At 41.2% G+C, this 254,015-nt stretch overlaps 5 protein-coding genes across 9 annotated transcripts; 3 read left to right on the top strand and 2 right to left on the bottom strand.

Moving 5' to 3' along the window:
• Positions 1 to 4,283: 4,283 nt before the first annotated feature.
• LOC118777449 (interleukin-31 receptor subunit alpha-like) lies at positions 4,284 to 18,556 on the bottom strand. Of its 2 annotated transcripts, none has more exons than XM_036528349.1 (16): positions 18,344 to 18,556; positions 16,320 to 16,385; positions 14,643 to 14,951; positions 14,080 to 14,200; positions 13,491 to 13,642; positions 12,081 to 12,229; positions 11,324 to 11,498; positions 10,825 to 10,907; positions 9,894 to 10,098; positions 9,628 to 9,792; positions 8,477 to 8,572; positions 7,892 to 8,038; positions 7,672 to 7,803; positions 7,205 to 7,289; positions 6,833 to 6,914; positions 4,284 to 5,538 (listed from the first exon to the last, which is right to left on the bottom strand). In XM_036528349.1, exons 2-16 carry the CDS (start codon positions 16,369 to 16,371, stop codon positions 5,035 to 5,037), a joined length of 2,457 nt encoding a protein of 818 aa, XP_036384242.1. In that variant the 5' UTR covers positions 16,372 to 16,385; positions 18,344 to 18,556; the 3' UTR covers positions 4,284 to 5,034. The 2 variants fall into 2 exon arrangements, with proteins under 2 accessions (XP_036384242.1, XP_036384243.1); XM_036528350.1 differs by lacking the exon at positions 18,344 to 18,556 and adding an exon at positions 17,525 to 17,608.
• A 10,900-nt stretch (positions 18,557 to 29,456) lies between these two features.
• On the top strand, positions 29,457 to 46,936 carry slc38a9 (solute carrier family 38 member 9). Of its 2 annotated transcripts, XM_036529048.1 has the most exons (15): positions 29,457 to 29,523; positions 33,541 to 33,682; positions 37,032 to 37,161; positions 38,021 to 38,139; positions 38,470 to 38,533; positions 38,620 to 38,713; positions 40,032 to 40,202; positions 40,392 to 40,451; positions 41,418 to 41,618; positions 41,977 to 42,084; positions 42,607 to 42,713; positions 43,484 to 43,597; positions 43,971 to 44,119; positions 44,573 to 44,662; positions 45,013 to 46,936. In XM_036529048.1, the coding sequence occupies exons 2-15, from the start codon at positions 33,585 to 33,587 to the stop codon at positions 45,176 to 45,178; spliced, it is 1,671 nt and encodes a 556-aa protein (XP_036384941.1). In that variant the 5' UTR covers positions 29,457 to 29,523; positions 33,541 to 33,584; the 3' UTR covers positions 45,179 to 46,936. The 2 variants fall into 2 exon arrangements, with proteins under 2 accessions (XP_036384941.1, XP_036384942.1); XM_036529049.1 differs by lacking the exons at positions 29,457 to 29,523; positions 33,541 to 33,682 and adding an exon at positions 36,249 to 36,352.
• A 3-nt stretch (positions 46,937 to 46,939) lies between these two features.
• sh2d4a (SH2 domain containing 4A) lies at positions 46,940 to 61,017 on the bottom strand. Of its 2 annotated transcripts, none has more exons than XM_036529051.1 (9): positions 60,748 to 61,017; positions 58,663 to 59,017; positions 58,007 to 58,166; positions 54,947 to 55,094; positions 53,533 to 53,680; positions 51,020 to 51,218; positions 50,125 to 50,267; positions 48,817 to 49,034; positions 46,940 to 48,557 (listed from the first exon to the last, which is right to left on the bottom strand). In XM_036529051.1, exons 2-9 carry the CDS (start codon positions 58,832 to 58,834, stop codon positions 48,465 to 48,467), a joined length of 1,281 nt encoding a protein of 426 aa, XP_036384944.1. In that variant the 5' UTR covers positions 58,835 to 59,017; positions 60,748 to 61,017; the 3' UTR covers positions 46,940 to 48,464. The 2 variants fall into 2 exon arrangements, with proteins under 2 accessions (XP_036384944.1, XP_036384943.1); XM_036529050.1 differs by lacking the exon at positions 60,748 to 61,017 and adding an exon at positions 60,205 to 60,671.
• A 15,782-nt stretch (positions 61,018 to 76,799) lies between these two features.
• On the top strand, positions 76,800 to 218,816 carry psd3l (pleckstrin and Sec7 domain containing 3, like). 2 transcript variants are annotated; one of them, XM_036529811.1, is made up of 17 exons: positions 76,800 to 76,941; positions 80,991 to 82,054; positions 104,453 to 104,564; positions 110,740 to 111,757; positions 114,954 to 115,433; positions 141,755 to 141,946; positions 145,606 to 145,686; positions 148,249 to 148,361; positions 149,504 to 149,562; positions 155,497 to 155,586; positions 185,246 to 185,289; positions 197,311 to 197,504; positions 200,674 to 200,744; positions 209,209 to 209,366; positions 210,012 to 210,156; positions 211,083 to 211,226; positions 216,673 to 218,816. In XM_036529811.1, the coding sequence occupies exons 2-17, from the start codon at positions 81,107 to 81,109 to the stop codon at positions 216,871 to 216,873; spliced, it is 4,050 nt and encodes a 1,349-aa protein (XP_036385704.1). In that variant the 5' UTR covers positions 76,800 to 76,941; positions 80,991 to 81,106; the 3' UTR covers positions 216,874 to 218,816. The 2 variants fall into 2 exon arrangements, with proteins under 2 accessions (XP_036385704.1, XP_036385705.1); XM_036529812.1 differs by lacking the exons at positions 76,800 to 76,941; positions 80,991 to 82,054 and adding an exon at positions 88,004 to 88,426 and having other exon boundaries at positions 149,504 to 149,564; positions 155,496 to 155,586; positions 216,673 to 218,812.
• Positions 218,817 to 245,167: 26,351 nt separating this feature from the next.
• On the top strand, positions 245,168 to 253,934 carry fut10 (fucosyltransferase 10). Its single transcript, XM_036529019.1, has 4 exons — positions 245,168 to 246,091; positions 247,263 to 247,548; positions 250,645 to 251,480; positions 252,445 to 253,934. The coding sequence occupies exons 1-4, from the start codon at positions 246,011 to 246,013 to the stop codon at positions 252,667 to 252,669; spliced, it is 1,428 nt and encodes a 475-aa protein (XP_036384912.1). The 5' UTR covers positions 245,168 to 246,010; the 3' UTR covers positions 252,670 to 253,934.
• Positions 253,935 to 254,015: the final 81 nt, after the last annotated feature.

Genomic DNA, 254,015 nt, shown 5'->3' with positions numbered 1-254,015 from the left:
CTGAGCACCAGTTGTAAATACATGTATTTTTTACACATGTCTGTGGTCTTGTGTGGTTTGTATAAACCTTTGTCTAGACAGATATCGCACAGTGCGCTTGCTCCAAACTTATAACAGTTCCAAACATTTTGCATTGATTCTTCATGCAGGAATGCACACCTGCCTATGAACCTGCAGCTGCATATAGAATTTAGAACGCAGGAGCTTTGCAAGTGTGAGACGCTCATTGCCTCTGCACTGGAACCCTTGGCTCCGCACTGAAAGGTTTTTTTTTTTTTCCCCCAAAGCTAAGTAACGTACCATAGCTGCCATAAGAAGACTACGCATCCACCTTGTGGATTTTTAACATTAAAAAAACAACTAAATGCAGTGTTGTATCTTGGCATCTCCATTCAGATTCTCTATCGCTTCGATCATCGCCTCTTCCTTTTTCTGAGGTTCTTTCAGAAGGGAACCAGCTGTAGGTTGCAACATTTCAGAGATTTTAAACCCTGAAACCATGTCGTGCTTTCACAAATGATAACGCATCTGCTGCATCTTAAGTGTTTGAAATTACTGTCAGGGCAAAAGTCAAACTGCTGACATACAGTAAAAAAAAGTTGGTTTTGTTAAACACGTTTGAACACTTGTATTATTGTATATTACAACAAAAAATGGAGCCCAAAAGCCACATGGACCAGTGCAGAAGTAGCGCTTTCTTTGTGAATTGTGGATTGCAGCCCTGGTTTAATTTTGCATTGAGCTCCATTAATAAGACCTTGTTTGTTCTGGCACCCAGAGTGATTGCATCAGAGTGAGTACATGTCTACCCTCCACATATGTTGATTTTCTCTGTGCCTGGTTTCTGCTGGGGAGAGAACAAATACGTTGTGCCAACATATATCATGTTCAATGTTCTTATCCTTTAATTGACAGTCTTTGTGTAGTTTGTGAAAGGTTCCCAAATTGCAGCTCAAAGTCTCAGTTGATAAAATTCTGTGTCCCACTTTTTACCCTTTATCAAACACTATGTATGTATATCTGAACTATAAGAATATTCCAGCATGTAGAGTTTGTTGCAATGATAAGAGGTATTGGCAATCTGTAAGATACCTTTTGAGAGTTTCAAGCTAACCATGTGTTCAAGTAAAGGTTATTATCTAAGAGGTGTAACACGTACGCTTGTTTGTGAACTTGCACGCATGTAGAGGAACCCCCTGAACTTTTGTCATCGCATGGGTCCTGTGCCCCCAGTTTGGTTCATAGCAGGTTGATGCATTTGTACAAGTCAGTCCCTCCTTATACAGAGAGGTCATCTTAGCATTACAAGGATAAATGTATTGCAAATGTATAATCCACACAAAAGGAAGGCATTGTGCCCTGGCATTTGTCATTTAAAGGAAGAGGGAAGTTTTGTGTCTTCTGAGAAGAGGTTTCAGTTGTGTGAAGTCTGTTAAGACTACTTCCTGCGATACCTGTGTAGAGTATATCTTGGGTGGAATTAAAGCAACTTTCATTTTTGAAATGCAGTTTGGACAGTTGCTGGCAACATCTGTCTCATTGTCACTCTCTGAAACAGATGCTTGTGAATAGTGAACCACCTAAAAGTTTACTCTTTCTGCACTGAAAAATGTGTTTTTATTCCATTAATTCAGACAAGACAGATAAGGGGTAAGACTATGGCTATGGGAAAGGCTACAGAAAGGCTTCAGAAAAGCTATGGTGTTAGAAGATTTTAGTCCGAGCAGGGAAATCATGAAGCAAAAAGAGAGTACACTCTCCAGTACAAATACAACTAAGACAGCATAGTATGCCTCTTCAGCCATGCCTCTTCATCATGAGTTTGCATTTGGTGCCATCTGTTGGTGGATTTTGGAATTGGAAAAAGAAACTGCGAAATAACGTGGTTGTGTGGGGGGGGGACTTTCACAGAATTACAACAGATGTTTTTTCTCCACTGCATAAACAGAATACTTTGTACTTGCTTTTAGTGTGGTCAATGGTATAGCTATGATCCTGAATTGCCCACCAGCTCAATAGGTAACCATACAATACACAGATTTCTAGCATGAAGGATTTAGTATGACATGTATTTTGACGTTTACCATCAGTAGCTTTTTTTCATACAAATACGCTATTAAATGGAAACAGTTAAAGCAGCTACACTGTCCTTGTGACTAAAAGGCAAATCTGCAAAAGTAACACGAGTTCACACATGGTTTCATTTGTACAGTTAGCTTTGTGTAGTATACAAAGCCTATCTAGAATGTCATATAGCAAGATGGCACAAGATTAGCAATAGGAAATGCTTGCGGTATGGTCACATACTGGCATCAGGAATCTTAATGGTGGCATTCTGGCTCCATTCACTCCAGTTACCACAGCAAATCTAGCTTATGCATCTCACCTGAAAAACATACTCCATATTCTATTTTTTACTGCTGCAACATAATGTTTAGATCCAAATAGTATTGGATCAACAGTCACACTGAGGTCTTTGTCATATTGAGCACACTCTTAATACCTCTCATAAAATATCCCTGCCTTAAATTGGTGTCCACATGTGGGGCAGTAAATTTAATTTGCCAGTTTTGCACAAATCTGAAATCTAATTTTCTTCTTTAATTATCTTGAATTATTTCAGGAACTCCCAATCTGCTGAGGAGTTAATGATGAGTTTTGTATCATCAGCAATTTTAATTTTTTTTCACTATTTTCCCACTAGTGTCTTTAAAGTAAATATGGAAAAGTACAAATCCCAGCACTGCTTCCAGGGAGATCAGAACTCCATCATATACTGTAGCTAACCTGATGAGTGGATGCCATCGTCTGATTGTTGATCTTTGTGTTATATTGTGAGGCGAATTCTGAATTCACTCTGAGCATTCTATTAATTCCTAATAAAAATCAAATGGTTCTTGTCTTTCAGTGAACCAGACACTACATTACTGATGAACAATTGAATGAGAGGGCACTGCTAGACTATTTTTCTGACATAATGATATAGTAATAAGTTTGAAACAGTGATCTTCTTGATACTTAATATTTAGGAGCCAAACAACATTTACTTGCAGTCAGTGATGGGTCAGACAAATGTACATATGTGCACAAAATGTTATATAGGAAATAACATTGCTTTACAACACACGTCAAACTGCAGAGAATGTTGTGGATTAAGATTACAAATTCCTTATATGAGGGTTTACTTGCCAATCCTGTGTCTACATGCTCAGTTTGGTTGAAAGTAAAAATGAAGTTTTTTGCCGGGGGGGTGGTTGGGGGGGCTTTTCGGGGCTAAGTGAACCCTGAGCAATTGGGAAGGCACATGCAAGTCTGATTTTCATTTCCTTTTTTGTGTAGGGCCAACTTCTTCAAAGGAAATTGCACAATGTAGTGTGGAGGGGCTAGACTGCACCTCTCAACAACAGCTCAAATTGGTTAAAAGGCTCTGCTCCATTCGTACTTCTCTGAGAGGCATTCGCTAACTGAATTTACTTAAATAAACACACACAGTAACCTACTTCAGATGCCTGTTGTAGTGTGAGGTATTCACTCAATCAGTAAAGAGCTTTATCTTTTAGAATGAAAATGTAGCACAGCTGGAAAACAACTGATAAAGGTTAATTGCATCCAGACTGAAAAGTTTCTGACAATTGATAAACTGTCAGATAAAGGAAAATAAAGGAAATGATTCTATTTTCTATTTGTGTGTACGTGCGTGTGTGTGTGTGTGTGTGCGTGTGTGTGTGTGTGTGTGTGTGTGTGTTTAAAAATGTGCTAAATGTAATATGGTGTTCTGTTCAAATGATGTGTGATTATGATAGCACCCATTGGTTGTTTGTGAAAACATCAGGAGATGTGCAATTCCAGAAACTTTGCTATTTGCTGTGCTGAATATTCTGGCAGGAGTCACTGTTCCTGGGCTGCACAGTGTTGTACCAGCCCACCCTCTCATATACTTATTTTCCACATTACACGTTTACAGCATCATTATATAAAAGTACATAAATCAGTTGTGTATAATATTATTACACTGTGATGATGGTGACAGTCTGCTTGCTTTTTGTCAGGGATAGATAACCTTTTCACATGAGTCATCATTACTGGCATAGTACAGTATTAGCAGACTTCCCTGTTTGAAGCACTCTCTAGAACACATCTCCCATGATGTCATTCAACATACAGTCCTTCATGATATAGCCTGGTAAGCGAGATTACTGATGAACAATGGAATAAGAGGGTACCGCTAGACAATTTATTACATCATTAAATTATTTATTTTTCTGACATAATAATACAGTAATAAGGGTGAAACAGGGACAATACCTCTCCAAACACCACCACTATCTTCCTGATACTTAATATTTAGGAAACAACCAACATTTACATGCAGCCAGTGATCAATACAAAAGATGAAAAAGGGCTCAAATCTGTAATCTGTGAGATGACAAAGGCCATAAAGAAAAATTGTGGTTCTTAGCCCACCACCAGCCAAACCTACCCCTCCCATCCCCTTTGGAGGTCGAATTTATTGAAGCATGGCATAATATCAGCTAATCACCATGCTTCAAACATGTAAAACAATGGAATCCTAGTTTCAGGAAGCACTCCTTTTTAAGGCAGTGTGTTCAGACATGAGTCCAGCCCACTATGACTTCAGCAGCTTGTGTTTATTTCTAGTTCTTGGCAATGGAAAAAAAGAATAAAAGAAGAAGCAGGAGGTTTGCTCGAGTAGGAACAGTGTCTCAGAAAAATAATGTATACATTATTATAATACAAATAATGTCTGATCACTTGAATATAGCAAGCAAACACAATATATGTGCAGCAACATCTCCAACACAGCTGCCAACTTTTTCATACATGTACAATCATTTGCAAACCCAACCACTGCCATGCCCCAGTGGTAGTTTTTTAGGGATAAACTATAGGTGGCAAGTGTGTCACAGGGACTACACAGGGAGCCACTTATATGGCAGTATAAGCCACTTGATATTGGTGGGTCAGGATCTTCCCACGCTCACCACCTCTAACAGGTGCACTCCGCCCCCACGCTCACGCGCTTCTGTTGAAGAGCCCATCCTGGAACATGTCCACCGAGACGTAGGCCTGCAGGGGCAGGGCGCTCCTCTGGGGCTGAGGCTCCAGAAAAGGCGCGCTCTCCGCGGCGAGGCCGGGCCACCTCTCGCCACATACAAAGTTCGTCCCATTCACGGACCTCACACAGTTCTTCAGGTAGGGGTTGATGGGCCTGCACTCGCCCTGGTACTGCCCCTGCGGGACACAGCGGGAGTCCGCGTCTTCCCACGCCTCGGGGGCAGGGAAGTCCCGTGCGGACAACGGGGTCCCACCGGGCTCCGAGGGGCATTCCGCGGAGGACTGACAGAGGACGGGGGCCGGGCCTGGTTGGCCCACCTGGCCATCTTCTGGCCCAAGCTGGTCATCTTCCGTGGGGGTGGGGCTCACCCCTTCACTGCCCGGATCTGGGGTAGATACACAGATGTCAATCTTGTCGGGGGGACTCTCGCACCTGAGGATCAAGAGGTTACTGCACCGGTCCTGCAAAGGGAGACATTATTTGAACAGAGGTGAAGAATATGTCAGGTCAGTCTCAGATGAGACAGGTTTCTCTGGCATGACTGACCATAGCTTCTTAAAAACAAGGCCTTAATTAACAGTTGACAGTCGACTCAATAAACAGCCCTCATGCTTGCTCAAACATGCAGTCAGCTCTTGCAAAGTTTAGTTCTCCCTGCACGTTCTCTGTACAATACTAAAACATGACATACAAAAAAAAATCTACAATATACATACTCTTTTTTATTTTAAAAGGCGTGCTTTCAACCACATGTAAGCACATGTTTACAACTACTCACGCAAGTAAAGAAATGCTTTCAAGGATATTTTCACTCTGCCACTTGACTCCCAAAAATGGGGGCAATGTTCAAAACCTGTAGTGTCATGTTGTGAATGTAAAATGTTTCTCTAGAGGGATTAATGCTGGTGAGAGGCCAAGTATTGCTCATTTTTTTCAATGTGCTTTTATGTGTCTCTATCTATATTAGTTTGTGGCTCATGCCCTTGCTCAGTATTGACATATGGTTGGCAACATGTCCACATTTCCCTCAGGCTGGTATCATTTCAACAGCCACCTTCTGTAATGTTTCACTGGCATCTTTATCTGGACATACTGCCCTGTATGTCTGTACTGCATTCAATAGTTGCTCTACCTTTAAAACGACTTGGATCACAGGTCACTTGGGGCACATTAATGCATTTGGTGCACAATATGTACTTTGTGTTCCATCCCGTCTGCACATGCAGTGCAGCTGTTATTTAAGAATGTGAATATTGTCATTAGCATCTAGCTTTCTCTTCCAACAGCATTGTTTTCACACAAAGCTATACATACAGACATCCGATAAAGACATAATACACAAATGACTCACATTGGCCTGAGTAAAATGTAGCTATTGTTTTCCTATGTAATGTTACAAACAATTAAGTACATAAATAACTAATATACCACATACATTATGTACATTAGCCTTACAAAGAGTTAAACAGAGCTATTTTTACCCAGTTTAATGTTGGTACATAATTCACATTAGCCTCACAAAGAGTAAAACACAGCCCCTGCTATCCTATTTAATGTTTCCAAACATAAAGTTCCAAAGTGACGTGGCTGCTCTTTCTGATGGAAGCTCTGAAAGAAGTCAGAGCCCAGTTCTGGTGGTTCAATAATAATTTCAACACAATGACATCTTCAGATGTCCCCTTTGACAAAACTCTAAAAGTGGTGACAAAGGCATCAGAGAATACACTCTACTGTACCTCTTACTCCCACACATACCTTTTGGCAGTGATGAGGGGGCCACAACGCCACTTTGCTAAGGCTTGGATCAGGCACAGACTGATTGATACGTTTCTTCACCCTGCACAGGAAGTAAAACAGAAAGAGAAGTGAGGAAAGAGATATTTGTTAAGACTCACCAAGGGTGGTTCTGTCTGGTTCCATCAGAAAATAAAAGCCTTGTAAAGCTTTACAAATGTGACCTCTAAACTGAGGTAACAGAAAGTCATACCCACAGCAGATTGCACAACAGCACTCAGTAAAGCCTGGGGGACCGGATACATTTAGTGCAGAGAAAACACTTAAGCTGCATATTCAGAAGCAATGGGAAGTATATTAATGTAATGTCATTAAAAAAACGGGAAGTCTTACAAGATGAAACAAACAAGCCCAGTTGTTAGGAACACCATTACAGCGACTCCACCAATGATACTGAGTGCAATGATGAAGCTGGAACCTAAAAGGCAGAGGTTTAGAGATGAGGTACTGCACCATGAGCTAGCTGAAATAAAAACATAACCTGAAAGGATGAAAAAAGGCCTAATTCAGGATCAGAGTGTAACTAATCTGCATATGTGGGGCATTCAGCTGTTATGTGCACATCCTGTCACGCTGCGCTGACCAATCAGAAAGTGATCTTTTGCTTTGTTACACAGTGCCGTTTACTTGTGTGGATCCGTAATTACAATGTGCAGGGCTTTCCTTCCTGGTTCCCAAAACAAATCACACAAATAAAAGCAGGACGTTAGCATCTGGCCATCACTGATTGTATACTAATGAGTTAGAGACGCACTGCGCTTGACAAACAGCAGAAAAGGCAAATCTTTATTGGCTTTTACCATATATGCGTGTTGTGAAGGTGATGCTGCTGTTTCTTCCCCCGGCAACAGAGTTAGCCATAACATGGATGTTGTACTCTGTGTAGGGCTGCAGGTTATCCAGATACACATGAGTGTTGTTCACCGTGATGCCTGGGGAAGGCAAAGAAGAAAATCAGCAGCTCTCAACAGGGCGCCCTACTGTAGCGGCAGCACGGAGCAACGTCTTGCCAGGACTCACTCAGCTCTGGGCCTGCTTTTGCCTTGTAGAAAACTGTGTAGTTCACCACAAAGCCGCAGCACTCATTACGTGGCACTGCCGGCCAGCTGACACGTGCCCCCGTCAAGGTCACGTCTGAAACAGTCAAGTTTGAAACCTTCCCCGGAGCTAGATTTAAAAAAGGAAAAAGAATTAAAAACGCATGAGAAATTCACATTCACAATCTGTTATTTAGCTGACACTCCTATCTAGAGTGACTTGCAAAAGTGCATGCCAGAGGGTTAGGCAAGATTAGGCAATGATATCAAATCAAGTGTCACAACTGATAGTAGGAGACATTACATAACATAATTACATAACATGCATTCAGAGGAGTTTCACAGGAGTCGCAAGATTTTGAGGACATAAAGCTTTTACTTAGCAAATATATTTGAGGATATCGTATGGATGGTCAGATCGTGGGGTTAGTGAAAACAAGATGCAGACTGGGGATCTTGTTTACAGTCTGTGGCAGAAGATGGACAGTGATTCAGCTGTGCTGACTGCTGTGGGCAGCAGAGTCTGCCCTCAGTCTAAGGAAATGGACATGCATGGACTGAAGCACACCTCCTTCCTTTGAGTAGGCCTGCAGTGTGGTTTCCTTTCCGGTCCCTTTGTCATACAGTGGAGTCACTGTTATGCTGTACAGCTTGAATGGCTGACCTATAAGAATCCATGAAAAAAAAAAAAACGTAATTCAGTCCCTCTTCCATCCCTGGTCCTTTTAAAATACTATTTTTGTAAATTCTCTGGTCATATTTGTACGGGTCCCAATTCACCACAAAAATGCAACCGTGGTGCAAACCCCTGAAAGCAAGATAAAGTAGCTATATCTTTCCACAGCACATCATGAGCTTTGGCTTTAGTGACCTTATTTAGATTAATAGTTTGGCAAGACACAATGCAAAAAAATGTGTAGCATATCAAATAGCTGTGTGGCATAGTGGTAAGAAGCAGGGCTCTTGGGCAAATTACTTAACCCACCATTGCCTCAGCAAACATCTAGCTGTATAAACAGACAAAATTGTCTAGTCTCTCTGAATAGGAGCATCTGCTAAATGACGGTCAACACCTGCTTCTGTGGTTGATATGTTCAAAATTTTGTCCACAACTGTTTGCAAGGCCTTTTTTTAATCTTAGCAGCACTCATTTTTTATCTTTAGCAGCACTCATTTCTCAACCTTAATGGGCATTTTCATGTCCACCTACAGTAACAGAGTGCAATAGGACAATACACCACCGGATGTCAATGAGAAGGGAATATTAACTCAAATGGCCACAGTAGCCCTTGAAGTCTGACATTAATAAGCATTTGCTTTACTAAAGCCATCGGCTGTGCAGTTCTGACTAATGCATCCAGCAACCTAGTTCCTTTTAAGGGCGTGCTTTCAATATAAGAGCCTCAGCAGCAGACGGATTTTAGAAAGCTCTCATGCGAAAGAAGAACCACTGCATCAGACAACAAAACACAACCTAAACATTCAACCCAAGTCCTTGAGAGACAGCAGAAACTTCACATAATGGTGAGTTAGGTAAAACTGTCATGACTAAAACTGGTTTCCAAAAACAGTCATCGTTTTCTTCCTTTTGAATTCAAATGCCAAACATAAATAATAATATTATAGCCCCTCATATTGTAAACGTCCAAGAGTGACATGTGTGTGTACTACAGAGTTAAACGTATTTCCAAATAACCTTTAATAAAGATCAAGCTTTACCATTCAATGTAGCATTTGTGGCTTGAGTTTCTAGCCACATGTAGTCATGAGCATCGGCAGACCAATCTACCATGTAACCATTGACCAAGTCATTTGGGGGGCTCCAGCTGACATGGATTTGGCCATTGCGGGAAAAGGCCTGGGTTTCCCCTACCGGAGGGAGCTCTGAAACAAATCATAATCAAATGGAAAACACATTTGTTTCACTTATTTGAGTAAATGCAGCTTGAAAGGTTGTTACAGCTGTAACATAAACAATACAATACCTTTGCCAATGGCTGGTACAGCAATTGAATCTTCTGAAATATTTTCGTCCATGTAAGCAGCAATACTGACTGTATATGCCCACTTGTCAAGGGTTATGGATGTCTTCAAATCAGTTGGTTTAAACAGCTCAGCTTTGGTTTCGTTGTTCTCATCCTTGATGGTAACTCTGTAGCCCTCTATGATATTGCAAGATTCTGGGAAGCCCTGTACATAGTGGAAAACATCATTTCCGATGAGGGATCTGATCAAACTCATCCATTTTTCTCCTCTACTTACTCACCTCATGTTGTCTCTGTTCAATATTTGTCTGCTTCAATGTTTCCTCCAGTTTGTTGCCCAGAGGTAAAAAAGGCTCAAAATAGAATATGTTTGCAAAATTGAACTAAAAAACTTTTATTTCAACATAAGATAGAATGCTTCACTTCAAAGGCCAGAGATGTATTACTGTGACCTACTACAAGGGGGAGAACAGGGCAGCTCAACGTGATATATCTGTTTGCTTAACTTGCTTACCACACACATGTATTTTAATTTATCCCCCCCAAACTTTAAAATCAGCACGTGTATTCACCTCACCTTACCATATCACCCTCTACATACACATAGGAGCACTATCTTCTGATACACTTGTCTGCAGCCTTCTGTTCTTTTCACACTACAATTCCCACAGTGCACTTCAAGAGAGCAAATGCCACTTGGAGGATAAGTGCGCACTGAAATGACAACAACCAAGCATCTTAAATGCAAAGCCCTCAAGGAATGCTGATGAGATGCAGAGTGGTCAATGTACGCTCACCCTACCCAGAGAGAATTCTCCATGAGTGCCTTTGCCAAGCTACTGTGGGGTCCATGTGCTCATTTCTGTCAGCGTGACCCTCAAAGTGCCTGTCTCTTTTCAGCACATGCTTTGCTCCTCTGCTGCCCCCTTACCTTCCACATCAGCTGTGCTGTCCTGCTTCCCCTCTCATCAGGCGCACCAATCTTTCTCCAAAGATGGAGCTGCACAGTGGCTACTGTTGATGAAATCCGAGAAAAAAAATGAGGGGCAAATTTTGTCAACAAATTTTAATCTTTGTGTGAGAGCATTCAATGTCGCATGTTAATATTAACAGTATGATGGGTGAAACAATATTCTGGGAATGAAAGGTACATTGGGCACTCTGGCATTCAGGAATGAAAGGTACATTGGGCTCACATGGAATATGGCATAGCGTATGTACCAGAATGAAAATAAAAAGTACCTTGGTCATCATTCAGAGGCTTTTAATTGAGACCAAGGGATACGCCAACCCAAGATCCAGACCCACCGCCCTATATTTACTTTTAAGTGGTGCTTCTCTTTTTTTCACCAGTTCTCCCTCCACGCTTTTCATACCTCGTCAGAGATCTAAGAATGGGGACAGACCGCAGTAAGCTTCTCTCCCTTTACCTTCCAGGGAAGACAGGACAGTGACCTCTGGGCTCCAGTCACTCCACTTTGGGCTCCAATCTGGGTCATCCAGAGCACAGCGCACTGAGATGGTGTGATTGGTGCACGGTCTCTCCACCCTAATTCGAAGATTCTGGGAGGAATTATTCTCCATCATGGTGGCATTGATTACATGCTAACAGAAAAATAAATACATACACGGAAAAGTTAAGGATCCGAACTGGAGTAAACTCTGGTTTTAACACACCTTAACATCACTCTGGCATGCAGCATATTTTCACGATCCAACTTAAGTTCTTTACATGTAAAATTGAATAAAATCGGTGACTGAACACATATACTGTTATTTATATACATGGGGCAGCTCAGGCTCTGAATTCATTTGCACTAGTGTGCAGCCAGAAAAGTTAAATGAGTGGAAGAATTATTCATTTATTCAATACCCTAAGCTTTACAGTTTGCAGAGTCTATAAAGTGAATTATTGCGAAAATGGAAAAAAAAAAAAATTCCAATTGTAAGCTTTCTATTAAAAACATTTTATAAAACTACTGTATTTTATTATCATTCAAATAATGTTTTCCTGCCTTTTTTTTAGAACAATACTGTCTCAAATGCAACTGCATTTTCAGCATGAAACATGTAATTTCTAATTTGTTAATAATAGCAAAACAAGAGCAAATGTTACAAGCCTAAAAGAAAAGACTGCCTGCAAACATGTCTTAAACGGGTGATCAGGAAAGGACTGCTTGAGCATACCTTACGGCTAGAGTTTCCGTCACGGTACAAATATTGCACCTCACAGATCAACTGAAACTGCATGTTCTCTGCTCGTTCCCAAGCCACTTCGACATCCAGACTGTCGAAGACAGGCTTCGCCACAAGGTTTTTAGGTGGCCTAATTTTTACTGGAGCACAGAATGACAAACATGAGTAATCAGCACTCCATCAGATTACCAGAAAGGTTAAATTGCTTGAATAACTCCATTTGATATACACTGTTCACCGTTGCACTTACCATTCAGTTCTACCCTCTGCTTTGTCAGTCTAAATTACAGAATATAGAATGTGGTGACACGTAAAACATCACTGGGGATCTACTCTAGTGATATTCAGAAAGCTCAGCTTTCTAGACTTCTCACTGAAATAAGTCTCTTCCTTTGAATACGAGTAAAAATATGAAAAGTCATGGTTAGCTTGAGAGCAAGGTTAGATCCTTAAAAAGAATGCAGGGAAAGTGTTTGTTTGGATATACCAACCAGCCATATAAAATCAATTCCTAACACACATACACATGCGCACTCAGGTGTGCACACAGGCGCATCCATGTAAGTCTACATAAGAACATAAGTCCTTCTTTAGCTTACATAACCAATACTGTTTTAAATCAGGAGAATTTAGCTGCACATAAGTAACCAATGGCTTATTGTCAGTACTTCAGCTTAAAGTTTTGCTTGTGTTGTTTCTCTGTCTTCCTGTCTGTCAGTGTGGGTGTGTCTTTGTTTTTGTTTACAGCCCCATGTGTTCTGTCGTCCCACCTCCTGTCCTGCCTATCTGCCCTTCTGCCACGCCCACCTGCTTAAGCCCGTCCTGCTCACCTGTTCCCAGTTAATTCATTATTAGTCTTTGTATTAATACCCCTTTCTTTGCTTTCTTCTCTGCCAGTTTATCTCGGTGTGTTAGCTTGTCTGGTTCCTGGGGTTTTTTTTTTTTTTCTTTTTTTCTTCTCTCTCCCTTCTTCCTCCAAAGCTTCTACTGTTATGTGCTTGTGTTTAACTTCTGCTTTGCCCCTTGGATTTCTCTTCTTGCCTGCCGATTCGGAATAATTCTCTGTCTGGTTAGTTTGATCACCTCTGCCTGTATTTATCTGATTTGTCTCTGCCTCATGATTTTTGGATTCTACCTGTTTTTGTGGATCTTCTGGTGTTGATTTGGATGGATTTTTTTGATGACTTTTGTAGCTTCTGCCATCTAATAAATACCTAAGCTTGGTCTGTGCCTGGGTCCTTCTACCTGAAGGCCTGACAGCTAATATTTACAGCTCTTCTCTTTTGCCTCAGGAATGGTGAGATGATGAGGATGTTTATTTTGCATTCCTGACTTCAGTGATGTGTACAAGCAGGGCAGCAGGAGCTGGCGTGTTGAGCTGTAGACTTGCAGAGGACTTGCCTGTTGAAAAAGGATGCAAGTCCACACGATCCGACTCTGTTCTGCCCACTGCATTCTTGGCCTCCACCCATATTATGTTAGTGTCAGTCAGCACTTCAAACTCAAATGCGCAAGGGCTGCTTCTTGAAGTACAGTTGTCTAATTCATTCCCGCTACAAATAAGAGAACATGAGGCAAGTAGAAATTAGCATTTTGAGTCCTCTGATACAAAAGTATATGCACACTACCCAGAGACAAAATAATTGTTTGGCATAGTTGGTGTCGTGTATTCTAGACTTATTCTGGACAATCAATCTGCTGTTACACAAGAATTACTATGAGCCTATTGCAACAGGCCATTGCAGTGTGGAAAATGTAATGGAGGGAACTTGAACACTACAAAGCATTAGACAGAACAGGTCTGGCATATATTTGCACCTATTTCATGTAAAAGCCACAGAGGCAAGGAGTAGAAACAATTTTCCAAAAGCTGCTTAGGCTCCATTTTGGCTGGAACGATGCTCTGATATCTGGGACTGTTTGAGTGACACATAAAACCAGACTGGGAAAAAGACAAAACTAGGAATTCTACATTGTGTCTAATACTTACAATTTCCTGTGAACCGTATAGCTTGTGTCTAATGAAGTGTCTCTTCCACTATCCCAGTAACAAGTGAAACCTCGCTTTAAAATTGTTGTGCAGGATATATTTGTTGGTTTCATTGGTGGAACTGTTGGAAAAACACCAATAACCTTTCCTGAGAACATACTTTCATTGCACATGTTTCTACCATAAATGGTACATTTTCATAAATTAAATATAATTATTCAAGCTAATTCCTTGAATCTAGAAACATTTTCCATTACAGCTCCCTGTGTATTATGTACAGCTTGTGTTAGCTATACAGGATTATGTTTAAAAATGGACACACAAGAATGCAAAAAATATATATACAGTGCTACTTGTTGGAAATTTAGTAGGTCGTGGACACTGTTCCCTGCTAAATCATGAGCATTTGTTTCCCTGTCTACAATACCTGAGGTGTCTGTCTATTCAATCTGTCGCCTCACAATTGATTATATGGGATCCAAGAGTCATGACCCTTGATAGAATTACTAAGACCAAGCTGAACATAAACACCACTGTTTTAATGGGCCAGGTGCAACACTCACAGAAAGCCTTGACAGTAGTGCCCCCCAGGACCACATCCTTCCCATCCACATCCATGTGGCATGTCACTGTTCCACTCTGGAGGGTGAAATTCCGAATGGTCACCGCAGAAATGGTAGAATTAATAACCGTGTACAGTGCTTCTGGGATCTTCTTGTCATTCAACATCCAGAACAGCTTCCTGCGACTGTACAAGGGGACGTTGCTGCAGAAGCCACTGTCGGGTACTTTGAACATGATCTGGACGTCCTCACCCATTTTAATGGTTGGATCTTTTGGCAAAACGTCACATTTTTCCTTTTCACTTTGACCTGTTAGCGGATGAAAGCACATGACTGCAACACTTGAGAGCAGTGGCAGTTTGGACCAGTATTTCTTATTAATGGCTAAAACTCAGCTTTGGCCATGCATGTACCATTGAGATCAATACTTAGTTTTTATATTTTTACTCAATTTGAAAGTCCCAGAAAGAGGGAGAGAGAGAGTGAGAGAAAGTTGCATAAATGATATAAGAAGTGGAACAAAAAGATACCAATGACTATATTGAAATAATTATTTTAATTCAGCATTCTCTCAACACCCTCTTAGGATACATCTTATGCTTGCTTTCTAATACAACTGAGAATCCACACTGGACATTGTACTATTCATCTGAAGGGAACCAATTACAGGATAGTATTAGTGGCACAGATAACTGAATTTGAGTCCAGAGAGACTGTGAAGCGTTCACTTCCAGCACAGGCTGAGCCCTATGACCTGGGTTCTGAACTTCACAATTTGATTGCATTGATTGAATCTGTATTCGGTAATCAAATTTGTATTTCACAATATTTTATTACTAAATGTACAAGCTGAATGTATATTAGACTATTTGAAATTTTAGTTCAAAAATGCTTCATTCTGGTTTGCGGATTCAACTTTACATAGATTTTTTCCAAAGTCATTTTTAACCTCTTATGATTTGTCTCTATTCTATAAATATTAAGATACTTTAAAATGAATAACTTTCCCCAGGGGTATGGTACTGTAAGAATAAACTTTCAAACATGAATGTAAAGGCGTGTAAAAAGTTAAATATAGGAGTTATATTAATTTGAATTTAAGGTTTGTAAACCTGATTTACAGGTACACAAATCTATACTGAAACTGAAGGGCGAAACACACCCATGCCCACACATGGTAATATTGCCCACACATAGCTGTGACTCCTCCCTGTTTCGCTTCATTGAAAACCGCACTACCCCCACAATAAAACACACACTTCAACATACACTTCAACAATGCCTTCCAGGAAACACACCATTCCTATCTCCTATTACACTGTAATGTAGACTACATTACAATATCCTGCTCCTCCTTTGGCCTGCGAGTATCCACTCCTGAACCCAGCCAAATGGGCAGACGCATCAGTGTATAACTCAACAACTGATTTTGTGCCATCAACAACTTTGTTATTAATGGTATTGGTGATTTTGTTGTCATGTGCATGCTTTACCTTGTCACAATATACAGTCACAGTATGTTCAGTGTGCATAATATGGTGGAGGATTTGATAAGGGTCAAGGACTGGATATGGTCAATCTCTATACCTAGTATACAACAACACTATTTGTATTTAATACATGGTAAATTACATAATGGGATCGCCTATTAAATGAAGCATTAGAGTATTAACTTACCTTTACACGCCACAGTAATAATTACAAACACACATAGGACTGATGACAGCATCTTGCCTCTTGCCCCTTGAAAAAAAGAAAAAAATATATTGAGTCCTGCAAAGATAAAGTTTCAGCAATAAAAGATACCCTCATTTTCTTTTTGCCAATAAAGTGATGAACTATTTCACTATTTCATTTCAGGTAAGCTAATGTTTCAGCAAACATAAATTACATTTGCTTGTTTTGTTTTCTGTTTTTCCACAATAGATGTTCTCAACACACACAGAGTTAATGCTAAAAACTACTGATAATGATGAATTTAGTAATAAAAATTCACAGAAGTACATATGCCAAAATGAGCTAGATGGAAATATAATTTACAGTAGGTGCTGTATACAGTGATCGCAAACAATGAGTAAGAAAACAGGCTTTTGTGAATCCTGTTGATATAACATTTTATTATTTCTTGCAAACTTCAAATAGTTGTCCCACTGAGAGATGTATGAAAGATGTGTCCGTTTTTCATACTATCAAAGGCAGTATCTGTACACACATATGAAGAGGTAGCAAAGTATTAAAGAAAATAGACAGAAGCCTCTATTTTTGGGTCCTGAAACACTGCTGTCTTCTACCGCATTCTGGAGAAAAATAATGCTATTCAGAACTTTTGAATAATCATTTTAATTCCGTATCATTTGTAGCTTTCCCAAAGCAAAACCCAAGTATATTGTGGCAATTGTTAATCCAGCTAATTTCAAAGAATACAAGCAGTACCAGTCAAAAGTTTGGACATACTTTTTTTTTTTTTTTGCTGTTTTCCAGATTTTAGAATAACAATAAAAATATCACACTATGAAATAACACAAATTAAAAATTGCAGTCGCCAAAAAATGTTGTGACCAAATCAAAATCTTAAAAACTATTTTTTGTGATGTAAGATTTTAAATAGTTTTTAAGATTTTTGGTAAGAAATTTATACATGTGCATCAACGTCACTATTTATATTTGTCTAAGAAACACATTTCAAGCAAACTTTCAAACTTTTTACTGGTACTATACACGAGGCAGAATTTCACTACTAAATCAACTGCACAAACACTGCGTCTGAAAGCTCAAACGTGCACTTTGAAACACAGCCCCGTAGAAGTAGAATCAAATTTTCAGCATTTGTGAAGAATAAAGTTGCTAATACGTCAAGAACATATCAGTAATATCAAACATACCTATGAACCAATGATCTAAATCCAAATGGATCTCTGGTGGAAACGAAACGAAAGAGAAGAAGGAGAACTCCAAGTACTGCACTGTACACCAGACAGACGCGCTCTGAGGCTAGGAGTGGTACGAGCATAGATTAAAGTCTGCGCAAGGAGTTTATCATGCGTCATAGGACAACAGCAAAGCGCTTGTCGTTTTGTTTAATACCTACCTCAACAAAAAATTGTAATACATGGAAATATTTGAAAACATGGAATGACCGCATTACACATATACATGGGCTACTCGTTACAATGGATCTAAAAATGTAACATTTACATTAACATAATGGCACTCTCTTTGTCAGACCACATTGTCACTGTAAAAAATGAAACTAATATAAGCTATAGACCGAAGACAGAACGCAAATCTAATGAAAACCGCTCAATGCTTTGCCATAAACGGTGTAACGCGTTGTAAAAGTGCAGTGTATCTGTAATATGTTGTATTTATGTAACATGGAAATTAACACATGGATGCAACAACTAGAACTACCTAACGGTAGTCACTGAAAACGAAATCGCAGTGCGATTCTTCCGATTTAGCGACACATTGACCTATACGTTTGGAACTGAAAAGCATTCGGAATTTTTAGGTACAACACAATCCTGCATGTCCACGTACAATTCGGAAGTAGCCCACGTTTCAAGAAACGTAGCGTTAGAAGCAGGCTGTGACATACGCCAACTTCAAGTTCATCGTACACTGTGGAACATGAAACCGTAAATGTCACTGCTATGCTGTACGAAATAATTCTATGAAGAGAGTAGGCTATATCCTCTTACCATAGGTGGAGGTGGCACTGAAATGTGGGACATAAATGAACAGCTTCCAATATCCGGCTTTGTATACTATAGAACTGGAATATATCCACTGTTATTGTCCATGGAGATCCATGTTTTACCAAAGCAATAATGTTAATAATAATTCAAGATATTGACCTCCTTGAAGCCACATCATCTAAACTGAAACTTTTGGGGTAAGGCTTCTTCAGTTGTATTTATATCGCGTTCTCATACTACCAGGAAGTGTCGAAACTCTATATAGCTTTTGCAACGGATTTTCTGGGAAGTCTCCAGGGACCTTACCATTAATTAATGTTTTACGAAGACTAATATCAGCAGCATTCTTAGTATTCTTAGTATGTGTGCAACAAAATTACCACGTTGGAAACGTCCAGTTTTGACCTAATTGGGTATGACATTAATCATAATTTAATCGAAGACCTAAGTAGGCTAAAAACTAAACCTTCACGACAAGTTATTTTGCCGGGAACAAATTTAATATTACATATTCAGTTATAGAATTAGGATATTATTTCTTGATTGGAGTATGATAACTCGCAACTTTTGAGACAGCTAGCGCTGCTTAAAATATTCAAATAAAGTTCAACTTGCCCACGAAAAACGGCCATCTGTGCTCAGCACTCTAAAAATTATATTAGCGTACCTTTGTGACTTAAGATAAACGTCTCCTCGTGTCAGAGAAATGAAACATTCTGCTTCGCTACGTAACTATAATGTCAGACAAGCGTCACCCTACCTACATGATGCCTTAGGTGTGATCAATTCTTGTTGTATGGTCGCGTAACGGGTTCGTTTATGGGCGTGGTTGGTTTTCTCTTCATAAAGTACGCGCACTTGGCTATAATTGGTGCGTGAATAAGACACCGGCGTACATATCGACGCCTCGGGCTAGGCCGGGCAGGGAATGTGATACATGCAATCCAACAAAGCACAGTCGATTTACAAAATTGCCTTCAAGTTGGATTTTATTCCGCCATACTCCTCTGTTCCACGACAGCATTAATATCAGTGTGCGCACTCCACAGTAATTCGCAATCTTCAGCAACCGTTAAATGTAATAATGCATTTATTTTCTAGTTCGGTTCAGCATATTTTCAGTACAAGTAAATCACAAACATCCCAATTTTCCAAGCTTTTCAGCTCAGGCAAACACTGATTAAACAACATAACCTGAAAACATAAGGTCAAATATATAATGATTACAGCGAACAGAACAATTAATCATTTGAGCCAATACTGTAGGACAATTCACAAGAAACTAAGTCTGTCTAACTCAAGGGGTGATTTAAAACCCAACTACCTGAGTGCTAAATAAAATCACATCAACAATTAACTTGTATCTCATTTATTTAAACTGATACATGCTATTTGAGATGAAAGAAGTAAGCACGGGGCAGGCACGTCTTGTTAACACCCATGCTGCATTCATGTGTGAAACTGCCCTTAATTTTGCTCCAAGTTAGTGCACCATTTAAAAAGACAATTTCGATTCAAAACAGTTTCAAGGGAAATCTTTCGATCAGTGATAGACATGTAACCTGTGCTAACTTCTAAACATGACAATAAAATACATTTTCCCAAACTCATGTGTCAGGACAGGGGGTTCATCATAGAGAACTGTAAACTAAACACGACCAACCAAATTAAGAACAATTCAAATGAGCTTCTCAAATGACACATTTTTTGCTGTTGTGCCTTTACCAACTAGGTGCAGAAATAAAGCCAGCTGGCAGCATAGTGGGGTGTGACCCATTTTATATGTGAAGATTGAGTGCCATCTGCCAAGACTGTGCCCAGAGTACTACCTGGTTACTAACAACCTGATTTGTCAGAGGAAAAAAAATAAAATTGGACAAAACACCTAAAAGAGCTGCCGTTTTATGTTTCACAAGAATTTATGTTCCAGCTGTCAAATGTCAGTTTTTTCTTTGACGGATGGAATGCAACAGTAAGGAAGGTCATACTTTACATGCAAACACCCTCCCATGAGGATGGAACCCTGTGGTACCATGACCACCACTGGCAATTTCCTCCAACCACGTACTTCCTGTTGGGCCTTTGGGGGGGGGGGGGGGGGGGATATATTTAAAACAAGTTAATTCAAAGAGTCAACTTCATTGTGGGAGTGGTTTTTGGCCTTTCCAAAGATGAAACTAAAAATGAGGACAGGCTAGAAGTAATGTGACTTTAAATTAAAGGTCAAATGAAGTTTTATTCATTATTTTTTATTTGTCTTAAGAAAAAAAAATAGCAACACTCATAGAAATTAAGCCAAAATAAACCACAAGATGAGCATTACCCCAGAGAGAACTTTGATCAGAGACCTGGCCAACGGGGTGTCGGTTTCAGGGTTGAAGGTCGTTTCCACAGCGGCCTGTCCTTCTGATGTGATGCACATACACGGGAGGTCAAAGTTCACAACATTTTGGACATTCTCAATGTCCAGCCCTCTGGCAGCAACAGAGGTGGCCACCAGGACAGGGCACTTCCCTGTTCACCAGGTCCTGCTCTTGCTTATATTGGTCACTATGGAAACATATAATTTAGAAATTCTCCTTAGCTAATCACAGCTCTGCTCCTTCTGGTCACTGATAATGGAGTTTACAGTTTAATTATACAGTGAATACATGGAGATGATCCCCCTAGATGTACTACACATTTAGTAAGAAAACTTGCAGCAATATAAATGGTAATAATTTCAGTAATATAAGAAAACGATTCCGCATAACATGCAGTCAGCTGCGTCTAGCACCAGGTACCAAAGCTTGCTCAGCCCCACCTGGGAGGGTTTCACCAACTGAGACTTAACCGCCATGCAGCATGTTAAAACATTTATGAAGCAGATTCCCAGGATCACTGCAAAAGGCGTAGAGTCACCAAACCATTTTGTTTTCCATTTGTGGTTAATACGATTAACCAAACACTTTTTAACAGCTTTGCAAGCTAATTTATTCTGAGTTACATCATCTTAGAAGGCACTAAACTTTCCATTTAAGATGTTTAGTCCAACCCAAGCAACAAAACGCTAGCATCAAATAAGCACCAGATGTCATCGATAGCAAAAGTACTGTCCCCTCTGGCAACTGCACCTTCTGTCTGCAATTGTTTCGGCATACACATCAACTGTGTGAATGCACGTTGTACAGGAGGACGGACACAAAATAAAATAGACACTGCTGTTGTGACTCACTGGCCCAATATTCTGGGAGGATGTGAATTTATTTGAAATTTTCAATAAAATAAAACAAGAGCATAAATCAAGAGCATAAAGCATAAAAACAAACAGATCAAATCATAAGTTCAAGGAGGGGTTCAAAACTATAGTGCTTGGTGAACCAATATGCTGTATTTCCACAAACACCAGCATGTCATTATCAAGAAATTAGGATATTAATAGTACTGGGCTTACATGTAATGGGGGCGGGGCAAAAATGCTTCTAATGGAAACAAATCTGAGATAAGACTCTTCAAGAAAATGAATGGCGTCCTGGAAAAACAGAGTATAATTGTTTAATGGCTACTGTTGATTTGAACTGCGAATGTTGCATTTTATAAGAAATGGCAAACAGGATTCTCTTCCTCCACAGATAATGCTGACAGAGACAAGCACAAAATGGATGTGGATCAGAACCTCGCACAAATGATCCTGTGCTTCACTTCTAAACTCCTGCTCCTGTCATTGCCAGTGTGAGCTAACATGATGCTTAAGTGAGACAAAAAGAGGACAGGCTTTCACAACATTATTTGTATAAAGGAACAGAAGTGCATCCAAATTCTTTCTATTTTCATCAACAATCTGCTGATCTGCCCCGCCTTTCTAAACATATCGTTAACCCCACCATCAACAGCTCAAAGAAAATCAAATGAATCATTAGACAACACATGAGGACATAAGACATAAATCAAGCTAACTGCATTTCATACAAGTTTAAGCATGAATTGCAACAGTAACGAAGGAAAAAACTCCAGAACATCATGAGCACGAAAAGTGAAGTCATGATTCTACAAGATACAATTATCAAAGGGAAATGGCACAATAACCCATACCAGCTGGCAGCCTATTGTGTGCTCGATAAACAAGCAAAGCAAATAGAAACAAGTTGAGAGCAATGAATCACTCAAACATGAGATTTCAATTACCACAGATCCATGCGACAGTTGCAATTTGCATGAACCGTGGCTTCAACAAAATGGTGTGGAAAAAGATGACCAGTTAAAAAAGAAGGAATTTAGGAGGTGAGATATTATTCTGTTCTTGACAACAAAAATTATACAGGCATTTACCTGTTGTGCTACAAAAAATATGGTGTAACTTAATGACGACAATGGTGATGTGTGAGATGTGGCCATTTTACAAGACAGGCATAAAAAAAACCCAAATTACACAAGCCTTTAGCTGTTTTTCATGTCTACAATAAATGTGAATATTACTTCGGCACTCCTGGGTCTCCAGTTCAGTCAGACTCATTAGAAGCATTTCAAACACCGCAGCTGTTAAAAAGCCCAAAGCTACTAGATGATTCACCATTTTTCCAGATCCCGTCTACACGCAGGCCATTAAGTCCTGCCCAGAGGTGATGACGGGAATCCTCATGTAGCCAGACTTCCATACATTTCTTCTCACACAGACCTGCCTCTGCAAATGTCTATAGCATGGAGGAACCATAATGGCCTGTGGAGGGTTGATGCCACTGATGTCAACCACGATGCTGTCATACTTTTTGAAATTGATCCCAGTTGTATAGTGGTCAATTATCAAGCTCTCCTGCTGAGGGAGCAATGGGGGCACGTAGATCACCTTTGGGGCCAGAGAGGGGGAAACAGAGAGGCTACGTGAATGCTAAGATGACAGTAATCTTTACCCTCACATCAGACCAAACTAATCAAACTGGAGGAACTCTGTCTGAAAGGGATACCACATTTGCTTCACACTTGAAGTTCCGTCTTCTGACAGCCCTGCTCTGCAACCGCTCCTAAAACTGAAACCAGTCGGCTTACCTGCATTTTCACCTTCGCCTCTGCCTTCATCATTCATGAATGAGCCTATAAGATATTGAAAATCACAGCTGAAAAGGTCCAATTACAAACTTTAAAGCTGCTCTCACCTATCTTTACTAACATGTAAAATGATAGTTGAATGATGGCATGATCTGTGTGTGCAGGCTGTGGCCATCATGAGAAGCATCCATGTTCATAACTGATTCAGCTCACTCTGGAGGCCAGCTATGGATGTTAAATTCTGCCAACTATGGATTCTAACACTTCTAGAAAATGTCTCTATTAATTGGTAAAGCTAATAGCCTTTTTTGCATCAAAAACAATCAATACAATTTATCACAGTCATCTGTTGACCTCTAAATACAGCCTCTGTTGCCCAGCAGAGGGTATCCTTGGACATCCATAACTCACCTTTCAGTTTGCATAGCAAACCAAAGCTGGCCATGATTCTAAACATGGCCAGAGAGAGGTTGGCAGAGACTTGGATTCAAACAAGAAACATTAACCTATCCAACAAGCACTCAGTAGAGTACACTATGAGCCCAATGAAATACCTAATATAACCAACCTTGCAACAGGGGAAAACAATCTCTAAAAAACATCTGGAAACCAAACTGAAGATACCTTCAATACAAGTCAGTTCATACTTTGATTTTCTTTTGTTTTAACAGTCAAACACTTCACAGCTAAAGTAAACCACTGGTCAAGTCTTCAATTGACTAAATGAATTATTTCTTCACTGTCAGAAATCAGACAAGAAATAGAAGGAATTACCTGAGAAACAGGAGTTCCAGAATTCTTTGTCGGCCACATCTGGACCTTTGCCCACCTGTCGGAGATCACCACCATACCGGGAAGCAAACAAGCAAACTGAGACACAGCAGGTACTGTTCTGCTTGGTAGAGTACATTCTATCTTAAGTTTTCAACAGGATAAGAGTATTATAATAGGTGTAAATATATAAGTATAGGCATGCATATATATGTATGTGTGTGTATATGTATTCGTACCCCAGAAGAAATTTAATTAATATAATTTGAAAACTGTAGATAGCATGTCAGTAAAGGAAAGAAAGACAGGGTAACCCAGTCAGGTTACTGTACTTATTGTCTACATACTGTCACACACACACAAAAAAGAGACTTTTCAATTATACTTTAACCACTTCATATTACTTCAATTAAAACATCATTTCCAAGAACTGGATACTTTCCTGTCACACAATTAGTTAGTTAGAAAGACCTGGTTCTCTTAAGATGGCAAAACTGAAGAACCATCATAGGTGTCATGTGATTTGTTTGATCCATCCCTTCAGAACTGAATGACCCATCCCTTCAGAACTGAATGACAACCTGATATGCAGCCAGTTCAGTTCAACTGTTTTTTCCCAGCATCTTCCATTTCACACAATGATGAACATGTCAAAAATGAAGATTCAAAAAATGTGAGACAATAACAATCCAAGAATAACCCTTCATGCAACAATCTTAGATGCATTAAGCAATTATCTTACTCATTTTGCGAGTTGACATCTTAGCAGGAACTAATTTTGGTTGATTAATGGCACAGATAGGGGGGCGCCCTCTGTTGTCAGGTGCCACGCATACCTACCCTGGCAAGGGTCGTCGTGGCCCCCTCTTGGACCAAAGTCACCTCTGAACCCTTTTGATTTAAGAACAATTCATTAAAACAAAACAAAAAAAAAACACAAGCATCCAAATTCCATGTGCGTTTGAAAATCCCTCATGTAAACAGACAAATGTTTGATTTTAGGCAGCTGCTTATGGTTCAAGCTGTAGAAACACGGAGATACCATAAACTTTCAGCTTCAAGTATACTACATCTGTAGAGACAGCAACCACAGGCAGCTATGTATGTATGCATGTATTTACATTACCTCTTCCTCTCCCTCTCCCTCCAAACCTTGCACTATCCCCATCATTCCAAGATCCTCCTTCCTTGACTGAAAAATAATAAAACACAAACGCACAGCTTCATTTTGAGGCTTTTAAAGTACTATGAACAGCTTCAAGACAATACCTGCCTGATTTCTGCACATGGAAACACGCCAGGGACAGTATCACTGGTATCCAATGGTCATTGGAATAAAGCACTTACATGCATGTCATAATTGGAATACTCAAATATAACACCAGAACATTAATGTGCATGTAAAAAGATTTTGATATAATCAACCAGCAAGTCCTTTCTGTGCTATGATTACAAGATCTGTGTAGAAATTTCTTGGAAGGAATAACACATCTTTCACAGAAAACTTGTTAGAGCTATTGAAATACACAGGCCAAGACAAGAGAAAATGAGCCATGAATGAAAATGATTAAACTAAATAAAACTATTCATCAGACCAGATCAGATCAAATCATGCATAAGATGCGTAAAAATGCGGAGGATGTTCTGGCAAGTAAAAAAGTTCCAAAACCGCTCCATAAACTGAAAGCTTTGTTTATGTTTTTAAGGGATGGTTTTAAGTGGTTTAGACATTAACCTTGACAACAGTGTGAAATCCTGATTACATCTGCACATTGCTGGTGGTTTAGGTTTCACAACATCAGTGACTTATCAAAATTATCTACAGTGTGCTGGCCTTGTCTGTAATCAGACAAAAACACTAACCATCTTTGTTGCCACTAACATTTCCTGTTGTGATGAAAAACAAACACACGACAATCAGTTTCATTCAGCTTTCCATCACTGCATAAAAAAGTCTCAAGGATCAGATACTGATATGAAGGCAAAAGGACAAAGAGTAGGTTACAAATTCTAACGGCATGACAAATTCACTGCCTCAACGGCGGGAAACAAAAACCTGAAAAATCCTCCTCTGCCCCTCACTCTTCACCCTTCATCCTTCAACACACCAACACAAAAAGATTGGACATCATTCAAGTGTTCAGTCAGTCTTTATTTCTTTGTTTTTCATTTCTTTATTTCTCAACACACTGGTACTGCTATACTTGATAACTTGGTAAATGACAATGTAAGAATCAATTTTATTTTTTTACACTGGGAATTTTTCAAGAGCAATGTGAAGGAACATTTAATCACTTCCCATTAATTTCTAGAATGGAAACATTCTGAAATTTTTGAGGTTCATGAGGACACTGATGAATATAGATCAGCACACTAAACCAATGTCCTCAGGTCAAAGAAGCTTACATTTAATGGAATGTGTTAAAATCTACTGCAAAATGGCTGTATGGCCGGGCCTGCATAACTAACTGCATGTACAGAAAATTGAGTCAGAAAGAAAAGTTCCTTTAAACAATTTCTGCACACAAAGAGAACAACAATTTTAAATATTTCAGAAACACATTTCAGGCTTCAGTGCTCAACTTCTACATGTACTCTGGGTAAACCAGTTGTTTGCTCCGAACCCCATATTAGGGGGAAATTTGCATACAGACAGCAAAAAGTACAGTGAGACTATGTAGTAATGCAGAAGCCACCATCTTATTGTACTTAAATCGTGTTCTTAAAACTCTGCACAAGTGCTGTGGTTGCCACAGTGAGATGGACCCAATGTACAACTACTAGTTCCAAACTGGGTCGCATAAAAGAGAATTTGCCTTGTTGGCTCTCCAAAGGATTAAAACATTCCCTTTATGTGAGAAAGGTTTGTGAAGATGATTGATCATTGTAGGGCATACCTGTGATTTCCACCTGATTTGATTCAACACTGACACAAATTATCAAAAGCCCACCGTTTAAGCTCCCCGCCATAAACAATACTCTGTGGGCCTCTCATGTTTGACACCCCCTGTTTGCTGAGGAAAGGGAACAGCCCACAACACCTTATAATTACAAGACTTCCAGAGAAAGGTGTCCATGTCCAGAAAACAATACACAATTCTTCTGAATCGTCTGTCCCCACTGGTTAGTGTTTTAACACCAATGCAGAGCTGTGACCTAGTTAAATTAGGAAACCCCGTTTATGTCACTGCATGTACACAACCTGCATGCTATGGACAACCTGCGGGTGGAACTGAACTTACCATTATTAGACCTGCAAAAAAGTGTAAAATTAAAGTCTACTTTTAATGTTACGCACAGCAATGAAAGCACCACTGTCAAAACCAGCAGCTCTTAGCTAATTTTCTAACTCACTGAACTTGATTCCAGAACATGCTATGTTTACCAGATCAATAGGAATAGCAATACAATTTTATGGCCAAACCTATAGTATCATAAAGCTTAACAGACATTTAATGATATGCAAACTTTACATTCATTTCAGCAAATGAAATATAAGCTTCAGTATAAAAACTCCACTCCAGTATAAACCTCACCATGCCACCTCGGAAGCTAGCAAGCTACCTGCTAACATTCAGCTACCTGTTCACACTAACTGCCAGCTACCTACCTCACCATCCCAGTCCTCCATGGTTTCTGGTGAAATAAAGAATGAACATAGATTATTGAACTGAAATATTCAATGACATATTGGACAAGATGACAGATTAGTCCATAAGACAGGAAATTCATCAAAAGTTAATCAACAGTTCAAAAAATGCTTTCAAAGGCAGAATCAGTAGCACAAGGTAAAACAGTTTTTAAAGCATTACTCACATTTTCACCTGTCTGCCTTCACCTGCCAGGCTTATGACCTCCACCTCTGTTTACACACCCTACAAAAGTCAATGTTCCATAAAACACAGAGATCCGGGTCTCTGGAATAGCCTCAATTAAAGAGTTGTCCTTCCCTATATAACTAATAGAAATGGACTTATGTAGCGTTTAAGTAAAGCTATATAGCCATTGGGGTGGAAGGATGACACACAACTGGGATATTTGTATGCTGTAACCCAAGATCACAGACAATTTATCAATGACTTTTTTCCATAATTGGTGGGGTTTGGAATATATTTCAAGGTGATGTGAAAATAATTGTGTGGTTTACTGAAAGTGCAGCCAGAACAAATGTCTGGCTTTCCAGATCCCAGAACTGGGCATGTTATGCTGAGTAATGCGTGTTCTGTGAACAACATAATGTTGAATGGTTACATTTATGGGTTCTTGTCCATGGAGCAGCTTTTTTATTATTATTATTTTACAATATTGTGTATGTGTGTGGATATTGATGTCAGTTTTCCAATATGATATCCCAATATGATTTCATTACAGACTACTAGTTGTCCATTGTGGTTGAGAGAATATAGTCTTGATCAGGGGTTTATGGAGTGAGGTATCATAAGGAGAAGGTTGTAGATTGGAGTTTGTCGGATTGACATCACAGAGGAAATAATGACTGATTTAGTATTTCGGAATCAACTCTTCAGATCTTAATAATGTGTTTTTGAATACGTTCTTTGGTGGGAAATTACGAAGAAAGTCCGTGTCAGATCAGATGGTGCTAAGGTGCTTAGGTGAAATTTGGTTGATTTCCCAAAGCCCCTCTGAGTCACAGAGATTGCAGGATTGTTAAAATAGCTGTGCTTTTTGTGATATGTTGAGAAAACGCAGATCTTTAAAAGAGAACAATTGCATCAATTTAAAAACTACACATTTCATACATGTCGAATGCGCGATAGTGGGTAAAGTATACATCATTAGCCAGATGATGAAACCACAAATATTTTTCCCACGGGCGCAATTTATAGCAGGCACTGTACATACGAACTAATCTGCGTAGTACATGGATACTACAACATAAGTGCAAGTATTTTATTGTTATTGTTTTATTGTTATTATCGTTTCTAAAGCAATGCAAAGATATGCATCTGCGCGCGCCTGCTTTGCTGCCCAGGGTAAAAGTAGATTGTAGGGGCCATCGCGCTCAGCCTGATTATTCTGTGTTGCGTCTTCGCAGATACACTACTTGCCGTTACATTTAGAGATAACTGTATCACGTGATACACTTCATTTGTAAATCAGTGGGTCTGCGTGAAGGCATTCGTACATTATGCCTGTTGACGAACAAGATTGCAAAGTCTAGTTAAACTCAGCTGATTCTTGAATGTGTATTGTGGGCATTGTAGTTCTGATTCGACTTAACCACATGGGTCTAGACCTTCGAGTAAACTACAGGCCCCACAAGACATCTGGTTTGTAAGCATGTGCCGTTCACGTTCGCATTGTTTCCATTTTCAAAACATTGCTACTTGAGAATAGGGAGCTTCCTGACCTGAGGCTGTGGCCAACCGGTAGGTAGTTACATGTAATGTAATTAACAATGTTTTTGACAAATTGCTAACTTTACATTCTGCGACACCAAAGCAAACTGTGATTAAATTAATTAACCTTTTAATTTCAAATATTTATAATTTGCTTTCTCATCCACCTAGCCGGCTAGCTGTTCTCCACCGGTGGTAGTTAGCTGGCTGGCTACTTAAAAACCCATCTAGCTAAAAGCCAACTAGTACATGGGGCAAATTCATTTTTAATGGTAACAAGCTAGATACCTGGTACTGTGTGAGTTATCTTAAGGTCAAATCTGTTAGAAAGCTGCCAACTACCAACTTTCAATGTCGAGTGCTGGATACCTACATTCATTTGCCAGAAGTTAGCAAGCTAGCTGGCTAGCTAACTTAGCTAACTCCTGGCAAATGATCTACTACAGTCGTGGTTTTAAAACTGCAATGTGTAAAACTTTTCAACACGTACGCACATTGCTTATTAATTTGATGGCATAACACAGAGAACGCGTCTTTGTTTGCTAAACCAAATTTAGGCTGGTAGAAGGAAAAGCAAGGATAACTTGTTAACTGACATTTTCAGGGGATATGCGACAATGAACTTATAAAGACAGCTAACGTTAGGCTGCTAGGAAGCGGATAACCATGGCTAATCAATAAACCCCAGTGAGACAGAGACGTTGCAACAGTTGCTAACCTTACAATTAGCCTTGTGGAAGACATTGGTAGGTCGCTAAATTGTACCATCACAAAAGAATAAGTGTAGAGCATTATTTGTGTGCGGGCGTATTGCTCAGGTAAGTATAATTATTTGTGCAGGTCAAGCAAAGGTGGCGGGTGCAAAGAATAACGTTAAGGTTACCATCGATCACTTTTGAATGTTCTGGGATCAGCGAACGGCCTATGCTTAAGTAATACCAGTCTGGCTCCCAAACAAACCATTATCGCTCTGCCTTAGGTAAAAACTGATTGAAATAGCAGGAAAACACCCGACGAGAGTTTAAACCGACGGTAGCACTTCTGTAGAGAGCAAAGTGCTTCTGTTGTTTCTGTTTTGTCAATCTTTAATGAAACAGTCACATGTGGTGGATATACTCCTTCTTGTCGTTGTGCGCCACTGGTTTTATTTTATAAAAAAAAAAAAAACACACATCACCAGCATCTTGTATTGGCTTCAGGAGGAATACCAGTTGAAGAAGAAAAAAAAAATTATTACATGCAAAATCATATTTGTGGACCAACATCATAATTAAATGCTTGAACGCGGCTCAAGAATCGTGGGGTTAACGCCTTGTCTGAAGATCGTTTGTTTTAGAGTCCGGAGGAATTGTGAGCACAATCATGCTCAGTAATGCAGTTTGTTTGATAATGACAATGTCATTGACATGGACTGTTTCTCCCACTTGGGGAACTTAGGGAGGTGCTGTGAATTCTAGCGGCCGTTTCTTGGAAGTGGCAAAGATGTTCCACACGTTTCCTCACCCTTGTTTACCAAGAGTTTATGTACAGTGTCCTGAGATGAACATTTGTTTTGAAGCGTGTGGCATTTGGGTCTAGGCTATGCAAAAACCAACAGGGAGGAGTAGAGGGGGTATAAGTGCCTTTTGATAATGCTTTTGTTGCCGTTTTATTGTGTGATCAGAGTAGCCTTGACTGTCTTGGGTAAACCATGATGCATATCTGGGTCTTATACAGGACATTTGTTATTGCCAGTTCCTTCATGAGTTGTATTTTTAGTTGTATGGGCTGAACACTGAATTGTAATTCGTCTGTTTTTATTTCTCTTGCAGCTATTAATTTATCACGTATCTAAATAGTATAACTAAAAAAAGAGGAAATGGACTATACACTCAAAAGTTTCATGCAGCAGCTCAAGAGATCTATTGTTTGCAGAGATGTTGCGTGTGAGGTCTGGAGTACCCCATACACTGCAAGGGAAACAAGGCTTGAATAGAGCCTGTAGAGACTGATGTGGAAGTATCAAATAAGTGATTGGCAATCAGTTTATATGATTTATTGAGACACTTGTCTGGAACAGAGATAATATATTACAGTCCATTTGGACTGGGTGCTTATAGGATTTACAGATTATAGTGTCTTTACCATGTAAGCACCTATGATGTGTGATTGTGTCACTGCTGTTTAGGTTACTGTAAGGGAGTCCCACCCTACTGCCCCTGTCAGTGTTGTTTCTCTTCCCTGTAGGAACATAAGCACTTGATTCTGCTCAGCTGCTACTGGAAGCAGGCTGATTTAAGCACTCTTCCAGCCTTGAGATTGTTGGACACTGAAAGTAAGCTGGAAAACCTGACCTTCCATTACTTGGTTGTTGTTGTTGGGTGAAGGAGTGACTTTTTGACCAGTGTGTTTGTTTAAAAAAAAATACCCCAACATTTGTTCGTTATCCACTTTCTCCCATTCGTAATACACACAAAGAAAGAAGATAGCACAGGTTGATACAAAATATCCATCTTTCTATGCATAGAAGTTTCAATCAATATCTAATCACGCGTTACATTTTTGAGGCATAAGTGAACAATGCTTCATATTTAACCCATATGGGGGAGGTGGGGTGGAGAAGAAAGCAAGCCAGTTGTCTTGCATTTAAAAATCAACAAGCATTATAGTACGTGCTCTAGGAAATCACTTCATTCTGTTATATGTGCACTTATGTTTGACAAAAAAAAAATTCAGAAAGTAGTTACCCCAAATAGTTTTACTCAGCACTGGTGTTCTTTGGCAGAAGTTTTTTAGGGTCCGGTTTTCTCTTAGAAACTAACCCTGTGACTGAGCTGACTGAAGCCATTTGGCTGTCCGTGGTTGTTTTCCATTTGTTTGTTTGTTGAGAGCTTCTCCTTAGTTGACAGTGCTTCACAGATAAGGCCATCCACCAACGGCAAGCAGATGTCAGAACATAAAAAAAAACAAGCACTGTGAGTGTCTTCTCTTCAGTTCACTCCTTTCTATATCCGTGTAATGGACTTTGGCTGAAGATGTAATCAGATATTTGCTGGGCATTTGAAATTTCATTTTCCAGTGTTACTTATTTTAACACGTTTCTTCAGAAACAAGCCTCTACGGACTGCAAGCATTTTAATCCACTTAGATGGTTTGCAACAAAGGTTTCCTTTCAGTTAGTGTTCTGCGTGTTTTGCAGTTTGAAGTTTACAGTTGGTTCAAACTGCCTCCTTTATTACCATCAAGAAAGTGATAGACCCATATAGTTGAGATAAAAATGAAAAATTCACAAGTGATTGGACATCTTATTTACTTAATGATTTCTTAATTATGAGTAAATCAGTATCATTTTAATCCATCAACAGCACTTTGAGTGGATTGGAGTGCTGTAGTGTTACTTTTTACTCTCAACCAATGAGATTGTCTTTTGAGCCATAGAGTTAGCCTGGAGTAACAATTTAGGATTGTTTCCTTTAGCACTCCTAGTCTTATTTCACAAGCAGCACGAGTGTGATTCTGATAATCCTGTACGTGCAGATCTGGGAAATTCGGATGGTAGTTTAGAACATTGTTGAGGGAAACCTGGAGTACAAAGGCTGCCTGTATGGACAATGGAGGCACATTTAACAGTGTTTAACTCAGTCTGTGGGAAAGAATCTTACTGCTGCTGTTTTCCCCTACTTCAAAGATCAGGTCACTGTTAGAACATAGGTACAAGTTGACCTTGAACCCTTTCTGCAATAAATCAAGGCCATTGATGGATCATCTCTCATAAAGAACCTTTATTTCTGTGGTGCCCCGGAGAATGATTGTCTTTGATCCCTGAGGTTGTCAAAGTGAAGGACATCCCCAGAGGATAGCAGCCATTGAGTTTCATCATTGACACAGCCTATTTGATCTGACTGTCCTAGCTTTTGATTATGGATGGTTAAGCCAAACACAGTCATAGCCAGAGAAGCCATTACCCCCCATTCAGCAGGTGGCCTGCAACAATACTACATCACTTTCATTAGTTAGGTAGCCTTTGAATGGTGTCATTGTGTAACTGAATGTTGTCTGTACACACAGGTAATGATTTGTACATAAGGCGCTGACCCAGACCATTAAGAATCATGGATGATGAATGGAAACCACTGCTGGCCTCAGAGAGAGCTGGAGACAGCTACACAGATCGTGGTGTTACAGATTCTTTGGACCCAAAGTCAAAAAGGTACCACAGGGTCTCCCTGTTTTTCATACACATTAAAGATCAAAATTAATATGGTTGACATATTGCTTTATTCTGCAATAGAAACATCTAGGTCCAAGAAGGCAATGTGCTGCCTTATTTAAAAATTTCAAAATAGTGTTCAGTGTTAAGTATTTAAAATGATTTTATCTTTAATTTGTGATTGTCTTTTCTTGGTTTGTTTTTACCAGACAGCTTTGATTTTGGTAAGAATGTCTAGGGGTTTTGCAGACAAAACATGTTTGTTGACATGGTAATGATCTTATTTCAAATGGCTCATTTTGGAATAGCCCCACTATTAGAAAACAAATGATATAGAATATGCTGATTCAATTCAATTTAATTTTATTTATATAGCGCTTTTTACAACACAAGTTGTCACAAAGCAGCTTTACATTGTTCCCAGGCCTGAGACCCCCTGAGAGCAAGCCTAAGGCAACAGTGGCAAGGAAAAACTCCCTAATTAACAGGAAGAAACCTTGAGCAGAACCCAGCTCAGAGGGGGAGCTCATCTGCTTCTGGCCAACACTGGGCAGATAGAATGAGAGAGAAGCTGAAAGTTGTACAATGTAAGACATTTGAGTTTGATTGACAGCAGTAATTAACAACAGAGTATTTATAAAATCTATCCTAGGATGTCCGGTTCTTGGCACGCAGTTGGCTTGATGGGCAGGGCAGCAAGGTAGCAGGACTGGAAATTGAGATGTGGCACTTGGGCTGCAGCTTCAGGCAGGAGCCCGGAGCAGGGATAGGAAACAAATAGAAAAAAGTGATTAGTGGATGTTAAGGGCAGGAATGGAAACAATGATGTTGGTGTGTGAAGTGTAACAAGTCGTTACATGTAAAAAATAAATGCTGTTTTTCATCTCTGCATACATAAGACAAATTCCAAACAAAGCCAAATAAAGTTCCATTTAGCTATGTCTTCAGTTTTGGGACAATAAAAGTTAATCTCTAACAGTCCTTGTTGCCAATAAAAAGAATGCTGACATTTTATAATGTGGTAAAATTGTTTCTTTGATATGCAAACTCAGCATTTTATCTGAGTTTTCCTAATGTTGTTTATGAATAAATGGAAAGGCTGTTTATTGCAGAGGTCAGTGTATTCTCTCTGGATTAATATTAAATATATTAATGCGGAGGCATTGTAAGGACATAGGATAGAGGATGATTCGACTTGTCTTAATTTTTGCTGGCTGAACAAAGTGCTTCAGCTGAATGACAGTAACTAAGACAGCCTGTGTCAGAAAGCATAATCTCTGCAGTGAAAGTTGACCGGGCTTCTAGGTAAATTTGTTATACAGAAATGAATTGGTTAATAGGCACTTGAGGCATGATCATTATCTACAGTGCCCCTATATCCTCCAAATGAAAGTGGTTTGAGTGAGCTGGGCTTCCTGGCCCAGACTGTGTCCCAGCTGACGGAAACCCCATCCCACCAGATACTAATGCATACTGCTTCAGAAGGAAAGTAATTATCAGCTGCTGTAGAGGGTCACAGCCTTATAAGTCCCCAACACTCCACAACTAACATTGTTCAAAGCTCCGTCACTAACAAGTCGTTATGAATTAATCCTGTTTGGCATTTCACAAACTCTAAACAGGAGCCAAGATTATTGGAAGAAACACTTAGAGGCTACTTTTCCCAAAAGTGATGCCGCCACCCACTTCAAGCTTTTGTTACAGGAAATCGGAGGTTTATTTTTAGCTGGGGAAATTTCTTTAGTCAACCAGCAGTGTTGGGGCTGAATGATGGAGGGAGTCTGTTGGGCTGTTATCAATACTCCTGCTATCAACAGACACATACACATATGTAAAGAGTTTAACCCTCATTTTACAGTTCACTCCTGTACAAGACTATAATTGTGGTCTAATTGTGGCTTGAGTAATTCTAATAACAGCATTATTACAGTTGAACAACTTTGTGGGGCATGTTGACATTTATGAGTGGGGGAAAAAGTAGGATGAACTAATGATCAGTAAATGTTGTCAGAAACCTGATGTGTGAATAGCAGATTTTACATCACCTGTTTTAAAATGTATTGGTCGCTGTAACAATTATGCAACACATGTCTTGAAAGATATAGGGCCATTTTAAGATTTAGGAAAGTTGTCTGTCAGAAAATAGTGCTGTGAATTAGAGTTTATTAAACAAAAACACAAGCACAAACATTGTTGCTGTGGATTATACCAGATGCATATATGTGGACTGACGTACTTCCATTGTGCCATGATATTCCAGGCCCTTTTATTGGCCCGAACTGCATTTTCTTTTTCCTTCACATGTTTTCCTGTGTTTTACATATCTGTGTTTTCTTAATACAGAGCAGGTGGTGGCTAAATCTCACAATGAACCAGTGTAACTGTGAAGATGCAAAGAGTGAAGTTGTGTGTCTGCTCGAACATCATTTAAGTGCTTCAGTAGTTAGTTGACTTGTTACATGTGTTCTGTCTCACCTGATGAGCTGTAGTGTAGCCATTACATGTCTGTGATGCAGGGTGAAACAAAAAATGTATCACTGCTAATCTATTGTCAGGAGCGGTTGACCTGAGACAGCCTTTGTGTTCTTGAACTTGAAAAACAAGTTGAGTCCTCAGGGCATCCGGATGATAATATTTACTCTCTTGGCTGCCCCCATTTCAGATTGAACGGTAAGTGTTTGAAGTGGAAGGGAATTTACTTTCCTTTTTTCCAGACTTGTTGGTGCAGGAGGAGGTCAGATGTATCATGCTTTGTCATCCCACCGTGGAATGCCTCTGGGAGCAGGGTTGGGAAACACTGCCTGAGAATTATGTCTCATACAGTAGTGTTGAGATTATGTGAACCTCATGTGTGCCAAGTTTCCTTTATTCCTCACACTGGCATCGGGGCATTGCTGGCATTACTGTAAATGGCGTGACAAACTCACTCACGGCCACGCCTCACCTACAGTTGGCTTTAGGTGTAAATGGTGTTTTTAGCATAGCAGCTGGATGCCTGTGTCTGCAAAGGAGGTGTTTAGGTCAAAGTCTCTTAAGGTGGCTAGACTCCACCATTCTGGCCGGGTATACGACCTGCAGATCTGAAAGTGTAGACGAGATCACTTACCCACAGCGGTCAGACAGGATGTGCAGCGGATTTCATTTTGTTTGTTTTGTGGCCGTTAACTTCATTTTGTGTTTGTACCCCCACCCCCGAATGGGCCAAGTATGTTTGCACCAACAGGCCCCTGTGTCTCCCTGCATGAATGAATTGGTGGCAGTGGCGTACTCCTATCCGTTTTACACTGTGACATCAGATTAAGCAGGATTGTGTGAAACGGACTCCTTTCGCTGCTCCTCTTCCCTCAAGGCCTTTCCACGTGGAGCCACGGAACATCGTGGAGGAGGACGCGCAGGAGAGGGTTTCCGCGGAGGCCTCCGTGATGAACAGCAGAGTGCACTACTACAGCCGTCTGACCGGCTCCTCCGACAGATTACTGGTAGGCCCCAAACCACACGCGCCCATCATACTGTTCATGCCACCGGTGAGTTAAGCAAAGCCAGACGCAGCTTACACAGCATGCATTTAACATTCCAACCATTTGTACAGCAAGGCAGCAATGCATTCAGCAAAGCAGTACAGGGTGACCACTTTGCACTTTGAGCACAACAGCAGTGCCTCTACCAGCACTCTAACCCTCTGGCTGCAGGTGGAGTTCCCTGATCCTGCCACTTCCACCTGTGTAACCATACAGTGTGTATGTACATCAGTAAATACCTATAGAAGATGATGACCTGCTCTCACGGCCCTGGTGTAGTTTTTCATGAGCAGCCCGGAGAGTCAAAGCACGCCGCACCACCCCAGCAGCATCCCGGCGTGCATCCAGCACTGATCAATGGCGTCTTTATGACGCTAACATCCAGAGGAGATGATTTAGTTTTGCCTCATTTCGCAGGGTGATGGCTCATTGTGTGCATCGTTGAGCTCTCCCACAGTCCGTGCCTCTTAGTCACAGAGGGTTATCCTGTTCTGCGGTTTTCATTCCCCCTTTCCGCTCAGCCGCTGCGTTCAGTTCGGGTTTAACGTCTACATGTGGCGCTTCGGGAAAAGCCTCAGCATAACACTGGCAAATGTCCATCTGGAGGTTGAATGAAGATCTCACTCCCACATTACACCAGTGTCTTTTTCCAGAGTAGTCTGAGTCATAGCTTTATCTTGCGTTGCTAGTTCAGATCGAGGTCAGTAAACTCTTTGGGCCAATCATGGATTTGCTGTCTTGGTGACTTCACTCAGTCCAGAGCTTAATCTTATTCGTGTGGTTTCCTTACTAGAAACCGTGTTCGGGATTTCTTTGCCAGGTTCCTCCTGATCACGTGATCCCTGCTCCAGAGGAGATCTATGTTTACAGCCCACTGGGAACGGCGTACAAAGTCCAGGGAGGCGAGGGCTCAGTCAAAAACCCCAGCATCGTCACCATGTACGTACCCCTACCCAATGCACAGCTGTGGAATTTGTGAGCTGCACTGATTTTGTTTTGACATTTGCATTGATGGTTTCATAGCAGACTATAAAGTGGTTCATTTTGGATGTTACCTCATTTTACATTTTTTGCATTTTTTTTTCCCATTTTATCGGCTATAAGACATGATTAGGTAAAAAAAAAAAAAAAATGCAGTTAATAAAAAGGCAATATTTACCCAGTTACTCAAAGCACTAAACAGAATCGCTGTTAGATCACACAACATCACATCCTGTGTCTAAGATATAAAACGTATAGATAAATAAAACGTGAATATTTTCCTTCCAGTTTTGCGATATGGAACACAATGATGGGAACCGCTATACTAAGCATACCATGGAGCATAAAGCAGGTGAGGTGCATACGCGTGATGTGTGTACAGGATGATGCCGAGGCCGGCAGCGTCACTCAGCAGCACCGTGTCATTTCCGCTTTCAGGCAGGGTTTACCTGCGGCGTCATCATTCTGGTCACCATGGGGCTGTTGACTCTTTACTGCTGCTACCGGGTGCTGAAGTCTCCCAAGGCGATACGTAAGAAAGCTTCCTTCCGCCATCGTTGCCCCAGTGTCTACACGTTTTCTGTTCGGTTCATGGGATTTTCACCCTTAACTTTTTAAAGCTCATAAATTGGCTGTTGCTGTGTAACGTGTTTGCAGGGAGGTTAGTACTGTGTTTTTGTGTGTTGTACAGTTATCACTTAAGACAGCTGTGGTACACTTTGATTCATTGGAACGTCACCACAGGGTCCGGGTTTCTCTCTTCATGTCTTTGCTTTTATGATTTCTCTGTTTTAATGTTGTTTAGCCATAGCTTTGGCAACTTTCGCTGCCCATACTTGCCTTTTCACTTACGCTTTGTGAAGAGACCCCCACCTGCAGATACCTATCATTTTTGTTACTGCTGTGGAAAAGAACACCGCCAGTGTTGGCATGCATGAACTGTGAACGGCAGATGCCATCAAAGTTGTTGCATCTGTGAGTTGCACGCGCCCAGAGAAGAAAAGTTGCCCTGCTAACATCTGCATGCCACAGTTCACGCCTCATAGCGGAGCAGAGGGAGTGAGACACAGCTGCTGTTTACCTCTCTCTGTGTGTGGCTTTTAGCGGTGAGGTCATTGGGACTGCATTGATTTCTGTTTGGGTTGGTGGCGGTGGATGTGAAGAAGGGAAACAGACAAGCAAATTCTTAAACGCAGCCAAAGCTTACAATGATGAAATTATCGCTCCTTTCGCCTCAGCTTCCAGTTCTGAGCACCTGCCACAAATTGTACTTTGATAGGTATGGTAATTGGGTTAGTTACTTGTACACACACTACTGTAACCTTTGGGTTTTGACATGCAAACTGAATGGTGGTACTTGTTCTGTGTTGCATCAAAGCAAAAGCACATCTCTGCCGGATGTTAGGGAATGTTAAGTAAACCTGTTCAGAACAATACTTTCAGTCTTAAAGCAGATTCCTGGACCTTCATCTCAGTGTGTTTATCCCTGTTCACCCCATCTCTGCATGATCAGAAGGAAGTCATAATGATAGGTCTGACAAGAAAAAAACATTCCAATGATTTTTAATGCACCATGAAAAGATTAGAAGGAAATAAACATCTCTGTAGATCATCTGCTCTCATTGCAATAATAGGCTTATTTTTACATTCCTACATTATGCCTTATGATGCACCCTCCTGCCCTCCATTATTTTAGAAAGCTTCTTGGTTGAGAGAGTTTTTAATAACAGCCATATGTATCTATTGTAATGGATGTGCATTGCATCAGTAATGGTCTGGGGTAAGCATTCAGACTTGCATGTTTTTCTGAGGGCTGTTTTCACATCAGTGTCCATTTTGTCCTCTTCCAGAATACGCAGATACCTCAGATTGGGAGTTTCCAGATGTGTGTAAATATTACTTTGGGACTTTCGGCCAATGGTCCAGTCTGGTGTTTTCCATGGTGTCACTGGTTGGTGCCATGGTGGTTTACTGGGTCCTTATGTCTAACTTCCTATTCAACTCGGGAAAATTCATTTACAGTAAGTTATCAGCTATTACAGAGACCAAGAATGTCCCCTTTGTGTCCTGTTATATAATGGGAAACGTGGAGAAACTCTCCAAACTGGTACATTCATTTGTATGTAGAATTCCTTTTTCCGGATGTGAAGCTGACCCTGAATTGCTGTTTTTTTTTTTTTTTTTTGTCTGAAATTTTGTCTCTTTTACAGACTATGTTCACAATGTCAGCATGACAGATGATGAGTTTGGAACAAATGGAACTGAAAGAGGTAAAAGCCATGTTAAAAAGCGTCCAACCTGAAGGCCGGCACACACACCAGCAACCAATCAGTTAATCACAGTTGCACGTAACACAGGGGTGTCACACAGCCCCGTCATAGCAGTGTAAACGTGCATCAGATTAACCTGAACCTGACTGAAAAAAGCAAAAGGGATAAAGTGGCATATAGTGGAGAGAACTACACAAACAGGATTACACTGACACATCCATTCAAATTAAAGTCTTTGTTAAAGTGGTACTACACCACAAAAATACCCACCACCAGACCCTAAAACAAAACTTTACTGTTCAGAAGATGAAAAGGAATGAGAAGGAGGTGTTTTTGGTGGGCAGGCATGCCGGTTGCTCGGGTAGCTGAGACTGTCGCTCATCTTCAGTCGGTTGCAAGTTAAAAAAAACCTGTGGTGTGACATTTGGAAAGTCACGACTTGATGAGTGTGCGTATTATTTGATGAGTGTGCATACTTTTGGACTTGGTCTCTGCGTCGTAACCTTCAGTAACTTTGCATGAATGCGCAATGCAGCAGGTGTGGGTAGTCTGTCAGGCTCTGGGACTGGGAGGGTGGAGGCAGGTGGAGGTGCTTGGTGGTAGAGAGAGACGTGCCTATCTGAAGGTGGAGTGACCTCAGCTTTACACCCTCACTGCTGCTCTGGGGAATGTGCACAGTTAGTGTGACAGTGTAGCATAGTGGTTACGGAGCAGGACTCGTAACCGAAAGGTTGCCGGTTCGATTCCCTGCTGGGGCACTGCTGCTGTACACTTGGGCAAGGTACTTGCCTCAGTAAATATTTCAGGCAGGGTTTAATTTATTAAAAAAAACTGATAACTGATGTAAGTCAGTCTGGATAAGAGCATCTGCTAAATGCCAATACTGTAATGTAATGTGGATTGGATGCCCCCCTTCCCCCTGGGCACGTTGTCACGGCTCCCTCATTCCCTCGCCATTCATTCCAGTGATCTGCCCGTTCCCCAACACCGACCACAAGGACAACAGCAGCCTGAGCATGTACTACGTGAGTGACAACGGCACAGGGACGTCGCAGTTCGACCGCTGGTGGAGCAAGACCAACACGGTCCCCTTCTACCTCATCATCCTGCTCCTCCCCCTCCTCAACTTCCGCTCCGCCTCCTTCTTTGCCAGGTTCACTTTCCTTGGTACGGCGTCCACCTTCTAGGAGAACCGATTCTCCTCGCGTTAATCAATTGTCTGCACTGCCTTCTGGCGGTAATTTTAAGGACTCTGTTATAATTGGCAAATTTATTTCAAAAATTATGTAAGCAGTGTTTGTATTTCAGGGATGTGCATGAAGTGTTTTGAAAAACTTGTTGGTCTTTAAATCTTAAATTATTGTGACATCTTTAAAATTTTAAGATTAGATTAGTGTCATGTACATACCATTTTGTGGAGAGGTAGTTAGGAATTGATAAACTGTAATTTTTGTGCATCATTCCCTGACTTTACCCTGTACACATGGACCAGTTGTAGACTTGGATTCCACTTTTACCTCTGTAGGTACGATATCTGTGATCTACCTGATATTTCTGGTCACACTGAAGGCAATTCGTCTGGGCTTTCACCTGGAGTTCCACTGGTTCGACTCCACCAAATTCTTCATGCCAGGTACGCCCGTCACCCTTGACACACAGTGCTGTCACTTGCCGTCAGCTGATGTTGAGATGACGCTGTCTCAGTTCTGTCTCCCCTGACCTCACACGCGGTCAGGCTGCAACCTCATCTCTTTTGCTCTACGCTGTCTGCGCCTTTGAGTTTTTGTAACAATTTCCTCATTCTTTACACAGACTTTGAAATGACTTGGAATGAACCCAGTCTTATTTAGATGTTATAAAGAATGTTATAAAAAATGTTATGAACTTGCATTGAAGCAATAGCAAGAATGAGCTGTGGTGTGATATAATTCATGGTATTATATCTAATGACCTCAAAACTGTCAAAATAAGATCATTATTTCTACTGCTATTAATAATAATTATCGTAATAATTACGATTGGAATAGGATAGGAATGGCTAATACTAGTCGACAACAGTCTTCATATTTTGTATTTCACATTTACATCATAATTTCATCTGTAGATGCTGTAATGACCAGCTGCTTTATACAACTGTTTTCCATGTCTGTGCCAGAGTTCAGACTGCTGTTCCCACAGCTGACAGGAGTTCTTACTCTGGCCTTCTTCATACACAACTGTATCATCACTCTGATGAAAAGCAACAAAAATCAGCAAAACAACGTAAGTATAGATCCTCCCACAGGGTTACTGTTGCCGTTCAGACAGCTGTGTCATCACTGTCAGGAAAAGCAGTGAGCTGAGACCACATTTTTAAAAATACTAATGGACTACCTGCCATTACATACAATTAATGGAGCCTGCCGTTTCATTTGTGATGTAACAACACGCTACTTATGAGCTGCCTTTCTGAATTAGTGGCGTGCACTGACCCAAGCAGGTAGTGTCAGTTTGTGAAGTGTAGATGGTCTAGTGAACAAAGCAAGCTGTTTACATAGGTTGCCCTGGATTATTATGTGTGCTAGACGTTTGCAGGAAAAGGGAAAAGTAGCTAGAGTCAGTGAACCTATGAATAGTTTTGTACAGCATTGTGATTTATTTTGCTGATGAAACCGTTTTCAGCGACCTAGTGCGGATTCCTCGGCTGTTTCCTCCTTTAGTCTCATTGCTTCCTGTTATGTAACTGTTCCAACAGTCAAACCATTCCAGCCACAGCAGATCACACTTGTGTTAACTACTGCCCATTTTTCACTCAGCTCAGCAGATTCCATCAGTGGAATAAAGGAATGCTGAATGGCTTGAAAATGCAAACCTGTTACAATTTTATGATGTATCAAAAGAGATGTACCGTGTAATATAGACTAATGTTTAACCAGCCATATTTCACTGGAGGATGGGAAGATACTCATCATTGTCTTTTTTGAGTGTAAAATGCTCACCTCTGTAATACAATCTGTGTTTGGAATGACTGCAGGTTTATAATGTCATTTCAGGTGCGGGACCTGTCTGTGGCGTACCTGCTGGTGGGGCTGACCTACCTTTATGTGGGAGTTATGATCTTCGCTTCCTTCCCCTCCCCTCCACTGCCTAAAGACTGCATTGAGCCGGTAATATGGTGCATGCAATGCCTAATATTATGCATGAGAGAGACAGCAGCATAATCCTGAACATAGGACATTTTTATACTTTTGGTGTTGATCTTGGCAATAATGAGTGCACAGCAGTTCATCCAACTTTCAAATCATCCAGTGACTTGCCTGAGAAGATTAGGTACATGCAAGTGCAAGATTAGTTACATGCAAGTGTATTTTATTATATGTGATATAAGATATAAAATACCACTTGCTTCACAGAGGCTTACGCACAGTAGCCTTTAGTGAAGCAAAATGACTCAAACTGCTGTGGAATGAGTTTTGCTTGGAAGGGAAGTTGTGGTTGTTACAGGCAGTATCTGCATTCAGGGTCTCGTCTTTTCTGTAGAACTTCTTGGACAACTTCCCCAGCAACGATATCATGGTGTTTGTGGCACGGACATTCCTGCTGTTCCAAATGACCACGGTGTACCCGCTGCTGGGGTACCTGGTACGCGTGCAGATGATGGGCCAGATCTTTGGCAAGCACTACCCTGGGTACGAACTCATTTTCCAACACAGGAGGGCTTTTAGAACGACCAGCCCAAGCTCAGCTGAGGTTGTGGAGAGATTAGAATGAGCTCACGTGATCTTCAACAGAGACTGTAATGATGTTAGGTAAGCTTTTAGAGAGAGGGATGAGCTCACTTGTGCTAGCGGAGAGAAAATCCCAAGCACAGGTGAGCTGTAACATAATCAAATGAACTTCTGCCTTACCATTTTAGTAATCTGTTGAAAACCAACCCCCCGATCCACCATCATTCTGCATTATTCTGGTATTGACACGTAATGCCACAATCACAGGCACCATAAACAAATTGTCTCAGGTGAACAGTGGTTTAACAGACGCTTTCTCTGCTTATCAGCATTAGTTTTCATTTAAGAGTACAAGGAGGAGTTTTGGGAAAAGCTATTTCAGGACTTCAGGACACCCCTCTCTTCTCCTCTCAGCTTCTTCCACGTCTTCACCCTGAACGTCATCATTGTTGGTGCAGGGGTCCTCATGGCAAAGTTCTACCCCAACATTGGTTCCATTATCAGGTAAGAGCACACTTTAAGGGACTTCAGAACAAATATGTCTGTCAGGGAGAATGTGCTTATCTGCAAAAGAATGTTTTGTTTTCATGTTTTCGTCTATGGAAGTAAAGGGTAAAATGGAGTTTTGCTATCAAGATTTCTCCCAGCCTTCATAAATGAGAGCACGAGTGGATTACGAGTAGGAAGATACCGATTTTGCATATGTACTGGTCGCTTAGCGGTACTAGTAGCATTATTTCTGTTTGTCAGAGTTGATATAAACATTATGCTCATGACATAAGGAACAAATGCTCTCTGGTGTCTGTTTCTAATACTTTGTTTTATGTTCATGTACATCCTGTTTATTTGTGCAGGTACTCAGGGGCGTTATGTGGCCTCGCCCTGGTCTTTGTGTTTCCTTCTCTCATCCACATGATGGCCCTTCATCGCACGGGGACGCTCCGCTGGCCCTCCGCCCTCTTCCATAGCTTTATAATCCTGCTCGGAGTGGCCAATTTGGTTGGGCAGTTCCTCATGTAACTCCATATTCTCACACTGTCTGCTGCCAGGACTGACCCATACTGGTGGTTCAGTCAGGAGTCTACCTTCCACCACTCCCAGGGGAATTCTGCAAACAGAATGGGCGTAGGATTTCCGATTTCGGCAACAGCCAAGACAGCAAAACTGAAAAAGACATTTTCTGCCATTTTTGCAGAAGCATGGTTTTGTAGATATACATTACAAACTCATTTCTAGCTCAGATATGACTAACCGAGCTATGTTTACTTCAGCTTTGAGGGCCTTGACTCTTGACTTGTGACCTTAGTGTCACAAATCGTACAGCATTCTGCAGCTGTTCTAGATATTTCAGTATCTCCATAAGAACAGTCTGTTCAGAGATGGAAGGAAATGATGAATTGAACCATTGTGTAGCAGTGTAGCATTCAGACACCCTAACATTCATGTATTGCTGAAAGCCTGCCACAAACAGCGCTTATTCAAGTTCTCAGCATATTTCCCAAACTTCAGGAACAGCTACATTTTTTTCCAATGTGAAGTTTTGTTCGTGTATGGCTAAGTATTGGGAGTCTGAAATCAGTCCATCTTTTGTGAACTCTGTGGAGAGGTAGAATTATGGAGAACCGCTGGAACGGACACACGAATCCATGAAATCAGTCGAAGGTTCACTGATTGTTAAAGCTGGCATGGCCAAATGAATTTGTTGTTAAACAAACCGGTTTGAATTTGGACGATTCGCTAGTAAATGGGTAATTCAACCATTTATCACAGAATTCCCCAGGGAGTGTTGCACAGCACTCTGTCATCCTTGGGGAGGAAGCTGTGTGACCTTTGTGTCTGCTTTTATACTTTGTTTACATTTGGGCAGTGGACAGTTGGCTCTCCCACATTACCACAGACATTCTGTTTCTTATTACGAGTTATTCAGGTCCCTTATTCCTTACATTCTCCATCTAGGAGGAACAGTTAGTATCAGGAGGCTCTGGTGCTGTCTGCCTTTGTATACTAGCTATGGATGTTCTGTTTGAACAGTGCTCCTTCAAAAATTGGCAATAACAAATCACCACAGTTAAAGCTTCAACAATGTCTCAGACAACTTTCAGTTTGAAGCACACAGATATGACTGTTCAGTATATACGTCTGTGCTTTAACTGTGCTTTTTTCTGTCTCACAGTTCTCAGAAGTGGTCATGGGTGCGTGAAGCATGATTACTTCGTAATGGGTGGAGATGTATGTTATCAGTGACTCAGTGATTTGAATCAATCAGTGTTCTGCTATAGACATTTTTTTTTATTGGTGATATGAGTCGGTGATTGACAGCAGGCAGTATCTCTACCCATGACAGGGGTCATGAGGAGTCACTCTTCCAGTACTAGTTGTTAGTTCGGTTCCACATTCTAATTTTGGGCAGGTCAGTGTAACGGTCTGCTTTTTTTTTTATAGCGACACCATTCTAATGGGGATAGTAAATTAAGCCAACTGGTTTGCTGCACTTTCTCCTCATTCAGACTCCTCCACTGGGAGTGGGCAGTTGGTCCTCTTAACCCAGATCTGCCCACTTCTCTGATGGCTTTATGGGGAGTAGTTAAGTATGTTGGCTGGTTCTCCATAGAATGCACATCATTGCCTGAACTTACAAGCCAAGGGACAGTCATGCCATATATCTGTTATACATTATTACGTCTAAGTGGCAAGTGCAATTGAAATGAATCAAAAAGCCATGATAGTTTGAGGACAATGGAGTGATGCATTTTACAGCTTATGTGAGCAGGAGGCCACCCCCACTGGAAGTTATGGGTGAATCTAAGGGTATAATGGGTCTCCAGTCCTCTTTATCTTATATAGTAAAGCATTATTCTCAGTCACTTCTGAAATGCAATATGGAGAGATGATGCACCTTAGTATTACAGTTGGATTAAAGGGATTTTACGATGCTAGTCACCATGTACAAGTTACTGAATGATGACTGTGACACTGGTGTCCTATGATGTTTTTACTGGACAGGTTGGTTTCCATACACTAAATTCCACTTGAGAATTCCATTCGTGTTCCCCAGAATTTTTCACGCAGTTTGACTGCTAAGTATTTGAAAGGGGTTCAATTATGCACAAAACATGCCAAAATTAATTTCAATAGGATTTGTGACAAGAGCTGAATTTTTCGGGCCCATTTGTTCACAGCAGGGATTTTTTTGATAGAACAATTTTAAATGCTACACAAACAAACACGCTCACATGTTGACCTAGCTCAAGCTGGAAAACACTTATGGAAACTCCCCTTTGTTGAATCGTGTGAATCATTGTAAATATGTTTTGTGCAAGCAGTGTGTTTTATCCCGGCATGTTCGCTTTTAGAATATCTAAACTAAAATTTACCATGGTGTTTGTGCCTTTTATTTCCTGGGGAAAGCTGCAATGTATCCATATACAGCAGAATGCTTTTAAAATGGCAGACCTTCATAAGAACAGTTTCATTCTGCCATGTGAGGACTGCTACCTGGACAGGCACTCGCTTTTGAAAGAGGACCTCCTTCACATAAATACGCACACCACCAGTTTCCCACTATACCACAATCTGTTACAGCTTTAACTCCATCCTGGTTCAGTAATGGGAGACAATATTATGACATTAGTCCATCTTGGATATACAGTGTCAGATGCCACAAATAAATGTGTGTTTGGGTGCATAAACAGATCCAGAGCAATAGGAACTTTAAGCAACGAGGGACCACTCACTTTTTACAGGCTGATGAAATGGCATTTTATCAATTTCCCTGCATATCAAATCAGAGCAAGTACCTGTAATGTTAACAGCTGGTAAATGTAGCACTTAGGTTCTCTGAAATAAGAGTGTTATCAATTCATACTATATAATACTTCTGAGGTGTTTTAGTAATTTAATAAGTGTTGCATATATTGGTAAATATACCGAAACTTAATTGTCATTTCTGCTGAAAACCATAGTGGAAGTTAAGGCATTCACCATTCCCAAAACAGGTTTTCACTGAAGTCATTACTGAGGTCAGTTCCTTGCATACAAGCAATTACAGAGGAGAACCTTGTACTGTGAATTCACTTTCATCAAACAGCCACGTGAGGTCCAGGAATCAGTATTCACAGGAACATGACAGCTGCAGTTGACTGTAAATGAGGTACTGTGTGGGAAAACCCATATGGAATGAGTTCCAGCACTGAAGATATGGCCTAAATAATCCCTCTTTTTGCTGCTGAGTGACTCCTCCTTAATGGAAAACTGCCACTGCCACTTGTCTCTGGTGTCTCATTGGCCGTCACAGTGGGACCTGAAGTCAAGTGAAAAGGTCAGAGTAATCCACGCAGCCCGGCCTCTGTCCACATGGCTTCAGCAGCCGCTCCCCTCCTGACATGGTAAGGGGCTCCCCCTAGTGGCAAGGAATGGAAAAACAAAAAACGCTACATAATACACCATGACTGAAATCTGGAGCCAGTAATTGTGCTTAGAAATTACTTGGCAACAATCTGTTGCATCTGTATGAGAGGAAACAATTTATATAAAAGAGATTTGTGCATGGGACAGCAGAGATGACATATTGCCTTTTTAGATTTATATTTTCCAATGGGAATCACATCAACAATTGAGTTTTTCCTCATACTGCAGGACAGCTACAAATATAACAATACCTCATGGTACTCCACCAGGTCAGTCAGTGTAGGAAATTTGATCTGGTCTCCTAGCAGCATGTAGCAGTTCTCTGTGGCATCGATGAGAAAGTGCTTGTATTCATCTTGGCATCGATAGGAGAGAACGTATCCCTTTATTCTCTCGCTAACACGAACAAGGAAGGACCCAGGTTCCCCCTGACTGAGCAGGGCCTCTGCTTCCTGTCTCGTGATTATTCCTAAAGGAAACACACCTCGTTACCTCCAGGTCTCACATTACAGGCTTGCTGTGGAATGAACATTCCTTAAACAGCCACAACAAGGGTCAGAGGAACTGCAACTACAGAGAAAGGAAGTTAAAAATCACTCTGAATTTGATACATCTTACTAACTAGACATCAGCCCGCGTTCTTTCAACGTGACACGTCTGTCTGGAAGCATCCAAAGATGTTTTACCCAGACATTTGAAACATTTTGTCCTTTTGTTCCTTCTTTTTTGAAATACGGACAGCTTTGCTAATGCATTTCAGAACTTTGCTGTCTTTCTCCTAAAGGAGACAGCCCTGAGCATTTCACATAGCCGTCAGTCAATGCTGACTCGCCTGCCCTCATACAACATTGCAGATAGACTTAATGTGAAAGAATGTACTGTAAAGATCTGCAGATACACTAATGCATCTCTGAAAAATTCACAATGCAGAACTGTCTGACTGATAAGCCTGATAATAGTACTGAGACATACAAGTGCTGAGTAATGGGTAGAACAGGTTGTGAAAATAATCCAGCTTTGGGAGGCAACTTTCAGATAAGATCAGATTTTTTTTTTTTTTTGCTATTGATGTTGGCTCTTTGTGTGTGTGTATATATATATATATATATATATATATATATATATATATATATATATATATATATATATATATATATATAACAGGCAGTTTTTATACAGAACACCATAGGTTGTTCTTACTAACAAAATACAACTAGACGACATCTGCAATGTGTCAAATGTTTAACTGTGCACATGGATATCTACCACATTTCTTTTTTGAGATTTTCAAAAAGGTTTTTCCTCAAAGAGGAGAGTTAAGATGAAATATCACAATGATAGATATAAAACTAAGGAGACTAACTTCATAAAGGAGTATTGGTGTTAAATCCTTTACCTGAAAAGGCTGCAATTTCTGAGTAGGATCAAAAACTTGTTTTTTGTAATGTGGACATTTCACCACTAGATGGCAGCAGAGGATATGCAAAAGTTTTGCACTGACACCAAATCGCCCTCAAGTGACTTATATTCAATAATGCCATTATTTTGTGTTCACTCACCATGGAACCACAGAGCGATGCCACTCTGATCCCTTAGGAAACCAGCTCGCAGGGGTAACTGTTCCTCCCGGAACCAATGGACAATGTGGTCTCTGCTGGAGGAAGACAGAGTCCTACGTACACCTGGCTTGCTCTCAATCACACTGTAGGGGGAAGGGAGAGAGGATGTTAGTCAGCCCGTGAACAAACACACTGACATTGCAAGTCATGCATGTAAGCTGCCTGCTTTGATTGGGGTGCCTCTGCTTTGTCTAATAGAAAATCCAATGGATTAAATTGTAGTATCTCCTTTGCAGGAATGAAGTTCATGAAGTTCAGCATGGGCCAAGACTAGAGAAATATCAGAGGCAATGCTGTTGTGGTTGTGATCGCTCACACATGAGAAGCCCGTACTGTTCAAAAGTAAAGCTTCACACATGCTTCAATGCTCAAAATCAGGCTGGAACTCAAACTTTTTTAATATACAGATATATAGATTTATAGATATGGATTCAAGTCTGGTCACCTGCACATTCTCAAGATTTGAGGCTCAACAAAAACTTATTTACTTCAAACTTTGACACTTGACTTGACATCTAACCTGAGTCCAGCTCATTTTTACTTGCATGGTATTCAGTTCAGAAATTGGAGCTACCAACAATCTTTGCTTTTGTCAATAAAAATATATATCATATCATGTTCAATTGTGTTGTCTACCTAACAGATTCCTACCCTTTTAGCAAAGCAACAAGACAGAAACTGCATGAAACGGAATTTCTCTGAATGTTGCACGGCGACAGTGAAGGCACTACTGAAAGCACCACTTGCAAACAGCAAAATAAGTCATGGCATTTATTTAAACCCAAAAATAAAGGAGGGGACCGAATTCTTTTGTGATTCACAGTGGGAGACTCACCGACTCAGCGTCTCGGTGTTCACAGTTATGGTCCTGGGTTTCGGTTTTGGAGGCAGGGCTGGCTTGGCACCCCCGAAGGCCTTGGACATGGCGGCCACGCGGCCTTGCTCGAGAGCCTTCAGCGAGCGCCTCCTGTGGTCCTCCCGCATCTGTTTGGCTATGGAGCGTCTGCGCAGGTCTGCAGCTTTGGACTTGCGCACTGACGAAGCAAACGTGCACACACACTTGGGTCACTTCCAGCGTTTTCGCAACCAAATTAATCGTTTTTTTCCCCCCGCAGTAGATTTATCGCATGATTTTTGACATTTTGCTACCTTGAGAAATGTAGATTACACCACTTCCTGTCCAGAATATATTCATCGCAGTATTTACTTGTCTGCTTCTTTGTGAGGGGGCTTTACATTTACATTTATTCATTTGCAGATGCTTTTTATCCAAAGTGACTTACAAGTGAGGCAGAGTACAAGACAAGCAAAAGTCATACAAGGAGTCACAATATTAAAAGTGCTGCATGTCTCAACAGTTGGCCAGGCAAGGTACAAGTTGGCTGGTAGAGTCACAAGTACATTAAACCATTAAATGTTAAGTTTTTTTAAGGAAATCAGAGTTTAGAACATAAGAATTTGCTTTAGGTGGTAGTGATTCGGCTATTGAGTTTAGCCCCGTTCAATTCTGAGGTCAAAAGCGGAGGCCCATTCAAATGTTCACAGTATGTGTGAAAACCCAGTGAATCATCGATTGAGAGAGATACAGCCAGTGTAATGCTGTTCTCCTGGCCAACTAACTTTGTGTGTTAAAAGTTGCAACACCCCTGATTTCAAAAACATGAACCATCCTGTTTATCATGACATTCTATATGTGACATATTCCCTGCCTGTTGTGAAATTCCCTTTACAAGGCACAGCGGCCGGCTCTGGGAGGATTAAAAAACAAAGTGAACAGACCAAGCAGTTATATAAAATGCCCCCCAAGGAAGTGTGTGATTGCACCATTCATTTCACACCTTCACAGGGGTTTGTTTTATGCTGACACAGCTTATAAATAAATACATATTAACTCCCCCCCGAAAATGAAAATTGATATGCAGTACATGTGAAATAGCGGCTGTAATGTAAGCCATTTATTTGCAGTGGGAAATGGCAAATGGGAAAATGGGAGTACTGCTGCATGCCAGCGCTCACTGGCAGGCTATGAATTTAAACACTTCCGAAGGTCTTCGAAAGTTACACTGTGGACAGACTGCAACTGAAGGTCAGTTATGATCTCTGGAAAACACTGTGGTTAAAGATTAACCTGCCGTTTGATGCTGAACTATTTCATGTGGAGGAGAACACAGCATCGCGGAAATCAAACACAACCAGACTTCGTGGAACCAGGAAATGGCTGGTTTGAAACAAGCAGTAAGTGAACAGCCAGGTCTCTTCACAGAGCTCCACTGCAGTTCAACTGATTAGGCATCCAGCATTCCAGATAATGAAGAGAATTCCAGGAATGATGATAAATTAATGTGTTTCATATAAGCAAACTGTTTTTAATTGCTCCTCCTTAAAGCCTCTAGTCTTTTTGTGTCAGGTAACACCACGAGAATTTAGGACCATGACAAATATCTGACTCACTGAAACAACACATACCATATTCAAACGGTCATTCCTGTGCCTGTTCAAAGTCCACAGGGTTTTTCCCACTTATCTTTAAATGATTCCACATACTTAATATGGGGCGTGTCTATCTGAAGGGTTTATCTACGGTAAAAACTATGGTAGACGGATTGTCAAGATTGTCAAAGAACTTAAGGTCACCACTACAACAATCCACCCAGTGTGATGTAGTGGGTTGGTAACCCAAAATTTGCAAGATTGATTCCGAGATAGGGCCCCGATACTGCACTTTTGAACATGGTCCTTCTTGACTTGACTATTTAGGTGTATATACAGAGAGAATGTAAAAAAGCAGTGCAAGTCATTCTGCATAAGATGGTCTGCTGAAGAAATAAAGTCTTGTAACCTGGCTGTGACATGGATCAGCATATGACAGGTGCTATTTTGTTCTTACGGTGTGCAAAGCCCATTAAAACCCCTTATGGGTCTGGAACACAAGAGTTACCAGGCCTTGACTGAGGGCGTTTGAATCAAACCATAGTGTGTTTGACCCCTTGGTTCGGTTCATTTGCGTAGGTCAGAACGTAGTAATCGCACTCAGGTCCGCGCCAAAATAATCAGCCCGAGACCCCCAAAGAGAGGTGGTCTCGATCCGCATCATCTGGCAAACTCTGGTGCGTTAATCTATTTCCGGAACATAAACAACAAAGTGACCAATGAGGGAGCAGCCTGCTCTTCTTTTACAAATTTTGGTCCGTTTAGAAATAATGCCATGTGAAACCGAAACAAACCTACGTCATTATGCAACATTGTAACAATTTATTCCCTGCTGCGCACCAAAGCAATTGAACTATAGGTCTGAAAATGCCCTGAGAGTCATGCCTCTGATAAGGCCAGTAAGTAGGGGGTGCTTACAGGTCTCCTGCCACTCTTTGTCCTCCCTCTCCTGGACCTGTACGCTGCGCTGCACCTCCTTCAGGTCCATGTAGATCTGCTGCGTCCGCTCCTCCGCCAGCCTCCGCACCTCCTCCTCCGCCTTGCGCCGCTCTTCTGCCTCCCTCTTCTGGGCAACGAGAGAGAAAGAGAGAGCGGTCAAAGCACAGTGCATTATGGGTGCACTTTAGGCGTTAGGCTACACTTGGTCTGCATGTGAAACATGGCGAGTCTATTTAAATCTGTCAGGATATTTATGTCAGGATCTTTCTACTTCACATTTGCCAAAAGAACAATTAAATGCCAGTTCCTCATAATCTACAATCTATACAATCTATATCCAACTTGGTATTGTATTCATGAGTTTCATATGCTTTGTGTCATGTGTATATAATGGTAGACCTTTCACGAGAGGAAGGTAAGTAAAACCACAATCGACAGTGAACTGAATCAAATTCAAATGACTCTTGTACTAATTCCTGTCTGAATGCATTAGCACAGCAAATATCAAGTAACACACAGGAAGCAGTTCCTATCATTTGCGTGGATTGCACCCTTGATCCATTCCAAATGAAACTTGTATTTTCTCACCATTTTGTTTCTCTGCAAATGATTCTGGTAAACACTGAAAATAAATCAATATTTAACCTTTATTGTGCATTTCCCACTTTTTTACTCAACATTTAGTAACTGGCCATTGTAATTTAGGCTTGTCTTACCCTGACTCATGCAGAAGTGTATATCAGCCTCTGATAGACACCCACACCTATGCAACTATTTTTCACAGCGTACCAGGAAGCAGGTGCCATTTAGAACACAAGCATACCACCCCAATGTCATATGAGTAACTCATGGTTTCCCAAGCAATTTGCAGGGTATGAAGAGATAAGCAATGAGGGGACCCTGGCCAACCTTCGCACCACGATCCTCCATTGACCAAAGCCAATTCGCTGTGAGCTTCCAGTCATTGTCAGCAGATCAGGCCCAGGTTCAAACCCCAGCTGCAGGGCTCAGCATGCACTTGGAACAAATGCCTTAACTGTCTGAGCCACTTGGGAGCCCTAATATTTAACACTTTTGGGCCAAGGACATTCATTTCTGTGAAGGTCACAGACTAAAACCCATTTCTACACAAGGAGTTACCAATACACACATAGCTCAACAGAACACAAGTCCTTTACTAATACCTCTTACTGTATTCTAACAAGGGATTTTAAAACATTGATGAATGTAACAATGGACAATGGACAGAAGTCTTTGTTCCGCATAGCCGATTAAACTGAGTACAAGAAGCACCCATACAAGAGGGCAAGGCAGTGACTTCCTCAGACAATCAAATTCCTCAAAACCTTTTTTCCAGCCTTCTGATTGGTTGACAGTGGGCGTGAAGCACTACCTTTAACTCCTCCTCCCTCCTTCTCTGCTCCTCAGCGGCTGCCTGCCTGGCCTGGGCCTGCCTCTTCTCCTCCTCCCTCCAGGATTCCAGCTCCGGATCCACATAAATGCCTGAGAACCTCTTCACCAGCTCCGCCTCCTTCTTGGCCCTGCCCCCACAGACATGACATGTTAGCCGCCATATATGCATATGGGAGATGGGAGCTGCAAATGCGTATATTTAATGATGTATTTGTGTTCTCTCTCCACCGTCAAAGACCTGAATATGTGTGTGCAGCTGCCGTTCCATCAGCACTGGATTTTTTTTCTTCGTCTAATCTCTTACAGTTTGTTAGCAATAGACAAGGGTGCCAAGTAGACTAAGACTTGAATACTCAAATCCCTAATCTTCATGACCTGTTTTTGTTATTTATTGGATCAGGAGATGAAACACATGTGCTTTTCTTCAGCCAGCTGCTCAATGAGACCAAATTCCAGCAGGTTTTTAAAGAACCTGATTTTACCAGTTATGCATGAGCCACACCTTTGCATGCCTGTGTGGGTGGCCAAGTCACAATGTGTCTATGAAAGCAGAGTGAAGGAACTCTTTCAAGATGCAGTCCAACAAAAACACACTGATATGATGTATCAAATCACCAAATCAGTAGATTAAAGAGTCTTGCTTTGGGAGTAACAATATCACCTGAAGGAGGTCTTACATATTGTGTCACTTTTGCAGGGTTTCACTGGATGTGTAGTTTTTAAATGATTTTTGACATAATACATATTTTGATGTACAAAAGTGAACTATATTCCTCTTCGAAGGTTACGCATTTTACAGAAGCCCTACTGCTGACTTAGACACAATTGTTCTTCAAGACAAAAAAAAAACAGCATTTCTGATAGAATCAATGGAAGATGATGTCTTAAAAATTCAGCTCACACCAAAAGTGCTGTCAAAATTGCTGTACATAAGTCAAAACAGGTTTAAAGTCTGAAGCATTAAATTTCAATGGAGTAAGATTCACATCAAAGAAGACACAAAGACTGATAAAGGCACCGGGGAAATCTGGATTCAGGAAGTACATTGTTATACCTTTGCGTCAAGAGACGCATGTTTCAGAAACAATGTCAGTGTCACTGGGGCTGGGGCAATGGCAGGTCCCACTGCTAGGAGGTCGGGAGGCTAGCTGTGTTGTGGAAAAGTACACACCACAGGGAGTGCCTGCAGCCGATAACGCAAGTAGCAGCTGAGGAAATATTTAACCCAAGCACTTCCTGCCTGCGAGAGCAACGTGCACATTTGCTGTGACCTCAGGGTATTACTGAAGAACGCCTGAGACTGCAAGTGAAATTCACACTGCTGATACGACAAGCTCAAAGCCCATCCTCAGAATGGGAGAGATGTACTGCGTATTCATTTTCGCACATCGCCTCGGCTTAGCTCACCTGTGGTCAATATGGTCCGATCTGTGACTGGAAACCACGACCACTCGGTTCAAAGTTCAATGCCCTGACTACCCGTCCCCAGCCCGAGCAGAAGCATTCCCTCCACAGTCACACAGCTGCTTTTCTATTCAGTGAAGTTATTTTGGTGACAACTGCCATTAATGCAAACAAAAAAAAATCATGGCTCTATGCCAGTGAAGAATAATAATAACAAACAAAGGACAGTTACAATCCTGCCATGGAACTACATTGCTTCATGAAACACCATGAGGTAATGTAGAGTTGTTCACTGCAATTCCTACTTCGATCAACATGACCAAACTATGACGGCACCTGAATTGTTTACAGAACTGATGAGTGACAAGGGGCTGTAATTAACAGTCAGCGTACTTACAGTGGTCTTGTGTAACCTCTTAGTTACCGGGAACATGGCAGTGACCCTGAACTGATTGCTGCATTACAGTCTAAGACGAGATATGACTAATGGGAAAACTGACTACACTGTCTTTAATGTGTCAGGGCTGTAAAAGGGTTGTACATGCCAACACGAGGGTTCAGATCGTGTCATCGGTTCCAATTTATTTCAATTCCAGTTCAAATTAGTTTTTTTCTTGCAGTTAAGCTGACAATTAAACATTTATAAACTGAGTTGTGAACTTGAGAGATTATGACAAATAAGTTTAGCACTGTATGTCTCTCATATACTTAGTCACCTACTATAATAACCAATCCCTTCTTGGTTCACAGACTGCCTAACAGTGACACTGTTCTATGAATTCTACTTTAACAGGAAATAACATTTGTTTTTCCAGGTAATGCATTGCTTTGAGAGGTCACCAATTACATAAGCTGTTAAACCAGACATTTTACATATTTCATGTAATTGTAGGCATTTCTTTCTTTGTCTAGCAAAACTGAAAGAGTTTCTAGGTCACTGCTTATGGTGGTCACACCCTGCATGCTTAGCTATTATGCATTTTCATGTTGGTAGCACAGGCGTTTGACATTTACTAACAATAAGTAATGGTCAGATACATTGGAACAGAAGAACAGCTATTTGGTTTGGCTGCTTTACTCCCTATCATTGTAGTGTATGATGAATATACAGTATTTCAGTTCACAATAAAGCAAGGCCTTCCTCCTTAATTATAAACATTGTATGACCTGTACACATCTTGCCCTTGTGCCTGTTTGCCCACTATATGCACTTTTGTACGTCGCTTTGGATAAAAGCATCTGCTAAATGAATAAATGTAAATGTAAACGTCGATATTGCAACTGGCTAGGTGACATCTGGATTATTACTCTGTATGGCGAATACACCATGTGAATACAAAAGTATATAGGCCAAAACACTTTGGCAGCTTTGCTACATGCTCTAATCCTTAACATGCTCAGCTGTATCTAGTTTAATCAATTATGAGAAACTCTGCAATGTAACAAGAACCAGATGACAGTTTCGTTCTTGGGGAAAGAAGAACTACGGGCCTCGCACATCCTCATGATCATTAATTAGTACCTTCTGAACTGAAGTGTAGGGTGTGCTTCATCACAATTGGCACTGTGGGTTTGCACTGTGTAACACAGCCCTGCCTACAAAGGCCAGCAGCCGTGATGATGTCACCTCCCATACCTGAGCTCCTCAGCCTCTCTCTGGGCCTGCTGCGCCGCCCTCTCCGCCATGATTTCGTCACATATCTGCTCATAAGGCTTGTCCGCAGAGTGCTCCCCCATCACCCAGACCCACACGTCACTGTCTGCTCCCATCAGCCAGGAGATGCACTTCCCTCCAACTGTGGGCGACACACATTCTTTCAAACCAAGGCCAGGACCTGGAGCATTCAAACCACTTTTTTTTTTTCAATCCATCACACAACCCAACTGAGAGGGTACAGAGGGTCTACTGTAAACAAAACATATTCAGAAAAGCTACATGTTGGTTACAGCTCCCAAGTGCATTTTTCTCATAGGCCTGGACTTGAACAAATAAGCCTGAAATGATGCAAACATCCAAACTGATCCAAAAATCAATTAAACACAAATGGTGATGTTGCGGAAGGAGCCCCCAAACAGACTGCTGGTCCAACAAATTTCCAGCTTTGTTTGAGCAGTCACTCCCAGCAGCTGTGTGGAGTTGAAATGGATTTGAAATATGGACTGAAATATGACTTCACTTCCAAAACATCTACTCCACATGAGGTACTGAATATGAAATCACCCACAGCTAAAAGGGTCAAGGTTATCAGTGGGGGGCAAGAGGGTGAGAAGGGGGAGGGGGCTGTGCAGTACCTTTCTTGGGTCTCTGTGGCACCTCCATCTTCTCTAGTCCTGCCTCTCTCTCTTTCCACCTCCGAACCTGTTCCTCCCTCATTTTGAGGAAGAGGATCTGTTTCTGCTCCTCGTTCAGTTCCACGAGGAGCTCAGGTTCGATGTACATGTCATTTAGGATCTGCTGAAGCATGGTGTTGCTTGGGGGGGGGGGCTGAGTGGTGTTGGGAAGGGTAGATCTGGGCAACACGCAGTTCAGGAGTCTAAGTGGGAAACTGAGGAGTGGGGCCAGGGGGGTGACACCACCACCAGAACAATAACACACAGCAATTACAGTCCTTGTGAGGGGTTGTCCATTGCAGGTTCTCCAAGATCACTGAAAACAAATAAAGCACACTTTAGGCAATTCTATACCAAATGTAAACCACTGGAATTCACAGGAGTTGCTTATTGGTGGGTTCCTACGTGATATACCTTACTATTTTACATTGAATACCTGTAATTGACAAACTTTGCTAAGAACTATTTTGGGGGTTTGGGCACACTATGAATGCTACTTGCTTTTGTTATTGAGCCTGAGTAGAACCTGAAAAAATATTACTTCCTGATTGAGCTGATGTCAGACCAACAATGGTCCAGGGCACTGAAGGAAAAAGGAAGTGAGTGAAACAGGACTGTCAAGATCTTATCTCTGCATTTCTCTCTATGAATACTGATTCCTAAATGTGGGTTTACTTTGACACACAAGTAAATGTAATACTAAGCACGCAAGTAAATGTCTCCGACAAGGCAGATTTCTAAATTATTGGCACATTCCTTGGTTGTATTCGGCATCACGTTTTTGACTTTTGGCAAAAACCTGACGCTCAATGTAAACTGACAGAACAATATAAGCCTTTATATCAGTATGGGATCCCACTTTCTCTGGAAAACCTTAATATGGTATGAACATTCAAGGATATATTATTACACTAAAATACAAGTTGAATACAAAATGGCAGAAACACATCAATTAACATACTGCTTGCACCCCCCATACATACACTTAACTAAACACACGTACTCCAAGATGGACCATTCCACAATGCCTCTCCCGCAATTTACATATTTTGATAGTGAGATCAATGCTAAATCTGCAGTGCAGCCGACACCTAACATCTACCTATTTATATGTGTAAACATTATGTTTTAAAACGCTCTTAACTGTATTCAGGACAGAATGCTAATCACCCTGTTTGTCTTCTATATTATGTTTATCTTTTTAAAACCAATAAAGCCTTTGTTCATTCATGGGTCTTTAGTTGCAGTATAACATGGCGCTAAATGAAACAATAACAAACGGTTAACTGTAGAATTCTTCACAGCACTGGATTACCGAGACGTAACTTTCATGCAGTAACCGTGTGAATGGGCGTGGGCACGTGTGGTATAGCAATTAATTAAAATAACAACAAGTCAACTGAACACAAATGAAGATCTGTTAGTTGTCTGGATTATTTTAAAAGTCCTTCAAATAAAACTTGCCTAACACACGCCAAAGCATACGATAAGATGCATCCTTACCTCCTTGGTACGGCGGAAGAAGATCAAGATAGCTAAACGCTACTCCCAAAAACGTTGCCTTTTTTCACCAATCCCAAAATAAAATAGTGTAGCTACCAACCAGGAAAGCACTTTCCTCTAAGCAGGCAGCGGCTAGGATATAAACTCGATCAGAGCAACAACTGCAAATGAGAGTTGATAACGAACTTCTCCGTGATGACGTTGTATTTACTTCGGAATGTTTCACGCTCCCCCGGGCTAGGTGCACTCATTTTATTTGGGTCAGACCGGCATGAATCACAGTATCTGCTGTGACTTCTGCCCTTCCCCTGCGCGTGGTCTTCCAATCTTATGATCACTGTTTTATAATCCTTCCACTGATATCATTTTTTGTAGGAAAGGTGCTTTCCGGCGTTGCACTAAAAACCAAGCGACCAGTTTATAGCCTGTCTTCCGCAAACGGAAAGATTTCGACACCCCTACCGACATCAGCCTGACGCTCTAAGGCTAAGTCCTACCCTAGACCTAGGAGCCATCCTTTACTTTACAAGTGTAGGTACTTACATGAATGACTTCGGCGCTGTGGTTCATTTTAAACAAGGCACATTCCTGTAAATTGTGACTTTGAAGTTTTAGCACGCTGTACGCGTTGTTGGTCTCTTTCATTAATTTCAGTGTACCGTTTAGGCAAATGGACAACATTCATGCGCATATTATAATTTAAACGTTAACAACATAAAATCGTGTATATCTTACAGGCTGAAAATGGACTGCGTAAAATGAAAAGTACAGACTACACCAGTAAACCCGCAAATGCGTCTGTGCGATATGCCAGGATCGTCAGAGGAAGAGATGGAAATGCTCATGTACAAGTAGAAGGAAGAATCTGGATGCAAAAGGATTGTAAACAGGAAGCGTGCATGTCCTGTTTCAGGTGAAGGACTTCCACTTTGGGAGCTCAGATAGAGAAAGCAGCCTCACCCACAGGGCTATGTGGAAATGAAGGCCACTGTATACAACAAGGATGCAAAGGGGTGTAATGTTTCACAATGGAGGTTAACCATAGTAATGGCAAGTAAATTGTGTTGTTAGCACACCGGTAACGAAAGTTTTAAAGTTATCACTGGAGAAAAGACATGCATGTGTTTCTCTGCAAGACGCCAATACAGATTTGGTACAGACAGCTTTTCATGAATGAAGAACACGTTTTTAAACAATCCATATATGGTGCAAATGTGAGTAAGGATAAAATAGCAAAATTGGTGTCTTCTGGGGAAAAAAAATTAGATTCAGTGATAAACGCATGGATGTTCTTTCTCGATATGACCACTAGATGGCGCCTTTGTCAAAGGTTACTCTTGAATTGCCCATTTCTTTTAATTGTAGTAAAAAGTTAATGTAGTTTTTTTTTTTTTTTTTTTACGAAAAAATGAAAACAGAAATGTAGTTCATATTATACACACATAATGTATCAATACATGCCAATTTTCAATAATGTAATCAATGTTAAATAAACTGATATGGTCCATAAAATATGATAGACATCTCAAACATCTCAAAACCAGATTATGCCAGTTTCCAAATACAAGCACATTTTGCTGAAGCCAGAAAGTTATTCATTGAGCAGAAGTTATTGCAGGTGCATCTGAGAATGGAAGCGTATGAAGGAAAAAAAAAAACTCAAGTTATTCAGCAAAATAGGATTTGAATGATGGTTATCCTAATCTGGTTAAATAGAGGTGCCTTCAACACAAATTCAGATTCATTTAATGTAAAACCAGCTTGTTAGAGGAGCTGATACTACTGTGTCATTTTCAGGGTTGTACTTGCGAGCCTTATAAAAGGATACATTTTTTAATCACAAATCCTTGCCAAGCACCACAACTCCAAACAATTAGTCACAGGTTAATGCTGTTTCCTTCAAGGCCAATCAGTACTGCAGGAAGGGGCCAAGGAGAGGAATTAGGTTCCATTCACAAAAGACAGTTTTGGTTGGACTGTAGAGGTTATCCTACTTAGCAAAGGGCATGCTCAGTGCTTATCAGATGAAGTCCGTGTATATCACTGCATAGGCACTAGATCCATATTTTATATACTATAGCACCTCTCTGAATTTCTGTCATAATTTAGTTTTTTTTTTTTCTTGCAAGGATCACCTATATTTCAGAACTATAGAACTAAGAGGAGGTAAAACAGTAGCGCTCTGGTATGGAGACATAGGAGTGCTGATTTTTTTAAAAAATAACAGGAATAAAAAATCTTGGCTCAACAAGTTCCATTCTTTTTAAATGTTAGACAGTATTAACTGGTGTAAATTTCTGGTTCTGTCTGCAGGTTTTTCAGGCTGTTGCAGTTGTAGGTTTTGGCAAACAAAACATTTGTGAATCAGTGGATTAGGGGTTTCTGAAATGGGTTCCCTGGGGTCACAGGCTGTGATGAAAATTACATTATAATCTATAACACACATAGGTATACAGCCAATACAGTTTATCACCAGGAAATAGTGTTTGAAAATGGCTGATATTTTGGTATCACATTATCCATCCTCTCAGCAGAATTACAATGTGATGAATTTTGTGTTATAAACAGTGTAAGGTCATTTTTACAATTGGATCATTCGCTAAAATAATATAGATAAATTACCCAAACTCAAGGGTAAAACACCTGTGTAACCTCCTATGTTCCAGTGCTGAAACCAGTCCCAAAACCCGCTACCCCACCCTTTCAAAATACATCCTGAAGGGAATGCCAGTTTAGACTGTATGATCTTGTAATAAATTAACTTGTCGTACTGGACGTTTTTGTAAGAAAATACTCCAAAAGGCTGCAACCTCAGAAAGATCTCCTGGTGTTTATGTCACTAATATTTATTCTCCTACCAGTAAGTAGCTAGTCCCAGATCCCATTCCACATTAATGTGTCTCTTTTTAAATGAAACACACCCGAGCCAATTCAGTGTAGACTTAATAGGGATGTGTGTTGCATTAACATTTACAGAGTAGAACCTGAGTGGTCCCATTTAGGTCCCTCATTATTTCTGGTGGCCCTTGGAGTAGGTTTCCTAATAAAGTACATCAAAAAAGGCTGCACCTGGAATATTAAAATATTATTCCTTATTACAGGTTCATAATATATGACACAGGCGCTCAGAAACCCAAATGAGATGACGAATAGCTCCGGGTGCACAGTTCAACAAGAAACAGATGGTTTTCCCTTAATGTGCTGTGCATCTATAAGACTGCTAATGGCTTTAACTTTTCATATTTCCTTGGTGTATTATCTAAGTAACCATTCAAGGGGAAAACATATGGGTCTGTATGAATACAATAGCAGGGGGATCTAGAAGCACTTTTTATCCATTATGATTGTTATAAAAATGCATTTTTATGTTGCATACTCATATTTGACTGATGTGGATGACCTACTGTACATGTTTCCTTTTAATTGTAGTGTTAAGGTCTTTACACATACAGGGCGATGCGAAAAATGAAACAATGCGAAAAAAACATAATGATAAATCGCGCTGTATGTGTTAAGACCTTTAGTCTGCTAATCAATAAAAGGAAATCACACACAAGTGGCCCTGTAACATTGGAGGCGCTAAGTGTTTTAAGCATAAACCTTCTGTCCTCCCAGGGTTAGGGGGACTACTTGAAAAGAGAGAGCAGGGAACTGTTGATGTACAAGAATTTAACTTAGGCTTTGAATCTAAACAGGATAACACAATGCCACATTTCAAGGTACAGGACAAAAATGGTTCCATTTTATTTGCCACATTTGCGTTAGCTTCACAGGGGAAAATGCCTTTGATTCTTGAATTAGCATTCTGGACTCTGTCCAAACATATCTGTTTTGTTTCATGTGGCCTTTCATTGTGTGTACATCTCTTGTTTATTCTTTTACTCCTTTCTTCTAGACCTCAAAAGCTTTGAAAACATATATATAAGAGAGCAGAATTCATATTCATAAACATCAGGACTTCAAAAGCTTTAAAATGCCCTCCATATGATATTTTCATCAGCTGAAGAATTCAGACTAAGGGCCGCAAGACCACTAGTAAATACATGGGGAGCAAGTTGGCACTGACGTCACCAAACTACCGGTTTCCTAATACATAACATATGCCCATTTCTAGAGGGACACGGTATCAAGTTGCTGTGCAATTTGCTTTTGATTTTCAGTTTGGTTTGCTGAGCCAACCTTTACGTTCGAGAGTGAACCAGAGTGCAACATCTGCTCGCAGAGCAGGAATTCTGAGGCCTAGATGTTCATTTGCCTTTTTGTTTACAAAACATATAGTTGGGAATAGCACTGGGCATCAGCTCAAAGGCAGTAACTGTTTCCTGGTCCTTCTTTGAACGGAACTCTATAATTTTTCGATGTTTATGCGACCGCCGATCTTATCATTTCAGTGCGTGAGACTATTTTGGAACTGGTATCAGAAGTGTAATTAGAAGTGACCCATGTGTTTGATGTGAAAAAGTTGGGCGTTGTGCAGACGTTGTTAAGACGTTCCTTCCATAATGCCCGTGAGAGGGAAGATTTGGCTAAGAGATGGACGGGGCAGATGTATTTTGCCACAAGGGAAGGAGAAGGCCCATTATCGATAATGGCCCTCTCTGTGGAGATCTGCAGGAGACAGTGCGACGTGCCTCAACACAGAAGCTGAGCTGTTAAAGAGTGCATCTCTTAATCTACCACATAGCTGGAGAGCTTCTTTTATATTTTTGCATTTTCACTTTTAAGACCCTCTTTAGAAGGTGCCAGTTATACACATTACTTCATCATCACTGTGACGGCAACAACTGAACCCACTCAGGAGAGCATGGTGAGGCGCATGCACTCTGATACACACACACATGCCTACAGCAAATATTTTCCATACTACATATCCCACTGTGCTCCAGGAGGCGAATGCCATTGAGTCTGCTTAAGTCTTGAGTTTTGAGACATGCTATCTGAGTCCCAGGATGCCAAGAGCAGAGTCACAAGGGGACCCTGGCCAGCCTGCCCTACCCTATCCCCAGCAGAACAAAGCCAATTTGTTCCACCCATGCGGGCTCCCAGTCATTGTCAGCAGATGACACTGCTGGCTTCAAACCTGGGCTGTAGGGCTCAACCTGTGGTTGGAACAAGGTTTCCAGTTTTCCTAGTCTCACCATATGATCTTTTCTGTATACTTGGATCACATACTTGTCAGGAGTAATTGTGTTTCCCATTAGAATAAGTTTTGTGAGTTAATGTGAATTAAAACCTGTTAATTAAAAAATAGCGGTAAAGTACCTTGGGTGCATTTCAGCCTATGACAATATCCAGTCAGTTGCCAAGTTTGTAAGACTGCAAAAGACACTCATTTTGTTGTCATAGTTTAAACATGTACAAAGCTGTCCAAGTCTGGCAACAGTTTGGAGTAACAGTGCCTCTCAAAATGGTGTCTTGAAAATGCATGTTACTGTTGCAGTTGGGCTTGATAAACCTAATACTCTACACTTCCCTATTTCACCATTAGATACAGATAAAAAAAAGCATCTGAGAGAATGTTTTTGAGTCAAATACCAAACAAAACAAAATATTAAAATATTTACATGATGTTTAATATTTTTCTCAAAAAGTAAAATATATTCTATGCGCAGATAGATTATGTGGGGAATCCTCAGACTACCAATTTTATCTTAAATATTATACACATTTTTTTAAAAATTGCCCTGATTTGTGGCATCAGTGAATTAGGCCAAATTACTTTAGAATCTCTCAAATTCCTTTCATTTTCCCACTGAGACTGGAGGAACAAACATTGAGAAAATTGTGAAATAGAATCAAATGGTATGACTCATCTCTTTAAGAGGTAAGAGTACTGTAAAGGAAATAAACTCACAGGACAGGTGCATGATGGGACAGTATAGGCTTACAGTATTCTGGACACTGAAATAAAGCCATATCATTCCTGGCATACACTGCATTGTGGGAGTCACCCACGGGTCACTTCCAAATGTGTACCATCTGTGTCTCCTCACAGTAAATTACCGTGGGGATTCTCTTTTGTGTGTTATCAAAGAGGGAACGTGAAGGAGTGAATATGCAGGCTGAGAGGATTTCCAGGTTTATTACAAATCTACTTCACAATGTAATTAAATTCAAAGATAATCTGATACCCATGATTGCAATATAGTCCTTCTAGTTGCAATAATGTCATTGTATGGGAGACTGCCAACTGTCAGACAGGACTGGGAAGTAATATATATATGTCCCTTTTTAGCAATGGGAGCATGATGTACAAAACTGTTTAATATGTCAATGTGAAAAGACAAGATAAGAATGTAAACTCAAATTGACATTAACACAAACTGTGGGAAACCTTTTGTATCATTCCCAAAAAGCAGAACCAGGAATTAAATCAGGGTAGTAAAATGTAGAAATGACTCAGAGGTATTCTGCAACACATTTTCCAGTTTCAATTGTTGTGAAATATTATGTTTACTATGGTGGTTATTATAGTAAAAGTCAGGTTAAACTAGGGCTTCTGTGACAAAGGCTGTTGGAACAGTTCTTATAACTGCAGAGTAGGAGGGGCTCAGTCCACCTGTGCTGACAGGGGTGAGGTCATCACAACTGATGAGTGAAAGGAAGTGAAAGTGGACAGGATGTGGCCCCAGCTGTGCTGGGTGGGACTGCAGTTCAGCTCAGGACCTCAGTTTGAGATCCCTCATAGCATTTCAACAGAGACAGGTACCCTGAGTTAGCACAGATGGAGACCTGGAGAGGGATCTGGTGTTCCAGAACTGCATAAGAATAATGTTACAGAATACAACAGATCACCATCTGAGAATATGTAAATCCATTACACGATGCTAACATACCTAGCCCAGTTATGATCCGTCTGCATACATGCTAAGTTTGAGAGTCCTTGACCGTGGGAGAAAAAAATTAGAAGGGGCAAGACTGTGACAAGAGTTAGCTTCTGTTAGCTACTGTTTAACTGGAATTGTTGCTCATTTATGGCTTAAGGGTATGGCTGAACTTTAACCTTCTTTGAAATGGCACAGAATATGAATGGACACATTTAATGGATTACCATTTCTCCATTGGCAGGGCTGTAGCTGAGCATTGGCATAATGGCCAATCAGGGGTGAAGTGATGTTATTATGTGGCCCTGTCAGTCTTCCTTGTGCAAGCTATTTTGAGATGTTGACACTGGCAGTAATAATAGCACTTATGGCTGCATAGATTGTTAGATACGTTACTTTCTCATTGTACCATTTAAATGGAACCTATGTACTGAATTTGCAATATGGTGTCGTATGTGAAGCCTTTGATCATCAGCAATACTCAGCTTTCACATACATTCCTGTTGAAATTGATATTGCCTACAAGGAGAAACCCTTGATTTTATGAAGGGAAACAGCAATGAAATGACCTTCTGACACCAATGTGTGCCACATGATAGTAGTCGTTCCAGGTTCCAGCCAACAGCTCAATCAGTGGGGAGGTAGGACCTATTTGACACACCTCAAAGAGAATGAAATGGCTGTCCAGGCTGAACCAGTCAGAGGGAAAACAATGTCTTATTGTATGAATACAGAAACATCCTTACATGAGACAGTGACTGTTTTGAGAGTAGTGGGTGTGGCCTATGTGCTGTACTCTGGGTCTTACCTGAGTTTAATTTAGGAAATGGGGTGAGATTGGGGTTACTGTCTAAAAATCAAATTATATGGTCCTGCAGAGTTCCAAATGAAATTCGATTTTTTTGTCCATGCACTCTTGAATTTATACATGGATTTTTTATATGACTTTCCAGTGGAAAATGAATAATTCATAAATTATTACTAAATTATTATTACTTGCCATAAAACACTGATATTGTTATTTCTCAGAAGTAACACTTTTCAATTAAACTTTGTGTTACTACCTAGCTGCAGTTTCAGATTCCCCAATAAAAGGGTTTATAGTTTAGGATCACTGTTGCTATATGCAAGAAATGAACAAAAAAACCCTACTTTTTCAGCGGATTGATTTTTGAAAACAGCGTTGTGAAGTGGTGCTTCGGTTTGTTAGCTCTGGTCATCTTCATGCCAAGTTCAAGTGTCAGGGATGAGGGTCATGGCAACTGGCAGTGAGAAAAGTTGTTTCAGGCCCTTATTGCTAAGCAGAAACCACAGAAATAAAGGGTTGCCTCCACCCCCCCCCCCCCCCCCCCCCCCATTGCCTGACAAACTCTTTCCCCTCACTGTCACACTGAATGGAGTCTCTGTTTCTACCTCTTGCTGGTCGTGGGGTCCAAGGGATCCTGTGTCCACTGCTGTCTGTGCCAAAGAGCTGTGAATTTGACTGCATTCTGACTATTTCCACAAGTTTAGATTGCGTGCCACAGATCCTACAGCCGAGACACAGCTGTGAACAGAGAAACTGACATGGTTTAAGTTATGCCCCCTCTGTAAGTGGTGTTGCTAATGGACCCGAAACAGTTCCATTCTTACCTCATACTTATCCCTGTAGCAGACATATTTTTTTCCAGTGAGTCAGTAAGTGAGGCAAATACTACTTTTGACAACCACAGCCATACTTGATGTAAGTCACTTTTTCCGGTTTAGTTTAGCTGCTGTTGCAAAAAGTTGGGCCTGATGTTCATTTATGTGTGTGCGTGTTGGAATTCTGAAAGGCAGGTTGTTGAGGCAGCTGTGTTTCATAAAATATAGTGACTTTTACTGTTTTGCAGTCAGATGTCACAACTTTTAAACCTGTAAACCTGGGTCTATGCATGCTCAGGGGTATGAAGACAGTTTGTGTTTACTAGCACAGCATGATGCATTGCCATGAGGTGAAATGTTGCTATGGTTTTAGACCAAGCTTGCTATCACCAGCATTAAATAGCCTTTTGGCCTTTGTTGACTACTGTCAATATGGCCTTTGTTTACAAAGTGCATAGCAATCAAATTGGAAGCACAGCTTTAAAAAGGGGGTTATGTGAGTGGGACCTAGTACAAAATAATGGGCTTCTCATTCAGGAAGTGTTAGAAATTCCTTTCACACGGATGATTTTCATGTGACCTGAGGCTGACCAGAAGCGAAACTCACGAGGAACAGAGAAGTTCAATAGAAGTTCTACTTGTGGTAAGCTATTTCTTGACCACATTTGTCCATTTTTGTCACCTGTATATTTGACCCCTTTTGCTTTCTCTTTTCAGCAAAACCATCAATAAAAATTATGATTAACATCCAATTTAAAAAAAAAAAGTTTTGATTTCAGCAAAAATACTTACTGTGTATATTTTATTGTTTGAGCATTTGCTCTCTTACTAAAATCTATTACAGCCGGGGCTAATACTGCATTTCCAGTTGGTAATTGCAGGGCTTGAATACAGGAACTATTCCCAGGCATGTCTCCAGTTATACACTTTTTATTTAAGCACATTCTCACACCTGTGGAGCTGCTGCTGTCAGTGCCTTCATTTTCACAATAACCACATACAACCAAGTCATATGATGTGGAGGTCATATTTTATTTTGTGTAAAACCCTCATGTCAAACCCTCATTAACTTTTCCGCCAGCGGGAGTGAAGCACAGTACATTTGGTGATGTCTTCTTGCGCTCAATTTGAACTGGATGGAAAGGTTATTAATGCATGCCTGCCAGGAGCCAATTAAGTCTCAACTTTTCCAGAATTTGCACATATTTGCTATAAATGGAAATATTTCTACCTTTTTAGAATGTTTTACTTTTGTCCAGTCTGACCCCATTAATTCATGTATCTTTTGTATAAAACAATACATGGTCTTACTCTTGTTAAACGGCCTTGCTGATTGCAATTGTCTGCTTTCTCATACTAGCAGATTTTTTTCTTGTTTTGTCTTGCCTTGTGTTTATTAATATGAACCGTATTTTAAGACATTTTTTTCCAACTTCCAGACTGAAATTCCTGTAGAAAACCTGCACATACCCATTTTAAAGCTTAACCCTGTCTGAGGTCTGTAGAGACTTTGTAAAATTACAGTTGATTTCAAAAACACTTAAGTGCATTTTACACACATGTAGGTCAAATCCTGATAGGTCATTCTGCAAAATAATGATCTTCAAGATTCCTCTCATTAAAACATCGACACATCTGATAATGGAACCATACTTTTGGGACAAAGCTAAGAGTGAAAAAATGCTGAATTGCTTAATCAAAATGGCATTACTGGTCTAAAACACACTCTCTCCCCTTGATCTACATTCTAGGAGAAGAATATTTTGCAGTTAAAAAGTCAGGCTCTGGTTTATGGTTAGCTTGCTCTGAATACGCTCCATATCAGGTAATTTTTGACAGAGCAGATTCACCCAAAAGCAGACCACTCTCTGAGGATGTGTTACAATGTGTGCCTCAGCCATTGTGTGCTGCCAGTGTGCTTAAAGCAGAAGTGCAAAGCCCTAATGGCCAAGAGCATTAGCATTAAGAACATATCTGCTTTTTTCTCTCTATCTTCACGCAGTCCCTATATGCAATGGATGGCGTGTATGTCCCCCCATGCACTGCTCCAGTGTGCTTCTCCATTGATTGGTCAGAACACCTTTCTCCCACACCCCTACGAGTGCTCAGTGTTTGATCCTAAAGGTAAAGGTCTGCAGTGCTTACTATTTTTAACACTGAAAAGGTGACTATTACGACTATTATGATTAGTTTTTGAATAGCAGTGTAGGGGCCGCCCCTGCAAGGAATCTGGCCTGAACCCAAATATAATCTGCTACTACAGTGTGCCTCACGTGCGGGGCACAATGGCCCTTTCAGACCCCGCTCTATTTTGACTGGAATTCCTCCTCAAACACCCTGCGCTGCAATTAGGCCAACCTCTGGCAGGGGGTCAACATCTGGGTCTCCCCTTGCCCATCAGAACCGGCTGAAATGATTGTTTTAATGCAATTCCTGTATATCACATTCCATAAATCATCTAGCTCAACTCATTAACCATCCCCCTTTCCCCCCTCCTCCCAGATCCAGTTACCGCAGAGCAACGGCCATCGAAGGCCGAGGCTTTTTTTTGCCCTGTGTGATTTATGTCCTCGTGGCCGCAGACCACTCTGAGATTGCGCGGATTGGATGTGTCATGTACACAAGGCTTAATGATTTTCTCTTGCACCCTGTGCTTCACGCTTCACGCTGCATCAGTGTAATTGTTTCACTGTTTAGCAGACACCCAAATGCAGGGTGACGTGCTGCTCTGCTACTGCTGGTAAGAACTTAGGGAAACTTCTTAACTGTGTAGGATATCCCTGATGAAGCAGAGGGGTTTGCCTAAGACAGCTCTTTGGGTATCAAGCGTAAAGGCACATTCTAGAAGAAATGCCTCCTGTCTTCATTATGATGCTACAACATGGCCTTTCTCCCTCCAAACACACTGCAGGCTCTATCCCAACCCAACACACTGCAGCCTCTCTCCCAACCCACTCCAAAACACACTGCAGCCTTTCTCCCAACCCAACACACTACAGCCTCTCTCCCAACCCACTCTAAAACACACTGCAGCCTCTCTCCTGCCTAACACACTACAACCTCTCTCCACATTCAAAACACTACAGCCTCTCTTTCTCTTCAACATTGTACAGCGGTGACCTCACTGCCATCCAGGAATTCATCCCACATGCACCTCTAGTGACCCGTAACCCCAGGAACCTGTTACTGGAATTTCTCCCAGCAGGACCCCTGCTACAGCACTACAGACATCACCCAAACAGGACCTGACTGCTACATGAAAAGCAGGAGGGTGTGTATATATAATCCCACATTTAACCCCCCACAGTGCCCATTTTGTCTGTGTAAGATAAATCACTTCCTATAACATTTTCTCACAGTGTATGGTGATACTGTAGTTGACGATAAATCCTTGAAAAGTTATGTAAGAAATCAAGACAGTTTTTAGAATGTCCTTTTTAAACTGTCATGATTTCCTCTGACTAAATTGTCATCTCATACAAGCAGAAAATACTTGTATTTTTTCCCCATTAGGTTTCCCTCAGACCACCTCTCTTGACAGTCACACTTTGAGACAAGCTTTTTCACTCTTGTGGGGACATGTTACTAATTTGTTTAACCCTGTGGCTTGTTTGGACTCCCATTATCATTATTTATTATCTTAACGTTTTGTTTGTGGTCTGGAACTAATTTACATTGTTTGAGAGAGCACCCTTTATTTTCACATAGCTCAAGCATAGAACCGTTTTGCCAGATTTGACTTGAGGAAATCTGAATTGAGGTCCACCCAAGAAGAAGCTGTGCAGTGTGGTACATTCATATGACACGAGGTGACCCATTTCTTTATTTTTAGGAACACTGTATCTAATTAGCTTTGACCTTGCATGAGTAGAAAATTCATTTTGAAGCATCATGTCCTGGTTTTCAAAACCTCTAAAGAAAAAGATGTCCTTATCCCTGTACTCCATGCAGAGCAAAGCATTTGAAATGCTTGGACTGAAGAAGTTTCAGAGTAAAGCAAACGTATTATAAAAATAATGATTTACATTTATATAGCCCTTTTCAGCCTTTCAAGGTTCTGAAAGTGCTTTACAGTAAAGGGAGGACTCACCTTAACCACCACCAATATGTAGTACCCACTTGGGTGATACGCAGCAGGCATTTTGCATGAGAATACTCATCAAACACCATCTGCAGTAGAGAGGGAGGGAATGATTAAATTTAGGGATTATTAGATGGCCGGATTGAAAGAGGCTGACTAGAAATTTACCCAGGACACTGGGGAATCCCCTACTCTTTTGTGAGAAGTGCCATGGGATATTGCGTGACCTCAGAGTCAGGACCTTGGTTTAACATCTCATGTAGTTTCCATGGGGGCTCCAGGAGAAAGACTGCCTCCTACTGGCCCACCAGCACCACTTCCAGCTGCAACCTAGTTTTTCCAGAGGGTCTCCCAACCAAGTACTAATCAATCCCAACCTTACTTAGCTGTAGCCATCAGGTAGGAGAGAATAGCACAGAGGTGTTGTCGCTGAGTGAAATGTGTATGTAAATACACTCTTCTGAATATTAACTCTATCGTACCATTATTCCAGGTGATCAGTCAAATGTTGTTGCTTTGTATTGTGGTCAACAGTTCTGGTTATGATCCTGACACAGCCAGTGAATGATAGGTAAAGAATGCCTTCAGACACTTCTTGCTAGTCCAGAGCAAGCAAACCAGGCTTTCACAGTCAGATATGTAGTAAGAGAAAACGGTTTCCAGAGGAGCGACCACTGACCGCCTTATTCACTCATCAAAAATGATCATCTGCCAAAACACTTTCAACAAACAAATTGTCTGAGATAGGAGTCCATCTAAAGATCAAATAATGCTTATTACACATATAACATAATAACATAATAAGGCAGTACTCTGTTACACACTGTCTGGGCTGGCTGAAAAAATAACAGACAAATGCATAACATGATCATCATTTGCTGATGTATTCTAGGAAGTGAAGGCTGGGGGTATTCAATACAGATCATTTACATTGGTGATCTTCTCTTTGTTTCAAGAAATAGCAGAAATGAAACATGCACAACTTTAATGAAGTGGTCTGTGCTAAGTGTGTATGACTTAAAAAGCATTCAGTGTCTATTATGCATCACTTTTGAAACCTTTGGCCCATAATGTATAAATATTGCTTATTCAAGTTTTAATATCATTCTGGTAAATGAAGTTACTAAATTGAGTATTTTAGTTACCACATGGAAGATTTTATATGACACATGAGTTAAAGTGCAGAATACATATTTTGTTTTCTATGTACTTTCAGAAGCCAATATATCAATAGTGGACATAACTGGGCAGTGAAATAACTTGAATGGAGAGTATGTATTGCATCTTCAGTGTGGTTGGTTGTAGGAGTATTCATCATTTCAGCTGGAGTTACACCTTGATGGTAATATGAAATTCTGTTTATGTTGTTTGATTCCTTACACATCTTGGAAGAAAGAAACTGGATTGAGCGCAGATATTATGCTTACTGATTGAGGGCTCCCTTCTTCAGCAGGAAGTTTGGCTGCAGACAGAAGTGCAATGGTTAATAAACTTAGGCTGGCCTGCCAGTATGGCTGAATAGTTTCTAGGGAAACAAACCCAGGAAAGAGATCCTTTCTAATTTCTCCAACTGGGGCTGTAAGTGGAAACTTTTTTAAAGGTACAGTGCACACTTAGGCTCTCCTCATACACAAAAACATCAGACATGGAACATTTGAAGAAAACCAGAGAGAAGCAGTGGACATTACTGTTCACATCAACTCTTTATCGACAGTTGAAAATCATCTGAAATGGTCTAGCATGTGCATGGACTCCTGTATGCACACATGCACGTGTGTGTGCACGCACACAAAAGTGCCTCTGTAAGTGTGCTTACTAAATTACTTAAATTGAATGGTTGTGATTGCTGGGTATTTCAGTGGTGTTGTTGTTGCAGACTTGCAGTCAGTTTTTAACAATTACTGACAGTATTGAAACTATTTGTGCATTTTGCAAAACACAAACACTAAAACGTAGTTTTAGTAAAACGTAGTTCTAAAATGTTAGGCTTTCTAAAACTTGTAGTGCTTTCATGTTAAAAATACAAAATTCTGAATTCAAAGTCAAACAAACATTTATGCAAATACAATTCAAATGTTACTTCAGCAAGACAATCCATTATTTCAGCTTTATTTCCAGCTGCTGCTCACCAAATAGCCCTCTCAAAATTAAAAAAGAATGTTTATTAATCATTGTCTTCATATGATCATTTTGTATAAGAGGGGAATATTGATGAATGTAATTATATATAACACTATAATAACATACAAGGACCATCTCCATGATTCTTGAAGTAAAGGTAAATTGTTAACATATCAAACACCAAACACCAAAAGAGCAGTGCCCAATCACAGTATGATAAATCTCTCAATAATATTTGGCAAAGCCCTGTACAATTATGGAGGTACAGTCAGAGGGTGTACATATAGAATCATTTACACTGAGCACACAATGTGAATTTGCATTCAACTAACACAAGTACACACTGTGATGGTGGCAGAAAGAGACAGGAAAGAGAGGCCAGACAGTAAAAAACAGCAGTACAATGCAGTGCCACATTCTGAGTTTGTGTGTTCCGCTGTGATAGTATGTCGTCTCTAACCATCTACTCTATTGCCTTTATGCTGATATGGCATGCCTCTGCCCCCATTGTTTTCCACCACAATGGTGGGTGTTGATTTTTGGCAGCGTGGGGCCAGTGGGTCACTCCACAGTGTAGAACTTGAAAAGTACAGTCCAGATGCACCACCGGTTCAGTGGCCAATTGAGGTGAGAGTTTACCCCTTGACATCTGAATTCACAGTGTTACGTGTCTGTCTGAGACACACCAAAGGCTTTAAAAAAGTTGTGATTGTCCCTTGGCTGGATGGTTGCTGTTGTGGAGATGGATTGTAGTTCTGGCCCAGGGACTGACAGGTGTTCTACCCACGTGTCATAGCGTGCACACCAAATGGAGCTACAGTAAGCTGCAGTACAGTAAGCTACAGTATGTGTTTTGGAGTCCATCAGCCTATACCCCTGCATGTTGTTTTCTTCCAATTAATTAAGGTATTTTTGTTGAGCATGTTGCTACAACAAAATAATTTTATCTTCATCCCTGGAAAAAAAAAAACTCTCAACATCCCTTTACAGCAGCTTATTCAAATTATGTAGCAGCACTGCATTATGATTACCGCTCACCAATATATACCATGGATTCAAATGCAATTATATATTTTTAAATGTTTTCATTTAAAATCAACAATTTAAGTCAGCCAATGGGATTATACAAGCATGAACAGCTATGTCTAGAGTAGGTCACTTACGCACACCATGTATGCTCATGCATTCAGTAATGTAATGTGATGATATTTCCAGGGGCAATCTGCTGGAACCAAGTCCCATCATCAGAATCATCTGGTTCATTGCTGCAGTGGAACTCAAGCAAACATGGGCTCTTTTTTAACACTCAGAGGGGTGGAAAAAATGCATGATGTCAACAAGATTGTGGGGCCATACCGTGTAATATAAACTGACATCATTCAAAGCAGAGAACGGTAAAATAAAGACAAACATGACAGAGAAACTTAAAATGTTAAATCAACTTGAACACTCAGTTGACCCCTTTGGCGTTCAATTAAGTGCTGCAAGAGGTACAAACATGTTTTGCCTTGGGAAAGACCGAACACAAAAAAGGAAGGGAAGAGGCTGACCATTTGACTTGCTCGCCCACAATTCGTATAAGGTCACCGACACTATATAACTGGAGACAGAGGGTGTTTGTGTACTCCCACTCAAGGTATCTCTTCCTGTTATGGACAGGGCTGCAATGCTAACTAAGGGTTCTCTGTGAGACCCCCCAGTTCAGGGCAAGCCAGAAAAGCGCTTGGCTCGAGGCGCATGTGGAACGAATGAATGAGGAAATGGCAAAGGACCGGGAGCCGTTAATGAACAACGGCGGGGACCCCTGCGCGCGTCCGCTGCTTTCCAAGCGGCGAAAGGAACCCCAGCAACATCACGGGCTTGGAAGCGTTCGGAATTAATTTATCTCTCGCACACGTGCAAACGAACCACCGGCTGGAAGTGTATGCCTGCGTTTGCACATTTATACAGCATGTCTCGTTGCGGGGAGCTGCCGGGAAAGAACTGGATAGCGCTTCCCAAGCGCATTTTATTAATTTAAGTAAACTCAGACGGTGTACAATGATAAATAACATCTGTGGATGCGAACAAGGCATTTTCTCCACCATGGTAAGTGCTTAATTCACTGACCTGTGCATACAGCAGATGTATTTTTAAAGGAGGACTGAAAAAGTGTTTTATTAGCAGAGCACCGTGCCTGTGTTTGGGGAGTCGTTAGTATTCTAAATATCTTTTCTTATGGACTGGCTCACATAGTTCCGAGATACGCGGTCCAAATCTTATTCGAATATCGCTCCAGAGGTGTTAATGGAAGTATGACAGTTGACCAAAAATGCAACTAAAATGCATTTACAGGTGCAGTGAACCGCGTTATAGGCTGTTTGTGACTTTTAAAAACCATACGGCACCTACGTCCTGAAATATTTTCATTTACATTACAATTGGTTATGGGTCAGAAATGGGTACCTGCATCATTATTTTGCATAATGAAATATAGTTACAGCTTCACCTTTAGTCCACCGATTAGTTCTTAATTTCTTCAATACAAATTGTCTTTGTTAGCCTAATGATAATCACATAAAGCGCATATTAAAACCTCATATTCAAATTAACACTCATATATATGTATTTAGAAGGCTTTATAATGTTTACTTTGATCCCCAGTTTCCGGAATAATCATTCTAACCTATGCACACATGAACACATGTGCAAAGAAATAACTCTGTTTAATGTCTGTTTTTTGTGGAAAATAGAGGCACGGTTTCCCTGACCCATAAAGCACCGCCATGTGTAACACACTGAGTGTGCTGCTCCGCACCGCCGTGCAAGCAAATAAAACGCCCATCACTTTCTGACAGCAGGAACTATCTGACTCCCAGTAGAAAGGCTCCAATAAAGGGACTGTTGTTTGGGACAGAAACTCAGCCCTGCTGGACAGGGCCAAGAGCTGTAGGCTGGATTGTGAAAAGGCTTCCCACTCTTTCCTTTCATCCTCCCTGTACTGTACCAGCTTGGTTGGCAGTCCATGCATGGTATCACCGCCTGCCTCATTTTATCTCCATCAGCATCAGAAGTGATTCTATTTCACCTTACCACTTGGCATGCAAGGTATTAATATTGTGCTTAAATGCTGAAAGCACTGGCGTTTTATGATTAACATGGTCATAATCATTATCAGCTACATTGAGTTTGTTGTGACTGGATTATCAGATAGAGAGCAGTGAACCAACTGTAGAATCATATAAAATATTATTGCAGTGTCTACAGAATCATGTTATTACATTCTTTATTATATTAGTTATTCATTTTCTAGACTCAAAGAAGAGGTTTGTGAGATTTTTTTACGTAAAGGTTTATGTTGTACTTTGTGTCTTAATTTTTGGATTTAGCAGGTTCAATTATAAGTTGCAATTACACATTATAAATCACTTCCCACCTTTTTCAAGGACAGTTGTTCAACTTCTTGCAGTGAGAAAGGAGGGACTTTAAACCTTATAGAGGATGGTCCCTTTTTATTACTGCTGGTCTCCTTTGCTTGTTCAAGGTCATGCAGCCAACATCGTTGGTTTGACAATGCTTTTATTGCAAGTTGAACTATCGTCTCTGCTTTTTTCATAGGTTAAATGAACAAGGGGTGACTGAAACTGCAAAATAAAACAGAATTCCTGCGCAGAGACTTGTGATGACATAATTTCCTACATGTTTGGCTTCAGCAAACAGGCCCAGTCAAACTTGACTTTTTTACTGTAAACATTCAGCTAATCAAAATGTTTACAAGCACTTTTAACATGTTTCAGATCTGTGCTTGTAATCTTGATAAGGGGGGTTTGGCAATATGAGGCTCTGGTGAGTGATTGATGAGAGTAGAATCAGAATCAGCAGAATCAGTTTTAACATGGTTAAATGGTTTTGTTGGATGTGGTTGCGAAAATAGGCTGTAATGCATATTCAGCATGATTGTGTGGTATTTGCATGTCCTACAGTTCGTTCAGTAGATCTCAGCCGTGCAGTGTAGTTTTGCTGAGAGTTTGCGACACAGAGGATCCGTGATAATAGAGCGTTACATATGAAACTGAGGGAAATGCCACCACTCTGGCCTGTCCAAAATACAACTACCATGAAAATCGAAGTCTGGAGTCCTCAAATGCTTTGAATACATTTGGCTGGTGAAGAATGTTAAAGACAGCCCATTACCACCGACTCTATCATCAGATGTTTTTCAACATGTGCTGGGACGCTGTCATCGAGCGCCACATGAAGCCGCAAGGGCGAGACCATCCGTCAAACTCCACGGTCCCTTCTCCCGTGCTCCGTCTTCGCATTTCACTATGTGGGTCGCAGTGCTTGACCACCGAATCAGACGGATCCCACTTCAGACTGGTATTAAGCACGTTCCCCTAAGCCTCGGCTCCAGAGTAATAACGGCGCTGAAGATTGAGCTGGCCGTCTGCCACGCACGTCAGTGCTATTCTGCTGAGCGAAACACTATTCTGCGGCTTTCGTCCGAGCATCAGACCTACGGAACAGCGGCGTGCCAGGCTGGCCTCAAAGCCCCCCGCTGCCAAGCGAGCTGGTCTAACATTGAAAACAACTGCGCGGCCGCCGACTGGTAAATTGCGTGGTCTCCTGTTTCAGCCGTGAGCATGTTCTGCCGTGTCAGTGCGGCAGAAACGTGCTTGCTTTAGATCTTTATCATGGAAGAAGTTTGAATATAGGTAAACTGATACAAATCATGGATGCGTTTTGCCCCAGATGTGGTCAAGGTGAATCCACGGTTGAGGAATTTTTCCCTTTTTGTGTTTTAAAGCTGTGGTAGGGATTTTTTTTGACTCACTTAGGAGTTTAACGGAGTTGTTCTCTTCTGAGGATCTGCTCTTCTTTGGAAGGACCAACAAACATATGCAGCAATAATATCTGAAGGTTAAGCACAGTTATGGTTACTCTTGCTTCCTGCATTTACAGTTTGTGAACTTTACATTTGGATGATATAATCTCTGGTCAACGGCACTGGGTTACTTTCTCTAATTTTGCTGTGACATTAATGTAACCAAACGATATGTATCCACTGTTCATGTGGATTGGACCATTACTCGCTTCATACTTGAGTGGTGTACATCTGTTACTTCAGATGAGGACATTATCTGTAATTTCTGTCCAAGGTAATCCATGCTCAGCGTCATATCCTCTTGATATCCTGTTTCACCTCTCTGCTTTGTATTACGAGAAATGGATGGGGGGGCATCACGAGCACGGGAGAGTCCTGTTCCACAAATATCGACCTCCCAGTGCATTAGCCTAAAGGAGACTGAGAGCTTTTCTGGTCCAATGCTGTAACAAGGAGCACATGAAAGCCAAGGGAATCAGAGCTCTGTGCTTGACTCACAGTGAGGAAACGCTGCGTCTGAGTGGGGGTTGGGGTAGAATGCTAATCTGACCAGATGTAACACACTGTACTGTGACGTCACAGTGAGCTGTGCTGCCTGGGCCACGGCACCTTCTGCTTCTAGGTTACTGAGATTCAGCCAGGGCTACAGAATCACATCTGTGTGAACTTGTGGGGGTGAGTGAAGAATGGGGGTTATGATGCCTCCATTTCCAAAGGGGAGCAGTATAAAATAAGTGAACCTATAAATCAGTTTGCTCATCAATGTTTCCCTGTATCTATTTACCCATCCACATACCAGCTTATCTCATCAACCTTCCCTTCATCTATCTCTCCCATTCACCCAGCAGTGTATGCATCTATTGTCTCTTCTCCTGTTCACCCATCAATTTATAAATAATATTGATTTGCCCATCCACCCAGGCAGGTTGGCAGAAACTATACCATTTAACAGTCTTTTCTCATAATCCAAGATTGAATTCAAGAACTGTCTCGCTAACAAAATCATTGTCAGAATAAATCAAATCAGAATAAATCTGGGAGTGGGTACGTGGTTGTCAGGTTCTGAAACGTACGCCTGGACAGCTGTGTCTTCAGTATTCTAGACAAGCTGCACAGGATAACAGGATAACTTTCATCAAATGAAACTTTTTGTGTATGCCTACATTAGTGTGTGTTCAATAAGAGTGCAGAGAAAAATAATGGATTCAGATTGTCCTTAAATACACTGCACATATGCCCCTGTGTGCTAACATTCCTCCCTCTTACCCATCAGCTCTGTGGTGACGGTGCCAGTGATGGATTCTGGAACCTCTCCCCTCTGTGTGCTCTGTTAGCGTTCCCCTGTCCTTCCCCTGCGGTGCTCTGAAAGATTATCCTCCCGTAGAGGAAATGGGCGATCATCATCAGGTCAAGACTTCCTTCCTCTTTATCCAACTGCAGTCACCCTCCAAGGGCCGTGGGCCACCGCGTCCTGCCGACACTGCCTGCCCAGACGCTGGAGAGGAAGGACTGTCTCCCAGTCCGGCAAGAGACACAGAGCTGCTCGACCATGGTGAACCAGAGGGTTTGCAACTAAGTGCCCCAGGAGCAGACGCTGAGACCAGCAACGAAGGGAGCAAAGAGGGAACCACCGAGTCTTCTGTTAACTTCTCTCCTGGTCTTGTTTGTGATGCTTCACCGATTGCAGCGGACCCCGAGGACCAGGAAAGCTTGCACTTGAACACAGACAGATCAGAACCTGATTCTGAAGCCAGAGGGAACACCCCAGAGTCTCCCGTTTGGATCCTGCGTCAAGACGCCACCATAGCCATGAGTGCGGAGAGCCAGCCAGTGCCAGCGGGGGGCCACTCCCAAGCCAGCACTCGTGGAAGAGTCAGCTTCCTACACCCAGCTGGGGGACCCAACATTTCCAACAAAACTTCCAGTCCTGGGTTAAAGAAAGAAGAGGCTGCTAAGCCCTTAGGCTGTGTTTACCCAGCAACTGCCCAGCCTCCTGTGGGCAAAGCTATTAGTGCGTGGTGCCCCCCTGCCCACAGTGCCGGGACGGACGGGGTGCACCGGAGCGTGGAGGGCAGCAAGCAGAGCGGGGTGAAGGCGCCAGTCCTCACCAAGAGCCCGGAGAGTAAGACCTTTCTATCTGCTGTGATCGAGAGATCCTCCAAATTACCAGAGGATACGTACAAAAAGACGGTGGACAGAAGCCCTGGCATGGCTGGCCTTCAACACTCTGCCACGGCTAAACCTGCTTCTCAGCCTTCTGTCATGGGTCCAGCTGCTCCTCCATCCTCTGCTGACATTATTCCCTCAATTCTTCTCAACCCTGCCACAGCTCAGAAGGTAAGCCTCTGGTCCAGCTGCTCTGTGTGTGGGTATGCGGTATCCTATGATATGTGATTCCCAATCTCAGGCTTTGGTGGAATGGGAGCTTGTTGCTCATTAGCCAGTGAAAATATTTGAGCCTCCGTTTCCTTCCAAAAGAGTTTTTGGGACGTTAATGTTAGCACATGTTGGATGTGTTGTTGTTATGCATTTGGATATGTTTTGTTCTCCTTTAACTGTAGAGTTATTGAAAAGCACTCTTTTGTTTTTATTAGGACATGATAGAATAGTATCGCCTACAGTGTTTTAGTCTGAAGAATTGAGGCTTTTATGTTTCCTTTATTTAGTTAAAATACATAATCTGTTTTTAAGATGTTATATTTTAGAATACACACAGAGTAGAATATGGATAAACAGACATGTGATACCTTTGATAAGAAGCACCAAGTAATTCTTCACATGAAAACAGAGGAGACTGTTAAATACACAGTATGTTGTTTAATGTTTGCAGTTCGCAGTTAGATTGACTCAAGAGTTTAGAGATTGTCTTGCCAGGGTTTGTGCAGATAAACAAATCCCTCCGTCAGAAGTGACCACACAGGGTGGGCGAAGCTTGCAGCTCCCCACCCAGATGGAGCGATTGCTGATGGGAGTTGTCCGGAGCTCGTCCGTCATTCCTCTGACTAAATGGACCAGAGAGAATTTCATCCACAGCGTCTGTTCTAGTGTTACTCCCGTTCTGACCAATCACAGGTCTCTTTCCTAGCTCCAGAATTCCACTTACTGAGGACAGATTTCAATAACCTATCTATGTTCAATGACAGAATTACCCCATAGATATCACCTATAATATCAAAGCCCAGGTGGAATAGCATTAGCCCGCCCCTAGTCTACATTGCACTGGATGGTGCCTGCTGTTCCGAGTCTCTATTAATTTTAGTCTTCAATTAACTATATTGAGAAGTACTTTTGGGTGCAGAGAAAGCATGGGAGTCACAGTGGCATTTTTCCTCCTCAAAAAATGACCTACATACCTCATTTAACCATAGCACTGGGAGATTCTTTCACCACACTAATCATTAACAGCGCACATACTTCTACAGCATATAAGCATATACAGTATGGTCAGAGTTGAAAAAGAAGGCTGACTGCAAATTCACAGGAATGGACTTAATGATTTGAAGTGACTGCAATTCTGACAGAGCGGAACTTGACACTTCATGAAACATCAAAAGCTCACAAGCTGCTCTGATCTGAACGTCATGTTCTATTTTAGAACTTGTTTCAAGAAGAAATTTCAAGAGTACTCTGCATGTGGCATTTGCTCCAGTTCTCTCTTCAATGCGACTGATAGAGTCACCACTGCGATTCAGTGAATATGCTCTACAGTAGTGTTGTTTCCTAATATTGCTATTTTGATGCCTGTCATTCTGTGTTACTTTGATCTCAACAGGCCTGCTTACATGTTCATTTTAGTGCAGTTTAATGAAATAAAGAGCTTTATGATTTAAATTAAGATGACTAAAGTGATGTGATACGGAATTGTGTAATGTTTGCAGGGCTACTGTACAAGGATGCATCCACCTAAAGAAGTTAGTTGGTGCATGGACTGGGATATTTCAAAGGTTTCTTAACTCAGTGTTTATGCATTGGTACATGGATAATATATTTTTCATGGTGAGATTTTTCTCCATTGTGTAATAAACATCTCAAATGTACTTAGCTGCATTTGTGGATAAATACACGTATTACTGAGCATAGTTATGTTTTAAGATTAGCTGTGTAGAGTTTTGCATAAGGTAGAGGACTCTGGACCATGGAATTATGAAAAATTGTGGGTGGGACATGTTGTAACATTGAGCAAAGTGCATCCAATGTAACTGAGCAATAAAATTCTCACCAAGTAATGATGTGTCCAAATAAACAAAAATATAAAAAAGACACAAGTCTTGTAAAACAGGGCACAATATATTTGATCAGAGGATATCTTTAAGTGTGTCTTATAATGAAATTGTAAAAAGGAGAAAGAACCACAAAGAATGCTCAGCATAATACTCTATGTCTGGATGTTTCCTTGAAAATAACAAACATTCTCTTCAACTCAGATACTGTTTGAGTAGTTCTCTGTGTAATGTTAAATTTGATGTAAAATAATTAGGCTAGTTCAGCTTTTGTGATTGACTGGATGTGACATTATTCTGGTAATGGGGAAGGGAAATACCTTCTACATGAGAGAGAGAGAGGGTTTGGGGGGGTGACTCAGACTAGAATTGGATCACCCCCTAGTGTCAGACTCTCAAAATCACTGTCAGAAAAACTGTTAAAAAGCTCGATTTAACCCTATTCATGCAAAGCTGCACAAAACCATACAAAGAAGTAGGGCCTCTATGTGCTTCAGTATGGCATCCTCTTATATTCATAATTGTACCACCATCTGTTACCTCAGTATATTGAACTAGATTTAAAAACACATGTCAGATAAATTTATAGCATTTTGATTATGAACATATGAAACTAAGCAAAAATATCTGGACAGTTTGTCTATTTTAATCACATTTCTTCTATTTATTTTTTGTCTCCAATATTAATTTTCTCGGGAATATTGTGTTGGATTATATTTTCGGTAATATTTCCATATCTATAGTATGAAAACAACTGAACTGAATTCCCATATATTTGTTTTTCTGCCAGTTTCTGGTTAGAGAACTCAGCTTGTAGAAATACATATAACTTTTTCATGCTGCTATTAAAAGCATTGGGATGATTCCCCTGGTTTCAAGTTTTATTTCCAAAAAGAAACTCTTTCCAGGAATTCCCTATCATAAGAGATTATAAATTAGTTGTGTGGATTAAACGGTCATATAAAGTCCTCCAAGCTGCTGCTTGGGTTTGTATAAAGTTCTTATTCAGCACATTATGAATGAGGTACATGCATACAGGACTCATGTTTGCATTGGCCTTGCCCCAGAACATCCACCTTCTAGTCCAATAACCCCTTATGTTTTTTTTTCTTTCCCAGGCTAGCAAACAGTAACAGACCTCTTTCACATTAATCCCAGTGTAGCTGCTATAGAGTCCTTCCTGAGCAAAGGCATTTCGGTAATCACACACATGGATTGGTTGAGCTGTGCTTGAATTGAAATCCTCAGCTAAAAGGTGCTGCATGTCTATACATCTGCAATGGTAATGGAAGTTCCGTTATTTGTACTGAAAAACCAAGTGTTTCTCAGATGACGTACTGTTACCCTACGCATATGCTCATTAAGGGATATTTCTTGTTAACTACCATTTAACTTTCTGGTTTTCAGACCATATACATGACCTATTGATCCTCCTTTTCAGCAGCTCAGCTTTAAACTTTTGCCGACCTTTTCACCGCGACAGGCTGAAATTATCGATTTGCACATGCCTCACTGACTAAAAAACTGCCAAAACCCATGACTGGTTACACTTTTTTCATCAGCTGATTTCTGGATTTTTTTTAGGAGATCAGTTGAAAAAATTAAAAACATACACACTTTGAAAAAAAATGGTAGAAAGAAACAAATTCATAAAAAATCATTTTAAATCGCAGCTCACATGCTCGTCCCCAGCCGTGAAGCACATAGAACAGCTTTGTCTGAAAATTAAGGGGGGATTTCTGTTTTCCATAGTGTTTGGAGTAATCTAACACTATAATTTGTTGTAAATATCTAATTAAGGTTTACTTGTGGTGGTGTAAAAATAAAGCAGTTTAGGGGATCAGCATAATAACAGTGTTTAGCTTGAATTTGCCCTGGAGGTCCATACTGGCATGTACTGCAGGGAGCAATGAGAGATGCGGTACTAAATCATTGTGCAGTGCATGCTGTTAAGATGGGTTCCTGCAGGTAGGGCAATACAGAAGATTCCATGACATTATATGTATTTGCTTAGCGAACAAGCTCATCCAAATGATCCAGATTTTAGAAAATTACATATTACATGTCATGCTTACATGTCTCACAGTATGGTTTCACAGCTGCAATTCACCTACCTTTGTACCTTATCAAAGGATGCAATAGCAGTGATCAACTAGGGGATGTGAACCAAAACCCAAAACTTTTAGCACTCACTGGGTGGATGTGAGCACCCCATGAATGCCTAAAACCCTTTGGGTTGATTCAAGTCATTCAACCACTTGATTCCAAATGTTAACATGTTGATTTATGCAGAAAATCCATTAATCCATCTGTCTATTAAAAAGAGAACATTTGACGCATGTGGCTGTGTAACAATATAAAGTTATCTACATGTAAGACTCTTCACATTAATCAGTCATATAGCTACAATTACATTGTCGAGACAAAAGTTTTATGTGTCTCACTGATGCTGTATTTGTTTAATATTTAAGATTATGCATCATCTAAATACTGTGGTGCACTGTCCATTAGAGTTTAGCCAGTTATCATGCAGATCTTTGTAGAACATTTGTGTTAACAGGATCATGCTGGTGAGCACAGATACATTTTGGAAGCTATGTTAACATAATCCAAACAGAATCAAATTTCTCTAAAGCAAGGAAAAACGAAACTCTGTCCCTCCCTCATGGATTCCACAATTACATTAATCATGTAGCACCCGCAATTGTTTCAAGATGATGGTCTTTTGAACATACTGCTGTCAAGCCAAAAATATGGGTTTCATAACAACAGTGGCCATCATATGGACAGAAATGAGACTGTTCAGCAGAAATCATGCCAGAATGTATAACAAATGTATTTTTAGATTGGTGCTTTAGTTCCTTTCATTTGCTACAGTGTCAAAAAAACAGTGGTGACTTGATTGACTAAGTGAAATGTATTGTATATGAACTGATGTCACACATTTCCTGGAAATATAAAAGATGGCATTGTCATTTCTGCACTTAGCTTTGGTAGAAGTTCCATGAATCAGCTCCTAATAGTAGTTTGCGTATACACTGATGATCCTTTCTTTTTAAAATATTGAAAGGGGAGTAAATTATCCTAAATGACACTGACTGGAATAATGTAAGAAGCGGTACTTCTACTGGCGATTCTGAGGACTGACCTTTCCAGCGTTGCTTCTTAAGCTGTAACTGAGGGTAGAAATATCATGCACAGAACTTTGTGTTGATTCAATACAAAGTAAAATACCTTACTGATATCAGTCCTACGGAAATGTTCATTTTGCACCCGTCATAAACTAGCTATTTAAGATCAAAAGCAATAATACTGCAGATGTAACCGGATTTCTTGAAATCTGATTCGGAGACCTTTAATTGTCTCAGTAGACTGATAATGCTTATAGCTCCACAATGATGCCTTTGCCCACACGTTGTTTATACAGGGTAATAAGGCGATTTTGGGAGCAAATAAATAAAAAAATTTAAAATTAGACAGATTTCGTTTACCCGTCTGTAATGTTTTCCATTAGCAAATTATTACAACGCATATTTCAACAACAGCTGGGAGGTAGACAGTATATGCTTAAAGAGAACAGCGTAAAATAAGTGTTAACAGACTAGATCTCTTACACATTCTTTCAGCCAAGTACACACAGGCGGAAAGAGAGCTAGCTGCTGATTTTGCAACACAGCATTCGGAGAGGAATAACTCTTTGCCATTCTAGTTTTCTCCGTTTTGGCTTCAGGAATAAAACTCGCATTCTTCAACTATCATCCAACCGCAATTTGGCGTGCAGGCAGTGATATGCTTTTCCGTGCATTCAGCAAATATTTCGTCTCGTTCCGTGTTAGGACTGCTTCACTGGGATCACTCACAGTACGGGTCTGCGGGCTAAGGTACAAATAGGAAGCGTTTTTAATGAGGAATGTACCATGTGTCACGGCGTCTGAGGGGGAGGTGCTGGAAAACAGAAAACAAAAGTCATGATAAACGCGGAGGTCAAAGTGTAGCGAATGAAGGTAGGAAAATTCCCGGTTAAGGAGTGAAAGAAGGGCGCTGCTGGTGAGTATGTTTTCTTTACACGCGAGAGCAGGCTTTCCGTTGTGGCTATAGCTGGTTGTTGCAGTAAGAAACGATGCTCAGATATTTGTCTACTCTTTCGCTCTCTCCGTCTCAGTCCCTCTGATTTCCCAGGACTGAAGCTAAACTGTCACGCCTTCATCCCCAAGCCATTCGCCTCCGCACGCTTGACAGTGCTGGAGGTAGAGTGTGTCGCGATGTCTCGCATGTCAGTATTACATTTAGGCCAGCGCTGTCTTGACGAAGGGTATCTGGGTTCCTGAGTGTTTCGTGGCAAATGGAGCTTCCAATACAGAGTGATGAGGGAGAAAAATTAAGTGACATCATTGAAAAAACTGTCTGACAACGCGAAAAGGCGCTAGCTAGCTACTGCCGGTCACATACAAACATTCCAGACGAGAGGGATATGGAAGAGAGTGATGGGGTAAGATGCTCTCTATTGCTGTTCACTGAACGAGCGGGCTGTTAAAGAGACAGTATGCATGATTACACTAATTCACATTGTGTTTAATAACGGCAAGTTGCTAAGCTTTGTAACTGTTACCAAAAAACCAATAATAGTGCTGGCTCAACCAGATTGTCGTTAATGTTAGCTGGCGAGCTAGACAGTAGCTATAGTGACCGATTGCATATGAGTAAGACCCTGTGTTCTGAAAAAAAAAAAAAAAAAAAAACTCAGCAAGCAAGCTACCTAAGTAGTACACAAAGTGTCAGATGACCCGCCTACTTTATAGTCTATTTCTTATATAGGCAGCATGGTAAAATATTTAATTAATGCCATCGTAAACAGCCTGGGACAACAAGCTGGGCAGCTATGCTAGCCAGCGAGGACAGACCTGGTTAGCGAGCTATCTGATATCTACCACAGACCAATATTTTACCGTTATGTAACGTGATCTACATCAAGTAACGTTATATGTATTTTTGTTAAAAATGGTCATCAACCATTATATAGCCAAGATCAGCAACTAACTAAATTACTTTCAAACCATACAGCCATTTGTTTGCGAATTCAGACAATGACGTTTTGATATGCACATATGGCGCTTGCTTTATAGAAAATAAAGAACACCAATTTGATCTTGCTTGGCTAAATCCCTGGCACAGATTCCCAGTATCTGGGTTAGAGCTCGAGCTGACTGTGTTTTACCCCAGCACATGGATCCACTTCAGCATTGTCCTCTTCCCTGTGCAATCACAATGACGTTATCTAACTTAGTTGAAGCGATTACTCGCTTTGTCCACTTCAGAGATCTATTGTGATGTGATTATGGTAAGGTGGATAACCATCGGAGATGGGGATACACATTTCATCCATACAGCTAACGTTGTTAGCGACGTGTCGGAGTGCAAAGGGTTTAGTTCATAAGGTGTCACAACTTAAGGCTACAGCACAGTTCTGCTAATAATTAATAGCAAGCAGGCGCTTTTATTGAAGTTATGAACTGAAACACCCTGACATTTTGTAGTTTTGACATCATATATCTAATGGCAATCTCCTTGTGCCCTTGGGATTTTAAGTTCAATAGTTGGCTTTATTGACTTTCTTTACAGAAATGAAAACGTGAACACTTGGTATTTGATTCAAAAATTACATTTTCCATCGTATTTACATCCATGTAGTTCTGCATGTTTGTGTAAGTAACTTTTTGAATGAATGCTTCGCCAAATTAATTGCAGGTCGGAGCTGTATTCAATTGTGCTCTGTGGGATAAACAGTTGAGGCTTATTTTTTCAGATAACACCACACTAATTCCGTAGGATTCACCTTCTGTGCTACCTTAATTTTTTACAGCCCAAATCTTTGCCGGGAGAATGCTGGCAGACTTTCCCCCAAAAGTCACGAAGTTGGTACATTCTTTAACGTAAACAATAATTGAGCCAAACTGGAAAAAATGTGGGCTGTGAGCAGAAATGCATTTAATCTCAATGTAAAAACAAATCTATGAGATGGAAATACCGAACGTGAATTTTCATAAACAATGAACGGATTTTTTAAAATAAACCTTTTAGTTTTGTCAGTTTTTGTTAAATGTTTTATACAAGAAATGGGGGTCTGAGTAAAGGTTTATCTTTATAAATTAATGGGCATACAGATGACGGTACAGGCAACATTCAGGATGGGGTTAGGGGTTTATTCTGTGGTTAGGGCACTACAGTCTCCAGTGCAGTATCAAGCATGGCTTTATCCTCGATCTCTGACAACAGATAAACACATAGGATAGTGAAGGGTTTGTGAAAAACTAAGCTTCCCTGGGTCTGGGTGTCTGCCAGGCAGATAAATATTTAAATATTATGATATAGGTTCTGCCAGGAAAAAAAGCTGTCAGTGCAGGGGGTGCAGTGAGGTGTCTGTAATCGCAGTGGCAGGAGATTCTCTCTATTCAGGCCGACAGTCACATTTGTCATTAATTGTACATTGCTGTTTCAAGTGGCTGTGGCATGATTTATTCATTGTAACCCTCAGCTTCCAATCGGCAGGCAGGGATGCGACTTCCTGTAGCAGCCTCGTGTTTGACTGGGCCTGCACCTCCCCCTGCTTTTACCTGCCTCTTGGCCCGGTCTGATAGGGGAGTGGCGTGGGTAGGCATGCCGCTGGGCAGGTCTGTTAGCTTTTTGGGGTTCTTTTGTGTTTTAGGTGACAGGCACGAAACAAAGAGCAGAGAGTGGCGGTGCCGATGTTTGTTTTATAGTTTTCATTCCTGCTTACCGCTATTTATTCTGTTTTATCAGACAACAGGATAGATTTGAAGTGTCCTTTATTGAATTAAGTTGGTGAAGAAAGCCTGTACGTCAGTTTTATATCTCTGTATGCATGCTTTTTTCCCTTTCAGTCCACCCTTCTAAGATTTTAACTGACTCTTAATTTGGTATTGTGGCTTAATTATCTGAACAAATGATGATTTTTTTTCTGAAATATGGTATTTTTGAAAAGATTATATTTACACCTCATAAATAACCATGTATATGTGAGTAAATGTGGTTGTTTTCAGGTGAATATGCGATGTTTCTTTTTTAAAAATGTTATATCTGAAAATTAGAGTTTCTTGACCTGGTCATTACTGCTTACCAGGTGGTGGAGTTTGTTCAGACAGGAACAAAGAGCGCAGAGGTTCAGAATGTTGTGACAGGCAGAAGTGGTATGTCCTGGTTGAGATGCTGAGTTACTTCTAAAGGAAGCTTTTGTTTGTTTTACAAGCATGGTTTAGTTATGCCTCTGTATTAAGAGGGAAGTTAGTCATTGTGTTTTGTCAGTGATTACTACAGCGTGGAGCTATAGTACATTTAACTGTACTGAAAATAATTGATATAAAATAAAATTTAAAACTAGGCCTGTTCTGCTCTTATGCTCCTGGTGGTGACTATCAAGTGTTCAGAGACCAAAAAGGACTTTTTAGTCCACCAGCTAGAGGAGCAGGTAGATGAAAAAATTCACCAACCAGTTGAATATTTCACAGGTAAAAATAATTTTTGGGAGGCATCTGTGTGGCAGCAAAATCATGTATTATTAACGTTAGCTAAAACAGTCTAGCTACCTAGCCAGCAAGATAATGTTAGCCTACATCTAAAGCTGACAGCTTAACTACAGTAATATTTGCTAATACTACTATCTAGTTACTTAACTAGCTAGACAGACATTATCTAAATACATAATGAATTGATGAAGTTGGAAACAAACTCGCACAGCTACTCAGAATCAGAGAGGGGTCTCTTCTTTTTTCCAGTGGCATGTACCATTTCGAACATGGTCCTCATTTTTCTGCCATCTGCTCTCAGTGTGGTGAGTGTCCACTTTTAAATTGATAGTTCAGCAAGCTATCAACATATGTCATGTGACACATGATAAGAGGTGACTTTTAAGTTGTTACATTGAGCTGAAGCTTCCTGCCGTGGAAGAATTTGCAATGCGCTGTCAAATGTAGCTCGTGTTTGGACAAGCAGAGACTGTCAGAACCATAGATAACCAACATGAATTTTCACTACTGGAAAATGATAGAGAGGTCCTGCCATTGACTTACGGTAGCATAGTGGTAAGGATAAGGACACATAACCAAGGAGGTTCAGTTCGTTGCTGGGGCACTGCTGTTGTACCCTCGGGCAAGGTGCTTAACCCAAAATTGTCTCAGAAAATATCCAGCTGTATAAATGGGTAACATGAAAAAAATTTGTGAACATGTAAGTTGCTCTGGATAAGAGCTTCTGCTAAATGCAAAAAAAAAAAAAAAAAAATAGGAACCTGGCTGAAAGGTGGATATATTTCGGCATCCTGCATTTTACAAGGGTTTTTTGGCTAACTTTTTTTTCCCTCACGCAAAAAGTACTTGCCTGAGTGACCCTGCAGCTTTAACTTACCAAAGAGAAAAGCTGGCGGGTGTTAATTTTGGCCACTGCATTTAAAAGTGAAGAAACCTTGCGGTATTTATTTATTTGGGTTATTTTTCCCAGGAGTTGAATGATTTATTAAAATATTAATGATTGTATTAATTGGTACAATACTGTAACATTATGTCAGGATATTTTTTTGAAGAATTGCCTAGTTGGAAATGTTGAGCTGTACAGAAAAGCACCACCAAATTTAGCTCCCAAGTTACTGTGGTTATGTGGATACTGTGTGATTCTAATGCAGTCTCTGACTGTGCTGTGTTCGTGGTTGGAAGTGGCTACACATTAATGCGAATTGTTCCCAGATTGCCTTCCCCTGTCTCCTTACCACGAAGCTTCTATGTGTTCACTTAACTCTTGTGTGGAAACGGTTGCCGTGACGTCTCTGTGGCAGCCTCTGTGTGATCGGTTCCTCCACCTCTTTGAGGGCGCGTGTTGCCCCCGGTTACCCCACAGGTTCCCTTGGGGAAGGGCTCACAGATGGAGGACTGTTTTTCACATCGCCTCAAAATTTTTCTCACAGCGTTTCAATGTGGAGCATTTTGAAAATAAAAACTTTATTTATAGAAAATAAGAATGTTATTTTTAAAGTATTCCACAATGTTTTACAAATAATTTTAAGCCTAGACTTAGAGAAGGGCACGTAGTGTTAACCCCACACAGAAAGGTATGTTTCCTCTTTTCATGGAATGGCAGAAAGCTGAGCACTCCTCTAGCTCCATCCGGAGTGATTTGCACGGAAACAACATTATTACAACGTTGTTCTTGGATGTGGTATTCCACCAGAGATGCAGGGAAGCGTGCTTTGCTTTAATTCTGTTGCAAAATGTCTTCTAACATTTGTCTTCCCTCCCCAACTCCCTCGGCGCAGATTAGGCAAACACACTTGTCTTTTATACTGGTAAACAAAGAGTCGTTTTCCCTCTGGTGGTGGAAATAGTGTGTGTTTTGTGTCTGTTTTTTTGGACGGATTTGCTTCGGTCTCCGTGAGTCAGGCTAAACCAATGACACGCGGTTGTGGCTGCTTCTCTTACTTTCCATTACTCTGATAAAGATGACAGCATGTGCACTCCCTCCTAGCAGCTAGTCACAAGGCTCCAAAATGCCCATGAAAAGGCCGTTATTTCTCTTTCAAGTAACATGTTTTGACACTGTCTGCGCACTGTAGCTTTATATAGGCCTAAGTTTGGCCAGGACAGATTCTCAAATTGCAGCGAAAAGCAAAGCTGAGCTATTGATTGTTTGCTTTACAGATGACAGTATGAATACCTCCTTAAATTGTCCTTGGTTTTCGTTTTTCTGAGTGTTACGATTTTTAAGTTAATGCGAGTGTTTGCTGCTCATAAAGTAAATTGCAGGCTGCTGTATGTTTGCCTGCAGCAAATTACTTCAGCTGCTATGAAGTGGAAAACGTATTTCCATCCCTCAGTGATGATATTCCAACATGTTCCATTCTTGTCCAACCCCCCACTGCCCCCCCCGCCCCCCCCGCCCCATCATGCACTGCTTGAACCAGGTCATAATGGATCTCTCAAGATCCTGAGACGGACTGCAGCTGGGTATTGTGTGATTTCCTGCCTGGAGGATCAGCCGGGGCTCTTATTAACCGTGGGTGAGCCACAAGATGTGATCCACCACCGGCGTGTACCGGACTTGTCGGTGCCTCCAAAATAGACCGGAAGCATGTGTACTGTTGTGGGGACGTGTGTTTTCATTAAAGGGCGCCCCTGGCTCTGGACCAGACGCTCCTAAATCGATCATCCCTGATTCACGGGCTGCGCTCCCTGCGTCCTCCCGCCAGTGTGTGCTACAGAAGCATCCGTCTCGCCTCGTTAAGCAAATTCACTATCGCTGTTCACATTATCTCTGCAAATCACCCCTTGTTGTTAATGCCTCCCTCCCCCAGGCTCTCCCAGTTAAGCTGAAAGGGCACTTTCTGTAATGTAAGCACTGTATGATCTTTGTAATATATGTACTGTATGACCTGCTATCATTGCTCCCATAGAGCAGTAACACCACTGCGGGTCTCATTACATGCCTGCTAGGAGGTTGTGCGGTTGAAAGACGGTGCTGTTTGCAGAGACCTGGGCGGGCTAATGAACAGCCTCATGGTGTTAGGGTGTGTAAAAGGGTGTGAGGGGCCAGTGGAGGAGAACCACACTCCTGCCATGATCATCCGCCTGCTTTGAAAGTAAGACGTCTCCATTTGGATAGGGATCACCATGGAACAAGACCACAGTGCTCCAGTCACCTTTGATGGCTAGACAGAGTATACAGGTGGGGGATGAGCCAAAAGCTTTGCACAATCATTTCTATTGTACGTATAGTGTTTTGTACAGTGATCTTTTTGCTGAAAAATATTTTGTATTTATGTTTAGTTGTAATGATCAAAAACGCTACTGGAATTAAAATCTTGTTTATTCCTTGTATTTCCTGAGAAAAAATGATTAGTAAGAATAGTTTTGCTTACTTTGCTCCACAAGAATCAACTAACCAAATTTGAGAAATCATTCACTTGTGCCTTTTGATGCATCATATATCATGCAGCAGTTAGAGGATGTGAAAATGTAGATGTGGTTTTTCTGTACCTGTTTCTGTGGGTACAAATAGCCTGAGCAAGTTAAATATGACAAAATGGAGTAATTGTCAGAAGGTGGGTGGAGACAGGCCACTGTGATGCTGAGGCAGGAAACGGCAAGCTTTTCAATACTGGCACATACTTCAGTAAAGATAACAACAACAACAAATAAACCAGTGATTTTCCGTGAAGATATCCTTTAAAAGATCAAGATAGACATGTAGATATACTGTACAGCCGAATCTTTGGTGATTTCCGTTTGGCTAAAACAAAAAATTCCAAGGGGAAGGCCAAGATGGGGCTGTGAAAAAAAAGCAAAACAGACAAACAGACTTCCACACAGTCACCTTGTAAACATGCACAAAAATAGACGCTGTCGCAACGCTCCCATTAAAATGATGACAGTAATACATGTAAAAAGAGCACGGACTGTCCTCCTGTTTGGCTTTAATTGGGAGCATTAACACTACCACTGGAGGCAAAAACACAGCAACGCTGAAACATCGCACGTCAATGCACAATGACAGGGTGACTGTTCTTTTTGTTGTTTTGGGTTTTGGGAAGGGGTGGGGGCGTGTTGGTTTGGCGAGGAACAGCTCGCTCAGTGGTGCATGTGTCTGACTGCTGTAGCGAGTGAGTTACACAGGTTTTCACCTTTGATCTCCACTCGAACCCTCCCAGAAAGCAGACTCGGAGCAGATTACAGTGTCGCTTGTGTTGCTGTGTTTGTTTTCCAGATTTCGTTTGACGCGATCTCGTCTCAGGGGTGAGGTTACTTGGGAGGTTACTTGTAGATAGATGGGACCAGGTTTGTGTTTTTTTTTTTTTTTTTTTTCCCCCAAACTTTTGCAACTTTAACCAGGAATGCGAGCTGAGAATTCGATTGTCTTTCACAGTGGGAGCCAGGGTGGGTAAGGAAGGTAGGGGATTGTGTAGCCGGTAAAGAGCCAGTTACAGAACCTGATCAGGACCAGTATACAAGGCAAACTCCTTCAATATGTGCCTTGGGATCTCGATGACCACAGTGAGTCAGATGTTTGTGTCACAATGGAGACGCTGACTTAAAACTGGGGAAGCTGATGCTGCAGCTTCGAGCGGGAAACCATCTGCACTCCCTGTGTGTTATTAACTTAAGACCTTTTTATGAGTGACTTCTATACAACAAGATCGATTCACACCTTGCTGTCCAGTGACCTGGGAAATGGCAAACAACCATTCTGAAGATGCACCACATCTGCGTTCATCTCCCTGTATTTAGCTGTGACTGTTACAATAATGGTGCCATCCCCATTTTCAGCACCTTTTATTACCAAGCAAAGCTGTCAGGATCAAAATGGGTCCTGTACCAGTGCTAGTCACATCATTAGTAGTGGTGTTCTGTCTGAACTGAAGGCTTGTACTGCTTTGTTGCAGGGAAATCAACTTTGACTCAAACAGAAATCAAGCATTTGTATCTCTGAACAAAGCAAGGATGAATCTACTTGAGGAGGTGTTGATTTTCTGTGGAACAGAAGTTCCTGAGTGCTCCTTAAGATCTTAAACAAGAAGAGAACACAAGGGGATTCCTTTCTAGTGTTTTTTTTTATTCCAGCACAATGAAAGAGGACTTGCGTGTGTAGTTTTTGATGAGTAGGCCTGCTTTTTTTTTGGTCCTCAGAGTTATGATTTGTCTGACGCTCGTATGTTCTTTGATGTACAGGGAGAGCGGGAGAGCCTCTTTCCTTAAATGAAAAAATAGAACCCTGACAGTCGCCCACAAACACAGCTAGAAAATCTGCTGCCACGTGCTCGGCTGCTGCGAGATCAGCAGCGTGTGGCAAGAGGGCAGAGAGCAGGCTGATTAAGAGGAGGGAGGTACAGCAGAACAGGCCTCGCCGAGGAGGCGTATGAAGAATCCCGTTCTGCTGGAGGAACGCTCGTTATTGCTCCTTACGCACTCTGTGATACGCTTTAGTGCCGTCTCCAGAAAATGCGAGCTAAGTGTCATCGGGCTAGATTTACAGCAGTAGAAAATCGCTCAGAGATAATGCTGAGGTCTGGCCAGACCTGCTAGCTCTCCAGACGCCGACAGACAGACCGAGAGTTTTTACAACCTCACAAAAGGAAATGCCGACTGCCAGGACAGAAATGTGGAAGAAGTGGGCAAACCAGATGAAGATGGCCAGTTTTGTAAACGGCATGCTTGCTTATTAGAGCATCCTTTATGGTAAAAGCGGTGGTCTGCTTGATTACAGATTTATTTCCTTTGAGGTTGTTCGCAGCTTTTGAAGTGGCTGCGAAGCGATTGCACTTGTGGCACTCAATACTCAGCCTGTGAAACACAAACGAAATCCAAACGCTTCCTGTTCTGGCGGTGTGTGCTCTGAGCACATCCGACACAAGCGATACTCTGATCTTCTGATGTTCTGGCAGGCTCACAAGTGAAAGATCTTACAGCCAGCTGCATTCCGCAAAAGCGAATGATATTTCTTGTCATGACGATAATCGCAAAACTAAAAAGTCGAAAGACTATTTAAAGCGAATGACGCTTGCTGCTAATGCTCAAAGGTCAGTGACGTTTGCATTGTATTAAAGGACTGCAGAACTGTGGCAGTATCGACATTGTTCATTGACTCTGAAATTGCTTACAAACTGTAAAGTTACTTCTGGATTTCCTTGGCCTGCAGTCATGGCAGACTTGGATTCATGGGAGTGAAGCAATTGGATGAACCGCAGAGGCAACTGCCCAAATTTGTCATGGGTTTTGAGGGTTTGCTTATTTGAGCAGTTATGTTAAAGTTATGAGATATTTGATTAAGCAAGTAGGGATATAAAAGCTCCAAATAGCATATTGCTGCCTTAAATTGCTTTTTTATAGTGTCTCTCCTAGTGACAGCTATGTCCTGTGTTAGATGTATCTAGTTCATTAAAACTAAATGGAATTGAAATTGACTTGAGGGATGGTTTTAGAATAAAGCCTAAATGTTGTGTGATGACTTCATCTGGGTAAGGGTTATTTTTAATCACTTGTATGCCTTTCTTTCAGCGTTGTTGCAGTGTTGAGCTAAACCAATATTTTGAGTCAAACAGTCTTTAGAAGAGTGGGATATAAGAGGTGATGATTGTCAAAACCCAATTTATATGCCAGCAAGTCATGTTTTATCCACTGCTGACAAATGGCACCATCACAGTTGTAAATCATGTGCACACACATGTCATGTGTAAAAATGTTGTATTTTTTTTTTTTTTACTTTTTGGCATTGTGTCAAAATGTTGTAGTAATGGTTCATATTTTTCTTCAGCTTAGGCAAAGTGAGAAAACCATAGTAACACGCTTAGGCCATTGTGAAATAATATTTTTGGCATTCGTTATCTTTTTAGCACATTTGGGGTCCGATAGCACCAAAATCTCAAGATTGTGAGATAAACAATTCAGGATTTCAAATTAAAAGCTAAAACTTTTGGTGTTTTCAAAATCCCAAGCTATGTACCTCCTGATCTCAAGGTAACCATTTTGGTTGCGTCAACAACCTGAAATCTCAAGGTAACAATCCCCCAAATATAATTCTACAGCAGTAAGTTACCAGATCTGTATACCTACAGTGACTCTCTCTGTACTGGGAGGTCTGTACTGTTCAGGGCTGAAACTTTGGTTGGAAAAGACCTCAGAGTGGGGAGTGAGCTTCTGTGGAGTCTATCAGTGCTAATCCCAGATCCTTATATGAGAGCGGCACTTTATAAGGTCTATGTGCAGCTCAGCGCACAGAGAACTGAGCCCACAATTTGGAGAGGGAAGACTGAGAACTACCAGCATTCTCTGCTTCACCATGACCTTCATCGGAAAGCTGATTGACTGCTCACCTCCCTTGACCATAGAATTTGATTCAGTTAATTAGCTGATTCATTAAACCAGCTGACTAATCAAGATGCTGCCTCAGAGGAGACACAAATCCGTTGCTAAGCTCTTAGTCTTGGTCTGGGCAGTGGTGCTCTCCCAGATACTGTGCAGTAAAGGTAGCAATTTATTGGAGTGTATTCAGAGCAGCATCGAGGCTGTAATGAGTACTCCATCATTGTAGTAATGCTGAGTCCAGATTTCTTCTTTTTGTGACTCTTTTGTATATTGTCCTTTAGCAAAAGGCGAGGTCTTCCTTGATTTGGATTGTCTGAAGTGTAGGTTCAGTAAAATGGCTATAATATGGGTAAAGTGATACAGTTAGATTTAAAGGGTGTGTGGCATTTCAAAGCTCTTTTCCTGCTTAATTTACTGTGTTCTTCCCTTATGTGCCGTTTTCTGCTAGTCCTGTAAGTAGAAAAGTTAAACCTGGAACCCCACCCTCAAAAAAGGAAGAACGTAAACAGGATGCCTGTTGGAACGTATACATGTGAGCTATCTGAAATGTTTACACCATGTAGGATTTAAATGTTTGTAGCCTGTTTGTGCCTGTGGTAAACTAACTGTCTGCATGAGTCTAAAATAGCAATGTCCTATGTGAAATTTTTTGCCAGACATTGCAGATAGGGTCAGTCAGTGCAATTTGTGCCAGCACAGAACTTTAGTGGAGCTTAACAGTACTCTAAGCCTTAAATTGATTAATTTCAAGATGACATTAATAATGAAGTAATCATTAACAGTAATGTATTTCAGAGAACAGGTACTAAGGTCAATAGGGGAAATAGCAACTGCCTCTTTAGTTGTAGGGTTTAATATGATGCAGTACACGGTAATATTATCTGTCATTGACATTATATTCCTTTCCGGATCTTTTACTTTTTAAATGTTTTTTTGTGATTTTATGTTTATTCTAGAGAAAAAAGATAAAAAGTGTCATTAGATATCCTGCTTCCAGTAACAGACTGTCATCATGCTTGCTGGCAAAGGAGTTATTACTAAGAATATGGTGGGATTAGACCAAAAAAACTCCAGACCTCCATAATTCAGATTCATTACCCCCATGCCTTTCTGTACATCAGTATGTTTCTCTCTCTCTCTCTCTCTCTCTCTCTCTCCCTCTTTCTCTCTCTCTCCCTCCCTCCCTCCTGAGAGGTTCATCCTCAATGGAATAAATCAGATTGGATTTGATATAGAACATCTTTACAAGGGATTTATCATATTAGACATAGCATATTTTAACAAGAAAAGAAAAAGAAAGGAAAGGATCAAATAATCAAGCACTGATGAATGAATCATAACATGGGACAGATTTGTGAATCTGTGTAAGTGAGTCACAGGTTAAACATGGCTGGAGGAGCAGCGAAAGCTAAAGAGAATGTGACAATCTGAGAGTGCTCACAAAGCAAATCCAGGGCTGCCTTCAGGAGAAGAGTAAGGAAGAGGCCGTAAACAGAAACTGACGTAGTGCGAGGGTTTGTCCCCCTGGAGAATGTTTTTATCTTGTAATGGTGGCCACGAAAACTGTTAACCAACTGATAATGGGATCTAATAGTAGGTGTAACAGGTCCAAAGGGAAAAGGGACAGAGGACAATGTAGTGTTTTAGGGATAATCTCAACCAGGGTCAGGGTCCAGGGTGGCATCTCCGGTTAACTGATGGTCATGGGAGGGTAGTTCCTTGGGGTGTGAGTGGGACGGGTAGTACACAGAGCGGTGTTCATTAGTGTGTTAAGTAAGCCCTTTTATGGTCAAATCCTCATCCACCACAGAATCTCACACTTATGGAACAGCTGACTAGAAGAGCTACAAATTGGTCGTTTTGGGGAAACATTATTACATCTTTAAGTGGAACGTCTTTTACTTTATGGTGTGCTGTGGTCATTTGGTAGGATTTTTGATCTGTTTTCACGAAGACCAGCTCCCAAACCCTCACCAAGCCCTTAGGAACAAAAACAGGAAACAGACCTGCTTTTCACGCTTTGAACAACCGCTTTCAGCGAAGAGACTGAACGTTCAGTTTCCAAGTGTGGGGACTGAACCTTCAGTATTTGCCTATCAATTACCCTGCAACAAAGGCTCTGATTAATAAAGGGAGAAGGGGACCACTGGGGTAGCCTGCCTCAGACTGATTCTGGGAAGCGGGTCCCGCATTCCCTGGCCCCCTTGGAGCAACCATAGCAACTGCCGTTCCCACGGAAGCTGGAGAGCCATCATGGATCTTCATACAAATTAACCTCCCGCTTCAGTGTTGGAACTCCACACACAAAAAGCCGTTGATTGAGATTTATGTGAGGAGAATGCAAGTGAAGATGTTTGTTTTAAAGATTTATTGGAGGCTACTGTTATACTGGGCTAAAATAATTAAATAACGCCGAAGAGCCCACTTAACAGCGCATTATGTATTTATGTTTTGATTTATGTGCCATACTTATGTGAGTGTAGAGCTTTCACTGGGGCTCATCGTTCAGACGTAGACTTAGTGGCGGAATTGAATCTCCTCGTTTTGTGCAAGTTTACACATGAATGGTAATCAACCCTTGGCGTAAGGTCACAAGGGAAGGCAGTCCTTTCAGTATAATGCTCATAATGGTAGCACTCTTGCTTATAGGGCCGTGAGTGATGTCATTTTGATACTGCATTGAGAAGAGCTTTTCCAAAGTTGTAACAACCATTTTTCCTCTGAAGACTGTCAGAAAGATGCCTGTGTTGCCCCCTTTTTGAGAAAATATTTAAAATGTGTTTGCTTGAGTGAATAATTTTGGATAACGATGGCATTCTGTTTGACTTCACGATAAATGTGGTTAATTTATTCAACAGCTGCAAGTCAGTGTACTGCAGACTGTTCATGGTAGCTACATATTGACTCTACCAGGTGAAGTAATGACAAAAAGATGCAAAGCATTCCTAGACTTTTGCTGCAGTGAAATTGGTTAGACTTGGTAAGATTGACTTGAGAAGTTTTGTCTATTGTTTTATGTTGATAGTAATACAATGTCTTCATTCTTTTGGAACTATGTTTTTTTCTTAAGTACAGAATGTATATACACAGAAAATGCCAAAGTGAACATTACATTTAATCTCATTGGTTCTTTCTTGTCTTTCTTTTTTCATGCAAACCTGTGGATTTTCACTTTTCAAGGTAAGTACTGCTTTAATCCAGACTTCTGTAGTTCAAAACCTTGTATCATAATTGTCAGCAGTTTTACGAAAAAGTATTACATTAAAATGTGCAATTGAAAATATACATTTAAAGTATGCCATGTATATAACACATGCACCATGTATTAAAAATGTACCATCTGTTGCCACTTGCATACAGTATTATGTGTATATGTTGGTATGTGTTGTACATTATTGTCATTATTTTTATTGTGTTACTTAATAGATGAGTAATGATTGCTGCTGGGTTGTTAGCTGATAGCATTAGTAAAGAGGGTCAAGCCCTTCATTCATAAAGGGTCAGGGAGTCCACTTATAGAAGACCATGCTAGAAAGTACTGAGATGGATCCTCATAGCCTCAGAGCCTTTTTGTGGCTGTGGTAATTGCCATAATTGTGTCAGAACTGTGTAGGAATTGTTTTACTGATCAGTGTAGTTTTATGTCAGTGTTAATGGTCTATGCTAGTATTCATGTAGCCTGTGTGTTAATGTTACCATGCTTTACGTCACCCTGGATAAAGGTGTCTGCTGAGTGAGTCCTATTAGGTGTATAACACATGCATGTGCTCCATTGTATACACAGGAATTGCACACATTCATTTATGATTATTTATAATGCATGTTTTGTCATGTATTACCTATAAGGCTTTGTGTTTTGCTTTCATATTTTATCATTTGTTGACATACATTAATTTCTCATAAGGGTAACAGCTTGTAAGCCTTCAGCATTGATTTAAAAGCTGCCTGGTTCTTGGTGCTGGATTCACTTTCACTGCATTGGTAATGGTAAAAATACAATGCATTACATAAAAACAGCATGTCCACAGAGTCTGCTCTGATGTGGGCTGTGGAACTGACTGAGGTAGTCTAATACACCCATGTGAAGTTTTATTGTATTTGTGTAAGTGTACAGTCTGGAGAGCTTGCTTTAGTGTGTTTTACATTCACTGGTATTCATTTCTATTGAAAATAACTAGAAGCACAATATTAACATTGTTTCCAGGGCTATCACCCAGAAAAGTAAGATTTGAATCATCTTATGTTAAAAGTTCTGTTGTTAGATAAGAGTTCTTTGTCTTCGGTTTTTCCACCTCCTAGACTAATTATAAAAGTGTATTTTATGTGGAAATGTTTATATTTTCAGGCATAGCAATTGTTTTTTTCCCTAAATTCCCTCTGATATACACTATATTTGTAGATGTGCAGGTGGAAGCACAGCTGCCATTGCAAATAACTGAAGTGTGTTCGGTTTACATCAGGATGTAAGCTGTAGATATAGGCTAGACCAGCGTTTCCCAACCCTGCTCCTGAAGGCACACCGTCCTGCATATCTTCTATCTATCCCTGCTCTACCTACCTGACTGAACTCATCAGTGGCACTTTTGATTAGCTGAGCACACCTGATTTAGTCAAGCAGGAAGGATACATAGAAGATATGCAGGACAGTGTGCCTCCAGGAGCAGGGTTGGGAAACACGGGGCTAGACGCTTACCAGGTTTATAGTTGAACACTTCTGTGACAATGCATATGTCAACACACGTCTATAGACTCCCTCTTCTCCCTGTAACTCGCTGTTTTTGCTGTTAAATGTATTACCGCAATGTCAAAACTGGCAGTGTTTTCTGATTTGATAACTCAGGGCTGTAACTCAAATTGCCATCAGTATGGTACGATTTACTTTTATGGTGCAAATCTGATACTAAATATACAAGTCTAGGCATAGTCAATTCTGATCAAAGATGTTGATTTATTGTTTTTTTGATTTTCAATGAACACGTGTGTCCATGATTTCCAGCCTAAGCACTGTAGTTTCAAAGCATGCTTTAATCCTTCCAAGTAAATGCATTGGAAATCATTGGGGGTATTTAAAAGGCTCAGGAGAGGCATTTCTCTGTTGACTTCCACACTCCCCTCTGATTGATATTGCTCTCAGTGGATTGCTCTCCTTCATTAGCCCCACTTTGCATGTCTGTAAATCACCTTGGAGTAACATCACCGTCTGGGAAAACCCACAGCAGTTCATATTCGCATAGAATCCCATACATTAAGTGATTCACCAGGCTAAGATTTAGTGCATTGAGTATTAAGGTTCTCTTTAAGGTACACCTTCACCTTAGGACCATAGTAAGCAGAGTTGGGGTCAATTCCATTTCAATTCAGTCAGTGCAGTGAAATTAATGTGATTAATGAATTGAAAATTTCCGATCCATTTTCTGTGAAGATTTTCAAATTTCCTGAATTGACTGAACTGAAATGGAATTGACCCCAGCTCATAATGAGAGGAAGAACCTAGTCTGCATGGATAAAGGACTCTGGTAGCATGAGCAACAGTATTACACCGCAGGTTCAATCATGACGTGGATTAGTCTGGTTTGTAGGAAACCAAACACAAGAGAGAAAGAGTGTTTAAAATGAAGATAATCCTCTGAGTGCACTTCTGGTTCTGGTCTTTACAGGCGGAAACATTCGTCTGGGTCAACAGTACTTCTCCGCATGCTCAAAGTGTCGCCAAGGCCAAGTACGAGTTTCTCTTCGGGAAGGTAGAGGAGTCAAGCTCTTCAGACTGTGGTATGAAGCTTTTCATATTCTTTGTCTGTGTTGTACTATACTGTTCTTGCTGTCACTGTCCCATGAGAAAACACTCCGTCATAGACCAAAGCACATTTAGGTGGAGGCAATGCTTTCTCGAAAATGTGATTTGCCTGAAATGAATGGAAAAGCCTGTCTATGCCATCATCTGTGAACACAATTTGTTGTATAAAATGTTGTGTTAAATTGTTGCAAGAAATGTATGTAATACCCTTTCACAAAGAGAGCCCTACTTTAAAATCAAAATCAGAATAGCCATGGATTTCATATTTTCTTAAATGTGTGACTGGATTGAGTGAACTGAATCCTGTGTCTTCAGTTAGATGTAACAACAGTGCACTTTGTCTTAAAACTTGAGTAGGAGTTTGGATTCAGGGGTGGTGAAATTACCAAAAAATGCTGTCAGAAAAAAACATTGCACTTACTCAAATTTTTATGATGAAGCACTTGATGGTTAGGTTAAACAGAAGCCTGTGTGATCAGTCCTGGTCTGTTAGATCACCCCACATTCCTGCCCCATATACTGATGGGATATGTACATGGTTCAGGGAAAGGGTTTCTGGAACAGTGTAAGTATAGCTTACAGTGTGTCTAACTACTTTAGCCTGTAATATTTATGCAGTTTACAAAATGTGTTAATACATGTGGATTGCACACATTAAACTGCATGCATTAGAAAAAGAAATGAAAACGAGTGATGTATGTCATTGTGCTGTTAATAAGATTTTTGTTAGCACTCTGTGTTCATATTGACTCATTGCATCTGAAATCTCTGTCAGTTTTCTGTGGTTTTGATGTAGGACTGGGATCCATTACCGTGTGAAGGAAATTGTGCCGTGACTCATTATTTCTCCTGAGTCTTGTATGGCAGCCTTGAGATGATTCTGATACACAAATAAAAGCTCCTTCTATCTGCTGGTGTTAGTTTTCTTTTCCTCATACGATTCTCTGTTCATTTAACTGCATTGCAATGCCTTGGTGCAGTGTTGTAAATCTGGAAGACCTGCCGTACTGAGTCACTTGAGAGAAAATATTTACCCGTTTAAGTAGTGCAAATAGCATCAAACATTCCCTTACCCTTGCTATATGGACATTATTAAACATATCACAAATAATCCCATACAAAGACTATATTATTTCAATAACATGGAAATCCTGAATCATAAGCTTCAGATTTTACAGCGTTGCATATCCCGCATCCCACAAGGAAGAGTTGTGTCATATACATGTGGTAATTTCAGTAAATAAATGTTGGCATATACTCTATGCCCTGTACTGCTGGGTACCACATTCTGAATTAGAGGCTTTATTTTGGACGTGCCTGTCAGGCTGCTTTTACCAGACTGGATATTTATTCCGCTTCCCCACATCAGGGAGTCGTCACTGACCATCACGGCTAAAGCTCCACCAGTCTTTTATGAGAGATTTTCTCCAGGATTATGTTCTTTCTCTCTCTCTCTCTCTCTCTCTCGACCTCCACGTTTTCCAGTGGCCTCGCCCACATTCGCCAGCCCCGTCTCCCAGCTGGCGGAAACGGCCAAATGGCGAGGGCCTCCGCGGTAAGCTGTGGGAATCCACCAGCTGCCGCCCCGCTCGCTTTGTTGAAAAGCCGAGATCCTGTAAATAAAGACCATTCCTGCGTTACAGTCAAGAGGAATGCTACGCGCAGTCTATAATTAGATGAGCTACTCTATCCCCTGGCCCAAGTGCTCTACATCCTGAGTGGTGAAATTGAAGTAAATGTTATTATCCCCAGAATGATGGCTGTGGCTCCATAGGTAATGAGGGGCCTTTCCTGTAGTGCATTTAAAGAAAAAAAATCTTTGGCTCTTCCTGGTTTCGTAAATGACTTCTGCTTGTGGTTCACATGTAAGTGGGACTTTTTACAAATGAGATGCTGTTCTGTAACCTCATTTCCTTTTGATACTGTGCATCCCAGCATGTCCAGATGATAAAGCCCCCCCCTTCCCCCTAGCGGGCTGATGCTCTTTCTGAAGCTCGAGGGACAGCATGCAGTATCGTGAAGGACGCATTCACTGCTGTAGTTCCTTCTCTGAGGCCTGCTTTTTTTCTACGGCATTGAAACCGGTCTCAAAGCACCGTTTGTCGCTGTGATATCTGGACAGGCTTTCTGTCAGCTCATTCAATTGCCAGTGTAGCCTGGGAAACGTGCTTCCGGAATGGAAATGGAAAATTAAGGCTTCCAATTGAAAGATGCTCTTCATGTTTAAATTCAGCATTCAGGGCCGCTGATAAAACTCACACACATGTTCAGGTGAAAGATCTACCTAATTTTGGACTTAACTTTAATCATCTGGCTGACGTGCAGCCAGAAGTGAAATCAAACTGCAGTCACCTCCTCATGCGGTGTTTTGACCCAGTTCAGGGGAACTTTGGGTATTTCGCCGCATAACATGGGTGGCAGTGTCTCATAGAGGGAAGGAACAGGGCTTGTAACTGAAAGGTTGTTAGATCGATTCCCTGCTGGGGCACTGTTGTTGTACCCTTGATCAAGGTACTTAGCTCTCAATTGCCTAAGTAAAAAAAGCTGTATACATGGATAGCATGTAAAAATTGTAATCTGTGTAAGTTGCTCTGGATAAGAGCATCTGCTAAATGACACAAATGTAATGTAATAATGATAATGCAACAGTGGTGAAGAGGTGGAATCTGAACCCACAGTCCTATGATTGCATCATTTAGCCGGATTTACTTTTAAAAACTGTTGCTACATCCGAAAAAGATCTTGCATCATGCATCATGTGAACACTGAAATAAGAATTAATATCTTATAATCCTGAAATATTTAAAATATTTGCATTTCCCAGTGAGACCAAGTGCGATGATCATGCTTGTGTCCGTAGGCACTATCATTAATATGTTTTGCAACATTTTTATGGGGGTTTAAAAGGTCTTTGGGAGTTGTCTATGAGATTAAACATACAGGCTGTGTTGTCTGGAGGCTATTCAGTCAAAGAACACACTGCTCTTTCCTTTGGCACTTCGATTTTTAATAGTAATCCTTTTCTCCGTGCAGGACGCACAAGGCTTTCCTTTGACTACATGTGGAAAATTATGTTAGCCGAAGTGTGAATTAATCCTCTGGCAGTGAGGATATATAGTTCATAGTTAATATATCATAGTTTTAAGCAATTTGCGCCTCTCACCTTAGAGCAGTGCTTTTCTTTCCGATTTTGCACAGCGGGTAAAACATTCCAGTGCTGCGGCCAGATTGCGTTCCACTTCTGGTAATTCGGTAAACGAGTTCTCTGGAGGTAGGGTTTTCCCCTCGGTTGCGCCACGTGAAACAGGTTCTGCTTGGTGTTACTGTCACAGCTTTTGATGACATGCTCCTTGACGACAGACTTTAGATGAAACCCTGCCCCCCTGTAATTTGTGTTTGTGGAGACATGCGGGCCAGGGGAAGGGTGGTGCCTTTAATGTCAGCAGTGAACCGTACGGCGGCGCGGTCAGTATTTCCCATGTAATGCAACACCGCGGAGGACACAGTGGTTCTGTTAACCCCTCGTTTTCAGTACCTGACGTGGGGCCAGTTTCAACAAGTATTTGATGCTTAAATTTAGTTTCTATTCCAAGTCAATGACAACCTGTTTTCCCTGTTGGACTGAATATCTAGTTTGTCATGCCTGTTGTGGGCCAGTCTGTGTGTTAAATAAAGGCACTACATTACCATAGTGTTAGGATTAGTTTAGGAGGATTGAGCTTGAGGCGGACAGAGCTGTTCTGTGTCACTTCTTGACAGCTCATTGGCTTAACAAGCAGAAGAACGAGGAGTCATTTTGCACTCCCTGATACATGGCAGTTAAAAATGCAAAAAAAGACTATTCAAGAATTCAAGTATCACACTAAAGGGTACTGTGCTGGTCCCCAGCTGCTATTCAGGCTGGCCACCTTTGGGTTTCAAATTCTGCTCCTTCAGTATGCTGCCGCCCACATGCATACCTGCAATGAAACAAAAACAATAATGCCCATATTTACATCTGTGATTTTTACTGGATTGGAATTCTGGTGCCGGGTCCAGAGAAGTACTGCCATCTAGTGGCTAGTGTGTGTCCAGTACATCATGGGGAGTAAGAACTCTTGGTGTGAGGTAGAACATTTGATTATTTGAGGAGCATACAACATGTGTTAATCTGTCTAATCAGTGTCTACATCTCATGAATATTACTGAACTAATGGATGAAAGTTTGACTCTTCATGAAGTCAGTATTTACAGAGAAAGAATTTTTATACATTACTTCACGATAAATTACAGTATTAAAAATCAAGCCTCAGTTGTTAGAGAATCACATCACTGGAAAGAAGGGTCCACAGTCTTGTTCTTTTAAAACTAATACAATTGAGAAACTTCACAAATATGAGTTGTAATTACATTCCCTTGAATTTTAACAGCCAGACCTCCTTTAATTCAGGATAGTGTTATGATTCATGTTCTCAGCAGACAGTGTAAACCTCTGTCTTAACAAAGACGTGATACAATATATAGCAATGATACAAGCTGTAGCAAGGGTACAATATATCAGAAAATATCCTAAGAATTCACTGTGATAAAGTGTGATTTGATGCTAGACAATTTGATACAAAAACTTTCGATACAATATTATTCAGCACACCGTTAAAACTATCCTGTGCTTTGAAAGAAACATAGGGTATATTAGCTTTAGTTTGGGCAGTGTACTGTAGTGGTAAGGGGCAGGGCTCATAACTGAAAGGTTGCTGGCTTTCCTGCTGGGGCACGGCTGCTGTACTCTTGGTAAGGTACTTAACCCACAATTGCCTCAGTGAATATCCAGATGCATAAATATATAACATGTAAAAACTGTGGCCCATGTAAGTCACTCCGGATAAGAGTGTCTGCTAAATGAGAACAATGTAATTATAAGCCATGGAAATAACATTAAGTGTTCAGAGTTAATTAGGATTGTCTCAAGTGCTCTTGTTTCACCTGTTTTGCTGCATTGATCATTCAATTGCATGCACAGCTGATACAGTTGTATCATTGCTTTTACATCGATGCATTGGTTACAAACTGATGTATCGTTACACTCCGATGTGCACAGATGCTGTTTTACACATTTGCAATGCTAGGTTCAGTATTAAGGTATGCTACATTACCTTGACTAAAAATATTATTATTATCCTCTTAATAGATTTCGCTTGAATTGAGGTGTCACATAATTTATTCAAATGGTCTAACTGTGAAGACAACCCGATGCAGCAGGAGTCTGTAATAGCTGCTTCCGGACAAGGAGACACACTTCCTGTTTTAATTATGGCATAAAAGGATTCTCTGATACCTTTCTGTTTCCAATAGGCTGCTAGAGATACGGGGTGGCATGGGATAACAGACCGCTAAAAACAGGATTCAAATGCTGGATTAATTATATTATCAATAATATTGATTATTGGTAATTAAATTATGTTTTAAAATGTAAGCGTGGATAATAATGCACACTAAGTTTTGGTTAAATTCACTTAAAGACAGCAATGAAAGTGAAGTCATATTTACGTATCTGTAATTTGGTGTGTGCCCTTTGGTGTGTGGGTATTTGACAGCCAGTAAGTAAAATATCGCCACCTACAGCATTGGTTGTGCATTGCACTGTTCCTAGTACTGACTCTCTCCACTCTTTTCGTGAAGTGTACACAGTACTCCAGTGTTCCCTTGACTACATAAGAGCTATTCATGATGAGCTCTCTGGCAAGAGAGTGACCTTAGTTCATTCTTGCATGCTTCTCTCAAACATACACGAGGCAGTGTTTTGAAATCACAAAGATTCACTGGTGATAGAAAAGCCTATTCACTATCTGTTAATCAAACTGTTTTTCTAATTATGTGATACAGTGATAAATCTTTTTTTAAATTAACCATAAGAACAGTGATAATGTAGGTCAACTGAGAGTTTCAGACTGGAAAAATAAACTACTAAAATCAGTCAGGAGGCTATGTATTAAAAAACCCTTTAGTAAAGTTATTTCATGACATATCATTACAGTTAATTCTAAGGAGGTCTTTTAACTTTTCTTACATATTGATTTTCATACTAGTGCCCTATGTTTGTAACCCCAGATATGGTTTTGCTGGAATCATTTTTATTAACATGACTCTCTCCCTTGTTGGTCCTTTATGCAGTTTCTACAGAAAACTCCCACATTCTACCACAAGAGGGCAGCAGAGCCAGCTTTGACCCCTCTCTACAGCATGGAATGGTTGGCAGCGGGGGAGACGACGACTTTGACGAGGCCTCGCTCTTCCTAGAGATCGACAGGGAGCTGGCACACCTGCTGAGCGGCCTGGGGGGCGGGGCTCAGGATGCCCCCGCGGGCCGCGAGGCCGAGGACAGACGCGCGCCCACCGACAGCACCCCAGCCATGATCCCCTGCAACGGGCAGGGCGGGACCCAGGCCGACGCGCCTGCCCGCGGGCCGGAACGGCAGGGCGGGGCCGCTGGAGCCTCCGAATTGGAAACATCTGGAGAGTCGCTCCTCATGTCCGGCCTCGTCCTGGACCCCTGGACCGAGGCCCTGCTGCAGGGGTCGCTTTCCCCGGGCTCAGCGGAGGACAGGATCAACGGAGACGGCAGGAGCGCTCTCGCCGGTCAAGACAAACCCGCCGAGATCCCGGCCCCGGCTGTGCTGACGTCTGCGCCGGAGACGGACCCCGGCGAGGGCGAGGGGAGGACGGGAGGGGCGGCCGACGCGCCCTTCGCCGAGGACGAGGGGGCGCTCCTGCTGGAGTCTCTGGAGGAGTCCACTCGGATCCTCGCCGAAATCCCGGGCATCCTCACGGCCTTCCTTGACGGGGCTCAGGCCAAGGAGAAGCCCCCCAAGAAAATCCGCTTTGCGGATAGCCGCCCGCAGAGCGCACACGACCCCGGGAAAGCCCTGCTGGAGTGGGGCCTGGACGGGCAGGTGGATGGACAGGCGGCGGAACGGGAAGGGGAGCAGGCAGCTGAGGAAACCCTGGCCCTCAAAACGGACAGATCCACAGGGGGTGCGGAGGCTCGGGAGAGTCCCCCTCAGAGCACAGACTCCGGGCCCTCTCCTCTTCCCCTGCAGGGCCCTATGGAGGACGAGGTGTTCCGCGCCCTTCCGGAAGTGTGTGTGGAGAGCCCAGAGAGCGAGGTCACATCTGAGCAGACCTCATCCAGGTAAACCTCCTACCTGTCTCCTTACCTGTGGAGTTATGTAAAAATCCCTTAGTCTGGGTAAAATTTAAACACACTGAACTATTTATTATTGATCAAGTGAAGAGGGAGGATAATCATCAAAATCCAGAATTAAGGATAATACACATTACATTAATTTTACATACATTTTCAAAGCATAGATACTCGCCAATCCGAAAAACAAATCAGTAAAGACAGAACATCTGTAGATGTAGATATCAAAACATATGCATATATAATATAGGACATGCGCTGAAATAAAATGAATGAGCTCATGTGAGAGTCGTCTGAAGACGTCCTTGAATGTACATTTAAAGAAGTGACACGAACGCAATGCTTACCGTGATCCACAAATGAAGATCTCCTTCCTAAACAGCTGAACGCAGTGGGAGTGGATGGTGTGGGCTCAATAACAGTGAGCTGTAAGCCGCGCAGTTCAGTGCGCAGGTTGACCAAAGGCTGTGCCCCCTGGCACTGTGCGGTTATTAATCTGCGGCCTGACATGCAGTTGATAAAAAACATCCTAGAGGAAGCCGGGTGTGGAGGCTGTTTGAGCGGAGGCCAGCTGGCATGCCCACAGTGAACATCTAAAAGCACCGCGCAACCCTTCCCTTCTCTCATCTGCCAAGCTCAAACAATCATTTTTCCTGGACACGCAGTCATTAACGGAGCGATGTGTTTTTTTTTTGAGTGTGTGTGTCTGCATTAGTGGTGACACAGAATGCATTAAGAGACAAATAATCAGTCAGGCTGGATCCGTTGGGGCACTTTTAAGGATGAAAGTAGTAGTTGGGTTGTTTTTGCTGGACCAGATTTACAAGCTATTGTAAGTAGCAAATTGGCTTGGTTGTGGTGGAATGAAGGGACATTCAGATGTTTATGAGGTGTATGAGGAAAACTAGAGGGAAAGGCCAGGACTGGTTTAAGTGTTTGGTGGATGTAATTATTTTTACATGTGTATCAAAATGGCTAAAAGTGGTCTGCTAAAAACTAACAAAACGACTGAATTTGGAAGTGTGAGGGCCCTCGATGGTAGCTCTCAGAGACGAACTGCCCTGAGATGTCAGGAAGAAACAACAGGCTTTTGCTTGGGATTATTTTATCTCCCCAAAACACTGTTTCTTTTTTCAAAGGGGCGCCCTGATTTTTTTGCTCTCAGTAGGACTGGGAACAGAATAAATGTGATTGTTTGGCTGATTCTCAGTGGGGGGATTTTTGAATTATTTAGCCCTCAGACACAGCAGATTCCTCAGACTACTGGGCTGGAATGAAAATCTCAGCTACTAAATGTGTGGTGTAGTGGTGAGGAGCAGGCCCTGTAACCCACAGGCTGTCGGTCAAATTCTCAGGTGGGGAACTGCTGTTCCACCTTTGGAGAAGGTACTACCTACCCAAGTGCTCAAGTAAATATATAGAGTGTAAGTGGATTATGTGAGCTATATTAGATGCTCTGGATTTGTGCATCAGATAAATGTGCAATGTGGTGCACACTTGTGTCCCTCCAGCTTGATGACTCAGTGAAATTGGCAGCTAAATTCATATATTTCAGTAATACTAACCACTCAAATGACCTTTGAGATACTGTGCCTTTTCTGAGAAACCCCATAGATGTAGCCTGCTTTTTTCTTTTTAAGAGCCGTTAATGTCGGGCCCGTTCTGCACCATCACAGATATGACTATAACACAATAACGGAAACATGTTTGTTTTTGCTCGAGTTTCCGTATCAGGAAGCGAGCGGTGCCAGATCGCACCATTAATAATGGAATAGTGTGTGTACAACTTCCTCTGGGCAAATGTGTGTTCCGCCATCCCAGCATGCTCTTTGCTCCCTGCTGTTTCTGCCGCACAGATTAGGGCTGTGTCACTCCGCTGGATTTGGAAGACGTTGCAGACTGTAGTCTGGTTGAGTTATCGGGCTGGCCAAGGGGACCAGGAAAGCTTCGGTGTCTGTCTGTTCCTTTGTTTTTTGTGCTGTCGCTTTTTGTTTCAGTCGTTTTACAAGTGTGATAATCTGCTTCTGTGTGGATAAGAGATTAAGCTGTAGTAGTCAACATTGTAGGATTAAATCATCTGATGAATTAAATCTGTTTTGCTTCCCTCTCTATCAAAGTATAAAAGATTCTTCTGCCTGTTTTAGCAGAAATTAGACAAACTGTTCAAATGATTTATCCCGAGGGCATTTTTCTGATAATTTGCCAGTTTCTCCCACACCAACAGGATCCGACAAGTAAAAAGAAGCTGCAGTGACAAGTCCTCTAAAAAGGAGGCCTATGAAAAGCATTAAAAATGATTGCATTTAAGTGATAGCTGTAAAAAATGCCCTTTGTGTCAGTGACCGAAAAGCTCTTGGCCCAGTGAATATGCTGTCTCAAGACTCCCTAAGGCTTGTGTCTTTGGCAACAGAGGTGACAGCATGACATTGCGCCTCTCACGGATTCTGAAAGCCATTCTTATTTAGAGAGTCACTCCTCCTGTGTGCTGATGTTGTTGAAGACATGTGGTCCCCCCGACTGCTTTTTAATAGAACTCCAGCTGCTCAGTAAACATACTGTGAAAGGTTTCACCTTGAGGTGTGGGGGCCTGTTTTCTTGAAGGGTACCCGGGGTCTCTGGGAAAAAAAACCCAGGCAAAGTTATTGATAGGATGTTCCAGTCATGTCAGTCAGCATTGTGTCCGCTTGGTGTACCTCAGTATGCACTTGTCAGAGCTATAATTTGAAATACATGTGCACTTTTTGAGGGAATTTAGCATTTATTTGATGCTTCAGTTACGTGTGAACTGGTAGTTATAACATCAGGAAATATCATGAGGTGACCCTGAAAGGTCAAATACTTGACCTTTAAGTTCCATAAAAAAAAAAACATCTTTGTATATAGTGGGAAGTTTTCCCAAGTAGCATTTCCAAGTAGCTTTGACCAGTTCTAAAGAAGACGAGAGGCATGAGAGAGTGTGATTGTAGCTTTATAATCACACCCTCTTATGGGTCCTGCCTTTGCTGAGTATGAGGCACTTGACAATCACATGGTGTCGGTTATCATTATTACATATCATCACACAGACACAGATACCGTGCAGTGTGTTAGTGTGTGAACATCCCATCAAAGCCTTTACTGTTGGAGATACAGTCTCTCGGCTGCGTGTTTCACTGGGTCTGTCCTTTCTCCGTCGACCCACCAGGAGCACAGAGGCCCGGGGCAGCGACGAGGACGCGAGGGCGGAGCTGGAGAGCGAGGAGGCGACCGACGTGTTCAGCTCGCAGTTCGAGAGCATCCTGGAGTCGGAGCGCCTGCGCAGCACGCTGTATAGCAGCCTGGACTCGCTGGACGCCCTGTCGTCCGCCGACGAGTCGGACACCTGCTTCAGCTTCGACATGCCCCTCACGCCCATGATCCAGCAGCGGCTCAAGGAGAGCGGCCACTTCCTGGAGGGCGGGGCCGAGGCGGGCCGGCAGGAGGTGCTGAGCGTGACCGCCACGGGGAAGAGCGGCAAGGCCGCCCTGGAGGTGACGTCGTCCTACCTGGACGTGCCCGACGGGGACCCTTCCACCAGCGGGCGGCCCGGACAGCTCTCTGACAAACATTCCGCTGGATCTTTAGCCAATGGAGTCCTGGAGAACACAGAGGGGGACCCACGCGATTGGCTGCAAGGCTGCTTAAGGTAAGGGGTGTGGCCTTGCTGTTTACATTTACATTTACATTTATTTATTTAGCAAACGCTTTTATCTAAAGCAACGTACAAAAGTGCATACAGTAAGTATAGCGACAGTACGGGGACAGGATGTGTACAGTTCCACAATGAGACAGTAGTTCTCAGCTGAGAGCAAGGTCTGTTTGAGGACACAGTACTATCAGATTTGTACAACTACAGCGTATAGGGCAACTAACTAATTTGCTTGCTGTTTGCTTTCAAGCGGTGATTTGTGATGTGAATTTGATTGTCTACTGGTTTTTGGACCTTGGTTAATGATCAGACTATATTGCATTTTGCACTGTAAAACATTAATTTTGACAACCCACTCAACCAGAGGCCACAGACCTCCTCATGCCAGGATTTCTGTCTAGTAATTAGAATACAAAGGATTCATGTGAGTCTACTAATCTAGCATTGAGAGGACACCTGCTGCATATCTGGACTTGATAATGGCATGATAAAAATGAACTATGAAACGGGAGAGTTGCTACCCTGGTTGTAACCAGCCACAAATCTTCGAGTAGACATTCCTAAAGTCATCAGCTTGCATGTGTTTAATTGTCATGAATGAGGGAGCAACAGAAATAGTAAAGATCCAATGTTGCACGCACATGCCGCTTAGCTTCAACTAACAGTAAAGATTCAAGCATGATCTTCCACTCACAGCTCTGTTGAGAATGATGGCAGTGCAAAACGTAGCATTTCTTTCCAGCAAGCAAAGACTTATCCTTAAAGTGCAGTGAGCTACTCTCGGTGTCTTTCTAAAAGGAGCTGTCCTCACAGCACAGGCGGAACTGTAAGTGTGTTTCCATCCGCAGGGCTCTTTGATTTTGCCCATGGAGCACTGCTGCCTGTTCCCTCAGTCAGAGAGAGAGCAGCCAGGCCTGGCCCTGCCGATAAACTGATGGCAGGCAGACGGCAGGGAATGGGAGTACATGGCAGGGGAGTGAAGGGTACCTGTTGCATATGAAATCAATACAAAGCCGAGTGTGAGCGAGGGATGGTGATTTGGATCTCCATCGCCTGTCTAGCTCTCCCTGGGAGTGCCTGGGCCTGTGATTCTTATTGCAGTCTCATCATGTTAAACAGCAGTCTTACAATGTTTTTTCCTCTAATTATAAATGAATCTTGTCACAAATTCTTTTGTCCACTCTGAAGCTGGTATTGTACAGCATTATGTGCCCTGTGTAGAAGGAGCAAGATTGTTTTTTTTTAAATAGAGACTTGCTGAAAATGTTACAGTAACAATGCATCTTAGTCAACTACTCATGATTGTAAAGTTGAACAGATAGCAGAATGTAGTAGAATGGGAGGATCACATTTATTTAGATTACGAACCCAAGTGGCGTACCTCATTGCATGAAGTCCTTTTTTGTAATTGCGTGCAGTGCAGTTGACATAAGAAATAAATGTAAGAGCTCCCTCTGCTGGACAGAAGCAGTTATGGCACAGGACAGTATGAACAAAATTGAGAATGGCCCTAACCCTACGGTCACACGGACGGCACAGGAGAGAGACTCACTTGTCGCTTATGGGTGTTCCTGGCTTGTGGTTACTAGGTTACAGAACTAAACAAGTAGCCTAGACATCACTCCCATTGGTAGTCGCCGTGTCGCATCGCTCAGTATTTGCATAAAATAGACCTCTAGTCTATTTTAGCCCCGCCTAGTTGGTTTTGCAACGGCCACTTGTCTCTCGTTGCTGTAAATCGGCAACTCTCATTGAGAATTAATGGCAGCCGGTTGCTTTGTCTCTCTCCTGTGTCGTCCGTGTGACCGTAGGGTAACACAGCAGTAAATTTTGGTGGGAGCATTTGCATGTATGGATTTGAGTGGTGCTCGGCCTGAGGCCTTATGGATAGTTTTAGCTCTGTAAGTTTGTAGTGCTAGTTTGTGGAGAAACTCTGAGGCGGTAAAAATGGTTAATTGCATCTGAAACTCATTTTTTGTCAAGTAACATCAAACCCACAGCACATTTTGATGTGTGAAGTGTTTTATGTCATTGATGTGTAAATCTGCCATTATCTGACACGCAGTTGATGAAATGCTCACATCCTGTCAGCACTGATATGTACTGTTTTCAATCACAATGCTTTACTGTGGCATGTTGTACACCGTGAGGCCATAATCACATACTGCAGTCTCTGTACTTAATCGCCTGAAGCAACTCAAGTGGAGTTGTTCCCCTGTCTTATTAGTGGACTCGTTGACTCTTTAGTAGGATATTAGTCAAGGCAGCCTTTTTTGCTTTTTGCACAAAGTGACATATAATCTGGACTCAAATTGGCCAAATATGTAATAATGATCAGATTTACATGTTTTTAAGTATTTTCTGAGTAGTTCTGTGAGTCTGCTCTTGTATTTCCTGTTCTTATGTGAGAAGGGTAGAATTACACAGGGAAGACTGGAGACCGTGAAATGGAGCAAAATTAGGAAAACTGGTACAAATAAACTCACAAGTTAAATGCTCATCGTTCCCAATTAGGGAATGTAAATAATTATTAGTTAAGTTAAGTGATCCATTTCAAATGTTATGAATTAGTGAATTACATAATAACAAGTCTGAATTCACTAAGTCAAACATAATTAACTTAAACACAAGTCACCTCATACTGAGCACCTTATGCAATTATAGTGATAGTTGTCTTCACTAAAAGCATGTAAAATATATTATTTTGTAAAAAATCAAAAAAGGAGTTTGTTATTCGCTAATGATTAACAATATTTTGCCTGCAAATTAAAGCAGTCAATTATACCCTAAATCCCAGAGTGCTGGGAATCACAGCTTTGTGAAGTTTACTGCGGTTGTCTAATTTACACGTTTAATGCCTCTTTATGCAGGATTTATGGTGTTCATTATCACTTCTGCAAGTTTACTTAAAGTGCAACATAAAACTCATATTAGCAGCTTTTTTTTTAAATTTCACCTCTTGTCACAGCACCGATAATTAAAAAGCTCACAATGAATCATTAAACTCTCAATATTCCAAGTGTTCTGTCTTGTAGGCCTGATTAGTGTACATTAGGATTTTTAAAGCCGATGATTATTAGAAGGTTTGACAGCAGCTTCGTCAAACCTCTGTTCATGGTTCTCACCTATTTCCCCCTGCCCCCAGATGCTTGTAACTGACGAGGCATGGATCGTACGTGAACAGCTGTGGTGGGCCAATTAAATGAAAGTGCTTATCGGGCTGCGGAGGCGTAGGTGTCAGGATCAGTATGCATTTTTTTGGAGGACTGAGTACAGGATCGCCAAACGGTCCCTAAGAGGTGACACTCCTGCACGGGCAGGTCATAACCCGAGCCAAGCGCCTGTCATATCATTAAGCGCTCCTCTTTCGGTAGTTGTGTGGCCTTTCCCCAGGCGAACTGTTTTGCACTTGACAAGAGACCATGGTGTTCGCTGGTGACAAAGCGGTTTCCAGAAGTCCCGACATAATACTGAGCACCGGCCATCTGCAGCTCTCGGAATGGGCAAGGACCACAAAACAGGCTTAAACGCCTCACCCCAGAGGGTCATAAGCTAAGAGAGGTTTGTCTGATGCAGCTCCTAAACTAGTGATTCTGTCATGTTTTAACACTAAAACACAGAATGTATTTTACTAATCTGTTAATTTAAAAAATTTCATATTAAGTTTTAAAAAAAACAACACCTATGGTACCAATGTTCAATAACCCCCTGATACACTGTTCTCACATACCATTGGTGTCATTGCTAGCATGGTTTGTAAGAGCACACTGCAAATTGACATACAAAGGGAATTTGCAGATTCCAGTGTAGAATGAAGTAGGTTTAGGCTGCATTATTCATACACTGACCTTCACGAAGGAATTCATGAACTGTGAGCAATATACATTCCAAGCAGATCAGACGGCTTTAACAGGATTCGACTCAAATACCGCGCGTAATGAGTTGCAGTGCTGGTGAACTTTGAACAGGATGGTGTGGTTAGCTCCTCTAAATGCAAAAATTTTGAGTCCTTACAAACAAAAGAAAATGTCCTTTTTTAAAGCTCTTTGGGGGCAGATTGATTTGAGCGTGTGTGTGGCAACTGATGAAGGAGACTTGTGGTACCTCGTGTGCACCGTTCTCACAGCTGTGACATGTTTTATCAGTAACGGTTATGTTAATCATGTCAAGTGAACACAACCAATCTACATATCCCTCAGCGCAGTGCAGTTAGATGTCTCCATCAATAACAGAGAGGGCCTGTATGTTGGGGCCAGGTAAATGAGAATAGACAGTGGAAAAACAGCCAAGTAGGGATTGTATTTGTACAGTAGGAAAAAAAAGAAAAAATACAACTGAACTGAAGGTTTCAACTGACCTGATAAACAGTTAGTTTGCAGCCTGCTGTTAAGGCACGGTAGTACTCCACTACATATACAAGAACTGTAGATGAATTATCCAGACCTATGGGTGTAAGCAAAAGAGTGCAAAAAGTTTGTGCAGATTCATTACTCCCTGTGTGAGAGCACATGCTGCCTAAATTGTAATGTAAATGGTGAAATTGAAATTAAAAAGATTTCAATTTCAATGAAAATTGAATTAATAACGGATGGCAAGACTTGTAAGAATGGTATCAAAAGTAGACTAAATGATATTAAGAATAAAATATAAAGATATAAAAATGGAATCAGACCAAATAAGGCTGGATTTACAACTCACTACCATATTATTTTGTATATGAAAAATCTTGTTCATAAAATGTAAAAACCAAATTAATGGTGTCAATAATTGGAATTTCCACTAGTAAAAATTCATGCTGATTGGAAAATGAACATGCATGGATGAAAAACAGTCATTGATTGGCCACTGTGAAAGTGGTTTTCAATATGGAGGCAATACAATTAGCATGTAGAATGTGAGCTTATCAGAATGAATTGTTAATAACAAAGATGTCATTGTAACTACTAAGAATAAAATGATTGATGGCACAAATGCTGACTAATAAGGACAGAATTGCTGATTTCTGAATTAACTGAATTGATTGATGTCAACCATAATGTTCTTAGTAGTCACTTCTGTAATTCCACTGTAATCAGAGACACTCAAGATATTCTTGATTTCTTGATAGAATGACTTGCCTTTTGAACTAATGAATTTAAATTACATAGAAAGAGTGTAATTTTCACATTTTAACTGAATTTCAAATAGCTATTCAGGAGGAAAAACCTGAAATGGTTTTCCATCCAAATGTCCCTCGCCACATAGAATCTTAGTAAAATGGCTGCATCATCTCGAGTTGACATTCAGCTATCCTAGTGCGTTTGCCAGTCACATCTTGACCCTGACCTTGAGAGTCCTGGGTTTAACGTACTAGACCAGGTTAAACTTCCCGGTCCCATAACCCACTTAATGAATGACATGCCCTATCTGAAAATATAACCATATTGTGTTAGCTGGTCCTGTTTCTGTCTGTATTTTTTAATGTGCCTACATGACAGCTTGTGCACTAGCATACATACAATGTGTGTATCATTACTATCTTCTTATGCTCATCCATAATTTGATGTAAATTAACTTTTAATTAGTTGATAAACTTGCAACGCTTAGCAAGAAACTGTTTGCCCTTGACTTAAGACACGTTACTGATAATAGATAGGTGTCCTGGGAGAACCTGCTAACCCACATACTCATTTTATTTTAGATAAGTGCGTTTTGACATAATTTTGATAAAATAGCAGCCATTTTGAAATGTCCGGGTGCTGTTCAACCTAACTGCTGGAAGGCTTTGTGCTTATGTTTGAGTAACAAACAAATGCAAGTAATGCATTTTTTCTGATTCATACCCAGAAATTCATTGCAGTTCATTCATTTCAGTGACCACAAGCTGCAGACAATGGGCAAGAGATGTAGACATGTAATTTGTAATAGGTACTAAAATCCCTTACTTTGGGAAAATGCCATTGATTGAATACCTTCCTTCCATTTCACACAACAGAAACCCAAAACACAACAGAAAGCATGACAAACCATGCTCTTGAAGGGAGTCTGTTTGCCTTTCAGGAATAAACCCTTTGCTCTGAATTAGAATAATCTGCTTGTTGCCTTACAAAAAAGTGAATCACCTCAGATGTCTCATGTATGACAGTGCAGTTGTTTATCACCTACCTACCTTGTAAGGTAAATCATCGGCATGACAGACAGAAGTTGCAAAGTTGATTCTCTTATTTTTTATTATGAATGTAAAAATAACTGCACCATATTTTAGCTTTGACCACTGTAGCTAAATATAATACATCTCTACATGCATTTCCTGCACAGATTTAAAGCTGACTGCATCTCGCTTTTTGCTGCAAACAGTATTTTTCAGCACAGCTCAGCTCTTAGGGGCTGGAAGAGACTTAGGCTTAAATTAAGCAGAAGGTTATTCATAGCCACAGAGTTTGAAACCCTGAACCCCAGCCACCCTGCACCCCCCCCCCCCCCCCCCCCCCCCAACCCCAGCACCCTTCCGGAACAACAAGGAACATCAATAAATGCACGCTGACATCACGTCCAGCACGGAGCAAAATCCCCTCTCATCCATTCACTCGTTCACTCGTTCATTCATGCGTGCGCCGGGAGCGGATCGGCGCGCGGGGGGGACTTGCTCCCAGAGCGGACGGAGTTAAAAGTAGGAGTCAGGGGGCATTTTCCGGCAGGATGTCAGGCGTGCCGTGCGGGTGCGACCGCTCACACGTCCCTCCCTGCCGCACCACTCTGTTTTAATGAATAAGCAGAATCCGGTACCTGTGTCCTGCCACGCCAAAAAAAAAAAAAAAAGGGAAACAAGCGCTCCTCTGTCTTCATGTAGGTCAGTTCAGTCACCGAGGGGCTGGTCACATGGCTCAGGGAAAAGGGAGAGTTTATTATTAGTGACTTTCCAGTTCGCAGGCTCCTATGGGCTCCTTTGTGTCCGGGTGCTTCTCCCATCCCGGCCCATCCGACGGCGAGCGCGACTCCATTCAGTAAGTCTCGACCTTCAGTGTGCATGGCATGCTCGTTTATCGTCATGACGATGGCAGTTAGAGCTTTTTCATACGCTGGGTGGGGGGGGGGGGGTGAGGGAGGGAGGGAAGGAGGAGGAGTAGGAGAAGGAGGAGGAGGGATGGAGGGATGGAGGCAGACTCTTGCCCGGCTCGTCCGCTCCGCGGCGTCTCCCGCCAGCGGCTCCCGGTGCAGCTTCTCGCTGGCGTCTTTTTAAAAAGTGAACGCTGTGTGTGGAGAGGCTAGGCTCCTGCTGCCTTCATTCTGCGGATGTTGTTTCTGCTTCCCCCACCCCCCCTGCTTCTCTCCCAGGAAGTGGGTGGTTCTTAATGCCAACAGGAAGCGTGTAATAGATGGAGCAGGAGTCTGAGGGGAATACTGATAAACAAACACGCCGATGTCACGCTCTCTAATCCCGTCCTCTGTCCCGACGAGACGGTGCACTGAGTCCAGGGAAAGCGCTTAGCTTTTGTGTCTGATCAGCAGCTGTGTGATGCGCGGAGCCGATTCAGGACCAGGTCATTTGTCAATACGGGCAAAGGAAAGTCATTGCAGAGTTATGACATGTTAAAAAAGTAAACCGGAGAGGAAGATAAGTCACTCTCAGAGAAGCCATAGGCGTGCACCTGTAAAGCACGCAAATATCGGTGCCGATTTCCTCTCAGATATTTTTTTTTGTGATGGAGCATATAACTTTGATTTCTGCTACACTGTTCCCCCAGGTAGCTTCGCTTTCTCAAACCAGCATGTTTGCCTCGGCTTCTTCCGCACTCTTGTTTTTTTTGTCAAACAAAAAAATCATAAATATTGTTGTGCTTGGCATCACATTGCCCGGTGATGTAATTTTTCCCTACTTCGTGCTCTTTCAAAGCACAAGGACCAAACAGAGCGGGTCTATCATTATGCTAAGTGAAGCACTGAGTGTCCCTTTGATGTGGTGTGTGTGTGTGTGTGTGTGTGTGTGTGTGTGTGTGTGTGTGTGTGTGTCACACAAATACAGTAATCCTGAGGAAGATATCGCATTCATAATGACTTGGATAGAATATTAAAAGATGGACTTCAACTATAACTAAAAAAAAAAAAAAAACTAAAAGTAACAGTCAGCAGTAAAGTTATAACAGCATTTACAGTAATCTTTGTTAAAGACCTAAGAGTGCACGTCTTTTAGTTTCTGAAGTCTTAAACACTTTATGACATGTGTCAGTCAAGGATGTCACTTCAACCAGGGAACCTTGTTCACATTATCTGAGTGTGGATAAAGAATTGAGTTCAGTGTTTTTGTAACACAGTTATTTCTAAAGTACATACATTTTGAAAATTAAATGAAGACAAACCTGCTTTAAGTATGAGCGCAAGTATTTCCAACTTTTGCAGTGTACCAGATCACCACTTGGTGTCATTCATTTCTTTGTATCGTCTGCCATTCAAAAACATTATGCTTTTTAGCGCACCTTCTGTTGATATTGCATAGTCAGTTATTAATTTAAGCTCCATTTATGTGTAGCCTGTATGAAAACAAATTTGTAACTGGAGTTCTTTGGTTATAAATAGACGTACCTGTACAAGATCTGCTGTAATTTTTGATATCATGTTTAGCTGAACAGCACAATAATTGTATAAACAAATTCTTTATATTCAAAACTTAAGTATGAGCCAGCCACCAGCTTGGATCAGGTCTGAGGAACACAGAAACACAACACAGAAATTAATATTGTTCTTTTCTTTAAAAAGAGTAATTATTTGCCTCAAATCAGTTCTGTTATCATGAAACTTGCTCACCTCTTCAAAGTTACCCACCTTGTTGGCCACATCCCTAAAGGATTGGTTAAGGCCATTCAGCATACCCTCTCAGAGTTAAACTGTAGTGATCCCTACAGATACATTCATATAGTCCATGTATCTCACAATCAACGTGCAGCAATTCCCATATATCCTGCAGATCCCCATATATGTTACCTTATCATCTAAACTATGTTAAAAGGTGATGTAAAATAAGGATATATGTTTACAGACTTTCTGCCAGAATTCCTGTTTAAGAGTCATAATGCTATGAGCAGCTCAACAGCTGGTATTCAATGTACTCTGTTTAATGTACTTAGTTGAACTGCTGTATACAGATATCCTTAATATGTTGATATATGATTTGGTGGCAAATGTCTGAATTTCCTCTAACAATAATTGTAAGAAGGGTAAGGTTTTACAAATAACCCACAATTTACCTGACTTTGGTAGTCATTAGTGAGGACAAATGTACTCAAATAAATAATTTACATTTTAATACACATTTTTGACAAAAGAAAAATATTGCAAACCTTTTCTTTATTCTACCTTTCCCTTATGAAACGGACAAGAAAACTGTAATAAACCAAATGCAAGGCAATCAATGAATTGACCCGCTAAAATCCAGTCCCATATATGTCCAGTAAAATCGCCATTTCCTCATGCACATCACACTAGCCAAAATAAAAAGCAGTCATTTTTGATCCTAACAATGAAAGGTGTGACTGCATCGTCCCGTTTCAGATATTATCACGTTCTCTGCTTTCGGCAGCGCTCGTTTTTCACTGAGGAGATTAAGCAGCAAGTATTCCAGAAATGTGGGTTGGGTGGGTTTTTTGTTACCGTGTGAAAGATCATCAGTGAACATGCTTAATTTCACTAATGCTTCTGCCAGCATGGCAGGCCAGTTTTCATACGTGGAAGGAGAGGTAGGTGGGCGTGGGGTTGGGGTGGGGGTGGTTTGGGGGTAGGGGGGGTCATGTGACCGATTTCTGATTGGCAGCTCCCACCGAGTCCCCGGTTGCCTCCTGAAAGCTGTCACGTCCTCACTGTGGGCCCCAGCAGCACCGCCAGCACAGTGACTCAGCTCATGAGCTCTGCCAGCCGGCTGAGATTACCTCTTGCACAAGTGAAAGAAATATGCACATATTGTTGGGGGTCATTATTCTTGATGCTGTTACAGTGCCATTACTGAATAGCTGATTTGGCAAGTTCGTAGCTTCTCAAAGCAGAATCATCCCGTTTTTTTTTTTTGTTTTTTTTTTTAGGTGGGGCAGTGTCTGAAGTATTTGCACTTACGTATATTTTCACTGCCTAAAATATATTCCAAGTATGAATTAAAAGTAGATAATGGGTGGAAAAAAATCACAAGAATATCTGGTTTTTAATGTTTGTGTGATTTTTGTTTGAGTGTCAGTACTGGCTCTCTAAAGCCAGAGGTCAGTAATGTGCAGGAGATCTGGAGTGAGTGAGGTCAGGGTGGCAGCTGGTTTCAATCAGCCCCAGTGAGGGAGTGGAGGCACCGCCCTGTGATAGCCGATTAAACAGATAGAAAAGACCTTTGCGGTTACATGCTGCATGGCCGAACCCAGCAGAGAAAGCTCTCTGAATTTCTGAGGACGTAATGGAAAGCATGGAAAAAATGCTCTGCTGATGTGGATAAAACATTGATAAAATGTGACATACTGATCTACGGAAAGGCCTCTTGAAACGTAACATTGGAGTCTCTAATCGTATGGATGTTTGTGGAACAGTAGATGCAACAAAGTCTTTGCTGTCATAAAATGAATGAGACGATAACTCACATAGGGAGCTACATAAAACTTACATGTTTTGATGTAAAGTCCAGTGTTAGTAATACTTATAATTGGAATCCAAGAGGACAATTTTGCCAATGACCTCAACTGACATACTGTACATCCTCAAAAACACCAGAACCTATGCAAATCTGCTTTAATGCAATCAACAGCTGGACCTGAACCCCTTGAGATTGAATCTGAACTCAGCTGAAAACCCAATAAATGCCCACAGAAGTTTCTACATCAGGCTGCTTTGTGCTGCCCCAGCAAAAGATACCCAGGAACTACGTCTGCAAACTTTCTGAAATGTAGCACTGCAATTTGCATTTAGACTACCTAACACCTTCATCTCTGGAGTGCACACCGTTTATTGTTACCTGTACTGGGTGCCAAATATACAGCGAGTGACCTCATTAAACAAGAGGGTCCAAGACTATTTCCCCAAGTTCCCCCGGTTTTTCAAGCCAGAAGTCTGCTTTCCACTTCGTGAAAGAATTAAATGAAATTTGCAACACGTTTTATGTCATGTCTTATCTACCTTTTACACCAAGTATGCAACCTAAACACAGGATTAACTAGTTAAATTTGGTTTAATAAAAGTAAGTTCTCTCCAAGCGTGTCAAGCACAGTCTTGTGTAGAGGTGTATCAGGATGGCTCTGGTTAATTGATAGTTGACTTTTTGGCTTGCCCAACCCCTGGCTGACTGCAGACTGGACTAGACAGGCTCCACAGATGAAAGGGAAGGAATAAAAAGACATGAAAATGAGTTTTAAAAAAAAGCCTCTTGTTCTTCACTGGGATCAAGGGGGTCACAGGGGGTGCTGAGTCACTCTTCGTCATTCTGAATGCTGCCCCCCCCCCCCCCCCCCCCCCCGCCCTGCCCCAGAGGCTATGAGAGCAGCGTGATATGATCCGCCACCCCATCCCTTCTTTATCTCCCGACCAGAGGGAGGAGAGGACAGAGGTGAGCGGCTCCGTTCTTCCGGTCTGGTCCTCTCTTTCTCTCAGATTCTGACTGTGTGCTTCCTTCTCTCGCTGCGTCTGAGTCACAGCTGTAATCCCTGCCCTTCTCTTCAGGGCTGATTTGGTGTGTGGAATCTCTGTACATTCCTCGATCTTATGATGAAAGCTGTGGAGGGAGAAGAAAGCAACAGCATAGCCTTGCCCTCAGAAGGTCCACTGCATACAGGATCAGCTGCTCATCAAAGAAATGCAGTTTTGTAACAGACCAAGATGAATCCCCTGAGCAGATATATATTTAATGTTTTGGTGCTCATTTGGTCTGTGAATAGACTAAATATTTTGACTAACTCACATTCATAGAAAATGTGAGTGTCTCTGAATTGAGTTATTTCTTATTGTCCAGCTTTCCATCTGACATTCTAATGGAATAGTGGAAGTTCAGATGGTGGTCAGGGTGTGTGTGGTATTTCCTGTGCCGCAGGGCGCAGCAGCGGGAGAACCTTCCCATGATCCTTTTCTGTTTTCAGCGTCTGGTCTGTAGAAGGCAGATGTTATGGGAAGAAATGATGCTTGGTGCATGTGACTCACACACACACACACACACACACACACACACACACACACACACACGCACAAAGACATGAACGCAATGAGTTAAGCTGTCAAACACAGATACACTGTGTTAAAATCCCTTTGCCTCAATACTGTGAAATGTGCTATGTACATAAAAAACACCATAGATTTATATTGTTTAATCTTTCCTAGTGATGATGTTACATTTTGCATGTTGTATTGCTGAGGTATACTGTTATATACAATAATTAGGGAAAGTATTTCTGGGAATTCAATATGTAGTTGTGAACATGAATTGATAACAAAAATACGCAGTTCATTCTCAATATCTCTGATACGGTGCAAAGTAGGTGCAACTGTCGCTTCCAAAGCCTCACAGTCAGACAGACTGCAGACACCAAGGAGTCCAGCTGAGAATGTCAGTAATCTCTGGAAGGTGTTGTTTTCTTTTTCTTCTTGCGAGATTAACATTTGAGGCCAGTGCACCATGCCTTTAACAGTGCTGCACAGCACATAACCACAACCTTGCAGTGAAAGAACTTTCTCTTGAGTGTCAATTTACAGTTTCATTGTCAGGTTTACAGCGTTACAGCACTAGCCAAACATCTATTTTTCTACACTACAGTATTTTACAGCATTGTACAGTATACAATAGTACAGTATTATTCAGCAGTCTACGCACACAGTGTGTACAGAGTATGTTTTTTTCAGTCGTTGGCGGCTTTCATGTCATTTTTTCAATCAAGATTTCAGTGTGTTTTCATTTAAGACTATTGCATGGTCCTAAACAAGACAACAAGATGTTGTTCTCAAGATGAGAGCAAAAACACACTTAAAAGACAGGCTGCATCTGATCAGAGAAAAAAACTCGGGGCCATTTGATGTAGGATTATACTGGTGTTATTTATTTGTTTAAATATCCAGGGAGACCAAACAAAGGGTGGGTGTTCAATTCGAGCTCCTCCGCATATAGACCGAATCTCTTTTTTTTCATGGAACTTCCCCTTTCATTGTGGTCAGTGTATGTCGTACTTGATTTCTATCCTTGTTGCTGTTTTTTTTTTACAGACTTTCTGTGAAAACTGTAGAGAAACGGGCTAAAGTCTGTATTTGTCCCTGCAACCTAAATGATGCAGACAACTTAAAACTTTAACAAGGCTTATAAGACCTGCAAATGTCAATTTACATGTGTGGGTGTTGTGTTTGTTTATGCCTGCAGTTGCCTTTTCCCCCATAAGCTGCAATCATCTTAGGACTGCATGCCGTGCCTACACCAATGAGCCAAAACATTACGACCACCTGCCTAATATGCTGTTGGGGCGCAGTGGGGCAGTACTTGTTGTTTTGTGGTGCTAACACAGAATTTCACATTGTCTTCTTCTGTGGTGAATGCACGTCTCAAGTACAACTGTCACACAAACATTTCTACACCACTAAGGGAAATAGCCTAAATGGAAGACTGTGACATGTAATTTTAAAAGCCAGATCATTTTTGGCAGTGTTATTACAATGTTATCCTGCAGGTTTCTGGACTAACTCTTTGAAACTTTCTTCTGTTTTGTAGTTTTCTCATGCAACAAGGATGTGTTAACAAGTGGCAGTGCATGCCACATTTGGCTTTTGTTCCTGTCGCCATTGAAAGCCTCATTATTATTCTGTGTTATGGTCTAATGGTGAAGTCTGTCCACGATATGAAGTAGAACTGAAAGGTTGTAGGTGTTAGGGCTGTGGTTTCACTAATGAGTCACAGTGAGAGAATTGCTTCCTGATTTTGACAAGTTCCTCTATGACTTCCTCTCTGAGCTTTGTGTACTTTAGAGGAAACACAGTAATGCAGAGGGATGACATCACCACGGCAGGAGATGTCAATGTTTAATATATGATGGTTATTATATATATAGGAAATCCCATAAATCCAGCATATAACTATCTTGTCTTCAGATGAAATTTGAAGTAAATTAAATTTCCTTGCTGTTTAGGACATACTGACTCAATGTCCCATACTGAAACACTCTGGTGCCAAAGTTTCTGGTGTGATTTGGGCCCAGTAATTGCACTGTCTCCAATGGCACATGGACGTTGACCACAACAGAGCTGAAGATGACCAGTTCTGAATTTTGTGAAAGTCTCTTCTATGTTAGCCTTTGCATGCTGTACGGATACATTATGTTTTCCTGTGAAGCTGGCTCTGACAGACACCATGTATAACTGGAAGTCTTTTCAGGGCCTGGATGACTCACACTCTGCCTAAGCTGGCCCCACTCGGTATGAAGCGGCTAGACACGCAAAAAGCCAGACTCTCCAGAGTATGTGGAATACTTAAGGTGTACCAGTAAAATTAAGTTCCCACAGTTAAATGACCAAATGATTTAGTGTCTCAAAAAAAGTCCCATTAAAAAAAATGAATAGTTCAACGAGTGGTTTAAAGTTGATGAATTTAATAATTTATGGCGATGGTCGTTCAAAACCCATCAGTAATTAGGGAATGGCACTGTGATCTCTACAACCGGACTGTTATGATGGCATGATTAAAGATGATTTAATTTCCAGAAATCAGACGTATGCGCTGTCAAGGGCTAAACGATCTTCACCGCTGGAAGTCATTAAATGAAAAAAAAAAATCATTTTATCCCTGTGAGTTCATTCAAATGTAATATTAACAAGGTTTCGTTTGTCAAAGAGACAGTTCTTTGCTGCCGCTCTGTATAAATGTTCCGCACACTCAAGAGAGGCACAGTGGGAGACGAAGAAACGGTCGGCTGTGATAAGCTGCACAAAGAGTCAAAATGTGTAATGTTTTCTTTTTGAGAGTGCCTTCTATTGCTTAAACCCTAAACTGCTATGAACCACCGTTACGCCATGACTCACGAGTAGTAAATACCAAGACAAATGGTGACGCCGCAGAAAAATATTAATTAGAAGCGCGTTATCGCTGCAAGCGAACAGCCAGACTGCGTCACCCTCAGCTGGCCTTTGCTCTCGAATCCCCGGCGCCCTCAGCCTCCAGCAGAGCTTCCCCTGCAGTCTTGGTGGAGAAGGCCTCCCTGACGTGTCCTGATCCCAGGTCAGCCAGTACAGTGAGTCACTGCTGGGAAGTGTTTGCACAGCTGTTCGGGCACACCCTCCTGGACTGCAGGAATACCAGGCACCGCAGATGCGGTCTGTCTGTGGTGCCGTTTGATGGGCAGGAAGGGGGGGGGGGGGGGGGCGTATGTGTCTGCTCGCTGGCAAGATGGAAGTTCCTACTCATAGCAGGGGCTGAGGGTTACGCTCAGCGATGCTGGGATTGGTCCGTTTGTCTCAGTACTGTATATGCGGTATCAGGCATGTTGAGCATTTGCTTCGTATGGATTTTGTTATTAAATTTGCTTGTAACCGAAAGAGGAACTTTTTCATGAATACCACACAATTTCTTCAACTTTTCCACATCTTTCCCCCACAGGTGATCAGGACTTCAGACAAATACAAATGATAAAAGTCATCTTGTATCTACCTTGTTTTATTATGTATCTTTTGCCTACCGAGACTTTCTTTATGTGTGTAATATGCAAACACAAAGTTACACATTGAAGATCTGGTTTGGCCAATATCCCTAAAAACTTAAATATCCAACCCTGTAATGAGGGTGGGTCTGAAAAAGAAGAGCATGCACCCTAATTTAGAAAAAAACAAAAAAAAAAACAAATGGAGAAAATGCAGAAACAGAAAAGTGTTTCTTCACTGCAGCAGCTAGAATAGCTAAACGTCACTGAAACCAGTGCTTGTGACAGATAAATATACCCACTAACCGTGCAATGCTATATCCTTCTCTTAAAGGTTATAATTTAAGTGTCCTTGTATTGTAAAGCTCTTATGAAATCTGATACCTTGTTGGGTGCATTCAAAGCGTTTCAGTCTGTTTTTGGAAACTCATTTTGTTGAGCTTACACTTTTGGTCAGCAGTTCCTTTTGTATTGCCTAGCAAATGAAGCTCTGTGCATTTATTTTTAGCCACGTGCCCTGTTGTTGCCAGATAAGGCACTGTACAGTCAAAAACATTATTGCACATTTTCTTTTTTTCCAACTTTTCAAGTTGCTCAGATTACAAAAATGATTTAACAGTGTGAGGATCCATTTGCTAGTTTACATTTCTTTTCAATATTTCCCTTAAATGCTTTGGCTTGTCAAGCTGTAAAACATGCAGCAACGTTCCTGTAAGTGGGTGACCTGGATTCTTCTGTTAGAGAAGTTCAGTAGTTGGGTCAGTGTTCCAAAGCTAGAGGGGTTTACATCAGAGGAAACGAAAATGACCACACCTTACATGCCATCCATTCATAGTTAGAAGCTGCTGCATTAAGCAAGAATTTCACTTGTTTGTGTCTGTGGCTCCATCTGTCCAGTTATGGCAAATGTAGCCAGGCAAGGACATCAAATGGCAGCGTCCGAAATGAACTTCTTGGTCCACCAGCCGAATTTTTCACCAGCCAAATGAATTTATGGAGAAGCAAGCTTCATCTTAACTGGATCCTGCAAGACACATGTCTTAATGGTAGCAACATTATACATTATTAACTAAAACAGTTATCCAGCAAAATAGCATTACAGTTTAAGCTGACAGCTAAATCACAGTAGTGTTTACTGCCACTACCAATTACCTAGTTAGCTGGGCATACATTAACTAAGTACATAAAGAATCAATGAAGTTTTAGTCTTTGTACATATCTAACAGTAGCTACCATTTTTGAAAAAAGGTGTAATGTAAAGCTGATATGAATACACTTTGCAGTTTTTTGCTCATCAAAGCATTGATAAATTGTTCAAATCTACCTCATTCAGGAGAAGAATAATGAGCATTTTGAAACAAAGCACATGCGGACTTCATAGATCATTGTTAGGCTGGTCATTATGATGTGTTTATTTTGATCATAATGATAACTGTAAGCTATATTTGCATGCCAAAATAGTGATTACTGCACACTTATATTTTCGTATGCACTGTTTTTCACCTGATATTTGTGTGATATTTTTCCATCTTAAATGCTCATTTACTGTATGCACTGTAGCACATGTGAATATGTACTTTTTTCCTGAGATGCGGATTTTAATGTACCTTATAATGATGGTCATTTGTAAAAGCATCTGCCGAGGATTTAAGTAGATCAATAACACATCTAAAAATGTGACTAGATAAGCTTCGTGACACGCAGACTTGTAAAACAAGAGCAGGCCAACAGTTTCTGTCTGTTTATTATTAAACATCCCAAAGAATAACAGTGAATGTGCTGTTAGCCCTCGAAACAGACGGAGAACTGGACAAACAGCTCATTGGTTGCTGCCTGCTGAAGGTGTAAGTGGTCAATGTGTGTCGCTGTGTACTGCTCTGTGTGCAGGAAACTGACCTGTGAATCTGTTTATCCCTCTATTTTTAGTGCTGATTCCGCATTTCATTGTTACGCTGATCAATGAGCAGACAGAAACGACTGATTGCTTTGCGAGGTTGCCGGACTCCTCTCTCCAGTTTTTGGACCATACATTGGTCCGTTTGGTGCAGCCCAGTGCTTAGGTTGGCTGTGGAGAACCCTAGGCTGTGAAGGGAGTGTGAAAAGGAGTGTGCTTTAAACTGTTGGTTAGCTTGCTTATTTTGACCTCTGATTTGATCTCATAAACATGGTCTTCTTTATCTGTTTCCTTAGCTGCAAAAAACAGTCCTATTTACAGTGGCAACTGAGTCCCCTTGTGATGCACAGGAAGTAGGACAGAGGTGTATGGGCAGTTAAAAGTGCATATACATTCAGGTGACATACATGCACTATAATATTTTGTGGTAATGGCTACCACATCCATAACACAAGGCTGGATACATGACAAGGATTTCAATTTATTTACTTAAATTTCCCTTAAAATAAGAGGGAAATGAAGGATTTTAGCACTCAGGAAAACACACATTCTTTATTTCTGGAAAAGGTGGTTAAAAAGAGTGATGCCATTGTCACAGCTCCTGCATTCCCCAGAGACATGGACAAACTCGAGACAGAGGTCAAATCCGGTTATTGGACATAGTGACCCCTGACGACCACAAGACTTACATGGCCTTGGGCCATGGATCAAAAGTGTTCATAGTCTTTCTTCTTTTTAATCAATGGACAAAGATATATATTACTTTGTTGCACTGCGTTATGCATTTTCAATTAAGTCCGAAATATTGTATTCATTCGGGAATTGTAGGGGTTAAAAAAGATAACGGTTAATTTCGTACCTTCGAGTGCTGTGCATTAACACATGAAGCGCAATCCTGTGCAGCGTGAAGTACTGTAGTAATGCGAGGCGGTTTCAAGCGTAATAGGTTTATGGCACACACGATGCTTTTGTCAGATGTTCGTTATTTTCCTTTAGATGTGCAAAGAAAATCCATTTAAAAACATGCTCCTAAAGAAATGGCTTTTCATAACTCGCTCCACCGAGGGGGAAGTTATGTGGCGAGGTAGGGGTGGGAGGCAGGATGTTAAAAACTTTCTCTTTTGATGTTCCAAGGCACGGAGCTCTCTTCCTCGGGTACTGCTGCCTGGATGCAATGGTTTGTGGGAAATGCCTCCACATTTCAGCATTAGAGATGAGCTGAGATTCACCCAGGCAAACTTTTCCTCATAGTTTTTTTTTTTCTGCCCTTCGCTGTACGGAATGCGGCGAAGTGGCGTTTCCTTAGTTGGCATTTCAGTATTTAATGCATGTTTGACTTAAAATGTGATCTGAATGTGTTCACGGACACCTCTTTAAGGAGCAACTGGAAACAAACTGAACACAATGTTGGGCTTTGTGCGCTTTGCGATGGTTTTCTGTGAAGAGAATACAGGTAAACAAAATATTCATTTTATGATGAAAGCATGCTGTTGTTAAACTTTCTTAAGTCCCGCAACAGACGAGTGACGTTTATTTAGATGGCTAGTTAATGAAGGTAACTAATTTCGCTCGCATTTTAATTGAGATGAGTCGATGCATAAAAACATTTCTTGGATGATTTGCGGCGCGTTATTCTTTTTCGTGGAGGGCGGGGCGTCCGATCCGTTATGTGTTTGAGAGATGCCGTTTCATTTTAAGTTTTACGTCTCTGAGAAACTTCTTTGTAAAGTTTACATCAGAAATTCCACGGAGTCGAATAAACCTAAAGTAGTAGCAGCTCTATTTGTACTATCTGAAAATACCCTTTAATACTGGGATGAAAAAATAAAGCAGCGAAACGTAGTATTTGTCGCTGGATGTATCAGTCGCGTAGGTCCACACCGTTTCTGTGTTGTCGTTACCATATATAGACTTACGTAAAGACGGAATTATTTTTTCCCAGATATATTGATCGATTCATAAGGCGAATCAGCTAATCAGCTAAAAGATATAGCACGTGATGCGTGAGTGAACCAGCTGTCCGTGTTTATCATGGCTGCAAGGCTTAAACAATAACTTTATATTCAGTCTCCGCTCGCATTGAATTGCTTTTGTCCTCTTCCTTTGTAGAGTAAAATCAGCACACAACTCTTCAGTCAGTTTAATGGTCTTGGATGGTGTAAGCTGCAGAGTACTCCTATTTGCTGAAGTGTCTTTCTACACACACACACACACACACACACACACACATAAAACTAGATGCTTGGATAATGTACTAAGCCACACGTGAACAGATGTGGACAGTACGGTTTGCTATTTAAGTATTTTAATTGAACGTTTTTCAAAACCATCACATCTCAAGCCAATTCTAAATAACAGAACTAACCTGCAAACGTGCAGTTAGTCTTCAGTCCTTATTACATACAGCAGTGGTTATAATTAAAGGGGTTGATATAGTTGGATGTCAACACATGTCTCTGCATTGGTAAGAATCACAACGATCTACTCAGTTAAAGCAAAAGTAAAAGATGACAGCAGTTAGGTTGCCTGTTTCTGGACACACTCAGTGGTCACATTGCAGATCATTAGTCAGTGATCTTGTGTGTGTGTCCTGAATTTGTATTGTTGTACACCTCTTTTACTAATATCTTGAGCCTCTCATGGTTATCGTAGACTGCTTCATTCCGATGCCTCTCACATACAAGTAGAAATCTATAATTCAGGCATTGAGCTCTTGTCAGACGTGTGTGTGTGTGTGTGTGGTGTTTGTGTATGAGCATGCACACCTTCACAAAATAGTGTAAATATTCCTTTTAAATTGCAGGACACAAGACTGCTGTTTGTTTATCTAGGTATACCTATATGCAGTGAATGAAACTACCTCATTGTTGCAGCACTGGGTGTTGTGGACTGTGGGGCCTTGGAGTTGCAGAATCTTTCATGTACTTCCTCTGTCACCAGAAAAGACAGACACTTTAGGGAACAGTACTACTTTGGTATCTAGAATCAATTGTATTGTGATGACATGTTGTCCATTGTGGTCATAATGCAATTGTTTTTTTGTTTTTTTTTGGAATACGAGTGGGATTGTCTCAACGTTTTCATGTCATTGTAGGATCATACAGAAAACTTTGGGCAGTGCTCATGGCTTACCTTATAGTTTGGCTGGCCTGTAGTAGTTGTGGGCTGTCATGTAGCCCAGAGCGGAGGCTCATGGTGGAGTTGCTACAGAGTTTGCAGGACATTTTTATAAAATGGAGCAGTGGTTTGACCCTCATTAGTGGCATAGTTTTCATTCAAGAGGGAGAGACACTCCCAGGGACTTTTGTTGGTGTCAGAATTACTTCATGAGGCAAACATATAAGAGTACACATGCTATGCTCAGAAATAATACTAGAAATGCTGTTTCACTGCAGTTTGCCTGTCTTACAGTGCTTTTTCTCTAGATCTAGTGATAAATTGCATTGTTGCAAAGGAGGAAGCCATGCATGTTGCAAGACCAGGGCTCTGATGACGTTGACATACAGTAAAGTTACAGTTTTTTACAAGCAGTATTGCTGTGATTAAACATCTCAGTGTAGGGATAGGGCAAACAAACAGGGTTGTTATGTAGGCTAATGTATGCATGCTAGCTAGCTGTGAATGTTAATGTTCCTGTGAAAGCTTGCTAGCTATCAGCATGCTATGCTGTTGTTTCGCCCCTCCAAATAGGCTTAAACTGCATTTCATTTTCAAAAATAATTTATATTACTTTTAAAATTGTAAGTACATGAGAAATCTTTTGACTAACTGGCTACATTTTTGGGACTATGTGGCCAATGAATGAATGAATATTAATTCATACATTTCAGACATTTTCATTTAGATGTTCAATTTACATAAGGCTATACCTCATAAAAAGGTCAAAGAGGTAAAATGATACAAAACAAGTGAAAATGTTAAGGAAGTGTTCAAGCAATATTAGAAAGTTCAATTTGACTTCATTATAATTCAAAGCAAAAACCTAGAAAAAGCATTTTTTTCTAGGTTAAAACTGCTTTTATTTGTCCTTATGGAAAAGAGAATAAAAGGCTCAGAGGGAATACACAGTCAGTGTGTAAAAGTCTTTGAATCCCTACAAATTCTTGAAAACTTCCATTAATTCCTGCTAGTTCTCAAGTCCCATTAATTGGTCAATTTTCCCATCTTGGAAAATTGACCAGAATTGTCCAGGATTTTCCAACCCCAATTGCAAGGGTTTGTCAATATTCAGTGTAACTAACTGTAACTAGAGTTAGTTGTAAATGCTTATTGTAATTAGAGGAATCTGTCTTGTGTTTGAAAAAACCCTCCCCTGCATTGTGCTTCAGGTGGCATAGCTAGTTATCTAAATAAGTAGCTCGGAGCTGTGTTGCCTTACACTTGTTTCATGGATGAGGTATTACACATTACTGGATCATAGATGGATAACTACCATCTACAGTGGCATACTGCTAACACATAGCTGACACTTAGTTACACTCTCCGCTAATAAATAATATTTTATTTGTCTTAATGAATTAGTGTGAAAGATGATTGAAAAATGAACAAACTACGTTAAAGCTTGACTTTGATATAATGGCTGCTCACCACAGACAGTGTTGGCACCACAGGCAGCAAGACTTCCCTGATCCAGCAATGCAAGAACAGGTGCATCAAATTGAGATTGATCAGTTTGTCACAGGAGAATAGACAAATATAGATTTCTTTCTGGTTTCTGCTCTCATTATGGTCCCATTATGCAAGCTATGCAGGCAAAACACAACAACATTTTCAAGCAGAAATATCTTATGTTGTTTGAGATGACTTTGCTGTATGACTTCTGCGAGATGGGTGAGTTTCAAATGGTGTAGAGCATTTCCATGGTGTGAGTCATGCGGCTCGCAGAAGCAAAATAGATTTTCGCATGGCAGCATTACCCGGGTCAATACGCATGAGTGTGCATCAATACAAATGGGCATAGCCAAGTGTCTTGCATGATATGATGAGTCACGACAACATGGTGTGGTAGTGGTTTTGTTTTTTCTCAGACATTTTCATACTTATAAAGGTTACAAAACATGTCATACTCTAAAAACGGTCCCATACTTCCAGAAAAGATAACATAATTTGTAAGTATTTTTAAAAAACATATTGTTAATTACAGACCATGACACAAACCTATATTCAGAATAATTAGTGCTAGATGTACATTTTATCATTGGTCTCAGGGTATGCCATATGTATGATCCTGACAAATACACCTGTGGACAAAATAACTATTCATTACAGTTTCATTTTATTAATGATGATTCATCAGTGAAAATATTGCTGAAATGGTCCTCTTGGAAAAAGTGGATGCGTTTTCTGCTATGCGAACAGATGTGGAACATGTGCATGGTTTCTGATGTACCCAAGCAATAAAATTTGTTTTTCTTGTGTGTGTGTGTGTGTGTGTGTGTGTATGTGTGTAAGCCTTACCTTTCCCACTTCTCCCCATGTTTCCTAGCTTCTTCTAATTCCACAATGAAGCAGAGAATACATAGATTAAATTGCATAGTTCTCGTGGTGGTGCACAACTGCCTAAATGGGGTCTTTCTCTAGTATAATTTAGCCAGAGCCTGTCCAGTCTCCCCTTTGGTTTGTACTGAGTTCAGGTTTGGCGGTCCTAATCCTATTGTGTGTAGAGTGGAACAGAGAGTATGTTTGGTTGAAGTTTTGATTGAATTATGTGTTTGTTGCAGTAGTCTTTTTTTGACTAAGTTTACTTCATGGATACATGTGTTATGGTTTCACAAAACCCAGCCACCTGGTAGCCTGGGATTCAGAGCACATGGTTCGGTTTTGTGAAGCAGACAATCTTATCCATGTGTAGGTATTGGCCATGTGATATTTTTGTTGATTTCAGGATCAGAATATTTTTGCTTCTTAAGAGTGAACACATTTTCCAGCATTTACATATTAAACCAGGTCTGTGAAAAATATCTAACCAGCTCACAAGCAGCAGAGTATAACAGTAACTGCAAACAAATGGAATGTCAATTCAGTTACTGAACTGTTATTTTCAGTGATAATCAACAGGTGGCACTATAGTGTAATCTTAGGGGTTTATCTGCCTCTGTGGCCAAATGCTGTCGAACTTCAAAGTTAACAACAGATGTCAGACTTTTGGATAGAGAAAATGTGTTCTGCATTGCCCTTGTCAGCAACACTTTTTAAATTTGAACATTGTTAGTCGCTAATGCTATTTAGTGACAGCAGAATGGCGTTTGTTAAAGGCCTTAGCAGTTTGAACTGCTGTGCTAACAATGACTCAGTAATGTAATTTTCATTCACAAAGCCTACTGCTCTGCTTTTTTGTATAATTTTACTATATGTTCGAAAAGAAAAGCACATTTTTTACTGCCGATAATTAAAGCAGACGTGAATGTTGTGTTACAGTGTTTCTCATTTTGTGACAGAATAGCATTTGGGTAACAGGTAGGAGGTAAAGGCCTGTTCATACAATATGAAGAAGGCAAAGGATTTGATATGTTACAGGTCTAATTAGCTGCAGATTAAGCTGCGACATGATGCTAGTGGCTAATGAAGGTCTCATTTTTGTGCTGTTTGTCAACTTATTTTAAGCACATTTGCAGACATTCTTATGCTTGTTTTTATGTTTGCATTGCTTTGTTTATACCATTTTTGTTTAAGAGCGTGTGCCTCTGAAATATGAGACCGTGTCATGAGAGAGATTTTCACTGTGCACGTAAATCATTTTAATTCCTCATCATTATGCATGTGTGCCAAAGCAGAGGCCAGAAATGGATTGGGATGTGCTCAGACGCTCCTCCTTGGGATAATTGCTCTTCTTTGGTCTTATATCGCATGACCCATAGAGGGGAAAAAAAGCTATTGGTTACTCTAACCAGTTGTTATTGTGTAGTTTGGTCTGCCCTCTGCACAAGCATTTGCCTAAGTCGAATGAGGCAGGATTCACAGTCTAACATCTCCTCAGAGTCTGGCCTGCATGTACCCTGCTATATAACACAACACGGCTGGTTGCATTCCCCCCCCACCAAGTTTCGTGATGGACATTGATGTACGTAAGATTGAGTCCAGCCACTTGCAAATTGGGGAGAAAACAGAAGAGAGAAACCATTTGAAAAATTGGCTAAGATGTTAAGAGGTGTTCCATGCTTGATTTGAGGTACTTAATCAACCAAGGCCCAAAAGCACGCCAACTGAAAAGTCCAAAAATTCACTGAGAATTACTGTCGGTGCCACATCCTCTGAAGGCCATAAATGAGGTAGTGAAAAAAATTTGATTGCTAAAATGTTTTTTCTTTTGTGTTTTCCAGTATCTTTTTTAAGATTGTTTCTATGCATTGATTTTATTATCATTATTTTTTTAAAGAACCAGGGGTGTGTCCCACTGTGTCCTTTCACCTGGTGCCCACTTTAATGGCAGTGTCCTGTTCACAGTGTGTAGAGTATGTGCTCTGGCTTTGCTTTGGTTGTGGAGTGGAAGGGGTGAAAGCTGTTTTAATTGCCTCTTAGTCAGGCTGTCAAACCCAAAGGGTTTACGTTCTCTCCACGTGCAGCTGTTGAACAGCTTTAGGCAAATGGCAGGCAGTTGTATGTAGTTGAACCAAACAGTGGGGGGAAAAAATTATAAAAGTAGTAAACAGCCGCTTGTGTTGCTGACGTCGGTCAAGTGCTTGCCTTTTCAAACGGTAAAATATACAGAAGAGCAGCATTTAAAAGATTGGTTTCAGTGCTGTGTTTGACATGCTGTATTCCTTTGTAAAAGATTCTTTTAAAAGGTTCAAAACAGTTCTGTGCAGTGGGACACATGTTTCAAGGCAAAATGTTCCTTTCAGACTACCCTCAAACAATCCGTTGCAACAAAAATATATTTCTTTGTGTGTGTGTGTGTGTGTGTGTGTGTGTGTGTTTGTGTGTCTGTAAGAAGAGAAAATCTAGCACACAAACAGCTATGAAATAAGAGTAAATTGAGCATTACCAGCCCATCAATGTCCTGCCTCACCTCTTTATTCATGCCACCATTTTCACCTCTTATGGCTTGAAAGCACAGGCAGAACTTGAATCGCTGATCGAGATACCCTTGGATGGATAGAACATAGACATGCCTTAAGGGTCGACTGTGAGTGGCAGTTTTCAAGCGATTTCATCGGGTGTCCTCAACCCTGCGAAATTCAAGATGCGTTCTCACAGGGTTGTAAATTGCCCTCATTTTGTAAATCACCCTAAACAATGAATGTATGTGCTTGGTTGACGGCGTCTTGTGTATGTTATCCTTAATATGTTTTCCAGCTGGAAGTGTATTGAGGCAGTTTAGGTTATGTGCCTTGCTCCGGTTCAATGGTAGTGTGACACCTTGAAGGCGGCCGTCCAGCTACGAGCCCCACCCCCCAAACACTGCCCCACCCGACTGTCCCTTTTCTCACCCCTCTCATTCAGAAAAAAAACTTGACATTAAGTAAAGGGCTACGGCTGTGTGGTTAGATGTTTGAGGCTAATGCTCTGTCATTTAACCATAAAACCATGCTGCCGCTCCGTACTGTCAGTCTGCCAACCTTTATACTTGGACGCAGCGTAGAGTTGGCATCCAAGCTCTGACAATGCAGTGACACTTGATCCTCAAAGGTCACTTGGATCACTTACAAATTACCTCAGGAACAACTTAAATGAGAACAAATGAATATGTTTTTATTGAGCTGATATGTGTTTGAAAAATGGGTGGTGTGGTTGGGGGGGGGGGTAACTGTGAAACACTCGCTCACCCGGGGCAGTGCTGTGTTAACACACCCCTTGCGCCTCCCTGTCTGCCCCCCCCTCCGCAGTGATGCAGGGCTGAAGGACGTGCTGTCGGACTGGGACTCGGACATGGGCAGCACAGAGAGGCTGAAGGACAGCACCGACACGCTCCACAACGGCAGCAAGAGCGACCAGGAGGCCGCCCGCCGCCTGGCGCGCCGCCTCTTCCACCTGGAGGGCTTCCGTCGCTCGGATGTGGCCAAGCACCTGGGCAAAAAGTAAGGAAACAAAAACCCCACACTGAACCAAACACGGTTTCTCCCCCTGCTGTTAAAGATGGTGTGCTGAAACAGCATGCAGTACACTACATCACAAGAAAACATACATCTGTACATGCATATATATGTATGTGTGTGTGTGTGTACGCGCACATGTATAAACACACATATATGTGTGTGTGTGTGTGTGTGTTTGTACACATGTATAGGTAGATGCATTAATACACTTATATTATTCATGTGCATATATTATAAAAACTAAGGAGTCAGTTCAATTGGTTACCTTTTAAAAGTAGCGGTACCAAAGACAAATAAAATGATTGAAGTCATTTTTTTCCAACTAGCACAATCCTTTTCATTTTTTTCAGTGTAGAAAAAATGAAGACATGTTTTCTGGATGTTTCATGTTGGATGACCAGGCTGCGTAGATAGGTCCTGACAGACTTCGGGAAAGTCGTGGGCTTGAATCCCACGTGTTTGGATGAGTAATACAGCTTTCCTCTATTGCTCGCAGAAAGAAAAGGCAAATAGGCAAATAAACACCTGGAAGAACAATGCCGAACCAATGCAAGTTCTGAAAGAGAAAAAAAAGACGGCTGCCGTGTCTGAGAAATAGGGGTGAAAGATATGACTTATAAGTGCACATATTCATAAAGCATCACCCACGCCTACTTTGCAGTGGAATTATTTTTAAACTGACAGGGTTCCTCCATGCACTGTAACAGCGCAAAATAAACTTTATACATGTGAATAGACAGAATTGATATGAAAAGCAGTCACTTTCCACCAGTCACTTTTTCATTTAAACTTTAAATTTAAAGATAGGTGTTCACTTTGGTAATGCATAACATAGGAAGTGAGTAATTCCTTTGAAAAAAAAAATCCTTCTGGGGTATACCAGAGTGACGCAGCCTTGGCACTGGGTGGGCACTTAACACTAAAAGCCCCTTTTCAATTAGAGCAGGAAAGGGACCAGCTGAAAAGACCCTGCCTGGCTGGAAAGGGGTGTTCCATGACCTTGCACATTTAGGCATTGCACTTTTGGTTGTCACCTTTTTTGCCCTGTCACAGTGGATGACAGCTTGGTTTCTAGCAAAGCAGCCAATCTCCTAATGCTACAGGTCAGCTCCCCTCCACAGGAGCCCAGCCCCAGCACCACTCTGCCCAGCGCCTGCCCCAAACCCTTTGTATTTGACCGAACGCGTACACTCTGGGGAAATAAGAAGCACTCCTGTAATATTGTGTCTGTCACCCGCCCCCCTCCTCCCTGCAACAAAGCCGATGGCACACCTACAGCCTCCACCGAAAATGACAAAGTACACCAAAGTGGACCTTCCCTGGTTCTGCTTTGTGTCTGTTCCGTGTGGAGCACGACAGCAGAGTTTTTACATGGGGTCTGTCTTACAGAGGCCGCTCCCCTAGCTTGACTGCATCCCAGTTCTATTCTGTGTTTGGCTGTCTCGGCGAGAGCGGAGAAAACAAAGCAAAAAGACATGTACATGCACTGTAGGGCCATGCTGAGGCCAGGCAGAAGCCATTGGGGAAAAAAATCGTTTCGCCGTTCAGTCCCCTCCTGGAGTGCACCTTGTTACCCTCGTTTTGATCATTACGCTCTGACAGGCACTAGAAAGACATCGCCATGAGGTAATTTAATTAACTCTGATGTTCGCGGTATAAGACTCGTCTCTGCTGAAGGCATTCAGTTCTGTAGTATTACGGGGCTCGCCACTGACCTCATCAATTTGAGAGTGTGGAACAAAGGTGGAGGAATCAAATTCGGGAGCCAGCAATCTGACCGAAAATAGAGCAGTAGCAATTCTGTTCGATGTGAAAAATCATTCAAGATCAACCTTTCTCATTGTTTTTGTTGTCACACTCAATGACTCAATTCTCTTGCACAGACATAAGAAATAACGTGACAATAGAAGTAGAATGTGGATCTTCTAAGCAACAAAACATTAAAGGGTGATTTGACTTGTTTCCCTGTTTTATTGTTTTGTAGTAATGTACCATCTTGTCCAATGCAGTAAATCAGTGTTTCACAACTGAACAAAAGGGGCGCGGCCTGATTTTAGTTAAGGTAGATCATCCTGTTTTCCATCATATGTTGGGACAGATGTTACAGAACATGAGACTTTGCAGAGTACATGTTCTGAAATGTATATTTAGTTTTTTTTTTTTCCTACAGAAGATTGAAATGGTCTGCACTTAAACCAGGAATAGTGTCCCATTTTATTTCATTTCACAGCACTCTTTTCATTGAACTGATTAGCTCACCATCGTATTTAAACCGGCGGAACATCCACAGCATGAAGTGTCACAGGCATTTAAAAGCATTACATACCAGGGAACATCAATTACTCAATCAAAACATTGAGACACCGTTTTATTTAGTCACTTCCATGCAAAAAGGACCAATGGATTTATATAACAGGGACAGGTACTTCATACATTTTTCTTGTATCTTTTTTTTTTCTAGCCTTATTATTTTTTTCCCTTTCTTGGCCAAGTTATTACATTGACTCGTTGCTAAGAAACTGATACCTGCCTTTAACAGATCATTGGAGGACCTTCAGAATAGATCTGCATCTTTGTATTTGTAATGGACCAGTAAGATCCAGAAGCAAGACTTGTACTGTACGTCATTTAAAGCATTTGGCATAATAACAAGGGTACCTTCCTCTAGCTGGAACTATACTATACTTCACTGCACATTAGATAAAGGCGTCTGACCTCCTTGCATGTAGATAATGGGCCGAATAGGCTGTGAGGCATTCGAGCGTGCCGAAAATAGGTTGATGTAACACAAATCTATATTAACAGTCATTTTAGTGGTAGTGGAGGTATGTATGGCAGCTGACTCAGGCTGTGTGTACTGGGTTATGAATCTGTTAGCAGTGATATCTGTAAAAGAATAGCATCTCCATCTGTTATCAAGGAGAATGTTAGACAGTTGCAGTTGACTTCAGAACTGCGGAGCAGGCAGTTATGTAGTTCCACCCATTTTTTTTTTTTTGTTATCGCTGTAATATCAGTCGTTCTCAGACAAGCGCCACTTTTCTCTGAAACGAAGACGAAACACGTGCCAGTCATTGTGTCCACCCTTCCCTTCCCTTCCTTTATCAGTGTTTCCTTTATCACTTCCCTTATCAGCGTTTGACACAGGCAGTTATGAAAGCCCAGGCTCCTGATGAGATGCGGTTCTATGGTGGAAAGCCGCACAGCAATCTACCATCCTCCATCCTTCTGTGTATCATTTGTTGATTTGGAATGGGGAGTTGTGTGAGTATATGTGTGGGTGTTTATATAAACGGAGCTTTTCTCTCTCTATCTCTCTCTCTCTCTCTCTCTCTCTCTCTCTGTTTCTCTCCCTCGGACCTGCAATGAATGAAAAGCCATGTAGAAGTCACGGCCCGCTACATTATGCATGAGTGTAATATCTAGTGTGTGCAAAGCACACAGGGGCTGAACACACACAAATAAAACCCCCACTGACCCCTGGCCTCCGAAGAAATATGTGTAGGTTTTCCGTTTAACTCTTTGAGAGAGAGTGGTGTTTATGTGGTGGTAATCACTCTGTTCCATGACATCTTGGCTGGTGGTTTTGAGACCTTTAGCTGAATCTAAGTGGGGTTATTTTTTTTTTTTTTTGCCCACAGCAACGAGTTCAGCAAGATGGTTGCCGAAGAGTACCTCACCTTTTTTGAATTTACAGGGATGACATTGGACCAATCTCTCAGGTAAAGTTTTTCCTCTTATGCTACAGATTTAGCCAGCCAAATATTACTTGTATAACTTTTCTGCTCCTTGCAGTATCACTGTTTTCCAGTATAACTTGTAAAAGGTCTTCAGACAGTGTTGTTACCAATACATCTTGACAAGGCCAGCGTTGGGAAAATTGCTGAAACAAAGAACCACGTATGAAACGAATGGTTCCAGAGTTCTTTACCTTCCTATTAAAAAAAGCAAACGCGAAGCCTAAGGTGTGCGAACTTTAAAGAGGATATATACATTGCGTTTGTCGAGCGCTCTCCCCTGAGCTCTGAAAGCTGCGGCTCAGGCTCTGCCTCTGAGACGCGGGGAGTGGGGGTGGGCGGGCTGGTGGAGCCGTGGCCCTGCTGTTAAGAGATGACGTGTGGGCGGCCCTTGGCTGACTCAGGCCTCACATCCAGAAGCACCTTACAGGGCCCTCAGATGTTCCTGTTCTCTGTCTCACGCACGCTCATTCACCAGCCAGCACAGTGCCCTTCACTGCGGAGTCGCGATGACTAGGACATTTAACAGGCTGCTACCACTTCGCTGTACTTGGGAGTAGGATAGGGAGCTCGCATCACTGATACCCCTACTGTTACCAGGAATACTGCCCCTGCAACTGCTACTGTTACTTCTGTTTATGCTGTTTTCCATTTAAGTTATGGAGCTGATACTCAGAGGTTGGGGGGAAAGCACCATAAAATGTTTTTTGATGATGTTAGTCTTTTAAGAAGTTGTTGTTTAACATACCTGTGAAGTTGTTGTTGTCCATTCACTCATGTTGACAGTTTGTCAGAACCGTCATAGTGTTGAATTAGGGCAAGCTTACAGGGGGTTATGCAATATACCACATCATGTTGGTTCTGAGGAGCCTGTATTGTGTTGGCAGTGTCTTCCTGAGTGACGTCACATTACATTATTAGCATTTAGCAGATGCTCTTATCCAGGGTGACTTACACATGTTACAATTGTGTATATTATAGGGCTCTTCTACACTTTGGGGGTAATACAGTCTTCTTTGAAATTATGCTGTCAATTTAAGATTGCTGCACATTATGTTGGTAATGTGGATTTCTGCCACATTATGTCGGTAATTTTTATATTATGTCAGTAATGTAGAGCTCTTGTACATAATGTTGCTCGGATTCTTTTATGTTGCTTCTTCTCTCAAAATTTGCATAATTTGGTGATTCACATAAATTAGGTGTTTATCCCACAATGCGGTGCCCCGGGTGAGTGTGGCATTTGAATATTTCTCAGACAACAGACATGCCTGATCTGTTGAGTGCTGTGGACCTCTACATAGGTTGATTAGTAAAGGAGCAGCAGTTTCTCTGTTCACACACTGAAGATGGATATCTTTAGAAGAAGCTGCTCTGCCACAGCCCAGCAGGGCGTTCAGGCGTCAGAGACATGACCACAGGAAAAATTAGAAGATCAGAAGTGAACAGTGATTTGTGTGATTAATTTCACTGTTTTGAATTTCTTGTTTGGCTCAGGAGGATGATATTGAAACTGCTATAGACACTAGCATAGTAAATTAAACACCTTTGATCATTAATTCCAATGTTTTTGTTCCACATGGACAGCCGTAAATGGGAATGATGCACAAATAAAATCTGCATTTCAAGCATTGCTCTGTGTGCTTCATTACTAGCATGTATTTGCAGGTCAGGTGATGGGAAGTTTACCTCTGACAATGCTGGTAGGTTTACCCACAATGCAATAGTAGGTTTACCCACAGGAGTTTAACAAAAGTTTGAAACACCATCCTGAACAGCCCAAGGTCAGACAGTACGCTCCACATACACCTGAATGTGGCCAATGAGAACAAGACATATGGTGCTCTTCTGGGGGATTATTGTTCTTCCAGAAGCTACTAGTGCACGGTTCTTTCATGTGTATATTCTGTTGTGGTTCTCCATGAGGTTGTTGGAAGAAACTGGAACCCTGGGAGTGAGTGAGTGAGTGAGTGAGAGAGAGCGAGAGAGAGAGAGAGAGAGGGGGGGGGAGTGAGTGAGTGAGAGAGAGCAAGAGAGAGAGAAGCTGTGTGGGAGTTTTAGGCACAAATTATCTGGAAGCAACTGAACAACACAGACATGTTAAAAAAAATTCAAATATGTATTCTGACTGAACAAAACATGGCATCAGTATTTCTGTTGTCATCTTGTTAAAACAGTCCAATCTGTTCCCTTGCTTTAACGTGAATTCTCTGGCCTGTTGATTGGCCGTGTTGACGAGCAGGAGCCCGTTGACAAGAGCAGTGACTTTCCTCTGCAGCTGGGAGATGCAAAGAGGCAAGCGCTGGATGCAGTCCGCGAGCTACATTTTCTGTTCTCTCTTAAAAGCTCTTCCATGGAATGGCAACTTGGAAACGGCATTTTTACATGCCGTTGCACATCATTGACTGTTTGATGTCACTGCGATAGGTATCCCTTTGCATTTATTCATTTTTGAACAGTTTGCTCTCTTTGACAGTAGGTGTGACCTCAAATTTTCCATAAATATTTATCCTCATGTTTTTTTTCCCCCTTTCTCTTTTCCTCCAGATCCTTCTTAAAAGCTTTTGCACTAATGGGCGAAACCCAGGAGAGAGAGCGGGTTTTGATCCACTTCTCCAATAGGTACTATCAGTGTAACCCCACCACCATTTCTTCGCAAGGTATTGATTTCACTACTGTGTCCCTCATTGCATTGTCTCACTGAACTGTTACTGCAAGGAGCTTTGCTAGTGTTTTGCCCACTCCATTACAGCCAAATGCCATGTACGGTTTAAAGTCAAGGAGTTGATTTATTAAAAAAAAATGAGATGCATAACATTTCTGTGCATTTCTACAAGTTTAATTTTGTGTGAATCCTTAAAAGGATCTGCATCTGTTATATGTTTGCTTGTTATTGTCGGGGAGCACACTGACATGTGGATTTTATTTTCTACCCCTGTTGCATTGTGGGGGATTCATAGTAGTGTAGGATGGTGTCAGGGTGTTACAGCTTGACTTGGCAATTCAGCTTTTCTTCCACACCTCATATTCGCACCCACTCTGTGGCCTTTTCACAAGACAGTACTGCTGGGATATTTACTCAACATGCGGCAGAGGGATGGTCTTCAGCTGATTACCATGTCCTTTAAATGACGTTTACATGCAAAAAGAATAACAGTAATAGGGACAAGCAGCTTTTGGAAAGGGTTAGGTAGTGTAATTTTGTTCTTGTCACCAAAAAATATTTCAAAACTCAATCATAGGACAATCTTTAAAAATGCATAGGGATGGAAGTGTATATTCATTTGATAAATGAAAACTGATACATTTGCCTAAATGATCTGCGATAAAGGCTGCCTTAGTTCACTACCGTCTCCTCCATAGCAACAGTCTTAGTAACAACAAGTCTGTCTGACCAGCAAATTGGTAAAAGCTAAAACTGTCTCCTCGTTGCTAAGACTGTTGCCATGGAAGTGATATTACTCTTTGGCCCTGTGCAGAGATAGACGTCTGTATCAATGTATACATACAGATGCCTCTGTAGAGGTCCCTTATCACGCAATATGAATGTGAATGCTTTTGAATAGTATTAAACATGAGCCTTACATACCATTTTGCAAGCAATCTTTACCCATGCAGTTCATTCACTGCAGCGTAAAAACATTTTGTTTTCTTTAGAAGCAACAGCGTGTGACCTTTAAGTGGCCTCTTGATTAGATGGGCCTTAACTAAATTAAACTATGACAAGTGTTAGTGTTTTTTTTTAAAGATGGCCTGCTTAGCTGATTTTCTCCTCATGCCTTAAATCAATCTCATTATGTAGATGGAGTTCATTGCCTTACGTGCGCTCTGATGCTGCTGAACACCGACCTTCACGGCCATGTAAGTACTTTCCCATGTGCTGCTCCTCCAGATCCCCACCCAAAAGCACATGCACAGCTCTGTGTGATTGCTCAAAAATGGCAAAATGTTTTAAAAACATCTCTCCTCCCATTTTCTTCATGCGCTTTCAAGTCCTCCGCCACTAGGTGGGGCTGTTTTTGTGGCCCTCCTTCCTAAGGAGTAAAATGAAAGAAAGAGAAAAACGGCTATCTATGAAAAAGGGTTAAAAATGGCCAAGTGCAAAATGACAGACTAGCACACTAGTGTGAATAGCAAATATGCGTGGCCATCTAGTATGTTCACACATTGATTGTATGAGCAGTGTAGTAAGCTTCAACCTGATGCATGCTGTGTATTTACATACCTACTGACATGTTTTGTACATATTGTAGAGAGTACAGTTATATGGTGAATGCACAATTATTTGCCATTACTTTTTGTAAATCCAGAAACCACATATTTATTATTACATTCAAAATTTTATTTTACAGTATGATACTTCCACAGTCAAGAAGTTTTTTCTTTGTTGATTATCTCCATGACTCTCCTGCATTTTGATTACTTTTAGATTGGAAGCATCTTTTTTCCAAGTCAAACATTCAAGTGAAATAATAAAGATTATGATAATGACAACAATTATTCTAATCACCCGGATGCACCTCCAAGTACCTCCAAGATTAATTCTGATCATCTTAAACATGACTTCATAAACGATGTCAACGAAATTCTTTGCCATACAGTAGCTCTCATTTGCTTCAGTTGTTTTTCAAAGGCTTTATGGAAGGATCAGTTAAAATAAATGAATAACATCCCCCCCAGGGCTCCCACTTGTTTTAGTACAGCTGAATACTTTGACATGGGCACAGCGTTTGATGAAAGGATCTAGCTGCCCCCTATAGATGATAGCCCTGCTGCAGAATAGAAGAAAATACATTTTTGACTTTATCAGAGAAAAATTGAAAGCAGAGGGACCGCATTCAGTGCATCCATTGATACTCCAATGCTGCAAACCCTTAAGTGGGGTCCCTTGAGTAGACGTCTGCCTTTCATGATCAAAGACCCTTCTATAAATGATTTAGCTGTTGCTTTGATTTGTGTGTTCTGAGGGAAATGCATGCTCTGTCTCTCTTTGGAATGCACTTGCATGTAAGCTGCATGCATACATACTATGAACTCACTCTTTTGCCTATTTGCTTCCTTTGGATATCTCTTTGTTTCCCTCCCTGGACCACGTGCTTGTGCCTGTTTTACTCACTAGGTGGTAAGTTGGGCTTCTTTTATGTGGCTCCATTTGTTTAACACTGTTACTTCCTTATTTCAAAGGCCCTGTTCACACCTGCCATTAACATGTGTCTTGGGTGATCCAATGACAAGTGTCCTGGGCCACATCGAAAGACTACTCACAGGGATTAAAGTTCTCCGTTGCTTTGACGGATTTCCGTCAGTTGGATTCCAGAGAGGTCATGTATGAGATCAGTCTAGATCCAAAGGGATAAAAAAGTGGGGGTGTTGTTACGGGACTTTTAGAATCGCGCTACCAGGTGATAGGTAGCTGATCTGTATAGGCAAATAATATAATATAATAGATAGTAGTATTATAATGTTTTCTATTACATACTATAGTATGTAATAGATAATATAGCCCCGTGGTGTATTAAAGTAGGCTAATCAATTAATCACGTCTCGGCGGATGCGCGCATATTCAACTTTAGTCTACACACAAGCCGACGTTAGATTAACACCAAAATATACATTTATAAACGTGACAGAATACCCCAAAAACCCAAAATTACGAGAGTCTTAATGTCCAGCAAGAAATGGAAACAGTTCAAATACGAATAAAGTTAATCATTGCAATCAAAGTCAAAGTTTGTGATTAAACACTGTCAGGTCAGCAAAGATTTGTGTATGTAGATAAAGCTTAGTATCTTGTCTTTTCGATGAAGGTACACCTTGGATTTACTGACAGTGCTTAATCTTTTCTGAAGCAAGGCTGTATTCGTGGCACAGTCATGTAAAATAAGATGAAAATACATTGGGGGGAAGTGAGATCCGATCACAAGTGGTCATTCGAGATGCATGTGGAGACGCATTCTAATGCCAGATGTGAGTTGTCCACTTGTGGTCGGATCACCAAAGACGCATGTTAATGCCAGGTATGAACAGGGCCAAAAAGCAGGTGTCTGCCCTGAAGCACATTCAGAACCATCGCTGCCAAGTCTGGTGTTAATTGCTTAAGGAAAGGAAATTTAAATTGGTTTCCACAACAACTAATATTGTAACTGGTTAGGCTACATGCAGTGCATTTAATCTAGTCAGACAAATCTAAATATTTTAAGGAAGACAATGGTAGTAATGTTAGATGTTGCACTATAAACAGATCTTACTTTAGCGTTAAAGGCTCATGAGCTCAAAGTACCAAAGTACGTTCTCAGTCAGTGGTAGCTCTGAATGTGCTCACAGCGTAACGCCTTTAAAAATACTCAACCTCCCCTCTTTCCACCCCAGAAAAATAACCACCTCAGTATGCATCCATTTCCAGTAATCAAAGTCAAAAGCTGTCCTAGCACTCTCACATTGCCCCATCTATGTCCTGTGTTGTTTTGCCCAAAATTAGCTTGTGCATTCAAGTGTGTAAAGGCCCCACCATGGAGTGATTTAGTGTGTTCACTCGTGTTGAGGACACTTGAGCGTTGGTAAGCATCTATAGACTGTGAAAAACGCAACCATAGCCCCGCACTTTGCCCAGTGTTTTTCCTCCGCGTAAGCAGTGCACAGGGCTTGCCCTCTACCAGCAGGCTATATAACCAGACTGTTGTTTGTCCATTTCTTTTCATCGGAAAAACCCACATTAGTTCTAAATCACATCGATCCTTTATTCAATAAACGTTTTCCAATCCTTGCGAGATAGGGGATGAGCTTAGAGTAGCAGCGCGCCCAGCAATGGTCGTTTACGACTCACGCCATTTGAGCCAGATATCACACAGCACAAATAAAAAATGACATTCAGCATTTATCTTTACTGTCAAAACAATTAAGTAACAGAACAAAATTAGATTTTGTGAAGCCAATCTCTTGATCTGGTATACCATGTATTATAACAGAGTTGTTAGCAACATGCTGTCTTTCTTGTCTATTTTTTTATTGTTCTGGAGATTAAAATCAGCCCTGTGTCGCATTTTGAAATCCCGTGCCAGTCTGAACATTTGTCAGAGCTGCCCACCTACTAACTCGGCTGGTGTTGGCAGGAACTGTAAAGTCATTGGAACAAACACCGTCTGCTCATGATTTTGGTTTTTGCTGCAACCATTTGTTCCGTCCTTTGTCCCTGACATTATGAATAGGATTTAAAAGTGCTCGTTGATGGTTTTGGTACTTTAAAGGTGAATCAATGTAGTTTTTCAGTCTCGCCAAGAATGAATTCGTAATGAAATATCGAGGGTGCTAAGTGTTTAATTGTGCCACGAGTACCGTGTTTTCAATTTTGAACAGACCTAAAAAAAATGTCAAGCATTAATGTGTACTTAAAGAATGGGATTAAATAGGAATTTTGACCCCTCTGCTTCACGTAAATTACAGCCCTGCTTTGGTTACAAGCAAGAGGGCCCTTAGCTATATGGCAGAGGGATTTTGACAGTGACTGTAGGCTCGTAATTGTTTTTATTAGAGGTTAGTGTTCAGGTTTTATTATTTAATCACATCAATCTCAAGAGGCTATCTTCAAATGATAAGTTAGTGCTGTGGCCAGATCCACTAAAGGATAGTGCATATATTGAGCAAGAGAACTGGGAGTGAATCGGAACAGATGGTATGAGAGAGCCCTTACAGAATCCACGACAGCCTGAGCTGATAGACCGAACAAGCCTCGAACTCGAGGAATCGCACCGTGTGCCGCCACCTCTGGATTTGGCGACAGTACCAGAGCCACAGGATGCCGCCACTCAGTCGCTGATTCGGGCCTCTTGAGTTATAAAGCACCAGTCGTAACTCCAGGATGCACGAAGCCAACAATCGTTCCCATCAGGCTACCTGGCTGTTTCCTTCCACTCGCCGTGCTTCCGTTGTATGTAGCGGTTGCTAAGTGTGTGCATTAAGTTAGCCACCCTGCTCTTGCCACAGCTCAGTAAGTTCCTCATCTGTCCGGTGTGTTTTTGCATTTTACAACTTTTGCATTTTATTCTTCTAATTCAACTGATGTCATGTGTTGCACATTACATTATGATACGTGACATCATTAAATGGTGATTTTTTTCATCCCTCTCCACATCCCTCTTTCACCCCTCACGTCAGACTTTTTGAAGTGTGTACTGTAAACTTCAACAGACCATGTTGGATAAAACAACCTATTCTTAACATATAGCTTTATTAAGAATATTTTTTAACATCATATGTTCAAAAATGAATTTTTTGAAACTTCTGTCATGGAAACACTTTTAACAGAATTACCTTAATTTAAGATCACTAGCCCAAGAGGTGCTTCATGTCCATTTGACATTAGTATTGTGTGAATATCAATGCACATGGTGATTACCAATTACCTCATTATCACTGACCTGTTCATCATATTTTTAATGTAAAAATTTGTTTAGCTTCAGTACCAGTGTTTCTGTCTCCTCAGTTTCCCATTGATTCCCAGTGGTGTTATGTTCAGTTTCCAGTGAAAACCTGAGACCAGAACTTGAAAATGACCCTTCTTCACTGGTATTGTTCAGGAATAGCTAGCTGGAATCTCATAAATAACCTGAAAACTCACAAATTCAACTTTTTAAAAAATCTGTTCATGTTATTACCATTGTCTCTACTTTCAAACTGTAAATAGTTTCAGTTTTGAGAAAGGAGATGTTATTTATGCATTTTAAATGTAATTTTAAATGAATGTTTTTAATAACTGATGCTTATAATACACACTATCATATGAACACATGAGATCTTACACACACTTGTATAATGTTGTATGTACAGTTGCATAAAGTCACAGAGTTTGAAAATAATTTTGTCTGAGAACTGCAGGAAGAATTAAAACATTCAACCTAGGGTGTGTTATCTGTTGGACAAAGAAGTATGGAGTGAAGTCCATGGGTTTTCCATCCAGCTAAAAACTGTTAGATGGTGTTTTTTCTTTTTAAAGATGATGGATGATGCTGAATTTCATGCGCACACTGAAGGTGTTTAATGATGGTGGTATGGGTTTAAAGTGCTGGCATGGAATGATATACGTGCTGAGGGCACTATTGAACAGAGCAGAAAAATGGTCTACTGTATGGATACGCTCCACAAGAGCTTCAATAATAATGACGGAGCGATCGCCAGACGCAATCTGTCAATTTAATTAGCGGTTAAATATTCCCATAATCAAACATTACAGTAGTGGATCAATCTGTTTCTTGTTGATCTCTTGCATTTGTATTCTGCCGGGATTCTTCACATCTCTGCACTGTGGCGTGATCAATTTGGATCCTGTTATGCTGCTCCGCTACATTGCCAAAACCCATAGATATATTGGCTCTCAATACTGGAGCCAAGTTGCATATATAACATTTTCGGAGCAATTTTTTTTTTTTTTTTTTTTTTTTGCTTAGCCGTGAGTTTGGTATATGATTCAATTTAGGCCTGAGTACAAAGGCTACAAATTGTTATGTGAGAATCAATTCTGAAACATTAATGTTGATGTGCATCCAGCAGTGAATTCATGAATGAGAAATCAGCACATATTTTAGGAACCTGGAGAAGTTGCCATTAAAAAGGAGGTACTAACACACTAACTTCACTCCGCTCAAGCACTCTGCATTAAAATTAAAGTCGATGTTGGGGTCGTCCACCTGTCCGTCAGCACACGTGCCATCACGCCAATGGGGTGTAGCCAGGCCTTGGATGTGTGATTCATAGATGTCCTTTCACATTAACTGGGTAATAAATGCTTCTGACTCCTCATAGAATATTGGGAAGAAGATGACTTGCCAGGAATTCATCAATAACCTAGACGGCCTAAATGGAGGACAAGATTTCCCCAGAGAGCTGCTGAAGGTAGGTACCGGTGCTTTACTTCATAAGCTAATCGGCCAAAGCTTGTCTTCTCTGGGTTATTGAAGTTCACGTCTGAATGAGACAAATGTAAAGTAAGGAGGGCTCTGTTGGTGCGGAAAGAAATAACACGGGGATACAGTGGTCCACGGCTTGCCATTTGAAAGGAGAGACCTCTATTGGACAAGGTAACACAAAAGGCTATTTCGGTTCGCTGTGTCCACAAGACAATCTGATCCCTGAAGCTGCGCGAGTTTACTTATCTGCGCTATTCAGCTTACATTAACCTGATATTTGTACACCCGATATTCTGTATGACTTACAAACGAAGGACACATATTAATTAGCATTAGCTGGATCTTGCCATTGGAGACTAAAAGGCTAAAGGTCTTTTGGGAGTCCTCTGGAGGTGGGGGTTAGGGACTATGAAAGCTTGGTAGTATCAGTTACACAGCATCACACATATTTTGGCAGTGCGTTTGCGGTGTGGCACGCAGTCCCGATGCACATTAATGAAGATGTAGAGCTTGAATTAATGTTGTGAGCCTAATATACTCATGTAGGTAAATCCAGGGCTTAGTTTTGCTATTGATACCACTGTCCTAGTATTCTTGTAATGTCATGCCTCGCTAGCGGTTTCATCAGTGAAATTGCAGGTATTTTAAGTAGTGGGAACAATTTCAACACACAGATGGGTACAGTGTAGTGATTATGCACGTAATGGAAAAAAGTATTCATTCAGCAACACTTCATGTGCACAGCATATGAAATCCTAAACCTGGTAGCATAGCTTTTCTGATTTTCGCAGAGCAGCTCACAGCAGTTGCACAGCTTGTTTCTTTAAGCTAAGAGTAATTTCACCAAGCTTTAGGACGTCAGCGGTTTATTCATTAAGAGCAATGGTAGGTGATAATGCTGGGCCAGTGCGCACACGTCTTCTTCAGCAAAACAGCCGTCCTCCTGCCAACGGAAGGCAAACAGCAAGCAAGGTTCCCCCCCCCGCTCATCTCCGCTCATCTCCGCTCGGGGCCATCCGTGGACGTCCGGTGCTGGCACGCAGGAGCCGGAGGTGGGGTCAGTCTTCCGCCGCGGATTGAAAGCGATTCCCCACAGGGCGTTAGCTTCAGAGCCTGAGAAAAAGGAAGCGGCCTCTCGGGACCCTTCTCGTCACGCAGAAATAATGAAACGCTCAATCCCCTCCTCCTGTCTAATAAAATGAGCGCACCTCGCGCCTGTGACAAATTCTCGCCGTGACGAGCTCCTGGCGCCAGTGATGGTTGGCATACAGCATGACCAAATGGTGGGCGCAGTGACGCTCTCCAGCAAAGCGAAGTGCATTTACCATAGCCGGTGCCCGCTTGGTTCTGCTCACTGTCAGCTCGTTTCTTTAGGCTGCCTCTGTGAGACGGTCGTTCACCTCAGCATTGCCAGCTTCTGGGAGAAGCAAGCGGCCCGATTGCCCTCTAAAGGTCACTTTTTGTAGGCTGAAATCATGATAGTGGTAAAGCGCTGGCGTTTGTGAAATTTGCCTTGTTATCTGTATGATCCCTTCACTTATGAGTATTCCAGTATGCCATGTGCATATACGCATAAGTGACATGAGATTTTTCCTTATGATTCGGTAAAGAATAAACTCTTCTCTAGGGATTTCTCTAGGGAAAACCACCAAGTTGGCCAGACTGGTTCATTATAACCCTGTGGATTTAATGAAAACCTCTTTTTTTTGATGGTGCTGTCATTTTACACTTTGACATGTTTTCCTGAATGCATTTCATTGACATGCTGCCTGAATGCAACGCCTGTCAGATTAACATATTGATGTATTTATAATGCAGGGTAATTACACCATCATGTTTAAAGGATTCATTATATAAGAATGATCTATGGTGTATGATCTTAATGTGCAGGCCTGAATTTTACTTGAAGAAATAATGAGCACTCCAGTTCTTGTCTGTTTCTGGCTGAACGCCTCGCTGGGGACAATTTGTTGTGCAAGGTTAAGTTCTCTCAGGATGTGAGGTTCTGGGCGAGTTGTTGTCTGCCATTTTGCACAGAGAAGTATGCAGAGTCATGTTCAAAGTATAATGATAGATGACTTTGTCCTTTTAAGTACTTCACAGTTGGCAGCTGCTGCAGCTCCTGGAAATTGGTGACAAATGTGCTTGCATTGAAAGCATATTACCAAACTAAGGACAAGAACAGTGAAGCTAGACCTTAGTAAAGTTAAGTCTGTTGAAGAGCTTTTGATGCTCCTCTTGGTAGTGTGTTGGAAGAGTTACTGATATTAACAGCTCTTATCCTCTTCCTGGTATTATGGACTGCCAGTGCTGTCTCACACATCTGACACTCACAGATTTCTCAGTCATTAATATTTAAGATTCAGAATATGATGTTGGAAACACACATTCACAAATGGCACAAGGTTTCTATAGTAATGAGGAAAAGGACAGTGTTTTATTTATTTATTCTATCAATAATTGTTTATTTCTTTATCTGTACAATTTTGGGTATGAGGTATATAGCTCTTCCCATCCATGTATCACTGCTAATATTAGTACAGAATTAATATTCAACAGCGTTTCACTAAAAGCATGAATGAGATGAGTACTCTGAGAACTGAGAACTCTGGCGGTGTGGTCAAGGTGACGGAGCTCAAGGTGATTTCACACTCCTGCAGTTGCACCTGTCATTGTGCAGGTGCTCCATCATGTCCGACATCAGAGCGTCCTGCCTCCCCGACATTTCCACACGACTGCCAAAACCAGCAGCCCAAAATAAAAACAGCCCCTCTTCATAACTCGAGGCTTAGCAACAGTCCTTTACGTGCCTCAGATTCAAATCCTGCCTCATAAAAAAAAAACAGACGAACAACAAAACGGATACAGGAACACGAGATGCAGTGTCCCAGAGCAACCCTGGATATTAGGCTGTTGAATGTATCCACAGGTGAGGTCTACCTGCCTCCTCTAGGTGCCTTCCTGCTTTGACCACTGGAGCTTGAGACCTGATTCAGGGCATATTCACAACACACTTTATCAAGGGAGAGTGTCAGTTACGTCTGCAGCTAATTTACTAGCTTTCAAGATACATGTGTATTGGACTTCATGTCGGTCTTCAGTGGATTAAGATAAATCCTCACTGAGTAAAACTATCCATCCTCAGCCCTTCAATGGTGGACTGTTGGTCAGATAGGTGGACCCATCAGAGAAATGGCATTCTCTCTGGGAGTGTGGCGTAGATTTACAGATTAATTAATTAAGGACAAAGAGAACGTAATTAAAGTCTTAAGAGGACTTTCCAGGCACGACCATTAACTGTAATCCGAGATTATTCACGTTATATTGGTTTGTTGGATTTATCATGAAAGGTAAACGAATAAGATAGGCAAAGGTACCAACGCTTAAACATGGACCATGGCTTAATTGACTGCGGTAGTGTGGAATAACTTGGAATGTTATGAGAGGGGTCTACTATTGGAGTGGTGAAGTTTGACGACCTTCAGCTTGGAATGTTTTTACAACAAATGCAGAAGTGGTGTGTGCCCAGGCCTAAGCCTGTTTGTACGCTGGCCTGTTGGCATGGAGGATCTGGTTTCCCAGGCCAGCTGGCAGCCCGCTCCCACTGGCGTCGTTTACGCAGTTAATGAATGCAAGACCGGGAGCCGCTGGCTGTACCTTATTGTGGCCCACTGATCCACAGTGACAAGACACCAGCAGTCTGTCACTGCCCTGATGCTGCGAACAAGCATCCTAGCGCAAGCGGTGCTGCCAGTACCAAAGTGCAGTAACCTGAACTTTTGGTGTTGCGTGTTCGTGTCCGCTACTGTCTGCCCCCATCAGGGGCTGTGGTTCATTTCAAACACTGCCGTTGTAGATCAAAGCAGATGGATGAATACCTGTGTCCAAGATCACCACTGACCCAACACCAACCATCACTATGATCCAAGCAATGGCAGTGTCAGACATTTTTGGTGTTTTGGTGTTTTATCAGTATTGTTGTGTGAAGGGTTCTTTGAAGCAGCTATTACATCATATATTAGTGGTTGTTCTCCCTTTGTTCAGTTTGGATGAATGCCCGGGATGTGGTTATCAAGTCTCCTCTTCTCTCACCATGTCCCCCTTGTAATTCCTTCCTGTTGCTCTTTTCTGAAGGGATCTGTATCCCTGTTTATTTCCTGTGGAGTAATCTGTAGTCTCCTCAGCTCGTCTGATTCATGCAACAGAGGGCTCCTCCTCTCACCAGACACCATGGGCTCAGGCAGCCTTTTCTTTTCAGCTCTCTAAATGTTACATTTTAAATGCACTTTATCGCAGGTACATTTCTGGCTCCCACTTTGCACCTGAACGATAAAAATGCTTTGAAACTTGCCATGCATATCATTCTTTCCTCACCCAGTTGCAATAAAAATGCAGTGCGCCCATCAGTCAACCACCGCATCATCAGTTTCATAGATGTAGCACATTTCTGAATATCTGAAAGGTAGATTTTCACATCAAGAGAGGTTCTGTATTGGTTGGGATACTATTACATTACATTAATACTAATACGTGGACTTAATTACATCACTTGATACTGGCACTGTCTGGACTATACTGTGGATCTCATACTTTTAGGTGTTATTCATACAGTTGCATGTCATTCCTTGAAAAAATGAAAGCTTCTAGAAAGATTCTGGTTGTCATCATAAATGTCACAGTATTTCATATAACATCTGTCCATAGCACAGTCATTAAACACACTGGGGCTAGGACCTAACTTCAGATCAGAGTATCAATATGTGCCCAACGTCTGTGCCCGTTTGGAAGAGAAAAGAAACCATGCACAATCAGCTGCTTCTTTGGCTGTTGACCTTGGCAGAGGGCATTTTTTTCCATGGAATCACAGTGTTGGCATAATCCCTTCACAAGAACCCAGTTGGCCAGCCAGTATAAGGTTTTCTGAGGTCTCAGCAAGGCACGAGCATTGCTTAACTGTGGCCCACTGATAAAATCAGAACCAGTAAGAAGTGGAAGGTACAAACACTCTAGTAACACAGTCATATTTTGTTCGAGATACATGGACTTGTGTTTTTGTATATCGGTACTTCCAGGCTGAGTGTGATAGGAATTTTTAAGAGATGAATTTGGCACGGTCGTCCCTGATAGAGTGAGTCTAGGTGATATAAAGGTGAGTGTGTGTCCAGATCAGGTGCATTAATTAAAAACTGTGGTCTTGGCAGAAGAGTGTGAATTATATTGCCTCCGCCTCGGCCAAAATCTCTAGCTTTTTGTTTCTTAGAGGTTGTCAAGACTGCTTCAAAGGACACTTGCTAACACATTCCATTTTTTAAAGTATTAAAATCCTCCTGTTAAAATACTCAGTGATTTCCATACCCCCTTTGCTAACATGTAGTAAATAAAGTCAAAAATCAAAAGTCTCCGGCAATGTAGGTTTTCTCATTCTTGAGATGTTATTGGTAAAAACATAACAATTATTATGTACTCTTTGGGTTGTGCACAGCTGCACAAAAGTGTTGAATTATTAGAGCAGAGTTCTGCTGGATGGAACCAATGCCCAGCATGCTGTGAGCCTGGGAGAAATTCATTTCAGAATGGCTGAGTTATTCCTGTCCACACGGCTGATTCTTTCATCTGTTGCTGCCTCAGTAAGTCACTGGAACAAAGGCATTACAGACACCACTGAAACTGATAGGCATCAAGATCTGACGCCCAGAAAAGCACAACATGCTCTCACAAACTATTGCTGGATCAAATCCTAGATCTTTCAGGTCAAAGTTTCTGTTCATCTGCCAAAAAAAGAAAAAAAATTATATAAATATAATATGGAAACTATGTTACCCTGCTCCTGAAATATTGAGTGTCTATGATGCTGATGTATCACGTATCACATAGCAAGATGCGATCCGGTTACACACTATATTACATACTATATTTTCATTCCAAGGTATGCGTGTACTGTGCCTCATGGATGCATTTCATTTGGCAATCTAAATGACTGAATGTTGGTGCTAATATCCTTAACTTCTGTTCATTCGTCAAAAGTGGCGATGGTTGCCGTCGTAAGCAAGTATGAAGATGAATATAGCAAGAGATTTTACACGGTGACAGTTGAATCCATCACCAGCCCATAGTAAAAGTTTAATGCTCTCAGTCACTGGTTGGATTACTGCATGCCTTCAGTAGCTCAGTGGAATGACCTTGTAAAGCTAAGCATGTGAACCTAAAGCAGAGAGCCATTTTCCCCCTACCAGCACAAGCTCTGCTAAATCTTCTCTGCCTGGTTTTTCTTCAGCCCGTTTGAGGAAATCCTGTGTAGGCTTAGAAATGCCATGCAGTGACCATCAACTGGATGAGGGAGGGCTTTTATTTCTTGGCGCAGATGAGTTCGGTCACCCTGTCTTAACCCGGCCTCAGATCATTGATTGGTTGAATGAGTTGAGGTATTAATTGGAAGATTGGAGATTCTTTTAAATGTAATTTTAATGGAGATATCCATTTTTACTACTGCCATTGAAAATTAGAGGTAAGATGTAAATTCACATTATTTGGTGATCAGGTAATTTTAGCAAGATAATGATGATATAGCTACATAATCAGTGCATATATGTACCATTGTAGTGCATTTAACAGTGATATTATTTTAACACTGATGTGGCTGGTCAATATCCACTTGCTGAATATCCCAGTACCTAGTACAGTAAAAATACCTTGCCATGCCCAAGGGAATACATGTTATTAAATTAATACATTTATTGTCACATTGAGACCATCATTATCCTTTTTTGCAGTACTTGTCAAAACTGCTTACATTTTCATTGTGTTTTTGCAAAATAAACCCTTGTTCTTATTGAAGAATGTCAGTGGATGTTTGGTATTTGAAACTTTAAACTTATGCAGATGAAGCTGGAAGGACAAGCTCCTTTCATTCCTTGTCTCACAGACAGACCAAAGGTCTGGTTACACCCCGCAAAGCTGAACATGGAATCAGATTAGGAGACACATTGCTAGTGGTGCATCACGTCACCTGTATCAGTACATTTAATGATTGTAGCTAGCTGGCATTTAACCTGGAACAGTCTAAGGTTTAGTCCTTCAAGCACCCAAACAATCAAAGGTCATTCAGGTGCAGTGCTTTTGTTTCTCATAGTGCTATTTTAAAAACCATTTCTGCAGTTGATGTGATTGTTGTCAGAGGATTGGTGATATAGCATTGTTACCTGTTGAGCATTCCTGATTTGCTGAATACACTGCTGTGTAATGTTTAACTGTAAGAATGGAAAATATATATTTTATGTCTGGGCATGCTGTAATCCAAACTTGGTCTCTAAATTATACTGTAGTGGCATGTAATAAATTGTCTTGATGTTGAGAAACTGATGAGATTTTGGGTGGGTAATGACACATTAAGGTAGTGTCACACTTCATTAGTCTTCGGTGAGCCCTTGTCATTGAGGTGACTTGTGTTTTTAAAACTCAAATAACTATGAAAAGTGGAAATCAAACAACCAGTGATGAAACACCGTAGATGTTGTAGAACACTTAACAAGCATTGAAAAGTATCATTTTTATTCTTTTCATACTTCCTCAGTTCATTTTAATTCCTGTATTGCTGAGGAGAGCTAATCTTGCGGTGGGTTACACACTTTTAGTGTTTGAATAATGTCCTTAGATGTAAACCTATTACTGCAGGTACCTCAAGGAATCAGCAGCATTACTTTATCACTTACTTAATCACTTAGCAGCTCCACTCTTCATTTTGGCAAAGCGATTTACCAATATGGAACAATACACCTCTTCTACAAACGCAAAATAAATAAGTCCCTGGCAGCCTATAAAAATGTCATGAATACAATCCAATATCTTCCCCATTTAAAAAACGTGCCCTGCTTTGTCTCTCGCAGTTGCTGGTTTAAGGCTTGATGGATGTGAGCCTGAGAGTTTGCACTGCAGTATGAATTAAGCATTAAGAATGATTTCAGGCCTTTACCGCATTGTCTGTATGTACAAGAAGCAGAGACACATCCAATATATATGTCCCTCGTTATGATATAAGGGCCTCTTGATATGTGATCTCTGCAAGTCTCATAACATGTTTGGCATTTTTCCGATAAATTGTTGGTGCTGAACAGGTCGTTACCGGTTGGAATCAGTTGTGGGATTGATACTGCCCTCTATTCCAGCCTCTAGCCACTCGGTTTTATCGGCCGTGGGACCAGGGGAAATGAGATGAACAGCCCTCTTTCAAGAGCCAAAGTGCGAGGAAAAACAAACCAACTGGATTACCAACATTTAAAGTCCTGCATTTCTCCGGGGTGCCTGTTGGGCTGAAATATCCTCCTGCATTATCTGGACGGAGAATACCCCGATCGACCACCGGGTGATTAAACGGCAGCCCTTCAAAGACATCGGGGTTGGCGCTGGCCCTGAGCACACACAGCTAGCGTTTCAATGGATTAAAGTGACAGGCTTTACCGCGGCGCTGGAGTTTTATGGCTCCCTATGTGTTTTTCACGAGAGCGCATTCTTGACCTGCGTTGCTGCGTAGTCCTCCCTCATCCTCTCCCTCTCCCCCTCCCTGTTTGGGGAGCAGGCCCCGCTGTTTATTTCCATGAACAATGCCGTCTCCGGACTCCTGACCTTTAAAGCCGGAGAGTGGCGAGTGCCGGTTCCCCCCCGTAATCAGACACGCAGCTCAACAAAAACCCGCGGTGACATTTTCTATTTTGATCCGACTTACTTAACAGCTGTGCGGCGCACCCAGACCTTAAACGGTTACCGTAATGGGGAATTTAACAAGCATCTGGAGACGAGCAGTGATGTTTCACCGCTTTTACTGGCCTGTTTCTGAGAATGAAACCACAACTGTTGCCTCTCGGAATGAGATTAGAAAATCCATTTTAAGGGAAAGGTCAAATCGCCTAAGTACCTATAGTCCAAACTCAGGTTCTGGGCTCTTATGATTCCCCTTTTATGTTAATATCATTGTTGATTTTAAGTCACACATTTGCTGAAACAGAAACATGAAACGGAATGTATTGACATCCGCGTGAGGCTGAGATATAGTGGGAATACAGGAGAGGAAATGATCAGCTTGAAAAATTATTTCATTTGACAACGATTAGCCAATGCTGCTGTAGCAGGCAGCACCTGTTAGACTCCCATAGTTAGGTGGCAACTCTACAATGACACATAGCTGCATTTGTCCTTCACTGTGTAATTATCATTCGTGTACATCCATTATGCTTATGTAACTTAAAAATGATCCTCAGTAATTTCTCATGTGATGTTTCTAAATTACACTGGACCTCGGATACACCGGTGCTCTTAGTGCAGATCTTGAAAGGTTACGGTCCTTAAATAGATTCCAGCGGTTCTGAGTGAGGTTTTCAGGGAAATTACACTTAAGAACAGAATGTGAGTTAGAGGGAGAGGCAAGCACACTGTGCCTTCACACGCTGTCACAGACATACTTATTTCTCACACCATTTGGCAGAAGACCAGTTCTATGAGGAGAACAGGCGCTGGAATCAAGTTCATTACTGAGGCAATTTGGTGCTCACGAGGACAATATCGGGAGTAGCGCGATGGCAACATGTTTATGGATTGGGGCAATAGGAGTACGGTGGGAACTAGATGTTTCATTTTTTTTTCCCCCTCGTCTTGTTTTTCCACCTTTTCGTCATGACGTGCTCTCTCTCTCCGTTCTTGTGACAAATCATGGGGAACCGGCTATTTAATTAAGGTGGCAGGCGAAAGCCATGCGCAAAGGCGACAATCTTAAATTATCCCCAGATGTAGAGAGCTGATGAACCCACCCCTAAATTCACTCTTATACAGCGCCAACTGACAAGCTATATATTTGTTTGTATGGAGGCAGTAATAAATGTTTAATGTTATGCCATCATTTACGCAGTGGAGAGAAATGAATGATCAGTCTTTGTCACATGCATGTTATCTCAGCTATAATGGCAGGACGGAAAGCCCATTTGTTTCGTGGTATGGAGTTGGAAGATGGGGTGGGTTTGGCTGCGAAATAAAAAATGCCTTCCACATTTCACCTCTGGTCAAAAGGAATGCTTTTCTGTGCTTGCATTCTTAGTCTTTCAACATCTTGTTGGGATTTCGCTGTGGTGTAGAGCATTTAATGAGAACTCAGAAACCTCAGAAGCTGATCAGAAACCTGCGATCATGCAAGTCAATCATTTTAAAATCTTGCTGTGAGCCCACAAAGCGTGTTTTCACAGTTGTCTTGGAGCAATTGATTCATGTATATTTTCATGATAGATGGTAAAATTTCCTTTGGAAAGGACAATGGTCCCATCAGCATTGTCCCCAGTCCCCAGCAGGCATAGAGTAGTTTGCAGCCTCTTCTCTATTTGAATGCAAAATGGGTGCAGATGAGACATTCATTACCATAGAGTTACACAAAAAATCACAAAAGAATTTCAGATTAGCTCATTTTATTGCTTAATTAAAGAATAATCTGGGCTCTTCCATGTGGATTCCTACTATAGTAAAGGTGATAGCAACAACATGTACCCTTATATATTTACGGGTGAATTACACTTGAAGAGGAGACATCGGCTTGAAGCTTCCAAGTCCCTTGGCAAGAATAATAGGAATGATGGTTTCGAAAGGCTCCGATTAAGAAGCTTCTGAGCACAAGGCGCGACTCCAAGCACTTCCCAGCGCGGCAGTGCTTAGAAATTATTGCCAGGCGGTCACTTTCACATTCATCTGCCTTGACATCTCTATAAATATGACACCTAAGGTGACCCCCTGGTGACGCCTTTTAGATGAAGTGCACGCAGGTTTAATGCGGGGGAAGAGATGAGCGGCCTGTGGCTGACACGTGAGGCAGGTACAGCAGGTCAAACCATTTATCACGAGGATAAAATCAACGGCACTAGTATTGTCTTCTGTATGTGATGGCTCCCCTCTCTGCATTTGCAGAGAAACGGAGGGTGTGTGTGTGTGTGTGTGTGGGGGGGGGGGGGGGGGGGGGGGGCGTTGATCATTTATCTGAAACGCACTGCTGTGCGTTTCTAGCACTTGTTTTGTCAAGTGCTTGAAATGTATGACTGCGTGTCTCATAATGCATGGAAATGAGTCGAGTGAATTAGCAGTTTCAGTTTGTCGTGTCATTTACTGTTATTCAGTCATTCTTTGCCTCAACTGGAAAATGTATTTCTGGTTTTCTTTCATCTAGATATATTAGAACTATACATTGGCATTTAAATGTTTAGTTCTAATTGTGGGGGCAACCTGTTTTTGCTTTGAAGTTGGAAGCATCTTTCCTCATAGTCTCTTGCATACCTTTGTGGCAACTTTCACCTTGGATTATATTGAAAAGCTTTATTCCAATTAAAATAAGGGTGCAAAAAGTACTCTAAAATTAGATGTTGTGTTTCTATTATTGAATGCATAATACCTAGCATTTTATTTGATTATTTACAAAAATGAAAAGAACATTTTTTCAACAGTATGGTTCTGATAATATGCCAATAGAAAAGAAAAAAAAAAACACTCCTGGTCACCTGGTAAAGTTTAAGAAAAGGATTTGACCAGTTGGTAGCGATGGATAAAATGTCCATGCTGTTAAGGAAATGGCTAGCACAGTGCTAAAAATCAGACAGTGGAGTAGGTGTCATTTGAAATGTAGCTATAGCAGATAAAGTAAGTAGAAAGTCACTCCCGTATAAAAGACAAATTTACTGTTGTGCTGTGATTAGACAACTTTGCAACCAGTGTGTCTTTATCAACCTTTTAATGGACGTCTTAACTGTTTAAACCTGATTTCCATAACAGCACTAGTTACTCCCCAGAATCATATACCCATGTATCTGTATCACATGTGGATGGTTGATAACTTGGAATAGCCATATGATATGAGAACATGCTTTCCCCCCTCATTTGACATCAGAAGATGAACTGCACAGTGCAGCTCCTGCAGCTAAAGCTAAATCACTCTCAGGCATTTGAATTTTTCAACAATTCCTCCAAGCATGCACAGATTGTTTTCTTTTCCCATTATCACCAGGTTGTTTGGTAAGCCGGGTCCTTTCTGTTCTCAGTACACCGTGTAATGACATGCGTGAGGCTGTTGACCTGTGATTGATTTACCTGTATATTTAGCACAGCGAAGCCTGCCTGACACGTCCGGGGTGCGTTTGCAATGCAGATGCCACAGGCCGCGGCCCGCCTTCCAGGAAAGGGGGAGTAAATAACGCGCAGCCCCGCTGTCGCATTTCACCGTTGCCTGCATGTGACATTGGGGGCGTCGTGTCATGGCCTCAGCGGAGCAGGCTGGAGACTGACAGCACGTCAAACACACTGTGCGCTGTAGCCCTGCTGGAGCGCACACACACACACTGCTGCAGTGGCTTCGCCCGGTGTTGCCCGCTCTACGCTCTGAGCGCTGCAGCAGCGGTCGAAGCATTCACGGCGGTGAGTGCGAACGGCGGCGGCTCAGGTTGAGCTGCGCTTGCCGGCTCTTCTCGCTGCGTGTCGTGTGGGCTTCGAGTGGCTTCGCTCGCCTCTCTTCAGATGGTCTCTGCCCACAGAGTCATTTCCTCATCTCACTCTGATAATCCGTCTTCATGTTACGTCATTCATATGCATAAGTGCACACGGACGTTTTTCTTTTCATTTTTACTCCAACTTCGCTCGCAAGAATCCTTGTTCCACCCTCTTTGGTCACATTATAGGAACATTTTTTTTTTTACTTGTATTTAATTTATCGTGATGACATTAGGGGTTATGATGCAGAATATTAAAGTACGTGCCTAGGTTTGTTATCACTTGTGTCACATCTGTGTGTGCGTGTGCATGTGTGTGTGCATATGTGTATGGAAGAGGCGGTCATGTTTGCTTTTGTTTAAATTGGAATGCATAGCCATGTTACTACATTTTGTAAGTACCTCTTTACTTAACGTGGTAAACACTTTGATTCTTCACAGTGTGAAGAATTCACTTAAATGAACTGAGACTTGACATATAGGACATGCTGTTCTGCAGAACAAAAGATTTAAAATCAGGGGGTTTTAATTTGGTGGTAGATTGCAGCATAAACATTTCCTTCAAAGGATTTAATGAATGTCCTGGTACTTAGCAGCTTGTTGAGCTGTAATTCACATGGCTGTAGAGTGGATAAACTAAATCTGCAGAGGAGGCGATTAGTACAGTAACAGTAGGACAGCAAGACCCGAATACCCTAACACTGCCCAACGCCAAAGTTTTCTCTACAGTTTGACATGATGCAGACTGTGCTCGTGTCTGTCATAGACTGATGAAGCGTTGATATCCGGTGAAAAACAGGGTCCAACATTGATCGTACAGTAACCACTTGTCAACATGAAACAGAGATTGAGTTTGTGAATCGTGTTCTTTCATAGTAGCTTAGTCAGCTTGTTTTTATATAAATGTGCCAGTGTGCAAAGGTGTGTTGTAACCCGGAAAAGAACAAGAAAAAAATTACAGGCAGTCTCTGTTTCACAATGGCTTACTGAATTTAGGGCGTTTATAAAAATTAATCAGTTAATTTTTTTCATGTGACGTAAAACTCTTATTTATGGTAAATCATTTTCCCCAAACAAATTGGCAGCGGCTTGGAAGATATTTAACATTTACTTGATGTTGCCGCCACAGGTGTTTCATCATTAAAAATAAAACATAATGTTCAGGTATGTTCTGTACGCAGGAAATGTATTTATAGTACAAAGCGTGAGAGGAACACAGGGGTGTGAGAAAAAGGGCCAGTGAAGGTGACCGTCTGAAAAGGCCACAAAGAGTTCTTTCCTGTTGGGAGTTTTGGTTTTGGTTTGTTGTTTTCATTCAGTTAACCTGTGAGGACCAGATTTATTTTTTCATTTGTGTGCGTGCTCTCTCTTGCCCTTGAATGAACACCTAGCCAAACACTGATTTGTTCGCTACTCTCCTCCGTATCTGGTGATTCCTGAATAATCCACGCCACAACATTGAATATTTACACGGTCATTTACTTGTGTAACTGTATTTAAATGTAGGAAACATTTATTCAGTATTGATCATTTCTGAATATTAATATTAATCCCAAATTTATCTGGTCTTGTTTTCTATGAAAAAATGTATTTCTTGCCATTGTAAAGGAAAGTAAACCCCACTCACAACAATGAATCTATGGGAGAATAGGACTGAGTTCATCACAGTATGGTTTCCAGCGGAGTTTCCAGTGCTGCTTTGTGTTGTGAAAGTGGGGGCCGCCCGCTCCGGTGTCAGATAGCCTAGCTTGGCAGTGGGTCAAATCAATATGTGCTTGATGGTCTTCGTCAATGCTTGCCATTAGTGTTGCTCCATTGTTTGGTGGACTTAAGGGACTTATATTACAGTGACTTATGTCTTACCAGCTGTCAGCACCTTACAAAACTGGGAACCCAGTGAATGTGGACACAAAGGTGATGAGGAACTTTCCGTGTAAGGTCACTGTCATCATTAATTCATCTTTTATTGTCAGTATTAACATTAAAATACAATGAGCAGTGGATGTTCGGCAGCACAATAACTCCATGCAGGAAAACAAAACGAAACGTGCCACATGTTGAGTGTAGGGCATCAGAATACAGTGAACAAAAGCACAGCTTCAGAAAAGATGAGGGTGTCCTGTTCCCACATATTGGGCTAGCTGCCAGAACAATAGAAGCCCAGGTAAAAGCTGAACCCAGGGATAGCCCTTTGACTAACTGTAAATGATCCACTGTGTGGATCATATATGGGTAAAAGATGTGTCACTGTAGGCTAAGATAGTAGCAATAGTAAAAACTCCTTTTTAAACTATATGTTTGTCCTGTCTGGATGCTCTATGCCCACAGCAAACCAACCATGTACAGCTGACCAGCTAATATACCTATAAATGAAGAAAGACCCACCACCAGCTATATTAATACTGATGCATTAATTAGATTACGCTCTGTTGTGACAAGTGGATGTTTTTCACAGGACTGCTCTCTTGTGGAGTCTTTCATAGCCCTAGTATCAAATTCGCTACCTATACTATCCCAAGGTGCATTTATCCACAGCACGGTCTATGCGGAGTGCTGAAGTGAGACAGATGCAGTCCTCTGATACATGTTTTTACATTATAACCCTCACATTGCACTGCAGCAAAGCCAATGATGGTTAGAAGCTTGGTGCATCTCCACTGACGTCATTTGAGCAACCTGCATGTGCCTCACAAGCTGCTAGAACGCACACCAATGGCTGGAAGAGCAAACCCTTGCCAACACATTGGCTCTAGGGACAGTAACACAAATCCAAACTCAGCCAATATAAATACACTCATATTGCACAAATTAATCCACTAGTCCACTAATCCACTGCTCTACTCTACCTTTTTTCTTGGTGCTTTAACTTGGCCCAATGTGTTTTTTTTTTCCCTTACCAGCCGGAGACATGTGGTGTTTCAAACTAGCCAAATGCCACAAACAATGTCCAGCACTAAACAGCAGTAAGGTCCTAGGTTCAATGTCTTTTTCAAAGTAGGTACTATCAGTCAATCAATAAATCCAGGTCCTGGGTGGTAATTTAGTAGCCCTGGTAACACCAGGTAAGAGACAGATGATAAGTGAAGCGTGAGGGGCAAAAATCGCATGATTTTCCCATTAACCTGAAAAATGATCTTTGTTTATATCACTGCCAAAATCTCCTTCTTTTGCTCCTCTGTGGTTTAGAGATGGAAGTTGTGCAGCAGCCTCAGTAAATGTTCCTTAGCTCCCCAGTCAACTGGTATCCATCTTCAGATGTTTTACCAATGCACAAATGTTGCCGGCAATACTAGCTGAATGCTTTCAACATCTGCTGTTAGCTACATAGAGGGAAACAAATATGTGCTTTTTTAACTTTATAAGCTTTATAGAAGCTTTAGAAGCTTTATAAATATTTACAGACCTGTGCAGGGGTATCACAGAATTTCAAATCCCATTTCCATGCGACTGTGCAGTTGATGCTGTGCCTTTACAGACGGCGTCGTATAAACAGAATATGGGCGACGATCTTTTGATCCGAGGTGAAACACACAGATCTAGATAGTACATTCAGCCACTCTCAGTGGAGGATTGAACGAGAAGCAAAATTAGCTGCTATTCACAAAGGTACATTAATGTGTGTCAATTGTCAGCTTTACAATTCCTTCTATTTTCTCTCAGTTTTTGAACCTCACTGAAATATTGATCAAATTATTGTATAGGAATCTGAGAAGATTGCCCCTTCTTTCAGGAAAAAGTTCTTGTTTTATCATGCTCTCAGTCTTTTTCTACATCAGGCTGTAAGTCACAGTTGCCATTTAACAATATGCCTCTCTGCGCTAGAATAACTGTGCTGAAACAAAGAACCCTTTTGAACAAAAGACAACATTTGCCTGAATCACACGCATCTTTTTGTTAGCGTTACACTTCACTGCTAGCTCCATACGACAACAACAAAAAAATGTCATGGCAGCTCAAGCATCTGCCCAAAACAATCAGTGCAAGGCAGGCGAGTCCAGAGCTTTTTATTTATTTTTCCACCGCGGCCGCTGTGAAATTTCTTGAGGGAGCGGGAAGGCTTGACTCGAGTCCCATGGGGGCTGATTTACCGCGGCGACGGATTTCTGAGGTCTGCCACCTGCGTGACCCACCTGCTCGGAAGTGATGAAATGAGACAGTGAGCAGGGTCACAAGGCGTCTTATTACTGGAGTCAAGTGAGACGGAGAGGACTGAGCAACACTGTGTTCCCGTTTTCAGTTTAGCCTCTTCTTTTGAGTGTATTTTACCTATAAAATGCTTTTATTGCAACTCCTTCGCAGGCTGATAATCTTAGGAACCGCAGACTGACCCCAATAAGTGTTGAATTTTAATACGATGGTTTATATGGCAAAACGAAAATGTTGGAATGAAGACACCATGGTGGGATGTCAGGTGTAGAGAGCCCACATTCATGCGCATAAAAAGAAATTCAAGGCCACACCTGAACAGTGTGTGTGTGTGTGTGTGTGTGTGTGTGTGTGTGTGTGTGTGTGCTCTGTTCTGCACCAGGGGAGAAACATTGGCGCAGCTAGTGGTGTGTAAAAAGCTCAGCTCAGCCGAGACATTGTCAATACACCCAACACCCAACGATGGGGGTAAACAGGGGCTGCCAGTCATCTGGATGTTACATTCATAAGCGTCTCAGAAGAAAAGGGGGCCTTAATAAATTAAATCTTCCTCCAGGATTTATTCCCACATGTTGGCCGTGACGGGAGAAATCTGCCATTCTCTTATCAGTATCCCCTCACACCCCTCCATGCTGATAAAATGGTGTAGTCAGTAACATTCCTGTCACACAGGCACACAGTCATGTGACACAATCAGATCTTTCTGTGAATTCGGCTCTCGCCCACTGCCCACATCAGCAGCGCGGCTCTCCGTCCATGGAATTCCTCTCTCGCTTTTCCGGCACGTCGTGCGCGCGGATCCATAACTATTTTTAGAGATCCGTTTCGTTTGGTTGTATCTACACATCTCCGGAGTTTCAGTGTGCTGCGTCACCTGTGTTGTAATCCAGAATTAATTAGCTCTGCACCAATCTGTTGCAGCGTATTTTTTGTGTGAAATGGGCTGGTTTTTTTTTCCCTTCATCTCACGGTTTCAGGGTGTGTTATGCAACGCAGCCAGGGCATATGGTGCGCGCAACGGTGGGTCACTCCGACAGCCGGCGCAATTTTAGTCATGGAGTCTGAGACACACTGGTAACACTTAATTTCAAACGTCAGGTTCCATCTGGGCATGTTGATAGCTGCAATGATGTTTAAACAAAAAAACATGTTAATAGGACTGCACCTCATCTGCATTGTGGGATCGTGTGGTTCCAGATCATGATATTTGTTGTATATAGACACGCACACACATACACATATATATTTGTTTGCATACATATTTTTACATGCAGTTATATACATATTTTTTCCTTACAACAAAAGGGCTTTAGACAGGAGTATCAGTAAAGACTACCCAGTTAATGTATTTAGGAAGTGAAAAGTGTTTTCAAGATGCTTCTAAGTGTTTTAGCTGCTTCAAAAACCTGAAGGTGGATGTATTTCTCATTATGACACTCTCAAGTATAGAATCTGAGATATACATTCAAATACCTTTTGATACTCTTCCAACAGCTTCACAGAAAGCACATGAATTAGCAATGTATGAGCAGTGGGGGTTCTAATTCTTTTTGACTCTAAAACTGCGTTGCTGACTGAAGCCCTAAGACCACACAATTATACATAAATGCCCATTTTCTGAAGCTGATATGGAAGGATTGCTACTCTGTTATTTGGTTATTTTTGTCATACTTTTGAAGGATGATCTCAGGCAGTGAGGCTGACAGGAGAGAGTCCGTCCATTTTGTCCATTGTTGGTGATAATGAGCACTGTTGATACAGACAATGAGTGCCATGTTAGACTGCCTTTGTGGCCTGTATTTGAGAAAACTCTAGGGCTCTTTTACTACATAGAAGCTGTCTTCAAAATGTGGTTCATAAAAACTCATTTGAGAAGATTTAGCACTGTAAAAAGGAGTGAGTGGTTTGTGTAGGATGTAGCACCCATCTTTACAGCTCAGAGCCAAAAAAGTAAATCAGTGTAAACAGTCCAAAATGCTTTGTATTGATTTCACTGAAACAAATGGCTACAATAGTTACAGACTTACATTTACATTGTGAATAGTAGTGCATAGAAGAACCTTTGAATTTGACTGAATACACATACACCCATTACTAACATGCTGGGTCCCGTAAGCAAATTCCATTGGTAAGAATGTAGATGTTGAGTGTGGAGGAGACTCTACTTGGGTATCAGTGGTATTGTGTGGGGTCGGTGGGGGTGAAGCTAAGAGAAATGTCTCTGAATCATATTTTCCTCTTTCTGCAGTAGGGGAACAGATGGGAAATCTGATGCGTCAGGCTGTTGACTCAGTGATTACATGAAAGCGTGCTGTTCAGCACGTGACCAACCTGCCCTGCCCTGCCCCTCTCTGTTAAGTCATTGACAGAGCCAACCTGCGACCTTCTGCATCCACCCATAGACTCCTGAAAACTGAGCGTATTTGCCATGGCTTGATTAGTGAATGTTTTCAGAATTATTGACGGGAAATTCAAAGAACAGCAAACTTGTTTGATTAAAAACATTGCATTTTGTTTTCTTCTTGTGGTTACTGGCTCAACCAGCTATCTGGCCAGCTTGATTTATGCAGAAAATGCCCTTTTTGTTTGAATAATGGCACAAATGTGCTGCCAGATAAAAGTGAATCTGTTAATGCTTTACTTTTCATTGGACTAATATGCATAAAGCAATGCTCAGAGGGGCCAACAGCTTTTGAAATGGTTCAGAAGATTCATAGATTATGCACACGGTTCATTGTTTACAGGGTGCCTTGTAACCAAGCTGTGCAATCACACTCAGTGCTGTATGCAATAACCATGTTCTACACGCTCCATATGCTTTAAATGCTTTAAATGCTTTAAATGCTCTACTTTCTATTTTCCCTTTGCTTGCATGACCCAACCCATAAACCAAACTGGTCACCTCTCAAACAGATCTTCCGCCCTGATTAACAGTAAACACAACCTTTTGCATTGTGAAGAGCTGAAATCTGCATTCAGCGTGAGTGTGCACCAAAGCGGTGCTTTTCGCCTCTGATGAGCGCCCACGCACGGAACCCAGCGTGTCCCGTAATTCCGGAGCGTCCCTGAAGCGCCCCAGACCGGCCGTGGTGTTTGTAACCGTCTGAGCATCTGGGGGTTTTGTAGCTGACGACGCTGAGCGGCGGTCTACAGGAAGCGCTCCTCAGCCCTCAGCCACGCGAGCTCCCCAAACGCGAGAGCAAAGCCGGTTTCCGAGAACCAAACTGCCGAGCCTGCTGTTTTGGATCAGCCTGCCTTTCGGCGTCATTATCAAGATGGTAAACAAACCGTTCTGATTCACATTCGGTGTTTTTAATTCAGGTGAGAGAAATCAAACTTAATTGCGTTTCCTGCAAACATTCAGCCATCAACGGCTTCGTTACATAACTCGCTGAGTGACAGCAGTCTATGTTTCATGTGCACTGTGGAAATAGAAGTAAAAACCGTTAAATACGACGCAGTTCCTGCTCGCAGTGACTAGCCCGGTTCGTTAATTGAACCATTCCTGGTTCAGATTGCAGGGGCAAGGCACCATGATCGTTGCACAGCGCACACAGTGAATCTGATCATCGTGCGGTTTTCATCCTCTGCAGCAGCTTGAAACGTATCTGAGAATTTCGAAGCATTGGTTTGGCACAGAAGCACAACAGTTAAGCTTGACGACTTTACTTTGCTTATGAACAACGATCAGCGCAAACACCATCTAGATAGGTGGCCTCTCCAGCGATGGCAGATGAGGGAACGTAACAAAAGCTTATATGTTTCTCTAGTCAGGTGATTTTCTCTGTCATGCGGCTTGAAAATTATTCCTTCAGGTTTCATATCCAGGGAGTGGAAGTGTAGGGACAGAAACAGCCAGGAGCAATGAGACAACTGCACTAGCCATTTAAAGTGGTGGAATATTTCAAAATTTCTGGTGACTGGGTGTGAAAATGAACCCCGTCTGGGCCAGTTCAGCACCATTAAACAAATGGACCTCTCCGTGCTGCACCATGAACTCAGACCGGCGCCCTCTGCCACATGTTTTCCTCCCAGGCTGTTTTCATGATGTAGCCCATGAAGGCACATAAGCCGCAAGGCTTAATTTCCTTCGTGAAGGTGAGGTGTTTATTGCATTAAGAAGCGCAATTACCAATTTCATCTGCATAGCACTTTTATTCTGATCCGATCCCTTGATATAATTGCATTAAATGGAGACTGGAAAGCCGTTTAGCATCCAGCCAATGGAGGCTTCCCATCCCCCTCCCCCACACTGCTTAAAACACACACTGAAGCATCACTGGCCATTCTTTACCCCAGCACATTCCCATGGAACATGGCAAGCACCCAAATTGATGTTTAATTTCACACAGGGCAGCTTTGAAAGGTCCCTGGAATGAAGCGTATTGAAATTTTGTTCATTCCCCCCAATGCATAGGCTTTATCCTTCCTCCTATAGCCAGTGGAACAATGCATTTACATTTTTATGCCTTGCGTTTCATTCTTTATCATTCCCTTAATAGCGTTTGACGTTTTAGTCACTGCAATAAAGGTGGGACCGGTCCAACTGCGCTGAGGTTTCTGCCTTTGGAATAAGGGATTTTAGTGGGAAACAATCTATAATCATATATAGAGGTGTCTGACTGTAGATTAATTCTAATTGGTAAGTGCTTTTTGATACTCATGTAAGTTATACAATCATCTAATCAGAAAATGGCAGTACATTATATAAATTGCCTTTAACTCCTGTGCAATTTGTGTAACTCTTTCCCTTTCATTTAATATTGCTCTGCTCCGATACCTCTCCCAAAGGTATGGTAAGCTCTATTATTTTTTGTCCACATTGTCCACATTTTTTTGTATTCAAGTACTTCAATTGTTCCAGTGATAAAGGGTTTTCATTTCTTGGAATATAAATGATTGTGACTTTTCAACTTAATCAAAAAAAACAGGCTGCTGTTGTGATGACCTTAGGGAAACACGTAACAGGTATTTGTTTAGAATGTTGACCACTCACGCTTTACAGCCTCATATTGTCTGGTCACCACCTGTCCATCATCTAGCTGCTGCTGTTAAATTATAAATGTGATCCACCTGTGATGTCCTCTCAGTCGTGCTGAGGCACTCATTCTGCACCGGCGGGGACAGACTGCTTGTAATCAGCGGGCTGATTCCATTAAACCATCCTTGAAGTGACTTTGGTCACAAGTAAACAATCACTTGTGAAGTACTTATTTAGTATGCATCATTATGTATTTTCCCCCTACGGGAAGGGAGCGGCATTCAGTTCGAGTAGGGATGTGTTTTCTTTCGCTTGGCTGATTTTCATATGTATTTAAACAGTGGCGTAGCACTCTCTGATGATGTTGGAGTGGATGCGGGATCTTGACAGCAGAGAAAGAGGGAGATATGGGAAAGAAGAGTAGCTGAGCGAAGTTTGGAGGGGGGGCTTGACCCCCTTGTGCGAAGTCGTTGATACCAGGGGTGTGATTAATTCAGTATCATATTTCAACCCACACCAAATTGGCATATAGGAACATCAGCAGTAGTTACTGTGGTGGCATTGTTATGGCTAAATACGGTGCACACCACAGAGAAGAAAATTTTTATAGGTTTTTGTTTAGTTTAGGTTTAAATATTGAGACATTATTTCTGCATACGACATTTTGTAATTTAATGATCTTGCAGCTGACAGCCTTGCCAGCCGTTTTAGCTGCTGAATTTTGTGGGGGTGAGCAGACACCCACCCACCTAGCAGGGTCTAGCAGGATTACATGGAATAATAAGGTCACTCAGGTATGACGGCGCTAACCCGTTCAGTGCTTTGAAGGTAAGGAGTTCAATTTTGAAGTCTACTCGTTAAGGGGAGGAGGCGAGGAGAAGCTGGGGCAGGTGATACATTGTGAAAATTATATTCGGTAAAGTCCTCAGCGCAGCATTCTGGTCTAATTGGAGAGTGGACAAAGTAGTACTCTTAGTGCCAGTCAGAAAGGCACCGCGAAAATCCAGCCTGGAGGACAATGGCGGGAACGACCTTTTCCCTCACCTTCAAGAACTTAGAAACAAGCTGGATTCATAGTGTTTCTAAGGTGAAAAAGGGGTGCTCTGAATATCTGGCTTTGATATTATAGCTGATCTCTACCATGTGCCTTCAGAGTTCAGACAGGCCATCCTCGTTTTGGGTGAACTGTGTCATCTTAACGCAGAGTCACCAGTGATTAAGAGGAGTGACGACCGTTTTGTCAGAGTTTATTTGTAGTTGTCTTCATCTGGTTTGATGTAAAACTGCATATAATCTGCATTGCCGTGGAAACTGACACCATGACTGCACTCACAGGAGCTGGTTCTGTACTATGGTCTGGGTGAAAGCTTCATTGGAATATTGAATAAATATCATGAGAACTCGATATCTGTGAGTATTTGTTGTGTCATCACTTTTTCAACCATTTTTGAATGGAAGGGAAGACTAGAAATAGGTCTGTAACTCTCAAAGGTTGCTTGCATCTCGATTTGGCGTTTCAAGTTACAGCTTCAATTGCAGCCATTTGGAAAGAATCAGGCACATACCCCGTGGAAAATACAGAGTGGGTAGCAGTTCGTACAAGCTTTGTGGGAGTAGGATCAGTTATTTTTGTTATGTCAGACTGATCTGTTAAAGAGAGACTCTAAAGATTGCTTTGGCCTAGCAGAGTGAGAGGTGGTGGTGTCTAGAATGTGTGCTGCATTTACAGTAATAGATGCCTTTGTTTTGTGTTATTTTTAATGCCCTGCAAATGTAGTTGAAAGGGGCATTGATTTCAGACTGTTGCTTTCATGATTCCATCATTCAATTTTGTCATCACAAAAGTGTTCTCTGGTCAATAACATGGCCAAATATGAATCGATTTTGATTAAATTTTACACACGTGCCATCCTCATTGTTCCCCAAATTTCACGTGGATTTCAGGTCACAGGGTCAAAGGGCAAGGTCACATAGGCCTCCGATGCAGTTGTTCAAGTAAGCTGAAGGAACAGCATACCCCTTTTTAGCTAAAGTCTGTCACAGCAAATCCCAGAAATCCCAAAAAATTTAGAAAATTTAGAAATCCCAAAAAAGTCCCACAACCCCTGTTTGAGTGTGTGTGTGAGTGTGAGAGTTTATTCACGAGGGTTTATTCCTCCCCAATCCAGGATTTTGTTTTTTTTCTGTTATAATAGTGGAATTCGGCCACTTCAAAGTGTCGAGCACATGTTGTGTCACCTCATCAATGTGGTATTAACTAAAAGTTAAAAAGCGTTCACATGGTTTGGAGAGGGAAAAAAAGGGGCAAAATCTCATTCCAGGCTCCTCTCCGAAACGAACCGTATGATCTGTTTTGAGAATGCACAATTAAACTGCACCCCGCAGCATTGACAGAGGCTCGTTCCAGGCCGGCTGCTGAAGACGGCGTTCGCGCCGAGGCAGAGCGCGCGCGATGCTCACGGTCCCTGCGAGGTTACCGAGCCACTCTCCAGCACGCTAATCAGAGCTCCGTCCCGCCAGCGCGGGAGCGCTGCGGAGGCAGCTGGTAATCTTCCCGGATCAGGTTGCTCGGAGGGGGAGCGAGCCCATCGGCACCTGCCCTGTGGTAATTCAGCCCCTGTCTGCCCGCATTACGGCGGCCGGCGCTCCTCACCACCCTCAGCCTTGAATTTGTGGCACCTCGCTGCAGACATTAATGAGCGCGGCGCTCGGCATCACAAGAGCGATAGTGTTGCTATTTGGAATATAAATGAACCGGTCCTCGCCATTGGCTCAGTTTTGAGAGGGGAGGGGGGCTTCCTCCTCCTCCTCGCTCTCTCACTCCCCTTCCCTCTGCCTCTTTCTCTCTCTCTCTCTCACTCGCTCTCTCACTCCCCTTCCCTCTGCCTCTCTCTCTGTCTCTCTCTCTCTCTGTCTCTCTCTCTCTCTCTCTCTCTCTCGCTCGCTCTTTGTAACTCACAGTCACTGACGTGTGGCTTCCTCTGGAACTATCAGTCTGAATCAAAATACCAGCGTGGAGATGCTGGAAAAGGCAGCACCGGAGCTTTGAAGGCGAGGACGCTGTCTGTGATCGTCGCCTCCTCTGGTTGCCGTAGCCTCAGCGAGAGCCCCTTCACAAGGCTGTGACAGGCGCAGGAAAGGGTTAGGGCAAGGCTGGGACGGGCGGTACCAACACCTCTCTGATAGTTACCCCCTAGCGTGCTCGGAGCCTTAAGCGCGGAGATGATCGGAGTCAACAGCGTCCAGGGGACCAGCAAGGTCCGGATGCGGGCTAGCGGGTCCGTCAAGTACGGGAGGGAGGAGTCCGTGCGCCGGCAGCCTCAGCACCGCTCCAAGTCTCTCAAAGTGTCCAATTCCTCCGAGTTCTCGTCCGGACAGCCGAAAAAGGACAAGGTAAAGGATCGGTTCTGACAGTCGGTGAATGAAAAACATCAATCCATTACGGGGGCTTTTTGGCTGGAGCCACTGGTTTGAGATTAGATTCTTATCGAATCGGGATCCTGTTTGCAGTGTGCATATGCTGGGATGGAGCTGTTGTCTTAAGAATATACAAACGAAAAAGGGGAGTTTCCTGCCATGTACTTGTAGTCAAGGTGTTCTAAATGACATTGTCTTAATTAGTTTGCAGCATTTTACAACTTGTGTTGCAGTTACTTGGCTGACTGTTTTTGCCTTTTACCAGCAGCATGATGAAAGTGTGGTGATATTTCACCATATTATTTATTTTGGGAGCGCTGTCCAGTGAATAACCACTTGTTAGTGTAGGGAAAATTGCTCATTATCATTACTGAACCCATACATTGTCTGCAGCACCTTCCTATGTAAGTATCACTCTGAACCGAGTGCTGCATTTTGCTCTAGTTTAAGCTGCTTTGTTTTGTGGGAATTTCACTTTGCCAGATGAAGCATGCAGCGTCGGGCTCTTCGATGTGATCTATGGCTTTGATACTTTCCTTTTCCCCCCTCCTTAGCCTGGCTCCTAAAGGGAAGCGTTGCTGTTAGCCTGGGCGCGTCTAATGCCATGCGTTTGAAACATCGATAATGCCGTCACCTCGCCCCCAGCTGTCAATTTCTTTTCTCTTTAATGCACTGGTGATTGAAACCAAAGACCCTGTGGTGCAATTTCTGTCGGCTTCTCCTGCAAACAAGTGAAGCCCTTGCTCCCCCCTCCCCTCTATTAATAGCAATAGCCAGTGTGACTAGTCTCTCTCAAGCTTGGTCCTGCTGTGAAAGTATGCAAGTACGCACACGCTTGTGTGTGTATATGTGTATATATATATATATATATATATATATATATAAATATATATATAGGTATATATATGTGTGTGTGTGTGTGTGTGTGTATACGTACGTGTGTGTGTGTGTGTGTGTGTGTGCTTGTGTGTGAGTGTGTCTGCTGCAGTAAATCTATTTCCTTCTGCCTGAAAACAGCCCATTCATACAGTGGCTGGTTGCTTTTTGTTGGTGTTTTTTTTTTTTTTTTTAATCCGTATTTCTTGCAAAAGGGGATGGAACTGTGTAATTATGCCAGCCAACGGCAAGTATGATCTTTCAGGATGTTGGGGAAGGTGTGAATGGTTATTCGATGGTGTAACGCAGTCAGCTGTGTGTGAACGCTCATCCACCAGTTGGCTTTAAGTTTTAAGGTTGTGTCGTGGAATATTGCGTTTTATACTATGGCCTTGGTTAGGAATCTCTGGCAGGCGTGTGATGTTCGGCTGTGTTCCTGCCACACGCTTTCTTACATTAGTAATTTCAGTGGTGCTGATGTCAGTATGTAAGTCCACTGGACGAGAAAGCACGACAAATGCATGCCTTACTGATTTCCTTTGGCACGTGAAAAAGCTACACCTTCCATTTTTGCTCAAGCACCTGTGCTCTGACTCCTGCAAACAGGTACACCTGCCGTGTTCACTGAACTTGCATTGATCCCAAATTCTTAATTACTATTACATGAATCATTTGGCGCCCTATCTCAAATAGAGCTGATCCACTTGTATTTTCGATTCTTGCTGGAGTTATTTACTCTCAGCCAAACACTGAGTAAGCCACAGCCTACAACTAATAGACTAAGAACTAGCTAAGTAGATTACATTCTGAGGAGTCCATTTTAAAAGCAAGACAGACTGAATGTGGTTTTTAGGAATTATTATACAAGTGTTTATTTTGTGTCTCAGTTTTTTCATTAGGAGATGAAACATTTAGTCTGCAGAGATTGTTCATGACTGCATTTGTAATCATAATGCTTTGTATTTCACAGTTGCAAAGCAACAGCAAATGGCCTCAGATGTTATCTTGCTGCCATTTTTAAGATATATGGGAGTGAGGAAAAAATTTCTCTTCTAGTGTGCAATGATAGGATTTTTCTTTAGAGAAAACAGATGGAACATTGATCTTTAAGTTATATTTAAGATAAATATTTGGGATAGAATGTGGAAGAGTTTGCCCAGTAAGATAGTCAAGGAGGAGCTGCAACAGGCAATAGTGTTCAGTCACGTAGCAAATGGAACAGCAAGGGTGTTGGGCAGCCGTTGCACACTCTAGGAACAGCGTTTTGTGTGAGGGTGGCCTCCTGCTGAAAAAAGAATCAGCTCTCACTGGAGCACTCTGATAATCAATCAATCAGGTGAAAGTGAGATGTGTCACATCTCCTTTGTAAGATGGAAGGCACCCTCTGCCAGCAGGACACAGCTAAGCAGGAACACCAAATGCTTGGGGAAATGTCAAAACACCGAAGATGATTGCAGTATGAAACACGTTATCCTTGATGAATCATGAATTCAGGTAGCTCAAGAGTGTGTACCTACAGTAGCTAGTTAGAACAGAAGCACACGTCAGAATCTTGGGTGTAAATTTGCTACACGATGATGTAATGGAATGCAGTGGACCAATGTGTGAATATTAAGACACAGCACTGCATGTGGTGTATGTGTGTCTCTTCTGGTTTGGTCTGTTGTCCAAATATCTTGCCCTGTGCTAAAATCATCACTCCAGGAGTGCTGTAAATGTGTCAGGAAAGCCCAACCTGCTTTGTACCACGTAGCCCTCATTCTCTTTGTTGACTTCATTTATTAAAAAAGGCCTTTGATATTTAGAACAGAAAGGCAAGCATTAAAAATGTATGCTCTTGCCACTCCTGCCAAATGAAGTAATGACATCAAAGACATGGCAAGTTTAACACGCTACCACTCCTTTCCCAGTACATACAAACTATACCAGTAGAAGCAGTAAACATTGCATTCAGGTTTTCCAGCAGTTCAGATACCATACAAACGTCCCCCTGCTATGTAGTCCACTGTTTTCCTTGCCGCCATGTTTGCGTGTTAATACTTAAATTTCACGACTGAACTTATTTATGCATAATTAATGTTTGTCTGGTAGCACGGGAGAGTCAAACTCATATTCGTTTGATTTGATTTCCATTTCACAAGTGCAAGCAGGCTTTTTCACTGCACTGCTGTGGCACTGCGTTTTGTAAATCTTAAGCCCGAGTATAAAACAGCAATAGCATCTACATGTACATTTGCTTAAGGGCGTTACTTTTTCCTGATTCGTTTTCTTAGTTGCGTTATCATCTTCCAGCCACAGGGTGGTGATCAAGTCAACTTCAAGGCGATGTTTGGTTTGCTTCCTTGTGTAAAGATTGCCTTCGACTTCGGTGTCATGTTTTTCCCATCGCCAGTTGTTCTTTCGTGTTTAGTTTCACCATTTAAATTCCCACTGGTGGGCTGAATTGTGTTTCATTGACCACTCTACCTTCTGTTCTGTACACACAATTAATAACGTTGTGTCAGAAGCACTTCGTTACCCAGAATGCAGTGTATGTCTCGATTTGTATGATTGATAGTGAACCATATGTTGATGTGCAAGGAAGTAATTTAGCTCAAGTGCACCACTTTGACCAATTTAGTGTCAGAATTTGGACTGAAAGATCGAAAAAGGCCTGTAGCCCCTTCTGGTTATTAGGCTTACGGTATGTCGTCACCGTAAGTCACTGATTTATGTCATCTGCACATCTATTCTTAACACATACAGACAGCTAAGAAGTTGGTATGCCAAAATCTTGAATGTTGACAGGAGGAATTCCTGCTTATTTTCCTACAGTATGAAATGCTTACACAAAGATCACGCTTGCATTTAATGATGGTTCCCATGTATGCCTGTGTATATGATATACAAACAGAAATGCTGTTTAACATTTTATTTTTGCCGGCCTACTGTAGGTTTTTATTCACCTTAGCAGCTAGGACTGCTCGCGCTGCTCACTCTGAGTCTTTGCAGGCTCTAAATTCTGACACACCCTTTTGACGTTTCAGCCACAGAACAGAGGCAGCCATAGTGGTGTTTTCTCACAATGGCACCGTCTCCTTTTCCTCTCTCTGGTGGCATTGTCACCAAGGGAGTCTGCTGTAGATCTGCCGACAGCTGGACACCTTCCCTGGCAATGTTGCGCTGTTGTGAGCTTGAGTGTTTGACAGCATGTGTCTGATGTGTCATCAGTATATCAAACAAAGGGGCTGTGTCTTATCAAACCGAAGAAGGGTTCGATACGAGCACATTATGCACATCACATTGACTTGCAGCCAGCTGTTACTTCTTGGATGGGACTGGTAGTTTCTACTGATCAATTGATCAATATTAGCTTTATTTCAAGGGTGTTTATGTGTGCATGATTTCATGTCTGAATAGAATGCCTATTGTTTAGACATAAATCTGTATCTTTGAATAAAAAAAGTATTAGAAGCACAACGGACAATGTGGTACGCTATAATAAATGTCAAATGACAAACCATATGCATTGAATATCTTCACTCCAAGTGTCTTTTGATGTTCAGTGTTTTGACATAAAATTTTTCTTTAGTCTTTTATGGGGTCCAGTGAAGAGGGTACCTTTAATATCCCATACAAGCAGCACTTGAGCATGCTGTCAGTAGCAACCAGTGTATATAGTTGTCAAATGGCAAATTTTAAGGAGTAACATGCACTTACGTCTTTTATTGTCTATGTCTCCACAGGCCTTGTACAATTCAATCAAAAACGAGAAGCTGGAATGGGCAATGTGAGTATACATTTCATTTTGGTTTACTTGTACGTTGTAGGAATAGTAGCAACACGTTTTTTGTTTCGTCGCTTGCTTGTTTGTCTGTTTTGTATTTATGAGTTTATAAATGAAGCAGATTTAACTTGCAGACTTACAGTGAGGCATATTTGTACAAATACAAACAATACTTCTGTAAATGCTGTTGAGTGTTGCTGGCATTTTGGATCTGGCTTAATGTGTATCCTTATCTTCATATTCTTCAGCAGGAAGAATATCGCCTTCAGTTCCCTTGCTTTCTGAGTGATGATGTTAAGCTTCACTGCTGAAACAACCCATTGATTACATCATACTCTAATTAAGATGTTCCTTCCAATACATTAATACTGTTAACACTAATCCAGTACAAGTGCAGATTTTGATGCCTCTTTTCAATATGCTTCTTTTTTACTGCTCTGTGAAAACAGTGCCATCAGTCATTGACGTGTGACACGTGATCGGTATTTTGAAAACAATTTTGATGTCAAAGCCTCAATTTTACTGCCCTGGCAGTCTCATAATGTTATGCAATTTGCTCCATATCGTTACTAGGGATGTAGCATCAGTTTGTATTGATGCATCAATCCAAAAGCAACGATACAGCTGTACTGATGTTGTATGAGCAAATTGATCCATACCATTATTTATTTACTTGTTTTCATTCATATTAATGCAGCAGGATGAAACTAGAGCACTTGCAACAATCTTAGTTATCTTTGAATGTTGTTATTTCAATGGCTTATAATGAACTAATGCTTATATACTACATTTATACATTACATTTACTTAAAACCACAGAATGGCTTTAAAGTTGTGTTGAATCACATTGTATTAAAACGTATCATATGAAATCATATTCCATCATATCAAAAAGAATTCTTACATAAATTTCAATATATCATTTCATTGCTTGGGTGTCAGTATTGCATCATTGTCAAGAGATTTAAAGCCCTAATCGTTATATTGTTTACTTATTGAAAATACACTCTTTTGGCTTTTATAACAAGTTTTAATCTATTAATTTAGTTTAATTATTCCAATTGCTGAGTACCTCCATTCCTGTTGCCAGGGTGGAGTGGCACACTCCCCCAGAGAATGGACCTCCATACACTGAGGTTGAGGTTGAGGTTCTTCATCTCTGCTACAATGCCCCCCAGTATCTCTGTGTCAGGTTCTAAAGATTTAAAACTTCTCTGGAGCACAGTGGCACTGTCCCCTACACACGAGACCTCAGTCCTGATGTGCTCCGCAGAATATCCAGGAGGACGCTGGAAGAGACCAGCCTGAAAACAGTGTTCTACAGCAAAGTATACGCCTCCCCATACGAGAGGGCACGAGGGTCCTCCGCAGTTTGCACGCAACGTTAGTCTCGATCTGCCCTGCGGCATAGCCGAGAACATAGCCCAACATAACCCTCTAACTGACGAAGGAGAGAGACCAGCGCTTCACCCCGCAATCATTTCATTTGCTGTCCTTTCCGCGAAGACAAGTAACCAGAAAAGAGAGGCAGCACATCACAAGACATTCACATGACTGCTTCAGCGTCTCAAAGGGCAGGTCTGAAATATGGAATCTGAGCTTATTAATAATCTCTGGTGCAAACGACTTCCATTTCGTTATCCTTGACGTCCATTGTTTGCCTTGTAGGCAATGAAAAACACATTTCTGCCAATCGGTGCTGAAGTTAATTATCTGGTTGGTGGCAGATGGATTGCAAATGCACTCTGAAAATATCAACTAGTTAAATGGTGCAAAGAAATATGGTGGCAATTATATGCTGATTAAATTATTTTTGCAGCAGCACAGAAGGGCATGCGCTCATGTTTTTTTATTATTATCTATGTTCATTCAATGGATTTCTGTCCTCTCAACAAACTCCTTGTTTGTGTCTTTTGCAGTTTGGTCTAAAAAATGCAAAACCAAAGCTGTACACCTTTGTAACTTCCTTGTAAGACCATAAAACCGTTATATGAATAACAGCTATAGGACTGAATATAGGTACCCTGAAAATTGTACAGTTTGTCACAATCAAAATTGAAGTCTTTTGAAAGGTTATTCTACCTCTGAAATTTGCCTAACGAGATAAATAAATATTCACTGCCAGGTTCACTACTGAAATTGTGAACATTTGTTTTTCTTCCCTGCAAATGACACTGGAGGGAAAAAAAAGTCTACAAGAATGAATAACTAACATATCTGAGAAATGCTCTTTTTGCAATACATGTTTCCTGTGTGTTTCTAAGGGAAGTCCAGCTTTGAAAGACCCACTCCATTTTCGATTTATGCAGTCATAGCTTTTCATAAAAACAACAAATGCAATGTCATTTTTTTGTTGTTACAGCTGCAGAATAATGTTTCAAAAGGGGAAAAAAAGCATGCTTATTTAAAACTCTAATTAGCACTGAGCGTGTGTCCGTGCGTGTGTGCTTTCCGAAGCACAATGATTGGATAGGTGACAGTTTAGGCATGGGCTGTAATTAGCATCAGAAAAGCATCACATTAGAGTGACAATCTGTCGCGCGGATAACGATTATAACGAGAGAGGCTGTCCCATTGTGCTGTAGGTAATCGACAAAATTACAGCCCACAAATGTCACCCCTCTCACTGGGACTACAGGCCAGTCGCGGCGTGAAAGGCCCTGGTCACCCAGTGTCACCACTCGTTTGTTTGGGTCATAATTAGTTTGCGTTTTAACGCGGCTGCGGGACAGGTTGGAATGAAGGGCCTCCTGTATTATTTCGTAACGCATCATGCTTTTGCTTTGCAGAGCAGACTTATCCAGAGCAACTCCAAAAACCTCGCATATCCATTTCTAGAGCTGGATGTTTTCCGAATCATCCGGATTTAATACCAGCGGTGCCAGGGAATTCAGTCAATCAAGTCTTGGAGTTACAAGCCCTGCTCTCTACCACTACACACCATGCTGATAGTTAATTCTTAACAAATACTTAACTGAAGACACTAAACGCACTCAGTCCTACTGAGTGTTTTATGAAAGTGTGTTAACAGACAACATTTGGCGAAAAAAAAAAAAAAAAAATGATTTGATTTTATTGATCTCATCTTTATCCTGTCACTGCATTTATTCCTGCTGTATTACACAAATGACTTTTCTGAATTCCCCAGGGGATTCGGATTGATGCCAGACCAAAAGCCATCGTGAGCTGCAGTGCTGATGGCTGTATCATTCACGGCACAGGCACATTAAGACCCTGAGCATGTTTTTCACAGTACGCCGAGGTTATATGGAACATTAAAGATTTCATGTGGATGAATGCGGGATGGAAAACGGACATGGAAATTGCATTTTGGTAACGAAGTGATAGAAGACATTCATGTTTTTTTTTTTTTTTTTCATCAGAATACTTTGGTTGCTCAAATTTGTTTCCTTTCACAGCCACTAGAATCTGTCATGCCGGGGTTAGAAATGTGACAAGAATAATAACTGTTCTCGGCGAGAGCCATCATGGCTACACAGCAGTCCTAACTATCTTGTAGTCAAAATGGCTGCTGGTTTGTGCACTGCTATTGTATCGTTCCTTGAAATAATAAATCAAGCTCATGCATAAGCAGTGAAATTCAATAGAGGGGTCAGTTACCCTTGTGGGTTGTGTAACTGCTTGGAATGCTTATGACACAGTGAGAACACCAGGAGAGGTGTCTAAATAGAACGCTGCTTCTGCATCTATATGAAATACACAGAAGTCAGGCTTTTCTGCTGGGCATTTGAAAGGAAGGGTTCACTCTCCCATCCCTGGGCAGAGCTGCTGCATAGCAAACTTTAAATACGGAATGCTTCGGTATAAGCATTGCATTTTGTAAGATCTTTCCTATTTGAAGTTTTAGAGATCCATTGCAGAGGGATTGTAGCTCTCGGAGAAGTGCATTAGTTAGCCGTTCTCCACAGAGATTTCTGGATTCCATTAATCTTCATATCTTCAATACTTGATTGAATTCCTTATTCAGCGTGAAGTCTAATCAGCTGTTAATTTCAGATTGCCCATCCCATAAAGACCAGAATTACTCTGCATTGATCTGCAGCATCATCTACAATCATTTTAATTAAGCAGATTCAATTTGAGGTGCTTTTACTGAGGAGGTGACCAGTCTCGTCATTGAGGGCTACAAGCTGGAAGGTGTTCTGGCTGTAAATGATCAGCGGAGGGGCTGATATATCGATTAAATTGCAGTTCATTTCAGATGAGTTCAAGCCACATTCCAATTACTGGAAGTGTGAATGCGGTCATGTGGAAGCAAAACGTGTAGGCACTCAGCCCTGCCACTCTGTGTCTGGAGTGTCAGGGTGCCTTTTGGTGTTTGCTCCATCTAAACCCTTCCCCTGCTGAATGTGATCAATAAGAAGGCTTCCTCAAATTGTTAGGCCATCTGCCCTGTTGTTAAAAATAGGTAGCAAAGTCTCATCATCCCTTTAAAAGTCCATTCCTGCACATTTTTAGGATCGTTAGTCTACTGATGCAAATAATAGATAATGTGACGGTCACCTCACAGTGACAGGGTTCCTGGGACATGAAATTATCAGCAACTGTCATTTGAATTGTGGGTTTGTACATTTACCCTCATGTTACAACTCAATCACAACAAAGTGATGAGTTTCTTTACAGCCAGCAAAGCAGGGCTTACATAAACTGTGAAAAGGAATACATATAACAAAAGGAGTTTTTAAATGGTTTTATTGTTTGAGATAAACCCACTGAATACGCTTTGCCTTTGTGGTCTCTTTTCAGTTGCTGAGAACAATGTAATACGAGCGTATGACAGCAGCGATGCAATTTGAAGCATGCTCATGATAATATACTGTAACAAGGACTGTGTTTCTACAAATTATGTTTAGGATATTTGAATATGATGAGTATATATTCCCAGCGCATCTACACTGACAGTTCCAATGGACTTTGCATCGCATTGCTGTAAGAGGTGTTGGACATTCCCTCCAGTATGCATACTTTATCATGATGTGATAATAGATGGCCATCCTACAGTACCATTTATGAGTCTTGCAGTATGTCCAAAGCCATAACCTACTACCGCATGTAAGAAAAGGCTAACCTTTTAACCTTGTCTTATAAGAGAAAAGGTTGGGGTAGACACTTTGGGCTAAGTCTTCTTATGTCCAGTGAGCAATATGCAGTATGCATCTTTTCTGTAAAATGCTTATACTTTAATGATACGCTTTTAAGGAAAAGTAATTATTTCCAACTAAAGATAGTATAATGCCTCTCAACATGATTACTGTGTGATATATACTAATTATAGTAAAGCAGTGGAGTGGAGCAAGATTAAAGTATTTTTCCACCATACGGTATGGACAAAAATTGCCTGTTCTGTGTGCAACAAGCAGAACATGCTTTGCTAAGGTGTATGCTCCCGCAGGCTAATTTGCTAATTACAAAACACAACTGTAGCATGATGGAAACCAAGATCCTCCTTTTAAAATATGGCTTTCCAGAAACCAGCGCTAATTTGCCTTTTAAATCAAAACATTGTCTTCTTAATAGGGTCTTGAAGTGGAAGGAATATTAGTATAAGCCAAGTTGAGGAAAACAAAATTCTCCTTTAACATACATATGTGTGTGTGTATACAATCCTATACTCTATGATTTTATTATCCTAAACTCTACTACATATAGGCATTGCTTGAAAACCAAAGTCATAATAGTGTCTAGCATTGTTTTCACCACATTGATCAACTGAACAGTATGATACTGATATTGATGTGTGGATATGTACAGTAATGATATGTGGTTAATGTTGTGCTCTTTACTCTTGGGTCTTTGTGAATTACCTGAATGCTGTGCTGTTATGGGGAAAAAAGGCTGTCTGGACTCCTTTCATAGTAATGTCAAAATCCTACCAGTTAATTCTGTTTAGGAATCGGAAAATGTCACAATATGACAGCATCTGCCTCCAGCATTGTGAAAAAAAAACCTAAATGACAGCAAGCATTATGAATACACCCCTTTGTATTCCAGGTGCTCACATCCTGCACATTCATACAGTTTGGTGCAAGGGCATTAGGGTCGACATGAGAGAATGATGCAGACTACTTTTATAGGTTATAGACAATGTCATATATTTTTTGTGAGCTACGCTTTTAACACTTCCCGTTCCTACGGCTGTTAAACAGCTTTACAAGCTTCTCAGCTGCCATTATATTACATTTTCTGATAAGCTGTTCATTTAGGATTTTTACAAGCCACACCAACAGATGGTGGCAGAGTTTGAATGAAGGCATTTATATGTTTACTGGTACAGCTAATCAGCATATGGCTGGATCTGAGACCTGAGGTGTAACAGCACAGCATGTGCACACTGATGGTGAAGAACTGTTTTCATTTAAACCTTTCTGCAGTGGAGTTTTACATTCTCCATTTGTACGCATACAGGGTGCAAAGCACAAAATGGCGCCCCCTGATATCATAAATTACATGTACACAATACTAGCCAAAACCATTTCATCCACGTGTGTGTGTGTGTGTATGTATATTTGAATATATTTTAAATATGTGCTATAGCGCCTCTTAAAAGACCTGTTTCTGAATCAGATATCATTGCCAGTGTCCAGAAATCCATTTTGCTACTGGTTTGAATGAACTGTTTGTTGAAAATAAAGGTAAACTGCCAAGCCAGGAGAAAAAGAAAATAAATTGCAGAGAACATAAAGTTCAGTGAAAACAAAAATGTTGTGTGATTCCTTTCTGAGTGGGAACAAAGGAACAATTGGAAGGTATTTGATTTTATTAGGTGTTTGTTCCTGTGTTCAATCATCCTGTGTTCAATCATCTCTTACTTGGTGGTGCAGGTAGATGTTTCATCTGGCTTGTCTTCTCCTCTGGTCCTATCAGTGTCCAAAGATATATTTGCTTTCATGTTCATTTCATACCAGTCAGTTGCAGCCTCTGTGTTTGAGTTTGCACGCAGTGTTGCAGGCCAGCCATTTAATTCACAGAATTGATCTTCCTTCAAAAGCCCTTGCCTCGCCTTCAATCGCCATGGGGGAAAATTTCCTTTGAAATATTCCCCAGTCTGAGCTCTGGCAGGGGCTTGGTTTCCATTGGTTTCCATATCTTCTGTCTCAATGGACTGATCATTGTGAGGTCACTCCAGGCACAGAATTAAAATGTCACATTCACTATTGTTTACGCCACGCAAATGTGATGGTGGCCTTTAATTTTTAGCTCTTGTGTTTGAAATGGACTTTGCGTTTTCAAGAAGCCCCACACATTGTTTTAAGCCTTTCCCTTTCCTTTCAAGATCTTTAGTTACATCATCAAGCATAATTATTCCACAATGTGAATTTTGAAGGTACATTTTTTGTGTAATGAAGGCATTGATTGTGCTGTTAATGTGCTCAGTAATTTTTGAGCTGTCAGGGTACAGTGCTGAAGGTTACATTAGCACAATCTGTGTTTGTCACTTACTTACGCTGCTTATGTTACTGTGAGATCGAACCAGCTGTATAGTAGCACAGATATTCTCTCCTCACTCATTACTCCTTTCCACACCTAGTCTGTTTGCACAGACGTGGCATGTTTGATCAGAAGATCTGTGCAGCTGCAGTTTGATGCATGTTTTGTTTTGGTGTTTTTGCGTGGACGGTTATTGAATGATAGTTTTGATGCTTTTGTTTGTGTTAGTAGTAGCAGTGCAGTGCCATGGAGAAGAGCATAGTACTCTGGCCCTGAGAGTCTCAGGTTCAAACCTCTGTTTAGGCCGCCGCTGTTGACACCTTACTTACACGTTGTATGATACTGTACCTCAGTTGCTCCAGTCAAAATGCATCCAAATGAATGGGTAGTGGTGTGTAAAATTGCAATCATTGTAAACAAGTTGCTCTGGACATCAGCATCTGCTTGGCAGGTATTTGCTGTTGATAATAATGTTACGCTCTACATAAATGTTGCACAGCTAAATGCTGCAAGCTGCCAAAACACAGCCTTTCTTATCATTTCTGGTGCTCTGCTGGTGCTCATCAAGGCAGACACCTGAGGACCAGCGGTGGATGGTGTCACAGCTGTAGCCTCGAGGCTAGAGCGTCACAAAAATGACCAGAAGCAGCGGAGACGGAGAACTCCCTTGACAGGGTGAAAAGGATATCAGCCGGTGTGCCTTCTTCTCGAAGGTGCCTCTGACAGGAGAATGCCGCGAAATGTGTCCCTCCACTCCTGTTTGGATTAAAGCCAGCGGACACTGAGTGTAAGGAGCCAGTTGACAAAGAGACAGCAGACATGGAGCAAGGCAGGAGAGAGGGTGATCAAGGGAAGGACAAATTTGACTGGACCAATATGGGACATCTTGGTTATGCTAAACTGTAAACAAGTAACCGTTCTGCCCTCTTGGTTTTGATTTAACCAACTGAGCAGTGGCAAATTGAGTATTTGGGGGGGCTTTAGATTGTATTTTTATGTTTTGTTTAGATTTTAAGCATTTTACATTTGCATTTAGTAAATCTCGTCATCTCTCATTAGTTATAATAATGCTTGGTATGACCTGAGAAGACTGCTAACATTTTACCTTGGAGGACAAAGCGTATAGGCCTAATCGGAACCTCAAATAGAACGGTACACATTGTAATAATAATTAAGGATAATGGGTTGCCTTTGTATAGTCACTTTCACGGATAACAAAAGTGCTTTACAGTGAAGGGTAGGAGTGACTCACCTCAAACACCACTTATGAGTAGCACCCATCTAGGTGATGCATGGCAGCCATTTTGCACCACACATCAACTAAAGTAAAGGAGGATGGATATATTTTTGCCATTTAAACCAGGGAATTATGAGAAGGCCTGACTGAAAAGTCAGATTAGAAGTCTGTCTAGGACACAGGGGAGCTCTTAACAATAAGTTGCATAAACAGTCTGTCTATAATGATACAATATTGTACAACATGTTGCACAAGGTCCCGATATATTGTGTTCTTCACACATTTTTTAACATGACTTCACTCTGACCCCAGAGAGAGGCATTGGCGTCTGCTCAGATTCCTTTTTTTTTCTAAAACAGCTGCTGGTCCTTAATAAGGGTTTTGCCTTGTGTACTGTGGATGCTGTTGGCAGACCATCCTCTGCCACCTGCTTTCTGTGTCCTTAGCTGGGAAACTGAAACTGCACATACTAATAACGATTTATTTAATATAGTTTTCAAGCTTTGGTGCATGTAATTTTTCATCATTTTTCTATCATTGTTTTTGCGTTCCAATTTCCCATCACTTAAACATTTTTTCAACAACTGCATGAAATGTCAAAGATTATGGGAATTGTTTCCTTCCAAATCATTTTAAAATCTCTCTCTCTCACACACATACACACACACACACACACACACACACACACGAAAAATCATTTATTTCTGATAACTTCAGCAAATTTGTAGATCTGTCACTGCTTGCCCAAGTTTGACTTGCCATTTAGAAATAGATGTGTTTAGTACTCTCTGTTGAGAGGTGATCTCTAGAAGAGGCAGTTGTTTTTTGTTTCTGTTTGTTTTTTTGCTCACAGATTTAGGCAGCACCCTTAAACATCCTTTACTCGGGCCTGTGGGTAACTAAGCGCAGAGAGGCACAGGCAGAAGCGTTTCCGCCGTAATGGAGTGCCGTAAACATCGCGGCGGCTCCCCCGGCCACGCCTGCCGGCTGCGGCCTCGCGGCGGTACTACATCAAGGTGCCGCACAGGTGCACAACCGGCCCGGCGACGGCGCCGCCATTTATTATCTGCCTCCCTTTGCCATTCGAGCGGGGCAATTCATTCCAGTAACCGCTGAGCAATTTCTGCCGACTGGAAAAAAAAATAAATAAATGAATAAATAAAATGCGAGTGTGCTCCCGGGCAGGCAGAAGCGGATGAGTTCCCAGTGAGAAGTCCCACATGGTCCCGCCGCCATCCGAAGTGCCCGCCATGCACAGACGCGCGTCTCTTTAATGAGGAGTGCGGTCTGTTTGCATAATGAAACCGAACGTTCGCCATGTGGCGGCGAACGACAGCTGTGGGATGCGCATACGCATGCTGTGCTCACTCACAATGAAGGGTGCGCGTTCATTCGCTGTTGACGGATGTCGCCAGCGTGATTGCGGACAGTGATGCTCTGCCTCCCTTTTTGAATGACTGAAACCCCCAAGTGTCCAGAACCTGTCATGTTAGTGGATGTACGCGCTCGTACAGATAGCATGGAGGATGAGGAGGGCTGATCCCGCTTGGATTTAGCTTTCACTTTTTCCTAGCTGTACACCCTTGCATAGCACAGGAGAGACATTAAACTATGTTGTTTGCTTAGCAGAGACTCTTATCCAAAGTAACTTACATAGCTTTCATACTCTTCATTTATTTAGCTGGATATGAACTGCAGTGATTCAGTTTAAGTAACTTGCTCAAGGTTACAACAGTAGGGCCCCATTTGCAAATCAAATTGGCAACATTTAGATTACGAGCCCTGCTCCTTATCGCTACATCATACTCATGTGGAGACTCCATGTTTAAGCACTGTTAACTCAAGATATGACACACATTAAAGGTCATCAAAAGGCTTGCTTGTCTTCGAACGGAACTGACACGCTCTCTTGGCTCTGTGCTCATTCTGTTAATGGGAACGTTCTCTGGCGTCGCTGGACCGCTGGATGCAGTGGTTCATCTCAGTGCAGTGGGGGGAGCGGCATGCCACAGTAATGTAGAGGAGCCTCTGCACTGATTCTAATTTGGCAAGACGGGAGGAGATGGGGGAGGGGGTAATGACGAGAAGTGACCGGGTGACAGTTCAGACTGCAGAAACTTCCGCACGTAGCCCTAGAGCGAGGTCACCGTGGGTAGCTGCAGACATCAAGCAAGCCAGGCCATACTAGCTAGAAACTGGAGGATTCTTGCAGAGAGAAAGGCTTTTCAAATATTAGACATTGCTGTTGGTAAATTTTCAATTCTTCATACTGCAAAGCTTCTGTTTTCTTTCACTTGTAAACATACATGGTTAGCTTTTAGAAGTACGTCATTAAACTTTGCTTTCCCTTTCAGACAACAGTGAAGACTAGAAAAGACTAGCTGTAGTGGGTCTGGGCACGTCTATTGGATTTGTCTACCCATTCAATAAGAGTACTTGAGGAAGGTTGTCTTTGTAGGATTTGAAGTGACTAAGTCTTTGGCAAATGGACAGTGCCTCACTGGAGGTGGATGTTCGAGACTTTGGGGTCGCCATCATCATGGTCAGGCCAGGAGAGTAATACCCATGCACATAGATATTGCTCATTGAAAACAAATATCTTTTGAATGGTTCTGAGAATACTTTTTGAGTACCAAAATGCTTTTCAGACGAATACTTGTCCTTGCCCCCAGACTGAAGAAGTCTGCAATATGCATGTCTCAGTTGTCTGGTGTACCTTGTGGGTAGCTCACCTTCTGCAGGAAGCTGTAGTGTTTACAGGTCTGTGTGCTCATGTAGTGTTTGTTTCACTGCTCAGGGTTGCTTCTGATTTAAGAAAACTGCTGCTAGATCCTTTTCTTTTTTTTTAAGTAAAAGTAGATATCGTACGTTGTGTGCTTTTCTGGTCTGGTAATGTCAAAAGCGTTTGTTTTCCATCTAAAACAAATCCGTTTTGACTTTGTTAAACAACTTTTCACACAACACTGAGTTTTGCTGTCATCATGACAAATTTTTTAGTTTTAAGGCAAAACAAAACACGTTGCTGAAATGATGCTGAGGACTCAGTGCTGTTAGATTGAAAAGATGACATTGTCTTTGTCTTTGCTCTGTAAGCAGTCTTTGTGCTTTTCTGTTTAAATGAATGACTGGCTGCCATTGTGTCCATTTTCTTTACCTTGTGCATAGAAACTTACAAGCTCGGGCACAGACACTCACAGCTGTTTCATTTTTTTACACTCAACACCAGAGTCATTTACCCTCCTCATCTGCAATAAATGCAGCGAGGGGTGACCAGTGTTCCGACCGTTAACTGCGCAGACGGTAAAGTAACCCAGCCGTTTTGTTTGTGTCTGTCACAGAGACGGGGACGAGCTGCAGAAGTCCCTGTCTGAGCTCGCAGATAACAAGACGGAAAATGCGCACCCAAAGAGCATCAGTAGGATTGGCAGCGGCAGTAATCCCTTCCTCGACATCTCCCACGACCCCAATGCCGCCGTCTACAAAACCGGCTTCCTCGCCCGCAAAATCCACGCAGACATGGACGGAAAGAAAAGTAAGTGACCAGGGTCAGTGCTAGAAAACCAATACATTTTACTGTCATTACTTACAAGTATCTGATTAGTGGTTTAATAGATTTCATGCATACGGGATATGTTCATGTCAAAATTACCACTTTGTGAGTGACAATGAATATGACTTGTGGGGAGTGCAGTGACCTATATATTGAAACTAATGTGCAATGTAATGAAACAAAGTGGGTATAATATATTATGTAAGTAAAGAATGACATAACGACACATAACAACATAATGAGATCATTTTACTGTAATAGTTTTCAGCCCTTATCCTTTTGTTGTAGCGCACATTAACATCATTTTGAGAGTGGTTTGTGTGATTTAACACTTCTAAATACACGTGGACACCTTTAACATACCTTGCCAGGCCACCACTGTGGCATTGTGGTCTTTTTCATGTCAAATTTACAACCAGTGAGTCCGTTTCGATGTCCCTTGATGATCTCCAGTCTCTACATGTAAGGCATTTAGTCAGATCTTTTTCCTCTAATGAGTGTTTTCTTTAATACAGCTTTGTGACTTTTTCACTTGTAGTGCCTCAGTTTTTACTTAGTTCATTAAAATTTGTCTCAAATATACCATAGGAACGTAAATAAATCTAGCATATGTAACTGTCATTCATCTAACTAAGTAGACCCATTTGAAAATGAATGTATTTTGATATATTTTCAGCACTGGTACATGTAAATTTCATTGTTCCAAGTCATAACTCTATCATTGAGCATGCAGTGAAAATTGGGAACAAATGCAGGGAGCTGTGACCAAACAGATGACTTTGTAAACTGTGACTATAAAGTTAGGAAAAAAAACATCTGTGGTTATTTTGAAAATGATTCATATCCCTGCTATGTGTATACGTTGACTGCACACAATCTACTGTACAGGAAATTCAGGATTAGCCCTCTGCCTTTTTTCAGGTGTGAGCTTCAGGCAGAGAAGAGCTTATTGCCATCGTTAAAACCAGATATAGGACTTCATCTTTTTTCTTCTTTTTCTTGAAACGCTTATCTACAGTCATGCTTTGGACGGCAGTGTGGAAGCCAATATACCTCTGCTTTCTAGCATCTTCAAAATGGTGGCTCCTAAAAGAAAACACCCCAGCTTGACGATTGCGATAACGTCTATCTGGGGAACGGAAGGATCTAATAGGTCATTAAAATAATTGCTGTGTAATGTGAACTCTAACAGAGCACTTTCAATGCGAGTGCTGCTGGCCAGCGGCAGACGTGAATGAATGGAATTGGCAGCGGGCTCTCGTATTTCACTTCCATTTATCTCCATGGTCTAACGATTTTGAGAAGTTACAAGGGAACCTGCTGACTCGTTAGTACCCACTGCGCTTATGCCTGCTAAAAAAATCTTTAGGCTCAAGACAATGTATGTAGTCCTCATATACTCCTTATGTGGCTTTTTGCTTATGTTGTACACTGCCTGGCTTGTAAGTCGCTTAGGATAAAAGCATCTGAATAGATGAATAAATGTAAATGTAAATGTGATCTCGGATGACCCAGTGCTTTTACAGACTAATGTGTGTCTGTAGTCTGAAGAGTCCTTACCTATAAAAGATATTAATCAAATATTGTAAAAACCTACTGGTTCAGTAGGCTACAGAAATCTAGAGAAATTAATAAGCACTATATTGTAAGTGGCTGTCTCGGCAGCACATTGTAATTTCTGTGCTATGTATTAACACTTTCTCTGCATCATTGCAGTGGTAGACATTTTAAGCCATTTTAAGACCCCGGCGTGTCGGCGAAGTAGTCGTGCGCGATTAAGCACATCCTCAGATCACGCCGTAAATTCCACCATGATGTCAGACCGCGCAGAATGCCAATGCAGGCACCTGCCCTGTGGTTCAGCGCGCACCTAACAGCCTCAGGCCGGCCGTGCTCGGAATTCTTCCCAGGACTGGCGGATCCACGCCCACATGCCCACCACAGTTAAAATCGGCCCTGGACGCGGTTCTCGTCACTGATCCTGTTAAGGACGTGGCGCGTTGTTAGCATGCTGGTCAGTGTCCAGGGTTTGCTGTCGCCAGAATTCATGAGCTAGGCAGGCAGAATAGAGATGGGCTTTTGAGAAAAAGAGAATCTCCCTTTTTTTGGTATGGATTTCAGATTCTTGATCAAACACTCCAGTGTTTGTGATGTGATCTCTAGGCGATTTCTAGTAGAGTCTGAAGTCGTGAGAATAGCATTCTAATGTCTCTCACCCACTGGGGGAGCTTAAAATCCTAACAGAAGGCTCATCTGTCTCACATTGCATTTTTTCATTATACATTTTCACAAGAGGCAACTGCAGTGCTTATGTCACACTGTGCTACACAAACTGGAGTGGTTTTTGATTGGGTTGAGGTGTATAAGTCATAGTCAAGGCTGACTGTTTTTTGGGACACTGAGCTCGGGTGACTTGTACCTGTCCTGAGTGTTGTGAGAATTAGAAGTTAAATTAGTCCCTCTTTTGCACAATCCAAGAACCAAGAAAAGCTAGAGACAAGATACCTCATCTTTGCTTTTAGCATGCTTGACTTGTGTTAACAGCTTTTGTTTCTTACTTCCAAGTGGTCATGTACACTATATGGACAAAAGTATTCGGACGCCTGACCATTACATTGTAATGACATTGTATTCAAATACATATACTTAAATATGGAGTTGGTCCCCCTTTTGCAGCTATAACAGCTTCCACTCTTCTTGGAAGGCTTTCCACAAGATTTTGGAGTGTTTCTGTGGGAATTTGTGTCCATTCATTCTGTAGAGCATTTATGAGGTCAGGCACTGATGTTGGACGAGAAGGCCTGGCTCGCAGTCTCCGTTCCAATTCATCTCAAAGGTGTTCAATGGGGTTGAGGTCAGGGCTCTGTGCGGGCCAGTCAAGTTCTTCCACACCGAACTCATCAAACCATGTCTTTATAGTCCTTGCTTTGTGCACTGGGGCACAGTCATGTTGGAATAGAAATTGGCCTTCCCCGAACTGTTGCCACAAAGTTGGAAGCATAGCATTGTCCAAAATGTCTTGGTATGCTGAAGCATTAAGATGCCCAAATACAGAATACTGAAATACAGGTGTGGCCAAATACTTTTGTCCATATAATGTACATATAGGTGAACTGTGGTCAAACTCAAATGTCATTTTCATCTTTTCCAGCACCAAGAGGGAAGAGAGGGTGGAAGACATTTTATGCTGTTCTCAAAGGAATGATCCTTTACTTACAGAAGGTAAGACCATTCCAGATTGCAAAACATACATTATTTACACACAATAAAAATTCTAAAGTAAATGGCTTGTGGCAAATTTTAGCATTAATAAGTGTTTTATTTTCCATTTTTAACCATGTAATGTTCCGATCTTCAAATTTAATTCAAGCTGCCATTTAGTATTTAATACTTATAGCAAAGCATACTTTGCTTCAACACAGTCATGACAAATGGAGTCTAAGATGTTACAAAGATGCTTTTTATTATTTTTTATTTGGTTCTCTTTCCAAGTTGAATGCAATGGCTAGATTGTCAGTTTTAAAAGTGAAATGTTGACAGTACTCGTATTTAAAAATTTCAAACAAAAAAATTCCTTGAACAAAATATTTATGGTCAGTGGGAGGTGGGCTGGTTTTTAAAATAATTTTTCTGTTATTATTTTGATTTGTTATTCACAAATTGGATGGACAAGAGGCCTTTTAACATTACATGAATTCTAATGTCGGTCTTTATTTACATTTTCAAATTGTGAGTTTAAGTGAGTTTCTGTGCCATTAGAAAAAAAGGCAATTGCTTCCAGCCAGCCCCAGGAATGGAGGATTAGACAGTTGATTGTGTTTAATGAAGGACGTAACAGAGGAGCGTTCAGACAAATTGACACGCTTTATTCATTTGACTTGTCTGTGACACTTAGTTGGTACACATCCAGATTGTCTGGTAATCATCGCAATGTCAGAAGCATTGTATAAATACTGTACAAAAATAAACAGTTTGAGACACTGTGCTTTGCAGACACTACATGTGACTCATGAGTCCTGAAATAAGCACTGAAAATGATCATTCGCACAGAGAGATTTGCAGCATTGCATTCTGGGTTAGATTAAGGTTAGATAGCATGAAGCTGATTAAGAAACCAAGAAAGGATTGCAGATGTCCTCAGTTTTTAGTTTATGAAACGAATAGGTTCTCCGTATCTACAGATTATAATAACATCTTGCATTTGATTTAAACCACCCACCACTGTATATCATGTATGCTTCTAGAAGCCTGTTGAATTGCTGTCATTGTCTGGCTGGCTATATCTCTCAGTGAGTGCTGGTTTCTTGCTAGTGTGATTAATCATAATCATTTGGAGATGCAGAGTCACAAGGGAGTGATGTTTTTGCTTTCCTATTGTATTTATATTCATTTTTAGTAGTTAGCTATCAGTTTGCTCTATTATAAATATATCTTTTCAGTCTCAGCATCATGTTTAGTGTAGGTTGGCTCTCCTTGAAATTACTCAAGAAATTACTCATTTTCCAGAACGTTTCCCTCTCAAAACTCACAATAATACACCATTTAACAGCCATATTGCTGCATATTAAAATGCCTCCCATCTAAAGGGTGGCATCCTGTGAAATTGAAAACAGCCTCTGGATGTACCACTTCTCATGCTCACAGCCAGTCACTGTATTCAACAGCTGTATCTAGTGCTCTCCCTCTCTCTTAATTTCAATTAATGAATGCATTCAGAATCATTTCACTGGCGTGACACACAGGGTTCCATATTACCAAAGCATAAAGAACAATTAACGGAAAAAAATTCAGAAGTCAGGCATGTCTTTAAATTCTGTAAGAACAATTTAACCAGAACTACTAAGGCTTGTACCATATACCACTACAACCACGATCACTATTAATACTGAAAATAGTATTAATTAACCATAATTGTGATAATGATCCCAAACAAAAAGTAATTATAGTGACAATTTTGTTAGCTGTGGCAGGCAGAGATACATTGAGCTGCCAGTGTTACACAGCTCCTTTGTTCTCTCTCAAGGAGAGTTGGGAGTTTTATCCCTTCTGTGTGGTGTAGAAATTAGGGCCAAATTTCACATTTTTGGCATTTCAAAAGAAACCATTTCTTTGTCTCGACCTCTGTGAGTTTGCACAGCCTTTTCTCCTTGGAAGGATTGGACTGCCCGTGTCTGTGGCCAAATTATGCCTCAGATGATTTCTCTCTCTCCCTCTCTCTCTCTCTCTCTCTCTCTCTCTCTCTCTCTCTCTCTCTCTCTCTCTCTCTCACACACATGCACACGTTCTCTGGCCATCGCTCATTTATATACATATGTGTAAACTCCAACACACACAGAGTTCCACAATTTGAATAAGAGGGCGTTAGTACAAGGCCAGTAATTAAATGGAAATATTTCCTTTTTTATAGCTCTTAGAATACTCATATGATTAATCCACTGTGGCGAAAAGCCTCTGTGCCTTTTACTTCAAAAGGGTTCCTATCTTTCTTCAAAAACCGAATGTCAGCAACGATTTATTTCAAAGGCAGTTTCTGTCCGTAATGTATTTCCTGTTCTTTTTTACCCTTGCTGTGAAATGTTTGAATGTGACCTTTCTTTTTAATGGCAATATGTAAGAATTTAAGTCTCATTCGTTGGCCATGTTTGATGCTAAATGAATAAAGAGATGAATGAAAGGAGGTTTTACATGGCTGCCGACAGCTTTACGCTTTTGAAGTAGGCAGTCTGTACAGAAAGATGCACAAGTGTTGCTTGAAACCCGTGTAAAGCGATGAAAGGAAAAGCTGTTTGAAAATAAGATAAGATAAGATGACACTTTATTGATCCCCAGGCGGAGAAATTTGGGAAAATGAGAAAATCGTTAATTTGGGAATGTATATTTGCACTGAATGCCACGTGTAACATAGTGTGAGTGAAGCAAAACAGTGATTCAGAATAAACGCTTACAGAATTGTTTGCACTCGGCAGGCTTTCCATGTAAAGCAAGCATGGCAGCAGCTCTGTGTCACTGGGAAACATGCAGCAGTGTAGCAGGACAACACGCAAGCAGCTCAGCTGATCCAATTTCGCAGTCTTTGTGCCCTTTGCAACGTAATGCTTCGCAGGGAATTGCCAGTCAACAAAGGTGCAATACATTTCATTTGACAGATGCTTAAGATACTGTAGCTCTAGATTAGTTTGGTCCAAGTTTACATTTCAAGGACTAACATGGACTCTTGGCCAAAGGAAGTGTAAGGTTAGATACAGTGGGCTGCCATGTGCTTGCATGTTATTCTACTTCTACTACAGAATGCATGAACCATGGATGCAGTTCGGAAGGTAATCAAATTAGTGAAAATAAAGGTAAACAGCCCACACACGTGAGTATAGCACTAACAGTTGTACCAGGTAAGAGCCTCACACACAACTAAACCCTCTGTAACTGGCAGTGTACCCTAGCGCAGACATTGAAATTAACATCCATTTACCCACATAATATGGCTAAATTTGGCTTGTTGAGGGTTTTCCAGTCTTACTAGCCACATTGGTAGAAGTTTCTGTTAGCAGAAAAGCAGATTTAGTGCTAATATCGGGAATACATGCATGGTACGTAGGATATTTCTTGGCAAGAGCTAATCTAATGAATGCATGACAGAATGTATAGAAATCTCTTTCTCTGTCAAAAGATTTCAGTGCAGGCTTGCCAAGTGTCCTTAAAAGAAGTGTAGTGGGAGGAACCAGTTACTCAAACATGCTTAGTCCCTGTAAATCTGTGTTTGAGTGCTGTTTTGGCTAGTTGCTTTTGAACTGTTTCCATGATAAATCAGGAATTCACCTTTGTGAAAGGTCTACTCCCATTTTCTGTCTGGTTTATGTCTAGTCTCCTTTGAGAATGCTACACTGTCTACTCTGTATGTTTTAATTGAATATTTTAAACATTTCGAGGGTTGTGTATGTGAGAAAATGAATGAATTGAATGAATTCAAAAGAATTCAAAAGAATTGTTTTGATACCCGTACACTAGGTATGTTACCTTGCTTATGATGTGTAGGTGACCAAGACTATACTTCTCATATCCATGACTGGAACATCAGGTAACTTCAATGTGAAGGTTCAGTCTGGAGAGTACTAGCTAGTTTGTACCTTGACTGGCCAACCTCTGGAACTTTGTCATGCAGTGCTTCTAATATTGTTGACTGTATGGTTTTTCGCTTGTGTTGTATTGTACCTCACTTGTAAGTCGCTTTGGATAAAAGTATCTGCCATCTGGTATTAGATTCTTCTGGTGCTGGTTTCATGTCCTCCTTTATAATTGCTCTGATATTGTCACCAGTCTTCCTTTTTGCTCTGTTATATTGTAGAGGCCCAGCTGTTGTTTTATTGTAGTGTAGAGGCCCTGTTTCTCTTTTGCAGGCCTGTTTGCTGTTTTGGTTTCTCAGTGCCTTCTGTTTTCACAATGCCTGCTGTGTCTGGGATAGATGCTTTCTTTGAAGCACCGTCTCATGTGACTTCATACTTGGCTGAACAACCTAACCCACCTTGCCTCACGTAGACCTGTACACCTATGCTGTGAGTCCTGTCTGTACAGCTGGTCTTGCTCCCATATAGGGCCGTAATGTTCCATGCTGAGACCATTCCTCTTTATGATTGCTAGTCCAGAGAGGGAAAAAACTACTTCATATAAGTCATCCTTGATTCCATTTCACCAATCTACTCAACTCCCAAGCCATGAGTTGGTCGTATCTTAGTACGCCTAAGGGGTGAGGTGGTTATTCCTAACTGAGTCTCTTTATCTGGCTTGTCCTCAGTGATATTTTCAGCATGGGTGATCTTGCCAGCATTCTCTACACTCCCTGGCAGAAATTCAGTGGTTCCAAAACAAGGAAAACAAGTGGGCAGTTGTAATGTTACTGTATCACTGGTGGCCTAGGAGCCCGAAGTAGCACAAAGTTTTGTGATTAACTAGCTTAGCGGTTTAGCGGTCACTCTCATCAGATGGACATTGATGTCAAGTGTTATATGAGAGAAATGTGTGGTTAGAAGGGTTAGGGGTTTTCATAATTGTGTCAACAACATATTAAGTGGGATGGTGACAGCAGACTGCCAGTCAATTAGTGATATATATACAACCCAGAAAGTATGCAAATACAAGACTTGTCAAATTGGTGTGCATGGTGACAGTAACGCACTCAGGAGCTTCACCAGAGATGGCAGTAATTGGATTTGGATTAAGAGCTTTATCACATATGTGCCTAAAAGTCACATAAATGGAAGACCAAAAGCCTGTGAACCTTAAACTCCCACCCACCCTCCTCCACTCCCTTATCCGCACCCCCAGATGTGCATAGGCGCTGTGTTATACTGTATTTTATGTTAAATGTATCCCTCTCCTCTCTTTGGCTCTAAGGAAATAGCAAATGGCTCCATGGAAGCATCATGCTAGTCTAAAATCAGATAAATTAAGATGGTTATGCAGGGCAGACACTCAAATTTTTCCTAGGTTGAACTTGCCTAATTTTACAACTACCTTTTTCACTAAAGGTGATTTTATTTCATTTCCTTTTTTCTGTTTAAATTTGTATCAACAGATGAGCAGTCATGAGGCACATCCAAGCGTTAATTAAATATTTCTCAGAAGCTGGCACCATCTTAGGTTGCATTTCTACTTGTGTCTGATTCTGTTGCCAGTGGTTACCGTTGCGTTGCCAGCTAATGATCAAAGTTGCTGGTACATTAACTTGGGCAACAAGGGCTTTAGACTTTGGAGTAGCAATCATGGTGAATCATTCTCAGAGCCTCATCAGCGGGGACAGGGAAGTGGGGGAATTATTTCTAATTCCAATTAAACATGAACCTTGTGGCATGTGTGGAGGCGGCCGGGCCCTCTCAGACTGCGCGTTCACACACGAGTGGCACGGCTAATGTCAAAAGGCATGAAAGGGATTCAAGCTGTGAGGCAGACGAAAACCTCCCTTATCTCCGGTTAATCGCGGCTCCAGACTTTTCTTTTTTGCTTCAGACGTCAGTGTTTATAAGTGTGGGGCACTAGCGTTTTTTTTTTTCTTTTCATTTTGTTTGGCCAACGCCAATCATACAGAAGGAAGTAGAGCCTTCATACTTGATACGGAACACCTTCAGAAGGATTAGGACACTCCCCGATCTATGTATTGGAAGTCCTGTGGAAAGTACTTTTGTTCGTAGGTTATGCTAAAGCTTGCAGGTGTGACACTATCACCGTCCCGTGTGTTTCAGCCAAGTGGTTGTTGACACCATGGTTTTTCCAAATCGTTGCATACATTGAAATGATCGATTTGATTTCTCTGTGGGAGCACAGTTTGGCACTAATCAAGTGAGAACAACATGTAAACGACTGTCTGTGCTCTAGCACTGCTACTGCTTGCTAGTTTTACAACGTCTCAAAAACAAGATTCTGTCCTTCATGATGAAGAGCAGGATCTCCTTAACTCTTCTGCACAGTAGAGGGTTTTTATCGATCAGTAGTTTCACCATGAAGATACTCATAAAATGTACATAACTGTGGATTTCGCTGTCTGGAATTTGTTAGTGGAACCATAAAAAATTAAAATTAGAATCTGTGGCCACACACTGAAGACTTAAGAGTACCAAAGTGGCCTTTTAAAATGGAATTATTCTTCCCTTCCCGGTTACTGGGGAAACATTTCAAGTTCTTCTCGAACACTAGACAAAACAAGGACAAACAAAATGCTTACAATAATGTTGAAATTCCCCCTTAATTACAGCCTTGGTCTTATTGTGAGTGCTGTTTTTTTCCTGTCTGATTCAGATTCTCTGTGGTTTCTCATGTTATTGATCCATACCATCCCTCATGTTTATGATTTGTGGTTTAACGCTCCCCCTCAGTCCCACCGTCTTTCTTGGAATTTAAAAAAGCATGTCTCTTCCGTTTCTTCATCTGAAAAACAAACAGGCTGACTGTAATTCACAACAAGAGAAGCATCTTTGTGGGAAATCCAGCAGCTGAAGTCCCTCTTATGCAGGCAGAACAAGGGAAGAGGATTTATTGGAAAATAGACAGTATTGATATTCCTATCACTGCTCCTGTTTGAACCTACAGTATACCCTTGCCCCTCTTTATGTTGAACTGTAAAGGTCATGAGAAAAATATCAGATCTGTAGTTCATTTAACAGTAGGCATGAAGAGGGAAAACTGGAGACTGTGGAAACAATATTATGGACTTCTTCATAGCCTTTATTAGAAATAAAACGTGATAATTACAGTGCTTGTGTGAAAGTTTATTTTCACAGGTTTACGCATGAAAGTAATTATTTACTTATTTAATACTGGATGAAGCAGTTTGATCATTTGACGCTGAAGGCTTCAGGTGGTTGATGCTGCCCCTGACTGTAAAGCGTGGAGTGGTTAGGAACAGTCATGTAAAAGGTTCGTGAAAGCTTCCAATGAAGATTGTTGTCTCAAATGGAAGGCTTCTTTTATCAGTGAGGGTTCAGTAGCAGTTTCGAAGGAAGCCTCAAACCTTCAAATTAGTAACATATGGCACTACCATGCATCAACCCAGTCGTTGTAATGGATGGAAAACGCTGTTTTGTTCTTTTTTCCCTTGATTGTTTGCTGCAGTAGAGTGTTTATCATGTGCTAAAATGTCCCTTTAATGGACGTAGCTGGGAAAAATGCTAAGGACTAATTCATTTGTCATCCACAGTCAGACACATGGTGCGTTTGAGCATCATAGCGGTACGGCAAGATTTTGAGTTGATCATGTGGTGTTACTCTAGTACTAACAGGTGATGTAACCGTGAATGGTGTTTTCCCTTTGCCTCTCGTCGTGGCTCTATCATCAGCAGTCTGAATTGATACAACTCGGCAGGTACGCGGAGATTATGATCTAGTTATCAACAATGGATTTGAGAAAAGTAAAATATAAATATAAATAAATACGGGGAGCATTCTTCAGCCAGCAGACCGTGATAGCTCTGGTGCATGCAGTGGAAGTAGGCAAGGTAAAGGATATGAAAGACTGAGCCAGAGATAACGTGTTCTGAATGATCCGCATTTCGTACACGGCAGGCATTTTGAAGCCCCGGGATGTTAAATGATAAATGATAACCTTGACATCACACCTGACAGATTTACTCTTATCATCAGCATCCAAGTCAATACTGTTTACCATTCCCTACGCATCCGTCAGTTCAGTAAAGAGCAGTGGTGTGAGGAATTTGCCTTAACTCCATTCTTTTTTCCCCCAGCCTCCCCCATAACTGCATTTTTTTTGGTCCTTGTGGTAATTTTTCCAGGCTACGTTTATTAAACCAAATTAAAAAGCTGCCATGTTTTGTGATAATGCTCTTCTGTTTATTCTTCCATTATTGTGTTGAAGAGGTTAGCTGTGTCAGTAGATTCTATTAATTAAAATATGGTCGTCATTAATGTTTGATTAGAATTATTTTCTACGAGGAAGACTGTGCGGGAAACTTCCATATTCCATCTGGGTATTTATCCAGTAATTAAAAAGGCATCTGAGTTGTAATAGCTTTTGGAAATCATTCAAAATTCCATTTCCTTCCCTCCGCACCAACAAATTATATCTTCTGTAGAGAGGGGAGAGGCTGCAGTAGCTGGTATATGCATGCATAAATAAACACAACGAGGCTTGCACGTGAAGTATATTGATTGTCCGTCCCTCCCTGCCCCCAACAAACACACACAGGATGAGTACAAGCCAGAGAAGGCCCTGTCAGAGGAGGACCTGAAGAACGCGATCAGCGTGCACCACGCGCTGGCCATCAAGGCGGTGGACTACGAGAAGAAACCGAACGTGCTGAAGCTTAAGACGGCCGACTGGAGGGTGTTCCTCTTCCAAGCCCAGTGAGTGGCCCCCGCCTGCGTCTCGGCCGCGGGAGCATGCCGTCTGCCCCGCTGAGAGAGGGCAGAGGGAGGGGGAATTAGAGCCTATTCCCGGAACCGAAACCTAATTTCATGCTCTGGTTCAAGCACAATGAAAACACATTTATCTCGACCATTAGTCTGTCCGCAGTCCATTGTTAGTCCAGAGTGTTTCTTTTTTTTTAACAGCACTCTAGGAAAAACTAATAAAGGTTCTTATCAATGAGAGAGATTGGAGTCCTCCTGAGATCAGTGCACATGTGGGGCTCAGTCTGACCTGTTTACTTTGGAGGGGGGACTGTCGGGGTAATGTCTGCTTTGTTCTGTTTCTAGTTGTGTGTGGTTTGGTTTTTCCCACAAGTTAGCATTTTTGTGTTTGTTTATCCATGTAACAGACAGCGGAAACCTTTTGTGGTTCCATGCAGTGTTAGCTTTTATTATGGCCAAGGCCATGTGTATGTTGGTCAAGGCTATGTGCAACTGAAACAATTTATTGGACTATGGACCAAGAATAAATTGCACCTTAGCTTGTGAAGCTGAATGTAATACACACCAATCATTCTGATTTCCCATGTGTCTTTAGCATGTACATGTTTTCCTCATTTTTATCCATGTGCCATCTCCCAGGAGCCCAGAGGAAATGGAGGCTTGGATCCGAAAGATTAACTCGGTGGCGGCCATGTTCTCCGCCCCTTCATTCCCGGCTGCTATTGGCTCGCAGAAGAAGTTCAGCCGCCCCCTACTGCCTGCGACCACAACACGGATGTCGCAGGTGAGACAGAACCTGTGTCCTGTATCTGAGCGTTGCTAAGCTAAATTATTGACATATTGATACTGTACATATAACTCACTCAATAGTTACTGTTTCTGTTGTAAAAGGAATTATTATGAGTATGAATTATTATGAGTATGACATGTTCAGGTCATGAACAAATTCAAGTCAAATTGTTAAATTGAATCACATGCATTATCATATACACTGTCTGTATATGAAAAAGAACAGCATGGATGGTATAGCATTAAAAACTCAAAATGCTTTTCCAAATGTTTAATTTCCCTAAAGGAGTTCAAGTGGGAAGTTAAATAGTTGGAAATGTTGTGGCCACTGTTATTGTGTGGTGGTGCCCACTTAGAAAATGTACACAAATGTACAATCCAGGGTTTTAGATGAGATTAATCCTCAGATTCAATCCCTGGCAAGAAGTCCCTCCTCTGCTTCAGCTTCAGCTATTCTACTGACATTTAGCTGGCTGTGGGCTGTATACAGTCTAGCCAAGAACTGGAAACACATGGTCTTTTAATGGCTCTCTTTGTGAACACTAAAGCACACATTTTGTTTTTGAGTGATTGCCCCAAACCTGTTTGTAGCTTTTGATTAAACAAATTAGAATTGAAGTCAAGTGGACTGACACCCATAGCCAGGCAATTATTGATTAAAAAACACTGCTGGGGGCAGTCACATCAGAGGTGTAGGAATCTCAAAGGCCGTGAGCACCATCTCCTTGAAGTGTTAGCAGGAAACGTTCATAACTTTTTCATCACCAGGCAGTAAAATGCAGACAGCTGAATCGCTAAATGATGACTGCGAAGCACTGTGATGTGACAATGACAGAGGGAACTTACTGTGATGTCATTAAGGTGTTTGCTTTTAATGAGGAGCAGAAAGTCTCAGAACAGTGTGTCCTGTCTGTGTTGCAGGAGGAGCAGCTGAAGTCTCACGAGGCCAAGCTGAAGCACGTCTCCACGGAGCTGGCTGAGCACAGATCCTACCCTCCGGACAAGAAGGTCAAAGCCAAGGAGATCGATGAGTACAGACTCAAAGAGCACTACCTGGAGTTTGAGGTAAGTTTTACTGCAAATGTGTGCTGGTTGTTGGGGGAAAGGGGGATCAGTGGTACTGTAGTCATAGTTGACCACTCTGGTACACACACACGCACACACACATGCACACACACTCACATCTCTTAGGAGCAAGGCAGCATTTGTATCTGCTTCTCACACTGATCTGTGCTGACATAAGGAGACCTCGACCTCATAGGTTCTGACATCCCTTCACACCGGTCACCAGTAAGGTCTTTGGACAGCATTTGTATAGAAACTGAGCATTTCTCGCTCACTGGCTTAAGGGTGTGTTCTTTCAACCCTGCTTCACATTGTGAGTGCAGGTGACGGAAGAAATCAACTCAACAGATGCATTGCTATGCCCACCACTCAGGAGGCTGTGTAGTGACTGCATGGTGATTTGGAGACTTCTAAGATTTGTGTAAACCTAAAGACAAGCATCTGGTATTAGAACTCATACAGTATTCACAGTCAGAAAGGGTAAGAGAGGGTTGAGTTTATTGACAACCACAAATGCTTTAGGACCGTTATTGACACGTTATTGGGTTGCTTGACAAAAGTATCACACCATAAATGACAAATATACATTTTTTTTTTCTCTCCAAGGTATGTATGAAGACATCTTGCATATAAAAATTGGACACTGTTGTAGGAATTGTATGATAACATAAATGGATTATTTTGTGTTGGCTTTCAGACCTACTGTAGTGATTCTGTACATATTTTGAAAATAAAAATATTGGCTTAAGTTGAGAAAGGAAGAAAGGATGAAAATGGGTGTTTCAACGGGTATTTATTTTTGATTCAATAATGACATTTGCAAATGATGACATTATCCAGAATTCATAGATTTATTCATACAGCGCCAGTGACAGTCACACAAAAAGACATTTGTTCAAACTTACCTTCCCTCAGCACTTGTGGAATATTGGTTGTTAATAAATCTAATTGCATTAATCCAGTGGAACTGGAAAGTGGCATGATGAAACGCTGTCAGGTCAGATGTGTACATCATTTCATATTTGTTCAAAATGTATAAAGGTATATTCAATCCTTCAGATTTCAAACTGAAGCTAATGAATGTCAGCACTTACTTTTAAAATTAACAGATTAAACAAGACCTTTTAAGGAGCATGGCTGTATAAAGGTGATAGTAATGTTAGCCCGCTGTTTATGCAAGCTCCAATAACATTCTTCAGCAGAGGAAACTGATCCACGCAGTAATGCAGTGTGTCTGTCATTCCTTTAAACAGATCCATTTCATTAGCAGATGGTGGGTGGACTATCCACCTGAACGAGGGCATTTGCAATAAAAGTACACGTTTATAATGGCTCTGTGCGTCACACGATGGCACCATGACAAAGAAAAAAGGTGATGAATTATTCCAACTAAAGTTCCACCCCTTGAAAGCTGATTCATGACATTGTGCCCGACCAAGAGTGAAGTTAATATAGTTACAACAGGACACAGTAAAAAGAAATTGGCGCGGTGAAGATACATCATGTCTACAGCTTGAGTTGAAAGCAAAACATTTTAAACATATCTAATTGTTATTAAGAAAAATATGGTTGTATTTTATTTAAATTAGTGGCTATTTTTTGTCATAACATCAGCCATAGACTGAAGGTTGAAATTCTGGGAAAAATTTCCCACTAAATGAAAGATGAGGATCAGCACAGAGCTGTACTCACCAGCGTACTATAGCCTTGTGTAGCTGTCTGATTTCCATTGGTTTGCACTGCAGTGTGTGTTAATAGCTGTTGGCTACATACGGCAGGCCAGCTGATATTTGTGTGCTGCAGCTTTTAAGAGAATTTCATGTGTTTGTTTAGCAGACTCCTTTATTCTGGTTGGCTTTCATGCAGAAGCTTAGTTCCACAGCCACTGTGCAGTCAGGTCAAATAAATCTATCCTGAAACCTTTCCATCACAAGTTCAGTTCTCTAACCACCTCAATCAAAGCGAAGCAAAAGGATTGGAGAGGGCCAGAGCAACACCACCATTGCGGCATTCTCAGCTTTACACAAAGCTTATCAGGCTTTTATATCGTCCGGCAGAGTTTGTGTTTATCAGCTAATATTTCATCACTCTGTGTGCTCTTTCTTCACTGTCAGTTGTGCTCACTCACCAGGGGTATAATAGATGATTTTATTGCTGTTTTTATTTCTGTTTTGTTTCTCTGGTTCGAGGTTATCCGAAAGGCTGGCCTCTATAACTGTTCCTGTTGTAAAGCCCCACCATTATATGGCTGGCAGTTCTCTACACACTCTACACAGTCTCATAAAGTAGAAAAGATGGCCCAAGTTGAGATTACTCGTTTCTGCAACCAGCACATATTTTGTAATTTGTATCTTGAGACACAATAAAGCCCTTGGTTCAAGGGCAGGGAATTAGACGGTCTAATTTGCCTCAGTGCATCAATTACATAATTGAACTGCGTTCTTGTTCAGTGTGCAAACATATTTGGAATACTGATACACGTGTGTATTACGCTGCTGCCTCTTTGCTTTGCTCCGTTGGTGGTCATGTTGTTTTTTATTTCTTTATTTTTCCCCTTTTCACCCAGCTATAGCAGTCTCCAGGTCTGCATTTAGGTTCATCACAACTGTAATGACATCCACTGAACACATGTGTGAGTGCAAAACAAGGCACTTGCAATCCTCCAATACACTCACAGGCCTCCCGTGACTATTTTTCCACACTGCAACACCCCAGTGCACCAGGAGACAAGCACTGCTGGACGATAGGTGCATCCACCTGATGCTGTCCGAGGAACTTGTAGACACCAACACAAGTCGCAGGGTGTTGAAAGCAGAATGAGGGGGGTACCCTGGGTTACCTACCCACCCTGGGTTACCTACCCACCCGGCAGAACGAAGTAAATTCATGCCACCGATGTGAGCTCCCATAGATGACACAACCGGTTTCAAACCCAGGCTGCAGGGCTCCACCTACACTTAAAAAAAAGCGCTTTTACTGTCTGGGCCACTTGGAAGCCATTTGTGTTGGTGGTTTTTAAGTTAAAATAGATGCTTTAATGTCAAATAATCACTACTGAACTATTATGTTGATTGGAACAAACACACCTGTCCCATATTCAAATAATGAAGTTGTCCTCTGAATCAATTAGTGTATTTACTTACATAAAGCTTAAGCAGTAACTGTTTCATTTGAACAAATACAACAAGTAAAGAGATAAAATTTAGGCTTGTTTATGTAGTTAATGAAAGTAACAGTAACAGCTCATGACTATAAACAAACCAATAATTATTGATTCCATGAAGAGTGGACCCCTTGGACTCTAAGACTCTAAGATCAATGCTAGTTATTCCGTGTACTACAGTTGAATGATCAAAGGCTGTCCTGCCCAGAGAGCTTAAATCAATCAACACAAGCAAGATCAAGTTCCATAGTGTTCCTCTGACCAGAATGCATGTCAGATATGCTCCTTTGCTCACACATAGGTATTTGTCCATCGGCCTTGTTCAAGGCCCTCCGTCATTTTTAAAAGAAAAGGCCGTCAGAGTTGAAAGATTTAGGGCCTGTCCACACATGCGATTGGAGGCGGGAAGAACAAAACGTTCTTTGTCCCAGCCTAGCTCTCACAATACTGTCACTGAAATGGAAATGTGGTTGTGTTTTTTTATTTATTTTTTTTCCGCTCAGGAAAAAACACACAGGCCTCTTCAACCACGGTGCACCATGCCATTAGCTTTGAGTGCTGAATTTGAGTGTTCCTTTTTTCTTTTTTTTTTCTTTTCCTTTTTTGCACAGTCATATGAAAAGGGACCTCCTCCATTTGAAAGTAACAGAAAGAGGAGAATCAAGATTGTCAATTACATACAATTAAAAAAAAATTAAGTTAAAATTGCTGCATCACATGCTTTCATGAAGTCATGATTCAGTACCTGGTCAGCTACATATTCTGTTACTACTGATCGTATAAAATATATGAAATACATGCATGAAGCACTTTTATTACAAGGGTGAACATTGCCATTTACAAGAATTGTTCCAATCCATAACTATATTATAGTTACAGTCAACAGCCACTAATGCTACTTTTAATGTTTGTCAAATTTTTTGACCCAAGTCACGCTTCACATATTTTTGGTTTGACTCCAAACTATGCTGAATATATTCACCTGTCTGAAACAGTAGGTTTTTGGGATTTGCTCTGTTTTGTATGGGTGATCTCATCCCAAATTAGCAAAACCCCCGCAGTCTGTGTCAATTAAGCAGACACAGAACAGTCTAACAGAGCCTGTCAGGGGCCAGTTTCACTCTTTTTGGTTATCTCTTGTCATTATGTAGGTTAGTTATGTAGGTTACCAATTTGTGATCCGTTCATTCCAAGTGTTCTGCTTGCAGGGGACTGGGAGATGGCTGTAATGAACTACCTTGGGTTTTTTTGTTATCTTGATCTTCTCATGCTGTTTTTGCTATTGTAGTTACTGTTGTTTTACGATTATGGTGTCTAGTAGCTGTAGATTTGAAGGATCTTAAGAAGGGTTGAAAAAACCCTACCACTCCAGGCCTTATTACTCCATTATCAGAGGAAAGAAACTGCTGAACTGCTGTTCAGGTTTGGGAGCGCTGACATTTTGAATTCTGACAGAGGCTGACAGCGCTTGGGATTGCACATGGTGCTGACCTTTTCTCATTTTCTGTGAAATATACGTTTTGTTCATCACTGTATTAGCTGACACTACAGCTGCTGCCAGAGGCAAGGCTCGAGCAGTTGCTGTAAATATTCCGCTGTATACATCCACGGAAGCCATGCCAAGTCCGCACCACAGTTTCTCTCATTACGTTTGGTTTAACAGTGTGGCACAGCTGTATCTCAAGTCAGCGCTAAATCCATCAGAAGTAAATTAGAGCTGAGTATTAAATAAACGATTTCCAAATGAGGCTTTTAAGACCAGCATGAAGTTTAGACTTAATAGGCAACATTTCTGCCACTGTAAGAACCTTTAAATACAAAGTCATGTTGCAGACATGCACTGTATGAATTGAGTCATCTGTTATGTACTGCAGTATGTTTACAGTCTAAACTTAGGTCATATAGAGAGGCTTTGAGATGTTGTCATTTTAATTTAAACTAGGAATACCATTCCAAGAAGAGAAAATTAATGACCCACTAATACCCACTAATTAGTGACAAACAGCCATTATACAGTCGTTAAAATCAAATTGTTTACTACTCAATCCAAAGGTGGCTCAAAACGGTTTCAGGCATTTCTTTTCTTCATCTCCACCCATTCATGTGTAAAAAGCGGAGGTTTTGCCGCGCGCCTCAAACCACTGCCCTTGTCGTCTAAAAGGCACAGTAAGGGGGACATGAAGCTCACTGAGCTGGAGACCAAGGTCCCTAGCCAAGATAATAAATCGTTGCTCAGTCACTCCTCTGAGTTGTAATATGACGGCCTCTCTCTCCTTCCCTCAGGAAAACCGTTATGAGATGTACGTGAAGCTCCTGAAGGAGGGGGTAAAGGAGCTGCTGTCAGGGAAGGATGGAGACGTGGGGCTGAAGAAATCCCAGTCCAGCCCCTCGCTCAACCAGGAGTCTCAGCCGGCTGCGGCCAAAGTCAAGCGCAACACCTCGGAGAGAAAGGAGCACAGGCCGGACACGCCCAAGGTCACATAGGAAGCCACCGCCAGAGCGAACAAGAGGGTGAACAAGGGCCATTCAGACGCAACGTGTGAATACGTTTCATGTAATTTATTTATCAGCCCACTATCGCGACAGAAACAGTTGTGTAAACTGTAAATGAAGAATAATCGTCCTTCCTAGATCGACTGGTGCTTGTGTAGCGTTTTTTTTTTTGTTTTTGGTTTTTGTTCTTGTTTTTCTTTTTCTTTTTTTTTTTTTTTTGTAAGGAACATCATCTTATGTATTTGTGGTCCTTTTATTTCGATGTTGTTGACGTTGCTGTTGCTGTCGTTATTGTACAAAGCGTAAGATTTTGTTGTGAGGCGTTTGACTCCTTGTCACTTTACTCGATCTCGCTATAACTGTCAGATCCGTTTCACAACAAGACTTTCTTTGCCTTTCAGTTGAGAAGAAAAAAAAGTATTTTCTTCTCTCCAGTTTAGTGGAAGATCCCTGACCAACCTCTGTACATGTAAATATTGAATAGAGATGTAGAGATAGTCTCACTTGGAATTTAACCAGTTATTTTAATATGTAGTTTTTAGTGTACGTCAGTGACATTGAAATCGTCACATACTTTGATGGTAATATTTACGTGGACAGATATGGCTTTCAGTGAGAACAGGCAGGTGCTTTTCAAGCTACAATGTTTTTTCCTGCTTTTCTCCATAGAACTCATCAAAAGTTTTGTTTCTCTTTGAAATGTTTATTTTTTTCTTAATTATAATGATGCATCTCGGTGTAAATAATGGGAAGTGATGCATTGCTTAGTTAAAAGTTTTAACGCTTTCAAAGATGTAGAACCTCCTTGCTTCGCTTAAGAACGGAACAGACATTTAGGACATCCAAATTATAAGCCTGACTTAACCATTTATTCAATTGTACAAGCATGTTACATTAGATGGAATTCGTACTGAAGCTAAGTATAAGTTTCTATATCAGTAAGGGATACTTTGAAAATATGTGTTCAGCATAATCCAGTGTTTGAGTTCAGTTACATCTACAGTACTGTTAACATTGAAAGTTTCAGACTGCAGTACGACTTTGATGTGAAAACCTAAGATACACAGTCTCTGTAGCTGAGCCATTTTATTTTTGTCTTCTTTAAGGCGAAGGATATATTTATGCTTTTTAAGTAGTGTCAATGCCAATGCTCCTTTTTTGTGTCTTTTATAATCTTCACGTATTTGGATTTTGAATTCTAATTTGATAACTGTATTGTTGTAAAGATCGAATTAGTATTTATAGTGCACTTTATAAATGAGTTCTTTTGAATATTTCAGAGAGCTTTATAAGGGGTAGACTTATGAGTTTCTTTACTGACTTCACAGGTTTTTAAGGCTGAACTAAACGTACGTTTGTTTTATTGAAGGTACTGAGCTGAATGTACGTTTCTATCAGCTCAACTCGTAATGTTGTCCTAGTTTGTTTTCAGTGGTTCGATAGTTTTGCTGTTATAGTTCGATCGTTTAATGACAAGGTTTCCTGTGAGGAAACTATTTACAGTGCTGTAACATTTAAAGTTGCAATTATTGCCTTTCCTGATGCTGTTGTTATTGAATCTGTAACGTCACTCACAGACGTTCATTACAAATAGTACTGACATTGGAAAACTATATGCATTTTATTGGACAATAAATTCCCTCTCTGTACTTTCTTAACACCCCTTTTCCTTTCTTGATTTTTCAGTCAAGTCATAACAAATGTATGAGTACAGTGCAAACAGCATACCCTGTACTTTACTCACATTAACACACAGTGATGCCCCATTCTTGGACAAGTTAAAGAAATACTTTTCAACATGCAAATGGTCTGTTTATGATGGTTCTAAAATATACAAGATTTGCACTGAAAGAGAAGATCTTTTTCTTTTTTCTAATGATGATGATGATGATGATGATGAATGTTAAAGTGTGTTGAAATGTCTTTTGACATCAACAAAGGAAACTCCATATCAAAATTAGTCATTTCACATATTGAAAGTAGATTTGGAATATTATTAACCTTTGTAATTGTCATGATGTTAAAGCTATGGAATGAAGAAAAAAACGAGGAATTATTAAGATGATGTTTAACCATTTTAAATGTGTTTTGTTTCTTTTTTGGACAGCATCCAATGTTTCCATTTAGTTTAATATGAATATATCAAGTGTACCAATTAGACTAGTGCAGCACAAAATTGTTTCACTCACAAAAAAGAATTCCATTGTTTACTTGAATCATTTACATTGTTGACACTTTAAGTGTGACAGATTGGTGTGTTATCCACAAACAGACACAAGTCAGTGTCGCAAATCCAACCAGATTTGAACAAATGCATCAAATAGCTTAATCCTTGTAGCTTTATTATTCAGTTTTTTTTATTAGTGCATTTGCTCAGACTGACTCAGTTTTGCTTGCCTCACCCTGACTGTATACATAGTTTATACAGATGTGTTCATGGGATTGTCGCACTGCTTGTATTATTGGTGTGGCTGAAAAACTATGATCATATGTTCTGTCATTTGTCATTTTTTGTCATTTTTCATTTATTTGCATTGATGTACTTTGCAAGAAAAGTACAGTGCTAGTGGTACAATATCCCCTAATGGCCAGAAGCTGATGTCTGATAAATTTGTGTTCTAATACCCGAATGCCCAGGTCTGTGATTATATGTGAAGGTAGTGCAGTATCTCAGTTACAGTGTGGGTGTTTGCATAAAGAGGTCTGCCAAGCCTTTTAGGATTTTATCTCAAATCCCAAACTGATGTGGTTAGCACATTCATCCTGCTTGAACATCCACCTGTGAAATGTTTACCCCAGACATTGTTCTAGAATGAAACTGTTTGTAGTAACATAAATTTCCCTGGAGGCCAATCAAAAATAATCATTCCTGTTCTCTAAGCACACCAACTCCAAATGTGAAATTACCCATTTCATGACATGAGCCAATTTGTGGATCAAAATTTTGTAATGGTGCAATTGTGTTGCATTGGTACATTTGAAGGGCTTGTGATAAAATTCTGTAGTGATCGGATGTTGATAGTTTGATGTTGTTTTGGTGTATTGAATAAGCTCTTCATTTGGAGCCCCCTGGGTTTTGGGTCTGGGGATTTCTATGAATGAATTGTGTGTGAAATTTCCTGCTGCACATCTTCTAATGTAGATACAGCATTGTCAGTGAAATGAAAGGGGTGATTACTCATTTGGGGTACATTATACTAAGTGTATTTATTGACTGGAACATGGCATAACTCGCTGCCCTTGTCCTTGAAATTCTGATTATGATGTAAATTTGTCTGTGGCAAAGGAGAGGACAACCGAATCCTACTTTCAATAACAAATTTAAGACCATTACAAAGGCGTTGTTGCTTTTTCACCAAACTTACTGTTTTCCTTAGTGCTAAAAGATTGCCAGTGAGCCTGTTAAAATGCCTTACCTGTGTTATTTATGCAGGTTACAATATCTGATATCACACTTGCGGGAACATAATATTTTCTGTAAGAGCACTCCTCTCAGATATGTTTTCAAAACAATATCAGAAGGAGAGTCACAGTAAAGACTAAAAGCCATTTATCTCCAGGAAAAATCAGTCCTTATCACTCTTTCATGGAAATGGAATAAGGGGAGCAAATGAATCCATACGCATCTCTGCTTCTGAGTGTTCTACAGTAGTCAGTAATGCACCTTAGCCTCCAGTTAGGCTCTGTTTTCACATACGTACGCATTGAAATATCTCTCCAAGCTGTGATCTTGTACAATCCTTTAACTGTGTAAATGTTGTTAAATTTAACTGTTGCCCTGTGTTTTAAAAGGCCCAGGATTGCATTGTTGGTTGTTCAAGTGATTTCACCGGCTCTGAGCGTGTCTTACGTTCGAGGTGCCGAGGTTAGTAACACAACATTGATGGTATACAATCTGTAGGTGGATTCAGCAAATAAAATACTGTATTTAATTCAACCTTTTGTGGTTCTGTTGTTTGAGGTGGATGTGTGGTGTGAGCTGACAGTTGTCTGTCCTGCTTGTGTTTCAAGGGGGCCCCTGGGTTTAACAAACAAAGGATTCACCAAGAAGTCAGACTAGGCTCTGTTGTATGTCCTTGTTAAATGCAACTAAAATGTGTCTGATTAGTTTTTTTTCCCCCTGGAGGGCCTTTGAAATAAATCTGTACACATCACCTAAATACAATGGAATTTGAACAGTAACAGTTTATTTTACAGATTTATAGAGAATCTTATTTTTTTCCACTGAATGGAATTCTCCAAAAGAGACATACTTGTATATTTTATTCTTATGTAAAATACACAGAATTGTGCTACATTATCATTTCTACAGTAGGCATAGCCTGTCCATTAACATGCATCTATATGAAACTGAGTATAGCAGGTCATTTCACAAGAGACTATTTTGACCAGGAGGCAGAGGGAGAATAGTGTTATATGTATTCATGCTCACTGCCAGTAATGAGAGTAATTTTCCACCAAAGCCACTTTCCATTTGCATGCAAGAGAGAGACGGCCCATAAATGTAAACTATGCAGAAGTGATCCTAGAGCGAACAATACAGCCTTGGTCTGGCTCAAAATGAGCAACAGCATAAGGGAGGTTCAGGATTGAAGGAGTGTCTCACCGGGTAAGGAGACATGAGAACTGTGTCTGGTGACTACACCGAACACTATTAACATACAATGAAGACGTTCTGAAAATACTCATTTACAAGGGAGATTACTGTGACACACCTTTGAAAGGCAAACTGTGTTTTTAAACCACCTACATGGTTGAAGGACTTTCAGGGCTCACTTGCAGATTTTATGTGTGTGAGAATGACGTAGGAATAAGCCTACACACACAGCAGGCACAAATGCAGTGAATGAAGAGCAAGACATCCCATATGCAGAAAAAGGCTGAATGTATCAGAACTGGCATTTTGAGAAGTAGCCGCAGCTGTACAGGATAGGGTTGTTTTCCTCATTGAACATTGCACACAACACCTCTGATTGGCCCACATATCCAGCCTGAGGACTCCTGGGTTAGTGTGCTAACAGTATGCCGAGGGAAGTGTATCTGAAGTTCAGTTTTTAATTTGAGTTCTTTGATGTGTAATTACCAAGCCAATGATTGCTGGGGTTATCACTTGACATGCATTTTCTTGTTTCTTTCTAGCTCAAACATGGCTTTCAGATATACACTCTTGTAGGGTTGTTGGTACCTATGTGATCCTTTTTAGATTGGTTCACCAAACGAACTTTGTTTTGAAATGGATTTGAAATTTTTTAATGCCAGTAATGCAGTGAAATGTCAGACATAATTCTCTGTCAATGGCAAATTGTACAACAGTGCTATTTATCTATATTGCCACTGTCAAAAATAGCCTCTAAGCTGACAATTCCCTGCACCCAAATGTATTCAGTAGAAGTATATATCTGGTGGTAAGATGCCCTGTGGGGAAAAAGCAAGTGCTCTGCTCGTTTGAACTACAGCAGGAATAAGAGAAGAAAATACCCTTGTGGGAATTTTTAGCAAGGGAAAATAAAAACATACATCTGAAATAAACTTATTCAGCTGCACTGCATACCACTCCAGCTTCTGCTACAGAGGTGTTCAGGGAAAATGGTAATCATTAGCCTTAATTCTTTTAGTCTCTATGCTTCAGCAGATTGATGTGCTGTTTGGATGTACCTTTATTCGGACAATGACAAACTGAGCAATCAGCCGTTATCATTTGTCTGTTTTTCAGACCCCACTTATCCAGAGTAACACAGTCATGGACACTGGAGGGTAAGAGAATACAAACCCATCAGAATGTGTTAGTGTAGCAAGTTACATTATTCACAGTTACTAACCACAAATAATTTTCTCATCACAGAGCTATTGATATCATTTAGCACCAGTCAATTCTCAGAAATTTAAGTGGATGCTCAAGTGGCACAGTCTGAGTGTGGGATTCAGTCAAGATTTTTCCTCAAATTTGAGTCATGAGTCTTTGCAAGTATTCATTGTTTTATGTACAAACAGTTTGGCAAATTCAGCCATCACCAAATTTTGATTTTATTGGAGAAAAATACCAGAAAAAGGCATTCATTTTTGAGACAAAGGACAAAATGTTGATTGGCCTTAATCTTACTCTAAGCCTTTAGTTCCCAGGCAGATTGAAGCTAGGGAAACTCAGTAACTTCCTGAAGGAGTGACTGCACAGTGGTTCTGACAGCACAGGCTCGTTCCTCCAGAGATGAGTGATCTGATGGTACAGACTCATTCCTCCAGTGATGAGTGATCTGATGGTACAGACTCATTCCTCCAGTGATGAGTGATCTGACGGCACAGGCTCATTCCTCCAGAGATGAGTGATCTGATGGTACAGACTCATTCCTCCAGTGATGAGTGATCTGACGGCACAGGCTCATTCCTCCAGCGATGAGTGATCTGACGGCACAGGCTCATTCCTCCAGCGATGAGTGATCTGACAGCACATGACGGCTCATTCTTCCACTGATTAGCTGGAAAATAAGAATGTTGCCCTACGGAGCAGGGATAGATGTACGTAAGAGCATTGTGGTTCAGGACTTTGTGTTCCACTGCCACGGGTTTTTAAACAGACACACCCCAAGGGTTTTCAAGGTATGCAGGAACAGTGCGGTGGTTTGGGCAAACGGATGCAAGATGCAATTATTAGACTATGGAGGGACTTAATAAGAGGGAAAACAAAAGAGAAACAGTGGGGAGAGAAGAGCAGACAGGCTGTTCTGGAGAGGTCGGATGGCATTGGCAAGGAGGGCAGCCAGCAGGGAATTGCAGTAGTCTATGCAGGGGAGAACAAAGGCCTGATCCCGAGTTTGGATGAGCAGTAATCCGTCAGGAGACCTCTGTGTTTCTCAGTCTGATAATACTGTTTGCAGACATAAGAGTGTTGTATGTCAATGGCTGTCTGAAGCACATGGACTTTTAAGTATCGCAATGCATTAATCTTGTGTGATTCAGTTAAGTCCTTCTATTGGCACAATTGACTGCTTTGAGAAAACTAAAACTGAGAAACAGGACGACTATACAGCAATAGCCCGCGTTCCACGTTCTACCATTTCAATGCATGTCATTAGGTGCAACATGTTGATTTGTTTTTTCTTCAGTAATGCAGGGGAAAAAAATTAGCCCACAGCTAGACAAAAATGAAATTGCTGCCTTTTTCTGATTTACTGTTGGCTTAACTCCTCTCAAGGGTTTTGGTGACTGACAGTTGCATGTAGCAGCATTTGCTCTTGTTACCATAGCAATGCCAGACACAAAGAGCTATTTTTGCAATTTATGGCAAAACACATTTTGTTCCTTATAAATATTAGTTTTGTAATCTTGGTTTAATCAACTATTAGGCAAGCAAGATTTAATTATGTAGATGTTAACATCTAAAATCTGTAGCGTATTCTATAAATACATCTACTCTAAACACGGGGGTGTGTGTAATGAGGAATTATACTCATAGTTACATCAAAGGAAAAAATGAAATTAATGTAACATCTTTCGCAAATTGCACTGGACTAAGTGAGCATAGGTGTTTCTGAAAGCCCATATTCTGATTGTTAATTTAAAGCTCAGTTTATATGTGCTGTATAAAAATGCATTCATTTAGTCTATTTTAAATAATGGAATGGAAAACACTCCTTCAATGACATATTAACCTTTTAGTGCTTTTTCACATACCAGGATGATTTAATAATTTACTTTTGAACTACCTACAAAGGTTGTGGTACCTTATATCCATGTGTTCTACCGTACATGTAATTTCAACGGGTATAAATTATCGCTTGCAATCATACATAGTATGAGAGGATCAAATGTATTATTCACGAGAATGACTTAAAATGCAAGAAAATAAAATATGTTGTAGCCTTACTTATTTACTGTATGTGTTAATCTATCCATATTATCCATAAAAACACACATTCCATCCATATGTCTATTGCAGGAACCCTTTTTCAGCTTCTAGACTCTGCATTTTAGAGTCATATTTTATCATTGATGCAGGCAACTGCTATGACTAAAGACACAGCAGGAGTTATAACATTTTTGCAGACATTATAGTCTATACATATGCCAGGACTGAAGAAGGACTGAAACAGTGCAATAAGTTTGTTACAGGGGAAATGCTTTTTGTCCATATTTGAGAATTCTATACAATTGATTGTAAACTATAAACATGCTGACAGCATTTATACAAAACATTATTGTTTCTCTATTGTTTCTATCTTTTCTACCAGATAGGGGAATATCACTTTATTTTTCTGTTGGAAATTGTGTTTTTTTTTTCACAGTATCTTCCTCTCAGGCTCTTATTATTATTTTTGCCCGGCACCTGGATTGATGGGTTGATACTATTCTCGAACAGTTGAGATTAGGAGTACGATCATGAAATCAGCTCCATGAAGTTTAACAACAAACTCACAAAGCCAGCCAACATCAAATCCTAGAGAGTTCTTCCCTGGATTAAAAAAAATTTGTGCATTTTGATAAACTGTGTATAGCAATGTGGATCCAGTATAGTGCATCCAGTGAACTGAAAGCAAAGGTGCTTGTTTATCAGGTTTGGGCCTTCTTGTTTGAATGTTTTCTATTTTTTGTCATTATTTGGAAATTACAAAAAATTACAGTTTGCTGTGGTGGGTCAAAGGGGTGCTGGTACTTCATATTATGAGGTCAGAATTAAACCTCAAGAACACTAGTTATTTGTTATTTGTTATTTATTTGATTTGTTAATATTCAGCAGGCCATCCAGAATTACGGGTGACCACCTACTTGATATCTGTGAAGATATGAGGACTGGGAATTGAGACCTGTTCACTGAAGCTGAAGACAGTGGGTGATGGGTGGATACACACAGGTTAAAAATAGAGGGTACCAGTGGTTAAGGTGCTCATCTTGATGCAAGTGAACAACTATTTTTTGATTTATTTATTTATTCCCTCCCTGCCCCCTACTTACTTCTTACAGCACTTATTTTCAGCAATTTTAAAATAGCAAGGCAGCCATTTTGTTGGCAGCCAAATTATATGCTATAATTGTTTGAGAAGCTCCATGACGTTTAGCTGTAGTCTTCTCAAGTAGAACAGTATCAAAAAAGGAGCCTACCCACAGTACACCAAAGGAATTCAGAGGCTCCACCAACTCCTCAATATGGTCTTCAATATGGTCTTGGTCTTGCGAGCATACTTTTACTGAATTTTAAGAGTAAATTCATTTTGGAGTTATCCACCAAGAGAAGCACATTGGGACGGAGAGGAACATCTACCCCCAGCATTTTACTTAATGTAAACTTGACATGTCTCCAAAACCGAGAAACGGTTGGGTATTCCTTAAAATACATGAAGATAAGTTCCAGTCTGCCATGATTGGCAGGTTTTTCAAGTAATGTAATCCATCAGTTTTCTATATTTAGATGAAAAAAAACCTATGGTTTAAGTTTATAAAACAAATTTAGCCATGGGTGAGTAGGCAAAAGAGTGGATATGGAGAATCCATAAGCATGTAGAGTTGGACAGAGCCTGAGATTCAGGAAAAAAGAAATCTTTGGTACAGAGTATTGATCCAATAATTCCAGGATAGAGAGAACCCTAGTATCACCAAAAATATCCTTCTAAGTATATACTACCTTTGCATTGTAGTTACACTTTGGTTTATTGCAAGTAGTACATGGAGAGTAAAAAAGGGGTGTAAACCTGTAAAAATCAAGGCATTTTGCCAAATGCAACAAAATGTGCCAATGACACAAACTGAGCTCCATGGCCTGAGAATGTCACTATGTCATCAGCTGACGACGGATTGGAGCCCATAGCAGCGGAGTGAGTTGGCATTATTCCACTGGGTACATTGACAGGGGCTACTCGTCTCCCCTTTTTTCAGGCACCCTATGCGCTTGTGAGATGCTCGGATGACATCAGCAAAGTGGTGCCTATTCTCCAGTTAAAAAAAAGGCAATTGGCTGCACGCAGGTACATCAGAGGGTTGCGTTAATCTTGCCTGAATGCTATGGCGCAAGGGCAGAGGTTTTTGTGGTGAGACAGGCCTATGGTATACAACTGCTGGTTGCATGAAGCAGGAAAAGCATTAAATGCTATGGGAGGCAACACCTGTGTGCAACAGATAAAGAAGGACACAGATTAACTTTTTTCTTCAATAGGTATGAGATGATCTACCATGTCTCTGAGGCCTGTCATCTTTGGTTGTGGGTAGGTTGGCTTCGCAGCTTAGAGGAAAGAAACCCATTGTAGGTAAAAACCAGGACATAAGGACCACTGAGCTGACCATGTAACACAAAAGCTGCAGGCTCAAATTCCAGGTGCAATAGTTTTATCCTTCAGCAAGGTGCTTTGCTTGAATTCCCTCAATAAATATCAAGCTGTATAAATGGATTCTTTGCAAAAAAAATATATGCTATGCATTGCAAGTCACCGTGGATAATATTGCCTCTTGAGCAAAATAATACAAAAAGCCATGGATTTGTGTGAATTGAACCGATGAGTGTTGAATGTAAATGGTCTATGCCCGCTGTGGCAACAGAGCAGTTGAAAACAGAAAAGAAATGAAAGCAGGCAGATGCATGTGGCCATTTCTTCCATCATGTGATACACTGAACATTATCTGATGACATGAAAAGCCGTAGTTTGCTCTTAAACGGCACGCGCTCAAATCTTCGTTTTGACTTTCGCGAGTCAAATTTAAGGTTTTGGAGAACGAAAATGTAGATACCAGAAAATGAAGGAGCGGTTGGGGGAATGCACACTGCCGACAAACACCGAGCTGGGCGTCGGGGAGGGAAAGCGGAGCAGCAGATAAGTTACTGCTGATGAAGGGCTGGTTATACATGACTGATTGGCGCTGATGAAAAGCCAGCTCTGGAAATGAGGGGCGTGAGAGGGGACTAAGGAAGCAAAGGCGGAGGGGGGGGGGGGGGGGGGGGGGGGTTGGGGGCTTGAAAAGCTCACAGGATGAGCAACTGGGGCACACATTAAGGGAAAGGGCATCAATTAAATGATAAGGGCCCATGAGGCCCGTGGGAATACAGGGAGTGTGTGATTCCAAGGCAGTCGTGATAAAGCCGCAAATTAAAACTATGACTAACTGTACCTGGAGTTCTCAAAATAGAACAGGGTACTGCGAGTTCCCTCATGGGCTTTCGAATGTGAGGGAGGAACTGGCTGGGTTAAAGAAAGAGGGTCTCCACAGGCAGCCACGTCTAACATATTCTGATTTCCTTGGAGGAATATGCAAAACATGGGTAACAAATAAAGGGTTTGATTGGGAATCAGCAGCACAACGCTTCTATCAGATGGTGATTGATGCGCGCGGAGGTTATCATTTTCAGCTTTCACACCCACAAAAATATTGATGCTTCATTTCTCAAAAGATATGCAGATGTACTCACAGTCACAGGGAGTATTCATTCAAATGCTTGTGCTAGTTTAAGATCTTTCACCCTAAATCTTCTCTTCTCTTAAATGACGGGTATGTCTTCACACCCAGAATACAATCCATACCTCCCTCTGCCTAAAGGCCTTGAGGCATGAAGTCTCATGGGATGCATATCTCTCAAAGAGTGATGGTGACTCCATTGGTGCCAATAAACTGCATTTTCAAATTATGCTGTGGTATGGGGTCTTATAGATGCGAGGACCACAAGAAGCGTCACATCCAGGACAAAAGCTTAAATTCCGAATGGGTGTGTGCTTGGTTCGGGTTTAATCTTCCATAGCGTTTGGTACTGCATGCATCTCAAGCGGTCACATGAGAAAAATCTACCTCAATGGAGACAACAGCCAGGGTTTGTACAGTATACAGTGTACAGTGTGATTTGTATATAAATAAAACACTTGCTTTGGGACATTACTTATGGGCAATACTTTCAAGCTTCTTGAAAGTTCCTTTCAGATAACATATGCAAGGTGGTGGTTCTCAATGCAGGTTTGGTCCTATATGCTAACGGTCTGACTTGTCCACAGGTGAATTAAAAGGCAATTTAGGAAAAGACACAATCAGACACTTTGAGACCCTAAAAGATTATCGGCCGATCCTAATTCTTACAATCTCCAACTCATTAACAGTGATTGAAACATAGAGTCTTTTACATTTTCTGGTGGAAAAGAGATAAAATGCTGGAAACAATGCTGACCCTTCCTTCACACTCATGCAGATCTGTACAGTCTTTTGGCTTCTGGCCCCTAATTAAAACTGCAGACACCCCTAAACAAATGTCCATTTCGGTGGCATTGACGTCACTAATTAATTTATATGGAGACTAAGCAAACATCTTTTTTTACACCCTTGCAGTCACGGCCCTTAATCAGTGTAAAGGGCCCATGAATGACCTCTCATTATGAAGTGCTATCACACTGGGATTGCACTGGCTCCCATGGGGCTGGTCAAAGTCACAGCAAATCATTGTGCAAAGGGGATCTTTCCTTTCCAGTCTTTTCAACTCAACAAGCTTGTCTCTTCACCGGGTGCATTGGAGTATGTCCTGATGACGACAGGACAGCACTTGCTGAATGTTTTATGATGGCAACTCTCAGTTTATTGATGTTCCCACAAGAACATACTATCTTCAAAGTACTTACCTAGTTTAAGACCTGCAGTAATATATTTCTTCACCACAATTTGTAAGAGCATACCCATGTAGATAGAAATAAATGACTATAATGAATGCCAATGCATACAAAATATATGTTAAATACATTGTGATAAATGCATCTCCCTTTCTAAATTTATGGTTTATGTATATAAAAGAAAAGATTCCAACAACCATTTCATATGTTTATTTAAATCTTTGGAAGTAAAGAAATTTGGAAGTACATTGCAGTATATATTCCTGGGAGGAGAGACACAATGGAGTTTGGGACACTGTAAGGGCCACAGGGAGAGACACACAGGCTGAAGGAGAGGAGCAGGCCTTGGCAGAGGCGCAGGGAGGGGAAGCAGAGCGGCGCTTCCAGCCGTGATAGAAAAGGAGTGGATGATGGATTAGAAGCAGAAGCTTTTGGCAGAGACCATGGCACAAAGCATGGAGCAGTGAGGCGTGTCATCAGTCAGAAATGAAGAGAGAACAGGACACAGCGAAAAGGGGGTACACTCTGGAAAGAATACATCTCACTTAACCTGCATCCCTCCCATTGAATAGTCATTTCACACAAAATCTGTCCAGCCACGGCAGTTTCTTTGAAGCCCTCTGTCCACATAAAATTGCATGAATGATGTATTCTGTTGCATGCAGTGGGGTAAAGATGCTGTTATCTTGGAGGCAGGCTGAGTTCTTCGCTAGACTTCACACACACACACACACACACACACACACATATACACATATGCAGCAATCAAATGGGTTCCATTCACAGAATAATGAGAAAATGGAGAAATGAAAACCAAAGCACCCACATGAATTTTGCATTGTGTCTATGTCATGTAATGATCATTAACACCAGTGAGGGGCCATAATGTGACTACACATCACACGCGAGAATGCAGACCCATCCGGCTATTTCTAAGTGCGAAGAATCCAGATGGCAAAGAAACAGGGACTAATTTGTAGGCTGCAGTTGTAGCCATGGTTCCTAATCAATGTGAACACTGAAAATAAACCACTGAGTAGGAGGAGAAATCAGCCTCTACTCATTATTATCAGAGGGAAATAATCGTACTGTAAAGGAACCAGGCAACATACGCTCGGACAGCTTCAGGCTCAATACTTTTTGTCTATTAATTATCCTATCATGCTATGTATAGCCTCATCTGGTAGCAAATACAACATGCCATGCCCTGTAGTGTCAACATGATTCATGCACATCTATTCTAGGATTCCATCAATGACTTTTACCAGCCCTCAAAAAATATCAATGCAGTTCCTAACAGTCTAAAACTGTATATTTTCTCAAATATGTGTGTATAGCATTTTGGTTCTGTTTCTTGTTGCTGTATGTATATAAATATAAAAGAACAAAACTACTTGGCTTTCAGCCATACTGAAAACCCAAGCTGAATCAACAGTGTTAGTGTGAGGTTACGGCACAATGGCACACGGAAAATAACGGAAAATCGTGCGGACGATTAGCAGCGTCCGTAACTTGAAGTGGGATTATAATCAGTGTTATATAAGACATGACCAATGCAGACTGGAAACAGTTGCTTGGAAACCAAACACTAAGATGCTCTCGGTGTGACTGAGGAGGGGAGCAGAGCAGCAAGCGCAGTGCTGGCGAGTACCTTTCCTCCTTGTCTGTATTTATGTACCTACACACCTTTCTGTTTTACGCCCCCACCGCCTTTGAGTCACCACGCAGTGGTTCCACTGGAAGATGTCAGAGTGATTAAATGTCTCGGAAAGCAAGAAAACAGTTTATTCCTTCGTCTGGAGAAGGAGTGATAAATGATATGAATGATTTGAGGCACATCAGCTTCTTGTTTGACTGACTGGCCCTGCAGACATTTGCCTGCAGATAACCTTACGAGAGGTCAGCACTGTACCAGCAAGTAGAGGCAGTAAATTTCACTGCCTAAGGATGTCTCCAGTTATTCATAATTTAACTGCTGGGATGTCATGATATATTCCCAGGCGAGTGTGCGAGGCTTAAGCGCATCTGTGCGGGTCTTGCCTCTGAATTCAGAAAGGCCTACCTATGAATGATCCTCTTTGTCTGAGATGTCTTCTGGAAAACACCTTAGATACATTATGTTTCTGCAACAGTGGAGAACACACGTCTCTGAATAGGGCATTTAGTGGTTAAATAAACTGTGGAACATGATGGTTCACTAACCACTAACAATGCCTTATCCATGTTTCAGCCCATCATGACAATTGTAATTAGCTACTAAGACTTATCCACTAATTAGCAAGTGAATTCTCACCAATATGACAGAGTATTGTACTTATGAATATTCTTTCACCTTGTCATTTGTCATTTTTATTGCATGGATAGAAGCTAATTCTGTAATTAGTTCTGTAATTAATCTGTAATAGATGTTATTGAGTGGGAGGTGTATGGATGTAAATCAGCATTTATATGTGTCTGCCACAATCAGATAGCATAACATTCCTCATCCTGATGAACTTCATTTATGGCATATTGGGCTGTTCATATATGATATTTATTTACCCTCTGTAAAATTAGGAACCTATTTCTAATACAAGGGATTGAATTGTGAGTCAAATGTTGCTTGTGAAGTTGTGGTTGTATTAAAAGAACAGGGTTATAGAATTAGGTCAGCTATTGTAGTTGCCTTGTGTACTTTGTATAGGGGGGGGGGGGCAAAGAGAGTCAGGACAATATTGAAACTATTCATCTGCATATAACACTTTTCATATACATTTGTTCCATCTAGTATCACGTTGTAGTAATAATTAGCACATCATTATTTTTGAAATGAGGCACTGAAATCACCCAAATAAATTATTATATCCAAACATATGATAATAATAATAATAATAATAATAATAATAATAATAATAATAATATTGTATATACAGTTAATCAATTATAATCTATCATAATGCAGTTATCAGAGGTACAAATTTTACAAATATTTTCAGGATGATATAAACTGTATTTATTTATTATTTATTATTTATTTATTGAACCCATGAAGTATTGTAGAGCAGTAATGCTCTGCATCTTGCTCGAACTGACTTTAGGGAACAGTTTCTCCTCCTCATGTCAGTTCCATTCTTTGTGCATTCCAAGCAATTTTAACGTAAATACATTTGACAAGTGCATAGAAAATGCACACAAGCATTTTTTTGCCTGTATATAATGTTAAAAAGGGCCAAAAGTGCTATGTTTAGCAGACGAGTCAAAGTTTGGTTTCAAGTACACCCCACAATTGACAGGGTGTTTTCTTGACCTAGATTTAAGGACATTTTGGACATTAACCCAAGTGAGATTGTACATTTTTCAAGTCTTGTTGGAGGGCAAGGGTGGTTAAGCATTTTGACACATTTTTTTAATAATTTCTTTGTATATTTATTTTCTAAATGATATGTATTTTCAAAGCTGATAAAATCCTTTGCGTATTCCTTCTGTTTCAACAAGGATACAATATAAATATAAAATTGTCTTGCTTATTATCCTGCCACGCTACTTTCTTCTCTAAGGGCATTCAGATACCTTTGTTTTTTCAGCTGGTGATGAGGACAAGCTGAATGTAAAATCTCTTTTTCTAAAACTATAATTGAGAAATAATTCACGTTATAAAATCAAGCTGTCTTTTTATCTAATTGAAAATACATCATTCTTGTGGCCTCCTACACTTGTTGCCACTGGCAACCAGATACATCTAAATGATGTATTTTCTATTATGGTATAATTAACATGCAGCACATTCTTGTAAACTTTTCCCTGCTTAAATGGCATTGTTTATGCGAAGCCTCTTCTGTCAGAATGGACTCAGCCTTAAAATTCACAACAACAGATTAAATGATTTATTGATCTTTTTTCCTCAGCTGAAAGGAAGCAGAAGAGGATACTCTTACTTGTCTCTTGAATACTGAATGCATTTGATCATAAAGCATTTCATTGCTTGGAGGGCAAAACACATCACTGTCTCAGTGTAGAATTCATTGGGAAGTACGGCTAGCCCTGACTACTCAAACTGGCAGGCAGGCTCACGCTTCCTCACCCAGAGATCAGACAAAGAGTAACATGGCAGCCCTAATATTGTGCAAATTGATGCAAGATAATTACGTGGGATTGTTCTCCCCCTGTTTAAAAAGGAATGCATTCACACATAATCAAATGTCAGCTCTTTGCATTTCGGTTCCATTTCGATCGCGTGATGGATTAATTCATCAATCATGGACCCATTCCATCAATTCCAAGTTAAGCTGTCTCGATAGATCCCTCAGTATAGCTCTTCTCTCTCTCTGCCTGTGTGCATGAGAATGCAGGCATAGGTAACAAAGCGTAACAGAAAATTTAACCAACAAACGCAGTCGGACTATCCAGTTCTGACAACCATGACAGGTCCAACCTAAAACTATCTTCAAAGAACCCCCTTCATCCTGCCCCTTGCAATCATTCTTCAAGGACATTGCCCAGAGGAAAATTAAAGTTACAGTATATCTCCTATCAGCTCTTCCCCAATCAAAAGAAGAGGACCCTCAAATGAGAGGGGAGGCAACCAGCCACTCACCTAGCAGGTCATGCTGACACATCTTTCAGCCAGTGAAGTAAGACAGTAGAATGTAATTTGGGCCACCTCCATTTCCGTACTAGCCAATCAGCTATGGAGGTCTGAAAACTGAAACATGGGACTCAATCTCCTCAATTCGCCTCTACAGTTCACACAGTCCCTGTGCAATCAGCAGACCTCCAAGGTGCTCTCCAAAAGGAGAGAGGGAGACATTCTCTATTCGGAAGAATCTACTCTCACGGGATCCCTTTTGTGACTTTGCATTCATTGGAAATTCAGCTTAAGCAAATAGGCTGTGGGAATACTGGTGTACCTGTGTGGATAATTTAAAATACTTTTAAGAGTGTAGAGTTAAACAGCAAAGCTTATCTGAATCATTATTCTGGGGGCATGAGTGTTTATTGTGCCAACTGGCTGGCAAATTAATCAAATGTGGTTAATTGCTGATTTTTTTCAAGTTAGTCTTTTGCTTAAACTAGTTTCAGAAATATGATGAAAGGTTTCATACATTTGATACATAAGGTTGTTTAGCTTCGTAGATGCTGTCATCAATTGCAACTTACAAGGCGTGCAGTTATTTTCATACTTAATCCATTCATACAGTTGGATATGTATCTAAAATATCAGAGGTACAAACAAGCAGTACCACTACAAACACATCTTTGCATCCTTAAATACTTTTTATTCTTGTGGTCTGAAGTCATTAATTAAACATTCCAAAAAAGCAATTAATTTGTCTTGTGTTGATTCGATATATATTCACAGAGTGTATATTTGTCAATAAATGTTGCCTGTGCGTGTGAAGTGTGGCATCCTTTTGTTCAATTAAACTGTGCTCCTATGACAAGAGTGACTAGAGCTCTGCGCTCTGTGGGGTCAGCTGGAATGCGCACTTCAGGCGCTCCGTCAGTGATTCAACTTAGTGAGTGACTGATGATTGAATCGGCTGCGCAAAACACAGTGGAACTCTGTGTGGGCGCGGCCATCCGGGGGGCGGCGGCGGCGGAGGTTCAAGGCGATGGGAGTGCCTGTGACAGGAAGGAGTGGGAGAGTTTAGTGAGACTGCTGAATGGAGCAGAGCCGCGGCACCTGTTACTGACACGTGAGGAAGATGGAACGAGGAGACCCCGCTGTACCCAAGTGACTGGCTTGTTGGATTCTCGCCTCGCAACAGCAGTGCTGCCTACGCTTTTGTCTTGTATGTTGGGTTTGTGGTTTTAATGTTTTTTTTTTTGTTATGTTAGATTTGTCAGAATAAAAATGAAGGGAATGAATGTGTAGGCATGTTGATAGTGTAACAGACTCTGAGTTTGGGAAACATATCCTTCGGGCTAAGATGAATGTAGCCCCATGGGAGGACTCGAAGACCTCACAGTGCCCTGAGAGATATTAAAATAGCACTCCTACTAATTACCCCTCTGCATCAACAAAACATTTGAATTATAATTTTTGTGTTTTGTGTTGCTTCTCTTCTAAAATTTATTGAAATAATATGGGTGAATTTCTTTTTATGCTTTTACCCCTTTATGGAGTTGCTAGTTGCATACTCATGTGGAGGCACTGGGTAAAGTGAATGCAATCCTGCATGACTTGCACACCCACAATGACTGTTTTCACACTACAAGACCCACTTTGCACCACAGTGAAACAAACATGGTTTGATCCAATTGGAAGGTAGGTGCATCACCCCTGACATCGATCTGAGCAGCTCACAGGTGCCTGAGGAATCACAGGATGCCTCAGAATGGTGAGACGAGGAAGCCCTTTCGATAAGCGTATCCCTACTCTGGTGGAACAAAGTCTGCTGTGGGCTCCCAGTTGTTATTGATAGGTACCATGGCTAGGCTCAAACCCAGCCCAAAGGGCTCACCCTGCTCTTGATTTGGTTTGCTGAGCCACTCAGGAACCCTCTAGGATGTAACTCCTCTGGGGATGTGGTCAGACTCCATTCTGACTTCCATTTTCGTGTGTTACCCAGCTCAGCATGGGTGTGACAAAACTCAGTTTAGACACAGGTACTGTATGGTCCCATTATGAATCATCAAACCCATGGCCTAATTTACATCCTTAAATTTAAGGCAATATATTTAATGAGCTTGCCCTCTAGTGTCACCATAGACCTTAAAATAACCAGGCACAAGTGCTGGAGCAACAGACTGACAATATGCCAGAGATTACAACAATGACAGCCTCATGCAAACACTGGGCCATATTCAACATGGATAAAAAGCTTGATGTGAGAAATTTTTTTCATGAAAAAGTATTGGTCTTTTCAGTGAAGAACCCTTCAGCTGATTAGAAAATGAAACTCAAAGGAGCCTATAAAAAGACTTACAACCATAGCCAGCAATTACCACTAAACTGATTTACTCTTCCAGGCTTAATGTCAGCTTTCTGAAAAAGGTCAAAGGGGTTTTTTTGATTGCTGTTGTTGCTGTTGTTGTTTTTTTTTTTGGACTTGTCAATCAACACATCATACTGTAACCCAAGAAGACAGAGACCGGAATGTTTTTAAAAAAAAAAAAAAATCTATAAAAGGCATATTCTTGGACCACATTGTTGCCTCCGGTTACATTCCTGCAAATTTCCCCACCTTTAAGACCTCCAAACTGATGATCAAATCACTAAAGTGAGTGCTTTTCGAAGATTATTTGAAGGGCAGCACAGTGCCCATAAAAAATTAATTTCACAAGCTTCAAAAAATTTTTCAGGAATGTGTATCATTAGCATCTGGTATACACAAATTACTGCTGTCGTTTCCTATTTTCACATGATTCTTCTTATTGACAAGAGGATTTTATTTGAAGTTTTCTTCACAGCAGATGACAAGGGAGCTAGCACTCAAATTAGTGCACTGGCAAGTGGGGGTAGGAGTGCAGTAAGCAGATTGTATGGACATGATGGGTTTCATTACTTCTGACACCCACAGAATCATGAATTCTGTTATATTATCAAATTCTGAGCTCTATAATAATATGTGTACTCTCGTGTGCCCCATCACTAGAACAGGCAAGATTACTTACGTGGATATTACTCTCTGCGGGTACACATGTCATCTCTACACCACGAGAGAGAGTGACTGAGATGAATCCATTTCCACCTGAGTGATAACTGAAAATAGAGCATGCCCCTTACACCCTTGTATGTCAAGTTTTTTCACAATACGGATATTTGGACATCACACACCCCATTTACCCACTTGAAACTGATAGCTAAATTACTGCTGATATTTTTAACTGTGCGAGGAGGGCAAGGAATGTTCCTTTGCTCCTATACTGTGTTCAGGGCTTCTCATCCAAGTAATTTGCCAGTAATGGATGTCAAGGAACTACATTGGTGGGTCCTGCTGAATGCAAATAATTCTGCAAGCAAGTCCACAGAACTGTGAACAATTGTAGGATCCTGACAAACCACATCAAGATTTTTTTTTCAGCACTGGAGCACTTTCTAATCCAAATATTGAAGCATAAAAGGACTGTGATACCAAATCAGCAGAATTAGCTATATTTTCATAAGCACTTCCACATACCAATACCTCTTTGCTCCTGAGTGCCACCTTTCCAATCCCGGATAGAGTGTTTGCTGTATCAGGGTGATGTATTGGACAGGTAATGTAACTTTCACGTTTCGCTTCCCTCAGCACTGTGAATAAAGAGTAACTGAAGTTTCAGTGCTCTGGGCTCTCCGCAACACAAAAAGGTGAGTCAGACATTTTTGAGGGCATTTGCTAAATGTCTGTTCCTTTGGCTCTGCTCCCTGTGGTCAATTCACTTCACACATCGGATATTAATTACAGCTCCTTCCTCGGGGTTGATGTAAGTAATGTGGAGGTCCAGTGCCCGACAGGATGTGGCTTGAAACGATCAAAGGAAATAATAGGGAAAAAAAATCAGTAATAATGCATTTAACTTCAAGGATCATTTCACTTCTTCTCTCTGGGCTGCATGTTTCAATCTGAGACATCCAGGGCATGATATTGAGACCATCACAAAACTGGGAGGATGCAGAGAATATCAAAAATGCACCATCCAGGGATAATTTCATTTTATGTCACACCCGTACAACAATAGCATTCTCTCTGATCAGTCATTCGATCAACTTACAATTGGTAACACCCTTTACAATACAATTTACAGCGCACTATTTCCAAAGATAATTAAAAAAAACATTTGAGACTAAATAGGAAATGATTCCATTAACCTTTGCAAAAGGCAAGCAAGGTTAAGTTGAAGTAAATAATTTTTATATCAGGAGAAAAATAATTTCTTGATGTCCATATCAAGTATTTTGTACTTAGAAAGCACTGAACAAGTATATATGTATGAGTAATTCAGTTATGTTTTGCAACACATCCTAACTCAACAGTTCATCATTCTAGTTTCTGATTACCTCTAGTTTCTCTGATACCAGCTCTGAAATACCAATGCAGCCTATTAGCTTTTATCAGGATTTTTTTCTACCTCCACATGAATGGAAGGCACTGGTCAGCTGAAAAAAAAATACATAATTTTCCTGATTTAAACTCTCTAAGTGAATGTTTTCACCTTGACAACACACTTGTAGAGGTGTACCCAGAGGCCAATCAGTGTACTTTGTGGTTGCCATGGAAGTGGTGGCCAAGAGAGAAGAGGTATGACTCATTGTTTTGTCAGTAAAGAGCTCTCTGGGGTGGGGTGGGGTGGGGTGGGGTGGGGGGGCACTCCACAGACTTGCAGCACAGCTGTGTAGGCAGTGGGGGGCAGCACTGCTCCGTGACTTTAAAAGGTACGGCATCTGCTTTTCAGCTGACAGTCTCTTCATTACTGGGCTCAACAAGGTTTCACAAAAAAGACAGGCTCATAAACATTTTCTCCCTTTAAATAAATAGCTCAGATAAACGCCCATTGAATTCACCAATGACGTAGTTTGGTTGGTAGCATTTAAAGACCTCTTATTGCATGCTGGCAGCATATTTTGTAAAGATTGTATGGAAGCCTGTCACCTTGTGGAATGCGAAATGGTGAATGCAGCATGTCTTGGTGTTTCCATTTCCATCATAGAAATGTTTTTCATGATAACAGCTAATCATGTCTGCTGGTGCCTATAGGCCTTAAAAGACTGCTATTGTATCCAAAGACTGGATAACAAACCCATCCATCATGTGTGGATGATGATGTCCTTGTTTGTGAAATATTTCATGTCATTTTGTTGGATGCTTGTTCTTAACTTTGGGAGTCTCTCTGCATAAGAGAATCTGCTGAATGGCAAAAACGTAAACGTAATGTTAAGTGTACTCACATTTGGCATGCCACCCTAGATAAGGGTGTCTGCTGGATGTCAAAAATATAAATGTAACATTAAATGTACACATTTTGTTTGTCACTCTGACTAAGAGTGTCTATTAAGCAACAAAATGTAAATGCAAGAGTTCAGTCCTTACAATGGTCTATAAATTCAGAAAAGCACTCAGGTACAGCAGAGAAGTTGGCATACACTAGATGGTGTACACCATATGTGTGGTGAATACAGTTCTATTTGGTGACAGCCAAGGTTGAATTTTTCACACCTCAAGTTATCAGGTCAAAATAAAATCCACATAATCACCAGGACACTATTAATAACTTAATGGTTTTGAATGGCAAGTCTTTTCAAACACTTTGCATACTAACTGTGTGTAGTTAATGTGAGTAGTTCTATGTCCTGTAGTGCATAGGAGTCGTGTCATCATGTTTCATCATACGCTTCCTATCGGCATACATTTCCACTAAGAGCATTCAATGAGATCCCTGCAAGGTCAAATACTTAGCATTCATGTCTGCCTTATGGTTGAGCGAAGAAAGACCAGAATTTCTCTGAGCAGCCTCTAAAAAAGTTTACCTCACAAGATTTACAAGCATTCTGAAAGTTATTGGAACAAGCATGAAACCAATCCTTTTATATTAGGCCTTGAGCGTGTTTATTAAAGTCGACGTCATCCATACAGCACTGTCAGACCTCAATAATTAAAAATGATGCTTTTAGCCATTCATGGGAGAGAACAGCTGGCTAGCACTTTGGCAGCGCTTTGCACTGATACCCGTTTGTCCTCTTATTTTTCAGCGAGGTTTATTTTATGCCCCTCTCTAAGACTTTGGCTCAAATCCATTCAGAGCCTTTGAAAAAAAAAATGTTATGAAGCACTCAAAGCCAAGGGTGACAAGTTACGGGCAGAGGGCATAATAGCTGCCACTCTTGCTTCTCCAAAGCCAAGGGACGGGGCTGGAGGGGAATTCAAATGCCCAGCATTTACAGAGGAAGCCAAGGGCAAGGCTTTTAATATATCTCCATGCCTCCATTCACACTCATTGGCAGATGATCACACATGAATGTTCTGTGCTTAATATCTGGGAGACATACAGTAAATTAACGCAAACTGTATGTCTCCCAAAGTAAATCTCTGTGCACATTATTCACTAGCATTAAGAGTTATTAAATTTACACATATTCATTTGGCAGACTCTCTTATGCAGAGTGATTTACAAAGCATAGGTATATAACGTGTATAAGTGCACATGATCCACAGAACAAACAGAAAACATGAAACCACATTTGAGCCAGTGTCAATATGTCACACTGTGTGACAATTACTGGTACCATACTGAAAACATGGATGAAATGTTATAATAATCCAAATTTCAACCACCAGTCAGTGTAAAAATTAGAGCAATAATAGTAATGTCCCTGCTCTACAAAAGGGTAAGGCGTAAGAGCTATAACAGCCAAAAATCTGTGGTTTCATCTAACACAATGCATCTAACCCAAGACTGGGGTAACATTTGTATGATCCCTTTGTCACAGTTTCAGCACCTTACATTAATGTGCTGAAACTTTTTTTTACCTAAAATGATGTCACTCCTTGCCTACTTTCAAGTTTTGTATTTTTTTTGCATTCTGCTAGGGTTAGGGGTGAATGGGTCAGCCAGGGTGTTCTCATATCACCACTCTCAGGCTCCCTGCAACTTGATGAGCCCCTGCGAGTTGCTCAGGTGACATCAGTGGAGTAGTCCCAATCCTCCAACAATTGCCCACTCTGCTGTAGTGTGCTGTGTGACTACTAGTGTAGTGGGAAAAACAACCATTGGTGCAAGTGTATTAGAGGATTGCATTTGTCTCACCTCAGCACTCTCGAGCAAATGCAGTGTGAGTGGAACAATATGCAATTGGTGATTCAAAAATAGGTTTGAATAAAGGGGAAAAAAGACAAAAAAAAAGTCGCTGACTCCAGGGTCAGTCCAAGTGGTGCAGTCAGCAAGGTGTTTGCTTTGAGCACTTGGCTGATCTCTTAAATAGCCCGGGTGCAAACCTGGCCATGTCACTGACAATGACCAGGGTCCCATAGCAGCGGAACAAATTGGATTTATTCTGCCAGGGATGGGGGTCGGCAAGCTAGCCAGGGCTTCCATGTCTCACGGCCTGCAGGCTTCTGCGAGTTCCTCAGATGACCTCAGTGGAGTACCACCTTTCCTCCAACGAGTGCTCACGCTAATGTAGCGTGCTGTGTGAGCTGTAGTACGAAAAATAGCTGCTGGCTGTGTGCTAATGTATCAGAGATTTGCATTTGTCATACTTCAGCACCCCTGTGCAAGTGCAGAGGCTGTCATGGTGAGACGAGCCGAACATACAACTGGAAATCCAAAACCAGGGTTTCATAAAGGGGAAAAAGGCATATATATAAAACTGAGTTACCTGGCCCTAGATTTTGTCTGGCTCAAGGTTAATGGATGCTTGTGAGGGAAACATGGCAGCCCTTTTCTTACAGTAGCACCTCGCTGACATCCACCAGCTCAGCTGTCCACGTTTCAGGTCATTACCGGTCCCTTTGGTAACACCTGGGCTTGCTCCAGAGTGTCATTGTCACACTGGAACCAAACTGTCACATCAATGAAAAGGGTCTGCTTTCCAGGGCAACAAGTCTGGCTTCTTTAGCTCTCCTATCAAGGTCATGATTCACACTTCCCACAGCACCTTCCGACCAACCTGCTCTCTGCTCCCTCGGTGGGAATTAGGTCATACATCATGCTGTGCCTTTGAATTGATCACTCCCAGTGCTGGAAAATAAGGCAGCCGAGGCAAAAGGGAATCCAAGAGCTTTATATGCAAGGTACACAGCCTGTTTCGGAGACTGTCCCACTGCCACAGTTCAGAGAGATCTCTTAAAATTCCGCCAAGGGAAACTGTAAATCAAGCAAAGGTAAAGCAAGCATAGATGTGGAAGCTGTGAGGGCAATGGGCCACAGCGGTAATTAAAGTTATTCATTATACCCTTTCATCTCGCTCCCATCCATACCCCTCCCAGCATGTGTGATTTCATCACAACATTACCACTCATCTATTTAACAGGTCCATCTATCATACAGTCTTACCTCACATCTAACACATGCTTGTACATTAGTTATGCACGGTCTGACAGAAACATGAATCCAGAGGACGGAGCTTGTTTTTGCAGGCAAAGGTCACACGCTTCTTGACATCCATATCAAGTGCACCTGGAAAGGTCTGCTGGAGGCGCATGCCCTGCTCCCTCTTGCGTCAAGGGACTCTGGTGTGGAATACAGTTTGGCTCTCTACTAAACGGCACCGATAAGCGGCTGCATAAACACGGTTGGAGTGCCAATCCATCCATTAGTGATTTCATCCCACTGGGACTGTTATGCAGACATTCCATGCGCCAGTGGACTCGTCCAGGCCAGTAATTCATCCTAGCATCAGCTGTGGAAATGCTGACAGTGACAAAGGTGTCCAATGGATTGTGCCCCTAAATGGTGTAGTCAGGAACAGAGAAAATGAGGTACATCTTACAACAAAAAACAGACACTTTGCAGGCATTACCACACAAAAAGCTGAAACCCTCTTCCTTTTGAAACTCTCAGTTCCGCAATTAAGGGAGTAGAATCTGTGTACCCTCTCATATACTGTCATTTAACCTGTAGCATCAAAGCCTGATTATACAGGTGGGGGACAACAAACTTGGCTGTCTATAGTCACCAGTACATATAGCCACATCTCGCACACGTTAAAATTATCAAAACAAATTTTCACTACACAGATAATTAGCCCTATCAAAAAGTAATACGATTGGGTGGAATGAAATGGGTCCACAGTTTTTTTTTTTAATATTACCCATGCTACATTTTCACGCTAACAATCAAATTACCTCTGCTTGGAAACCACCATTCAAGACAAACCCACCACACCTTTTGTGACAAGCTTGTTAAAATACCAGCATCGGTTTTGTTTCCATCATCCTCCCTCTACCAGACATGTCAAGGCCCATGGACTATCTGATATGGATGACCCTTAACAGTAAATTGGGGAGACGTAAATAAGGTAGTGGAAAGGTTACCGAAGACACAGTGAGAAAGGAAATCAATTCAAAGTCCTGTGGTTCATGCACATGTTTAGGCATGGTCTAATTAATCAAACTGTATACATACTAAAGAGTTCATCCAGAGTTCAGCTGCATGTGACAAACACCCTTTCTGACTGTCTTTTGAAAATAATCTATGGAAATCTGCATATCATACTTTTTTTTCTGCATGGTAGGCTGAGAATCATAGGGCCACTGTTAATGCACAAAAAATATATTATTTTCCCATTCTTCCCACATTCTTTAACTTGAACTTAAGTTGTGCCAAATATCATAGAACTCTGAACACCAAATATTTTTGAGTTTAACATCCAGGCCATCCAAGATTAAACCCCTTTTATTGCTTCTGATCTGGATTAACCTCTATACCACCACTTTACGAAACTGCCCTCAGGTAGCAGCCACTGCCAGTGCACTGCATGAAAGTGTAGGCCTCCTTCAGAAAAATGAACATCCTTGGTTGTACATGTCTTTTATGTTACAACCTGCACTGTTTTATTTTTACCATATTACTATGCAAGGTGTGGAAAGAACATCTTTATGTATGGACAACAAAGTAAACTAATCTAATATTCCTTTTTTTCTAATTTCATTTTCAAGCAGAACTGTATTACTGTCTTTCTTCTTCTTTCCATCTGTTCCCATTGTAAAGTATGGTTTAGCTCTCTTTAATTTTTTCCCTTTTCATATTGATCAATTGTCTGTCATAATCTACAATAAAGTGTTTACGAGGAAGGATTTTTTTTCTTAAATTCACAATACGATTAGTATAAACATGAATACAAGAGGATAACACAATAGCTTACTACTATGAATGACACAATGCTACTATACTGTACATAAACAGTATCTTATAAAAACAGTCAAATTCCAGACCAAAAAAAGGAACCCATGTGTATTTAGCAAACATTTAACAGGTGAAATACAGAACATGTCGGCCAGATTATAGGAAATTAGGTCAATGAGAGAGACCTCCCAAATTCAACAGAGAGGGAGAAGGGAGTGGGATGAAAAATGACAATGAGAGAGGACCCAAGCAGAAAGAGGGTAATGAACTATAACAACCTCTCCAGGAGCTGACCCGATAGGTGTGATCAGTAAGGTAGGTCACCTTCACAGATCACTTGGTGTAGAAGAATACTGTTATCTATGGTATCAAAAGCAACAGAAGTATCAAGAATATAATGACGGATAATGATCACTGTAGGCTGTGCCTGTTTCCACAAAATCATCTCTTCTGATCTCTTAGTGAGGAGCTGGCATTGTGGCCATACTGTGCCTGGCAAATCAACAGACATCGTCTTCCTCACCCATTGAAAAGGGTGATACCAGCCAATAGGTAATAGCCCCTTATTTAAATCAGGCTCGGCGCCAGGAGAAAATACAGAGGGGTGCACAAAAAGTCATAAATATTATGTAGACATCTGGATAAGAAAGCAACTGGGGGTACACTGAGGTCCATCTGGGGGGTGCAATGCACCCCTAAGCACCCCCATAGAGCCGGCCTGTTTTAAATCAAGAGAAAATTATTCCACCTTGCAACTCAACGGTTGTCTGTACGTTCAGGTCAAGAAATTATAATTTCGGTGTGCGCATTCAGACACGCTCAGGCATTTTAGCAAGATCGGTCTAAATAACGGCATTCGGAGTTCATGACAGATATCTAACGGTGTAACGTGCCTTTCCATTTTAGGCATCCCACAACATGGTGGCGCTATTTCCTGGAACTAAAAATCTGCCTAGATTTATTATGTCTGTGGACAAGCTAACGTTAGTTAGCAAAACATCGCGCGTTTATAATGTTATTTCGCTTAGTTTCGTCTGTGTTGTGTGGGAGAAAATACTGCGCTCCTGTCGGATGTTAAACTGTACCACAATCGTACCGATCACTGTCTCTTATCGTGTAAATTCGACTTTTTGTGGACCGATACATTTTGGGTCTATGTTAGCTAATTTAAACATCCAGCCTTAAAAATGGCTCCCACAATGCCTGGAAAGTAAAGATGTGTTTACCGATAACGCGTCACATTAGTTACTCTTAAGGTCTGTGTGACGAGTAGCTATATTTAAGTTTTAAAACTAGCTAGCTGACGATTTAGGCTTTATCTTACGACGCGAAAACAATGTTGCTATCTAGGGATGTGTAGTTGATGTTCTGGTCACGTTTTTGAATCATGACATGGATAATGGTCTTGCTGATTCCTGCTGTGGTCAGACCAGTTTATAACACAGGTCTGTGCAGAAGTTTTCATATCTATAACCACAGTTTTTAAAAATCACAGTTGTTAACATAACGTGGTTAGATGAAAGCAAAACTTGGTTAACTGCTAAAACTTCTGACGGTTTCATTTGATTATACTTTTGACCGAAAAGCGGACCTCGTCACGTTCCAGAAAAGCCTGTTCTCATTTGCTCATTGGAATGATAGGGTGGGACTTTCAAGGATGGATATCTCAAAAGAGTCAGTTACGGTGCGGAGTTAGCTTGCAATATGTGCAAAAATATATATGTATTGAATATTTTGTAACAATTTAGTAATGACTCGGATTCATACATAAAGTGATCTGTCCACACGACCCTGATGCTCTCGTGCCGAGGACTCGGGAGATGGCAAGACTTTCTTTGAAGAGACTTTTTGTTTTTTGTCTCGGCCTATCAACATTGTGTTTTCTTATCATTACCATCCAGGTACAATCATAGCACAACGAAACTAATTATTTCTTGCTTTCTTCAGTCTGAATTCAGTGGGTAAATAGCTAGCCCTAATTCCGTCAACTTTGACCGTTAAGGTAGTTAGCCAGCACAAACGTATGCAAAGCTGTGTGAAATACGTTAGATTTATTGGCATTGATGAACATTTTCTCTCACTGGCAGTTTTTCCAAATAATAAGAATTTCTAAGACAATGTACCATCAGTTTATTAAATTAACAGTCGCGTGTTAGCTGTAGACAACTACAGCTTTCTTAGCTTTTCGGTCAGTTTAGTTACGGCATTTTTGGCCACTGTTACACTGACAGAAAACTGGAATCGACCCATATACATTCTCTTCTAGATTAAGTTTGCTGTCCAAGATTGCATAGACTGGCAAACCTGATGATTTTGCTGCTGTTTACGAACAGTACCTACCAGGCAAACTGAGAAACAGTCACGATAGAGTATTGTGTCTCACAGCACGTAGCTAGCCAGATGAAGATTCTGAAGCTACATACAGCATGCGGCGTTAACTGGGTTTATTAGCATGCATATTTGCATAAAAAACCGCTTATAAGAATGCGTGTTTCCAGGATATGCAGCCTGGATGTCATGTTGATTTTTCAATTCTTATTTGCAGGCTGTAGGTTCTCTCTCCGTCCTCCTTTCTCTTCCCTGATCTGCCTTGGTTGTCTGACTAATACCTGGAAGAAAACCCAACCTCTTCTCCTCTTCCTCCTTCTCTCCCGTGGTACTTTTTCATTGCCCTTTAGCTAACGCAGCTTTTATTTTAAAACAAATTTTCTCTGCCATATGTCTGTTTTAACACTTTGACTGCATCTTGTAATTGTCTTATGGTGAAATGCAGTTTTATTTGAAAGAAATAGTAATAGATTATTTCATGGGATTTCATAGAGGTCAGAGGAGTTGTTTGCACCCTCTGACATTTGCACATGCTGGGTAGCTTTAAGGGACATGATATGCAGGTTATTTGTCCCACCTTTGACTTACAGCATAGAAAATGCCCACTGGGAAAGAGGCTATAGTAAGAAGCTGTTGAGACAGTTCAGTGATAAAAATGAGTGAAAATGAGCAGTGCCCTCGTGCAGTCCACAATTCATAGTAATGCCCAGTGATACACTGTGAAATGCTTGCTTCTTGGTTCAGGTGCTGATTGAACTGGGGCAGTTTGAGGGGAAGGCGCACAAACACAAGCTTCACCTGAAGAAGGACGGGCAACAGCCTGTGCGAGCGTGGAGCTTCCAGGATGCCAGCCATTTGACACGCATGGGGGCACCTGGGGGCTCAGACGGCCAGTACCCGGTCATTGTGTGGTGGTCTCCCCTGACCGGAGAAACAGGGAGGCTTGGGGAGTGCGGGAGAAACAAGTGCTTCTTCACCATCAACAAGACCTACCACAATCACCCGTCTACCCAGGCCTTCTTGTTTTACGGTGAGTCGATGTAGGAGTGAATGTGTGATCTGAAGCCTGGGCAGTGAGGATAAGTCTCTCTGTTCAGTGACTTTTCTCCCTGATAAATCATCTCTGAAAGGCCTAAATCACTGCTAGGAATCTTCTTACTGTCCAATGAAAAGGTGAACCTCCTGTGAGGTGAAAGGATTTTTAGGTACCATTTTGATGATTTTGTATTTTTTTTCCACAATCAGGGTTTAGTATATTCATGAGCAGTTATACTTACACAATCAGCCAGGCCTAAAATACGAACCCCTTTGTGCAACAGTGTCTCGCGCTCATTCTCATGCTATTATGCTTACATTTCTTGCAAAAATTGGTTATTATGAGTGTTTAAATGTTCCAGTTCATGCATCTATTTGTATTCTCTGCACATTGTTCATTCAGATGCAAAGTTTCCTGTTTCTAAACAAGTGCCAGAAAAATTGCTAATAATTCTATGAACACACATAGATGTTCTTAGTGTTAGCAGAGGTAAAAAAATGGTTGAAGCTATTCCTAAATTGCACCAGGCAGACATAGTATGAACCTAGTTCATTTAATATGTTGTGGGAGATTGTGCTTGTCCACATTGTCAGCACATATATACATAACATATGTTACAGTAATTTTACAGATATTTTCCAGAATATAGGTCTTCATATAGAGAAGTGCTGACTGGGACAAGCCTGTTGAACTTAAATTCTGTTTTTTGTTGTTGCTTTTATTTATTTTTTTTAATAATGTTAAAATGTGTTCTATGTAGCAAGAAAAAAACACCTGTTTAGGAATGATAGAAATGAAAGGCAGTTTGTTCTTCTGGACCTAAATGCAGCCTTTAGAAATAAGAGTTTGAAAAGACCTCTCATGTGAAGTATTGCCTGGGTGCAGTTTTGAATCTGAATAGGCTAAATAGCATGAAAACCTCTGCATATGGTCTTGTGTTTGTGGTAGTAAGGTGGATTCTAGACCAGATTTTTTTGATTGTTCGAAACGAACAGTAGGGGGAGCTCATGATCTGTCTGTCACAGAGCTCTGTCTGTCAAACCTCTCTGGTGTGGATACTGTAGATATGGCCCTCTGTAGAGTGCTCTACTGTGACAGCTGTGATAGTCTGAGATGATGTTTTAAGGTTCTGCTGTGTAACCGTTATCTGTTTTGATTATTGTCACTAATTTGAAATTCACTGAATGCTGTTCTCTGTCCTTGGTTTATCCAGAATGTGCTTTGTGTGAGATCCTCCCACTGGCCAGCTTCTCCTCTAATTTGACTTTAACAAAACATTTTAAACTAATGTCTCACTGGGAAAAATGGTTACAATGTCATTTATAGACCCCCCTCGTGAGGTCCAGGTTAAGTGTCACATTTTAGAACCCCACACCATGCAGTAAACATCATGTGTTTCCTCTGACTGGGATAGAAGCATGATCTTTTTTTCGTGGATAATAAAAAGGGCTGGTGAGTCATTCCATATTTCCTGTTGAAAAGCTCATTGTTAAACACTGTTATTTTGGTGTCAAAGTTCAAGACCAGCCCTCGTTGTTAGATTATTAGTTGCTGGTCAGTGACTGCACAGACCTGAATAAAGCCAAAATCATCTTTCTAGTTTAATTATGGACAGGCCTCTAAAAGTCATACAGTACTGTGGAGTAGCTTGAGTAGGTCAGTTTTCATGACCCATGTTGTCTGAATAGAGGGTCAGTCAAGTCCAAATGGGTCATGCTTTCACTGAGACAGGAACATTTACTGATTAAACCCACCCTACTGATTCAGAGTTAGAGAGTCTGCAGGTGCACTCCATTTAATCTGCAGATGGTCCTGGGTGTGGAGCCAGAAGAGTCACTGTCCCTCTCACCCACACACACACACACACACACACACACAGGGATTAACTGAAAGGGTGCGTTGATGATGAATTGATTTTCAATTTTTCCTTGATGATATTATAGCCTGTATCCCTGGCCTCATTATGGCTTGCCAAGACTAAGTATGAAATACTTTCGCTGATAACTTTTTTTTATTGTTCCGCAGTTCGACACAGGCTCGGCAGTCGAGGTGAAACACAGTTAAAACAAGGGGAGCAGAAACAAAACCGCTGAAGTAAAAGCAGGCATAAATCAGGCTTCGCTTTAGAGAAAGTGATTTACTCAACAAGCTTTACGAGCGTGTTGCATTAAACGGTTCAGCCATACACTCATTACAGATGTTGGCTTTGATACATGCTGACTCTGCATAGTAGCAGAGAAATAAAAATCCGCAACAGAGGGGAAAAAAAACACATTTAGAAACCAGATCAACATTATCTCTGTTTAAATCCTGCAGAAGGTGTTCTAAAAATATAGTTTGATATGGGAATGCATTGCCAGGTGGAGCGGAGGTGATGCGATTACCTCTGTATGTCAGTCTGTCTGAGACTGAGATAGTCAAAAAAAAAAAAAGTTACAGATTTACTTGTAAAGTGATTTCTGATGGGAGGAAATATTTTGATTTTAACACAGCTGTTTGTGTGGCACAACGATTACCGATACAAAGGGTGCGAAGAGGCTTTCTTGTATTTGATTTTTAACAAGGACTCGTTATGTTCGATCCATATTTTAATCATAGTGGAATAAAAATGTTGTAGTTTTTGCAGCTTTTATGCCAATTTATGTTAATGTGGGGAGTTCCATGTTAATGTGGGTAATATCCATGAGGGATGTTCTTCAAGGATTAGAGGGTAGTCAGATTAATCTTAGTGGATATATTTTAACCTTTACTTATATTTGCGATATGTGTCTGTATTAATTTTGACTGTTATTGAGCTTAACAGCTTGTTTGGGGCATGAGCAGGTGTTCTTTTGGGTTTTTAGTGTACACTATCTAGGGAACCATTGTATTGTGAATGTTTAGGAACCAATTTAATATGTACAGTCAGATTTTTATCAAAGGAATAAAGGTTAAGTCTTTACTCAAGTGTACAACAGCATTGCCTCACCTTGGAATCAAGCTTAGAACTGAAGGGTTCAGCATCCGTTTCTTTGAATGCAACACTAGTACTGTTTAGGAACCAAAAGTCGGCCTTCATGTCCTCTTGTGTTTTTTCTCCTGCCAAATTAGGCACCGACTTCAACATAGAAAGCCTCCCCCTGCCCAGGAAAGCTGGCCATCACTGGGCCCTGTTCCATGAGGAGTCCCCCAAAAACAACTACAAGCTCTTCCACGCGCCTGTCATTACCCTCTTCAACCACACGGCCACCTTCAGCCGCCTCTCCCACCTGCCCCTCACCACTCAGTACCTGGAGAGCCTGGAGCACCTCACGTCCCAGGCCCACCTCGTCCCGCTGTCCCAGAAGAACCGGCTGAGGAGGACCCTGGCCCCGCTGGTCTACGTACAGTCGGACTGCGACCCCCCCTCGGACCGCGACGTCTTTGTGCGGGAGCTGATGAGGTTCATCCAGGTGGACTCCTACGGGGCGTGCCTGCACAACAAGGACCTGCCGCCGCACCTCAAGGACTCCACCGCCATGGACGAGAGGGGCTTCCACAGGATCCTGGCCCAGTACAAGTTCATCCTGGCCTTCGAGAACGCCGTCTGCGACGACTACATCACCGAGAAGCTGTGGAGGCCCCTCAAGCTGGGCGTGGTCCCCGTCTACTACGGGGCCCCCAACGTCGGCGCGTGGCTGCCTAGCAACAGGAGCGCGGTCGTCGTCGACCCCGACGAGTCGCCAGAGAGGCTGGCACGGTACCTGAAGAGGCTGGATGAAAACGACCAGGAGTACGAGGCCTATCTTGAATGGAAGCACAAGCGCGAGGTCTCCAACCAGCGCTTACTGATCGAGATGAGGGACCGCAAGTGGGGCGTCCAGGATATCACGCAGGAGAACTATATCGACGTGTTTGAGTGCATGGTGTGCAACAGGGTTTGGGAGAACATCAACAGGCAGAAAGAGGTAACACCTTTACTTTCCCTAACAGAGGAGGGCAGGGGCTTGATGGCTCATTGGTTTTCCTTTGAACACTTCTCCAGTATTTGCTAATTTCTCAAGCACCCCTACACTAATCAAGCCTAATTAAACATAGTGATTAATTAAATTAATTGATTGCGTCCTCCGATGAAAGAACGATTTACGAGGACAAGGACTGCATCACTGTATATATAGCCTAATGACACTTTAGAATGACTGGAAGGTCTCTCTTATTTGGAATATTTGTTCCTTTCTTAATTTATGTTCAGGCTTGACACTGTACAAGTTGAAGCACTGCATCACCTGTGCCCAAACACCTCTTTGACTAATGAGGTGATGTACAGGTCATGCAATAGTTACAGTCTCTTGAGCACATAACAGTCAGGTGTGAATGATCAAATCAAATTGATGCCAGAAGCATTTCATCAGTATCCAAAATTGGTATGCTTCTAAAAAAACATACGCGTAAAGAGTGATGAGTTTCTGTCGATGCGCGGGATTATTTCTGCTATTAATCCACTTCACCCTCCTACTGCAGCCCTCACTTGCTTTTAAATCAGTTTAGGCAAAAACACGTTAGATGGTTAGATGAGGACTTTGGGATGCATTACAGCTTAAAAAAAATGTACTGTACATTTCATACATTCACTTTCACATTATTTACAGTAGTCTTTCCCATTAGCATCCTGTCAGTTTCATCTGATTTCACATGAACCATTAATTCTCAGTTTGCTCCCACTGTTTTTCAGTGTGACTGGCCGGGCTTCATAAATTGTAAATTTTACTTAACTTAGAACAAAAAAGCAAGTGCAGCTAACAGTGAAATAAATCAAAAAGAAAGTAAAACATATCCTTTATCTGACATCTGCCAATCTCATCTGACTTCGGTTCGGCAGACGCTGTGGCATACTGTAGAAGTCACAAATCATGTTCCCTCTGTTTTGGACAGGGTCTGACCCCCAAAACCTGGCAGGCTCGGGCTAGCCACCTCAGGTGCCCACCTCCCAGGATGTTTGCCTTCGACTCCGGCCCCACGAGCAGAAGCTCTCTGAGAGCGATGTGGGGGCCCAGCTATGACCAGTCCAAGAGGGAGGCCAGAGCGCTGCACCTGCTGGCCGAGAGGAACAGGAACTTCACTGTGGACCAGTTCTGGAAGCAGGTATTCAGTGACTGAGGAGAGGCTGTCAGGATAATGGAGACAGTCTTTTGGTAATGGGAAGAAAGCTCTCCTCCCGGCTCTGTGGGCTGATACACAGAAGCTGGCGCTTAATATTTCCCTGTTGGGTTACAGCGCTCCACCAGGCCTGAAGTTCCATCCTGTTTCTGTTTTTAATTGTGCCTCATGCAGCTTCATGCAGGGCAACTTGCATATCTTACTTGTCACACACATCACGAATTTCAGTTTTTCACTGAAGCATACCTTGAAATACCCTGCTCCAGAGTAGGGTCCAGGATTTTATCCTGTAACGCTTTGGTTACGAGGCCAGCTCCTTGCCCACCGCCTCAAATTGCAAACCCAGATTCTGTTTTACTTGGTCATTATGTCTGGAATTGCAATACCCAGCAAAATGGTCTGCTTTCGTCCACCTGCTCTATCTGTATGAAGTGACCTACGATTGTATCTGCGGCTGCCAAGTGATATCTAACCCAGTGCCAAATGCATATGATTAAGTCGTATATAACTCAAAGGAGTAACAGGAACGTTGTGTTTCGATTACTTTATCTATACAGATTCAATTTATATTATGCTATTCTTATGTAACTAATGGGACTGCAGTTTTGGCAAGGACAAACCATTTACTCTAATGGTGTACATTTTGAAATATTTTATACCAAGTGTTCTGTTTGATGGCCGCATCAGTGACATTGCGGTGCACTAAAAGGGTCTGTGACAGCTAAATTGCATAAAAGGAACGTACTCAGAGACACCAAGGGTTTTGGAATCACCACCTAGATGGCAATTACAAGGCTAATAAACACATTACGTCCAAACAGACGCAGCCGTTTTTGTTTTGAAAAGAACGACCCTTTGTATCAGATTCGCATCGAAGATTCTGCCGTGATGTAGTTTCTGTGCGGATGCTGTACCCTGAAGAGAATACCCTGCCTGCTGTCAGTAATGAAAATGATTGCAGTGCTTCTAATATATCTGCAAAATCCTCAAAGATTAGTCGAGGCTGATGGAATGAGGAAACACAGATGGAATCAGTGGCCGATTTTATGCTTCCACCGCTACGTAAAAAGAAAGAGAACGTTTCAAAAATGCGGTTGTATTTCTCTGGAAGTGTTTTTGTGTGGTACTGCATGTATATTTCTACTCATAGCCGACCTCCGTTTGGATGAATTTTATTGTAAATATGTGTATGAAAATATAAACTGTTTTACATTAATTTTGTGTTGTCATACTTCAGCGCTGACTTGAAGAGGAAATAAATTAGATGGGGCTTTATATTGATTAACCTAGTGTTGCCATTGCATGATCACAATGTAAAAGTTATTAGTTCAACAGGAGCTATTACA

This window comes from Megalops cyprinoides, chromosome 5 (genome assembly GCF_013368585.1).
Source record: "Megalops cyprinoides isolate fMegCyp1 chromosome 5, fMegCyp1.pri, whole genome shotgun sequence".
NCBI lineage: Eukaryota > Metazoa > Chordata > Actinopteri > Elopiformes > Megalopidae > Megalops > Megalops cyprinoides.
This window is presented reverse-complemented; position numbering and strand designations above follow the sequence as displayed.

Coding starts and splice junctions, on each gene's coding strand:
- LOC118777449 (XM_036528349.1), bottom strand. CDS start 16,371: ATGCTGTCATCAGTCCTATGTGTGTTTGTAATTATTACTGTGGCGTGT. Junction 13,643..14,079: donor TATACGGTTCACAGGAAATT/GTAAGTATTAGA, acceptor TCTTATTTGTAG/CGGGAATGAATTAGACAACT. Junction 11,499..12,080: donor ACGGAAACTCTAGCCGTAAG/GTATGCTCAAGC, acceptor TTTTTCTGTTAG/CATGTAATCAATGCCACCAT.
- slc38a9 (XM_036529048.1), top strand. CDS start 33,585: ATGGATGATGAATGGAAACCACTGCTGGCCTCAGAGAGAGCTGGAGAC. Junction 40,452..41,417: donor AACAAATGGAACTGAAAGAG/GTAAAAGCCATG, acceptor CATTCATTCCAG/TGATCTGCCCGTTCCCCAAC. Junction 42,085..42,606: donor CACCAAATTCTTCATGCCAG/GTACGCCCGTCA, acceptor TGTCTGTGCCAG/AGTTCAGACTGCTGTTCCCA.
- sh2d4a (XM_036529051.1), bottom strand. CDS start 58,834: ATGCTTCAGCAGATCCTAAATGACATGTACATCGAACCTGAGCTCCTC. Junction 55,095..58,006: donor AGAGAGGCTGAGGAGCTCAG/GTATGGGAGGTG, acceptor CTGTGGGGGCAG/GGCCAAGAAGGAGGCGGAGC. Junction 49,035..50,124: donor CATCGCTCTGTGGTTCCATG/GTGAGTGAACAC, acceptor TGTTTCCTTTAG/GAATAATCACGAGACAGGAA.
- psd3l (XM_036529811.1), top strand. CDS start 81,107: ATGGGCGATCATCATCAGGTCAAGACTTCCTTCCTCTTTATCCAACTG. Junction 82,055..104,452: donor ACCCTGCCACAGCTCAGAAG/GTAAGCCTCTGG, acceptor TGGTCTTTACAG/GCGGAAACATTCGTCTGGGT. Junction 155,587..185,245: donor TCCCCAGAGAGCTGCTGAAG/GTAGGTACCGGT, acceptor ATGTCTCCACAG/GCCTTGTACAATTCAATCAA.
- fut10 (XM_036529019.1), top strand. CDS start 246,011: ATGGCAAGACTTTCTTTGAAGAGACTTTTTGTTTTTTGTCTCGGCCTA. Junction 246,092..247,262: donor TTCTTATCATTACCATCCAG/GTACAATCATAG, acceptor TTCTTGGTTCAG/GTGCTGATTGAACTGGGGCA. Junction 251,481..252,444: donor ACATCAACAGGCAGAAAGAG/GTAACACCTTTA, acceptor TGTTTTGGACAG/GGTCTGACCCCCAAAACCTG.